Source organism: Bos mutus, chromosome 7 (genome assembly GCF_027580195.1).
Source record: "Bos mutus isolate GX-2022 chromosome 7, NWIPB_WYAK_1.1, whole genome shotgun sequence".
NCBI lineage: Eukaryota > Metazoa > Chordata > Mammalia > Artiodactyla > Bovidae > Bos > Bos mutus.
The window spans coordinates 45,378,083-45,625,617 of NC_091623.1; the positions used below are offsets into that span (position 1 = coordinate 45,378,083).

The window sequence follows — 247,535 nt, forward strand, 5'->3', positions numbered from 1 at the left end:
AACTCTTGCATATAGATAGTGGTGATGATTATACCTTCTCCAGGGGATCTTCCCAACCCAGGGATAGAACCTGGGTCTCCTGTGTTGCAGACAGATTCTTTACCATCTGAGCCACCAGGGAAGCCCTATATAACATGATGAATGCATTTAATGCCCCTTCCAAACGTCAAAAATGATCACTGTTTTGTTATGTGTAGAGTCTATCACACTGCGCTCATTCAAGGCAAAGAAAACAAAAAAACTACCTGGGTGCTTTCTGCACAGAAGCCAGAGTCCTTGAAAGGGGCCATCATGGCCCCTGTTAGCAGGGAACAGATGTGTGGCCCAGGGAAACCAAGCTGTCCATCTCTTGCCAAAACTTGGCCTCTGTTCACAGCTGCCAAACAGAAACATGGAGACAGAGTTTTGGGTGAAATAGAAAGAGTCGCTTTTAAGGCTTTGCCAGGCAAAGGGGACTACAGGGAGCTGATGCCCTTAAGACTGTGTGGCCCACGGTGATGGAGTCCAAGTTATATGGTGCTCACGGAGCAGGGCATGAGCAGCTCTGGGACAATTCTGTGACTGGCTGGCATCCAGGTGAAGTTTCAGGCATCATCGACCTTCTGGTTTCAACCAGCATAGGGTCTACCTTGAGCTTCCTAGGTAGCCAATGCAGGAGACACAAGAGATGCGGGTTGGATCATTGGCTCGGGAAGATCCCCTGGAGAAGGAAATGGCAACCCACTCCAGGATTCTTGCCTGGGAAATCCCACGGACAGAGGAGTCTGGCGGGCTACAGTCCACGGGGCTGCAAAAGAGTAGGACACAACTTAGTGACTAAACAAAAATAACAACAGGGTCTATGTTTCTGTGGCTGGCAGTGTTGATCTGGTGGGCATCTGCTTCCTGTAAAAACATAGGCGTGTTTGTCAGGCCTTTATATCTTTCAGGGAGCTGAGAGTTCCGGGATTCTGTTACCTGATAGAATTATAGTCTAAACTGTTACCAGTTCTCCAGTCCAACAGCTCTTCTTTGTTTTCACGTCTTCGTATCTCCCAATCATTCACTCTCCAGTCAGCATTTCACTTCAAAAGAAAAGGACACAGGGGTTTGTACGCAGTTTCGCATCCCGTGGTTACCAGGCGTGCCGCGGGGCGAGAGTCAAGTTCGGTCTCACCTCTACCCCCATCCAAGTTCACTGTCGTTCCTCAGGGTCAAGCAGAGTCGGTGATTTACCTGTGGAAACCGTCCCAGCCCCTGGCTGTGGCAGGTCCTAGGAAAGGAGTGTCTGAACTTGAGTTATGGCAGGTGAGATGGTCCAGGTTCAGATTATGTGGCCTTGTTCTGATAATGGCCCTCGTAGCTCTCACCAGTCACGTCAAGTCATTCTCCTGTGCCTGGGTCTATCTCTCCCCACCTCTCTCGGTTCACTCCAGCACCTACACTTGGCAGCCACTGCTCCTGCCTTGAATCGAGGTAGCCAACGGAGAAGTTTGAAAGCTGCAGCTTGTCCAGACTCACTAAACAACCTTAGGCCAGAGGACCCCCACCCCTAATCTGAGCAGTGAGGGTGAGGCAGGAGATAGCTGGGGCCCCAGGCCGAACAAAGGTCCATGTAGTCAAAGCTATGATTTTTCCAGTGGCCATATATGGACGTGAGAGTTGAACCATAAAGAAGGCTGAGCAACAAAGAAATGACACTTTCAAACTATGGTGCTGGAGAAGACTCTTGAGAGTCCCTTGGACGGCAAGGAGATCAAACCAGGCAATACTAAAGGAAATCAACCCTGAATACTCATGGAAGGACTGATGCTGAAGCTGCTGCTCCAATACTTTGGCCACCTGATACAAAGAGCCGAATCATTAGAAAAGACCCCGATGCTGAGAAAAATTGAAGGCAGGAGAAGGGGGCGACAGAGAATGAGATGGTTGGATGGCATCACCAACTTGATGGACATGAGTTTGAGCAAACTCAGGGAGTTAGTGAAGGACAGGGAAGCCTGGTATGCTGCAGTCTATGGGGTTACAAATTGTCGGACACAACTGAATAGCAACAACAACAGGCTGAACAGTTTCTCCCCTGTGGACAAAAACTCCATAATAGCAGGATGATGGAGGAGGCTGGACCCTGCCCAGATAAGAGATAAAAGACCACATATCCCTCATTCTTGAAGTTAAGGAGACCTCCCCCATACACATGCGCAGAAGACCTTGGAGGTCAAAAAGGGATGGGACATCACCTCACACTAAGTGATGTCAACTACTATAATCCTCTTCACTAGAATTCATCTTGGCTAAGAGATGCACGTACATACATGGAAGGATCCTGAGATATACCAAATACAGACTCAGGGCCAGGCAAATCAAAATGATTGGCCAAAAGAAACCCCAAAGAAATGCCCCATAACAGTAAATCAAACTATCCCAAGGGTGTGACTCAATGCCTCTCTCTCTTTGAGCCCACTCGTGTGTCTGGCCACATGCACTGTACTCATTTTTTACTCCTAAAAATACTTTGTTTCACTACTTTCTATCTTTGTGGAAATTCTTTTCTGCAAAACTGAGAAGCCAGGGCCGTTGTCACTGACCCCTGGTCCAGTGGCTGGGATTCAGTGGTCTCACTGCCACGACCTGACCTCAATCTCTGGCTGGGAACTGAAGCTTTTCTTAAAGCTGCTGCAGCCACCTGAGATCAAGGGGGCAGGTCAGGAGGCAGAAATGGTCCCTGACACCCTCTTCTCCCCATGTGTCTGACTGGACCCTGGATTAGTTTCCTAGGGCAGTTGCCACAAACAGCTACACACCTGGTGGCTTCAAACAACAGAAACTTATTCTCTTGCGGTTGTGGAGCTCAGAAGTCTGACCTCCAGCAACCTATGGTTACCGAAGGGGAAGTGGGTAGGGAGGGATAAATGAGGAGACTGCGTCTAGCAGATCAAGCCACTACATATAAAATAGATAAACAACAAGGACTTACTGTATAGCACAGGGAAATATATCCAGTACCTTGTAATAACCAATTAATGGGGAGTAATATGATTGACGAAACTAGGGAAAACCACTAGACCATTCAGGTATGACCTAAATCAAATCCCTTATGATTATACAGTGGAAGTGAGAAATAGATTTAAGGGCCTAGATCTGATAGATAGAGTGCCTGATGAACTATGGATGGAGGTTCGTGACATTGTACAGGAGACAGGGATCAAGACCATCCCCATGGAAAAGAAATGCAAAAAAGCAAAATGGCTGTCTGGGGAGGCCTTACAAATAGCTGTGAAAAGAAGAGAAGTGAAAAGCAAAGGAGAAAAGGAAAGATATAAACATCTGAATGCAGAGTTCCAAAGAATAGCAAGAAGAGATAAGAAAGCCTTCTTCAGCGATCAATGCAAAGAAATAGAGGAAAACAACAGAATGGGAAAGACTAGAGATCTCTTCAAGAAAATCAGAGATACCAAAGGAACATTTCATGCAAAGATGGGCTCGATAAAGGACAGAAATGGTATGGACCTAACAGAAGCAGAAGATATTAAGAAGAGATGGCAAGAATACACAGAAGAACTGTACAAAAAAGATCTTCATGACCCAGATAATCACGATGGTGTGATCACTGACCTAGAGCCAGACATCCTGGAATGTGAAGTCAAGTGGGACTTAGAAAGCATCACTACGAACAAAGCTAGTGGAGGTGATAGAATTCCAGTTGAGCTATTTCAAATCCTGAAAGATGATGCTGTGAAAGTGCTGCACTCAACATGCCAGCAAATTTGGAAAACTCAGCAGTGGCCACAGGACTGGAAAAGGTCAGTTTTCATTCCAATCCCAAAGAAAGGCAATGCCAAAGAATGCTCAAACTACCGCACAATTGCATTCATCTCACACGCTAGTAAAGTAATGCTCAAAATTCTCCAAGCCAGGCTTCAGCAATATGTGAACCGTGAACTTCCTGATGTTCACGCTGGTTTTAGAAAAGGCAGAGGAACCAGAGATCAAGTTGCCAACATCCGCTGGATCATGGAAAAAGCAAGAGAGTTCCAGAAAAACATCTATTTCTGCTTTATTGACTATGCCAAAGCGTTTGACTGTGTGGATCACAATAAACTGTGGAAAATTGTGAAAGAGATGGGAATACCAGACCACCTGATCTGCCTCTTGAGAAATCTGTATGCAGGTCAGGAAGCAACAGTTAGAACTGGACATGGAACAACAGACTGGTTCCAAATAGGAAAACGAGTACGTCAAGGCTGTATATTGTCACCCTGCTTATTTAACTTACATGCAGAGTACATCATGAGAAACGCTGGACTGGAAGAAACACAAGCTGGAATCAAGATTGCCGGAAGAAATATCAATAACCTCAGATATGCAGATGACACCACCCTTATGGCAGAAAGTGAAGAGGAACTAAAAAGCCTCTTGATGAAAGTGAAAGTGGATAGTGAAAAAGTTGGCTTAAAGCTCAACATTCAGAAAACGAAGACCATGGCATCCGGTCCCATCATTTCATGGGAAATAGATGGGGAAACAGTGGAAACAGTGTCAGACTTTATTTTTGGGGCTCCAAAATCACTGCAGATGGTGACTGCAGCCATGAAATGAAAAGACGCTTACTCCTTGGAAGGAAAGTTATGACCAACCTAGACAGCATATTCAAAAGCAGAGACATTACTTTGCCAACAACGGTCTGTCTAGTCAAGGCTATGGTTTTTCCTGTGGTCATGTATGGATGTGAGAGTTGGACTGTGAAGAAGGCTGAGCACCGAAGAATTGATGCTTTTGAACTGTGGTGTTGGAGAAGACTCTTGAGAGTCCTTGGACTGCAAGGAGATCCAACCAGTCCATTCTGAAGGAGATCAGCCCTGAGATTTCTTTGGAAGAAATGATGCTAAAGCTGAAACTCCAGTACTTTGACCACCTCATGCGAAGAGTTGACTCACTGGAAAAGACTCTGATGCTGGGAGGGATTGGGGGCAGGAGGAGAAGGGGATGACAGAGGATGAGATGGCTGGATGGCATCACTGACTCAATGGATGTGAGTCTGAGTGAACTCCGGGAGGTGGTGATGGACAGGGAGCCCTGGCGTGCTGCGGTTCATGGGGTCGCAAAGAGTCGGACACGACTGAGCGATTGAACCGAACGGAACCAAATATGAAAAAGAATATATTATACATATATATATAATATATATATACATTTCTATCTGAATCACTTTGCCATACATTAAAACTAACACAACATTGCAAATAAACTATACATATTTAAACTATGCATGAATTTTTGGCTACACTGGTTCTTCGTTTTTGCGCACAGGCTTTCTCTAGTTGTGGTAAGTGGGAGCTACTATTCCCTTCCATTCTCCCATTGCGATGGCGTCTCTTGTTGCAGAGCACAGGCTCTGGAGCACAGACTCAGGCTTCGCAGCACGCAGGCTTAGTTGCTGCATGACATGTGCGATCTTCCCAGACCAGGGATCAAACCCGTGTCCCCTGCTTTGACAGGCAGATTCTTAACCACCAGCGAAGTCCTATATCTTTCTTTATTTAAAAAAAGAAAAAAGAAACAAAAAAGATGTCAGCAGGGCCATGTGCCCTGCAAAGTCTAGGAGACGTGTCTTCTTGCTTCTTCAAACTTCTGGGAGCTCCCAGCACTCCTTAGCTTGTGGCCGTATCACTCCAATTGCTGCCTCCGTCTTGACAAATTTCTTTCTCTGTCTCAAATCTCCCTCTGTCTTTCTTTTGTAAGGACACTTGTCATCGGCTTTAGGGCTTACCCAGATCTCAAGATTCTTCACTTTATTACATCTGCAAAGACCGTTTTCCAAATAAATTCACAGTCACAGGTTTCAGGTGTCAGGATTCGGAGGTAACTTGGGGCAGGGGCGCAAATTTCACCCTTCGATGGCACCCAAGCACATTCTCCATGAGGACCAGGTGTCTGCCTGAGCCTCATTCGTCCTTTGGGCCAATCTCGTTCTTTTAATGTCTCTTCCAGGTAGTGCCCCAAACAGACTCAACCTTCTCAGGATGCGGAATTCTCTTTGAAGACCAACAACCCCAGAATTGAAACCTCTATCATGGGACTTTGCTGGTGGTCCAGTGGTTACGACTCCATGCTTCTACCACAGCAGGCACAGGTTTCATCCCTGGTCAGGAAACTGAAATCCCTCACGCTGCTCAGTGCAGCCAAAAAACAAACAAGCAAGCAAACAAAACTCCACCACCGTTCACCACCACTTGAACGTTCCACATGACATAGTCAGACAGACCACACAAGGCCTGGTGACCATCCAGGGTGCAGAGCTGAGAGGTTCCGGGAGAGAGCTGGGGCTCACCACCCACCCCTACAATTCCGGTGCAACAGGAAAACGTGAAACAAAGCCATGAAGAGAGATGACATTTGACACAAAAAGATGCCCATGCTATTGCAGATGGCATATCGCCAGGGTGCATTTCCACTTCATTTTTGTCTGGAATTTGAATGGAATCATATGCTCCAGAATATGAGTTGTGCTTGTCTCTGCCGCTGGTGACGGGTTTTGATGATTTGCAACTCTACTTTCGATGATCTCAATTTTCTACAATGAAACTGTCAAAAGAAGTCTGAGATGTAAGAAATACTAAAACACAAATACAATGTGAGCATCAAGACTTTTTTTTTAAACTGTGAAAAGACATGAACAATTTCATCTGAATTGATCGGTGATGGCCGCAGCAGCACACAACTGGCCGGGGACTGAAAAAGTGGACGCTTTCGAGCTGGGGACTTGCTGCCCCCTAGAGTCCATCGGGAGAACTTCAGCACCAGGATCAGAAAAGGGAAGACGGAAGGGATGGAAGTCAGGCAGAAAGGCTGTATAAGTATGTGCTCTGATTCCTGCAAGCCCCCTTCCTCATCTCCTCCTTGAATATCTGGCCTGGCAGTGGTCCTTCAGGGTGCTTTTCTCCCCACCCCAGTCACGGGCAGGGGCGCTGTCCACTTTGGGTCCCCTGCCTACTTCCCAGCTGACCTGAGTGCCATCCCCTCAACAGAACTGCTACCCAGCTGAGGACACTGTAGAGAGAGGATGCTTCCGCTCATCACCCAGGGAGGTGCCTGGTCCAGAGTGGGTACCTCAAAGATAACTGGAGACACAGGTGACCTCAGGACTGCATCTCTGGGGCCTCTTCCTTCTGGTCTCATCTCCTCTGTCCACCTCAGCCCATTCTGTGCAGACTAGAGGTTACAACACATGGTTCAGCGATTCCACTTCTGAGTATTCATCTGAAGGAAACGAAATCACTAATTCCAAAAGATATCTGCGGACTTCCCTGGTGGTCCAGTGGTTAAGAATCCGCCTGCTAATGTAGGGGACATGGGTTTGATCGCTGGTCTGGGAATATCTCACACGCTGTGGAGCCACCAAGCCCGTATGCCACAATTACTGAGCCCTCACGCCACAAGAGAAACCACCGCAATGAGAAGCCTGAGCATTGCGACTAGAGAAAGCCTGCATGTAGCAACTAAGACTCAGCACAGCCAAAAACAAATCAATTAAAAAAAATTTTTTTAAGAAAATAGTTTTTTAAAAAGATAGTTGCACCCTCATTTTCACTGCAGCATTACTTACAGTAGCCAACACAGAAGCAACCTAAGTGTCCATGGATAAAGAAAATGTAAGATATGTACATATGCAATGGGATATTATTTGGCCATAAAAAAGGAGGAAATCTTGCCATCTGTGACAATATGGGTGGATCTTGATGGCAATAATGAAATGAAATAAACCAGGGAAAGGCAAGTACCAAATGATCTCTTGTAGAGGTGAAATCTTTTTTTAAACGGACAAAGGATCTGAATAGATATTTGCCATGGACTAAATATCACGTCCCCCCTAGATTCACAGTTGGAAATTAAAATATCCAAAGCGATGGTATCAGGAGGTTGAGAAGTTGGGAAGTGATTAAGTCATAAGGATGGAATCCTCATGAATGAGACTGTAAGAAAAGACACCAGAGAGCAGGTGACCTCTTCTCTCCCTTCTCCTTTCTGCCACGTGAGGATACAGCTAAAGATGTGTGTGTGTGTGTGTGTGCACGTGTGTACACATGTGCTCAGTTGTGTCCAGCTCTTTGCGACCTCATGGACTGCAATCTGCCAGGCTCCTCAGTCTACGGGATTTTCCAGGCAAAAATACTGGAGTGGGTTGCCATTTCCTTCTCCAGGGGATCTTCCCAATCCAGGGACTGAACCTGAGTCTCCTGCTTTGGGAGGTGGGTTCTTTACCACTGTGCCACCTGGGAAAAATGGCCATCTGTAAATCAGGAAGAGGGTCTTCACCAAGAACCTAACCATGATCTCAGATTCCCTCAGCCTCCAAAACTGTGAAAAATAAGTTTGCTGTTTAAGCACTCAGTTCAGTTCAGTCTCTCAGTTGTGTCTGACTCTTTGCAACCCCATGCACTGCAGCACGCCAGCCTTGCCTGGCCATCACCAACTCCCAGAGCTTGCTCAAATTCATGTCCATCGAGTCAGTGATGCCATCTAACCATCTCATCCTCTGTCATCCCCTTCTCCTCCTGCCTTCAGACTTTCCCAGCATCAGGGTCTTTTCCCAGTGAGTCAGTTCTTCACATCAGGTGGCCAAAGTATTGGAGTTGCATCTTCAGCCTCAGTCCTTCCAATGAATATTCAGGACTGATTTCCTTTAGGATTGACTGGTTGGATCTCCTTGCAGTCCAAGGGACTCTCAAGAGTCTTCTCCAACACCACAGTTCAAAAGCATCAATGCTTTGGCACTCAGCTTTCTTTATGGTCCAACTCTCACATCCATATATTACCACTGGATAAGCTCTTGGTTTAAACAAGCCTCAGTTTACAGCAGATTCATTACAGCAGCACAAACTAAGACAACGCTTCTCCAAATAAGATATACAAATGGTCAGTAGCATTTGAAAAGATTCTCAACATCACAAATCATTACGGAAATACAAATCAAGCCCACAATGAGATAGCAGACTGTACAACCATCACCATAACTGTTGGGGGCCAGAGTGAGGTTTATATCTTTAATTAATATCTAATTGAAGCTATTGTATCCTGATCCTCGCCTATGCCGTCTCTCCTTCGAATACCCTGGATCAGCCGGGGCTGGTCTCCGGCACATAATGAATTTTAAAGTTTTTTCATCACCTCACAAAGAATCATCATACTCTAGTATTCAGCCATATCCCCCTTTAATGATACACTTTATTTATTTTGGGGAGGGGGTGCTTTCCAGGTGGCTCAGTGGTACAGAATCTGCCCGCTAATGTAGGAGACACAGTTTCCATCCCTGGATCAGGAAGATCCTCTAGAGGAGGAAATAGCAACCCATTCCAGTAGGCTTACCAAGAAAATTCCATGGACAGAGGAGCCTGGTGGGCTGCAGTCCATGGGGTTGCAAAGAGTTGGACATGACTGAGCACACACACATTTATTTTTTTAATTTTTGTAAGTTTTTTATTGGAGGAAAATTGCTTTACGATGTTGTGTCAGTTTCTGCTGTACAATGTCGTGAATCTTGTCCATGTGTACATATATCCCCACCCTCTTGAGCCTCCCTCCTTTCCCCTAATTATACAATTTAAATAGATGAATTATGCGATGTGTGGATTACATCTCAATAAACGTGTTAAAAAAAAAAACTTCTAGGCAAAGGTCAAAACAGTTAATAATAGACTCGCTCTTATGTTCTCACCCCCAGGTTAAAGTGTTGCTACTCCCTGACCTTACCTTCCTTTTTGAAAGTAACCATCAATTTGTGTGTGGCAACTGTTGTCTTGCTTTTTGTCAGTTCCACCGCCTGTATATGGAGCCCCCAGGATATTTTTTCATTTTGAAAAACCTGAGTGTCACTCAGACAAAGTCTAGTTCCATCCCTTTCCAGCTGCCCATGTTGCTACTGAGAATTCAGACACCAGGACTTTCGTTTCTGTTTCTTCTTTCTCTGAAGGTTTGAAAGTGTTTCCTTTAATCCTTTGTGTTCTGAAACACATGCTGACTTTGTCCAGTTTGACAGATAGCTTCCAACGTGGTCTTTGGTGTGATTCGGTCATGAGGTTGGAGCCCCTGTGCATGGAATTAGTGCCCTCATAGAGGAGACCCCAGAAAATTCCCTTGCCCCTTCCACCATGTGAGGATAGAGCGAGAAGACGCCGTCTATGAACCAGGAAGCAGCCCTCACCAGATACTGAATCTGCTGGTGCCTTGATCTTGGAGACCTAGAACTGCCAGAAATATAGTTTCTGTAGTTTGTAAGTTGCCCAGTCTATGGTATTCAGTTATAGCAGCCCAGACGGTCTAAGACAACCTGTTTCCAATTCTTTGGTGTATATAACTAGGAAGGCAATTGCAAAGGTATAATAGAGAAGGCGGGCATGAAGCAGCCCTGATTTTCAGGTAGTGATGAGCATGGTTTCAGGTATATGAAATTAAAAATCCCTCTCCCCTTACTGGAAGAGTCAGAAGAAGAGCTGGCAAGGAGTTTTGGTGTGATGGTGGCTTGGGGAGGTGTTAAGGGGAGAGGGAGGATCTTGGGAAGAAGGAGGTGGGAGCAGAGGGCGGTTATAACTCCCCTCACAGAGATGGTCACTTCCTTCCCTAGAGAAGGAAGTGTGCTTCTAGAGAAGAGCTGTGTCACCATGGTATGTGTGTGTGTGTGTTCGTCACTCAGTCGTGTCTGACTCTCTGCCACTCCCCTGGACCGTAAGCCGGCCAGGTTTCTCTGTCCATGGAATTTTTTGAGGCAAGAATACTGACACTGCTTATTTGCATTATTTGTTTTGTGGGTGCTCTGACTGCAGGATTTTCAGAGACAATTTGAGCACTACCTTGGGGTGTGTCTTCTTATCTCCAATTTGCCATGACAATTTACCCTAACCCCTCCTTCTATAAGTCGTCAACAAACTGATATGAAACCATAGTTTTTCTGGTTGTACACCTGACTTGTGCTCATTACAAAAAAAAAGGAAAATGTAGACCAAGAGGGCAGAAGCTTTCTCATGACCTGACTCAGACCATCGGTGTTGGCATATCTGATGTTCATTTCTAGTCAGTGTGCTCATTCTCTAAGGAATCTGGGAAGGCCCTCCCCAGCACAGCACTTGGTCCAACCTCTTGCATGCCTGCCTCTCCAGCACTAGTGGGAAGCTCTTCTTTCGCATGGGAGCAATTCACAAAAAGCAAATCTATTTCTTGGCCCATAAACTTTCACTCAAAAATGGTGACAGCTTTGAGTCTCATAGGAAAAAAAAAAACTGACTACATTCTTTTATAACTTAGATTTCCTACTTTATTGTTTAGATCAGGGTCAGCAAATTTTTACTACATCAGATGGAAAGTACTTCAGGCTTTGCAGACCTAAAGGTCTTCATTACAAAGACAACTTTGCCATCAGAGGGTGAAAGCAAACACCGACCATTTGTACAAAAAGGGTGTGACTGCGTTTCAATACAATTTTTCGTGCAGTCATGGGAGAAGGCTCAGATTTGGCGTGAAGTCTGTGTAAGTTTGCCTGATGGCTCAGATGGTAAAGAATCTGCCTGCGATGCTGGAGACCCAGGTTGAGCCAGGAAAGCCAGGTGACTCAGGCTTCCTGAATCAGGAAGATCCCCTGGAGGAGTCATGGCAATCCACTCCAGTATTCTTGCCAGGGGAATCCCATGGACAGAGGAGCCTGGTGGGCTCCAGTCCATCAGGTAGCAAAGAGTTGGGCACCACTGAGCAACTAACACTTTCACGTTCACTGTCGTTTGCCAATCCTGGTTTAGATTCTTTCCAGCATTTGTGCTCATTCTCAGCACAGTCAAGGCAGAGGAGCAGTCCACACAGATCTGCCGTCTAGCCTTTTCTTTTGCAATGAATGAATGACGTTAATGAATGAAGCAGAGAAAGACGGTGTGGCTGGTGGGGTGAGGGTGGGGGAGGGCACAAGGAATGGGCCTGCACCCCCTCCCATCATCAGGGTTATCACACAGAGTGGTTCCAACCCTTGGGGCCACTGCGCAGTGTCCAGACACATCTTTGGTTGGAGGAATGCTGCTGGATGTGGCGAAGGAAGGGCAGGGATGCTGCTCAACATCCCCCCGTGTGCAGGACGGCCTCCACTGCAAAAAATGATCTGGCTCCAAACATCAACAGTGCTGAGACGGAGACACCGTAACTTAAATGTAAGCACGAAAATTCAGAAAGCCCGTTTGGGGGCTTTCCTGGTGGTCCAGTGACTAAGACTCCATGTTCCCAGGGTAGGGAGCCCAAATTCAATCCCTGGTCAGGCAAGTAGATCTCAACATGAGGCAATGCAGGAGACCCGGATTCAATCCCTGGGTTGGGAAGATCCCCTGGAGGAGGAAATGGCAACCCACTCCAGTATTCTTGCCTGGAGAATCCCATGGACAGAGGAGCCTGGCAGGGTACAGTCCGTGGAGTCGCAAAGAATTGACATGACTGAACGACTAACACTATGTTGCACCTAGAGGTTCCCACATACTGCAACAAAGATCAAAGATACCACGTGCTGTAACTGAGACCCAGCGCAGCCAAGGAAATAAATAAAAATAAATATTTTTAAAAGAGCCTGTTTGCTTGAATTCCATTATATGACTTTCTTGTGGAAATGTGATACATGCAGATGAGAAAGTATTTGACCTAAATGTCAAAGGAACACAAAAATGCAACAAGAATCACAAGCAAGCATTCTTCCCACCTCAAGGTTCCCAGAGACTCCACCCTAGAGACAGCTTCTCTCAACACATTTTTGTTTATCTTTTCAGGCTTTTAGAAATTTTAACACGCATCATTCCACACCCTACACGTTATTTTGATTTATTTTCATTTAAAAATTCATGGGAACCAGTCCACGTGATTCCTTTTCACAATGAATAGTCGTTCTTTGAAGAGTTTTCAGTTTAGTTCTTCACACGACAGAGCGTATTTTACATACCATCTGTTCATTCTGCAGCTCTCTGGGGTGCTTTTGTGCTAAGTTGCTTCATAGCCCTTGCTAAATTGAGGCATGTGGGACACCACTGCCCACTGTAGACAGTGGGTGGCATAATTTCACAATTGTTTAATAGAGACTAAAAGATGAAGGGAACTACAGGGAAGATGAATAGTCTGAAAGCTGCTAGAGAAAGGAGGAAGAAGAGCAGAGGGAAAAGAAAGCATGTGGCAGAATATCAGACACTTACATCCTGAATACAGGGCCACGGGAGGGCCTGGCCTAAGGGCTACGGGTTTGGGCTGTCGCTGGTGGAAGCGGGGAAGGCCGCGGGGGCTTGTGTATGTGTACGTGCTGACTACCGATGTACGTGCTGACTACCGGTGTACGTGCTGACTACCGGTGTACGTGCTGACTACCGGTGTACGTGCTGACTACCGATGTACGTGCTGACTACCGGTGTACGTGCTGACTACCGGTGTACGTGCTGACTACCGGTGTACGTGCTGACTACCGATGTACGTGCTGACTACCGTCGAGTGTGCCATTCAAGAGACTCCACTGGTCGTCCAGTGGTTAAGAACCCGCCTTCCAACGCAAGGGACGCAGTTTCCATCCCTGGTCAGGAAACGAAGTCCCCCCAGGCGCCATGGAGCAGCTGAACCTGAACTGTAATTTTTGAGCCCACACAAGTGGTGGAAGAAAATGGGTCAGGATGTGGAGACGTTTCTGGGACTCTGATATAGGAGCTCCACGGGAAACTCCCATGCGGGCTTCAAATGGAGATATAATGGAAGGGTTGGGAGTGTGGATGCAAATCGGGAGGTTTCAACCAGCTTGCTGGGAGGAGACTGCGGGTTTTGTGGGAACGGCTCCCACGTCTGATGGGGACAGCTGGACCACTACCTACAAGTGTAAATCCACACCTGCTGACGGGGGCCCCGGAGGCCCAGCGAGGAGGGGCGGTGCTGGCAGGGTAAGGGGAAAGGGGCAAAAAGGCCACATTTCTTTCATCTAAAAGCATCATCGGGGACCTCCCTGGTGGTCCAGTGGTAAGACTTGGAGCTCCCAATGCAGGGGGCCCGGGTCCCACGTGCCAAGGGGCACCTCAGGCCACGTACTGCTACTACTGAACCTGTGTCCAACGAGAGCCCACACAGCCGAAAGTTAAACGGTAAATTTAAAAAATGATAAATAACAGTATTTTTTCAATGATAAAAACTTAAGAATAATATAAACAAAAAATAAGTGCCATGGGGATGGATCCTACATCTCACTGGGGGCTGCTCCCCCTCCCTGGTGTCCTACCACACAAGGCTTGTAGACAGGAAGTGCCAGATGCCAACAGAGGCAAGGCCACGGGAACCAGGAAGACTGCCTGGGCCCACGCGGTGTGGACGGCAGCCAGCACGCGGGCTGGACCCACCCCCTGCACCACAGTCCTGAGTGGAGTGTAGACGGCAGCCACAAGCCCCTGTAGCTGTGCCCCAGCACGGCCACGAGGGCTCTGGACTGCATGGAGAATTTCCATTCGAGGGCCAACTCCTAACCCACTGCCGGTTATTCAACAGAACCGCCCGGTGACTGAAGGGCATGAAGCCATCTTCAAAGTGAAACACAACTGATTCTCGAACAGCACTGGGTTAGAGGCTCCACAGTCAAATATCTTCACAGAATTTACGCCTCCGTACCCACAAGTTCTGAAACGTGGACTCTTCCAACCGAGGCCTGCACCATGCTACAGTGCGTGAGCTCCCCTGGTGGCCAGTGGTAAAGAACCCATCTGCAACGCGGGAGGCGTGAGCTCAGTCCTCGGGTTCAGAAGGTCCCCTGGAGGAGGAAATGGCAACCCACTCCAGTGTCCTTCCTGGGAAATCCCATGGACAGAGGAGCCTGGTGGGCTACAGTCCATGGGGTCACAAGAGTCAGAAAAGACTTAGCAACTAAATCACCATGTAGTATTTACTACTGAAAAAGATCCATGTATAAGTGACCTGCAGTTCAAACCCACACTTTTCAAGGGTCAACTGGTCATAATGTCTGGGAGGTTCTGATGCTCAGGACCAGCTTTTCAGAAAAAGCTGGAACAACATGCGCCTTCTTCTGCCCCTTACAGAAAAGCCAAGGCTCCGTTGCAAAACAGTTTTTATTTGTTAAATTATCAAATGAGATTATCACACAAAAATAACTATACGGCTAGGCTAAGTGCGTAAAGTGCTCAAGTTTGAAGAACCCGGGGGGTCGCTGCAGGTTCCCTGCCCCCCAGAACAAGGGGCACAGGACGTGTGTCCTTCCCCATGGGGTGCAGGCATGTCCTTGCTTGGGGTGGGGACACACTCTGCATGTGGATTCACAGTTCGTCGTGGCCCAAGGGGCTCCTGATCTCCTCCTGAGTTTCCCCGTCAGTGGCCTCCTTGGGATTAAAATACCACCGGCTGAGGGCCTCAGGGCCCTGGGCCTCTTCCCAGACATCCTGGTTGATTAAAGCTGCCTCTTTACTTGCCTCGGCGGAAAGTTCCAGAACCTGGTCGACGCTCCTGCATCAACAAGAAGATGATGGAATCTTTTCACCACCCCTACCAGCCTGCCCGAGCGCCTATGAGGCTGCCACATGGGGGAGACAGGTTCAGGGTGACCCTCCTTGGGCTTGTGGGAAAGCGCAGGTGAGTAAGATTTGTCTGAGCAGAACTCAAACAGCAAAGCCCCTAGAACAGGACTAGCCAGGTGTGAAGGAAGAGTCGTTTACTCGACAAATATTTAAGGAGTACCAATACCGTGCAAGGAACCATCCAAAGGGCGGGAGGCAGAGCCGTGAATGGGGCACCGTCCCAGGGATCACATGACGTAAACAGCGGTGGGGAAGCCGGCATAAAACGTGCTTTCCCATTCGTGTGTTTTCCATTTACTCCTGTGACCCTGGTGACCTAGAATCCTTTGGCGTGTCTGATTTCACCCCAGGCACACAGAGGGAGGCAATGCCGTAGCAGGTGGTATTTGTCATGAGGACCTTTCAAACTTTTCAGGCACCTCAGGAAGTACATTTGACATCATAAAGGAGAAGAAAACTAGATTCTCTTTTGGAAGAGGTGGAGGAAAGCCCCACGATTAGAAAAGTCCCGTGGGTGGGGGCAGGCAGGCAGCTTGGCGGGACTGGCCATCGGCTGTATGGACCTGGGCCCTAGTTACACAAGGGTGCCTGTTCGTGAAAGCCACCGTTACCACCTGTGGCTTTTCTACATGTATTTAGACATTAATAAGAGGTCCCAAGATCTCTCAAAGCCCCTATTCTGAAAACCACATAAAGACCAACCCTAGGGTCCCTGATGTGCTCCTACCCTGGGCAATGACCGCCCCTTTCTATTGTGGCTGCTCAAGAACACACAGGGGACTTCCCTGGTGGTCCAGTGTTAAGACTTCACCCTCCAATGCAAGGGTGTGGATTCAACCCCTGGTTGGGGCGCTAAGATCCCACATGCCTCTGTGCCAAAAAAACGAAAAATATCAAACAGAAGCAATGTTGTAACAAATTCAATAAGGACTTTAAAACCGTCCACATCCAACAACCAAAACAAAAAATTTCTTAGAAAAAGAACACACACCAGGGTATTCTTGGGTTCCAAGAATCTTGCTCTCTCCCTGCCTTGCTGGACCTTCATACCCTTGGCCCCTGGAAATATCAGAGCTGCCCACCGTCTGGGGTACAGCACACCCTCCACAGGGCAGCTGCCAACAGCCCCTCTCTGCTGAAGGGGAGGTGGCAGGGAGGGGTGCTATCTTTTTCTTGAGCTATTTTCTGCAATACCTTCGGAGCTCCAGGTCCTTCTTCTGGATCACCTCCCTGAGTTCCCTCAGCACGTCAAAGGCCTTCGCATTGTCTTCTGAGCTGCCAATGCCAAGTTCTCCCAGCAGATGGCGTGTGGTCTTCAATTCCTGCTGCAACTCGTCTGGAGGGAAAAAAGGGTTGCCAACCACGGCGCCTTTCAAGGAGCCCCAAGCAATGGACACACGAACTAGGTGGCCAGCTAGATTTTTCTCCTTTTGCTGGAATGCTCTCGTGTGATGCCAGAATCGTGAAAGGCTCAAAGGAAGAAAGGGCAGTGAAAGAAGACATTCCTGCACTGGCACCGCCTCTGGGCCCCTTTGCCTGAGATCAAAGGGGTCGGAGACGGGGGGTCAGGTGTGTCTGCCATGCAGGAAGTTACGGAAACTCTAAGAGGGCATACTGCTGTCCTCGCTACAGAAACGCATGCGTAAGACAGAGACGATCTGGGTGAGAAGGAACTTAAGAACAAACCCGTGGTTTCCAGTCCCCAGTCCCACCATTTCTGCACCTCCTCCCCACCCAGCCCCATGTGGGAAGCCGCCTGCAACAGCGCTGGGTCCCCCACCTGCTCTAGCAAAACCAGCATCTCTGAGTCTGGTACAAGTCCCAACACTACATGTCGCAACTGTACGTTGTGACACTTGGGGACCCTTGTAAGGGTTCTTATAAACACACATCTTCTTTGCCGAGAGACTCAACTGTGTCCTCCCCAAAAGCCATGTTCAGGTCTTAATCTCAGGTACCTGTGAACACAACCTAACTGGAAATGACGTCTCCAGAGATGTAACTGAGTTAGAAGGAGGTCATTAGAGAGGGGCCTAATGCAGCCACTGGTGTTCTTGTAAGAAGGGGAGAGTTTAGACAAGGAGTCTCAGAAACAAGGCCATGTGAAGACAGAGGTGGTGCCGCAACACTGTGATAACAAACAAAAAACAAAGCCAAAATAAACTTAATGACAACGGGGATTTCCCTGGCGGTCCAGAGGGCAGGGAACTGCCTGCCAACACAAGGGACACTGGTCCGACCTTCACTTGCCTCGGGGCAATTAAGCCGTACACCCAACTACTGAGGACCGTGCGCCTACAGCCCGTGGTCAGAAAGAAGCCTGCACGCAGAACCAAGACAGCAGCCCCCTGCTCACGACAACTAGAGAAAACCATAAAGACCCAGCGCAGCCAAAAAGAAAATAAATAATTAAGTGCAAAATAAATAAAACAAAAGGAACAGCTGGAAAAAAAAGAGAGAGGCAGTGTTTGGAGAAATGCTCCAGCAGCCAACACCTGCCAGCACACTGAAGCCAGGAGAGAGGCAGGGGATACATTCTCCACCAAAGATTCCAGAAGCATCCAACCCCAATGTGGCCCCTTCAACTCGGAGGGAACACATATCTGTTGTTTTCAGCCACCCCGTTTATGCTATTTTGTTACAGAAGCCCTAGGAAACTCTAACAGTCCCTAAGCCCAACTCCTCCCAACAATCTAAGGAATTTATCAGACATGGAGACCGAGAGTTACAAATAAAATTAGAAACCTGGACATGGATGATGGTTCAACAAGGCTCATTTTTCAAGGTCCTGTGTCATACATAGACTATTTTACATTGGAAAAGGCTTGATTTTACATCAGCTTCAAACAAAATATATTCAAGTGGCTCATGAGAGCCTAGCTTAGAAATTACCCAACTCTATGCCATGTGAACCAGCAATTTCACTCCTGGGCATTTACCTAGACAAAACTTTAATTCAAAAAGATACATGCACTCCTATCTTCATAGCAGCACTACTCACAATAGCCAAGACACAGAGGCAACCTAAATGTCCACCAACAGATGAATGAATGAAGATGATGTGGTACATACACACAATGGAATACTACTCAGTCATAAAAAAGAATGAACTGTGCCACCTCAGCAACATGGATGGACCCAGAGGCTATCATACTCGGCGCAGTAAGCCAGACAAAGACAAATATCATGTCACCCGTTATGTGTGGGAAGTAAAAAAAAAAGGGTGCAAATGAACTCATCTACAAAAGAGAAACAGATTCACGGACACAGAGAATAGATGGTGGTTACCAAGCAGCAATGGGTTAGGAGAGAGGCAGAGTGAAGTCTGGGATTCAGTTCAGTTTAGTTGCTCAGTCGTGTCCAACTCTTTGTGACCCCACGGACTACAGCACGCCAGGCCACCCTGCCCATCACCAACTCCCGGAACTTGCTCAAACTCACGTCCATCAAGTTGGTGATGCCATCCAACCATCTCGTCCTCTGTCATCCCCTTCTACTCCCACCTTCAGTCTTTTCCAGCATCAGGGTCTTTTCCAATGAGTCAATTCTTCAAATCAGGTGGCCAAAGTACTGGCGCTTCAGCATCAGTCCTTCCAATGAATATTCAGGACTGATTTCCTTTAGGATGGACTGGTTGGATCTCCTTGCAGTCCAAGGGACTTTCAAGAGTCTTCTGCAACACCACAGTTCAAAAGCATCAATTCTTCAGCACTCAGCTTTCTTTATGGTCCAACTCTCACATCCATACATGACCACTGGAAAAACCATAGCTTTAACTAGATGGACCTTTGTCAGCAAAGTAATATCTCTGGCTTTTTAATATGCTGTGTAAGTTGGTCATAGCTTTTCTTCCAAGGAGCAAGGGTCTTTTAATTTCATGGCTGAAGTTACTATCTGCAGTATTTTGGAGCCCCCCAAAAATAAAGTCTGTCACTGTTTCCATTGTTTCCCTATCTATTTGCAATGAAATGATGGGACTGGATGCCATAATAGTAGGAATGTTGAGTTTTAAGCCAACTTTTTCACTCTCCTCTTTCACTTTCATCAAGAGGCTCTTTAGTTCTTCTTCATGTTCTGCCATAAGGGTGGTGTCATCTGTGTATCTGAGGTAATTGATATTTCTCCTGGCAATCTTGATTCCAGCTTGTGCTTCATCCAGCCCGGCATTTCACATGATGTACTCTGCATATAAGTTAAATAAGCAGGGTGACAACATACAGCCTTGACGTACTCTTTTTCCAACTTGGAACCAGTCTGTTGTTCCATGTCCAGTTCTAACTGTTGCTTCTTGACCTGCATATAGATTTCTCAGGAGCCAGGTCAGGTGGTCTGGTATTCCCATCTCTTGAAGACTTTTCCAATTTGTTGTGATCCACACAGTCAAAGGCTTTGGCATAGTCAATAAAGCAGAAATAGATGTTTTTCTGGAACTCTTACTTTTTTGATGATCCAACAGATGTTTGCAATTTGATCTCTGGCTCCTCTGTCTTTTCTAAATCCAGCTTGAACATCTGGAAGTTCACAGTTTATGTACTGTTGCAGCCTGGCTTGGAGAATCTTGAGCATTACTTTGCTAGTGTGTGAGATGAGTGCAATTGTGTGGTAGTTTGAGCATTCTGTGGCATTGCCTTTCTTTGGGATTGGAATGAAAACTGACCTTTTCCAGTCCTGTGGCCACTGCTGAAGTTTCCAAATTTGCTGGCATATTGAGTGCAGCACTTTTACAACACCATCTTTTAGGGTCTGAAATAGCTCAACTGGAATTCCATTACTAGCTTTGTTCATAGTGATGCTTCCTAAGGCCCACCTGACTTCACATTCCAGGCTATCTGGCTGTAGGTAAGTGATCACACTATCATGGTTGTCTCAGTCATGAAGACCTTTTCTGTATAATTCTTCTGTGTGTTTTTTCCACCTCTTCTTAATGTCTTCTGTTAGGTCCATACCATTTCTGTCCTTTACTGAGCCCATCTTTGCACGAAATGTTCCCTTGATATCTCTAATTTTCTTGAAGAGATCTCTAGTCTTTCCCATTCTGTTGTTTTCGTCTATTTCTTTGCATTGATCACTGAATAAGAAGTTTGGGATTAGTAGATGCAAGCAAAGTATATGTAGAATGGTTAAACAACATGGTCCTACTGTACAGCATGGGGAAGTACATGCAGTATCCTGTCATTAACCATAACAGCTGCCAAATTCTGCAGTTGTGTCTGACTGTGTGACCCCACGGACGACAGCCCACCAGGCCCCTCTGTCCCTGGAATTCTCCAGTCAAGAATACTGGAGTGGGTTGCCATTTCCTTCTCCATAACCACAATGGAAGAAAACATGAAAAGTGACTGTATATATACATATATGTAGAGTGAATTGGGCTCCCCTGGTGGCTCAGCAGTAAAGAACCTCTCTGCCAAAGCAGGAGACCTGGGTTCGATCCCTGGGTCAGGAAGATCCCCGGAGGAAGAAATGGCAGCCCACTCCAGTACTCTTGCCTAGAGAATCCCATGGACAGAGGAGCCTGGTGGGCCACAGTCCACGTGGTAGCAAAGAGTCAGACAAGACTGAGCACACACGCATAGCTGAATCACTTTTCTGTACAGCAGAAATTAACACAACACTGTAATGCAATTATACTTAAATGAGGAAGGAAGGAAGGGAGACAGAAAGTGAGAGGAAGGAAGGAAGGAGGCAAACTCTAGGGCAGCTGAAAACTTGCTTGAGAAAGAGACTTGTTCTAAAGAGAACCATAGGGTCTTGGATGGTGCTCTTCACACCTGTCAGCTTCTTCAAGTGAACTATTAGATCGAACGCCCTACGGGAAATGGGAACGCCCTACGGAGATGGGAGCGCCCATCTCTGCTCTGCTCAAAAGACAGGACAAGGTAGGGGGTGGTGGCCCTGTGGTTTCCCAGCTGCCAAAGCACGTTACTAGATCTGCCCAAGGCTGAGAGACGGCAGGCTCCCAGCACGCCTTTCAGGACAGGAGATCACTGAAGGGTCATCCTACAAACCTGGGTTCAAATCCCAATGCAGCTCTGACTCAGGACCCGACCCTAAACAATGTCAGCCTCGCCGGCCCCCCGCATCCTCTGCCATTTGACGGGGGACACACCATCTACTTGCAAGGAGGCCTGTGACATGACATTGAGGGATAAAGGTACCCAGGACACAGGAGACACCAACACGCACCAGTGGCTTGTCCTGCCGCTTGCCCCACAGCCACCCCAGCTCTTACCTAAGAAGAGCTGCCTGTCTCCATCCAGGTGGACTGATTTCACGGGCAGCTCGTGCCGTGTGGTGTCTAGGGCTATCGCAAATGTCTTGTACTGTTCCCGAAAGCGGCTGGCCACAGCCTCCAAGGGGCTCAGCATCTCAATCTGCAGGCAGGGAGGGAAGAGCCTGTGAGTCCGAGCCCTGCGCTCCCCTCCCTGCAAGTTCACCGGACGGCACGTGTGAGGTAAAGACTCGGCACTGTTCTGGGACTTCCCTGGGGGTCCAGAGGCAAAGACTCCACACTTGGAGTGCTTCCACTGTGGGGGATGCAGGTTCGATCCCGGGTTGGGGAATCTCAGATCCCAAGGGCTGCACAGCGCAGGCAAAAGTAAAATAAAATAAAAATAAAGAAATTGATTGTTGTTGTTCAGTCGCTAAGTTGTGTCTGACTCTTTACAACCCCGTGGACCATAGCATGCCAGGCTCCTCTGCCCTCCACTACCTCCCAGAGTTTGCTCAGTTTCGTACCCATTGAGTCAGTGATGTGGATACCATCATTTAAGAAACTGGCAGCACCATTTAAAACACTTGATTAGACAAACCTTAATAAAAAAGACACAGCACTGGTCCTCCCAGGTCTCCCTGGGAAGCTTCCAAGGGTGTGGTGGGCTCTCCCGAGTGGTGAGCAAGGTGGCCCAGGCCTCCTCACCAGGAACACGTGCTGGCCTTCCAGCATGTTCCAAGGCTGAGCCCTTGACTGGGATCACAGTGGACCCAGGAAGGCTGGGCCCTCCTGCTTCAGAGCCCGGAGTTGACAGGCCTCCACCCACCGAGGCCGTGCCCACCAAGCCTTCTTTCCTCGTACACGCTATCTGGGGGTTGTAAGGATTCCTTTACGTGATTATCTTTTCTTTTTCTTCTACTGTGAGGTCCAGGAGGACAGGGACCCCGTTTTCAGCTTGGGGCTGGGCCACAGGGAACACTCACAAGCATGTGCTGAGTGTCACGGGCTGGACTTGTTCTCACAAATTCCTTGGTTGATACCCCAACCCTCAGCACCTCAGAACATGACCTGACTTGGAGACTTTACAGAGGTAATCCAGTTAAGGTGGGGTCATTAAGCTGGGCCCTGATCAGTATGACAGATGTCCTCATAAAAGGGGGCAATATAGAGACTGACGCTCACGGGGAGAAGGCCAGCTAACAATGAGACACAGGGAGAAGATGCCCGCCGACAAGCCAAGGACAGAGCCTGGGACATTCCTTCCCTCCCGGCCCTCGGATGGAACCCACCCTGCTGACATCTTGCTCTCGGATGCACAGCCTCCAGAAGGAAGGGAGAGTAAGTGCCAGTTGTTTAAGCTGCCACCCCACCTGTGGTCCTTTGTTATGGTGGCCCCAGCACACACACTTACTGGGTGAGGAGCCCCATTTCCTGGTCGAGCCTTCCTAGGTTCCCAGGGTTCACTGTGACCTTCCTTGACGTGGACATTCCTGTCCATTCAGCACCAAGCCTGCATCTCCCACCAGCACTCGGGCCCACCTGGGCTGGCCAGAGCATGTCTCACTTTTTTTTTTCGGCCACACCCCATGGCATGTGGGACCTTAGTTTCCAACCAGGGATGGAACGCGTGCCCCGTGCACTGAAGGTGCAGTGTTAGCCAGTGGACCGCCGGAGAAGCCTCCCAGGGCCCGTGTGTGTTAAAGAGACAGGCCCATTTGCAGGTTGGTTCTAACATTACCGTCACATCCTCTGATAAACCGCCACACAGAAATACAGAGTTGAAGCCAAATGAGGAGGGACACTCACAATAAAGGCTCTCTCCAACCCTCCCCAAAGGACTGACGCTGCTGGGACATGAGGCTTGGAGGCCGTGGTCACCCCTGACCTGTACATCCAGGAAATCCTCCAGCTCCTTCTTCTTCTGACAGAGGAGAAGCCTGCGCTTCAACTCATAAGCCTTTTTCTGGAGTTTCTCCTTCTCTTTACACAATATTTCTAGGTTCTTTTCTGCCTGTTCTTCGAATGCAGACAGGCCATTCTCCATCTGGGAAATGCAAAACAAAAGTTCAGGCCAGAGGGGACCTTGCCCCTGTGGCTGACAGCGGCCACCCTTCCATCTGCGACGCACATGAAAAGAGGCTTCATCCTTACCTTCACGGTCAGCAGGGTCAGAAGGAGAGTCTGGGACTCCATCATTTCCATTGCTTGTGACAGATCCTTCAGGAGAAGAAAAAGATACTCCTGGTTCCCCGAGAACTGGTGTAAATCCAGTTCTGTCCCCCTGGGAGAGAAGGGGCACAACCCTCGCCCACATGTGCTGTCTTCACACGAGCACTCTACCGCTTCTCGACTGTGTCCCCAGGCGGCCTCTTTTCCCACTTAGTCTTCTGGGGCCTCTGTGACAGGACAAGGGTGCTCTTTGGTCTCTTTCTGGCAGGTGGGTGGTCTTCTGCCAGCTGGAGGGCACCCACCAACCCGGCGACCCACCAGAACCAGGACTCGGGGCTCCCCCGCAGGCGAGACCACAGCCCAGCCACCCTCCCTGCCATGGTCGGGACCTGGCCTGTAGACCACCCTAGTGTGGCACCAGAAAATCAGACCCCAGGCTCATTTTTCACATGACCCTGAATTTGTATTTCCTCCCATAGGTGTATACTTGGGAAGATGGAACTCTGTAAATCCTCTAATAATGTCGTGGGCTTTTGTCCTGAAAGGCACAGCTGGCTTGTTCGCTCCTGGAGCAAGGCATCGAGGGGCACCTGGCACAAGGCAGGAGCTGAAACAGATTTAGCCAACCTGCAGCGGCGGCTTCCCTCTCATTTCAGACACTTACTGGGCTCTTTTCACTCACAGCAGAAGAGGATGACAACTCGGCTTTCTTTGACTTTTTTTTTAGTTGTGGAGTCTTTCGGACCACACTTTTATCTAAGATGAAGAAAAGTGTTATCCATAAAGTGAAAAGACACAGGCCACCTAAAGTTCACTGCAGCACTATTTACAAGAGCCAAAACATGGAAGCAACTGAATGTCCATTGACAGATGAATGGATAAAGAAGAGGTAGCATGTATCTGGGGCTTTCCTAGCAGCTCAGATGGGAAAGAGTCTGCCTGCAACGCAGGAGACCTGGGTGCGATTCCTGGGTTGGAAAGATCCCCTGGAGAAGGACATGGCAACCCACTCCAGATTTCTTGCCTGGAAAATCTCGTGGATGGAGGAGCTTGGCGGGCTACAGTCCACGGGGTCGCAAAGAGTCAGACATGACCGAGCGACTGGCACTAGTATATATGTACAATGGAATACTATTAGGCCATAAAAAGAATGGAATAATTGTATTTGCAGCAACATGGATGGACCCAGAGATTATCATACTAAATGAAGTCAAGACAGAAAGACAAATATCATATGATATCACTTAACGTGGAATCTAAAAAAAAAAATGAACTTATACACAAAATGGAAACAGACCCACTGACATATAGAAAACAAACCTATGGTTACCAAAGAGGAAAGGTTGGGGGGACAAATTAGGAGGTTGGAATTAACATATAAAATAGATCCCAATAAGGACCTACTGTACAGTAACGGAACTATACTCAGTATTTTATAATAACATATAAGGAAAAATAATCTGAAAAAGAATCTACATAATCTTTATATATATATATGAATCACTGTATTATGTATCTGAAACTTACACAACATTGTAAATCAACTACACTTTAAAAAAAAAGCGTTTCTAGGGTGAGAAGAGCAGATTTTGGAAGCCCTCAGGGATGCACTGCAACCCGCAGCGGGGGAATGGACGGGGACAGTGGACGACTTACCGTGAATGGCTGAGAGATCCAGGTCAGACAAGGCAGTGTCATGCCCCTCCAGCAAGGTAGACTGCAGGTTGCCTTTGTCAAGCCCACTGCCATCTATGGGACCCAAGGAGAATTCCCAGGAGTCAGCACAGTTAGCAAGATGTGGAAGCCTGGAAGCAGGAAACTTTTCTCTGCAATACCACCTGCTTCCAAAAACTCAGTTTCTTGCAAAGAAGCAGTAGAGAAGGCTGAAAAACCTTTGGAAATTCCCACCCACCAACTTGAATATATTTTAAAGTAGAACTAGAAAAGAGAGGCATTCTTTAGGACCAAAAGACACAAATAAGCCTTTCTGCTTAGTTTAAATAAAGGATGCTGTGTACATATGAATGTACAAAACAGAAACAGACCTAGGACCTACTCTACAGCAGAGAACTACACTCAGTAGTTTGTAAAGACCTATAAGGGAAAAGAATAGGAAAAAGACAAGACATAGATGTATACGTATAACTAAATCACTGGGCTGTACAACTGAAACTCATACAGCACTGTAAATCAATTATCCCTCATAAAAATATAAAAATAGGGAATGCCCTGGCAGTCCAGTCGTGAGGAATCCACGCTCTCACTGCTAGGGCCCTGGGCTTGACCCCTGGTTGCAGAACCAAGATCCTGAAAGCTGTGTGGTACAGTCAAAAATAAAGAAAAATAAAATAAACGTATAAATAAACAAGGTGCTTTGCTCAGAGAATTCTCCAGACAACAACACTGGAGTGGAATAGCCATTCCCTTCTCCTAGGGGATCTTTCCAACCCAGGGATCGAACCTTGGTCTCCTGCACTGCAGGCAGATTCTTCTCCGTCTGAGTCACCAGAGAAGGCCAAGAGTCTAATAGCATGCAATATACATGTTCTGCCCTCTGCTCTTTTTCTCTCTTTCTCTTGTAGCTTCATTTTTTAGCCTCTATTTAAAAATGTGAAATTACACCTTGTACTGTCTAAAATGGGCACTTGGTGAACGGCAGGTTTCAATTAAACAAGGTTTCCAGGAGGCTGCAGAATGAGCAAATAGTATGTAAAATACAGTCATGTTAGCAAGTAAACAAAACTCTTCAATGAAGAACTGTGCAGTTGAGGAAACGAGTAAAGTGACAAAAAGTATAAATGGTGGTACCTTTTGTGTTTAAATTAAAAAAAAATGCTCATTAGACAAAAATCTATCAGGAGCAGCTGGCTGCCTCCTGGGTGAGGAACGGGAACTAGAGGCAGGAGATTTCTGTTTCCACTGGTTGAATGTTCTGTCATCTGCATGTAGAGCATTTCCATTAAGAAAACTAATTTCCGATCAAGGCATACAATGGAACTCAAGCAGTCCCTCTAAACTGTCATGGCTATGTTTAAATTACAATTCTGTCTTGGCACTACTGACATGGGGGCGCAGATCATTCTTTTTTGTGGGGCCATCCTGTGCTCTGAGGGTGTCAATCCCTGGCCTCCACCCACCAGCATCCCACACCACCGGCCTCAATAACCCCAGCTGAGAACCCTGAGTTGTAAATGTGGCAGGCCCAGTTTTTGACCCCTCTGACCATGCCAGCTTTCCCAGCTTCACACATGGCCCTCAACCCAGCTGCATGACAGAAGACTAAAAGGCTGGCTCCAGTTCCGTGTGTCCGCTTCTCAGTCACGCCTGGGTCAAGGAACAGAATAACTGTTCTGACAAACAGCTAGAACAGGATCAGCAAGTTGTAGCCTGCAGGCCAAATCCGGCCCACTTCCCGTGTTTGTTAATAAAGTTCTATTAGGACACAGACAAGCCCATTTGTGTACACACGGTTTGTGGCTGTTTTCACGCTGCGAAAGGCAGAGTTAACTGTTTAGTGACAGAGGCTGTCTGGCCTGCAAAGTCTAAAATATTTACCACTGGCTCAGAAAAGTTTTGCTGACTCTTGATCTAAACAATAAAGCAGGAAATTTAAGTCATAAAAGGACATATTTAGTTTTCTCCTATGGGACTCAAAGTTATTGCCATTTTGAATGAGGGTTCGTGGGCCAAGAAAGTTTTGCTTTTTGTGAATTGCTCTTCTACAAGAGAAGAGAGCTGCCCACTCCCGCCGGTGAGGCAGGCACAGAGCTGGATGATGCGCTACTTTGGGGAGCAGCCTTCCCCAGCTTCCAGAATGAGCACACTGACCAGGACTGGGCAGCAACACTCCAGTGATGGTCCTCTGAATGGCAGGTCATGGGTGAGCTTCTGCCCTCCTGGGCTACACTCCCCTTTCCTCTGGTCACACGGCATGTGGGATCTTAGTTCCCCGACCAGTGATCGAACTCGTGCCCCACCCCCCGACCCCCGCCCCGCACTGGAAGCTCAGTCTTAACCACTGGACTGCTAAGGAAGTCCCCACTACCCATTTTTTAAATACCCAACACATGACACGTCTACAATCAGAAAATGTGAAAGTTTTCGTATCGCGCTGGTGAAAGCTTTTAGAAGACGATCCAACCAAAGATAGTGAGAGGCAGGATGCGGCCTCATACCCTCTCTGAAAGTCCTGCTCTCAGAGCTCTGGTGGGAAATGGCCACATGAGCAAGGAACTGGTGCCACAAGGGAGCACCATGATGGCAATGTGGCTCTTCTCTGGGGCCACAAAGGCAGGAAGGGACGGGCCCCCTCATTCCTCTGCCATCCCTTTCAGCTCCTCACACATCCCAGATCAGTCTTCATACTGAAACTCTCCGCCTAGTTCCTTTCCTTCATGCTCCCCATGAAGGAAAGGGAGTTTTAACCCAGCATACTTAGAAACAAAATTCTCCACCATGCTCATCACCCTCTGAGCCTTGGAGCTCTTTCAAACTCTCCCTGCATCTTTACCCACCTTTGCTCTTTTGGAGCTGGCTGGATTTTGTTCCACCTGCAGGCATCGTCCCACCGGCCTTTAATGCATCTGCTGCAGGAGCCTGTTAGGGGAATATACGACCTTCAGGGGACAAGACACCTTCCTTCCTGCCATCTGCAAAGCCTGCATTTGCTCTTACTTGGAGGCAAGGGGATAGACTCAAGGAGTTCTGACACTTAACTGCATATATACAGGATGAAGGCTTCCCAGGCGGCGCTAGTGGTAAGGAACCCGCCTGCCAATGCAGGAGACATAAGAGATGTGGTTCATTCCCTGGGTTGGGAAGATCCCCTGGAGGAAGGCATGGCAACCCACGCCAACATTCTTGCCTGGAGGATCCCATGGGCAGAGGAGCCAGGCAGGCTACAGTCCATGGGGCCACAAAGAGTCGGACACGAGTGAAGCAACTTAGCATGCACGCCCGCACATAGACGATAAATGTTACTTTTTTCAAAAGATACCTTCATATCCGTTGAACATAGGAAACTATCAAAAATTTGCTGGTGGTAATATCTGACATGGCAGATTACAGATGATTGATTTTCTATATACTTTTTAGTATTGCCCAGTTTTACACAGAGAACATATTAATTTGGTAGTCAAAATAAACAAAGCTTCTGTAAAGGTCTTACTCTTCAAAAATTATACAAAAGCAAGCAACAGTTGCAGCTGGCAAGCCGTCATAGTAATATAAAAGCAAAAAGAAAATCTTGTAAAGAGTGAAAACATTTTGATGTACAGACACCACTCCTATTCAGCCTCCCAACAGAGGTCTGAGAATAAGAAATAAAAGCCAAGCAAGTTGCAGAAAAAAAAAAGAAAACTCCCTTCTTGCAGACAGGATACTTCACATAGAAAATCCCAAAAGAGGTTTAGAAGCACTGCTAAAACTAGAAAGTAAGTTTAGCAAATTTGCAGGACACAGGGCCAATATAAAAAGATACTTCTAGCAATGAACAACTTTGTGACCCCATGGACTGTAGCCCACCAGGCTCCTCTGTCCATAGGATTATCCAGGCATGAATACTGAACGGGTTGCCATCTCCTCCTCCAGGGGATCTTCCTGAACCCAGGGATCAAGTCTGGGCTTCCTGCATTGCCAGTGGATTCTTGTACCCTAAGCCACCTAGGAAGCCCCCCAGTGTGCTGGACACCTAAAACCAATACAATGTTATACGTGAATTATTTCTTAATTTAAAAAATTAATAAAATCTCATCACAAAAGAAACAAATTAAAGAAAGAAAGAAAAGACTGTATCTTGTATAACAGCATTAAATCCACCAAATACTTAGGTATAAACCTAACCAAACATGGAGAAGATCTGTATGCTGAGAATTACAAAATACTGATGAAATAAATCTAACAAAAACAAATAAATGGAGAGGAATATCATGTTCATGGACTGAAAGACTTGGGTGTTTTTAGGATGTTATTCTCCCTAAACTGATGCACAGATTCAATATAATTAAAATTCCAGAAATTTTGGTAGGAAATGGCATTATAAGTCTGAAATTTGTACAGAAAGGCAAAGGAACTAGAAGTACCAGTTTTGGAAAAGAACAGAGTGGGAAAATTCACAGGACCCAACGCTAAGACTTCCTACAAAACTGTATAATCTGGGCAGTGTATAAATGGCCAAAGGACAGACACATAGAAAAGTAGAAAAGAACAGTCTAAAAATGATATACACATGTATAGTCTACTGCTTTGCAACAGACGTGATAAGACAATACAATAAGGAAAGGAGAGTCATTTCAACAAATGGCGCTGGAATATGAGGACGTTTGTACACTTAAAAATGAACTTGAATTTCATCATCACTGCAGATACAAAAATTAATTCAAAATGGATCCCAGACCTAAACGTAAAACCTAAAACTATAAAACTCACTGCAGAAACGGGAGAAAATGTTTGTGATCTTGGCTGAGGCAAAGGTTTCTTAGATAAGACACGAAAAGCACATTCCATAAAAGCAGAAATTGATAAACTTCATCAAAAGTGAGAACTTCTGCTGTTTACAAGACACTTAAGAGAACGGAAAGCCAAGTCATACACTGGAAAAAAAATATTTGCAAATCACCACAAAGGGTTGATATCGAGGACACAGAAAGAGCTCTCACAACTCAAGGATGAGAAAAAAAAAAACAATCTAATTTTTTTAAATGGGCAAAAGATCTGAATGGACACATCACCAAAGATATAGGAATGGTCAATAAGTACATGAAAAGATGCTCAGTATCATCAGTTGTTATGGAGACGCAATTTAAAACCACAGTGAGATAGCCATTCGCACCCACTAGGATGGTGTCATCTTACAGTAATGGCTCTCCTCTGTGGCTGCAGCCTCTCTGGATAAGTCGGGCAGTTTTACAAAGTCAAACATACAATTCCCTTATAATTCCACTCTTGGGAGAACTGCAATCACATCCATGCAAAATCCTGAACAGCAATGTTTAAGGTGGCTTTATTCATAAGTGTCAAAAACGGGAAAGAAACCCAGTGTCCTTGGCCAGGGAATGGCTGAGCACACTGCGGTCCATCCATGCAGTGGAATGTCCATCAGCCAGCACAGGAGCCCACGCTAACTGTACAGAGGCAGGCAGGCGGACCTTTACGGGAAAGCAGCCAGTCCGAAAGAGGCTGCAACCTGGGTGGTACCTTTTAAAAGATCTTCTGGAAAAGCCGAGCTACAGGGACAGAAAACAAATCGTGGTTGCCTCGGATGGGGAAGGGCCGGTTCCATCAGAGCACAAGGGGTCTCGGGGGTGACAGACTTCTCCATCTTGACGGTGGTGCGTTTGTGACTGCACGCACTTGTCAAAACTCACAGAATTATATGCTGAAAAGAGTGATGCTTCCTTTATGGAAACTACACCTTAATTTAAAAGATTAAAAAAAAAGAAAATGGAGAAGCTCTTAAAAATCTAAAATACTATATAAGCATGTAGACACATGGGGGTGCTGTAACCAAGCTGTCCAGGAATTTTAAAATTATGAAGTGTGGACTGTTAGCCTTTGTTGAAAATTACTTCAATAATGTAAACCACGGACTCTGGGTCCAGATGCATCATTTTAGGTTCCTAGGCTGTAAACACGCCATACTCCAGTGTGAGATGCTGATGACAGACAGGATAGGCACGTGAGGGGGTGGGGTGGGGGTATGGATGGGAAATCTCTGTACTCTCCACTCAGTTTTGCTTTGAAACTCAAACTGCTCTAAAAAAAATTAAGTCCATAAAAAAGAAAAAAATCACTCCAAGAAGCGTATCAGTTGGCACAAAAGTATCCTTTTCCTTCAAGCCCGGTCTTAAATCACGTTAATTAAGAAAGAACCTAAAAAAAAAAATAAAAAATAAAAAAAAAAAGAAAGAACCTGCCATTCACCCTACCAGAATAAAAGAAAGGCAGTAGAAATAAATATTTAACTAAACTTTACCAAATCTTACGATTTTTTCCAAATCATAAACAAAGATTTGGAAAACGGGATAACAAAAACTTTACACACACTGGCGGTCCGTACACGCTGAAACAAAAAGGTCACTGGGTAATCTAATGACTGTTCTCACTGAACACCACACAAAGCAGGTTCTCAAAGTATTAAATGTTTTCTGCTGTCATTTTCAGTGGTTTCATCATTCCCGTGGTGCGGCTAGAAGGTAAGTCACTAAGCCCTTCCTGTAACGCTGGGCGATTCAGGCACGTCATTTTTCCCCATGGTCTTTCTCTCACACCCTCCAGGTATTTTTTATGACACCAGCCAAGGCCAGAGAACTGTGTGCCAGGCATTAGAAGGAACGGCTTCAGGACAGAATCCAGAAAGCAATTACTGTGTTGAGAGACAGGAATAACTTTATGATTCACTAGAGCTCGTGGCCTTGCACAAGGGATACTCAAAGCGATCAGCCACCCACAAGAGAGATCCGTGCACTGGCGCGAAGGGCGTGACCGTCCCAGAGGCAAACTGGGCCACAGCCCTGAAACGCTTCCTTCAGGACCAGGCGGTGTCTGGCTGCTGCAACTTGTCTCAGAACTCCAAGTTCAGAACGGTTTCAAATGGACGTTATGTGTTACCTTTCTGGGGGCTTTCTTTTCATACTGCAAGTACCGCGACTCCACTATTCTTCCACCTGCAAGGGACACACAGTTGGTTTATAATAAAACTACGGCATGCAGTGTTAAGGATCCACCAGGTGCCCAGGATGCCCACACCCCACCCCGAAAGCTGGGCACTGTCAGCCCGTCCTGCTCAGCTTTGAGCATGTATGAGACATCTTTTGTATGCAAGAAGACGTAGGAGATACCTCCTGTATATAAGGGCTTCCCAGGTGATTCAGCCGTAAAGAATGTGCCTGCCAATGCAGGAGGCGCAGGAGACGTGGATTTGATCCCTTGGTCAGGAAGATCCCCTGGAGAAGGGAATGGCTACCCACTCCGGTATTCTTGCCTAGGAAATCCATGGACAGCGGAGCCCAGCAGGCTAGTCCAAAGGGTCACAAAGAGTTGGACACGACTGATTGATGGAACACACACACACACTGTACACAAGCGCTTGGACTAGAGGCGGAGCCACGGAGACCCAAGAAACTACGATCAAGGAAGAGCAAGGGGGCTTCCCTGGAATCCACCTGCTAATGCAGGAAACCCGGGTTCAATCCCTGATCCCACATGGCTTGGAGCAACTAAGCTGGTGCACCGAGCCTGTGCTCTACAGCCCGGGAACCACTGAAGCCCCCAGCACCCTGTAGCCTGTGTTCGGCAACAAAGAAGCCACTGCAGTGACAAGCCTGAGCACCACAATTAGAGCGTAGCCCCTGCTCACTGAGACCAGAGAAGAGCCCAGGCAGCAAGGAAGATCCAGCACAGCCAAAAATAAACAGGTAGACACAATTATTTTAAAAAAAAACAAAGGGCATGAGTATGTGCCAACAGTCAGAACAGAAAGTGGGCTCAGGGCAGAGCAGGGCAGGGAAAGGAAGAAAGAGCTTCCAAGGCGGCCACCTGAGAATTCCCTGGCTGTGCAGTAGTTAGGACTCCAGGTTCAATCCCTGCTAGGGGAACTGAGATCCCACAAACCCTGCCGCTTGGCCAGAAAAAGAAAAAAGGCAAAGATGGCCACCTGTTTACCTTCTCCTCCCGTCCCAACTTGCTGTGTGTGCTGTGACCCCAAGTGCCCTTCTCCCACCCAGGCCCGCCTATGACCCAATCATGGTACTGCCTTTTACATCCCCCAAATGCACTCTTAGTTCAGGACTGCGCCCCTGAGACTCAGTACCAATACCCCTCTGGAACACAGCCATATTCCTTGGTGAAAGTCCAGCCGCAGGTCCCCTTCCACACCTGACCCCGGAACGCTGAAAGCTGATGGAGGAAGCCCACATGTCCCCTCCATCCCCCAGGGGCTCTCACTTCACACCCAGTGCTCAACCCCAGTCCTCTGCTCTGACCTCCACCTCCTACCCCGGGGCCATCCCTCCAGTCAGCTGGTGACATCTTCCCTACGTCACTGGCAAGACAGAAGCAGTCCCAGGAGGTCCTCCCATCTGGGCATCTAGCTGCCTCTCAACCTCAGGGCCATAACCTGGGCTCCCCCATGTGACGGGACTTCCGTGCTTGGGGGTAAAACGAACCCCCAACTCTGGGTGCTGGGCCCAGCCCTCACCCAGTTAGGCAAACCTACTCCCCCAGCCCCGCCCTATATCATCCCACTTCCTCTCCCCAGGGGTCTCACTGTTCATTCTCTCTCCACTCCAACCCCCGCCCCCTCCCACTTTTCTGCTCCCCTTTACTATGCCGGCTCCTCCTCTCCTCTCTGCTTCCCTGGAATCCCCCCACTCCCCAGTCTGGCCCTCACGATCACGAGGAAATTCCTTCCGGCCAGCTCCCTGAGATGCCCTAGCTCCGAGCCTGGTGGGCCATCCTCAGTGCTCGTTCTGAGGCAGCAGCAGTGGGCAGCACACTGGCTGCACCCTCCTCTCTGACGCACTGTCCCCAGGCTCACCGCCCTGCGGCAGCTACAACAGGCTGTCTTGTGGATCCAAGAGCTGCTGAAGGCTGAGCGCCTCCAGGCCCCTTGCGGGTCCCGTGTCCCCTGTTCCTCAAGCTAGCAGGCTGGAGGTAGAGCTGGTAGTCACCCAGGCGTGCCCCAGGCAGGGAAGAGCCGTGCCTGCAGGGAGAGTGGGCTCACTCAGTCAGGCAGGAGGCACCGAGGGTCCAGGTCAGAGCAGGCAGGGTCCAGGGTAGAGAATCAAGCCACACCTGGGATCTGCCACCAGGTGTCCAGCAAGGGACTGGGGTGAAGCACACCCCCAGTTCCAGGTGGAGGAGACCAGAACGTGCTGGGTCTAATACCATCAGCAAAGGAATTGACTCATCTAGGAAGGAGATTCTGGGTTCCCTGCACAATTGAAAAGCAGTTTCAAGTTGCTGGAAAACTAGAATGCACCTGCTTGTTCTCAACAGCGGTACGTTTTCCAAAGAAGCAATGTTACAAGGAAGGATATAATTTGTGCCCAAGAACTAGACCATGTGTAAACAGGACAGATTTTACGGACCAGGTGACATAAACCTCCAGTCACTGGGGAACTAGAATTCTGCTCCAAATTCTCTGAGATCCACACTGATGCAGGGCATAAAAATACTTCAGCGTAACAGAGCCTTGAGCTGCAATGTGTGAGAACCTTGGGTCTAGCACCCAAACTGGTAGAGTCAAGACCCAAGAGTCAAGGAGGGCTGTTGACGGTGACCCCAGACACACAGGTGGACATCAGACAGGTGGGTACCCCCGAGAGACTGACACACTTATTCAGAAACAAACTTTGATGTTTTATAACAAATTCAGCTCAGACTCTCCTCACCCACTCTTACAAGTGGGTGTGTCCTGGGCACAGCCCGAGACCCCCATGGCCAGAAAGGCCCACTGCCCTGAACAACACCCCTCAGGGCTGGGTGATCAAACTCAGGGTCCTCAAAGGTGTGACTAGAAAGAAGGAAAGCCCCAGCTTTCCTGCTCTGACCTGTTTTTTTCCTTTTTCTTTTTTCCCCAGAAGTACTTACTGCGGGCGGCGGGGGAAACGGGGTCATCACTTTTTTTTTCTGGCCAAGCCAGCAACATGTAGGATCTTAGTTCCCTGACCAGTGCCCACTGCATTAGAAGTTCCACAGAAGTCCAAAAATCACTTAATTTCAGTGGATTCCATTTCAAAAGATAGGTTCTCCCATGTTACTCACCTTGTGTTCTTCCTTTGCTCCTAGCACCCCTAGCAGCACTGGGGCCCACTGCAGGAGGCTTCCTGAAGGAGAGAAACGGGGGGGGTCTTGTTAATGCAGGTGGATAAAAAGCTCTGGGAAGCCACCCAGGAGGCTGGGCTTCCTTGGGACAGCCTTGTCCCAGCACCCACCCCTCTTGCCCATCTCTGCAAGGTGGGGCCATCTCCACGGGACGAGGGATACTGAGTCCCAGCCTTGTCACCCAGGGAAAACGCCTGAGAAGAACAAGCTTTTTTTTGTTGGCTGTGCCATGTGGCATGTGGGACCTTAGTCCCCCCACCAGGGATTGAACCCAAGCCCCCTGTGACGCAAGTGCAGAGTTTTAACTGCTGGACCACCAGGGAAGGCCCGAGATCGAGCATTTTTGCCGAGTCTGAACGATCTCAACTTCATTAATTCATCGGGTGTTTGTGTGCCAACTGTATACCACTGAGGATACACGGTGAACAGCAGTCTAGGTTTCTTCTCTGAGAGGGATAACCAGCAATTTCCTACCAGACAAGTGCGAAGAGGGAACGCCCAAGGCAGGGAAAGGGTGGGGTTGGGGGTGAGTGACAAGCACCATTAACTCACATACATGAGGAAGGACATTCCCAGACAGAGACCATCAAGGTCAAGGGCACAGAGAATGATGCGGAAACTGGAATCGATAAGCCCCAATGTCTCAGGAGTAAAGAATCCACCTGACAACGGAGGAAATGTGGGATGGATCCCCGAGTCGGGACCCTCTGGAGGAGGAAATGGCAACCACTCCAGTATTCTTGCCTGGGAAAAATCTCATGGACGGGAGGCCTGGAGTGGCAAAAGAGTCGGACACAGCTTAGCAACTAAACAATACGAGCCCTATGGCTTAGCTGGAGAAGGCAATTTGAGGAGGGGGTGAGGGATGGGGAAACACTGAGTCCCAGGAGCCAGGCGGGCAGGAGGCACTTGATAAACAGTCAGACGAGTAACTCAGCAGTGCTCTTCTGATTCCTAGGGGACATTTGGCGATGTCTAAACACCCACGATGGTCACAACAGAGGGGACTGCTATCGGCCTAGTGGGGGAGACCAGTGCTCAACGCCCTGCAACACACAGGACGGCGCCCACCACAGAGAGGACCCTCCTGCAGATGTCAGCACTACCAAGGCTGGGGGGCCCCGAAGCGGTGAACAAGTGATCGGCAACGTGGGAGGCAGGGCTGCTGCAAAACTCCGGTCAAAAAAATTACGAACCCTGATGGCAGTTAGGGGGAGAATGAATACATGTTTGTGTATGGCTAGTCCGTTCGCTGTTCACCTGAAACCATCACAACACTGTTAATCGGCTATACCCCAAGACAAAATTTTAAATAAAAAATGAACCCTGAATATTACTCAACCCTAAAAAGGAATGAAGTACTGATACGTGTTGAAACAAATAAATCTCAAAAATGTTGTCCTGAGTCAAAGAAGCCAGGCACTTAATGTCATGTGTCGCATGATTCCACTGATAGGAAATATCCAGGACAGGCTAATCCATAGAGACAGAAAGCAGAGTGCTCAAGAGAGAAGGATATATATATGTAAATATGACTGATTTGAGTTGATGTATGGCAGAGACCACTACAGCGGGATGCCAAGCAGGGGTCTGGCCACTGTCAATCCTCCTGAGGTCACAGACAGGCTCCACTGGCAACAGCGGTGCTGGGCCCCTTGTTCAGCTCGCTGTAGCCCCCTTCCGTGTTATGGGTTCTGATGCAAGGTGAGACCCAAGCCAGGGCTGGGGGTGCCTCCAAGCCACAGTGGGGAGAGGCAACTTAACAAATGCTGGCTGGGCGCCAGGCGCTCTGCTCCTTCATGGAATGTTCCCAACCCCGCAGACACCTAACTGTTGGCCTGCTTTCTCTTTGTTTTCCAGACAAGGACCTGGGATTTATACAGGTCACCCCTAGGGAGTCTCAGAGCTGGAAAGGGACAGAGTAAAGATTCCCTCTGGGCTACTCAGGTGGTGCTAGTGGTAAAGAACCTGCCTGTCAATGCAGGAGATAGAAGAGATGCGGGCTCGATCCCTGGGTTGGGAAGATCCCCTGGAGGAGGGCATGGCAACCCACTCCAGTATTCTTGCCTGGAGAATCCCATGGACAGAGGAGCCTGACAGGCTACAGTCCACAGAGCCTCAAAGAGTCAGACATGACTGAAGAGACTTAGACACACACACACACACACACACAGATTCTCTCTGGGGTCTGCGCCAGGGCTCTGGAGACAAAACAAAGGAACTTAGGCCAAACCTGCAGGGACCTGAGGGTTGGGGAAAGGGTGGCACTACATCTGTGCCCAGCCTCAAGCACTTCCCCCGAACTTCAGAGAGGCTAATATCAATTTCCGTTAGGACAAGGGGCTGTGGAATAAACACAAGTGACTTTAGGCGGCCCACTAAATTTTCATGCACACAGGCACAATAAACATTGGTGGAATACACAAAGCCTTGTGAGACATGGAGTATTTCCTGTCATATCAATAAACAAGGACATCCCAGTCATCAATGATTCCAGCCCTCCAGGGCACGCAGGAAGGAGACAAATACCTAGGCAACCCAGCAGCCATTAGACCACAGCCACTCCATATGGGGAGCCCTGAAGAACTCAGTGCAGGATACTGGCCCTAGATAGTTGAGATGACTCTGAAAGGAATGATTTCAGTGAGCCCAGAATCTTGCCGGAGAAGGCAATGGCACCCCACTCCAGTACTCTTGCCTGGAAAATCCCATGGACGGAGGAGCCTGATAGGCTGCAGTCCATGGGGTTGAGAAGAGTCGGACACAACTGAGCAACTTCACTTTCACTTTTCACATTCATCCATTGGAGAAGGAAATGGCAACCCACTCCAGTGTTCTTGCCTGGTGAATCCCAGGGGCGGGGGAGCCTGGTGGGCTGCCGTCTATGGGGTTGCACAGAGTCGGACACGACTGAAGTGACTTAGCAGAATCTTGCATCTTTCCCTACATATAAAAGCGCTAGATTCCTTAATTTGAGACACCAGGTTTTCTTTAATTCACAATAATCTCTCGATGTTCAGGCTATCTGCCCTTTGTTACCAACTGTTGAGTCCTTCCCCCAGGCCACAGGTTGGAGGCCTTGCACCAAAGCCATAGACACGAAGCCCAGAACCAAGGTCACCTCTGAAATTGACTGAGCCCCTTTGTAACCACTGCTAAAAGCCCACCCGCCATGATCATCACCAGCAGGCTTCCAGACCCCGAATTAGGCAAAAATGCCCACAGCTGTACTCACCCTAAGGTGCCCTGACCAATCACCTAACGCCAGCCTTCCAGCAGGAATTTTCTTGGTCTTAAGTCTATAAAACTTGGCTATTAATCCATGAAACCTGTCAACCCACTCGCTGCATTTGCAGCGCCCTTATTATCTCTGCTCACTCCCTTCTGAAATGCTGTCTGGAAATTCTTTTCCAACTCGAACTCAGACTGCCTCAACACAAATTTTCATCTAACTTGACTCCTCCCTGTCCCTTCAGAGCAATTTTCTCACGGTTACTTGAGATGCTGCCTCCCAGGCTTAAGTCCTAAAAATTTCCGCTGAATAAAACATAACTCTCAACTTTCAGGTTGTGACTGTTTTTTAATTTGACACCCGGAATCACACCTGGCAAGGGGTAAGTATTCCACATCTGTCTCTTGCTATGTGAGCCTGGGCAAATGATCTTTCCTCCCTAAGCTCATTTGTAAATGAGGAACATAGGATTAAAAAAAAAATGTAAATGAAAGGAGATATTTCAGCGGTTCAACAGCTGTCCACTACAGAAAAGATAACTTGAAGAACTACGAATCACATTTAGTGGCGAGGCACGGCTCTAAACGCTTTTAAACCTCACCCTAGGCGGCGGCGTGATCAGCCGGGTTTCTCCAGGGAGGAAAGCGAGGCAGAGAGAGGTTAAGTCACCCGCCGGAGAACACCCCGGATGGAAACTTCTGACCAGGGACTCGAACTCGTCCTCGGGTCCTGCGCCCACGCTCCCCAGCATGCACAAGGCCGCGTCCCACCTCCCAGAACCCGCGCATCTCGGTGGTTCTTGGGGAGGGGCTCAGATTCGAACTCACCCCGAGGACATTTACCTCCCCAGCTCTGCGGCCCCTCTGTCCCCAGCCCTCGACTACAGCCCTCCACCTGACACCCACAAATCCAGGCCTGCAGCGCCACAACTTACCCAGCGCCCCGCCCCGAGGAATCCGCCATTTTCCCGCCTTCAACTCAAAGGCCGGCCTCTCAAGTCGAATCCCCCGCCCTCTCCCGGACCAGGCCATATCGCGACGCCGCAAGAGGGGTGACCCTGAGTAGAGCGGTCGCCTCCTGCGCGCGCGTCTCTATGGCCTCCCCTCACACTTGGTTTCGCCCACCAGCGGCAGGGGGCGGGGGCGCGGGCAAGAAGTCGGAAGCGATGGGCGGAGATTCGTGGCCCTCCGCCCCCTGGCGCTTTGCGTCACGCCCCCCCAGGCCCGCCCCTCCGGAACCCGGAAGCTGGAGCGCGCGGGGGAGCGGCGGGCGCGGCGGGGCGGAGCGGCCAGACTAGCAGCGGGCTGGCGGCCGGGCGGGGACCTGGCCGGGGACCGGCGGCGCGCGGCGGCCGAGGCCCAGGTGAGTGCCTGGCGGCCGCGGGTTGAATGTTCTATCTCGAAGCTCGCACCGGCGGGCTGCCTTGCAGAGAAAGATGGGACTAAGGGTTAGTGGGGAGGGGTCTCGCGAAGGCAGGGGTCGAGGGGGCGGGAATGAGCGTGAGGGTCTTGGAGAGTTTGCAGGAGACGGAGTGGGAACCGGACGATAAAAGAGAAAGTTGATGTGACGGGCTGTGAGGGAGTTTTTGGGCGGGTGTGAGGGCAGATCTTGTGGCTTTGAGCAGCTTCTCTGAAGAGGACGTGGCTTAAGTGGTAGTTGGGGGGTCGCAGGAAACGGGGCTGGGAGAGAGAACGGCAAGGAGGCGGGGTTGAGAGGCCCAGGCTGGGGGTTGAGAGGAGCGAGGCCGGTGGGGGAACAGCCGGGGTGCGTTGGGAGGAAGAGGTGTAGGTCGGCCTGGGGGCGTCTGCTTACGGTGAAGAGGTAGACGGATGGTGCCTGCGGGAGGGCAGCGCCTGCGACTCACTGGGTGCTCAGTAAATGCGAGGGGCTCTGGACCCACTGGTGCCGTGGCCGCCGGTACGAGGGGAAATGGGGGATGGGAGAGGAGGCAGAAAAGGGGTAGAAGCCATGGCGAAAACTGAGGTCTGGTCCAGGGAGAGGTAGGGGAGGAGGGAAGGACAGGACTAGAGTGGCCCCGTTCAGATGTTGGCGTACACCCCATGGAGATTTGAGGAGGGGACGCATCTTCCCCTCTTGATTCAGCCTGTTACTGATATCACCCCTCAACTGCTGGGTGAGCCAGGCTAGTCCCAGCGCCTTCTGAGCGATATTCAGAACTTGAAAACCCAGCACGCTCCCTCTAAGACTGAACTGGCTGGAGCCTGGGGATTCTAGGGAGCAAGGAAGGAGCTCTTGGGCCCCCGCTTTGGGGCCGGAACTGGGTTTCAGAGGCGACAGGGGTGGGTGTGCACACACCCACATGTGCTAGGCTGTCACCACCTCCTCCCAGTTGCATCCTTGGACTTAAATGGGTAAAATGACATACAGGAAATTTGTTCTCCAGCGGCCCAGAGCTCAACCCAGGACAGGCACAGCCTCTGGTGGGCGCTCTGTAGACCAGCAATCTTTAAGGAAAAGCCTCTCCCACACCTCTGTCTGAGGTGGGAGCTGCTGGGGGACATTGTGCCTTACAGTTGAAGCGTACCAGATCCTATCTTCCTGAGATATGTCCTAGTCTTAGAGTCCCCAGACCCTCAAGGCATCCGGGAGCATGGAAGGTGACATGGCCAGCTGCAAAAGTTGTCTGATGGGCCTGGCTCTGGCAAGGGCCTTGCGCTAACAGTTTGCTTTTTTTTTTTTTTAATTTTTTTTTTATTTAATTTGACTGCATCACACAGCATGTGGCATCTTAGTTCCCCAACCAGAGATTGAATCTAGGTCCCCTGCATCAGAAGCTCGGAGTCCCAAACACTAGACCACCAGGGGAAGTCCCTGCAGTAAATGGTTTTGATCAGCATTCATTTCTTTTCTTTCCCAACCCTGGGGATCCTTGTCTGGAATCTGCTAGAAGGGCTAGAGAGCCTGGATTTATAGCATGTTCAGGACAGGAGTCTGGACAGCTTGAATGTGAAGAAGGCCACGGAAAGATAACCACCCGAACACTTCCAAAATGTTCTGGCCTTCAGGGAACTTTTGTAAGCGAGACTCTCAGCCTTGTTTCCCCAGAACACATGATTAGAGCCCACAGTCATGCCTCCTGCAGATTTTGCGTTTGGACTTGCCCTGGCCAGGACTCCCCCGCCACCCCACCGCCCCATCCCCCCTGCCCTCGCCCTCTCCCTTCATAAACTGGACCAGAATCTTCTGGTTCCAAAGCCCTGCTATTGTCTCCTTCCTGTACCAGGAGTGTGGCCAGGCACACTCTCATGGAGGGTCCTGTGTTGGGGGTTCTAACCGCCAATCAAATCTTCTTGTCTTTCTCCACCTGCAAAATGAACAGGTTGGCCTAGTCAGTGTTTCTCAACTTTGAAACCCAAACCTTGGCTTCTCTAGCGCACAGCCTCCTCTAATTTTATGCAGCCCCACTGCAGTAATCCCATTTTTCCATCCTACAGTATATATCTCAAAATGATTATTGTACCACTCCCTTATCTTCCATGTAGAAAATTGCAGTGCCAAACGTGTTTTCACACGTCGTACCCATTCCCAGGGTTTCAGCTGCATCCTTCTGGCTGAAAATCCCTGGGTGAGACCCTCTGTTGAGTTCAGGCCTGTGACTCAGAGAAGCAGGAGGGGACTTGGGAATCACCCTTTTCTATTTCACTGTAGGATCTGTTCTCTATCCCTGGGGGAGGGGGGCTTGTTAACGTACTGCTTCCCATTCCTTGTCTTCCTGAAGTTGTGTGTCTTGAGTAGGTCCAGAGTTCAGTAAAGCAAGGGCTGACTGTGTCAGACACAGTGGACTGAGTGCCAGGGATGAGCCCTCGTGCCCTGATGGAGGGACATTCTGGTGGTCCACCCCCCCCCCCCACAGGCATGATGGAGTTCACAGTAACTGGTCAGTTCAGTAGCAGAGATGACACAAGAAGTTGTGGGGACAGAATCAGGAATGACCAGCTCAAGCTTCAGGGCATAGGGGATTCCAGCAGGTTTCCTCAGAAGAGATGGCTGGCCACAAGCCAAGGCTTGAAGGATACGGAGGTGTTGAACCAAGCCGGAAGAGGGAACCACATAAGTACGTCCCTGTGTGGCTCTTCATTGAACATCTGCTGTGATAGACACTTTCATACCCAACTCTCTTACTCTGCCAGGCATCAGCAGGGAGACTGTGGTTCCCGTTTACTAGATATAGAAACTGAGGCTCAGGAAGGTGATGACTTCAGAGAGGGCTCCCTGTGCTTTCCAGAAGCGTGAAGGATCATTAGAAAGCTCAGTTTGCTAAAGACCCAATTATTGGAACGGTGTCCTGACTGCAGCCCCATTGACATCTGGGGCCAGGTCCTTCTTTGCTGTGGGGGCCACCCTGTGCATCACAGGATGTAGAGCAGCAGCCCTCGCCTTCACATGCAAGATGCTAGTAGCATATGCCCACCTCAAGTTGTGACAGCCAAAGTGTCTCCAGACATGGTTTGTGTGTGCCCCCAGGGACGGGAACTCTCCAGTAAAAGCTGGTTCCTGCCACCAGGCCTACCATCACCTCAGTGACTCTTTGGTGTTTGTTGGGCTCCCAGCAAATTGCTGCCAAGAGCAGGCGTGGGGAAAAGAGGCCAGCAACTGAATTCTGCCGTCCACTCAGTTCTTAATCTGGCGTCCCGATAAAAAGGAGACACCACTGGGAATGGACCAAGGGGGAGTTAGGGAACGTGCCCTGAGAATGTTGCACGGAGGAGGAAGAGGAGGTAAGCTGGAGCACTCGCCATTCGCTGCCACAGCAAATGCCATTGTCTTTCTCTTCTTTGTCTTCCCACTGACCTGGATTTCTGCAGGCACCGTCCTTGTCTCAGAACAAATGGTTGCTTTTCTTCCGAGATTAGAGGTATTCGATTCTCTTCTCAAAGAGCTACTTTGGAGGCAGCCCCAGATGACTGTGGCTCTCGAAGCTGCGTTATCTTCTCTCATTTGCCCTCCTGGCTCCAGACACGGGTCCGTTCTCAAGCACAGGCTAACTTTTGCTCTCTGTGCATCCTCCTCTGCTTGTTCCCCGACCTTGACACTGCTGCTTTAACTCCGGGGGCAGAAAGGGCACACTCTGGGGCCATCCAACCCCTTCTGAAGGCCGCCTTGCCCCAGCCCCCATCCACCGGCCCTTTGTGTAGCCAGCATCCCCAATCAACTGTGCCAGGCAGCCCCTGCTCGGCCTCCCCGCCGAGCAAGACAGGCCCTTCTCTCTGCCCTCGTCCCAGAGACGGAGAAACAGAACAAAGGGCTCTGTCTGAGCGCGGCCAGGGCCCCCAGCAAGCCAGCCCGCTGCCGGCTGCAGCTCAGAGACCCCCACGTCACCTCGTCGCCTGTTTCATTTTGGCCCCAAAAGGGCCCCAGAGATTAGGCACGTCTCAAAAACGCAGCCGATGGATGAGTTTGGGTTCTACTCATTTCCTCGTCGGGACTCTGAGCCTGAGTCCCGATGATAAATAAAGCAGTGATTCAAGCGTTCAGCCTGTGGCTTAGTCGGAGCAGTGAATAAGCTGTCCTGGGCTGACTCATTGGTTTACATCCCAGTTCTGCCCTGTTCCTTGAGGTTGTGTGCGTAAGAGGGAACCAGCTCCGAGCATTTCACGACTGTCGTCGCCGCCTGTGCGGGTTTCCTGGGGCCACCGTAGCAAAGTGCTACAAGCTGGGTCGCGCAAGCAACAGAAGCATATTGTCTTGTGGATCTGGGGGCCAGAAATCCAGATCAAGGTGTGAAGGTTGGTTCCTTCCAGGGGCCACGAGCGAAGGATGCACGCAGGCCTCTCTCCTCGGCTTGTCGCTCGCCGTCTTCTCTCTGAGTCTTCACCGCATCTTCCTTCTGTGTGAGTCCATGTCCAGTTGCCCCTTTGGATCAGTGCCCATCCTAGTGACCTCATTTTAGCTGAATCACCTCTTTAAAAGTCCTGTGTCCAAGTACAGTTGCATTCTGAGGTCCTTGGAACAGTAGGACTTCAATATAATGAATTGTGGGGGGCAGGTGCATGCTCAGTGGTGTCTGACTCTGTGACCATATGGAGTGCAGCCTTCCAGGCTCCTCTGTCCATGGGATTTTCCTGGCAGGAATACTGGAGTGGGTTGCCATTTCCTCTTCCATGGATCTTCCCAACCCAGGATTCGAACCCGAGTCTCCTGCATTACAGGCAGATTCTTTATCTCTGAGCCACCAGGGAAACCCTATGGGGGCCAGCAGAGGGTTGGCGGGGGACACGGTTCAGGACACTGGGTAGAAGACAGGTTTCATTTTTTATGAAATGAATTTAGTAGGGGAAATTTCATTTAATAAGGGAATTTTTGATAGATAATCATCCAGATAGAGAAAAGTTGATTCAGTTTTGTCTCATTAACTGAAACAAACATTGTAGGGGAGATGGGCAGGTTGGCCACGTCACCTTTGGAAGTGCCCTCTTAGGGAATTTTCCAGATCTTGCACATGTCCTTATACTTGAAGTGACTATAGAGAGGCAAGAACATGACTCATGGGGAGCGGATCTTGTGGGACTTTATTAGGGATGTGTTTAGAGCCAGACCTGGGAGACAGTGTGTGCCCACCCAGGGGCTAGCCAAAGTTTATAATTGAGGTATATGGGGGTCCCTGTCCTCAGTTTTGCCAGACTCTAGAGGGGGAGTCCAAAATCAACTCCGTTCATGGAACAAAGTGACTTTGGGACCAGCTGCTTCCACAGGTGATGAGACAAAAGAAGTTTCTGGAAGACTTGAAAATCATTCCACAAGAAATGTCCACAAGCCTGGGACAGATTTGGCGATCTCAGGTGTGCTGAGCAACAGGAGTAGCCCTGGTCTCTCTGCCCAAGCACAGGTGTCTGGTCAGCAGTCATGCCCACTAAAGTCAGATTCCCAGCCTGGTGAGGGCTGTGAAGTGCCTGGCACTGGGTGGATTTGGAACCTGGGCCTGGCCTGAAGTGGCTGATGAAGAGAAAGAGTTGGAGCCCTAATGCTACTGCTGCGTTCTCGAGAATGGGGTGCAAACGGCATCACGACCAGGAGGGCTCTGCCAGGATCTTCCCACTCATCTCTCAGAGTGTCTCCATCCCATTCAAGGGTAGATGGAACCTGGGGAGCCGAGCAGAGAAGATTTGGAGATTTTTGCATCTCAGGTCCCATGGGTGCACCCAGGGGCTTTCATTTCCTGGCGAGTGTGCCAGGCTCCAAGGCCACTGCTTGGGAAGATGGCCAGAGTCCCTGGCTGTCATGTAGAAATGCTGTTTATCAGAACAGTGACACACAGGACTTCCCTGGTCGACCAGTGGTGACGACCCCCCACTTCCAATGCAAGGGGTGTGGGTTCAGTCCCTGGTTGGGGAGCCACTATCCAGCATGCCACATGATGCACACAAAAAAACAGCCTGCGCCGTAGACCTCAGGGAGTCTGCCCCCTGGATTAGCAGGAAGAGGAGAGGATGAAGATGGGGAGGCTAAGGAACACGTGTCTGAAAGTGGAAACGGTGACTTGACAGGGAGAGGTGACCCCAGCAGCTCGGGCAGTTACCCCACCAGGCCGGCTCCCTCTCACGCCTTCTCCTGCTCCCTCCTTCTGTATCTTGTGTGGTCAGGTGAACACGGAGTTGGAATCATGCGAGCATCTTACATGCCTTTGAGGCCCTGGAGAGACCCTAAAGTGTGCAAACTTTTGTTTTTTTATTTATTCAAACCATCTTTTCTCAGCCTTGGCATTGGTGCTGACTGGGGCTGGATCATAGTCTGTGGTGGGGCCTTCTTGCCCATCAGGGTGTTCAGTAGTGACCCCAGCCTCCACCCACCAGTTGTGAGTTGCACCCCCCCCACAAGTTGTGACAACCAAAAATGTCTCCATATATGTCAGGTGTCCCCTAGGAGAAGATCACGCCCTCCCACGCCCCACCCCCACCATGATGGAGCTAGCACTGCAACCCCCAAAGCCCTACCTGAGGCTCTGTGAAAGTGAAAAAGAAAGTGTTAGTTGCCCAGTCTTGTCCAACTCTTTGCGACCCCATGGACCGTAGCCCACCAGGCTCCTCTGTCTATGGGATTCTCCAGGCAAGAACACTGGAGTGGGTTGCCATGCCCTCCTCCAGGAGAACTCCCGACCTAGGGATCGAACCTGGGTTTCCTGCCCTGCAGGTGGATTCTTTACCATCTGAGCCACCAGGGGCCAAGCGGAGTTCCCTTGTCCTCTGGGGGCTGCTCGCCTGGTCTCAGGCAGGGCCTGTGTGTGTTGTCGCCACAGCTCTGCCCATATTAGGCTCTCAAGGTGGCTTTCCACGTGGGCACAGTGACAGGTGGACTGTGTGATCAGAGAGTGGGGGTCGCAAAGGGCCCCCCTCTGCCTGCCCAGACCTGCTTCCCAGAAGACTTTCTGAGTCTTCACTGGTCTGTAGGGAAGGACCCAGATCCCAGCCCCTACAGGGGCTTATAGGTCTGCTGTCCCCTTGTAATCAGACCCCACCTGACCCAGGGACCTGACCCAAGCCCCCGTCAGTCCCCCTGACCTGTCACACCTGCAGGGGCTGCCCAGTACCCCTCCTCCCTCCCCCCGCTCTGCCTGCCACACTAGGCCTGGCTGATCCTTTCCTGATGTCACTGTGTCTTGGTCCTCTCTGCCTCCAACCCCCCCAGGGCTCCCTGTCAGCCTTGCAGGAAAATCTAGACTCCTTCCCACATTCACAAGGCCCTGTGGGATCTGACCTTCCTGACCCCGGCCCCTCCCCCTCCAGCCTCGGCCCTACCAGCCACACTGGTCCCCTTGTTCCGAGGCCAGCCCTGGCTGCCCCTGCCCTTGGAGATCACCGCCCTCGCCTAGGCTGCCATCGCTACGCTCAGCCCATCCATCCCCTCGCACTGCGCAGGCCTAGGCAGCTCTCTCCACTGGGCACTCCCCTGCGCCACCCCCCAGCTGGTCCAAAGTGACCACCCTGCTCTGGTCAGTTTCCACCCCTGTGGCAGCACCACTGCCATCCAAGACCAGACCACTCTCTGCTGTGGGGGACGTCCCGCACGCTGCAGGGTGTTGAGCAGAGTCCCAGGTCTCCACCCACCAGATGCCAGAAGTCTCTCCCCTCCCCCCAGGGGTGACAACCAAAAATGTCTCCAGCCTTTGCCAAGTGTCCCGTGGGGTGGGGCAGGATCACTCCCTCACCCACCCCACAGTTGAGAGCTGCTGCTTGAATACACTGTGCTTTTTCTTTCCAAAAGCACCGTTACTGTTGGAAATGCCTCTTTGCTAGTGGGTTGATCTGTCAGGTTGCCTGAAGGTCAGACCTCATCGCCACATTCTCATTCCCTATTTTACCAGCTGCCTGGCCCAGCCCGGCGGGGTGGGCAGCAGAGAAACATTTGTTGACTGCACGGATTTTGAAAGAAGACATCCTCTTTGGGGATGTAGCAGCAGGCTCCAAGAAGGATCAGCCTCGGGAAGAGATGAATGGACCAGGTTGCCCCAGCATGGGCCTGGGAGAAAGAGCTTTTTCTAAGACTCAGACTGGTTGGGCCAGAGTAGAAGGCCAAGGGATGAGTTAAGAGAGAAAGGGACAGTCACGAGAGGGTGTTTGGGAGGCGCTTCTCCGGGGGGTTTTAAAAGAAGCGGAAGAGAGGTGGTGGCACTTCCTGATCACGGCCTCTCTCGGGGAACTCAGCACCTTGTGCACACAACACCTTGGACCCATGTCCTGGGGCTTCTGTAAATTGGCACCACAAGCTTGCATGGCTTAAATGATAGAAATTGATTCCCTTGAAGTTCTGGAGGCCAGAAGTCCAAAACTGGAGCATCAGCAGGTCCATGACTGTCTTCAGAGACTCCGGGGGTGGGTGGAGGACCCTTCCTTGCCCCTTCCAGCTTCTGGGGGCTCCATGGCCTGTGGCCACATTCCCCCACCTCTTACTTAAGCCCTAAGCTGTCTTACAACTCTGAGCCGCCAAGACTGAGAAACATGCTTCTTTTGTAGCTGTTTCTCGGCAGGTCCATCTTACCAATAACTTCATGTCATCATTTCCTTAAAAAAAAAAAAATCCCAGCAGGCTCAAGGAAACACGCCTGGAAAAGTGGAAACTCACTGCCTCCAAAACAGCATCCCAACTGATGGTGCCGTAACCCTGGCCTCCTCCTTTTAGCTTGAGGATGATTTCATCCAGTAAACATGTGGCTTCAAATTATGGCCTTATATAAACGAAGCAGCTATGCTACACTTTCTAGAGGGCCCCATCCGCCTCATTTTCCAGTCAGTTCCGAATCTTTCGCCAAGCCGATCGGCAGAATCTGGGCTTTTTCATGCATGAGGCCTTGGCCGGACTAGAGAGAGCGGCTCTTTCACATTTGTCCCTTGCCCCCAGCGCTGGACTGTGGGGCGCCTCCGCCTCCTCCCTGCACCTCCTTTCTCTGAGAAAGGCCCTGAACTGAGGCTCACCTCTCCTTAGAGCCCAGAAGGGACACTGGTGTGGTGTTTGCCAAAGCCTTTTCATTTTTCACCATTCAGGTGTTTTGGCGGGAATTCTTGTTATTGTGCAGAAGACTGGCTGTAAGTTAAGAGGGAGTGACTCCCCAGTGTTCTGCAGCCACCACCTCTGTCGAGTTCCAGAACCTTTCTGTCACCCCTAAAGTAAACCTGGCGCCCATCAGCGGTCAGTCCTGATCCCTTCTTCCCCAGCCTCCAGCAGCCACTCGTCTGCCCTCTGTCTCTGTGGATCTGCCTGTTCTGACATTTCATTGTCAATGGGATTATCCTTGGTGTCTGGCTTCTTTCACTCGGCATGATGCTCTGGAGGTTCATCCGCCTTGTAGTTTGCCTTTTTATGGCAGCATAATATTCCACTGGGTGGATGGACTACAATTTGTTTATCCACTCGTCCTTTTTTTTTATATTTTCGGCTTTACCGGATCTTCATTGCTGCCCACGGCTTTCTCTAGTTGCAGCAAGCAAGAGCTACTCTTTGTTGCAGCACAAGGGCTTCTCCTTACGGTGGCTTCTCTGGTTGCAGGGCTTGGGCTGTAGGCACGTGAGCTTCAGTAATTGTGGCACACGGGCTCAGTAATTGTGGCTTGCAGGCGCTAGAGTGCAGGCTCAGTAATTGCGGCGCACGGCCTTAGTTGCTGCACTGCGTGTGGGATCTTCCCGAACCAGGGGTCAACCCCTTGTCCCCTGCATAGTAGGAGGTTTCTTAACCACTGGACCACCAGGGGAGTCCCTCCACTCGTCCTTCAGTGGGCATTTCAAGTCCACCTTTGGCTCTTTCATCCAGGAATGTTAGAGTCTGCAGGTTGACTTCGATTTAGTGATGAGCACATAATTGTCCTCCAAGTTCCAGGTAGATAGATCCTCTCAGTTCAGGGATGGGTTTTCCTTCCTGTTCACACTGCATGTGCTTCCATGAGCACTGGTCAGAAGGCAGAATAGGCTTTTAACTTGGGGACACTGGGAGCGGTGGTTTGAATCAAAGACAGACATAGGTTTTCGGGACCTGCCGTGCCCGACACACAGCCATAGTGTACAGTTGCTGCTTTGCTGAGCCATCCCTCCTGGGGACCCAGGGCCCCCAGTTCCTCAGCCCCAGACCTGCTTCCTTTCATTCCAGACACAGTCTGGGGCTTCCTGGGGTGCAGGTTTCACAGGCACTTGGGACAAGACCTTAAGCTACAGTGTGACTGGCTTCCAGGTCTCAGGCTGTTTGGACTCTGTGCGGAAGGCATGCGTAAAAGCCAGAGAAGTCAGCTGAGCGCCTCAGTGAGCTGATGTCCACTGCTCAAGGACATCCCCCGAAGCTGTGGTCATCACAGCACCACGCCACGCAGGTACCAGCAGCCCAGGGGCAGACCCACGCGTGTGTAACGTAACTTCACTTATCTTCTTTAACAAGAAGCTCCCTGATCAGGGGAGAGACAGATTCTTTAAGAAAAAGCAGGAAAACACTTATTTCATTCTTTGAAGCTCGTCTGGATCCTCCCTTCACCTCCCACACCGTGCTGGGTCGATTGGTTTCCCCCTAAATTCATGTCCCACCCAGAACCTTAGAATGTGACTTTGATTAGAAATCAGGTCTTAGGACTCCCCTGGTGGCCCATTGGTTAAGAATCCGCCTTCCATTGCAGGGAACACAGGTTCGATCCCTAGTTGGGGAACTGAAATCCCACATGCTGCGGGGCAGCTGAGCCCAAGTGCCTCAACTACTGAGCCACTCCGTGCTTTGGAAACTCAAGCCACACCTAGGGAGAAGCCCACACACCAGAGAAAAATCTCGTGTGCCGCGGTAAAGATCCTGCATGCCACAGCTGAGGCCCAGTGCAGCCAAAAGTGAATAGACAAATGTTAAAAAATAATAATAATAAGGTCTTGGCGGATGTAATTAAAGATCTCACGGAGTCTGTATCCTGAATCCAGTATCTGATGTTTTCATAAGAAGAGGGGAGGACACAGAGACAGAGAAGGCCTCCAAAGACATCAGAGTGGTGCAGCTAGCAGCCAAGGAGAGGCAAGCATCGCCAGAAGCCAAGATGAGACACAGGAAGGTTTCTCGCTCAGGATCTCCTGGAGGAACCAGCGCTGCCCACGCCTTGGTTTTTGGGCTCATCCAGAAAGGCAAGACAGTACGTATTGTTTTAAGCCACCTGGTTTACAGTCCTTTGTTAGAGTAGCCCTAGGAAACTGTTACACCCTCCAGTATAACTTCCAAATAAATAAAGGCTTAAATGGGGCGAGTAAGTCCAGGCAGGGAGAGGAAGACAGAGTGTGGTTCCATGTTCATCCAATCTGGGAGAAGAGTAGGTGCCGACATCATGGGAGAAACGACCCACAGATGCGTCTGCTCATAAAATGTAGTATCTGGATCAAGAAACAGCACACACAGAAGTAAATTGGTATGGGCTTTCCTGGTGGGTCAGTGGTAAAGAATCCGCCTGCCAGTGCAGGAGACACGGGTTCGATCCCTGGTCCAGGAAGATGCCACATGCCGTGGGGTAGCTAAGCCGTGCACCACAACTGTTGAGCCTGCAGTCTAGAGCCCAGAAGCCACAACTGCTGAGCCCACTTGCCCTGGAGCCCTGCTCCACAACCAGAGAGACCACCACAGTGAGAAGCCCGCGCACCACAACTGGAGAGCAAAGAGCCCGCACAGCAATGAAGACCCAGCACAGCTAAAAAATAAATTTTTTTTTTAAAAGTAAGTTGGTATGAATTAAGTTCATCAGACATTGTGAAGACATCATACTCTTCCTATACAAAGAGCTGCTCCAAAACAAAGCTGGGTAGGCAGGGTTCAGTGGGGGAAAAATGGGCGACTGACATTAAACAGCTTCCATAAACAAATCATTACTGAATACACTTAATTCTCCAAAAACCCAGTCTGACAGAGGATTAAATGTGACAAAACACTCTTCTGTGCCCACGGATAGCCACAGGTTGAGAAAAATATTAATCCTCAATGCCAGTGAGGCTACTCCGGGCCGACCTCTCTCTTTGGCACCGTAGCGGGGAGGGTTGGGGAGGCCTCTCCAGAAGTCACTTGGGAAGAGGGAGTCAGGGGCCTTCAAAGTGAGGCTCTAGAAGGGATCAGATCAGCCAAGTGTCCAGGTTAAAATGGTACCACCTAGAGAATGGGGGGGTTCTGGATCTACGAGGGTATGCTGCATTGGGAGCAGAGCTTCTGAGAGTCTGCTGGAGGGGTCCCAGGGACATCCCAACCTGAGAATGAGGAAGGGGACACGGATGGCACTGGAAGGAGGCAGCGAGGTGGTGCCTGCCTCTGTTTGAGAGGGAGGGGAGGGCAGGGTGCCAGCCCCTGGCAGTGGCCTGGTCAGTGATTATTGAGCTTGTAGCCCGGGCTACGGGAACCAGACTTCCCACTGTGGGCTGGGGGCTTTGGGCAGCTTTTCCATGACTGATGGGGCCCTGCAAGGTCTGCCCTGTGAGCCTGGGCCTGGCTGAGTGAGAAGTAGCCAAAGCATGTCCAGGAATTGCTTCCTGGTGGCCGCCGACCTACCGAAGAGGGGCTCTGCTGCATGGGGGTTGACGGCCAGGAGCGGAGGGCTGGCCGGAGGGAGGCCCCAGGGGGCTCTGCACTGGGACACTCACACCTAGACCGATATTGCCAGGGGCTGCGTTGCAGCGGCCCCGAGGGATGGAGGCAGGGGTCCCTCAGGGGTCCTCCCGTCGTCCTGGTGAAAAGAGAAGCTGTTCTGGGGACAGCAGACAGGATGTGGTCAGTGGGAGGAGCAGGGAGCAAACACCCTTGGGTGTTTGGGGCAGGAGGTGGGGTGGGCTTCCCTGGGCAGCAGCTTAGCCACTGAAGGGGGAGTACAGCAGAGTGGGTGGGCCCCAGGGGTAGGTTCAGGTGCCACCTGGCCCCCAGGGCTGCCAAGCAAGTGTGCAGGACCAGGAAAGGCGTGACTGGCAGGAGCTTGGTAGCATCTTTGGGAAGGGGAGCTGTGGTTTCAACTGTGTAGGGGGATGGCAGATGGAGGTGTCGGGGAGCGGGGGTGGGCAGAAACAACAGGGGGTGATGGCAGACCAAGGCTGGGGCGGTGAGGGGTGATGGCTAACCGAGGCGGGGGAAGGAGCAGGAAGGGCTGGCTTCAGGCTGCCTGGAAGTGAGGATGGAACTCGGAACTGGACCCTGGGCTAGAGAATTTACTAGTGTCTCTTGTTTTTCAGACAAATGAGTTATTTCAGTGGGAGGGCCCTCCCCCTGGGGAGGGGAAAAAGGAGCCACTCTGAGAGGAGAGTGTGGGCTCAGGTGAGGCTGGTTGGGTGCTGGGAGGGCCCACAGGCAGGTGCAGGGGGAATTTTCCCAGGATGCAGATGTGGTGGGGCCTGGAGGGGCAGCTGCTTCGGGCTGGGTCAGGCGGGCCCTGCGGGGGCTCCTGCAAGGGGCCCCGGCTGGCCTCTGCCCTGCCCCACCCCTTCTCTTTGGCCCGCCTCTTCCCCTGCAGCTCCAGCGGTCAGCAGGCGCCTTGAGCAAGCCTTATCTACTTCCTCCTGGCCTGGGGGTGGGGTGCGTATCAGCCGGGCCTGTGACTGTCCTCACAAACTCCATTCTCTGAGCGTGGAGTCTCCTGCGCCTTTCAGCAAGGGGCCCAGAGCAATAAAAGTCCCCCGTGGGGCTCCAAGGGTGTCTGATGACCAGGCAGCCCTGGCAGATGTGGGCCACGCAGCCCTCAGCCTATCCAAGCATCATCCAGACCCTGGTCAGCCCTGGTGGCTTCTGGCTCAGCACGGTGTCTGCTGGGAGGAGAGAACAGATGTACCCACGTGACCTTTGTGTCACTTGCAGCCAAGCTGCTTGGGCTTGAGGCCGTCCGGAGCCCTCCCCACCCTCGCCCATCCTCGAGCTGGATCGATGCCCTGGAAGTTGTGGTGCACGTGGGTCACATTTCCACAAGTGTGCGTCACAGCGGGGCGGTCTCTGCCTGAAGCCCTGGGTCATGCGTCTACACTCACATGAGTGTGGGTATATTCAGATGAAACTCTGTTTGTACTCATTGTCTGTGTTTGTGCGTGCGCAGGTGTGAGCGTGGTTGGATGTGAGTGCGTGTTGTTGCCTGTGTGCCTGCGTCCGCACATGTGTGCTCACGTTCATGCTCGGTGTATGTTCACGAGCACACACATGCATTCACATGACCGGGATTAAGGTGCAGATCTACAGTGTACACTCTTACCTGTCTCACCTGCTCAGAGGTGCACAGATGCCCGGGCCTTGTGGTGCTCCCCAGGAACGTCCTGAGATCAGCTCTCATTGTTTCTGGGGGACGGTCAAGTGGGCGATACCTCTGAGCATAGGCAAGCTCATAGATTCCAAGCCTTTTTCCTTGCAGTGGCATCCAAGGAGCTTGGTGACATGGCTCAAGAATTGGGCATTTTGGAAAGAAAGCAAGAAGTTCCAAAAAGTTTTATTCCTAGGGAACTGCTTCCTTTCATAGTTTCACATACTTTTAAAGACAGCGCTTTTTTTTTTTTAACTTTTTATTTTATATTGGCCTATGGCCGATTAACAAACAATGTTACCATAGTTTCACATGAACAGTGAAGGGCTCAGCCATACATAAACAGCTTTTTGTAATATTTATTTTGTATTTAATTATTTGGCTGGGCCAGGTCTTAGGTGCCATGTGGGATCTAGTTCCTCAACCAGGGATCAAACCCAGGCCCCCTGCATTGGGGTTGGAGGCAGGGACGGGGTAGAGAGCTCAGAGTCCTAGCTGCCAGACCACCACGATGTCCCTAAACAGCCTTATTAGCTATACAGTTATACCCTCAGTTCAGTTCAGTTCAGTTCAGTCGCTCACTCGTGTCCGACTCTTTGCGACCCCATGAATCACAGCACGCCAGGCCTCCCTGTCCATCACCAACTCCCGGAGTTCACTCAGACTCAACGTCCATCGAATCAGTGATGCCATCCAGCCATCTCATCTTCTGTCATCCCCTTCTCCTCCTGCCCCCAATCCCTCCCAGCATCAGAGTCTTTTCCAATGAGTCAACTCTTCGCATGAGGTGGCCAAAGTACTGGAGTTTCAGCTTCAGCATCATTCCTTCCAAAGAAATCCCAGGGATGATCTCCTTCAGAATGCACTGGTTGGATCTCCTTGCAGTCCAAGGGACTCTCAGAAGTCTTCTCCAACACCACAGTTCAAAAGCATCAATTCTTCAGCGCTCAGCTTTCTTCACAGTCCAACTCTCACATCCATACATGACCACAGGAAAAACCATAGCCTTGACTAGACGAACCTTTGTTGGCAAAGTAATGTCTCTGCTTTTCAATATGCCATCTAGGTTGGTCATAACTTTTCTTCCAAGGAGTAAGCGTCTTTTAATTTCATGGCTGCAGTCACCATCTGCAGTGATTTGAAGCCCAAAAAAATAAAGTCTGACACTGTTTCCACTGTTTCCCCATCTATTTGCCATGAAGTGATGGGACCAGATGCCATGATCTTCGTTTTCTGAATGTTGAGCTTTAAGCCAGCTTTTTCACTCTCCTCTTTCACTTTCAAGAGGCTCCTTAGTTCCTCTTCACTTTCTGCCATAAATGTGATGTCATCTGCATATCTAAGGTTATTGATATTTCTCCCGGCAGTCTTGATTCCAGCTTGTGTTTCTTCCAGTCCAGCGTTTCTCATTATGTACTCTGTATCAGCTCAGATCAGTCGCTCAGTCGTGTCCGACTCTTTGCGACCCCATGAATCGCAGCACGGCAGGCCTCCCTGTCCATCACCAACTCCCGGAGTTCACTGAGACTCACGTCCATCGAGTCTCTGATGCCATCCAGCCATCTCATCCTCTGTCGTCCCCTTCTCCTCCTGCCCCCAATCCTTCCCAGCATCAGAGTCTTTTCCAATGAGTCAACTCTTCACATGAGGTGGCCAAAGTACTGGAGTTTCAGCCTTAGCATCATTCCTTCCAAAGAAATCCCAGGGCTAATCTCCTTCAGAATGGACTGGTTGGATCTCCTTGCAGTCCAAGGGACTCTCAAGAGTCTTCTCCAACACCACAGTTCAAAAGCATCAATTCTTCAGTGCTCAGCCTTCTTCACAGTCCAACTCTCACATCCATACATGACCACAGAAAAAACCATAGCCTTGACTAGACGAGCCTTTGTTGGCCAAGTAATGTCTCTGCTTTTGAATATGCTATCTAGGTTGGTCATAACCTTCCTTCCAAGGAGTAAACGTCTTTTAATTTCATGGCTGCAGTCACCATCTGTAGTGATTTTGGAGCCCAGAAAAATAAAGTCTGACGCTGTTTCCCCATCTATTTCCCATGAAGTGGTGGGACCGGATGCCATGATCTTCGTTTTCTGAGTGTTGAGCTTTAAGCCAACTTTTTCACTCTCCTCTTTCACTTTCATCAAGAGGCTTTTGAGTTCCTCTTCACTTTCTGCCATAAGGGTGGTGTCATCTGCATATCTGAGGTGATTGATATTTCTCGCGGCAATCTTGATTCCAGCTTGTGTTTCTTCCAGTCCAGCGTTTCTCATAATGTACTCTGCATATAAGTTAAATAAACAGGGTGACAATATACAGCCTTGACGAATTCCTTTTCCTATTTGGAACCAGTCTGTTGTTCCATGTCCAGTTCTAACTGTTGCTTCCTGACCTGCATACAAATTTCTCAAGAGGCAGATCAGGTGGTCTGGTATTCCCATCTCTTTCACAATTTTCCACAGTTTATTGTGATCCACACAGTCAAAGGCTTTGGCATAGTCAATAAAGCAGAAATAGATGTTTTTCTGGAACTCTCTTGCTTTTTCCATGATCCAGCGGATGTTGGCAATTTGATCTCTGGTTCCTCTGCCTTTTCTAAAACCAGCTTGCACATCAGGAAGTTCACGGTTCACATATTGCTGAAGCCTGGCTTGGAGAATTTTGAGCATTACTTTACTAGCGTGTGAGATGAGTGCAATTGTGCGGTAGTTTGAGCATTCTTTGGCATTGCCTTTCTTTGGGATTGGAATGAAAACGGACCTTTTTCCAGTCCTGTGGCCACTGCTGAGTTTTCCAAATTTGCTGGCATATTGAGTGCAGCACTTTCATAGCATCATCTTTCAGGATTTGGAATAGCTCAACTGGAATTCCATCACCTCCACTAGCTTTGTTCGTAGTGATGCTTTCTAAGGCCCACTTGACTTCACATTCCAGAATGTCTGGCTCTAGGTTAGTGATCACACCATTGTGATTATCTGGGTCGTGAAGATCTTTTTTGTACAGCTCTTTATCCTATATAGAAGGTAAATAAGCAGGGTGACAATATACAGCCTTGACGTACTCCTTTTCCTATTTGGAACCAGCCTGTTGTTCCATGTCCAGTTCTAACTGTTGCTTCCCGACCTGCATACAGGTTTCTATACACTATAAATGGCACTAATTTGAAGTGTGTAATTGGATGAGTTGTGACACATGCAAGCTCCCAGGAGCCCACAACTACCAGCAGGATAAAGAGCACATCCATCGCCCGAAAAGTCTCCCCAGCTCCTTTGTCCTCCCACCCTGTCACCCTCCCTCAAGCAGCCAACAGTCAGCTTTCTGTCTCTGTAGATTAGTTTGCATTTTCTAGAAATTTCTGTACAGTTGACCCTTGAACAATGTGGGGTTTAAGGATGCAGACCTCCATACACACACACAGTCAAAATCCATGTATCACTTTACAGTTACACACAGCACTCCACCCTGGGATTCAGCCAGCCACAGGTCATGTGGTACTAAAGTCTATAATGTGTGTGTGCTTCACTAGTAAAGAATGGCCCAGTAGTAAAGAATCCACCTGCCAATGCGGGAGACGCAGGTTCTATCCCTGAGTCAGGAAGATCCCCTGGAGGAGGGCATGGTAGCCCACTCCAGTGTTCTTGCCTGGGAAATCCCATGGACAGAGGAGCCTGGCGGGCAACAGTCCGTGGGTTCACAAAGAGTCAGACACGACTGAGCAACTAAACATGCCAAGTACACATATAGTGAAAAAAATGTGCATGTAAGTGGAGCCACGGAGTTCAAACCCGTGTTGTTCAAGGGTCGGGAGTATGTGGAATCATGTGATATATATATACTGCTTTGAAATTTTTATTGAGGTGAAATTCACATCACAGTAAATTAACATACAGCATTCATATAACATTAAAGTGAGCAATTCATTGATATTTAGCATGTTCATAATGTTGTGCAGCCATCACCTCTGTGTAGCTCCAGAACTCTTCCATCACCCCAAAGGAGACCCTGCATCCGTCAGCAGTTTCTCCCCATCCCCCACCTCACTCCCCTGTGAGTTGGTTGCCGCTGGCAACCACTAGTCTGTGGTTTTGCCCATGCCTATGGGTTTACCCATTCTGGGCATTTCCTAATAGACAGAGTCCTGTAACAGCGTGATGTTTTCAGGGTTCGTCCACATTGTAGCAAGGACCGTTCCACTCTTTCATCAGCTGATGGAAATTTGGGTGTTTTCCACCTTTTGGCTAATAGGGTTGTTGTGAACGCATGTGTACAAGTATCTGTGTGGATACCTGTCTTTAAGTCCTTGGGGTTCATACCTAGGAGTGGAATTTGGGGTCTGTGTATATTCCTTTCCATCTTCGCTCTTTCACTCAGCACTCAGATTCCAGGATTGTTCTGTGGTGTTCTCTGCTGTTGTGAGGGTCAGAGGTCGGTCCATTCTCGCAGGTGAGTCATGTTCATTGTGTGGCTGGTTTATTCGTCCAGTCACCGGTTTGTGTGCACTGATGGTGTTTCTAGTCTGGGGCTTTTAGAAATGGTGTCAGTGAGATCATTTGTGTACAGTCTGTGTATGAACATCTGCTTCGTGTTTCTGGAGTAACTCCCAGGAGTAGTTCCATCGCTAGGAGTGGGTCAGCCACTAGGCATATACTAACTTTTAAGGAAACTGCCAAAGTGTTTCTATCGTTCATCATTTTTCTGCGGATACTGTGGCATTTTGAGGAAAGACGCTTAGCAATGTTCACATCCATTTATCTGCTGATTCTGCGTGAGTTAACTGATTCCAAGGAAATTCTCAAGAGTTCTACACAACGTTGTGTGTCCAGGAACTCAGAAATCATGTTTCAGAGCATATTTCATGACAGGGAGACATGTTCATATGTACCAACATATCCCATTAAGAGCAATTCAGGCTTTGTTAAAACGTGTAACATCTGTTGAATATTAAGCTGGAAGGAAAGATACCAAAGTTCCTTAATAATTTGAGAGAAAGTGTAGGAAATGAAATGTCCCCGTCTACTCCAGCCTTCCTGCCGGCTGCCTCTACCTGCCTCCCTGTTTGTGGCTGCTTCATTATGTCTGCTTTGTTCAGCCTGGCCTGTCGCCTGCCCTCCTAGCACTGTGGTGGGACTCAGTTTCCCAGAGTCCAGATCATCACAGCCTCTGTGGCCCCTCGTGTCCACAGGGCTGGGTCATGCAGACCTCAGCCTACTGTTTCTACAAAGGACTGGGAAGAAAACATGTTCAAGTTTCCAGGCCTTCAGGTTACCAGTCTCTGTCGTAATTGTGTTGTTATAACAAAGGCAGATGTAGATAGTATGGGCATGAATGGGCAGAGCTTCATTCCAGTGAAACTTTTTTTTTTTTTTTTTTTTACAAAAATAGACATTGGGCCTACCATACTCTCGTCCCTCCTTTGCCTTCCTGTTGAACGAATGCCTCTTCATCCTGTAGAACCCTCTCAGATGGCACCACTTCCCTAAAGCCTTCTCTGGCTCTCGGGGACAGTAGTTTCTCACGCTCATGGTTGATAACCTCTCGCATCTGTTTGCATATTGGCATCTCCCACTGGGCTCTGAGCCAAGGTCTGGTTCATCTTTGTATCTGCAGCCACACTCGGGTGGCGCACAGTCAGCCCTGCGTGACCCACACTGCGTTCCTGCCTCTCGCCTCAAGACACAAAAGGGAGCTGTTGCCAGCATTGACTGCCTTTTTTCTTTTCTCAAAATGTCTTCAGGAGCAATTGTTTTTTTCTAAACAGGCTGTTTCTGCTGGGGTCATCCTCTAAAATACGCATCTGACCGCGTCAGTTAGCTGAAGCACACCTTTGTTGTGTCGTGTGGGCTCCAGAGCCTGTGGGCTTAGCTGCATGTGGGATCTTAGTTCCTGGACCGGGGATCGAACCCACATCCCCTTCCTTGCAAGGTGGATGCTTAACCACTGGACGACCAAGAAAGTCATTTTAGGTTTCCAGAAAAGTTGCAAAGACCAAACAGGGAGTCCCCTGAACCCCTCACCCATGTTGCCTGAATGTGAACACCTCACACTCTCAGGGTACGTTTGTACAACTAAGAAACTGACACCAACACACTGCTATTCACCAACCACCTGACCTTATTCAGACATCACCAGTTCTTCCTTCACGTCTTCTCTCCCATCATGACCCTGTGCAGACAACCCTGGGACTTTCAGTCATCACAGCTCCCCAGTTTCCTCTGGCTGGGGCGGCTCCTCAGTCTTTCACAGCCTTGGGGAGAATTGACCAGAACTCCTGTAGGAGGCCTCCGATCTGGGTCTGCCAGATGTTCTCGTCATGATGAGAATGGAGTTGTGGGTTCTAGAAGTTAATCTCCACTGAAGAGTTCTCTGGAGCAAGTTTTTTTTTGGGGGGGGCGGCGCGGAGGCGCTCCCTGACTTCATCCTCCTCAGTGGGGTTTCGCGGTCCCTGAGTTTCCAGGCAAGGTCAGTCTTGCTCATCCCACCCTTCCCCTCTCTGCCCCTCTTGTGTTTGGAGGATGTAACCAAGGCATGTGGGGCTGAGTTTTCATCTGCTTGGGAACTTGCCAGAGGAGTATTTGTCATAGAGGAGAGGCCAGGAAGGACTGAGCTGAGAGATGGCTGTGGTCCCTGGACTTGAGGGTTGAGAGGCTGGTAGGCAGGGATGCAGCCTGGGATGTGGACAGACTCCAGTGATGTCGCTCTGTGGGAGCCATGAACCTGAAGTCAGGGTCATGTTAAAGATGGACGAGACTCCTTGGCCTTTCTGGCTTCAGGACAGCCCATGGATCCAGGCCGTGGGCGTCAGTGTTGCCCCACCCCTCCGCCCTCCACCCCCTCTGACGGTGCCACCCCTCCCTTCCAGCTCCAGGAGGCGCGCCCCGAGCCCGGGAGGCATGCTGAGGCCAGGCTGCCGGCAGGATGAGTGTGAACGAGGCGGGCAGCGCCGGCCGCCGGGGGCAGGCGGCATACCACCTGCACATCTACCCGCAGCTGGCCACCAGCGAGAGCCAGGCCCCACCCCTGGCCTCATGCCGCGTGCCGGCCACCAAGGACAGCACCACGTCCGACGTCATCCAGGACGCCGTCGCCCGCCTGCAGCTGGACGGCAGCAAGCGCTACGTGCTGGTGGAGGTCAAGGAGACGGGTGGGGAGGAGTGGGTGCTGGACGCCAGCGACTCGCCCGTGCACCGCGTGCTGCTGTGGCCGCGGCGGGCACACGACGAGCACCCTCGGGAGGACGGCTACTACTTCCTGCTGCAGGAGCGCGACCCCGACGGGACCATCAAGTACTTGCACATGCAGCTTGCCTCCCAGGCCACGGCCACTCGGCGCCTGGTGGAGCGCGGCCTCCTGCCCCGGCCACAGGCAGACTTTGACGACCTGTGCAACCTCCCCGAGCTGACGGAGGAGAACCTCCTGAAGAACCTCAGGCACCGCTTCCTGCAGCAGAAGATCTACACGTACGCCGGCAGCATCCTTGTAGCCGTCAACCCCTTCAAGTTCCTCCCCATCTACAACCCGAAGTACGTGAAGATGTACGAGAACCAGCAGCTGGGCAAGCTGGAGCCTCATGTGTTCGCGCTGGCCGACGTGGCCTACTATGCCATGCTCCGGAAGCACATCAACCAGTGCATCGTCATCTCGGGCGAGAGCGGCTCGGGCAAGACGCAGAGCACCAACTTCCTCATCCACTGCCTCACCGCCCTGAGCCAGAAGGGCTACGCCAGCGGCGTCGAGAGGACCATCCTCGGCGCTGGCCCCGTGCTGGAGGTAAGTGGGGGCCGGTCAGCGGGAGGGGGCCTTCACATGCAGACTCCATGATCATTCAGATACAGCACCGCAGCGGCCTTGGAGAAGGCAGTTACAGTCACGATTCCTCAGAAACAGGAGGTTCAGCGTGCCCTGGGCAGGGCCACACAGGGAGGCACCAGGGTCCGTCGGAAGCAGCGAGAGCCAGGGGAGTGTGTAGGCAGGAGTCTGTCATGGTTTCCGTGGAGAAGGTCCAGTGAGTCAGGGCAAGCAGGCACAGGATTGGCTGGTGTGAATAATTTCGGAGTTTGGGGGCATAAGGACTGGCCTAGTTGAATGGTCTCCCCTGGGTGGTTCAGGGCCTGGGGAGAGCAGCCTTGAGGGTGAAAACAGAATGACAGAGGTAGCGGGGGACGGTGTGGGCTCTAAAACGGTTGGTCTGTGTTTGGAAGGCATGCTCGTAGGAGGGTCCTTTCTTCTCTCTAGGAATCCCCGCGGGGTCAGCCAGGCCCCAGGTGTCAAAGCCTCAGATATAGAAAATAACAAGTCCTGATCGATGCCTCAGTGTCCTCTTAATGTACTCCTGATGTCTGGAGGGGTGGCACTCTGCACGCTGGGTCCCAGAAAGGAAAGGGTGGCGTGTCCAAACTGAATAGTTTGTGCAGGGTGTTTCTGGTGAGGGTGGGGCTGTGGGGTAGAAAGAAGCCAGCGAGGTGAGTGCAGGCCTGGTGGCTGGGGACCAACCAGAGGAGGGGGCCACCTAGCACCCCAGCCTCCTGCGCCTTCTCCAGTGTCTGCATCGGCCGGACGCCACACGGGTCACAGCCGCGTCACTGTGGATGAGCCTCTGGACACAGGGCAGTGGGAGTGGTCCCAGTGGCCCTCACCCCTGGAGTCTTCGGACGGAATGCTGCCACATCTCAGAACATAGCTTAACCGTTGTCTCCTGGTGAGAGCCAGGGCCACGTGGGGGCCCAGGGGTGTGCACCTCTGGGTTTGGGGTCTGAGACCCTGCTTTCTTTCTTTCTGCTTCTAATAAGATTTTACAACGATTAAATAATTTTGAGTATGAAACTTAACCTTAAATAGTTAGATTTTATTAAATATAGCAACATTTTGGTTGACCCAAAAGTTCATTCGGGTTTTTCCGACATTACAGAAAAAAACCAACAAATTATGCTATGTCTTTGAGCGGTTTTAGGTTTATAGAAACATTGAACAGGTGGTCCAGAGAGTTGCTATATTCTCCCGCCACCTCCCAACACACACACACTTCCCTCTGTCATTAATGTGTTGTGTTGGCCTGGTGTATTTGTTTACTATTGGTGAGCCAACATTGACGCAGTATTATTAACGACAGTGCACGGTGTGCATTAGGATCCACTCAGCATTGCACATGCTTCGAGTTTGGACAGATGCACAAGGTCATGTGTCCACCGTGAGGATCATAGAGTAGCTACACTGCCTTAGAAGTCCCTCGTGTTCTGCCTGTTTGTCCCCCAACCTCCCTTCAGCTCCTGGAAACCACTGAGCCTGTTACCGTCTCCGTGTGTGTGTGTGTGTGTGTGTTTGTGCACACACCTAGTCATATCTGACTCTTTGTGACCCCAGGGACTGTAACCCACAGGCTCCTGTGTCCATGGCATTCTCCAGGCAAGAATACTGAATTGGGTTGCCATTTCCCACTGCAGGGGGTCTTCCCGAGCGAGGGATTGAGCCCACGTCTTCTGTGCCTCCTGCGTTGGCAGGTGGCGTCCTTACCACTGCACCGCCTGGGAAGCCCCGCTGTCCGCAGTTTTCCCTTTTCCAGGGTGCCGGATGGCTGGAGTCACCGTTTGTCATCCTCTCAGCCCAGCATTGCTGGCCTAGGACTACACACTGGTCCTAAGGCTGCTCTGCATCTTTGCTCGGTCCGAGACCTCACGTCTCCATGTTCCGAGTGACAACCCCTGGGTGTGCCACAGTCCATCCATAGAGCCCTAGACCCCCACCGACCCTGAAGCATTGACCTCTGGCTTCTAAGAGGACGGAATTCAGTGAAATCCCATCTAGACTGCGCCTGCTGAGTGCGTTTCAGTTCCTCTTCCTCTCTGACGATCTCTGAGATCATCAACCAGAAACTAGCCGGGGCTGTCCAGCTGGGCCCCACGCCAGCACACATGGCCTATTTCTGTCTTCTTCTATGCACGTAACGTAAAGATTGCTTGCCTTTTTTTTTTTTTTTGGGCAAGCGTGTTTTAAAAACTCCTGAGGAATGGACACTTTTCTTATCGATACCGTGTTCCCTGCGTGCGTTCCCTCCTCTCATCCATTCCTCCCTCAAATGCTTCACGTGCAGGCGCTGTTCTGGCGCTGGGCTATGCAGTGGCCACAACCGCCACAGAGGCCTGCCCACAGGGAGCTGCGGGCCAGTGGCAAGGAGCAGGCAGAGAGAAAGACAGTGGGTCTCGAGTGTGAGCTACGAGCCAGTAAGAACAAGTCGGCAATCCAGTGGTTAAGTCTCTGTGCTTCCAGTGTAGGGGGCAGGGGTTCAGTCCTTGGGAAGCTAAGATCCCACATGCTGCATGGCATGGCCAAAAGCAAACAAAGGAAAAAGAACAGAGAGTGAAGTGAGTCAGAAAAAGAAAAACAAATGTGGTACATTAGCACACGTCTGTAGGATCTAGGAAGATGGTACCCATGAACCTATCTGCGGGGCAGCAGTGGAGCCGCAGACGGAGAACAGACTGGTGAACACAGTGGGGATGGAGAGGCTGGGACGAATTGGGAGAGTAGCATTGAAACATATACGTTACTGTATGCAAAATAGGTAGTGGGAATTTGCTGCGTGATGCAGGGAGCTCAGTGCGGTGCTCTGTGACCCCCTAGAGGGGTGGGATGGGGTGGGAGGTGGGAGGGAGGTTCAAGAGGGAGAGGACATATGTATACCTGTGGCTGATTCATGTTGATGGATGGCAGAAACCAGCACAATATCGCAAAGCAATTATTCTCCAATTAAAAATAGACAAGTTTTTTTTTTTTTTTTTTTTTTTAAAAAGAACAGTGGTGGGCTCAAGGAAGAATGGGTAGGGAAACGAGGAGAGAAGGTGATGTGAGCCAGGCCTGGAAGGAGAACACAGCCAGAGCAAAGTCCAGGAGGCTTGGACCGTGCCTGGCGTGTGGAAGGAAAGTCAGGGGTCCTAGAGGGCCTGAGAAGGGGTCAGAGTGGAGTGAGAAGGGGCAGAGCAGAAGGCGGTGGGGACAGGGAGGTGACAGGTCATTCAAGGCCTTGCAGGATTGCAGGGTGGGTACTGTGTGTTATGGGAGCTATGGAGGGTATCCTAGCTTCAAAAAAAAATTATTTATTTACTTGGTTGTGCCACTCATGACGTGGGCTCCTGGTTCCCCCACCAGGGATCGAACCCAAGGCCCCCGCATTGGAGGTGCAGAGTCTCAACCACTGGGCCCCGCTGTCCTCCCAGCAGTGGCTGGATAAAATGGTGCAGACACTCAATAACTTTAGAACTGGGGACAGGAACAAGAGAGCAGACCCAGCATTTCCTGAGCGTGGCGATCTGCCAAGTGGACCATTCACCCCTCACAGATCCAGGCAGGCGGGGGCGGGCCACACCAAGGTGTGATGAGGATGCCAAGCCCCAAGTTCGTGCAGCACAGCCGGGGAGCAGCGCGGACCCCACAGCTAGCCTCCTTTCTAGACGAGGAGCATCTCGGGCACCAGAATGAGGTTCCTAGTGCCGCAAAAGCATCACAGGCTCGTTGGCGTCAAAGAGAGGAATTCCCTCCCTCCAACAGTTCCGGAGGCCTGGAATCTGAAGCTAGGTGTGGGCGGAGCCTCGCTCCCTCCAAAGGCTCTAGGAAAGGATGCTTCCGTGCCTCTTGCAGCTTCCGGGGCTCCGGGCAGGCGCTCCTGGGCTCGTGGCCACATCACTATAATCCCTGTCTCTGTCATCACACCGCCTTCTCTTCCCCTAAAGACGCCAGTCATTGGGTTTAGGACCGGCCCCAATCCAGGATGACTTCATCCTGACTAATTACGTCAGCAGAGACCCATTTCCATATAAGGCCACGTTCACAGGTTCCGGTGTCAAGATGATATATACAAGCCTTCTGTGGGGGGACATAAGTCAGTCCATAGCAACACCCTGCCAAGTGACAGCTGACTGTGTCTCATGCCTTCCTCCCCAGGGGCCATCCTGGGGACCCCTCCTTCCTCTGCTGGCCTCCGTGCTCCTCCCCTGCTATTGCCCCAGAGGGTTCTGGCCCTTTCTTTGAGGGCTGTTAGTCACCTCCATGGCGGGTGTCTGCACCTGGTGAGTCAGACGCCTCTGACCTCGCCCAGCTGCATCCCTCGAGCCTCGAGAGTGTGAGCCGGGGAGGCTCAATTTCTCCAGGGGTTTTAGGAGGGAGGAGCCCATGCCAGCTTCCAAAACAGACTCGAGCCAAAGGCATGTCTTGGCCATAAATGTGCTTCCTGAGGCAACCGTTTGGAAAGAGAGAAGGTGGTTTTAGTTTCAAGCTGGGCTGTGCAGCCAAAGGACCGCTGACATCTCGGGCTGGGTCACTCCAGGCTGGGGGCCATCCTGTGCGTTGCAGGGTGCTGAGCTGCACCCCTGGCCTCCAGCCACCTGATGCCAATAGCACCCCATGCCCCCACTGGCGACAACCACAGAGTGTCCCCAGACATCACCAAGTGCCAGCCGAGTCTCCCTGGGTGAGAATAGCTGCCTTAGTCACAGCTGGTGGTCCCACGAGACCCAGGCACTGTTTCTTTCAAGTGTTGATGGCTTAGAATTGTCCATAAGTCAGTCCCAACCATTCTGGGCTAACTTGAGAGTTACTTTTTTTTCTAATACAGTATGTGATATGTAGTTTTCCTTCTTTGTTTTGGCCATGCTTGGGCTTTGTTGCTGCTCAGGCTTTTCTTGGTTGTGGCGAGCAGAGGTGCTCTCTAGTTGTGTGCAGGCTTCTCACTGCCCTGGCTTCTCTGCTTGTGGAGCTTGGGCTTCGGGGTGCAGGGGATTCAGCAGTCGTGGCACATGGGCTCAGCAGTTGCGGCTCCCAGGCTCTAGAGCACAGTTGCAGTAGCTGTGGCACACAGGTTTAGTTGCTCCAAGGCATGTGAAATCCTCCCGGATCAGGGGTTGAACCCATGTTTCCTGCTTCGGCAGGCAGATTCTCTACCCCTGAGCCAGCAGGGAAGCCTGAGAGTTCCTTGCTAATAACAGGAATAATTAGCTGTCAAGCCTTCAGGCCCCTGGGGTGTCAGGCTTCAGGTGCCACAGTCGTCATCACCTCTCTGAGGAGTCACAGCAGCTCTGCTCGTTTTAAAGACCAGAAAACAGAGCCCCAGAGAGGCATGCTGGTGTGTAAATGTCCTGGGGCTGACATCCCAGGGCAGCATACACGGGACAGAGTTGGAGGTGGGGCTCTTAAAACAACAGAGATGTCTTCTCTCGCATTTCTCGGGGCTAGATGTCTGAAATCAAGGTCTGGACAGGATGGGCTGCTCCTGAAGGCCCCCATGGAGAGTCCTTCCCACGTCTCTCTCCTGGTTTCTGGTGGCCGCCTCTCTGGTGTTCCTTGGCTTGTGGCCACATCACTCCAGGCTCAGCTGCTGTTTCCATATGGTCTTCTCCCCATCTGTCTCTCTATCTTGAATCTCCTTTCTCTCTCTCTCTCTCTTTTTTTTGTTAACAAATAAGTATTAATTTTATTTATTTAATTTTTAAAATTTAACTGTGTAAGGTTTTTAGTTAGAGGGTAATTGCTTTACAATATTGTGTTGGTTTCTGCCATCCGTCAACATGAATCAACCGCAGGTATGCATATGGCCCCTCCTTCCCCATCCCGCCCCTCTAGGCTGTCACAGAGCCCTGGCTTCGGGTTCCCTGAGCCATACAGCAAGCCCCCACTGGCTGTCTGGTTTACACATGGTACTGTGTATGTTTCCACGCCACTCTCTCTAGTCGTCCCACCCTCTCCTTCCCCCGCTGTGTCCACAAGTCTGTTCTTTATGTCTGTGTCTCCTTTGCTGCCCTGCAGATAGAATCATCAGTACTCTGTCTCTAGATTCCATATATATGCATTAATATACGACATTTGTTTTTCTCTGTCTGACTTATTTCATTCTGTATAAGAGGCACTAGGTTCATCCACCTCATTGGAACTGACTCAAATACATTCGTTTTGATAGCTAAGTGATATTCCATTGTATATATGTCCCACAGCTTCCCAAACTATGGAATGCTTCACGAATTTACATGTCATCCTTGCACAGGAGCCATGCTGACCTCTGCATCGTCACAATTGCAGGATATGTGATGCCGAAGCAAGCACTCTCCTTTCTCTTAGAAGGGCACTGTCTCATTGGATTTAGGGCCTACCCTAAATCCAAGACGATCTCACCTCCAGATCCTTCCCTTAATTCCACCTGCTGTTTATTCGCTCAGTCTTTTGTCCGTCTCTTGTGCCACACGGACTGTAGCCCTCGAGGCTCCTCTGTCCGTGGGATTCTCCAGGCAAGAACACTGGAGTGGGTTGCCATGCCATGCCTTCTCCAGGGGATCTTCCTGACCCAGGGATTGAACCTGTGTCTCCTGCATTGGCAAGTGGATTCTTTTCCACTGGGCCACCAGGGAAGCCCATTAATTCCATCTGCAGAGACCCTATTTCCAAAGAAGGTCCCACTCCCAGACTCCAGGGATAAGGAGTTGGGCATATCTTTCTGAGGGATGTGCGTCCACCCAGAACAGTCTGGGTGCCCCAGGCCACACCGCAGGCAGCCACAGCCGGACCACGCTTAACACCCAGCCTGAGCCTGGGTACCCCTCTGCATCTTCGTGAAAAAGATTTCCTCTCTCAGCTTGGCTGAGGCCACAGAAAGCCGACTGGGACTTTTTGTCAGCTCCCTGAAAGGAGAAGTTGAGTTGTTTTGAGGTTTGGGTGTCGCCGGGCGCCCCCCCCGGGCGCAGGCTGCAAACTTGCTCTGCAATTCTGACCAGAAAACAGGAAGGGGGCAGCGTGGAAAGCCGGTTGCAATCAGCTGGTCTGTCCGCCCGCCACAGCTAACTGTCACTGTCACCACTTCACACGGTGTCGCTCAGCTGCCCTGCGGCCGCCCTGCGAACCACCCCCGGAAACACGGCATCCACGCAGGGCTGCTGTTCCAGCTCAGAAATGCTGAAGGTGCAGAAGACAGGCTAGCCGGGCCGTGCAGTCGGGGCCGTGACCCATGCCACATGCCCTGTAAGAACCTGGCGACTCGGTGCTGCAGCCCTGGCACTGGCCACGGGTCTGGCCGCACAGCCTACCTGGGATGTGCCCCTCTGCCTTGGCATCAGGGCTGCAGATGGGGGCGGTGCTTAGGCTCGGGTTCTCTCTGTCCTTAACTGTAACAGTCACCACTAACATTCGCCAACGCGCACAGGGTTTTAATTTCGAAAGCAGAAATGAAACGAGGATCCTTGCTGGCTGGACTCTTTTCCCAAACGGCCAGAAGCTGAGGTTTCAGCGCTTCCATGTAGCCACCGTGGCCTGGCCCACACAGAGAGGGAAGGCTGGGAGATGGCCCCCTAGCTGTTGGGTACATCTGCGGGAGGACAGTGACAGGACAGTGGGCTCTCGGAGCTTTCTGCTGCCCCTGACCCCTCCGCAGGGACCCTAAAAGAGCATGTCCTGGGACTGTGCCAGCCTGGGTCCTGAGCACCAGCCCCCACTGAGGGTCCCACAGACCCAAAATCACCTGACCCCAGACTCCTCCAGCCTCCCTCCCACCCACCCATCAGCCACTGTTGGTCTGTCCCCTGGCAGCACCTGCAAGCTACCTGGGCATGTCATCCCGAATCAACATGCCGCCCACCATTCACCTTGACCTTTCCTCATACGGATACCTGCACAAACCATGTCCCTCCCTCCCACAAGGCAAGGATGGGCCAGTCCTTGCCCATCATTGAGGGCACATGGGCAGAGCCACTCAGCTGGAATAATAGAAGGTTCCAGAGCCAGGGGTGTGCCTCTTTGCTTAGGTTTTTCTGTTGAAGAGCTTTGTTAAGATAAAACTCACCCATTTCCAGTGAACAATATAGTGCTTTTAGTACATTCCCAGTGTGGTGCCACCTCCACCTCTAGTACCAGAACGTTTCTGTCACCCCGGAGGAAACCATCAGCAGTCACTCCCCATTCCCCCTCCTCCAGCCCCTGATCTGCTTTCTGGCTCTGCGAGTTTGCCTGTTCTGGGCATTTCTGGACGTTTCATGGGGTCATACAAGTTGTGGTCTTTGTGTCTGATTCCTTGCACTCAGCTTGGTTTTTTTCCAGGTTTATCTGTGCGTCACTGGTGTCTCCGATGGTAAAGAATCCACCTGTAATGCAGGAGATGCGGGTTCAATCCCTGGGTCAGAAAGATCCCCTGGAGGAGGGCACTCCAGTATTCTTGCCTGGAGAATCCCATGGACAGAGGAGCCTGGTGGCCGGCAGTCCATGAGGCCACAGGGAGTCAGACACCACTGAGCAGTAAATACACACACGTCCTCGCTGCAGCGTGTGTCAGTGCTTCGTTCCTTTCTCTGGCTGAGTAATAGTCTGCTCTACAGATAAGACCACATTTTATTTATCTTTCACAAGCTTTCTCAGCATTTCACTCCTTTGTCTGGCTGACTCTGCAGTTGAGTTTCCTCCTGGGCTCTGGGTCCCTTCCCTGCCCCAGCAAGGCCAGCATCCTTCTCTGCCCATAACAGGAGGGTAGGGGGTACCAGGCAGACATGGAGGTGATCCCGCTGGAGACTTTCGGGGTTGACTGAGCCAAGCCCGGGAGGAGAGTGGGGCCCTGGCCAGCAGCCTGCTCCAGGTATGCAGGCCTCGGGGCATGCCAAGGGCTGGATGGGTGCCAGCAGACACACCTACGACTGTCCATCGGTGTCACGCATCTGCGTGGGCCTGCCGCATCTGCTAAGAGCCTGGTGGCCAGAAGGCATCTGGCCTTTGGGAGCAGTGGGGAGCGAATGTGTGGGGCAGGCCACCAGGGGCCTCGGAAAGCAGGCCAGGGTTCTTGAGCTGAGGCATCCGATCAAAGTAGACAGTCCAAGGGGAGGAAGAGGCGGGGTCGGAGATGGCTGCGTGTGCTGCCTGTGGCTTCTCCCAGGATGCTGGTGAGGACTGTGGTCTAGGGGAGAGGCTTTATCCAAGGGATGTGCCAGGAACACAGAGCCCCCTGGACCCCAGCACTTGTCGGGCCGTAGAGGTTGTCCAGTCATGTGGGGACCTGCAGCAAGCTGGGGCACCTCCTGGTTTTGCTTGTTAGCTACGGGAGGAGGTGAGTTTGTCAGGAAGATTGAATGTTGAGAAAGGGGCATGTGGCCACAGACAGGTCTCGGGACCATTCTGGGGGCATGGGCCATAGCATAGAGGACACTCAGGATCGGGATAGAGGAGGGAAATCACTGGTGTCGTGTGCTGCGCAAACCACCCCCCCAAACCCATACAGGGGCCAGGGCATTCAAAGCAAAAGGGGTGTCAGGGCTGGGAGCCTTTATCTGGTGCGTGTCTGTCTGTCTCCAGGATCATAGGAACCCAGAGGCCAGATTATCTCCTGTACGTGAATACAAAGGCGTTTGGGGGTGTTTCCGTGATCTGCTAATGGGGAGTGTCAGGTGTCAGCAGGCAGCTAACTGGGTGGGGAGGTGGTGGAATTAGGCTCGGGAGAGTCTAGGGTAGCAACCTGGGGTACTCCAGGGCAAGATGTGCCAGCCAGACGTCCCCTGACCCCAGCCAGTGGTCAAGGCTCGGCTGGCCTAAGGCTGGCCTTGAGGCTTGGTGGCTAGAATGTCAGCAACGTGAACGTCAGGGTGGGAAGAAGGGGAGTGAGAGCCAGTCCAGGGTGGACACCCAGGAAGGTGGACGTGACAGGGAGACAGGGAAGGGGGGCGGGGGTCCGTGAGGCCAGGAGGCTGAGCCACTTGAGAGCCTGCGAGGGAGGCCCTGGCAGGGCAGCCCCTGGGCGCAGGCAACAGAATGTCTGGCAGCTTCTGTCCCCCCGCATGGCCTCCCCAGGATGTTGAAAGAAGTCACCGGGAAGGCCCTACGTTGGCAGAGCAGGCTGAGAGAGGGCAGGAGCGGAAGCCACAACCCAGGGTCGGGGGGGTCGGCAGCAGGGCCTATCCCACGGAGGATGAGAGAGGGTGAAGGAGGCCTCGTGCGGGACCAGCCTCACGCCTCACAGATGGAAACACCTGGGGACCTAGGCTGCACTTCTGCACCGCTGATGTTGGGGATGGGGACCGTCCCCGTGCACTGTCAGCTGTTGAGCAGCATCCCTGGCCTCCACCCACCAGATGCCAGTGGCACCCCCTCCCTCGGTCAGGACGGTCATAAACATCTCCAGATATCACCAAGCATCCCCTGAGGGGCAGAATCTCCTCAGTTGAGAAGTTCTAGGCCGACTGCGGGCAAAGATTGATTTCACTGTTAACGGTTGTCCGGTGCCCAGATGGGTTGAGATTTGATGGGGCTCTGTGACATTGTGCCATTATGGTTACACGTCACCTCAGCTCTGTTCAGTTCTATCTCGTCAGCTCAGCACAGGCCAGGTGGTGGGCGGAGATGCTGTTTCTGGCTGGCGATCTGCTTCGTTCCTGGGAACGGGCGGCTGGTGCTGCTTCCCGCCCTATGGCCAGCCACAACCAGGAGAACTGCCCACCCATCACCGGAAACCTCGATCCTTTTTTGTGTGTGTGGCCACATTGGGTCTTTATTGCTGCACGCGCACGGGCTTTCTCTGGCTGAGGCAGACAGGGGCTCCTCTCTAGTTGCAGTGCACAGGCTTCTCATTGCAGTGGCTGCTCTTGTTTCAGAGCACGTGCTCAGTAGCTGTGGCGCAGGGCTTCGTTGCTTCGAGGCATGTGGGATCTTCCCGGACCAGGGATCGAACCCATGTCCCCTGCATTTGCAGGCTGATTCTTAGCCACTGGACCACCAGGGTAGTCCCTCCTCCCATCTTCCTCACCAGTAGCAAAGCTCATTCAGATACGAGGGTTGGGTTTTCCATCCAAGTTTGTGCTTAGGGCAAAGTCTTCAAATGTTATTTGAAAAGCTGCTCATCAATGCAAAAGAAAAAGAAAAAATGCAGTCACCCATGTGGTGACCCCCCAGAGCTGAGAAGTCACATGCTCCCTGCAGGCTTTCTTTCAGGCAAATGTCATGAAAGAACTTCAGCAGATTTCTGTTGCATTTCATGCTGGTTTCTCTGCACTGAAATTTTGTCACCCCCTCCCATCCCTGTCCTCCTGGGGGTGACTTTCTGAACCTCACACCAGGCGCTGACTGTGGTTCACCTCTTCTTTAAGCAACTCCCCAACAGGAAACAAACCAAGACTGCCCTGGTGGTTTTCACTGCCGGAGAGCAAGCAAGGTTATCTGCACTGCCACACCCACCCACCCCCCCATCCCCCCGCCCCCCCGCCCACCCCTTGCCAGAATTGTGACGTATTTTATTGTAGCTTTTGATTTCACGTCATGTACTTGGCTTTTTTCATATATTGCTTCACTTTTTTAGTATCATTTTCCTTATCTGAGATATAATTTTTGTGTGTACCAGGGCTTGGCAGACTAGATCCCACAGGTTAAATCTGCCTGCTTCTACACGTAAAGTGTTATTGGCACACAGCTGTGCCTGCTCATGTATGTATCATCCGTGGCACCTCTCAAAAGAGTTGTGACAGAGACATCATATGGTCCCCTGATGGTGGCCATTGAACATCTGACCCTTTACAAGAATGGTTTGCTGACCCCCTCACACTTTGCACACATGGAACATTCTAGAACATTCCAGTTACTTTCTCTGTGCACACATCTGACTTCTGCTCTGTTCTCCCTTCCCAGACCTAAGGAAGCCAAGTTCCCACACTGGTTCCAGATGATCCCTATCACCCAACTGAAATCTTTTTGCATTAGTCTGTGCCTTATATATATTATAACCTGGGTCTCCCACATTGTAGGCAGATGCTTTACCGTCTGAGCCACAAGGGAAGCCCACATATATCCACTAATGTACATCTACCCACAGAGGAGTCTGTAAGCCATCTTTGAGGGGTCAGAAAGGAAGGGCTTGCATGTAGATGTCCCAGAAGTTCATCTCATAAGTTCACCTTTCAGCTTTCACTCTCCTTCTCCAGTGCTGTCTGTCCCACAGGCAGCTGGGCTCACTTGTGCGGCCAGGGTGTTTGAGGTCTGGCTGACCACGGTGGGGGCCACGTGGGGCCCCCTCCCGATCTTTCATTTCACGGAGGGGCCCTCGGAGGCTTTCCAGCCACACCCTGGGCCCTGAGGCCACCTGCATCCTGCCTGCAGGGCAACACAATCTGCCAGGCACAGTGGGATGAAGACAGCAAGCAAGACCCCAGTGCCTCCCAACCCTGCCCTTCCCCCCCACCAGCCCCTGGACCCTCCACAAGCTGCTGGGAGAGCCAGCATGAGCTCACTGAGGCTGGTGGGCCAGGCCAGCAGCGTACACTGAGGGCCACAGCACCCCTGGAGGAAGCTAGCATCGGGGTGCCAGATATGTGCCCAGAAGGAGGCCCTGGAGTTCACGGCACGCAGATAGTTCAGCCAGAGAGATGAGCGTGGGGACAAGCTTCTCATAGCCCGGGCTAGGGGGTGGCTGTGTTCCCAGCCCTGGTGCTTAGTACATATCAGCAGGCGTGGGTGTTCCCAGCTCACCACAGGGATGTCACAAGATGCGGAAAATGGCGGGAGCCGCGTTAAGGAACCACTTGATTGGAAGGAGGGATCCGAGGCAGAGTGACAGCCTGCAGACTGCCCAGCTGAGAAGTAAGGCCACACCAGAGCAGGAGGGGGTACAGAAAGATGAGATGTTGTCTTTGGGGGTGTGGAGAGGATCAGGGTGCCCTACAGCTGTTATTGCCTGTGCCTTTTTGTCAGGGGGTCCCTGGAAGTGTTAGGGAGGGGACAGCCACCTGGAAGACAGTCCACAGGCACTCTCTGCCCTCCCATGCCTCGCAGACCTGCAAGGCTGCCTCTCTGGCTTGCTGCCTAAGAGTGCAGAGCCCTGACGCCTTGCAGTCATCTGAGGCTATTTTAGACCAAAGTGAAAGTTATATTTTGGGGAACATTGCGTCTAAGAGAAGAGTGAAATTATGGTTGTATTTTAAGCACCCAGAAAGGCCTCCTTGGAATTTGCAAAAAGAGTTGATTAAAAGGCAAAGCATAGCTCCGGGCCCGGGACACCCCTGCCACAGCCACCGCCCTGTCCGAATGTTCTGGGCACTTTGCTATGCCAGGGCTGGTGGAGTGGGGCGGGGGGGCACGATGAGAGTGTCTGTCCACCATCCATCAGCCCATCAGCTACATCTGCCTCACTCTTTGGCGTGGGGATGCGGCCAGACATCAGGCAACCACAGGGCCTGGCAGCCGATTTGTTTCCTGGTGATTATCCAGGATGGAGCAGCTTCAGGGCCCTGTCCCCAGCATCACTGGGTAGTTTCCCTCTGGAAGTTTGCTTCTGTGTCATTCAGCCACTGCTGGCCGCAGCCAGCTCCCAAGGCCAGGCCCAGCAACACCTCAGTTACCTGAGGCCCATGGAAGTGACCTGTCTTTTGGAAAGGCCAGGAGGTCAATCAAACTCAAGGCTCTCAGTCCACCACCCAGCCACTGATCAGTCCTCTGACCCCAGCTCGTAACTGTTGACCAGCTCCTCCTGGGTGGAGGGGGAAATGGCCACCCCCTGGCAATGGTCAGGTGCCTGGGCTCAAAGTCTTCCGTGGTGTGAGCTGTCAAGAAATGTTCAATGTAATCCTCACCCGTTTACGGGAGAGTAAGTCACAGCCACCTATGAGAATTTACAAAGTTCTACTTAGCCCTTCCTGAGGGTCCAGGGATCTCTGGGACAGCCGATGTTTTTAAATTGAAGTTTGCCTGGTGGCTCAGATGGTGTAAAGATTCTGCCTGCAATGCAGGAGACCTGGGTTTAAACCCTGGGTCAAGAAGATCCCCTGGAGAGGGGAATGGCAACCCACTTTAGTATTCTCGCCTGGAGAATCCCGTGGACGGAGGAGCCTGGCAGCCCACAGTCCATGGGGGTCACAAAGAGTCAGACACGACTGAGTGACTGACACTTTCACTTTCTTTCATAGTTAACTTAGAGTGTCGTGCCCATCTCTGCTGGTACAGCAGAGTGACTCAGTTGTACACATACAGACATTTTTTTTTTAATTGAAGGATAATTACCTTACAGAATTTTGTTGTCTTCTGCCAAACATCAACAAGAATCAGCCATAGGTAAACGTATGTCCCCTCCCTCTTGAACCTCCTCGCCATCTCCCTCCCCATCCCACCTCTCTAGGCTGATACAGAGCCCCTGTTTGAGTTCCCAGGTCATACAGCAAATCCCCATTGGCGCTCTATTTCACATATGGTAGCGTAGGTTTCCACGTTGCTCTCTCCAGACGTCTTGCCCTCCTTTTCTTTTTTAAGAAGTTTACTTTGGGTTGCACTGGGTCTTCACTGCTGCGCTCGTGCTTTCTCTGGTTGCGGTGAGTGGAAGCTACTCTTCGTTCAGAGTGCAGGCTCTGGGGGTATGGGCTCAGTGGTGGCTGCGCGCGGGCTTGGTTTTTAATGGTTCTGTTGAATATGGTTCCCTGTGCTTTACAGTGGGACCTTGTTGTTCACCCATCGTATGTATAATGGTTTATATCTGCTAATTCCAAACCCCCAGTCCTGCCCTCCCCCACCCCACACCCCCCGGGCAAGCCCAAGTCTGATCCCTGTGTCTGCAAATCTGTTTCCATTTTGTAGATAGATTTATTGGTGCCATATTTTGGATTCCACATATAAGTGATATCACATGGTATTTGTCTTTCTCTTCTTGGCTCACTTCATCTAGTATGATCATCTCTAGTTGCGTGCATAGTGCTGCAAATGGCATTAAGTCGTTGGTTTCCGTGGCTGAGTAGTATTCCATGGTATACATGCACCACGTCTTCTTTAGCCGTTCTTCGGTTGGTGGACATGTAGGCTGTCTCCATGTCTTGGCTATTGTGAAGAGTGCTGCTATGAACATAGAGGTGCGTGTATCTTTTTGAATTAGAATTTTGTCCAGGGGTATGCAGAGCAGCCAGTTTTTTAATTTCTTCGCAGAGTCTAAGGCTCATTTCTCAGCCAAGGCTGATTCTACCACCAGGGGACATTTGGAAACACCTGGAGATTTATTTTTCTTTAATATTTATTTGGCTGCATCAGTTCTTAGTTTTGGCACATGGGATCAGTTGCTCCTCTCATGTGGGATCTTAGTTCCCTGACCAGGGATCGAACCTGAGTCTCCCACATTGCAAAGCAGAGTCTTAACCACTGGACCGCCAGGGAAGTCCCTGGAGATGTTCTTTTGTTGACCAAGGGTGCTGCTGAACATCCTACAATTCACAGAACAGCCCTTCTGCGAAGAATGATATGTCCCCAGAAGCCTGTATCAGCCGAGGCCAAGACACCTGCTCTAGTTTAGGGGTCTTTAGGATGTGCAGTTGAAAATCAGGCCTGGGGTTCTGGACGGGGTCTTTCAGGGGGCCATGTAGATCCAGGAGCCACTGCCTGCACAGAACAGCTTGATGGACGTTATCAATGTTGGTGAGGTTGGGGGGGCGGAGGGGGAGGTGGGAGAGAAGGTAACAAGGACACGCAGCCCTGGAGGAGTGTCTCCAGTTCTGCCAAAGTGCCTGGACCAGCTCTTCCCCGTCAGCACGTGACTGCACCCCTCCCTGCAAAACTGACCACCTCCAGGGCCTCTGGGCAAAGAGCTGACTCTGCCCGGAAGCCTAGCTCGGCTGCGTAGATGCCATGTGACCTACAGCAAGCTGACCTCTCCATGCTGCCTGCTGCTCTCCCCTGCCCCAGGGCCTTTGCACATGCCGCACCCTCCTGCACCATCATCTAGCTAGGTCCGCCCCCGAGGCTTCCTGGGAGAGGCAGAGGAGAGCTCCAGAAGGTCCCAAGGCCAGCAGGCTCCTAGCACAGCACCAGCACAGTGCGACTCCCAGCCCCACACCCTGAAGCTCCGAGAGGCCCTCTGGTGCTCAGGGCCCATTAGTTTCCTGCAGCAGCTCGTGTCACCCAGCAGCCCCAGATTTCATCTGTGGCAGAGCAGGGAGGAAGCAGGCACGGTGGTGCGGTCATGGCAATACTGAGGCTGGGGGGGACACCTCGTGGGGATCTAAGCCCCCCTGTGCATGGGTGGCCTTCGATGCCTGCTCCAGAGCTGCCCCTTAAAGAAGATGGGAGGGACTTCACTGGTGGTCCAGCGGTTAAGAACTTGCATTCTTAACCTGCGTTAAGTTTCCATCCCTGGTCGGGGAACTAAAATCCCATGTGCCGCAGAGCAGCTGAGCCTGCACACCATAACTACAAGCCAATGAAGCCAAATAAATATTTGAAAAAAATTTAAAAAGATGGGAGACACTTTTTAAAAGATGCTGAGTGAAAGAAGCCAGACACACAGGGCCACATCCTTCTGATCCCATCGACATGAAGTGTCTGCAACAGGCAGATCCAAGGAGACAGAGACCAGATTAGTGGTCGCCAGGGGCTGGGGGAGTGGGAGTGGGGAGTGGCTGCTTACGGGCACAAGGTTTCCTTTGGGGTAATGAAGCGTTCTGGAACGCGATAGAGGTGACGGCTGCCCGACATAGCAGACCTGCCAGACGCCACCAAATCGTACATTAAAACAGTAAATTTTACCACAATTAAAGCCTGAATATTCATTGGAAGGACTGAAGCTTAAATACTTTGGCCACCTTATGTGAAGAGCTGACTCACTGGAAAAGATCCTGCTGCTGGGAAAGATTGAGGGCGGGAGGAGAAGAGGGTGACAGGATGAGATGGTTGGGTGGCATCACCGACTCAATGGACATGAGTTTGAGCACACTCTAGGAGATGGTGAAGGACAGGGAAGCCTGGTGGGCTACAGTCCACGGGGTGGCAAAGAGTTGGACACGACTGAGTGACAGCAACATACACGTCCGGAATGCTCCCCATCAGGTCCCACCATGGGCTTCCGGTGGCTCAGTGGTAAAGAATCCGTCTGCCAGTGCAGGAGATGTGGGAGACACAGGTTCACTCCCTAGGTTGGGAAGTCTCCCTGGAAAAGGAAATGGCAACCCACTCCAGTATTCTCTCCTGGGAAATCCCATGGACAGAGGAGCCTGGCGGGCTACAATCCATGGGGTCACAAGAGTCGGACATGACTGAGCAACTAATCAACAGTAGGTCCTGCCACATCAGCCTCTTGGGTTCCTTCCCATCGATCTCGCAGTTGGCGGGCACAAGTGCAGCCATCCCAGAGCCGGTCCTGTTGGCTCTGACCTCTGGGGTGGCCCCCAGCGCGCCCGAGCTCCATCTCCCGGGGCCCCACGGAAGCCGCCGACCCTGCAACAGGACACAGGACCGGCATGAGGTTGGACCTGAGCCCCTTTAGGTAAAATTTCTCCAGCAGGTGTGGAAGTGCTCCAAAATGTTTCAGCCAGCCACTTACCTTTAACATCACCATTTCCACCCAGAGAATGTTTCATTTCGTTGTGAATTGGCGAAACCCTCCCCCAGGACTGAAAGATAATAAAATCGGCCAGAGCAGGTTCGCAGTGGCTGTTCCTGTGGAATGTCTCCTGGATTCAGCCGTTCACACTTAAGCTCTGGTATAGTAGTTTACCCCAGGGGTCTGTAAACTGGTTCTGTAAAGGGCCACGTTAATTAGCATTTCCAGATTTCACAGCCGCTCAGTCTGTATCACAGCTACTTAGCTTGCAGCTACTCACCCCGCATCGTAGAGCAAAAGCAGCCGCAGACAGGACGTAGATGAACAGTGCGGCCATTTGTCAATAAAACGTCATTTACAAAAACAGGCAGTGGGAGAGCAGCAGCAGAGATACCCAGACTGGGGGCTTCCCCAGTGGTCCAGTGGCTAAGACTCCAGGCTCCCAACGCAGGGGGCCTTTGTTCAGCCCCTGGTTGGGGAACTAAAGATTCCACATACCACAAGAAGATCTGGTGCAACCAAATAAAATAAATGCTTTTTTAAAAAGAGAACCGATAACCAGATTGAAGGACATCCTAAAATATACTCATCCCCATCCTCCTTAAGACTGTTAAGGTCTCAAAAATAAGCCTGAGATACTTGATGTGGGAGGACTGAATGTAACGTGATGAAAATGAAAATCGCTCAGTCATGTCCAACTCTTTGTGACCCCATGGACTGTATAGTGAATTCTCCAGGCCAGAATAGTGGAGTGGGTAGCCATTTCCTTCTCCAAGGGAACTTCCCAAGCCAGGGATTGGACCCAGGTCTCCCGCTTTGCGGGCAGATTCTTTATCAACTGAGCCACCAGGGAAGCCCATGTAACATGTGATAACTGGGATAGAAAACAACATTAGGGGGGAAATGAGGACATCTGAATGAATGCAAGCTTAGTTTCGTAATAATGCATCAGTCAGTATCGGCTTCCCTGGTGGCTGAGCTTTAGAGAACCTGCCTGCAATTCAGGAGATGCAGGAGACCCGAGTTCAGTCCCTGGGTTGGGGAGATCCCACTTCCCAACCCACTCCAGTATTCTTGCCTGGAGAACCCCTGGACAGAGGAGCCTGGTGGGCTACAGTCCCTGGGGTCACGAAGAGTCAGACACAACAGCTCACACCCAGGGTCAGTCCATATTGGTTTTGTTCACTTTTTATGGCAAATGTGCCATCATTATATTGACAGTGGGAGACACCGAGCGTGGGGCCCTTGGGAACCCTCTGTGATATTCTTAGAACTTACTGGTAAGTCTAAAACTATTTTAAAATTAAAAGGTTTTTAGAGAAGAAGAAGGATGTCGAGCCAGACTTGACTTGTGTGTGTGGAGGGAAGGGGGTCCATAGACAATCCCGCACAGGCCAGGTCTGTCGCACAGACAGGCTCCCACCATGTCCATGAGATACGCAGAGCAGATCTCAGGTGGGATCCTCACACAGTGAACTTCGACCTGACGCATCCCCGCCCTCCCGAGCTTCCCGGCGTCCATCAGCTGAGCATCATCAGCGTTCTTTGGTGCTTTCCTCTGTTGCCTGCGTGCTCGCTGTCGCCATATCCTGTCGTCGCTTCCTCTGCAATGTTCCTGCTAGTGCCCGGGCTCCGGCCGGCGGCCCCGCTGGCGCACGCAGGTGACAGTGTCCAGCAGTCAGAGTGGTGTCCAGGGTACCGGCTTCCCGAGGGGCCCACGCACGACTGGGGCCCAGCCACTGAACTCGGTTTCCTAAACAGCCCCTTACCTTCCAGGGCTATGAGGAGTCAAAGCTGGAAGGTGGCTCTGGATAGTGATTTTCTCTCCTCCTGCACCTGTTTCTGCATCATCCGGGGGCCTGGTTTCTGCTCACTTTCCCTCCACGTTACTGTGCCTAGCTGAACAAGGCTACCAAGTGGAGGCACGCTGAGAACTGGACCCGTCTGTTGTTGGGGTGCAGGTGGGGAGAGGCTGCTGTCAGTGAAACCCTGGACTATGACAGTTTCCCATCTCTTGGGGCTAAGCATTAGGAAAGCCATCTGATTAAGTATGCGTGCTAAGTTGCTTCAGTCGTGTCCGACTCTTCATGACCCTGTAGACTGTAGCCTGTTAGGCTCCTCTGTCCATGGGATTCTCCAGGCAAGAACATTGGAGTGGGTCGCCATTTCCTTCTTCAGGGGATCTTCCTGACACTCGGATCAAACCTGAGTCTACTGTGTCTCCTGCACTGCAGGCAGATTCTTTACTGCTGAGCCCCTGGCGGAGCGCCCTGATTAAGTATACTGAGCACGGAGCTCTTTGCTCTGTCCTGCTTCTGATTATCAAGACCCTTACTCTAGATGTTCAGGAAAGAGGGAAGGGTATAAGCAAGTGTCCTCTTGCTTTATTTCTCTCTAGAGAGCCTTCACTCTCATAGGAAACCCTAGAGCAGTAGTTCTCACCCTTCCAGGGATCAGAACACCCTCAGGCTCTGGTTTAAAAATTTAGATTTCCTAGCCTTTCCAGAAATCCTGCAGGTCTGGAATGGGCCCAAGTCTGCATCTTTAACAAGTCCCTACAGCCCATACTTGGATTCTCAACTTTTCCTCTCCCTTATCACAACCTACCAGAGCAGCATGGTAGAGGTGACTCATGGGGCAAGGCAGAGGAATCTTGACAGTTCTCTTTTTCCTCACTGTTGTAAGCGGGGGAGCCCCAGGAAGACAGCTTTGCTCAACCCAGGTATGGAGGGTGGACCCAAGGGTAGCCAGCGGGGGCGGGGGAGGCGGGGAGGGGGGGAGGGGGGGGAAGGGACCTTCCCCTTCCCCCTCCCGTCCCTTCCCCTTCCCCTTCCCTGTCCCGGAGGGCTTGGAGAGAAGCTATAGGGCCTGTAGGGAGAGTGGAGGGATGCTCTCAGACTCTAGTCTCTCCCTCCAGCCCACCCTTGGGAGCTCACCTTTCCTCACAAGGGCAAATGCTTAGTTTTACTGCATGGAACGTATTAAGAGTCCTTACTGCTCTCAGCAGCAGCACCGTGCAGCTTGAGATTTGTGAAAATGTTAGTTGCTTGGTCATGTCCAACTCTTTGTGACCCCATGGACTGTAGCCCGCCAGGCTCCTCTGTCCATAGAATTCTCCAGTGGGTTGCCATTTCCTTCTCCAGGGTATCTTCCAGACCCAGGGATCGAACCCAGGTCTTCCGCATTGCAGGCAGATTCTTTACCGTCTGAGCCACCAGGGAAGTCCTAATTTGTACAGAAATTCATACAGGGAAGCAAAGGAAATTTGCCATTTCCTTTTCCCCTGGAATAGGAAATGGCAACCCACTCCAGTATTCTCACCTGGGAAATCCCGTGGACAGAGGAGCCTGGCAGGCTATAGTCCGTGGGGTTGCAGAAGACTTGGACATGGCTGAGTGACTAACATACATGCACACGGAAGCAAACCTCATCCTAAAAGGAACTTCCATAGTGAGCCACCACCCACTTACAGAACTAGCCCTCCACTCACACCTCCCCCGCTCAGCTCAGCCTGTGCGTGACTCCTTCCAGCCCACCAGGCCTGCGGGGTCCTCCTTCCCAGATCATCCCACCACACAAATACAAAATAAATCAGTGCAAAGAGAGGTTGAAAAATCTTGCGAAAGGTGCATGATCGCAGGAAGTTATCAAAAGTGACCCAGAGAATTGCTCTGACCTCCAGTTACTCAGCCACACCCAGGAGCAGCAGATGCGAAAGAGAGCCAAGGATGGAAGCCTGAGCTTCCGGAGGGAATGAGTCCATTGTGTTGCTAACTTTACATAGGTGCACTCTGCCTAAAGGGAGTTTTCAGCTGGGTTCACCAGGCGAAGTTCAACTCCATGCTTTACGAACGAAACACACCCAGACCAAAGTAGTTCAGGAAGCTAAAAATAAAGGGACAGGCACAGAGATGTAGCAGACAGATGGAAACGGGCTAGAACACAGCTGCAGGTTTGATGTGTAAAAGGGAGAGCTGGGGCCTCTGAACATTGTATGATGAGGGAGATTCCCCATCAGGCCAAAACCCTCAGTTTACACTCTCAAGGTATAATCGTTGTCTGTATCTATGCATCACAGCACAGCAGCTGCTTTTACAAAGCAGAAATTATAAAAGATACTGGGAGAAATAGATGAAAACATAACATAAGGCTCCTTGAGCAGTCAGCAAATAGACAGGGCTGTAACATGCCCGGACCTCACATTTAGGCAGATCTTTGGGCCCTGTCACAAACCCTTCACTCCATTATGAGAATAAATCTTAAGTATTTGTGGAAGTAGTCATCCCTATGTCAAGTCACAGAGAAAGCATCTTAGAGCTTCCAAAAGTAGAAATACTATCATCAGTTAGTTCTCTTCATAATACTGTAAAACTAGAATTAATTTTTAAGGCCCTTTCATATGGAAATTTGTTTTAAAGAAACAGTAACCTCTGTTAACTCTTAGATAAAGGGGGAATCTATAAACCAAAATTGGTGGTAGTTTAGTCACTCAGTCGTGTCTGACTCATTGCGACCCTATGGACTATAGCCTGCCAGGCTCCTCTGTCTATGGGATTCCCCAGTTAAGGATACTGGAGTGGGTTGCCATTTCCTTCTCTAGGGGATCTTGCTGACCCAGGGATCGAACCTGCGTCTCCTGTGTCTCCTGCATTGGCAGGCAGATTCTCTATTGCTGAGCCATCGGGAGCCCATAAACCAAGATTACAGATATTCTAAAAACCATCAATTGAAACTATATAGTATCAGAATCCGTGGGATGTATTTAAAGCAGTAACAGCAGGACAGTTCGTAACCATAAATACTGTATGTCCATAAATAGGAATAAATGAAAGTAAATGAATTAACATCCCAACTCAAAAACCTGAGAAAAAGAACCAAGTACACCGCAAAGAGAATGAAGTGTTAGTTGCTCAGTCGTGTCTGACTCTGTGGCCCCATGGACTATAGCCTGCAGGCTCCTCTGTCCATGGAATTCTCCAGGCATGCATACTGGAGTGGGTTGCCTTTCCCTTCTCCAGGGGATCTTCCCGACCCAGGGATCAAACCCAGGTGTCCTGCGTTGCATGCAGATTCTTTACCATCTGAGCCACCAGGGAAGCCCAAAGAGTGTCAAATGGATAAGACAAGCCCTCAGGAATTCATCAGTTCCTCCCATATTTTTGGTGCAGTAAGAACCAAGCAAGACCCTCCCCCATCAAAGTTTAATTTGTTCTTTATTCTTCTGTAATCTAGCACGTGGTTTCATTTATAACCTAAGCCAAAATTTAGTGAAATACAAGGTACAATAACTTGTTTCATACTTGGTTTCTTTTTTTTTCCCCTAAGATTCCATAACCCTGCCTCCCCCCCACCCACCCCCTGGCACCGTCCACCGTGAAACTTCAGCCCCTGGTAAGAATCTGTCCATCTCAAAGGGCCTCGTCCTGGGCCCAGGAACCCTTGGTGTGTTTTTCAGGGTTTCTGCTCACATCTGTGGCTGACAGCCAGTGCCCTTCCGGGTTAGAGTGACAGAGTCTGTTAGGAGCTGGGGGCACGGAGCGGGAGTCAGTGTCATGTCTCATCAGCACGCGACTCTCTTTACATGCCTGCCATCTACCCATCTGTCTGTCCAGCGGGCAGCTGGCTAGAGGGAGCCTGCCGGGTATCCCAAGCCCTGTGGGCAACAGGGAAAGAACAGAACCCAAGCTAAAGCTGGATGTCAGCTGGGCCCTAAAAACCCTCCACTTCCTCATCTGTGAGTCGAAGAGCATGAGGTTGGGGGTGATCACTCTACTTCCTGCTCTGCACCCACAGGCCCAGTGAGCCTGCAGCTGTCACCTGCGTGGGCTGACCTGGTAATTGGGGGGTCCAATCTTCTGCCCCACAGCCACCACCTCTCACCATCATTGCCACCCACTTCCCATTGTCATCCTTTTTCTCAGCCATGCCACACAGCACGTGGGATCTTAGTTCCCAGACCAGGGACCAAAGTCTCGACTTTCTACACTGGGAGTACAGACTGCCAGGGAGTCTCCCACTGTCGTCTTGTCCTCACCCTCCCTGGCTCCGTCTCCCTCCACCCATTCCCTGCACAGCATCAGCGCTGTGGGAGTCACGTTGGCCTAGCTTCTCCTTCCCCACCTCCCACCCCATCCACGCCCATCCTCAAGGAGCTCGCTTTTCTGTCCCTCCCACGCAGCCCCTCTGAGCCTGTGACTCCGCTGGCCCCTTCTGCCCTCCGTGCTTCCTGGTCCCACTTCTCTGTGTCCTTGCCACATCTTTGCGAGGAAACCAGTCAGCTTAGGCGACTCAGGTCCTCTCGTGCGCATCTTGCATGTCAGAGTGTTGACGTCCTCTCCCTGCCTCAGCACTGCCCTGGCCCCTTTTGGAAGAAGGAGGCGTTTCACCAAGAGCCCCTAGTACAGTGGCCGACACACCTTTCCTGTAAAGGGTCCAAGTGTCAGTATCTTCTCTGCCGGAGCAATCTCCCCCAGCACAACTCAGAAGCAGACACAGACTACCTGTAAACGGACATGAACGTGCGCCAGCAGAACCTTATTCATGGTTGCTGAAAGTTGAATTTCCTGTCACTTTCATGTGTGGGAACGTACTGTTTTGATTTTTTCAAGTGTTTAAAAATGTAACAAGTGGGACTTCCCTGGCTATCCAGTGGTTAAGACTTCACACCTCCAGTGCTGCGGGCACGTTCAGTCCCTGGTTGGGGAACTAAGATCCCATATGCCAAGCAGTATGGCAAAAAAAAAAAAATGTGACTGCCATTTTTAGCTCGCACACCACACAGAAACAGGTGGCTGGCCATAATTTGCTGACCCTGGTGGAGGTCCACGTCTAAGCCTGACCCCCGCCCATTCCTAAGCATTACACAGGCATCCTCCCCATGGCCACGCGCATTTGTGGACAGGTCATCTGTGACTGCTTCACACTCCACCGCGACCCAAATACTTACTAGCTGGCCCAGGTCATCTGTGACTGCTTCACACTCCACCGGCGACGCATATACTTACTAGCTGGCCCTTCACAGGACAAGTTGGCCCGCCCCTGGTTCACACAGAGCGCCTTTCGTCCTCAAACAACCTGAGAAGGCAGGGTTTACCCCCTCGTTTTACAGAAGAGGAACTTGAAACTCATGAGCAGCAAACTAATTTGTCCCTCTTGGCACAGCCCCCCAGCCCAGGACCACAGGGACCCACTGGAATTCCCTGTCGACGTGGAGCTGTTCTCCTGGGCTCCTCACCGGAGGTAGCCCTCCACCCCGCACACACCCAGGGGCGTTATTTTCCCGGCATTTCCACACAGGAAAGCCCCAGGCTGACTGGATGCCCCCCCGGGGCTGTTTGCTCAGTAGACTCAGCCGAGCACATTTCCTGGGCGCCCAGGTCCAGGGGCCGTGGGACGCCTCCCAGGCCTCCTTCTGCAGATGTGACAGTCGCTTGTGTCCCCAGACAGACACAATCACATAGAAATCCTGGAACTTGGAGAGCACTTGGGTAAACAACTGGAGTTCCAGGCCTAGTTCCCGATCACTCTCGGGTGTTGCTCTCTGTACCCCCAAGCACGGCTATAACAAGAGGGCGAGTGGAAGCCAGTCTGTCTTTCAGCCCTGCCTTTAGGCTTCACGGTAGCCTAATATTTGCTTGAGTTGTCTTACCATTCGCAGCCTCTCCTGGCACCACCAGTCACTCCTCTGTCTTGGTGTGTGACCTGGACTGGACACGAGATTTGGAAATCCTGTGTGGAGTGGTTCGTGGTCTCAGGGTGGGGGACAGAGGCTCTGCCCCCACCTGGCACTGCAGGGGGCAGGGCAACGTCAAGGTCATGGGAGGCAGTGGGCAGCCTCCAGGAAGTCCAGAGGCGGTGACGTCCCAGCCACGGCCAAGGTGAACGCTCGGAATGTCCCTGTCGGAGCCCCACCAGGGAGGGGAATCCCTGAGACTAGAATGGTGCCAGGCACATGGCCACCAGTACATTGTTGTCAAGTGAATAAATGAAACCACGTGTATAAAAGCACCACGTACAGTGGGGAAGGGGCCGGGGGAGGGGTCCCCATAGCTAGATCAGGAAACAAAGCCAGCCCCACAACCAAGATGAATTCACTACAGCGATTGAAGACAGCCACAGGTATATCTGGGGGGCGATGGAGTTACCATTTTCAGGCCACCTCTACTTAGCTGGAAGGACCACCACCCTGCAAGGGTGAGGCTGGAGAACTTCTCTCCAGGGGAAATCCTCCCCCCAGCCCACCCCCCGACTTGAGACTCACCTATCAACACAGGAGATAGCAAGCATGCTTGCCTTGGTGATCTCATTCCATGGGGCTTTTCACTTTTGAAATCTGAAAGCTAAACATTGTTTGCCTAATGGAGTCCATCGAAGCTTGTCTGGTTTTCTTGTGGGATGTACAGAGGCCAGATGTGAGCTTGGGGCTGGGGCATCTGCCTGCCTGGTTGCCAGACCTTGGGGGAGGCGTCTCTAGCCAGGGCAGGCAGACACCCCAAAAGCCCCAGGTCTACTTGCCTGGCTCCCAGCACCAAGAACCCGTCTGGACCAGGGTCTGAGGGGCAACAGCCAGGGTGCCTCACAGTAGAGGCCCTGGTTTCCAGCCCACAGCCACGCCACCCACCTGTTCTTGGACTTCAGAGAGGTCAGCTGACCTCTCTGCTCCTGCTTCCTCATCAGAAACGGGGAAGGCCAGGTCTGTCCCTTGGAGGAATTCAAGCAAAAGAAAGAGTCGCAAGCCTGGCGTGTGGCTGGCACATACCACAGGCGATATGGCACATATCTGGCGTGTGGCTGGCACATACCACAGGCACATACCACATACCTTAATGTTACATCGCCATTCTTACTAAAATATTGACCATGCATTCCAACAGAGAGAAGACCCACCCTCTTGAGATAGCAAATGCACTTTCTAGAAATTTCTGGCTACGTAGGCTGCTCAACCTTGGATATCTTTGGTTTAAAAATCCTCATTCAGGCATTTCCCTGACAGTCCAGTGGTTAAGACTCCAGACTTCCAACTGCAGGGGTCATATGTTCAATCCCTGGTCGGAGAGCTGTTAATAAGATCCCACATGCTAGGCAGCATGGCCAAAAATTTAGAAGAAGAAAAAAATTAATAAAACCTTTTGAATCTCGCAGAAGAAGAACCTCAAAGACAAGAGCAGTTAAAAGACAGCCAGACTTCCCCCGGCTGACAGCATCCCGGGCAGGGGTGGAGGTGGTACCTGGGGAGCAGAAGGTCCAAGAAGGCCAGGGTGCTCCTGCTTCATTCATTTAAACCTAGAAACCGTGACTGGAGGTGGGGTTGGATTAATGGATCCTCTCTTTATGGTTTTTTTCCTTTTATTGGGTAAACTTTTAGCACGGTTCTATATGTTTTTTCCAAAGCATATACTTTATATTAGAAACATATCTTTTATAGGACTTCCCTGGTAGTCCAGTGGTTAAGACTCCACGCCCCCAACACAGGGGGGCACGGGTTCGATCCCTGGTCAGGGAACTAAGATCCCGCATGCAGCGTGGCATGGCCAAAAGAAAAGACATAAAGGAGGAAAAAAAGGAAAAAGAAACACGTCTTTTATATTATAAAGGGAGGGGAAACAGCATTTCTGAGAAAGTAGAGTCCTCTCCCAAATAGTGCTTTGCCAGGGCTGTGGATCGTCTGGCGTGCCGGGAAGACAGCACGAGCTTGTGGCTGCCCTTGCCCCAGAGCCAGCTCACATCGCATCACTGCTGGCACCCGGGTCCCACTTCCTCCCTCCCCTTTATCTCCAGCCCCACACGATCCACCGGGCACACCAACCACCCTGAGCTTGAAGGCCTTGCACACCCCTGGCCGGCCCCGGGAACAGCTACACAATAGCTCCCCTCGCTTCGGGTGCCAGGCCAGCATTTCCTCCTCCTCCTCCGACGGACGTATAATAGCACCAACCGGATATTTTTAGATCAGCTTTGAAAAGTCGCAGTGTGTTGAGACCACATACCAGACGCATGAGGTCACCGTGCTGGTAATCGCAGAACCAGAGAGCTGGTCCCAAAGACATCCCCTCTGGTCCCCAGGACGCTGGGCCTGGATGTTTCCTTAAAACTCACCAGAGACGTGTCCCACATTCATAAGGGACCCCGTGGCTCCTCTGGGTGGAAATGTGCGTTGCTGGGGTGTCTCTGTGGCAGGCCTTGAACCCAGCCACCACGGCGACTCAGGACTTGCCCCTGGAGGGGTGTCACTCGGGGTCAGGCACCCCCCTCACCATCTGTTTGTAGTTAGGACAGGCAGCACTTTGCATGCTCACTCGTGGGAGCTCATTTTATCACAAAGCAGGCCTGTCCTCAGCTCAGACACCACCCTGCAGGGTCTGGAAGGAAAGGAGGAGACGGATCTGCCGTCTGCTTTTCCCAGAGCCGTGGCTCAAGAGCCTGTGGGGTTTACCCCAAAGGCTGAACATAAGGGAAACAGGAGATTAAAATCTGGATAGACAGTTTTCTTCACCAGGGGGCCCATGAGGGCCTACAGCACATATGGGGGCCTTGATTACAGGAGGGAGCCCCAGACAACCTGCTCCTACAAACACCTTTTACCTTCATCTGTGCTTCTCAACCCCCAGCAATTCAGCTCTCGCTGGGGACTTTTTTTTTCTTATTTATTTGACTGCATCACAGCAGAGGATGAGATGATTAGATAGCATCACCGACTTGATGGACTTGAATCTGAGCAAACTCCAGGAGATAGTGAAGGACAGGGAAGCCTGGTGTGCTGCAGTCCATGGGGTCGCAAAGAGTCAGACACGACTTAGCAACTGAACAACAAATCAGGTCTTAGTTGCATCATGTGGAATCTTTCACTGCGGCACACGGGCTCTATAGTTGTGTCACTTGGGCTTCAGTGGTGGTGGCACACAGGCTCCAGAGCCCTCAGGCTCCGTAGTTACAGGGTACAGGCTTAGTTGCTCTGAGGCATGTGGAATCTCAGATCCCCAACCAGGGATTAAACCCGCGCCCCTTGCAGTGCAAGGCAGATGCTTAACTCCTAGACCAGCAGGCAAGTCCCTGTGGGGACTTCTGGGCTTGTCCCACATGCTGCCGGCCTCTGGCGGGTAGAGACCAGGAATGACCTCGATACCCTGCAGTGTGCAGGACAGCCCTGCCCCAGAGAGTGACCACTCCCCGAGTGTCAGCAGCGCCGAGGCTGAGAACCCTGCACTGGGTTCCACAGACACCCGGGAGGGCAGAGCAGATGGGGTCCGGGCCCCAGCAGCTGGCCTAGAGCTCAGTCACACACATCCAGACCCTGTGAAGAAGAGAAGGGGGCTCTGTGGCCGCTATCTGACTCTGGAAAGCACCTCGTCGGGCTAGATTCCACCACCACACAGCCAGGTGAAGACCCCTCCCCTCAAAGTGCCCCCCTACCCTGCAAGCTAGTCTCTCAGTTGTGTCCGACTCTTGGGGACCCTATGGTCTGTAGGCCGCCAGGCTCCTCTGTCCATGGAATTTTCCAGGCAAGAAGACTGGAGTGGGTTGCCATTCCCTCCGTGAGGGGATCTTCCCGACCCAGGGATTGAACCCTGGTCTCCTGAATTGCAGGCAGATTCTTTACTGTCTGAGCCCTGAAGGTACCCCCTGTACAATTGGGCCTGGTTTCCTCCCTGAGACCTCTTCTCCCTCAATCACTCGTCCCCTGCTTGGCAGTCTGGTGGTTGGTTCAGATTCTACAGGGATGCCCAGTTCTGGGGTCTGGAGCCCCAGGGGCATCGGCAGGAAGTCACACATCCCGTGACCTCGTCAGCCGGGAGCATGACCAGTGCATGAGCCCAGCGGGGGCTGCTGCCCTGATCGCAGGCTCCACTGAATGGAGCCGTTTTCTGAGGAAGTGTCTCTGGCCTTCCAGCAGATGCTTTTCTGTGGGACTTCTGCCTCCAGGCATCAAGTTGGAAGCTCATCAGTGATTGACCTGCATCCATCCTGCCTGCTAAATGAGCGCTTGGAGAAAATCCAAACTCCTCTCGGTGTCTCCCTGAGAGCCTGGTCACCTCTCTCCACCCTGCCCTTGTCCCCCACCTCACCAGACCTGCAGATACACACCCCACCCCACCCCACAGCAGACCTTGGCAGTGGCCTTCCCACCTCCTCCGAGCTGTGGCCTCCCTGCCGGGCTCAGCCTCCTCAAACGGGAACAGCGTGAGCCTGACACCTTTTTCGCTATTGCCAAGCTTCCCTTTCCTCGTGCGACACCCCCACCCCATCCCCTCTCTGCCTCTCGTCCCTCCTCTGCCCAGCCTCACCACCCTCGCTGCTTTTAGCCTGTCACTCCCTGAAACAGGGACCACCACTCCCCAGGTACTTCTCCTGCCCCAGGCTCCCCCAAGACTCCACTGAGCCTCCCCTTATCTGGGTACCACGTGGGAAAGAGGTAACCCCAGGAACCTGAGTGGGGCACAGAGGGTGTTCTCTTGTTTTCATCTGGATGGTGGTCATGTGGTAGACCCCGGGGGGCACTGCCAAGCCGTGGGCTCTGAGCACTGCGCACACTTCCTCTGTGTCTTGGGAATGAAGCCCTGATTCACACCACGACGAGGATGGACCCCAAAAGCATCATGCTGAGTGAAAGAAGCCAGACACGAAAGGCTATCTAGTGTGTGCCCCCACTTAACGTGAAGTGTCCAGACCAGGCAAATAAATCCCGAGAGACAGGAAGCAGATTGGTGGTTACCAGGGCCTGGGGAGTAACTGCTGAGGAGGATGGGTCTCCTGTTGGGGTGATAGAAATGTTCTGGAACTAAACAGAGGTGATGGTTGGACAGCATTGTGAATGTAGTGCACGCCACCGAAGTGTTTACTTTTGAAACTTAGTTTTATGTTATGTCACTTTGACCCTAATTTTTTTTTTTAAATTGCTGTCAACCAGCTTGTCATGCCACGGTATTGCAAGACCCTCCAGGAGGGGACGTGTCCCCACATCTGCTTCCTCACAAGCAGGCTGGCGGCTGGCCTGGAGCTGGTATCAACCCAGCACCCAGCAAACTCCTTCTGGAAAATAAATATTCTGGATAGTAAATATTTTCTGGCTTTGCGGGCCAGATGGTCTCTGTCATAGCTCCCTGCCGTCACAGCACAAAGACAGTGGTAGGTGGTCGGTGAATGAACAGGCCTGGCTGTGTGCCAGGACACTTCATTTGTGGATGCTGAAACTTGAATAGGATTTTTACATGGCAGGAAATATTACTTTTCTTGGGTTTTTTGGGTTGTTTTTTTTTAAACCATTTACAAATGTAAAAACCACTCTTGGCTCACAGGCAGTACAAAAACATACAGTGGACTGGATTTGACCACAAGCCAGAGTTTGCTACGTGAACAGTTACTACTGAAAAAAAAAATCCTATGATTGGTGTTTCCAATGTCCAGGACTTAGAACTTGAGCCCCTCCTTCACGTCAACACAGAGGTAAAGAGCAAGCCCATGAGAGGTGTGGGAAGCCCCTATGGCTCAGTGGTAAAGAATCTGCCTGCCAGTGTGGGAGCCGCAGGAGACACGGGTTTGATCCCTGTGTCGGGCAGATCTCTCAGAGGAGGAAATGACAACCCACTCCAGTGTTCTTGCCCGAAGAATCCCATGGACAGAGGAGCCTGGTGGGTACAGTCCATGGGGACTCAGAGTCGGGCTCAACTGAGCGTGCACACACATACTTGGGACACGCTGGGGCTGCCTATCTGTGTGTTTTCCGGGTGTCACCTGGAGTCTGTGAGTGACTTCCAGTGAACCATGGTCTACAACACCCTGAGGGAGCCTCCAGGCTGAGGCCTGTAGGAATTTTATCCTCACAATCTGAAAACCTGCTTTTGTTTTCCTCGCAGGCTTTTGGAAATGCTAAAACAGCCCACAACAACAATTCCAGCCGATTTGGGAAATTCATCCAGGTCAACTACCTGGAGAGCGGCATTGTGCGAGGGTGAGTCTGCTGGTGCCCACGCTGTGCACCCCACCGTCAGTCTGGAGTCTTGGGCTTCCCTGCAGCGGGGACCCAGGACTGAGCCAGCAGGGAACTGAATGCTGAAGTCACGATCTTGCAGGCATTTGTGAATCATGCAGGGAAACAAGTATGATTTTCAGTCATTGATATGAAAGTCTGAGAGGTGGCAGGAAGTGTGGGTGGGGGAGGAGGGCGGCACCTTCATAACCAAACCTACCTGCCTCAGGGCATTGCCTAGGACATTGAGGCATCCACTAAGTTAAGTACAATGAGCTAGAGTTCCTAGCATGATGGGATTTGCCAAGAGCAGGCGAGGGCACACCAATTTCCCGATCTTGATGTTTCTAATTCCCTGGGTCTAGGAAGAGTTGATGTGGACTCTGGCATTTGCCAAATGTGCCCCTTTAGCTTTAGCTGGAAGGAGACATGATGCTAGGTAGCAAAGTAAGGCCGTTGTCCAGGGAAGTGCTGAAAGTAGGCAGGTGAGGGGGATGGAGGGAGGGAGGGATGGGACGTGGACTGATGGATGGATTCCAGGGTGGGTGGGTGGATAGAAGGATGGGTAGATTCATAGATGGATGGATGATGGGTGGGTAGGTTCATGGATGAACAGATAGAAGGATGGAGGGTGGTTTGATTCATGGATAGATAGATGGGATCATTGGTAGATGGGTGGATTCATAAGTGAGTATATAGACTGATGGGTGGTTTGGATGGCTGGGTGGATGAGGAGATAAATGAGTTCATAGTTGGTAGCTGGATTGTGAAGTTGACTGCCAGGCGGAAGTTAAAACAGATTTACATTTTGTGCCAGAATGTGAGTTCCTTAGGTGAAGGTACAGTTACTTCAACTAAATGTGCAACTTTGAAATTGTGTTCCCCAAAAAAACCAAAAAAGAAATTGTGTTTATTTGTATCCTGTGCAATGTTATGCTAATAGAAATACCTGGAAGCCTTATGCATTGAGTTGATGTTACAAGGAATTATCTATTTGGTCATACTGTGATTTCCGCAGTTAATACTGTAGGATTTTTTTCCTATTAAGATGTACGTTCTGGGTAGTTTCAAGTAGTTAAAAAAATATAATTGTGACTTAATACTGCATAGTGTTTTGGATTTTTGTTTAACACGCAAAGGGCTTATGAGCCATAAAACTATTTCACAGTGGGGGATAAAGAAAGACATTTGGGCACAATGTCCATTGCCTGGTGACTTAAAGGAACCCTTCCTGCTCCACATTGTGGTGTGAGAGTCCACAGTGGCGGTGGGATTTGCAAAGGCTCCAGGTGATGTTCTGAGCAGTAGAATAAGAATCCTTAAATGTTAAGATGCGGGGAGATCCAAGCAACAGGCCCACGGAGGCCACAAGAAGGCTCATGTGTTTTGGGGAGGCAGAGGTCCTCCAGGAGAACTGATTTCAAAATACCTGGGTTCTTCTGTCCATCTAAATCTGACTGGGACTTCCCCATTGGTCCAGTGGTTTTAAGACTCCATGCTTCCACTGCAGGGGGACGGGTCCAATCCCCAGTCAGGGAACTAAGATCCTACATGCCTCACAGTATGGCCAAAAAAATAAGCCTAAACCTGACTGATGATCATCTCAGTTGATGGTCCATGTTCAAGACAAGGACAGAAATGTTTTCTTCCCAGATCCTTCAACCTCTGGCTTCTTTCCTTTTTCCCCTCTGCCCAGGCTCTTAAGTGATGTTGGGAGAGAGACCCTCGATAAAGGCAACATCTCCTCTGGCCCTTCATTCAGCCCTTCAGGGACACTCAAGACTGGGCAGTTCTCCCCATGGCCCCCGCCTTCCATGGGCCATCCAGTAGTCCTTTCCCAACTGCTACTGGGCCCAGCTTGGTCTCTGCGTGGGCAGAACCACTCTCCTTCCCCCACTTGCCCCGCAGGTCTCAGCCCTTTCTCCAGAAAGACCTTCACTCTTTATTTTATTCTATTCTATCCTACTCTTCTGTGCTTCGAGGCTTCTGGGATGTTAATTCCCCAACCAGGGGTTGAACCTGGGCCACAGCAGTGAAATCACAGAGTCCTAACCAGTGGACTGCCAGGGAATTCCCCCTCCCTCCTTATTTTAAATCTGGTTTTCTCCCATGGGCCCATATTGTATCTGTCACATTGCAGAGCCTCTGACTATCAGGGGAAGCCCATGGTATCTTACTAAGTACAAGATGCAGAAACAAACTGTTTTTCGTTCCAGCAGCTCCCTTGGGAGCAGAGACACCAAGAGGCTGCCTCACATCTTCCTGGGTCCCGGACTGGCTCTGCAGGCCAGAAGCCAGGGCCTTTGCTGCCAGTGGGAGCCTCGATGCCCCTGTTCTCCGCCCAGATCAGTCCTTCCTGCGCTCTCCATTTCATGTCCCATGGCTGCTGAAACAGAGTATCACAGACCAGTCAGCACACAACAATAAGAGCACAAAACAATTATTCTCTCGTGGTTCTAGAGGCCAGAAGTCCAAGATCAAGGTGTGGGAAGGGCCATGCTCCCTCCAGAGGCTCTAGGCGAGGATCCCTCCTGGCCTCTTCCAGCTTCTGGGGGCCCCAGTGCCCTTGGCTTGTAGCCCCATCACCCCAGTCTTTGCTTCAGTCTCCACGTGGTCTTCTCCCCTGAATTTCTCTATGATCTCCTCTTCTGTCTTCTGGGATACTTGTCCTTGGGTTTAGGGCTCATCTGGACCATGGAGGAGGATCTCATCTCTAGAAAAAAAGATGAGAGTGTTAGTCGCTCAGTTGTGTCCAACTCTTGCGACCCTGTGGACTGTAGCGTGCCTGGCTCTTCTGTCCCTGGGATTTCCCAGGCAAGAATACTGCAGTGGGTTGCCATTTCCTTCTCCAGAAGATCTTTCCCACCCAAGGATCAAACCTGGGTCTCCCGCACTGCAGGCAGATTCTTTACCAGCTGAGCCCCCAAGGAAACCCCATCTCCAGGTCCTTCACTTAATTCCATCTGCAAAAGTGTTTTTTCAGAATCATAGTCACACGCTCCAGGTGGACGTGTCTTCTGGGGGCCACCGTTTGGCCCAGCACATGAGCAGGACTGGCCCTCAGCTAAGCAGCCAGCCTGCCCTGCCCACCTTGGCTCTTGTCAGGCTCAGGGCAGCTGTGGTCCTGGGCCGCTGGATCTCATAGATCAGCTGCAGAGTCCTGTCTATGGCCTCGGATTCAGGAAAGGAGGTCCTGCCTCAGCCCTTGACGGTGGCCTGCCCACGCTGGGTGGAAGGAGGTGCACTTCCTGTCCAGGGAGTGGCTGCCACCAGCTTGCAGGGAGCAGGCCCAGACCTGGTTCTGCTTTTGGGCAGGTGACACTTTTCGATGCCGCTTTCCAACAAGGCCAAGGGTCAAGGGCAGTCCACACCTCCCCCCAGTTCCCCAATTTGCAAGGCCTCGTGTTCCTGTGGGATCAAGGGCTCAGTATGGAGGGGATCCCTGGCTGTGTACAAGATCACCCCTGTAGGGGCCCAGCTTCATGAGTAATCACCAAAGGCTGTGGCCCATTAGATGACACTCGGTGCCCCTGAGGGGACACTGTCCTTGCCCATGTGGCGAGACAGCACAGAGAATTGGCCACAGATAGAGATGGAAACGTGAGTCTAGGACCAGAGGCAGCCTCCCTGCCCAGGAAAACAAAACTGCTGAGAACTACAAGTTACTGCTCAGAGGAGGGAATGGAAGAAAATAGGAGTTTGAAAGCAGAGAGGACGCGCGCATGCTGAGCCTTTGGAAACCCATGTGTGCGGGGTGTGTGCGCATGCATCCATCCATTCAGTGTGTGTGTGCGCTTGCGCAAGGCTGCAGCCAGAAGACTGCCGTCCTGGAGACAGTCTGGAAGCATTCAGCAGGCCTGGGACCAGGGCCCTAATCCCCAGCTCCCTCTTCTGTATTACAGGATGAACTCAGATGAGGGTGACCTGCAGAGCTGTACAGCTCACATACTTGATGATAGCAGATCCCATGAGAGTCAGGTCCCCACCAGGCCACCCCCCTCCTCTGGGGTCCTGGACAATACGTTAAGACCTCCTCCATCAGTGGGAGCCACAGTGCCCCTCCCGGAGGGCATTTAAATCCAGTGTATTTAATCTCAGCAAAACAGTGCCTAGAACCTCGCAGTAGAGCTCCAAGAAATGTCTTATGTCTCTACTAACATTGCGGGTGTGGCTGTGTGAGTACCCCTTTCCTGCCCCAGGACCAACACAGCCTCAGGGACCCGGGCCCAGCACATGTCCGTCAAGTGATAAACAGATAAACAAAATGTGTGTCTAGACATGTAGACACGGAGAAGGCAGTGGCACCCCACTCCAGTACTCCTGCCTGGAAAATCCCATGGACGGAGGAGCCTGGTGGGCTGCAGTCCATGGGGTCGCTAAGAGTCAGACACGACTGAGCGACTTCACTTTCACTTTTCACTTTCATGCATTGGAGAAGGAAATGGTAACCCACTCCGGTGTTCTTGCCTGGAGAATCCCAGGGCCGGCGGAGCCTGGTGGGCTGCCGTCTATGGGGTCACACAGAGTCGGACACGACTGACGCGACTTAGCAGCAGCAGACATGTAGGCTGTTGTGCCAATTTGCTCAGTCGTGTCTGAGTCTTTGCCACCCCATGGATAATCTACCAGCCTCCTCTGTCCATGGGATTCTTCAGGCAAGAATACTGGAGTGGGGTGCCATTTCCTCCTCCAGGGGATCTTCCTCACCCAGGGATTGAACCCACGCCTCCTGCATTGGCAGGCAGATTCTTTAGTACTGAGCTACCTGGGAAGCCCTTACTTAGCCATAAAGAAGAATGAAGTTCTGATAACATGCTCCCAAGTGGCAGAATCTCAGAACCACTGAGTTGAGTGAAAGAAGGCAGATTCAGTATCCAGCTGACCCTTGAACAATGCAGGGGTTAGTCAGAAATCTGCAGATGGCTTCGAGTCGGCCCTGTATATCCGAGGTTCCCCCAGTTCCCCAGCTCCTTAATATCTGTGGTTCCACATTGTGGATTCAACCAACCGCAGATGATATAGGACTATGGCATTTGCTATTGAAAAAAATATCCACCTATAAGTGGACCCACAGTTCAAACTTGTGTTATTCAAGAGTTAACTATACATACTAAATGAGTGTTTTGGTTTTTTGGGTTTTTTTTTTTTTAATTATAGAAAATCCAAAGTAATCTTTAGAGGGGCTGGTCCATGGCTGCTCGGGGGTGGATGGCAGGGAGGAATGACAGAGGCCCCAAGGAGTCTTCTCGGGATTATGGATGTGTTCGTTGTCTTGGTCATGGTGGTGGGCTCTCAGGGATTCACATGTGTCACAGCTCATGCACTCACACACGTTATATCTGTTGTGCATCAGCTATACCTTCTAAAGCTGGTTTTGAAAATTATGTACAGATTATGGAAGGACCCAGTGAAAAACTCATCTGGGTGCATGCTTTTGAGTATGTATAGTTGATCATATACAATCATCAGTAAAGCTGTTTTAAGAAGAATAGAAAAGTGAATCCATTATCTTGTATATCAATTTTCAATTGGAGAAACACTTCATGGCTGGGGAGATGGTGGAAGCAGGGTTCAACCTTCCAGTGTTATTCGTGAGTACATGGGTCTAATCATTTCAATTCCTGCCACCCCCGGGGCCATCCCGAGTGATGCCAGGTTGGGCTTCCACACAACTGTCAGCCCACATCCGGTGTGTAGGGCAGAAGTGGCCAGCCCAGGTCCCTTATTTTTATAGATTCTAGCAGTAGGGTGAGCAGTAGGGTGAGGTGCATTTACGACAACAGTGTTTACCTTAAGAATGAAATAGTATTTACGACATTTAGGTTGCTTGTTTACGACACTCAGAGCTATCACCCTTTCGTCCCTGTGCTTACCTTGGGTCCAAGGTTGTTAATCTGCAGCTGGCTTTACCACAGTCATGAATCATTCTTGTTCTTCAGGGAAACGGCATTAGCGTGTAACACTTGGTTCTTTTTCTGCTTGATGACAGAGCGGTTGTCGAAAAGTACCTGCTTGAAAAGTCTCGCCTGGTCTCTCAGGAGAAGGATGAGAGGTAGGGGGGTATTTCCTTGATGATCCCGGATGTCTGCCTTCTTCCCTATGAAGGAGAAAAGCAGATGTCCTGAGACGGGGAGTATCTACAGGAGGCCCTCATGGATCTCCTATGAGCATGAGCTTTGCCACCTTCTCCTGCTTATTTTTGTGCCTCCCTGGGGCTTCTCCCTGGAGTGGGTGCTTGGGTGTCTGCTGAAATGTGGTCAGATTAGCATCATCTCTGGTCCACCAATGAGTGAGAGGTGCCCACCCTCTGAGGAATCTATTCACTGGAGAAGCTCGTGGTTTGATTTTTGGAGTTTGTTTTTTTTTTTAAAAAAAGATCATAAGAATCGACTTATTGTCTCCAATTTGTACATAATCGAGGTGCTTTTTCCTCCCTGGCCTGGTCTCCAAAGCAATATTAGTAGTGGTTTGACGAGTAGCTATCGCTCAGCCTCCAAAAACAACTTTTTTCTCCTAATTTTGACCTACAGGAACTACCACGTGTTTTATTATTTGTTACTTGGCGTCAGCGAGGAAGAGCGTCGGGAATTTCAGCTCAAGCAGCCTGAAGATTATTTCTACCTCAACCAGGTAAATAGCCTCAAGCCCCAACCACAAACGCGGCCTCTGTTCCCCACGGGCTGTTTACGCTCTGCCAGGGGGTCAGAGGCCGTCCGCCTTGGCCCTCTCCAGCCCCCAAACCAGCTCCAAGGAGGCCCAGAGCGGGGTGGCATAAAGGAACCCATTCATTCCCTGCCTCCCCAGCCCTGCCCCATCGGTTCCAGCCAAAATCATCCTCACACACCACCCTCCCCAGCCCAGAAGTACCCAGAGCACTGCCGACTTTGTTTTTCAGCATAACTTGAAGATCGAAGATGGAGAGGACCTGAAGCATGACTTCGAAAGACTCAAGCAGGCCATGGAGATGGTGGGCTTCCTTCCTGCCACCAAGAAGCAGTAAGTGGGTGGGCCCAGCCAGGCACCTCCCCCTAACTGAAGTTACCGGTCACTCAGAGATCTGACCTACCCCCGGTGGGAACCTCGCTAAGGAGAGTAGCCCGAGTGACAGAGGACTGTCACCATTAGGCACTGGGAGATGCCAGTTAAAACCGCAGGGCGGGGCTCCCCTGGTGGTCAGGGGCTAAGACTCTGCACGCTCCCATGGCAGGGGGCCCCAGTTCGGTCCCTGGTTGGGGAACTAGATCCCACATGCTGCTCCTAAGACCAAGTGCAGCCAAGTAAATAAATAAATATTTAAAAAAACAAAAACAGGGCTTTTCAAAGGTCATTCATCATTTAAAAATCCTTTTCTTTTTTTTCGACCGCACCCTCGCAGCTTGTGAGATCTTAGTTCCCGGACCAGAAATCGAACCTGGGCCCTCAGCAGTCAAAGCGTGGAGTTTTAACCACTGGACCACCAGGGAATTCCTCCATCATTTAAAAATCTTAATTTCTTCATTAATAGACTAATTAACAGATTTTGTTAATTAGCAGAAGAGCTACACTATCTCAATAGAGGCAGAAAAAAAAAATCTAATAAAAGAAAATTTACTCAGGTATATTTACCCAAAACAAAAAAAACCACAAGGCTTTTGCCCAACAATGTGGGTATACTTCAGATTATGGAGCCATATGCTTAAAAACAGCCAAGAAAGTGAATTTTATATGATGTGTTTTTGACCACAATTAAAAATTATTTTAATTCTTCAAAACCACTCACAGCATTCTCCACGCCTTCCCGGGTGACCGGGACACCCAGAGGAGATGCCTCTGCCCAGCATGCTGCCAGGAGGACACCACGGGGCCAAGCCCTGTGGACAACCATTGGGCAGCTTCTACTGCCTATGCGTGTACACAACCAAACATATACACGTGCTTGGCCAGAGGCACGCACAGGAATGCACACAGCAGCCTCGTCTATAACAGCCCCCAACCCCAGGAAACCCTCCCAAATGCCCACCAACCAGAGATAAATAAATCAACGCGTTACAGTATATCCTGCAGGAGTTGGCACACTTTCTGGAGACAGCAAATGTTTTTCAGCTTCATGGGCCACTCAATCTCTGTGGCATGTTCTTTACATTCTGTTTTCTTAATGACCCTTTAAAAGCTTAAGAACCAAAAAAAAAAAAAAGCTTAAGAACCATCCTCAGCTCAGGGGCTATGCAGAAGAAGGTCCCAGTTGGCCAGGCACCAACCCTGCACAGCAGTGGTTCTCACTGGGGTTCTGATTGTGCTCCCAGGGGACACTTGGCCTTGCCTGATGACTCTTTTGAGTGTCATACTGCAGGTGTGGTCGGAGGGGCCAGGTGGGTAGAAGCCAGGTACCAGCAGTGCCAGGGCTGAGAAGTGGCAGCATTAAGAATAAAGAATGTGGGAGCTTCCCTCGGTGGTCCAGTGGTTAGGACTCCACTGCAAGGGATCCAGTTTCTGTCCCTGATCAGGGAACTGACATCCCACATGCCATGCAGCTTGGCCAGAGCAAAAGAAAAATATATTAGTAAATCTTTTCAAAAAAAAAAAAATGAACAATGCTCCATGCAGTAACACACATGACTCCCCCACCTTACACCTTTTCTATGACAGGCCCGATGTAAGTACAAGTGATTTCACCAAAGTCACGTTCACGGATGGTGTTAGATGTCAGGACAGCGGTTTCTCTTTGGAAGCTGCGGAGGGTCCAGGGCCTGAAATGTTGTTCTGTTTTTTTGGTCTGAGTGCCAGTCACAAGCATCTCTGCATTTGGTGATACTTCATCAAACTCAACACTTGGGGACGGAATTCCCTGGCGGTCCAGTAGTTACGACTCCACACTTCAAATGCAGGGAGTGCAGGTTCGATCCCTGGGCGGGTGACTAAAATCCCATATGCCTCACAGCGTGGCTGAAAAAGAAAACAGCAACTACACTTGGGGAACTGTGTGCATTTTTTTTTTTTTGGTGATGCCTCCATAAGAAAATTTTTAAGCTCTCCCAACACCACTACCACCAAAAAAAAATAGAGCTACATGCCTCCAAAGTCCTGTTTGACAGAGAGTGGCCAGCAGAGGAGTGGACATCTTTCGGAGTTCGCGTGTTCTGACTGGAATGGCTGGTTTTACGAATACAGCCCAGGTCGCTGGAAACTTGAGCGCAGTTCACTGGAAGCTTCTGCTGTCTTGGGACTGGGGACGTGCCCCAACCTTGGCTCCTTCTCTCCCCAGGATTTTTTCCATCCTCTCAGCCATCTTGTACCTAGGCAACATCACTTACCGGAAGAGAGCCACGGGCCGAGACGAAGGCCTGGAGGTCGGGCCCCCCGAGGCGCTGGACACGCTGTCGCAGCTCCTGAAGGTACTGTCCCGGGCCTCAGCCACAGGGGCCGCCCACCGAGGCCCAGGCTTCCTGCGCTGGCTGAGCCTCTGTCAGCTGCTTCCTCCCCCGCCGTCTCTGCCGTGTCCCTTCCTCATTTCTTTTCTTTTTTTAATCGAGCGATGATTGGTTTTAGCTTCAGATGGACAGCATGAGTGATTCAGTATCTGTAGCATCTGTTGCCAAATGGCCACCACAAGAAGGCTAGTTAACGCTTGTCACCTCGGTGGCTGTGGGATTTGTTTTCTCTTGGGATGAGAACTTCCAAGATCGATTCTCTCGGCCGCTTGCATTTATGCAGTACGGTCACATTAGCCGCTGTCACCCTGCTGCACACTACCTTCTCATGACATCTTACAACCGAAAGTCTGTGCCTTTGCACCCCCTTCACACGCTTCACCTGTCTGCTCTCTGTATTTGTGAGTTTGGGAGGTTTGAGGGGTGTTTTCTTCTTGTTTTTTTTTTTTTTTTTTAATTCTACATATACGGGAGATCACACAATATGTCTTTGTCTGACATATCTGTTAACATAATACCCTCAAGGTCCATCCCCTCTTCATTTCCTTTTTTTTTTTTTAATTGAAATATAGTTGATTTACAATGTTGTATTACTTTCAAGTGTACAGCAAAATGATTCAGTTCTACATATAATCTTTTTTAGATCCTTTTTCGTTATAAGATATTGATATAGTTCCCTGTGCTGTATGCTATGCAGTTGATTATTTTATTTATAATAACGTATATATTTTAATCCTAAGCTCCTAATTATGCCTCCCCCTACCCTTGCCCCTTTGGTAACCGTAAGTTTATTTTCTGTGTCTGTGGATCTGTTGTGTTTCTGTTTTGTACATAAGTACATTTGTATCATTTTTTAAAGATTCTGCATATAAGCGGTATCATATGGTATTTGTCTTTTTCTGACTTACTTCACTTAACATAATACCCTCAAGGACCATCTCTTCTTCATCTCCTTTTATTTTTTTTTAATTGAAATATAGTCGTTTTACAATGTTGTGTTGCTTTCAGGTATAGAACAAAATGATTCAGTTCTATATATATTCTTTTATAAGTTACTACAAGATACTGAGTGTAGTTCCCTGTGCTATACGCTGTATAGTTGATTATCTGTTTTATGTATGTGTGTATACTTTAATCCCAAGCTCCTAATTGATCCTTCTCTCTGCCCCTTCCCCTTTGATAACCATAAGCTTGTTTTCTGTGCCTGTGATTCTATTTCTGATTTGTAAATATGTTCATTTGTATCGTTTTTTTAAAGAATCCGCACGTAAGCAATGTCACGTGGTGTTTGTCTTTCTCTGTCTGACTTACTTCCCTTAGTATGAAAATCTGTGTCTCTCCTTATTGCTGCAAATGGCATTATCTCATTCTTTTTCTGGCAGAGTACTGTTCCGTGCATATTCATGCCACATTTCCGTTACCCGTTTTCACCTGTTGATGGACATTTAGGTTGCTCCGTGTCTTGGCAGTTGTAAATAGTGCTGCCGTAACATTGGGGTGCAGGTATCTTTTCGACGCATCTTCCTTCTGGGAAGGGCCATTTCCCATCTCAGCCCCTCCCTGGAATGGCCCATCAAAGTTTTTTATATATTTATATAACTGAATCAGTTTGCTGTATACCTGAAACTAACATAATGTTGTAAATCAACTATGATTTAAAAAACAAAATCACCATTTGATCAGCAAGGTCATTTTGTGGTTGGACCATCCCCTTGTCCATTGTCCTCAACCCCGGGAGCACTGGACAATGTCTGGAGTCATTTGGGGGGTACTAGTGTCATCTGGTGGGTAGGGGATGCTATTTAACAGAATGCACAGGACAGCCCCCACAGCAAAGAAGCAGCATCAGTCACTCAGTCATGTCCAACTCTTTGCGACCCCATGGACCATAGCCAACCAGCCTCCTCTGTCCATGGAATTCTCCAGGCATGCATACTGGAGTGGGTTGCCATTCCCTTCTCCAGGGGATCTTCCCAACCCAGGGATTGAACCTGGGTCTCCCGTGTTGCAGGCAGATTCTTTACCATCTGAGCCACTGGGGAAGCTCAAAGAAGGACCCAGCCCCAAATGCCTGTGATGCCGAGGCTGTTTTCTGAACGTGTGTTCCATTTGTGACTCTTTAAAGTACGCCTGCCTGCCGGAGCCCCAGCTCCTGTCGTGCTCATGGGAATGAACGAGTACGTCTGCCAGGAGATGGAGACAGCTCCCCCGGCCCAACTCTTGACTCCCCGTGGACAGGGCTTGGCAGTCAGGGAGGAGCAGTCTCCTCGCTTCGCCCTTGCACCCAGACCAGGAACCCACTCCAGCAGCGACAGCTATAAACACAGGCAGCACCTGGGGCTGCAGTGACACCCAGGCCTGTGTGACCACAGTCTAGGCCATCGAGCAAGCCTGTGGGTGCGAACATTCTGAGGCACACTGGTGTTCCACACACTGTGGGTTGGCAGCCCTGGGGGTGGGCTCTGGGCCCACTTCCTGGCCCAGCTGCCGGGGGGTCCTTCTTCCGCCCTCCTCAGGCCTTGCCTCAGTGACACACAGATCTAGTCAACAAGCTCTCCAGCTTTTCTCTCCTCCTTTTTTTTTTTTTTAAGCTTTTATTTATTTATTTTTAATTGAAGCATACAGTTGGCTTACAATGTTGGGTTTCCGGTATAAAGTGGGTCATGTATGTGTATGTATGAATATTTATCTGCATATGGGCTTCCCTGGTGGCTCAGTAGGTAAAGAATCTGCCTGCAATGTGAGAGACCTGGGTTCCATCCCTGGGTTGGGAAGATCCCTTGGAGGAGGGCATGGCAACCCACCCCAGTATTCTTGCCTGGAGAATCCCCATGGACAGAGGAGCCTGGTGGGCTACAGTCCATGGTGTCACAGAAGAGTCAGACACAACTTAGTGACTAAACAACAGCAGCAACAACATGTGTGCATATGTTCTTTTTAAAATTCTTTTCCATTATCGGTTATTACAGGATATTAAATATAGTTCTCTGTGCTATACAGTAGGACCTTGCTGTTTATATATGTTATATAGATTAAATGTATCTGTTAATCCTAAACTCCTAATTTGTCCTTCCCCACCCCTCTTCCTCCTTGACCTTGAAACAGGTGAAGCGAGAAATCTTGGTGGAAGTTCTGACCAAAAGAAAAACAGTGACCTCCAACGACAAACTCATCCTTCCCTATAGTCTCAGCGAGGTGAGTGCTGCCCTGGGTTCTCATGGGGTGCCCAGGCCCAAAAACATGGGTGCTCAGGGTGGCGATAGGGAGAGCCTTCAGAAATAGCTGGCATGGGTGGTCATTTTCCTGCCCCTAATTTGACCTCCCTCGTGGCTCAGATGGTAAAGAATCCACCTGCAATGCAGGAGACACAGGAGGCACTGGCTCTATCCCTGGGTCAGAAAGATCCCCTGGAGAAGGATAGGGTAACCCACTCCAGTATTCTTGCCTGGAAAATTCCATGGACAGAGGAGCCTGTCGGACTACAGTCCTTGAAGTCACAAAAGAGTCGGATACAACTGAGCATTTAACAGCACAGTTTGACAGAGGAGAACCTTGGAAGCTCAAACCAGCTTATACAGCTCAAGGGACAGAGCTAGAGCCACGTGTGATGATCTCTGTGTTGAGCTGTTTAGTGGGCACACTGGTTCTCACCAGCAGAGGACAGCCACCTGCAGCTTGCAAGCCAAACCCAGCCCACTTCCTGCTTCTGTCAATAAAACTTTATTGGCACTTGACCACGACCATTCATGCACATGATGATCTGCTGCAGTGGCAGAGCTGTCCTACAAAGCTGATCATGTTGACTCACGGGCCCTTGCCCAAGAAAGCTTGCTGACCCCTGGGTTAGAGTGTGACCTTTATAACCGTTGCGTGGGTCCCTACATGTTGATAAGACGCCTCTCTCTAGCCTTTGCCCCAGTCTCAGTGTTTTCTCTGTGGCATATTTTTCTTGCGTTTTTACACCTCTAGACTTGCAGGTTGGGGAGCATCAGGAAAGTACCTAGCCACGGGGGCAGGGGGGTATTTTTAGCTCATGGGAGAAGCTGCTCAAGAATCTAAAATGGATACCTAGACAGTTGGAGCCCCTGTGGGCAAAGGTGCTCAGCCGTGGTATGTGACAGGTGCCACAGGTCACTGGAGTCCACAGCCAGGTGCTCCCCAGGGGTACTGAGCTGAGCAAGGGAGATGAAGGCCAGGCACAGGGCAGCACCCTACGCAGCTCCATTTCCACAAAACCAGAGGACCTCATTATCTAGGTCTTGATAGCAGGCTGAGTAAGTCCTGTCGCAACTTAGATCTGAGAGCATACAAAGAAGGAATTTCTTGTAGGTGAATTAGACCCCAATGAGCCTTTTTAAAAAATTGTAAATATCAATCACCGCTTTTAGGCACACAGTGGCCTGGCCCATGGTGCTCCCAGAACCGCAGGGGTTGAACCCAGCCCAAGCTCCTGGTTATTCTCCCACAGCACCCTCCCTGAGCCCATGTGCCCACCCCAGCAGTCCCCAGGGTCCTCTGAGGAGCAGGCCGTCCCACGAGAAAGACTTGGCCAGACCCCAGGCTGCCAGGTCAGGGCTTCATGCTCTGGTGTGCAAGGGCGTCCGAGCGGACAGGACGGCAGGCAGAGTGAGAAGGGGAGGTATCAGAGGAGCTGAGTGTTTCAAGTCACCATCTTGACCTCCCTGTGCACAGACCTCGGGGGCGCACCTTGCCGAGGTGTGACCCCCACCCCAAACTCTGTGCCCACAGGCCATCACCGCCCGTGACTCCATGGCCAAGTCACTGTACAGCGCGCTGTTCGATTGGATTGTGCTGCGGATCAACCACGCTCTCCTCAACAAGAAGGACATGGAAGAGTCTGTCTCGGTGAGGGCCACACCTCCTCAGCTGGCAGCCTGTGACCCTGGCTGCAGTCGGTCAGGCGTGAGGCTGGTTTCTCCCCTCAGCAGCCCCAGGGAACCAACAGGATGCGGTTCTCAGGGCCCAGTGCAGAGAAAACAGGGGACTCTGGGGCTTTCCTGTTGGTCCAGTGGTGAAGACTCTCCGCTTCCACTGCAGGGGGCATGGGTTCAATCTCTGGTTGGGGAACTAAGATCCTGCAGGCCACGTGCAGCCCCAAACAGAAGTCAAAAACACAGGGCTCTTTGTTTAATATTGCAGGTTGTATCTACTCAGTGTTACATGCCAGCCTGGATGGGAAAGGGTTGAGGAGAGAAGGATACAGGTGTATGTGAGGCTGAGTCCCTTCGCAGTTCACTTGAAACTATCACAGCATTGTTAACTGGCTATACCCATATACAAAATACAAGCTTTAAAGTTTGAAAAAAAAAATATTACAGGTTCTAAGACCCTTAGCATCAGACAGGTTGCTGCCAAGGGAGTACTCACCAGTAATAACCATTCTCGCCATCTCCCCCAGTGCCTGTCTATCGGCGTCCTCGACATCTTTGGCTTTGAAGACTTCGAGAGGAACAGTTTTGAGCAGTTCTGCATCAACTACGCCAACGAGCAGCTCCAGTATTACTTCAACCAGCACATTTTCAAGCTAGAGCAGGTAAGGAAATACTGGCTTATTCACCCATCCAGTCCTAGGAGGAAGGCAATGAGCCAGAACTGGGATCCCCCTGGGGACCTTGAGGACCTGGTTTGTCATCAAACCCGCCCCAGAATTTTTCTCTGCAAAAAAGGGACAGTCCGGGAACATTCCCACCCGGCCCCAGATGAGGCAAAAGGCAGGGATATTTGACGCCACAGGCGAGTGTTGTACTTTCTCTCTGCTCAGATGTGAAAGTTGATTCAGTGGGAGACAAGCTGAGTTGCCTTGTAAGGATTTGCTTCGGTCAACAGTGAAGATATCCCACGTAATAGGTGTTTTCACTTCAAAATAACCCACCTTCTTTACCCAAGTATTGTCCTTCCTATGATGGATTCTGACGAAAGAAAACTGATGGGTTTATACACATGTATATGTGAAAGTGCAAGTGTTAGTCCCTCAGTCGTGTCTGACTCTTTGGGACCCCATGGACTATAGCCCACCAGGCTCTTCTGTCCATAGAATTCTCCAGGCAAGAATACTAGAGTGGCTTGCCATTCCCTTATCCAGGGGTTCTTCCCAACCCAGGGATCAAACCCAGGTCTCCTGCATTGCAGGCGGATTCTTTACCGTCTGAGCCACCAAAGAAGCCCCTATATTTAGCTAATACTTAGCTAATCTTATTATTATGTCTTTTAGCTGAAACTCACATTTCTCACTTGAAATGTGGCTGGTCCAAATGGAGTTGCGTAGGAAGAGCAAAAGACATAGCGGATTGCAAAGATACAGCGCAGGGGAGAGAGGCCTTTGGGGGACTTCCCTGGCGTCCAGTGGTTAAGACTGCACGCTTCCTGGGCAGCCTGGGTGGGAGGAGTTGGGGAAGAACGGATACACGTATCTGTATGGCTGAGTCTCTGCTGTGCGTCTGTAACTACCACAGCATTGTGAATCTGCTGTATTCCAATAAGATAAAAAGTTGTGGTTTTTTTTAATACATAAAGATAATTTCCATAATCATTAAAAAAAGACTCCACATTCCCCTGCACGGAGTTCAGTTGCTCAGTCCAATTCTTTGTGACCCCCACGGACTGCAGCATGCCAGGCTTCCCTGTCCATCACCAACTCCTGAAGCTTGCTCAGACTCATGACTGTTGAGTCAGTGATGCCATCCAACCATCTTATCCTCTGTTGTCCCCTTCTCCTCCTGCCTTCAATCTTTCCCAGCATCAGGGTCTTTTACAGTGAGTCAGTTCTTCACATCAGGTAGCCAAAGTATTGGAGTTTCAGCTTCAGCATCAGTCCTTCCAATGAATATTCAGGACTGATTTTCCTTTAGATTAGGGTTTTTTCCTAAACCCTAACCCTAACCGTATCCCTAACCCTAACCTCCTTGCAGTCCAAGGGACTCTCAAGAGTCTTCTCCAACACCACAGTTCAGAAGCATTAATTCTTTGGCGCTCAGCTTTCTTTATGATCCAACTCTCATGTCCATACATGACTACTGGAAAAACCATAGCTTTGACTAGATGGACCTTTGTTGGCAAGGTAGTGTCTCTGCTTTTTAATATGTGGTGTAGGTTGGTCATAGCTTTTCTTCCAAGAAGCAAGCGTCTTTTAATTTCATGGCTGCAGTCACCATTTGCAGTGAATTGGGAGCCCCAAAAAATAAAGTCTGTCACTGTTTTCATTGTTTCCCCATCTATTTGCCTGAAAGTGATGGGACTGGATCCCGTGATCTTAGTCTTCTGAATGTTGAGTTTTAAGCCAACTTTTTCACTCTCCTCTTTCACTTTCATCAAGAGGCTAATCTTTAGTTCTTCTTCAGTTTCTGCCATAAGGATGGTATCATCTGTGTATCTGAGATTATTGGTATTTCTCCCGGCAATCTTGATTCCAGCTTGTGCTTCATCCATCCTGGCTTTTCGCATGATATACTCTGCATATAAGTTAAATAAGCAGGGTGACAATATACAACCTTGACATACTCCTTTCCTTGTTTGGAATTAGTCTGTTGTTCCATGTCCAGTTCTAACTGTTGCTTCTTGACCTGCATACAGATTTTTCAGGAGGCAGGTATAGTGGTCTGATAGTCCCATCTCTTTAAGAATTTTCCACAGTTTATTGTGATCCACCCAGTCAAAGGCTTTGTCGTAGTCAAAAAAGCAAAGTTAGATGTTTTTTCTGGAACTCTTGCTTTTTGATGCTCCAACAGATGTTGGCAATTTGATTTCTGGCTCCTCTGCCTTTTCTAAATCTAGCCTGAATATCTGGAACTTCACAATTCACATACTGTTGAAGGCTGGCTTAGAGAATTTTGAGCATTACTTTGCTAGTGTGTGTGATGTGTGCAATTGTGTGGTAGTTTGAACATTCTTTGACATTGCCTTTCTTTGGAATTGAAATGAAAACACTTTCCAGCCCTGTGGCCACTGCTGAGTTTTCCAAATTTGCTGGCATATTGAGTGCATCACTTTAACAACATCATCTTTTAGGATTTGAAATAGCTCAGCTAGAATTCCATCACCTCCACTAGCTTTGTTTGTAGTGATGCTTCCCAAGGCCCACTTGATTTCTCATTCCCGGATGCCTGGTTGTAGGTGAGTGATCACACCATTGTGGTTGTCTGGGTCGTGAAGATCTTTTTGTACAGTTCTTCTGTGTATTCTTGCCACGTCTTCTTATAATCTTCTGCTTCTTTTAGGTCCATACCATTTCTGTCCTTTATTGTGCCCATCTTTGCATGAAATGTTTCCTTGGTATCACTAATTTTCTTGAAGAGATCTCTAGTCTTTCCCATTCTATTGTTTTCCTCTTATTTATTTGCATTGATTACTGAGGAAGGCTTTATCTCTCTGTGCTGTTCTTTGGAACTCTGCATTCAGATGGGTGTATCTTTCCCTTTCCCTTTTGCCTTTCACTTCTCTTCTTTTCTCAGCTATTTGTAAGGCCTCCTCAGACAACCATTTTGCAAATCTTTTTGAATTTCTTTTTCTCGGGGATGGTGTTGATCCCTGCCTCAAGTACAATGTCACGAACCTCTGTCCATAGTTCTTCAGGCACTCTCTCAGATCTAATCCCTTGAAACTATTTGTCACTTCCACTGTAAGGGCTTTGATTTAGGTCATACCTGAATGGTCTCATGGTTCTCCCTACTTTCTTCAATTTAAGTGTTCATCTTGCAATAAGGAGTTCATGGTCTGAGCCACAGTCAGCTCCCCTGTAATGAGCATGAGTTCTAGCCCTGGTCCAGGACCTGAGAGCCTGCATGCCATGCTGCATGGCCTGCATGGCCAGAAAATAAAAGAAAAGGCATTTTTGTCTCGCTGGTAAAAGGCCATGTTTGTAATTTTTTATGTCAGTTAAATCACATGTCATGATGTTGACATACATCATACACCTTGGGTGTATTGGGTTAACTGTATTGTTTAAGTTAACTGCACCTGCTTTCTTTTCACATTTTTAAACATGGCTGTTAGAAAGTTCAAAGTGATATGGGTCTCTCATATTATATGATTGTCGGGACATTCATATAAGAGCAGGGGCTGCCCCAGATTATTGGCACATAGCCACACCCCTTTGTCAACACAGCATCTGTGTCTCCTTTCATGCTACAAGAGCAAAGCTGAGTATCATGCAGACACCATCTAACTTGTAAAGCCTAATATATTTGCCATCTGGCTCTTTACAAAGAAAGTTTGCTGACCCCTGGGTGATTTTAAGCGTGATTTTTAAGCACTCTGGTTTTATGCAGTAAGTCCCCTACATCATGAACGAGTTCTGTTCTGATAGTACAAACAAAGTAAGTCAGAGTTAGCCTAGGCACCTAACTGGGTTTTCCAGGTGGTGCTGTGGTAAAGAATCTTCCTGCCAGTGCCGGAGAGACGCAAGTTCTATCCCTGGGTTGGGGTGATCCCTAGAGGAGGAAATGGCAACCCACTCCAGTTTTCTTGCCTAGAAAATCCCATAGCCAAAGGAGCCTGGTGGGGACTGTAGTCCATCGGGTCACCAAGAGTCAGATGCGACTGAGCGCACACACACACACACACCCAGTTAAAACAAACCTGTACTGTTTCAGGTTTAGAATAATTTTCACACAGATAATACATAAAAAAACAAACACAAAAAAGGGAGAAGATATCTTTAATCTTCTAGTACTTTGAAAAGTACAGTAGTACAGTACAACAGCTGGCATACGGGGGCTGGCATGGAGTGAGTTGGCAAGAAGAGTTACTGACTGGAGGAGAGAGGGGAGGTGGGAGATGACAGAACTGAAGATTGTCAGCTGCAGAAGGCAGAGGGCGAGCTGCACAGCCACTTACAGAGGGTGTGCGCAGGTGGCAGTGTGCACCAGACACGTGAGCTCACTCACATGACTGGACATGTGAACGCACAGTCACAGCTTTGAAGGTTCACCACCTGAAGGTTCGTATGTAGAGGACTTACTGAAGATCTTTGAGAATGTGCATTCCTGTTCCCTGTTGCTAATTGTTTACTTATCAAATAATTTTATGTATTTATTGATGTATTTCTATTGGTATATTAATACGCATTCTATGTTATTTGCACGTTTATATATAAATATGTATGTGCATATATAAATAAAGTTTTTTTACATAGGACATGTGCTACGTAGACGTTACTGTGTCCCTGAAATGCTGAACGTAACAGATGCCCCTTGAACCCCGCAGGAGGAGTACCAGAGTGAAGGGATCTCTTGGCACAACATCGACTACACAGACAACGTGGGCTGCATCCACCTGATCAGCAAGAAGCCCACCGGTCTCTTCTATCTGCTGGACGAAGAAGAGAGCAAGTGAGTGTCCATGCATCCGGATCTGCAGCCCCAGGGCCTTACTTGAATCCATTCCACCCCAGGAACTTCTGGGTTGCTCAGATTCGTGTGGCTGCAAATCTTGACCCCACATTTGCCATTCACCAGAGAACTAGCAACACTCACAAGAGCTGTGAACTCAGGAACACACCCTCGCCCTCCCAGGAGTCTTTGGGAAAGACTTGTGGGACCTGAATCTAGAAGCCAGTCACAGGCTTGGTGCAGCCTTACAAAGGGCAGGGAGTGGAATCAGGGCCCTGGATACAAGATGCTCCACCAAGCCTGCCGGCCCTCATCCACAAGACATGATGAGGGCTGGAGAGGGTGTTTTTAAGGTGCTTTGTGCTTGGTCACTCAGCCAGAGTTCCAGAAATCGCAGGACAGCCTAAAACAACAGAAATTTGTTCTCTCACCGTTCTGGAGACCAGAAGCACAAAATCAGCCTTGATGGGCCAAAACCAAGGTGTGGGAGGGCCACCCTCCCTCCAAGAAGGAGACTTCTTTGCATCTTCCACCTTCCGGGGGCTCCAGGTGTTCTTGGCTTGTGGCCGCGTGACTCCAGTCTCTGCCTCTGTAGTCACATCATCTTCTGTCCTTCTGCTTCATCTCCTCTTCTTATAAAGATTCCAGTCTATTAGATTAGTACCCACTCTAATGACCTCATCTTTCTAGGGGAGAGTGGGGACCGCGTCATACAGCTTGTGAGGTCTTAGTTCCCCAACCATGGGTTGAACATGAGCCCTCGGTTGTGAAAGTCCCGAGTCCTAGCCACTGGAGTGCCAGTAGAGCCCCCTCAAGAGCTCGTCTTGACTTGGCTGCATCTAGGGCCACATTCGCAGGTTCAGTGTGTCAGGGCGCAGACCCGTCTTGAGGGTTTGGGTTTCTTTTGACTGTGTCTGGTCCTGGTCGCAGCATGTGAGACCTTTGTCGCATCCTGTGGGGTCTCTTGTTGAGGTGCACAGACTCTCGAGCTGTGGCTCCAGGGCTCAGTAGTTGCGGCACGTAGACTTAGTTGCTCCTCGACACATGGGATCTTAGTTCCCTGTCCAGGGATGGAACCTGCATCTCCTGCATTGCAAGGTGGGTCCTTATCCACTGGAAAGTCTCTTTATCAGCAGCTTTTATCAGGCCCCTCATTTGCTGCCGGCGTCCCCTCAGGCCTGGGGTGAATGAGGTTCACCACCTGCCTCAAGCTGAGTCCCATCCAGGACAGACACATCCATTCTAGGCCAGAATCCAGGGAGAAAACTTTCAGATAAGGGAAGGAGCAGGGCACTTGGAAGGGTTCATTGTCCCTCCCAGCAAACTCCCCAGAGCCAGATCTGGGATAGGCATGCAAGGCAGGACCGGGCTGAGCCTGGTCGGATTTGTCTTTGTTTAAAATCTTGCTATTTTAGGGGGCCTCTCTGGCAGTCCAGTGGTTAAGACTCTGTGTTTCCAATGCAGGGGGCACAGGTTCAATCCCTGGTTGGGGAGCTAAGATCCTGCGTGCTTTGGGACATGGCCAAAAAATAAATAAAAATGGATGCCAAAAAAAAAAAGTCCATGGTGAGCCCCCCCCAAAAAAATCAAGATTTAAAAAAATAAAATCTAATTGTTTTAGTTCATCATGATTTTAGAGGGGCTTGGGGGGCATTGAATTGGATTTTCTAAAATAGCGTGTGAAGATGTTATTTGTTTCCACAACCAAGTGAACGGGTCTCTTGCTCTCCACACCCTGACCCTGGCAATGATGTACCTCATAGCTACAGGGTCTCCCCCTCTACGCCCTGTAAAGCCATGAAACCCAGGCATCAGGGGTTCGGAGGCATACCTTGCTGCCCGAGTTTGCAGTGAGGCAGGGCTCAGGCTGGATGCCAAAGCCGGCTGCGGCATTTCCTTCCTGGGAGGCCGAAATAGCCAGATACAGCGGCTCCCTTAGTGAGGCCCCGCTCACCTCCCTGTTTCGTCCATCTCCCAGCCCCTGCCTCTAACGGGAGCATGGGCAAGACCCAGGTACAGATGCACCCGAGACCGGAAGCCACCCCCATCCCGGGATTATTCCAGGAGCTGCCCATGATGGGCCCCGGGCACAATCTTCCCTAGACCAGACGTTCACATGGGCCGGGGCACTGGGCTGCCCTGCCTGTTTCAAGTTTGCTCCCCAGCCCTGAGGGCATCACTTTGCCCTCAGCCTCGTGCCCAGGCCACTGCAGCCCGAGCACCTGCCTGCCTCCTCCACGGAAGGCCTGCAACCTGCCAATACAGAGCAGGTGACCGGCTGCAGTTCCTGCAGTTAAAGGTCTCCCGTGCTCTTCCCAGCTTTCCACATGCCACAAGCCAGACTCTGCTGGCCAAGTTCAAACAGCAGCACGAGGACAACAGATACTTCCTCGGCACCCCCGTCATGGAGCCGGCCTTCATCATCCAGCACTTTGCAGGGAAGGTGAAATATCAGATCAAGGTACGTAGCCATCTGTCTCCACTGTCAATCAAGTTGTGCTCCGCTCAGGGGATGGGAATGGGACCCCTGGGTACCCTGGAGATCCTTTCCTTCAGATGCTTGCTCTATGCCCCCTCTTTATTGCTTTTGCTTGGCGAGGTTCCAGGGCACTCAGACCCAGTGTCAAACCCCTGGCTCTGCTTTCGAGGGCCCCATGGGCAGGAACCCCCTCTCTGTTGTGGAAATGGGTCCCGCTCCCCACCCAGCCTTTCCCGAGCTGACCCTAGGGCCTCAGCCAACACTATCAAGGGACCACCCACCACCCTTCTTACCATCCTCCCCATACCAGGACTTCCGAGAGAAGAACATGGACTACATGCGGCCAGACATCGTGGCCCTCCTGCGGGGCAGTGACAGCTCCTACGTGCGGGAGCTCATCGGCATGGACCCCGTGGCCGTGTTCCGCTGGGCGGTGCTCCGGGCCGCCATCCAGGCCATGGCCGTGCTCCGGGAGGCTGGGCGCCTGCGGGCCGAGAGAGCTGAGAAGGCTGCAGGTAGGAGGCTCCCTGTGTCACTGTCAAGAAGGGGGTGCTCAGAGTCCATTGCGCAGTATAAGATTTCATCACATTTAGCACATTCCTGAGGTTGTGCAACCAGCACGTCTGTCTTGTTCCCCAAACTTTCTTTTTTCTTTCGCACTAGTGATAAAGAACCTGCCTGCCAGTACAGAAGATGTAAGAGATATGGGTTCAGCCCCTGGGTCGGGTAGGTCCCCCGGAGGAGGGCGTGGCAACCCACTCCAGTATTCTTGCCTGGAGAATCCCATGGACAGGGGAGCCTGGCAGCCTACAGTCCATGTGGTCACAGAGAGTCAGCCACACTGAAGCAACTTGGCACACAATAGTTTATTACAAGATATTGACTGTATTTCCCATTGCTATATAGGAGGGCTTTGTGGTTTATTTCATATGTAAGAGTTTGTATCTGCTAATCCCAAACTCCTAATTTATCCCTCTCCCCATCCTTTCCCTTCAGTAACCATAGGTTTGTTTTCTATGTCTGTGAGTCTATTTAGTATATAAATTCATCTGTGGTATTTTTTCTGATGCCACATGTAAGTGATACCCATATAAAATTTGTCTTTATTTGACGGCACTGCGTTTGGATGATCATCTTTAGGTCCACCCATGTAGCTGCAAACAGCATTGTTGGATTCTTTTTTATGGCTGAGTCATATTTCATTGTATAGTTATACCATGTCTCCCCTATCCATCCATCTGTTGATAGATATTTAGGTTGCTTTCATGTCTTGGCTATCGTAAATTAGCTCCCAAGCTTTTGATCTTGCAAAACAGAAGATTTGTAGCGGGATATATAATTTAACCTGCCCATCCTCACACAGCAAGAAGGTGTGTTCCTGTTTTTCTGTGAGAACAGCCTGACACCCAGAAGGGCTGAGCGACTCCCAGGATCACTCAGCTCCAGATGCCAGCCCCAGGGTTCCATTTTAGGAAGGCTGGGGTATTGGTTAAAGGAGGATTGAAAGGTTAAAGCCACTACATTGAGACAGTACCATTTGGGCCACACAGGGTGGGCAGGGTGGCTGGCCGTGGGGGCGGGCAGCATGTGCAAAAGTCCTGCGGCATCTGTTTTAGGAAATAGATGGTGCTGTTTGGGGAGGAAATGGAACATTTCATGGTTCCCCGCTGTGCCCAAATTTGAGTGTCAGCCCCCCACCCCCTCCTTTTTTTTTAAATCGGGTTGAAGTTAAGAAGCCCTTCAGCTCCAAGCAGCCCTCACCTCAAAACTTCATGTGCTCTGTCTCCCCAGCAGGTCTGGACAGCTCTGGTGCCCAAGGTCACCTGGGAGAACTACAGAGAGGAGCCAGCACCCCGTCAGAAAAACTGTACCGGTGAGCGAGATCTTGATTTGTCCCAGCTGGAGCCTGTAGGCAGCGGCGTTGTTTAAAACGGCGCCAGAAACCCGACACCCTGAACCCAGGTCAGGGTTGACCTGAATAAGGAACCCGGCAACCGCTTGAATCAGAAACACCCAGACGCAGCGGCATCTGGTGGCCGCATTTCTGCACACAGAGAGGCCAACCTTGTGCATCATCTGTTTGGGGGGATGTGGGCGGCTTAGTTTACAAAGGATCCTTTTCAGGGCCGGTTGTGACCATTGGCGGGCGGGGCCAAAAGGCTGCTGGTCTCGCAGAGCAGCAAGCTTGATTTAAGAGCACTTCCTCCCTTAGCCTGACCAGGATGTCCCAAACACCAGTCTGCTAAGTTACTTTACTCTCAGTCAGAAACACAGATGCGTTGTTGCCTCTAAGATGACACAGAGGTGTTCTATGGCCACCTACTGATGGTCAGGGTTCCTCCAGATACCCCAGTTGGTACTGAGTGTAAAAGTGAGCAGGCTTGTGCTTCTAGGAAGGCAGGGTATAAAAGGTCATGCTCTATAGCCATCTGAGGCCATGACAAAGCCAGGGGAGGGACCCTTCAGGCAGCTTGTGAGAGCCAAGCCAGGCAGACTACACTGAGAAGGGACTAGTTGGACCAGACAAGACAAGCAGTGTGTGCTGACCTGCGGGACAGCTGCTGCGAAGGCCCTGAGGCAGCAAAGTCCCCAGGCTCTTTCTTAAGACTCAGCAAAATTCCCAAGGAGCAAGCCCCTAAATTTTGAAACATGAAAAAGTCATTTTGTTTTTTGAGCACTTTGTAAGAAAACCCCCCTCAAGAGGTTCATGAAAGCTTATGAGTAGAGTTAGAGATAGCTCCTAGGTAAGTGATCCTGTGCCATTTGTCTGAAGGCAGTGTGCCATTTTTCTCCTTTTAAAAAGATACATTTTGATTTTTTTTCTTCTAATTGAAGGATAATTGCTTTACAGTATTGTGTTGGTTTCTGCCAAACATCAACACAAATCAGCCATAGGTATACCTGTGTCCCCTCCCTCTTGATAAAAAGATGTTTTTTTTTTTTTTTTTTTTAAAGATGCGCTTTTAAAACAGCTTTTTCACCCCAAAGAAGGCAAGAGAGAAAAAGAAAAACACTGCCCCGTATTTCAGAGTGGCCCCTGACCCACTCGGTCTCCCCAAGGCCTAGCCCTGGGGCTATAGGTCCCACCCGCAAAAGCACATTTAGTTTATACAGATTCTCCCTTTCAGCTGCTCAATGCTAGATTTCTCATTTGACGGCTCTGAGGAGTTCGATATTAACGCTTTTGAAGACATCATTGCTTTCTATGAAAGCAAGAAGTAAGTAGAAGCAAGGGCCTTGGAACCCGAGACCAGGGAGGCACGCCCTGAGAAGCCATCATCCCAAGGCGCTCAGCAAGCACAGTGTTCAGAGCCAGAAGAGAGGGGATCAGCAAGCCAGGGGCGCTCTCGCCATATTTGGCCTGATCGGGGGGTGTGGGCTGAAGCCAGGGGCTTCATCGTCATCGTAGGGAGCGGGCGCTGCACTGGCCGCTCAGGGTGCAGAGGTGACATGCAGCCCCTCTGTTGTCTTTGCTTGGTGCCTCCCTGGAGGGTGAAGGAGCAGAGGTGAGTGTGGCCATCCGGCCCTGGGCATGGTGCATGGCACTCAGGCAAGGGGCTGCCGATCGGGGTCTTCCCAGGTCAACTGCTCAGAGCTTAAACATGTATTCAAGTAACTGCAATGAAGAAGTGTTATTTTAATCTTTTTATTTACTTAACTGTACCAGTTCTTAGTTGAAACATGTGGGATCTAGTTCCTTGACCAGGGATCAAATCTGGACCCCTTGCATTGGGAGCATGGAGTCTTAGTCCCTGAACCACCAAGGAAGTCCCTTGGAATAAGGAAATTTTTTTAAAAAGAGAGACAGACTCCCAGATCATCCTGCAGTCATCGCTCCCTCATTTCTAGACATTCTGCCCTAGACATTTGTGTCAAGACATTGTTCGCGAATGTTCCATTTTCAGAGCATTCGATTTTTGTCCCTAAGGCATTGACATTCTCACACCTAAAACATCCACTCAGCCCTAAACCCACAGTGACTGAACAGAACACAGTTAATAAGATTGAATTCTGGGGGTAAATATCTTCAGCTAGAGCTTCTCCCTTGGGCCTCTGCCAGGCCACGCTGTGGTGGGGCCGTCCTGGGTGCTGCAAGGAGTGGGGCAGCCTCCCTGGCCTCCACCTCCAGATGCCAGTCAAGCCCCGACCCCAGTCGGAATAGCCAAGCATCACCCCAGTTATAACACCTGTGTGAGTTCCACTTCATTCCTCCCAAGACATTTCTTGAAGCCGACAAGGAGGCAGACATGTAGCCACAGAACCGTCATGAGAAACCCACCTGCTGCTTCCCAGAGAACCCTCCTGGGTCTCCTGTTTTTAGTGGCCCCTGGGTGCTTTTTATAGACCCAACAGGCTCTTAAACACGAGGCCTTTTCCAGTGATCCGAGATGCCATGTTGCAAATTCTGTTCAGCCCCACGTGTCCCCAGCCCCTCCCCCACCACCGGAGGAGGGCGGAGCCTCCTTGGGGTGGCCGAACCCTGACTTCTCCATGCAGGAGGGAGTGGCAGCAGCCTTCAGACCTTCCCCAGGTTGCATGTTTTGGCTCCAGTGGCCTGGAGACGGTCCCGACCGTGCCAGGGACCCTGAGGTGGCGGGCCCACTGCTCTAACTCTGTCTTCTCTCTGTCACTGCACCCCCTCCCCCCCAGCGATTTGCATGACCAAATCATCCGGAGTATCAAAGGATTGCCCTGGCAGGGTGACGACCCCCGTAAGCTTCTTCAGTCCCTCAATCGGCTCCAGAAACCCCGCACCTTCATCCTGTGAGTCCCCCCCAAGGTTGTGGGCACCCCCTCTCCCCCACAAGTGCAACGAGCGCCTCCCGCCCCAGACCCCACCCCACCCCACCCCCGCCCACAGGGGCTTCCCATGACATCGAATGAGCCGCTGCCCGTGCCGCTGTCTTGTGGTCCTGTCCTCACGCCGCCGTTGCTAAGTGGCCCTCGGCATACTCCCGCCCTAGTGTCTGCACCCTGACCCAAACCCTCGCCAGCCCCCCAGTGTCCAGCACAGCTTCCCAGCAACGCTCCTGCCACGGAGCAGCTGATTTTCTGCCCCCAAACCTGCCGAGCAAGGCTTGCTTCCTCCCGCCCCGGCCTTTGTCACTATGAGCTTATAAAGAAGCCTCAGAGTCAGGGTGTGCAATCCTGAGGACCTCTGCGCATCCCATGACCCTGCTTTGTGGGTGTGATGTGGTAGAAAGGGCCGGAAGCCACACAGATGAGATTTGGACCCCCCCAATCACTGTTTGACCTGAGTGCTGTGAGCATTCACCCTCTGTCTGCAAAGCAGGGGTGACAGTTTTCATACCCTCCTACCCAGCAGGCAGCCGCCTCAACCAGTGGGCACCAGCTGCTCAGGGCTCAGGCCCCCGAGAACAAAGCTTGTGCCTGCAGTGATGCCTGTTTGCAAAGTCATTTTTATGATGCCTCGTTCCACCCACGGGGACAAACGTGAAACGACACAAAGAGCCTCGGAGCCAAGCCTCTGGCAGATCCGCAGGGAGCCATTTCCTCAGCGGGTCTTAGCAACTGCCCAGGCTGCAATTTTTAAAAAAATCTTTTCTTGTCTGCAAGATTCCATAAAGTGTCTAAGGATGTGTGGGCTCCCCCCGTCCCTCGGCCGAAAAGATCAGCTTTCATTTTTTAGCCTTCTGCCAGTTCAAGTCCATAAGGCACCCATACACACAGGCCCTGTCTCAGTTCTTCGAGAGACAGACCCCTGACCCGGCCACCAGGGCAGGGGCTCCAGAAGGGTCTTCAGACCGCTTTGATGGTTCCCAACGTCTAGCAAATAGAGCTGGGACACCTGGTAGGCTCAGAGCTGCATGGGGTCCCTCGAAGCCTCTTTGGGACCTCTCACCGTCATTCTGTGAGATCCACCAGCTCCCCCCGACACCCAGGGGCCCCTGCCACCGCGGGGGCAGCCGCTGGCCCAGCGAGGCAGGTATGCACAGTCCCTGGCGAGGCGGTGGCCTCGTTGCACTTGTGCCTCCGGACTCTGTCGCTCTCTCTGTTCTCGCTCCATCTAACCCGCAAGGCGTGGCTTGCTGAACTAACCCAGAGCCAGACACTGTGTTCCTTCTGTTCACAAAACCATTTTTAATATTTTGACAGGAAAAGTAAAGGTATCAAACAAAAGCAGATCATTCCAAAGGTAAACACACACAGCACCACCCAGCACCGCCTCGCGAGCAGCTGGCTCGCGTCTTGATTCTAGAAAGTGGGTTGGGGCGGGGGCTTTTACCTTCTCGAGCTTCTCTAATTCCTTCTCTTTCCTTCCCTCTCCCCTTTCCCTTCTGAAAAACTATCTCCTGTTGAAATGACACAGAGGGGTCTTTGTTTGGGTTTTCTAGAAGCAGGCCTGTGATGTGGTCTCTGCACAAGTGGTGTACAGCAGGGAACTCCCAGGAGAAACCTGAGGTGGGGGAGGGCAGGAAGGGGGCTCAGCCAGATCCCGGGGAACCCAGGAGTGGCAGTCGTATCGCAGAGCTTATCTCACCAAGAGGCGATGGGACCCTCCTGTCATATCCCCACATTGGGTGTCGTTAGCTGCAAGCCAACTCCAAGAGGGTGGGACGGGCTTTGTCACCTCCTGGGCATCCAGGGAGACAAGGCCTGTCAGCCGGGGTGGTCATGTTGGGAAGGGGGCAGCTGTGCATCGCTGGCAGCCTAGACCCCAGCAGCCAGCCTTGGGTCAGGTACACCCAAGCGCCCTGTCTAGTCTGCATGTACAGCGTGCTGAGGGATTCTGAAATTAGAGCGAGCGACCGCTCGGTCCACTCGGTCTGGCCAACAGGTGGGACAGCACTGGTGCCCCCAGCTTGTATCGACAGTGAGGGCTGGCCCACAGGAGGACTGGCCGGATGAGCACTCACAGCAACATGGGGTGCTTGGAGGGAAGCCAGCACTTGTAGCTCTTGGTTTCTGGGCACTCAGGCCACAGGTGAACGTAATCAGCCCTCTAGGAGGTGGCACCATCCACAGGTCGCAGCTCAGGCTCAGCCCCCGGTCGGGTCACCGCCGCTGCCCGCCAGGCCCTCCTGCCCCAACCCCGTCTCTGACAGCACAGCCCCCAGACTGAGCCTAAGAGCTGCCACCCCAGGGGGGCATTATCCTGGCTCTGGGGCAGCACAAGATGCCTCCCAGTGCCCTCTGGGGCTTTGGGAGGGCAGGCCAGACCCTGCGATTCTGTCCTAGAACCTGCTGGACTCCAAATCCCTGAAGCTGATTATCAGTATGACCCTGCATGACCGTACCACCAAGTCCCTACTACACCTTCACAAGAAGAAGAAGCCGCCCAGCATCAGTGCCCAGTTCCAGGTGGGTGGCCCGGGGGGGTGGAAGGGGGTGCTGAGCTTTGCCTGGCACTCACATGGGTGGGCCAAAACTAACCCAGCACAGGGAGCTTCTCATTATCCCCAGCGTTCTGACCGCAGCACCGTTTGCCATTTGGGGTTGGGTCATTCTCCATGGTGAGGGCCATCCAGTGTGCTGTGGGCCGTAGAGCAGCGTTGCTGGCCTCCACCCACCAGATGCCGGTAGCATTGTCCAGACATGACTACCAGAACGTCTCCAGATAGTGGCAAGGCTCCCTGGGGGGCACAGTCACCCTTGGTGGAGAAGCACCATCCTAAAAGAGTCATGAGTCAGCGTGTGAGTTAATGTGAACACTGAACTGTGTCCTTAGATCACATTTCCCTGTTTTCCCTGGTTGCCAGGAAGCTCAGGGACACTTTTTTCTTTCTTTCAATGGGGTCCAATGGCCAGTGAGGGCTTCCCTAGTGGCTCAGTGGTAAAGAATCCACCTGCCAATGCAGGAGATGCAGGTTCAATCCCTGAGTCAGGAAGATCCCCTGGAGGAGGAAATGGCAACCCACTCCAGTATTCTTGCCTGGAAAATTCCATGGACAGAGGAGCCCAGTGGGCTACAGTCAACGGGGTTGCATGAGTCGGACATGAGTTAGCAGCTAAACAACAGATGGCCACAGACTCTCACCATTAACTTTTCTGTTCCTTCGCATTCTCCACAATCTAAGTTTTTTGTTTCCACTTCAGCTTTTATTTATGTATATATATATAATTACGTCATTTAGAAACTCCCACAATGCCCTGTTGGAAATAGCAGGCCAGAGACCAAAATCACTGCAACCATGATCCCTTCTGAGGCTGACTTTTTTTTTTTTTAAATCAGAGAATTTAACATATGGAACTGGTTAAACAGGTACTAGAGGACTGAAAAGGCAGAAGGGGAACAGAGAGAGACCATTGAGATAGTAACCGTGGGCAGGAGCTTGTACCTCTAAGGCTGAAGGAACAAAAGGAACAGTTTGGGATTCTTAGAATTTAGGCACTTGGAAGTGAGGCCCTGCAGAGCTCAACCTCTGATAAGAGGGTGGCCGCCAGCTGGTGCTGACATGTCCGTGGGGGCAGGAGGAGACGGGTTCTGTTACTAACCAGGGTTCTTGGCCTCCTTTGACATGTGATTTAAATCCCTAAAAGAGTTAATCTGATCCCACCACCTTCCCCGCCCCTTTCACCTGAGACAGAAACATGGCGGCCCTCGGCCCTGGGGACCCACAACTCCCTTGGGGGCCCTCTGCGTTAGCACAGCCTCCTGCTGAAACCTCCCCTGTTCCCTGTCAGCACAGATGCACCCCCGTTGATTCAGGAAGGTGACCTGGATCGCCTTCCCTTGAGGGATGTGCCCCCGAGGGGGTCCCAGCCCAACACCTTCCCCTCTCTCTCTCCTCAGACTTCCCTGAATAAGCTCCTGGAGACACTAGGGAAGGCAGAGCCCTTCTTCATCCGCTGCATCCGCTCCAACGCCGAGAAGGTAAGGGGTCCCCCCCATCTCCAGGGAGGCGAAAGCCAAGCCCAGGTCTGGAGACTGGCAGGGAGTGTTACTGTGTGTCTAGGGGTGCGGGAGTGCTGGGAGTCAGGAGGTTGGTCAGGAGAGTGTCTACCTGGAGGAAGCAAGTGTCCACACAGGTTCCGAGGACTGGAGGAAGCTGGTTCTGCTACCAGCCAGGGTTCCTGGCCTTGTTGGACACGTATTTTAAAAGTGGGCCCTAGCTAGCAGGGGGTGACAGGGATCAGAAGGAGACAGCCAGGGCCATGTAGTGACCAGCCAGGAATAGAGACAGTCTCTGGAACGTGGGGGATTCCCCAGTGGCTCAGTGGTAAGAGAATCCACCTGCAATGCAAGAGACGCAGGTTCGATCCCTGGATCGGGAAGATTCCCCTGGAGGAAGGCACAGCAACCCACTCCAGTATTCTAGCCTGGAGAATTCCATGGACAGAGGAGCCTGGCGGGCTACAGTCTGTGGGGTTGCAAAGAGTCAGACACGACTGAAGCAACTGAGTACACATACATGCACTGGAACATGGAGGGGCTCCAGAGAAAGTTGGCTCGAGGACAGACAGGTCAGGGTGCTCTTCAACTATATCCCCAAAGCAGTCAGCGCAGAAAATGTGCCAGATGGGAGAGGTTGAGGTCAGAAAACAGGAGCCCAGAGCCTGTTGCTCATCCTGAACTTCCTGGGAGGACTGAGCACCAGAGGGGGGCACCAGCAGCCAGTTCAGCCCCTGCTGCCAGGCTTTCTTCACCCCGGAGGTCCACTGGTGATTCTGTGCCCTCGAGAACTTTGCTGGAGCCATTCAGGACCTGGGCTCTCTTCCAGGCATGAGTGGATCTCTGAGCAAGGACATCCTGGTGACTGTTCACCCACACTCTCTGTCTCTGCTCTTCTGTTTCTGTTCCTCTTCCTTGCTCCTGGGATGTTCCGCTAACCTCCAAAGCCCAGCTTGGCCCTGCCAGGTGCCAAGGCTTCACCATCACCAGGCGAGGACCTGGACTCAGGCTGTCTCCTCCTCCCCCACCCCATTCCTGGTCCCCCAGCGACGGCATCTCAGAAGTTTCTGTCCCCACCCCCACCTTCCACCAGCTGCAGAATCAGGCCCACTTGCCCCACCTGTTTGGATTTTGCCTCAATGTTGGACTACTCAGAAGACACTCCACCGACTCCTGCTCTGGACCCATGCTCACGGCCTATTCCTTGCTGTTGAGCATCTGTTCTGTGCTCTGTAGGGTACTGAGTAGCATGCTCGCCAGTCTTGGAGAGCCCACCAAATACAGAAGCACCTCCTACCCTGTCATGACATCCCTCGCCTCATGCCCTTCTCTTCCCTCCCTCCACTTAAATAATATGCACCAGCATGGAGTCCAGGCCCCTGAGCTCTGGGCTGGAAGCTCACTGAACCCACCTCGTTTCAGCCTCTCCTCTCCTCTCACCTCCAGCCCTCCAGCAGCAAGCACCTCCCTGCTGTCCATGGCTTGGGCTCCCCTTTCTCCTCTGGGTTTTCACTTAGCTGCCTCCTGCCCTCCTCCCCTACCTGTCCTCTTCTCAGCTCTCAAGGCGTGGTCTAGGGTCCCCTCTCCTGTAACACCTCCCACGGCCCAGCCATGTGTTCTTTCTGCTAGATCCCCAGTACTCGTTCTAATCCCTGGCACAGGGTATGAGTTCAACATAGGTTTGGGAAGGGGCCTTTAGGAAATAAATCTTTGCACCAAGTTATCTTAAGTTAGGCAGTGAGAAGTATTATCTGTCTCCTGGACAGCAAGGAATAGAGCAGATCAGATGCCATGTTTCCTAGAAGAGATGAATGCCTCAGGTATCACTGCTGAGCAGCCCCACCTCTTTATTTCAAAAAGCATGACTGGGGCAAAGAAAAAAACCAGGTGCCCGCAGCTGCCAGGCTGGGGACAGTTCCCAGACCAGCCCCAGCCCATGGGTGTGCGCTGACTGCATCCGTACCTGTAGTCCAGAGGGACGGCAGTCACTTGGGAATCAGCACTTCCTCCCAGGGCTGCCTGTCCCCAGCCACCTGCATACGTCTTCCCTGATCGCTCGATCCCGTTTCAGAAAGAGCTGTGTTTCGATGATGAGCTGGTGCTGCAGCAGCTGCGCTACACAGGCATGCTGGAGACTGTGCGGATTCGGAGGTCAGGCTACAGTGCCAAGTACTCATTCCAGGTAGGACACACTCATGCATGCGTATGGCTATTGGGGACACTGGCCACCTCCAGAGAGAGCACTTCTCCGTAGCCTGAGCCTGGCAGGTTACTTTCCATCAGGGTTTCTCCACCCTGATACTGATCCCCGAGTAAGGAAGATCCCCAGGAGAAGGAAATGGCAATCGACTCCAGTATTCTTGCCTGGGAAATCTCATGGACAGATGAGCCTGGCGGGCTGAAGTCCATGGGGGTCTGCAAAAAAGTCGGACACGACTAAGCGACTGACAACAATAGCTGTTGGTATTTGTACCAGATCGTTCTTTCTCATAGTAGGGGGAGTGGGCCTAGTTCCTCACAGGAGGCTTGTTAGACCAGACAGGGAAGAGGGAATCACACAAGCAGATCCCTGTGTAACTTGGCCCTTTATTGAGCATTTTCTGTAATAGGCACTTTTTTTTTCTTTCTCCAATCTTTATTTTTTTAATATATATATTTTATTGAAGTATAGTTGACTTACAGTGTTTCAGGTATCCAGCAAGGTGATTCAGTTATACATACACATATATATTATTTTTCAGATTATTTTCCATTACAGGTTATTACAAGACATTGACTTGTCTCTATGCTTGTAATAGACACTTTTATACCCAGCTTTTTTATTCTGCCAACCAGCTGCAAGGGGGCCCTGGTTCCGGTTTTCCCAATATGGAAACTGAGACCCAAAGAAATGACTTCAGGGTCCCTGGGCTTTTTAGAAACCAGAGAATCACTAGTAACACCAAACTGGTGAAGACGAAATTTCAACAGATTTTCATCTATGTCACCATTGACGGTTGGGGCTGGGTCATGCTCTGTGGTGAGGGCCACCCTGTGCACCATTGTGTATTGAATAGCATCCCTGGCCTCCACCCACAAGATGCCAGGAACACTATTCCCCTGAGTTCTAACAACCCAAGATGTCTCCATTTAACACCAAACATCCCCAGGGGTTAGCATGGCCCAGGTGGAGAACCCTTGGCGTATACGGGGAGCTGGCAGCAGCTGTGCAGTGCTTGAGTGAGCATTGGGCCTGAACCTAGATGTGGAAGCCCCTGGTCCCCATTCCAGGTTAACCTGCATGGCCTCAGGTACATGGCTTCATTGTGGCATGCCTGCCTCTTCTCATCCACAGAAATGGGAATATCATCTTTCTGATCTGCATAAACAGGAAAAGCAAATTGCCCAAAAGGGAGAAAATGCTGATGTGTTTCACTCATGATTGGCTATTAAAAATTCAGCATAACTGTTTACTTAGAAAGGGCATACCAGGACTTCTCTGATGGTCCAGTGGTTAAGACTCCATGCTCCCAATGCAGGGGGCACAGGTTTGATCCCTGACTGGGGACATAGCATCTCACATGCTGCACAGCATGGCCAAAAAAAGGTCAGGGGGCATACCTTGGGGATTTTCCTTGTGGTCCAGTAGTCAGGATGCTGCTCTTCTACTGCAGGGAATGCAGATTCAGTCCCTGGTCGGGAAACTTAGATCCCACATGCCATGCAGTGAAAAAAAGGCACACCTCCAGCTATGGTTCAGCTCTCTAATGAATCACAGACTGTGAGCCCCCCAGAGTCAACTTCATCTTCTGGCTCTCCCCCGACAACGCCAGCAACCAGCAGGTCCTCGTGATGATGACCACTCTCCCACTGACTGAAAGATCCAGTGCTCTGTGTCTGCGACAGCCTTTCTTAAGCTTCAGACTATTTCACAAAGTCCCAGATCTCAGTTTTGTCAACACTATTCACATCAATCCAAGTTCTGGCTTTGGAAACGACTTGACCGGGGAGTGGCTAGAGCCCTGTTCTTTCTGGTGGCAGAAACCCTCACATAGATTCTCCTTTCTTACCCAAAATCACCCAGGATTTCACAGAGCAGTTCCAGGTGCTTCTCCCAAAGAATGCCCAGCCCTGCAGGGAGGTCATCTCTGCCCTGCTGGAGAAGATGGACATAGACAAGAGGAGCTACCAGATCGGCAAGACCAAGGTCAGCAATCGCAGCCCTCAGAGGGCCCTTGTACCCATGTCTTCCACTCCACACGGGGTCCTCGCACAGCCCACGCCACTCCCTGGAAAATAAGGGCTCTGCTGAGGAAGTACATTTCTTTGGGAGCAGCACGTTATTTCTTCCTGGAAGGCAGAGGGACAGGCCTAAGGTGTGGGGCTCAGGCATCAGTGTCTCATTTGTAGGCTAGGAACCATCGCACCGTAGCACAGGGTGTTCAAGGGACTGGTCAGTAACTCTGTGATGTCTCACAGCACCCCAGCAAGTCAATCATGTAGAGTTACCGGATGACCCAGCAGTTCCTCTCCTAGGTATGAACCCAAAAGAACTGAAAACACGTGCAAACAAATCCTAGTGCGTGTACATTCATAGCGGCACAGTTCTAGTCAGAATTGCCAAAGGGCAAGCCCTGTGTCCATGAGCAGATGATGGATGAATAAAACGTGGGCCTTTCACGTAGCAGAATCTTATTCAGCTCCGATACACACTTGCGTGGTGAGCCTTGAAACTGTTAACTCTGAGTGGAAGAAGCCAGGCACGAAAGGCCCTGTAGTGTATGATCCAGTTTATATGAAACGTCCAGAACAGGTAAATCAATAAAAACGGAAAGCGGGGGCTTCCCTGGTGCTCCAGTGGTTAAGACTCTGCACTTCCAATGCAAGGGATGCAGGTTCAATCCTGGTTCGGGAGCTAAGATTCAACATGCTGTGTGATGTGACCCCCAAAAAATTCTAAAAATAAGACAAAGCAGATTAGGGGTTGCCAGGGGCTGAGGGATGGAGATTAGGAAGTGACTACTAATGGATGCGGAGTTTCCCTTGGGAGTGATGACATGTTTCGTAGCTGGATAGAGGTGACAGCTGCACAATATCATGAAAGCACCAAATGCCACCAAATTATTCACTTTAAACAGTTCATTTTACGTTATGGGAATTCTATCTCAACATGTATTTTTTTTAAAAAAAAACCCGTCTTGCTCAGGTCAGTAGTCAGTACAGCAGCTCGGTCTCGCTCACTACCAAGTGGGCTGAGCAGACCTGAGTCCAGGGGTGCTGGACGCCTCGCCGACGCTTCCTGTGCCCGCCCCAGGTCTTCCTGAAGGAGACCGAGCGGCAGGCCCTGCAGGAGACACTGCACCAGGAGGTCGTGCGGAAGATCCTGATGCTACAGAGCTGGTTCCGGATGGTGCTGGAGCGCAGGCACTTCCTGCAGATGCGGCAGGCGGCCATCACGATCCAGGTGCTAAGGGGGCCCACGGGGCGGGTGGCAAGGCTAGCCGGGGCCACGCACACCCAGCCCCTGAACGCCCCCTCCACCCTCAGGCCTGCTGGAGGTCCTACTGCGTCCGCCGGGCACTGGAGAGGACGCAGGCGGCCGTGTTCCTCCAGGCCGCGTGGAGGGGCTACCGGCAGCGGGCAGCCTACCAGCGCCAGAGACAGAGCATCATCCGCCTCCAGAGCCTCTGTCGGGGGCACCTGCAGCGCAAGAGGTGAGCAGAATGGGACCAAGCACCCCCCCACCCAACCCCCCAGAACATTCCACCCACTCAACACTCAAGTGCTACCTGAGATATCACCTGGCTGGTAGAGCTGTCAGGATGTCCCTGTCTGGATGCAGGGAGGCTGAGGAGGGGCTGGCAGGCGTCTAGCCGGTCTGGGCACACTGGGCCCTAGAGAGACACTCCAGGGCTGGTAGGTGGCACCTATGGCAACCCCAGGTCACCATTGGTAGCGCTCAGTCTCTGCCAGAGGACCCCCCCACCCGCCCACTGCACCTGCCCACCCCCAGCCACTGAGCAGAACACCTGGACTCAGAGGGTTCAGGCCACCGGGACCAACCCTCAGGGGGGCCCCCTTGTCCCCACTCACAGGGAGTCCACCAGGCCAGGGACCCCAGAGGAATTCAGGGAGTTCTGAACAGATCCCTCCTGCAACAAACCTCATAAAGGTCCCCCTGACCCTGATGGCTCAGATGGTAAAGAATTCGCCTGCAATGCAGGAGACCCAGGTTCAATCCCTGGGTCAGGAAGATCCCCTGGAGAAAGAAATGACTACCCACTCCAGTATTCTTGCCTGGAGAATCCCATGGACAGAGGAGCCTGGCGGGCTACAGTCCATGGGGTACAGTTCATAGAGTCGGACCCAACTGAGCAACCAGCACTTTTCACTTTTTTCACTGAAGAAAGTGTCGGTAGTCAGTACACCAGCTCGGTCTCGCTCACTACCAAGTGGGCTGAGCAGACCTGAGCACAGGGGTGCTGGACGCCTCGCCCACCCTTCCTGTGCCCGCCCCAGGTCTTCCATTAGGCAGCAGTGCCCATGACAACATGAGGCTATTCCCTGGCTCCCCCCTTTCCTGGCTGAGGATGGGTCCACCTTTCCAGAAGCATCTCTAGGGGCCAGGGTCACACCCCTTGGCAGAGGGGGAGCCTGGCCCCCCCCCAACCCTGTACCTGCAGGTGGAACAGGGTTCCCCAATGCCCTGGGTGGACTTGCTCCTAAACCCACCTCCTTTCCTCCCCCACCCCACCAGCTTCAGCCGGATGGTGGAGGAGAAGCAGAAAGCTGAAGAGAAGGAGAGGGAAGCCGAGCAAGCCGCGAAGAAGGAAACCGTCGAGGCCGGACTGGCCCAGGCAGCTGGGCCAGAACCCGAGCAGGGCCTAGAACCCTCCACGGAGGGCGAGCCTTTGGACCTGGAGCCCGAGGTGTGGCTCAGCGATGGGGCTCTCCCAGCCGAGAGCTGCCAACCTGAGAAGGAGGTCCCAAGCGTGGAGAAGGTGCCCCCAACCCAGAAACACGCAGCTGAAGGTCGAGAGAAAGTGCCCCGCAGCCGAGAGAAGCGTGAGTCACGGCGACAGCGGGGGCTGGAGCACGTGAAGCTCCAGAACAAGCACATCCAGTCCTGCAAGGATGAGCACACCCTCAGAGAACTTTCTGGAAAGGCTGTCCCAGGGTCAGAGGAGAGCCTCCCGGAAGACAGAAAGGAGGTCAGGGAAGATGAAAGCCCTTCGGATGCCAGGACTGAGATGGAGATGGCGGCCCCCAAGAAGCAGCCTCAGGTGCCCCCACAGGCCGCGCCGAGCAGCCTGGACTCGGGAGCAGCCCAGGCTGGGAGCCCCAGGCCCAGCCACGAGGAACGACCCACCAGCCTGGCCCTGGACAGCAGGGTCACCGTGCTGGGTCCTAGTGCCACCCCGGAGACCCCCAAGGACAAGAGCAAGCCGGGGATCGGCCCCAGGGCCCAGGAGAGGCCTGACAGTCCTGGAGGCTCCACACAGATTCAGCGGTACCGGGATCCTGACACTGAGCGGCTGGCCAACGCCGTAGAGCTGTGGCGGGGCAAAAAGCTGATGACCACGGGCAGCAACACCATGCTGAGTCAGTCCCTGGACCTCAGCGAGCGGCACCGGGCCGTGGGGGCCACCCTCACGCCCACAGAGTAAGCCTGCACCCTCCTTTGTCCGAGCGAGGGCTGGGGATGCCGGGGAAGTGGGGGTGGCTGCACAGCCGTGCACAGCATCATGCATCTCAGAAACACGTGTGGTTCAGGCCCCGAGAGCCGACAGCAGTCAGGCAGCAGCCCCAGAGAAGCAGGGGACTGGAGGAAAGGTTGGGAAAGACAAAGGCCCTGCCCAAATGATCCCTATTCACACAGAAAGCCTGCAGCCTGGTGGGGGCGTGGCCCCTCGGCTTGAGGTTCCCCCCTCTGCAGCCTTGTGGGGGGTGGCCCCTCAGCTTGAGGCCCCCCTCTGCAGCCTTGTGGGGGGTGGCCCCTCGGCTTGAGGTCCCCCCTCTGCAGCCCTGTGGGGGGTGGCCCCTCGGCTTGAGGTCCCCACTCTGCAGCCCTGTGTGGGGTGGCCCCTCGGCTTGAGGTCCCCCCTCTGCAGCCTTGTGGGGGGTGGCCCCTCGGCTTGAGGTCCCCCTCTGCAGCCTGCCTGGACCTGCTTCCTCATCAGCAGGGCGGGGTGCTTGCGCACATACACCTACAGGTTGCAGGAGCAGCTGCCGACACACGTGGGCCCCTTCTTCTCCTCGTTCATTGGCTAAGTTGTGGCCAGTTCTTCACAACCCCATGGACTGCACCTCGTCAGGCTTCCCTGTCCTTCACCATCTCCCACAGTTTGCTCAAACTCATGTCCATTGAGTCAATGATGCTATCCAACCATCTCATCCTCTGTCACCCCCTTCTCCTCCTGCCCTTAGTCTTTCCCAGCTTCAGGGTCTTTTCCAATGCTTTGGCTCTTCACATCACGTGGCCAAAGTATTGGAGCTTCAGTATCAGTCCTTCCAGTGAATATCCAAGGTTGATTTCCTTTAAGATTGATTGGTTCGATCTCCTTGCAGTCCAAGGGACTCTCAGGAGTCTTCTTGAACACCATAGTTCAAAAGCATCCATTCTTCAGTGCTCAGCCTTCTTTATGGTCCAACTTTCACATCCACATGTGACTACTGGAAAAACTGTAGACCCTGGACCCCTAGTAAGCTAAATATCAGTGACTCCAAGACCCAGCCCCTTGTCGCAGAGGCTGGCTTCTCCAAAGGAAAGAAGAGGTGGAGGAAGACACAGACCTTCCTCTAGGACAGGCTTTCTTGGCCCCGGGGTGACAGGCCTCTGGGGCCGGCTCCATCTCTGTGGTGGGGGCCGTCCTGAACCCCTTGAGGTACAGAGCAGCATCCCCGGTTTCCACCCACCAGATGGCGGTAGCACCACCCCGCCCCCAGTCCTGACAACCCCACATGTCTCCTGCTCACCCTTGTCAGTAAAAGCCACATTTCTGTGATCTCACAGGGAGAGGCGCGTTTCCTTTTCCACGAGTGACATCTCCAAGCTCCTCCTGTCTCCATCCCAGACCAAGACTCAGGTAAAGCTTCAGGCGGCGGTTCCCACCCCTGAGGGTCCGAGCCCACTTCTATCTCAGCTGCCCTGGCACCACCAGAAGCGAACGGTGGATAGAAGGCACGACGGCACCGGGGGAGTCCCTGCTTTCCCTCTAGCGAGGCCGCCTGCCTCTGCTCACCCAGCCCCACTCCCCTACAGCCTTCTGCAGAAACAGATGGGGAGCCCAGCACGAAGAAGCTGGCCATCCAGAAAAAGAAGTCGGCCGACGCAGCCTCAGGGACAGACGCCAGCCTGTCCCCAGGCTCCGCCGAGTCTAAGTAGGTGTAGGGTTTGGGGGTGGGCTTGGGTACACCCAGCGTGTCCAGGGCCTTCAGTCTCAGAGCAATCTAGTCTCCTAAGCCAATCCTGCTCTTGCTGCTGCTGCTTTTTTTGGGCACTCAGTTTGCAGGCTCTTAGTGCACTGACCAGGGATTGACTCTGACCCCTCAGCAGTGAAGGTGCCGAGTCTTCACCACTGGACTGCCAGGGAATTCCCATAAGCCAGTTACACTCAGGAAGCTCAGTTGGGGGGCATTTACTTGGCAGTTCCATGAAGAGAAACCCACGTGGAGCACAGATTGTTGCTGCATCGGGGTGAAATGATTCCCACTGAAGCCTGGAGACAGTGTGGGTCACCCCTGAGGCCACAGGCAGTGTCCCTTTGGCCATTTATGGAGTCATTACCGGGCTTCCCAGGTTGCACCAGTGATAAAGAACCCACCTGCTAACGCAGGAGACATAAGAGACTCAGGCTCAATCCCTGGGTCGGGAAGATCCCGTGGAGGGGGGCGTGGCAACCCATTCCAATATTCTTGCCTCGAGAATCCCATGCACAGAGGAACCTGGTGGGCTCCAGTCCATAGGGTCGCAGAGTCCGACACGACCAAAGCGAGTCAGCACGCATGAACAGAATCATCACTAGCTCCCAACACCCCCATCCCCATGTCAGGGAACCCTCCAGGTCTTTGAATCACAAAATCGGTCACAGCTTTATCCCCAAAAGTCCCTGCCACAGAGATGTAGGCGGTTCACAGAGCAGAGACGTTGGGCCCTGGGACTGGGGAGCTTTGATCAAACAGTGAATGCGAGCCTGAGGATAATGAGCGGACTGCAGTGGGAAGAGAGCCCCCCACTCTGGGGAGACCCCCACCGCCAAAACAAAGTACCAGAAACAGGGACGCTTCAAACAACAGGAACATACTCTCTCATTTTTCTGGAGGCCAGAAGTGTGAAATCAGGACGTGAGCAGGGCCGTGTGTCCCTCCAAAGAATCTCAAGGAGGGACCCCTCCTTGCCTCTTCCAGCTTCTGGGGGCTGCAGGCACTCCTTGGCTTGTGGCTGCACCCCCTCCCCCAGTCTCAGCCTCCGTCTTCACGTGACACTCTTCTCCTCTCCCGTTTCTTCTCTTTTTTTCTGGCTGCGCTGGGTCTCGGTTGCTATGCGCAGGCTCAGTAGTTGCAGTGCTGGGCTTAGTTGCCGTGAGGCATGTGAGATCTTAGTTCCCCAACCAGGGATCAAACCTGCGTCCCCTGCATTGGAAGGCAGATTCTTTACCACTGAGCCACCCGGGAAGTCACTTTCTGTCTCTTATGAAGATAACTTGTCACTGGCTTTAGAGCCCATATGGGTAATCCAGGATGACTGGGAATCTTAAGATCCTTTGTTCAGTGCCTTAGTCCATGCAGGCCCCTGTAACAAAACACCACAGACTGAGCTGGAGGCTGGAAGTCCAAGGTCAAGGTGCCAGCAGATTTGGTATCTGGTTCATAGAGGCCTTCTCACAGCGTCCTCAAACGGAGGAAGTGGCAAGGGAGCTCTTCGAGTCTCTTAAAAGGGCACTAATCCCATTCATGAGGGCGCCACCCTCGTGACCTAATTACCTCCCAAACTATCACAGCATCCCTAACACCATCACACTGGGAGTTAGGCTTCAGTATACAGATTTAGGAGGACACATTCAGTCCATAGCATGTGGTCATATCTGTAAAGACCCTTTTCCCAGATAAGGTCATGCTCACAGGCCCTGAGGGTTAGCACATGAACAAATCTTTGGCGGGTGGTCATCATTCACCCCATCACACACCCAGCATCCACAGTATATGATTTTGGGTTTATTCTTTGAGTCCCCCCACAGAAACCTTGTGCCTATAAAAATATCTTGGGGGAGGGAGGAGAGCGGGATTTTTCTCTCTCTCTCCTCTGCTGTGGCACATGACCTTCCCTAGTTGTGGCTCAAGGGCTGCAGAGTATGAGGGCTCAGTAGCTGCAGCGAGTGGGCTCAGCTGCCCTGAGGCATGCAGGATCTTGGTTCCCCAACCAGGGACAGAACCCAGATGCCCTGAACTTAAAGGCAGACTCTTAACCACTGGCCTACCAAGGAAGTCCTCAGTTTTCTTTACATGTGAAAATGGGGTCACACTGTGACATCTGCTCGGTATCTCACTCTTCCACCCGACTCCCCTGTCAGTTCACACAAGCCAACTTTATTTTTAATGGGATCCCCTGCCAGTGGTGACCAGTGAAAGGGCTATTTCTCATTAACAGCAGGTTGACCCTTTGGCCTCAAATCTGCCTTCATTTCCTGAGACTTAAGCAGAGCCCCCTATTTTCTCCTATAGATCCACGTTTAAAAGACTTTTCCTTCACAAGAACAAGGATAAGAAATTCAGCCCAGAGGGTGGAGAAGAGACGGAGAGCGCCATACCTGGGCAAGCCATCCTGGAAGCTGCCACCACAAAGAAGAATCTAGAAGGTTGGTGATTCCCAGATTCAGAGATGGAGAGCAGAGCCCCTGGGTCCACTGAGGATCGTCCCAGGCAGGGACCTGAGTCAGCTGTGGGCTGAGCCCTGGTCACACAGTTTCAGGCTGGTCCCCATCCCCAGAGGCACTTTCTGGCCACAGAACTCAGTGTGCGGGGCATGGGGCCCTGGTTCCCCATGCTGGTGACCGTGTCCTCCCCAGAAACCCACCACGCTTACCAGCCTCTCCTGCCCCCTTCCCCACCCCTCCAGTCCCCTCCAGCCACCAGCACCGTCATGCCACAGGTGAGAAGCACCCCAAGGAGCCGGGAGGCAAAGGGAAGAAGAACCGAAACCTCAAGATTGGTAAAATCACGGTGTCGGAGAAGTGGCGAGAGTCCGTGTTCCGCAAGATCACCAACGCCAATGAGCTCAAGTACCTGGATGAATTCCTGCTCAACAAGGTGGGCGGTGGGGCCCTGGGCCAGGAACACTGGGGGCAGGGGTCCCACGCAGAGCGGCCCCAGACCCCCCAGGGCCGCTGCCCCTTGGTAGTTTTCACACCAAAGCCCTTATCGTGTGGGGACAGAAAGGCCAGGTCCGTGGTTCCAACACACAGAAGGTTCTAGAGATCACATGCTTCTGTCTCTGTTTGGCATCTGCTGGTTTTCTACAAAACCCAGCTAGGATTCCCGTGAGATGACTTGTAGCCTGCAGTCGTCCTGTTCTGTACACATACTGACACGCCGGCAAATGTGTGCCTTCCTACAAGGACTGCACAGAGTGTGAGGAGCCGTGTCAACCCGAAGCATCTGATTCTGGGACCCAGCCCCACGCTTCACCCACTGAAATCGTCGTCGCGTACACGGGCGTGTGCACACGTGGGCTGGGCGCCCGGCAGATGCGTTTTATCCTGCGGCTCCTGCCAGGACGTTTGCGATCTGCCGACTGAAGACACTTGGTTTGCTGTCTCACAGTGCCCCTTGGGGCAGTTTCCTGCTTCCTCCACGTGAGGAAGCACTGGCCTCAAAACGACCCTCTAAACAGAACAGCAGACACACAAGTGCCGCCAGGCTGTTCCTCGCCCTACCACGCAACTGCAGTTGATCGTGCACAAATTACTTTATCTAGAACACTTTTGGGGACCTCCCTGGTGGTCCAGCAATTAAGACACTGAGCTCCCGATGCAGGGGACCCAGGTGTGATGCCTGGTCAGGGAGCTAGATCCCACACGCCACAACTAAAACCCAGCTTGCGTGCATGCTCGGTTGTGTCTGACACTCTGCAACCCCGTGGACTAATTTTCCAGGCAAGACTGGGTAGCGATTTCCTTTTCCCGGGGATCTTCCTGACTCAGGGATCCAAGCCAATTCTCTTACATCTCCTCAATTTTAGGCGGATTCTTTACCACTGAGCCACCTAGGAAGCTCCCAAGACCCAGCACAGGCAAATTAATTAATTAAAAAAAATTTTTTTTTACAAAATGCATTCAGTGCAAGGCAATGATTGAGCACTTACTGTGTACTAGAGGGGCTTCCCAGGTGGCACTAATGGTAAAGAACCCACCTGCCAGTGCTGGAGGTGTGAGAGATGAGGGCTGCATCCTTGAGTCAGGAAGATCCCTTGGAAGAGGGCATGGCAACCCACTCCAGTATTCTTGCTTGGAGAATCCCATGGACAGAGGAGCCTGGCGGGCTACAGTCCATGGGGTCGCAACTGACTTGACTTAGTCACATGTGTGCAGTAAAGGTAAAGAAATCAGGTGTATTCACACCTCAGTTTCAGGCAGCCCCACAGCCAACAGAGCAGCATTTGAGAGCTTCAGAGGGCGCCATCAGGCTGATAGGAACAATAAAGGGTTAAGATGATCAGGCTATGTGAGGCAGCCCCAGTCCTGGGCTGTGGCCAGGAGTAAGCGCCTGTGCCGGGCAGCAGGAAGGGCCCTTTTAAACCAGGGTTTCTCGGCCAGGGCTGAGTCTGCCCCTAGGGGACACTTGGCAACATCTGCAGATGGTTTTGGTTCTCACAACTGGGAAGTGTTCCCAGCATCTATCGGGGGAGGCCAGGATTGCTGCTCGACACCCACAGTAAGTGATCCCAGAGAGACCAAGGTTGACAGGAGGGCCCGGATGGTTCCCAGGGGAGCCAAGGAAGGACCTGGGACAGGGCAGAGCGGTGACCACCCAGATGCCTGGCTCCAGGCAACGCGGGGTCAGCGGGTCTCTCCCTCCCTCTCCAGGTGAACGACCTGCGTTCCCAGAAGACTCCCATTGAAAGCTTATTCATCGAAGCCACCGAGAAGTTCCGGAGCAACCTCAAGACCATGTACTCCGTGCCCGTACGTGCAGCCCAGACCCGGGGAGGGGTCCCGAGGCAGCTCCCACCCCTCCCCAGCCTGGGCGCCGCCATCCATCCGTCCTACGGGAGGGTCACAGCCTGCGTTCCCACAGAACGGGAAGATCCACGTGGGCTACAAGGACCTCATGGAGAACTACCAGATCGTCGTGAGCAACCTGGCAGCCGAGCGCGGCGAGAAGGACACCAACCTGGTCCTCAACCTCTTCCAGTCGCTGCTGGATGAGTTCACTCGCGGGCACACCAAGAACGACTTCGAGCCTCCCAAGGTAGGTGCGGCCGCTCCGTGTGCGGGAGGGTCCCTGTGCTGGCATGTCGCTGCGGGGGTATCTCCAGGGGGCCCCACGCAGACCTGGCCTTTGTGCTCTCTCACAGCAGAGCAAAGCTCAGAAGAAAAAGCGGAAGCAGGAGCGTGCTGTGAGTATGCGTGTCCTCGTGTGCATGGGTGTGTGTGTGCGTGCGCACGCACCCAGGGACGCATGCGTTTTCCCACCCAGCCCTAAGGGATCCCCATCCTGAGATGCCATGGGAGGCGTCCCCACCAAGTGGTGCCCCTGTGCCTCCGGGGGTGCAGCTGCCCACTCAGCACCCCCGCCCCCACCACCCCAGGTCCTGCAGCACAATGGGCACGTGTTTGTCAGCTACCAAGTGAGCATCCCCCAGTCCTGTGAGCAGTGCCTCTCCTACATCTGGCTTATGGACAAGGCCCTGCTCTGCAGCGGTGAGTGCCCCTCCCCTGGCCCCCTGCCCCATCGCACCCCCTGACCTACCCCCAGGCCCCCCTGGATGCCCGCCCCACACCCTCTGACCCCCGCCCCGACTGCATCCCCAGCCCCTCACTGTGGGGCTTCAGCCCAGCTACAGGACCAGTCTTTTCAGAACACCGCCCCCAGACTTCCCTGGTGGTCCAATGGTTAAGATTCCGCCTTTCCAGTGCAGGGGGCACAGGTTTGATTCCTGGTCAGGGAAGTTCCACATACCAAAGGATGCGGCCGAAAATAAATACACGGAAAAAAAGAACAGTGCCCCTCACCACGGGGCAGGGAGGCCGCGCCTCACCCACTCACACCCCACCGCTACTGTCGTGCTGGTCAGAGGCCGGTCCTCAGCCGACCCCAAGGCCTCCCCCAACTCCGCAGCCACCCCTATGCACATCTACCTGGCCAAGTCCCCCTGGGCCGTATTTGTTCTTGTTGCTCTCACTGCCTGAACTGCCAGCCCCTCCTCGTGCCAGGCAAGGCCAGTCAGTCCCCACAGGGACCCTGAGAGACAAGTGCAGCCCAGAATGACCCAGCTGGCCCCCAGTCGGGCAGCCAGGAGGTGACCAAGCCTGGGTGGGAACCCAGTCGTCCCCTGGAAGCCCAGGCCAGGTCAGACAGGCCTCTAGCACGTCTCTGTTCCTGCCAGAACCAGTCAGGGCTGGCTTTCCTTCCAGGCCAGGGTAATTTCCTCTCCCCTCGGCCTGTGTGAGGAGCCTGCCACCTCGTGTCCATAATAAATGCCTAGGTGGTTGTCACTGTCCCAAGACCCCGGGACAGGCAGCCGCAGGACCCCGAGTCCCTGTGGCACTGTTGGTGACCACCCTCTCCCACCACCCCCGCCATGACCTCCTAGTGTGCAAGACCACCTGCCACAAGAAGTGTATGCACAAGATTCAGGCCTGCTCCATCGTGTGCGGGAAGAAGGTGAGCCTGCCGAGGCTGGGAACTTTCCAGAATACCCGAGGGAGGCCGTCCTGAGAGATGTGGGGGAAAGGCTGGTCATCAGGCCAGAGCACAGAGCTGGTGGCGGGGCGCTGGTCCTGTCAGCCCCTGGGCCCCCCCCAAAGCTGGGAGCGGGCTTGTGCGCATCTCAGACCCCGGCCCCACGCCCCCTCCCCCTGCACACAGGGGAGGTGGGGTCCTCAGTGCTGCACTGTGGCACTTTACTTAGAGACCCCTTGCCAGCGGCCGTCAAGGGACCTCCACAGCCCAGCACCTCTGGCGGGTCTGCAAGGGAGAATGAGGGGCAGGGAGGGACGGAGGCCACAGAGGAGGCCCAGGGGATGACGGGGAAGGCAGCCAGCCCAGGCCTGACCCGTCCCACTCCCCATCACAGACTGATCCAGGCGCTGAGTCGGGCCACTTTGGCGTGTGCGTGGACAGCCTGACCAGTGACAAGGTCTCAGTGCCCATCGTGCTGGAGAAGCTTCTGGAACACGTGGAGATGCACGGCTTGTACACCGAGGGCCTCTACCGCAAGTCGGGTGCCGCCAACCGCACAAGGGAGCTCCGGCAGGCGCTGCAGACAGGTAGGTGCTGGGGGAAGTGGGTGGGCTTCCCTGGTGGCTCAGGCAGTAAAGAATCTGCCCCAGTGCAGGAGACCTGGGTTTCGTCCCTGGGTTAGGAAGATGCCCTGGAGAAGGAAATGACAACCCACTCCAGTATGCTTGCCTGGGAAATCCATGGACAGAGGAGCCTGGTGGGCTACAGTCCATGGTGTCACAAAGAGTCAGACTCGAGGGAACAACTGAGCATGCATGTGGGAGGTGGGTGCTGGGGGAGGCAGGGGACGGAGCCAGGTAAGTGTCAAGGGCGGGAGGGCGCCACCTGGAGCCCCAGGCTCAGCCCGCCCGCCTTCCTCACGCTCACCGGCCCGTGCGCCCACCCTGCAGACCCCACGGCAGTCAAACTGGAGAACTTCCCCATCCACGCCATCACCGGGGTGCTCAAACAGTGGCTGCGGGAGCTGCCTGAGCCCCTCATGACCTTCGCCCAGTATGGTGATTTCCTCCATGCCGTCGGTGAGTCCCCACCACTGTGGTGAGGGCGGGCAGTTGGTCGAGGGCAGGGGTCAGAGGCTTGAGCCTCGGCTATGGCCAGTCAGGGAGGAGGGACCCCCGTCTCCCCAGCTGAGAAAACGAGGCCTTGGCTGGGCCCAGGACCGCTCTGTGGCCGTGCCTCCTTGCCACACACACTGCCCCAGGCCCTACACGGTGGGAGGCTGCAGGCGCCCTGGGGCCCATCGAGTGGGGGCCACGAGGCGCTGACACCCGGGACCCTCCTAGAGCTCCCAGAGAAGCAGGAGCAGCTGGCTGCCATCTACGCCGTCCTGGAGCACCTGCCAGAAGCCAACCACAACTCCCTGGAGCGGCTCATCTTCCACTTGGTCAAGCAAGTGCCCATGCCCTAATTGCTGGCTGTCTGGGGAGTGGGGTCCCAGCGAGAGCCCCGCCGTAGTGTTCTCTGGGGGTGGCTCCCTGCCAAGGCATGAGCCTGTGTTGGGGGGTCCAGCTTTTTGTGGACCTTTCTCTCCGCCCCGCAGAAACCAGCATTTCTCACCTCCCACCTGCGGCAGCACTTTCCCCACAGTGACCCCCCAGCCTCTGGACTCTGGTTTGGGGTCTCCCCACAGCCACCCCCTAACTGCCGCTTGCCACACAGGGTGGCCCTGCTCGAGGATGTGAACCGCATGTCACCCAGCGCGCTGGCCATCATCTTCGCACCCTGCCTCCTGCGATGCCCCGACAACTCAGACCCCCTGATCAGCATGAAGGATGTCCTCAAAATCACCACGTGAGTGCCAGGACTGGGCAGCCCCCACCCCCAACACACACCTAGAGCAACCCAGCCAGGGACCCCACAACTGAACAGGACAGCCTGCTCCAGAATCCTAGGATGGCCTAGCCTCGGTAACATGTAAATGTGCCCGCAGAGAAAAACTCAGAAGAACATACCCCAGGGGACTTTGCACTCCCAATTCAGGGGGCCCGGGTTCGATCCCTCGTCAGAGAACTAGATCCCATGTACTGCAACTAAGACATAGTGCAACCAAACACACACACAGACACACACACACACCACACCGCCCCCAGGAGGACTTCGCTGATTCCTCACTGAATACAGAATCCCCCTGTAATGCAGGAGACACAGGTTCAGTCCCTAGGTGGAGAAGGTCCCCTGGAGAAGGAAATGGCAACCCCCTCCAGTATTCTTGCCTGGGAAATCCCATGGACAGAGGAACCAGGCGGGCTACAGTCCGTGGAGTTGCAAAGAGTCAGACACGACTTAGCAGCTAAACCACCACCACTACCCCAGGAGGTGTCCTGAGCACTGGGGTCCTACATGGACTTCATTTGCTCTCTCTACCCTTCCTTCTTTTCTTCTGAAGTCATGTAGGAAGTCATACTAAACCCAAACTCCTGACAAAGTCCACATGTGCGCTGGCTGCTGTGATGGGCGAACAGTGCTCTTGTGACAGACAAGGGCAGGAAGCAGCCGGGCCCTGTGGGGGCATCCTGAGGCTGACACACGTCCAGACCCAGGAGGAGGCCTGGCAGCATCTCCCCTCCAGCAGCAAGAGCATCACTCCTGAGTTCTTTTGAGGGTGAAAACCCAAAAACCGGGGAGAAATGCCTCATCCCCAGTCCAGGGTGAGGATCAGATGGTGAACCCCACATTCCCAGCCTCTGGGAGCAGTGGGAACCGGCAGCAAAAAGGAGCAATAGTCTCAAGGTTCCTTCTTCCCACCAAATGATCTTCAAAATTCTCAGAAAGTTCTTCAGGAGGGTGGACTTCCCTGACAGTCCAGTGGTTAAGACTCCAAGCTTCCAACACAAGGGGCTCAGGTTCGATCCCTGGTCAGGGAACTAGGATCTCACATGCTGCACAGTATGGCCATAAAAAATTAAAATGAATGAAAGAAAAAGGACTCAGAAGGGCGCCAGCAGACGTCCATCACTAAGAGGACACTGTTTAGGCGGTGAGTTGTAAAAGGAAGAGCTTGTCACCCAGAGTGGTGTCACGAGGCGAACACAGGCAGGCCTGAGGGCTGTGCCTGACCGTGCACTCCCCCAGGCATAAACAGCAGCTGGCAGGCAGAGGGGAGAGCCCGCTGAGGGCCCTGACACTATGCGGGCAGCCCTGTGGTGTTGACAGATTTTCTTCCAGCACATAACTTGGTACTTTTTTTTTTTAATCTGTGATTGACAGTAGGGGACCTGTCCTGACTGCCTCTCCATCCAAACTGACCCCATCCCATCCCACCATGCCCTCCCTGCCCTGGTATTGACCATTCCACCGGCCAGCAACCATTCCAGGCTGGCCTGACCACTGAGCAGATGTGTCTTGGGTCACAGCTGACTTCTAGAGCCCTTGGGGCCAGCTGCCTACAGCCCATGGGGTAAACGGCCCACATGGTACTCTACTTCCTCCTTCAAAGGAGGAGGCTTATTTAGACGGATTCAGGCTCAGAGAGGTGGGGTGAGCTGCACGAGATCACACAGTGAGTGAACCAGGGCCACGATGGGAGCCACAGCCTTGCCTGTGGCCCTGCCTGGTCTCTGGGTCTCTGTCTCAGCCACCATGCCCCAGTCTTTGGCCAGCATCTCTCTAGATGTGGGGCCCTCACGTTGGCCATCCCCCGCCCCCATCCCGGGCCGGTAGCCGAGCAGCCTTCTCCACAGGTGCGTGGAGATGCTGATCAAAGAACAGATGAGGAAGTACAAAGTGAAGATGGAGGAGATCAGCCAGCTGGAGGCTGCTGAGAGCATGGCCTGCCGAAGGCTTTCTCTGCTGCGCCAGAATGCTGTGAGCTATGCTGGGCGGGGCTCTGGTGGGTGGAGCTGGGCGGGGCGGGGTTTGGGCGGTGGGCGGAGTCTCACTTGTCTGCCCAGCGCACACTTCCAGCACACATCCTTGGCCACAGTCAGCCTGACCTGGGGCCTCGTGGCAGCATGGTTAGGGGCCAATTCCTCACCTCGGCCAAAAGACCACCATCCTAGACCAGCCTCAAGGTCGGCTGTTCCTCTCAGCAGTGGGGGAGAAACCTGTCACCTACTTGGTAGGGCTCTTGGTCATTCTCCAGCCACAACCCTAGGCCCCGCCCACAGGGAAACACCCGCAGCAGAAGAGGCTTAGGGTGGGGGGGGCGGAAAGGAGGATAAGGGGCCAGTCTCAGGCTCCTGTGGGAGAACCCTGTCCTTGTCCCCACAGTCAGACATGCCTTATGCCCATGACTAACACTTATGGCCTGGTCGTGGCCCTGTGTGGTCACCCTCTCTTCATCTCTCCCCCAGCCATGGCCTCTCAAACTGGGGTTTTCGTCTCCCTATGAGGGGGTCCTGGTATGTACACCTACGGTCCATCCTCCTCACATGTCTCCCGGTGCGGTGCATGCTGGGGTTCCTCTTGGCCCCTAGGGTCCTCGTAGAATAGGCCGAGCGTGTCCTAACCTCCAGAAGTGCATGCTGGGGAAACCTCATTGCCTGCTGATCGCCTGTGCTGAAGACAACTAATCAGCCAAGTACTGGCCATTGGGTCCCCGCATGATCCCCAGAGAAGCCTAAGCCTAGATTTCCACGTCAGAACTAACCTCCCCCAGAGCTGCTCGTACCACCCTGTCCCCATCTGCAAGCACCCAGAGGGGCTGGCCAGACATGCTGCATCTCTTTGCAGATGAAGAACCCCAAGGCCCGGGGGAGCAGCAGCAGTGGCCCGGAGGAGCTGGGGGTGCTGCAGGAGGAGGAAGCAGCTGGTGGCGATGAGGATCGGGAGAAGGAGATCCTAATCGAGCGGATCCAGTCCATCAAAGAGGAGAAGCAAGTGTCGCTCTGATCCCTCACCACCCTCAGCTGCCCTATCTGGTCTCCGTCCACTGGCCCCTCCACTAGAGGGGGTCTGGCTGTTAGGAGGTTGATGGGCTAGGCTCAGCCCTGTGGTCCAGGGTCCAATCTTGGGGCACTGCTGTCCTATAACACAGCCTAGGACTGTTTAAACCCCCCACTTGGCCATCATGGTGGTCCACAGGGAAAGGAGAGGACACAGGGATGATGCCTGAACCTAAAGTTGGCCTCAGCTAGGGTGATCCACCAATTTATTGTCCAGTCAGGGTGGAAGTATGAACAGAGATGCCGTTGACAAATTATGCCAGGAAGTCGGGTGCAATCCGGGCCACCTGGGCACCCTGTCCTTAGGAGTAGGCTGGGGCACTCCAGACAGAAGGGACAGCATGTGCTAAGGTCCTGAGACAGAAACTCCTCGCTAGCTAAGTCACAAATGCCTGGTTTCCCTCCAGTCTGACCCTTTGCTCACATGAACTTCACTGAGCCAGGGGCATCTGGGGTGGGGTGTGGTTTGGGATGCTAGGGAGCAGAGTCCCATCAAGGAGCAGAATAACCTACTCTGTCCCCTACTGGCCTGGCACTTTTCCACGGGGCAGTCCTTCACCATGGAGCAGCCTTGGACACTGTGCCCCCTTCATCCCCAGGGAGGACATCACGTATCGGCTGCCAGAGCTGGACCCTCGGGGCTCCGATGAGGAGAACCTGGACTCAGAGACATCGGCCAGCACCGAGAGCCTGTTGGAAGAGCGGGCTGGGCGGGGGGCCTCCGAAGGTCAGTATTAAGGTAGAGTCTGCTTTTTTCCTTCCCGTGTCCACACCCAGCAGGCCCCCGGGCGAGGGTCCATCTGCCGGTCCTGAAGCTGCAGTAACCCTGCCATCTGTCTCTCAAAAGGGCCCCCCGCGCCTGCTCTCCCCTGCCCCGGCGCGCCCACCCCGAGCCCCCTCCCCGAGGCGGCCGCCCCTCCTCGACGAAGGCCGTCGTCCTTCATGACGGTCAGAGTGAAGACCCCACGGCGGACCCCGATCATGCCCACGGCCAACATCAAGCTTCCGCCTGGCCTGCCCTCCTATCTCCCTGGCCGGGCGCCTGGTACCCAGGAAGCTGCCACCATGGTGAGGCGCCGAGAGCCACCGGCCCGCCGCCCAGACCAGGTACACTCCGTGTATATCACGCCAGGCACTCACCTGCCCATTCAGGGCCCTCAGGAGCCCCTGGACAAGGATGATCGGCCGCCTGGGGCCAAGCGGAGGTATTCGGATCCCCCAACCTACTGCCTGCCCTCTTCCTCGGGCCAGGCCAATGGCTGAGGGCCCTCAGCTGCCAGCATCCGCACATGCAAGGATGGCCCAGTCCCCGAGCTGGGCACCGGAGCTCCAGAGCCAGCATTCAGCAATCTGAGAAGGATCCAGAATGGAAAGCTCCGAGAGTGATGTGAGGTGGGCACTGGCTCCAAGTGAATTCAGGCGGGGAGAGGCTGGCTGAGGCCTGGCCACCCTTGCTGAACCCCCACATCACACGGAGGCGCCCGATCAGAGCACCGAATCATGGCAGGCAGCCCAGCATCTCCCAGCTCCCCTTTTGTACGTTTTCAAGGTCACTGTTTCTTTGTGTGTGGTTTACATAAGTTTAAACTGTAACAGCCTTAACAGAAGACCAAATTGTTTTTATATGTGTATGTACAAACTTTTATATTAACTCCCTGCATCTTCCTTATAACCTGGATGTGAGTCTTCAGAGCAAGCCCACATAGCCGCCAAGCTTCAGAGGCTCAGACCCACGCTGAGGGACAGCTGAGGGGGCCGAGGGCAAGGACTCTGCATGAGGGGTTTGGACACTTGTGGCCCCTGACTGCCCTGTACTGCGGCCCGGCCAGTGGCTATCTGGCCCATTCAAGGGAACAGTGGAGCCTTCCGTGGTGATCAAGACTGTTGGCTAGAGCCAGGACACACGGTGGTAGGCAGCCTCCACTCCAGGCACCACAGACCTCACATTATTCCAGGGATACGCGAATGTGGCCATCACTCCTCGGTCTGTTGTGCCCCGGACAGAGAAGACCACCTTGGCACTGCCCGCCCCATGTGGCAGAACAGGAGCCCGTAACTCAGGACCGTTCACGGGTGGGGAGGGCAAGGCCTGGGCTTGTATGTCTCTGCAAATCTACAGTGACAGTCTGGGCATCTGCAGAGAGGGGGATTCCCCTCTCAGGCTCAGCCCACTCTCCCAGCACCTGGACACACGGTGCCAGGTCTGGGACAAGAGACACCCACAGGCCATGTGAAATAAAGAAAAAGTGCCTAAGAGGTGTCTGTATTCAGTTCCTACTCAGACAGGCTCAAGGGTGGGGGCGGGGGTCAGACATGCAGCCTCAGCCAAAAATGGCGATGGTGCAGAGCAAGGATTGAGCCCCTTTGTCTGGGAGGACTTCCATCATTCCTCCAGCCAACTCCTGTTGGAATTTAACACAAGCGAGGTGGGCTTATTTTTTGGCTGCGCCATGCAGCTTATAGGATCCTAGTTCCCTCACAGGGATCAAACCCACACCCCCTGCAGTGGAAGCTTGACCGGACCACCAGGGGAATCCCTGGAAGTGCTTCTTATTGATCCAGAAAGCTGCGGAAGCAGGCAGCTTATGGTAGAGTCACATGAAGTGAGGACAGCCTGCTGTCCTGGGAGCTGCCTCCTGTCACGCCTAGCCCCTCCCCAGCAGGGGCTTAAATGTCAGCTGAAGGGGCCATCTGCCTTGTGGGGTGGGGAGTCAGTCCTGGTGGATCCACTAGAGCCTGAAGCAACAGCACCACCACCATCACCACCAGTAGAGAAGCTCCCAGGTTGCAACCAGATCGGCAGTTGTAATTGGTTGGCAGATGGGGTTTGTAGGTGTGGGGGAGTTAAGAGACTGTGACAGACCTGAATTTAAGTGGCACATGCTGAAGTTGGTGGTCTAGTCCAAGGCCACACAGCTGGGATGGGGTGGCCTGGGATTCAGACCCTGCCCTGTCTGGTTCATGCATGTCTGGATGTGTGCTCAGTCATGTCCGACTCTTTGCCACCCCATGGACTGTAGCCCACCAGGCTCCTCTGTCCATGGAATTTCCCAGGCAAGCATACTGGAGTGGGTTGCCATTTCCTTCCCCAGGGGATCTTCCTGACACGGGGGTCGAACCCGCGTCTCCTGTGTCTCCTGCACTGACAGGTGGATTCTTTATCACTGAGCCACTTGGGAAGCCCTGTCTGGCTCTAGAGCCGCTCCCCGGCACCACCACCCCCAGCCCGCCACCCCATCAATAACCTGAGTTTGAGTTTAGACTCATCCACGGTACTTACAGGGCACCAAGGCCACTGATGTGACCTGAACACAGGTAACCTGAAGGATGGGGAGATAGTTGAGGGATGTACACCAGACTTCAGCCCCTATGATGTCCCCATCCTCACTCGGAGGGCCCACAGAAGGAGACTCGAACAAGAGGCCTTGACTTCTTGAGGACGCGGGTGGGGTTCTGTCCACGGGGGTCTGGGCGTTGAGGGTGACCCAGCCACACCTCACGCTCCCAGGTTTAGCTCATGTCACTGCCAGACCGTAGGGGGAACAGGTCCAGAAAAAGTTAAGAAACTCGCAAAAGGCTACGACGGGAGGTGGAGTCAGGGTCAGGGCTGGGACCGGAAATAATAGCCCCTAAGTCTTGGGTTCCTAAATCCCAGGTCAGGGCCTCTCCTCGTGAATTCAGAGAAGACTGCCTGGATGCAGAAGGCTCAGAGTGGGAAAAACTCAGGAAGGAGTGGAGAGAAGGGTACGAATTTTGAGGAGGGGGAGTAATGAGCACTTCACGCTTTGCATGTGGGTCTTCTGGCACCGAAGGACTTGATCCTTTCAACCTTTCCGGAAGGATCAAGACGCTCGCAAGAATAAGCAAGCGGTTCATCCCGGAGTAAATGCAGACGGGATGGTGTCTCGCATTGAAAGAAGACATTACTTCCGCCACCCTAAACAGGAATGGGACAGCAAACGAACAGGGCACTTCCGACCGGAAAGAGGCCACGGAGGGCACTTCCGCCATCTCTTAAGATGGCGCCGGCGGAAGGGGCGGAGTACCACTGGGTGGTGATGGCAGCGTCGAGGCTGGAGCTGAACCTGGTGCGGCTGCTGTGCCGCTGCGAGGCGATGGCAGCGGAGAAACGGGACCCGGACGAGTGGCGTCTAGAAAAGGTAGGGAATCTCGTGTTTCCTCGTAAACCCCGAATCCAAGAGAGTGGTCCCCGCATCTAGAGGCCACCGGGCCCGAGTCCCCCGCCTCGCCAGCCAGCGTGGCCACGCCCCTTCCGGTTGGTTCCGGCCACGTCCACCTGCTGCTCTCCCGCCTTCTCCCTGGGGCTCAGCTGGTCCCTCCCCCTGATAATTGGCTCCTCCTGTTTCAACCCCGCCCCCATCCTGGCCTCGCCCCTTGTTGGCTCTGATCTCTCTAAGCAGGATGTCGGGGTAGGGGGGAGGACTGGGCTGACACCCCCTTTTTGTCCCCAGTACGTGGGAGCTCTCGAGGACATGCTGCAGGCCCTGAAAGCACAGGCGAGGTGAGTGCAAGCGGCCACAAGTGGTTCAAAATTGAGTCTCCTACTGGAGACCAAGTTCCCGCTAAGAACCTCCCCTCAACTGGGCACAGTAGGCTTTCCTTTTCCTCTTCTCCCCTTCCAGCAAACCGGCTTCCGAGGTGCTCAATGAATATTCTCGGAAGGTAGATTTTCTGAAGGGAATGCTGCAGGCAGAGAAACTGGTAAGCAGGGGCACTTCTGCCTGGTCAACCGTCATGCTCACCTGGGGCCTGCCCCTCTGGTGACTGCTCCCTTCCCTTCTGCAGACCTCCTCCTCAGAGAAGGCACTAGCCAACCAGTTCCTGGCCCCTGGCCGAGTACCAACTACAGCAAGGGAACGGGTACCCGCTACGAAGACAGTGCACCTACAGTCACGGGCTCGGTACACCAGTGAAATGCGGAGTGAGCTGCTAGGCACGGTAGGGCTCCCTCCCTAGTCCCGGGAAAACTTCAGCTGGGGACAGGACTTTGTGCATGGAGGTGGCCAGAACAACAAACACTTCCGGTGCAGGGACTAGGCTACCCAACAGACAGGACCTGGACCATCAGACAAGGCTTCCCAACAGACAGGCATCGTGGCCAGGGCTTTACTAGATTAGTAAGAGTTTTGGTACATGGCAAAAATGGCACATCTACACTTAAAAGCCCCAGAGTTGGCCCGGAGCAAGGTTTGGCCCCGCCTCACCACACGTAAGTGAGTTTTTTCAGCTGTGAAATAGGATGACAGATACTTCTATGAGCACTTTCTGTGGATCTGAAAAATACCCTTCAAAATATGAACCCTTGTTTTCAGTTTATAGATGAGGAAACTGAGCCTCAAAGGTCATAGGACTTGTCCAGGGTCCTGATTGAGGGTGGGGAGTTTCTGAAAGCAGAAAGGACAGGTCTGGGGGCATGGCATGGTTGGTGATTCTGTGCCTCTCCTTTTTTCCCACAGGACTCTAGTGAAGGTGAGACAGCATGAGCAGAACAGGACTCAAGGCCTGGGACATACATGTATTCTTAGTGCCCCACATCCCTCGTGCCTAACCTGGCTCCCACAGGGTGTGCACAGCCCGGGGAAACTGTGCCCAGGGGCCTTACCATACTTGAAGGGGGTGTCAGGACAGAGGAAGGGGCCCTAGAGGAGACAGAATTGGACACTCCCAGCCCAAGTGACTAAGGCTGGCTAGAGGGGGGACCTGGGGCCTGGGGGAGCCCTGATGAGGAAGACTTCCTGCACCTGCTGTGCGACAGACAGAATGGGAAATGGCCTTGTGAGTAGCAGACACATCCCGGGCAATGGTCAGTAAACTGGAAAACAGCAAACCAATTCTTCCTTTTTGCCTGCTTGGCTTGTTTTGCTTTCAGAGCCTGAACTGGATGTGAGGAAGAGAACGTGAGTATCTTCAGCCCTTGGGCAGCACTGTGGGGAGAGGGGAGTTGGGCAAAGCTTGGACCACTAAAGCACAACCACGAGCATCTAAACACCAATCAGGGGAACCCCAGTGGTCCAGTACTGAGGACTGTGTGCTTTCACTGCCAAGGGCCCGGGTTCAATCCCTGGTTGGAGAAAAAGATCCTGCAGGCTGAGCGGTACAGCCAGTAATAATAATAAGAAAATTAAAAAAAAAAAAAAAAAACACTTAACGAACAGCCACTTCTGAGGATGCTTTTCCCAGAAGCCAAAGCAAAAAAGGAGAAAGAACCCCAAGCAGCGCGGTAGCTGGAACTATAATCTCTAGGTCCCTTGAAAACATGTTGGTCTCTTCCCTCCTTCCCCCATCCCCTGATCTCATACCCACTGGTCTACCCATCTGTGGGGTCAGTGGGGCATCAGGGCCCACACCAAGGGATGAGAAGCAGTCAGCAGCCGAGCTAGACCTTGTCCTGCAGCGACACCAGAACCTCCAGGAGAAGCTGGCAGAGGAGATGCTCGGCCTGGCCCGGAGCCTCAAGACCAACACACTGGCTGCCCAGAGTGTCATCAAGAAGGACAACCAGGTATGAGGACTCTGGGAACCCTAGAGCCTCTGGTTTGGGGCATCAAAGAAGGCTTCCCAGAAGAAGGTCCCTATGGCTGGGACTTAGCTGGATGAATAGGAGTTTGGCAGAAGTCAAAAATGGCATTCCCAGAAGAGGAAATAGCACTAGCAAGGGCCAAGAAGTATAGATTTACCCCACTGCAGTAGAAAGAGGCAACACTTGGACCCAGTCCTGTTGACACCTCCCCTGCCTCACCCACAGACCCTGTCACACTCACTCAAGATGGCTGACCAGAACCTGGAAAAGCTGAAGACGGAATCCGAGCGGCTGGAGCAGCACACACAGAAGTCGGTCAACTGGCTGCTCTGGGCCATGCTCATAGTCGTCTGCTTCATCTTCATCAGCATGATCCTCTTCATCCGCATCATGCCCAAACTCAAATAAAGACTTGGCCCGGCCTGTGTCACCTGTGCTCTCTCTGCCCTCCACCCTGTCCAGGGGTGATACCTTTTGGGGTTGGCAACATGATGGGAAGGCCCTTGGAGCCCCATGAGAGCTGCAGAGAGTACAGGACCAGGGGAGGAAGGAGGTCAGGCAGCTGGGGGAGGTGAGTCACAAGCCTGCCTCCCATTTCTGCCCCCCGCCCCCCAGGTACCTACTTCACACTGGACAAGGCAGGGCCCATAGGGGCCCCAAGAACTCCCAATCTGATGGAGTCAGAGCCAAACACATTCCTGTGGAGTCAAGGTAAGGTCTGGAGGGTTGGGGAGGAGTGGGCCCATGCCTGGAGGTCAGCCTGTAGGAAGGGTTGAAAAGTTGTCTCTTTTGAGCTATGAACGACACCGGGATTCTTGGCCTCTGGAGATGAATTTGATCCAGAGCCAGTGACAAGGCTTGACCGCTCAGAAATTTTGTGTAATAAAGTTTTATTAACTTGCTAGTTTTCAGCAAGAAGTTATATACCTATTAGCAAGCTGCTAATTAGAGAAAAGGAAATGTCTGAAAACTCAGAGTGGCACCAGGCCCCTCACCCACAACATGCATTTTGCGATAACACTGGCACAAGGTGAGTCATCCCGGGCCATACAACAGTTGACATGGGGACTTCCCCGGTGGCCCAGTGGTTAAGAGTCTATGCTTCCAATGCAGGGGGCCCAGGTTCAGTCCCTGGTCAGGGAACTAGATTCCACACGCCTCAACGAAGACCTCTTGCGACCAAATAAATTCCTTAAAAAAAATTGACGTGAATCTTGAAGAAAGGCAGATTTCCAAGCAAATACACAGTTGCATTAACATAGCTTAAGAGAACATTTCCGTGAGTAAAACATGCTGGTTTTCTGAGTCTTCGGCAGAACCTACTTGATGAAAGACAGAGTCTAAGGTAAGTACATAGTTCATTAACATAGCTTAAGAAAAACATTTCCATAAGAAAAACGCATTGGTTAGCTCAAGGTTTGAGAAAAGTTAATTTCAGGTGGAACCAGGTGTCATCATGGCAACACAAAATTTTTAAAGAAACCTTTTAATTTTGCATAGAGAAGGGGAAAATGTCTGACACTTGTAGTTTGTTTCCTCCTGCCACTTAAGAGATAAAAAAAAAATGTCTGACACTTGCAACCTATTTCCTCCATCTGGGGACCCCTAGCCTTCCTGCCTATTACCCTCTCAGGGTGTCAGTGCTGGGCTTTCCTTGGGATTGAAAGTGGTAATTTAGAGACAAGGCTTAGCCCAGCCACAGCCGAAAGTCTCAGGACACTGCAGATGCTTCACACAGTCACTCAGCAAACACAAGAAAATCAGTGGCGACCCTGCCTGCCCAGGTCATAGTTTGGGTGGGCGTTGGAGTTGGGACCCTGGAAGGGATCATGGAGTATGAGTCCAGAGGAATTATGGGTCCTGAGTTCTGCTTATCCCCACTCCAGATGTCAAGAGCAAAGTCTGTGAGAGGAGTGACTGAAGAAGCTTGGAAAGGAAGGGTGGACAGAAGGTGCCTGTGGAACATGCATGGAGTTGTCCGTGTGGGCCCCACCCCCACTGCATCAGCATAGGTGTAAAACCACCACTAATACCTTTTAAAATTCTGGTGGCAGTTTTTAAAGCTTTATGAAAGCTCTAGTGGCAACTCTTTAAAAGTAGACCATAAGAAGGAGGCTCATGCTTGTGACTCAGAGATGGTTCAGTATTAGGAAGCATGTTAATAGCCGTATTAATGCATCAGGAAGCAAAATCATAGAGTGAAATGGTACTATTCACAGCATCCATTACACAAAGTCTCAATTAAAAATAACGAGCATTTCCTCATTGAACGGAAAAATCTCAAGCCAAAGGCAGTGTTGAGTTTAATGGGCAAATACTAGAAGTTTTACCGTCAAAGTGAAGAAACTAAACTGAGCTGGAGTGGAGGGATGCTCACAGTCCACCCATCTCCTCCAATGATTTAATATTGTCTGGAGGTGCTAGTCAATGCAACTAGACAACAAAAAAAATGAAAGAAGTAAAATTACTCATAGAAGATAAATTTGTCTATATAAAAAGATCCAAGCAAACTAAAACAGCTAGCTATTTCAGTAAGAAAATTTAGTAAACCAACAAGGGGGTTAATGAATATTTAAATTAACTTCCTATATGCAAAAAACAAAGTTGCAAAATATATTGGAAGAACCCATTTATAATAGTAACAGCAAAGATACACTATCTGGTTAAATCAACACCCTTAATATATAAAAAGCTCCTAAAAGCCAACAAGAAAAAAAAATTTTTGCAGGAAATAAACAGGAAAACAAATACAATGGTTTCTGAATTTTTTCACTCACCAGATTAGGCAAGATTTAAAACTTTGAAAGTACATGTACAGGAAACTGTGATGCCATTGAGGTTGCAAAGGTTGTGGGAAAACCAGCTGATTAGAGCATTATTGGCAGAAGCTCACTGAAAAACAACTTAACAATTGATGCTGTTCAGTCGCTAAGTTGTGTTCGGCTCTTTGCGACCCTACGGACTTCAGCACGCCAGGCTCCTCTGTCCTCCACGATCTACCAGAGTTTGTTCAAAGTTATGTCGGTGATGCTATGTAACCATCTCATCCTCTGCCACCCTCTTCTTTTGCCTTCAAACTTTCCCAGCTTCACAGTCTTTTCCAAGTCAGTTCAATCTGTTTGACAATCTCTCTCGAATTAAAATACACAGGTCTCTTTCCCCCGTGGATTCTGGTAAGTTTCACTTCTAGGAATTCATCCTACATAAGCCTGCACAACTGGCCAAAGAAATGTGCCCTTGAATCTTTTTTCTATAGTATTGTCCGTAGTAAGGAAGATTTGTCATTGACTTCGAATCTCTCCGAAAGGAGATACAATTAACCGTGGCCTCTGGGAATAAGGGTGGGTAAGAAATTCACTCTGCGCTACGCTTCTTTTCTATGTGAATTCTCTAAACATGCCTCCAGTGCTTATTTAAAGAACTATTTAAAAAATATAACCGCTAAGTAAATAGATGCGATTCCCTGGTGGCTCAGACGGTAAAGCGTCTGCCCGCAATGCGGGAGACACGGGTTCGATCCCCGGGTCGGGAAGATCCGCTGGAGAAGGAAATGGTAACCCACTCCAGTACTCTTGCCTAGAAAATTCCATGGATGGAGGAACCTGGTGGGCTACAGTCCATGGGGTCGCAAAGAGTCGGACACGACTGAGCGACTTCACTCACTCAAGTAAATAGATAAGTCGGTGCTGCTGTTCAGTCGCTAAGTCGTGTGGGTCTCTTTGCGACCCCATGGATTGCACCACGCCAGGCTCCACTGTCTCCCGGAGTTTCCTCAGACTTCTGTCCATTGAGTCGGTGATGCTGTCTAACCATCTCATTCTCTGCCGAAAGTTCTCCAAATAAACTGAGGGTCAGAAAGGGTGAGTTACCGGCCCTAAATACACAGCAGCTAGCTTTCTCCGTCAGTCTCACCGCCAGGGTGTGGGTCCGCTTCCGGGTTCCCCCGGCCCGCCCCCTCACCGCCAGCCCCGCCCTATATACCGAGGCCCCTCCCCTGGCAAGCGGAGCGACCCAGACAGTGGACTCCAGCCTGTAGTTAATGCACCACACGGACTTCGGGAGCGGACCTAGAGTCGGAGCCCCAAACACTGGGACAGGTGACCCCAGGCAGGAGTGGTTCGTGCGGGCCGCCACCGGACCGGAGATCCCAACGGTCTTCTCGGGGGTGCTGTCCCTGGACTCCGCCTAGCCCTGCGGGAGAGATTGCGGGCCGCGCCGGGGTTAACGCGAGCCAATCCTGGGCTGCGCGGTACGTAACGGATTATTTGCATAGCGCTCTTCCGGGTTACGCAGCCGGCGGCGGGCCTGGGGCTCCCTGAGGCCAATGGCGTGCGTCTATGCAAATGAGCGCGGAAATTGAGAAAGCGTAACGGGTAAAGTAGTTGGCCGCTCCGGGAGCCGCCTCCCGGTGAGTCCTCCCACCGTCCCACCTCCAATTATGTCCCTCTGCTGTGTCCACAGTCCGCCCGCCGACCATCCCCGCCACACGCTGTTCACGGCTCTCCCCGCAGGACCCGTACACCTGCCCGGGGACGCCGGAGCGGCGCCGTCCCCAAGCCGATGCCCACCCGAGAGCCCTCCCGGACCCATGGCTCCCGGGGGAACCTGCAGACCCTTCCGCCTGGCCCTGGCCCTCCGGTGAGTCTGAAAGGGAGGAGGGTTCCGAGGCCGAGCCCAGGCATAGGATTCATTTCCCCCTCTTTAAGGGATGCCGGCTAACCCTCGTTAACTCCAAACCATGATTCCTGCGCCTTCTGCAGCGGCTGGTGTCTAGAGGCCTCAAACCCAGCGCTCCCCCAACTGTGTACCAGCCCCAGCCCGGAGCCCACAGGACAAAGCCCAAGAAGATTGTATTTGAGGATGAACTCCCCTCCCGGGCCCTCCTGGGCACCAAGAAGTCTACTAGAGCCATCTGCGAGAGACATGTGCCTAGGCCCCACCCCGTGCCTGACTATGAGCTGTGAGTGGTTCCTAATTTCATGGAACAGGGAAGGGGCACTGAGGCTGGGACTTTGACAAGCGAGTAAGAGTTTGGTGGTTTAGTCGCCAAGTTGTGTCTGACTCTTAGGACCCCATGGACTGTAGCCTGCCAGGCTCCTCTGTCCATGGGATTCTCCAGGCAAGAATACTGGAGTGGGCTGCCATTTCCTTCTCCAGGGGATCTTCCTGACCCGGGAATCAAACCTGGGTCTCCTGCAGATTATTTACCAACTGAGCTACAAGGGAAGAGTAAGAGTTTACCAAATAGTAAAAAGAGAAGAAGGGCATTTGGGGCAGGGAGCCCAACAGAGACAAAGAAAAGCAAATTACAGTGATTGTGGAAAAGAGTTCTTTCCACTCATACTTTGACCCCCTTTCAACCTGGTAGTAAGTACCCACCAGTGAGCACTGCAAAGGATCGGAGCCGCTATGCTGCGGTGTTTCAGGACCAGTACCCAGAGTTCTTGGAGCTCCAGCAGGAGGTGGGCTCTGCACAGGCAAAGCTCCAGCAGCTGGAGGCCCTGCTGAACTCACTGCCCAGACCCCGAAGCCAGGTCAGCACCAGGTGGAAACCCTTACCCTACATCCCTTGCAAGTGGCCTAAGCCTGGCCTCTGGAAGCCCAATGGGTTCAGATCTCTGGGCCTCTTCCTCGTCCAGGCTGGGCGGGCACCACATCACATGGGCCAAGGTCAGCCCTTGACAAGGTCCACCTTGTCTGAACCTGTTTCCCCATCCCTCCTTGGGTCCTGTGCTCCCTGAGCACCCGCTTCCTTCTCCTCTGGCAGAAGGAGGCCCATGTTGCTGCCCGTGTCTGGAGGGAATTTGAGAAGAAGCAGATGGTGAGTTGTGCCTCTTGAGTCCTACAGCCTGGCCTTTGCACCGCCCCCCGCCCCCCCTCCACATACTCACACTCCCATGAGGCTGGGCACTTGTGCCCAGTTTCATGGAAAGAAAACTAAGGTTCAGAGAGGAAAAGATGAAAGCTCAAGCAGCTTGAGAGGCATAGGCCAGACTGCCATAAAGACTTCCCTGGATCTCACCCTGCTCAGGACCCCAGCTTCTTGGACAAGCAGGCTCGCTGCCATTACCTGAAGGGCAAACTAAGGCACCTCAAGACACAGATCCAGAAATTTGACGACCAAGGAGACAGCGAGGGCTCTGTGTACTTCTGAGTGTCCTGGCGAATAGAGGGAACCAACGAAGTGGGGGGCCCTACGCTGCCCTTCCTTCTCTTCTTCCCTCCTGATCTTTGCTGTTACTGTTGCCCAGCCTGGGGTAGCCATGCCTGATTTTAAATGCCTTCGCCTTTGAGGCCTAGATCTGATGGCCCCTCTTCCAGCAAGGCTTCCCAGAACCTCCTGCAGGACTTCCATGGAGACCCTACATCCCAGTCCATCCCCTGGAAGTGGGTCCTGCTCTCCATTCCAGTGGAATAAACATTTATTAAGTACCTACTGCCGCTTAAAACTCCTGGTTTCACTCGTCACCAAAAAATTGTTCTTCCTGAGCAAGGGAATTGGCCAAGGTCTCTGAGTAGACTGTGAACCCTAGTCTATCCAGGGGGCTCCAAGAGTCTCAAATGGCTTCCAAGAGTCTCCAAGAGTAGGAAGCTGAGGGGTCAACCATTAGTGTCACCCCCTCAGCCGGGAGGGTCCCCTAATGTCCATGCCGTGCCAGGCTCTGGGTAGCATGGATGGAGCACAGGTAGGACCAGGCTCCACGTGAAGCCCAGTGATGGTAGCCCAGGAGCTTTCTTTGAGCCTTGGCCTCCCAGAGCACAGGGGCAGTTAGGCAGGCTGCAGGCAAGGAAGGCAGTGCCAGCCACTGGGTCACAGAGAGGTCTCAGCCCCAGGATCGGTCCTCAAGAACAAATGTCCTCAGAGAGCCCACTGTGATAGAGCAAGGAGAGGGGGCTGGACCCCAACAGGTGTCCTGACAACCAGAGAGGCTCAAGATGTCTTCTTCCAGCAACAGAGGTTTGGGTTTTGTAGAAGCTCAGCAATCAGGCCTGGACAAGCATCCAAGTCTCTGACCAACTGGAAGCAGGACAGACACCATGGTCTTGGTCAGTCCACAGACGTCCTGTGAATCTGAGAAACAGTGCATTGCTGTCCAGCCGGCTGGAGTGGACATTCACTTATGCACAGGACCTCTCAGAAAACACCCACCCAGGGCAGAAACCAGCCCAGCTGCCAGTGGGAGAGCTTCATCCCATTCCAACCTCAGTCCCCTTCTGGGGACAGGGCACACCCAAGAGACCTTCACTCATTTGTTTCCGTCTTCCCAGATGTCCCGAGATGGACATGGGGGAGATGAGGGTTCCAATGGGGAACATTCTGGAGGGCTGAGGCTGCTTTATGGCTAAGCCCTAGCCCAACCTACAGGGTGAGACCCCGGTTCTTCCCTGTTTTCAAAGGACCATGATTGATAAATTTGTCTTCACTTGACAAGCCTTCAGTCAGGGCCTAAAGGTGCCACCCACAGCACCATCTGGGCCCTTTCTACCCATCCCCTAGAGCCACAGTCCTGGCATAAATTCCACAGATGCCTTTCCTACTACAGAACTGGGCCACAACCTTCTGAGGCCAGGCTGGCACGCCCCCTGGTGCCCTGCATCACCCCATATCACCTCAATTAAGTCCACATTTCAAGGTCTGACCTTAGAGGTCTCCATCTTCTAAATACCAATTTCTAAAAGTTTTTTTAATTACGTGTAACAAAAAAAATTTAAACTGGCTCAGGCACAGAAGGGGAAGTCTGGGCTCATGGAACTGAAATGCCCAAGGGTTTCAGATGTGGCTTGATCCAGGGGCTCCAAAAGTATCCTGTGAAATTGGTCTCCTTTTTGGCTCTGCTTTATCCTAATTTCCATCCTGCCATTGAATCTCACTGGCCAGCTCTGGGCCACATGCCCTCCCTAAACCAGTCGCTGTGGCCAGCGAAATGGAGGGCTCTATCTTGGCTGAGGTCAAGGGACAGAACTCGCCCCAAACATTTCTCCCAAGGACACTGGGGCCCAGACACCATGATTAAGGGTTGACCAAAGAAAACAAAGGGACTTCCCTGCCAGTCCGGTGGGTTAGGCCTTGGCATGGTCGGGGAACTAACATCTCATAAGCCGTGTGGTGCAGCTAAAAGAGGAAGAACAATAAAGTACTTAGTCCAGGGTTTGTATGAATGTATGAGGCTCACTTTCATAGGCCAGAATCTAAATTCATCTGCTCAGCCCAACTCCTACAAACTCATTGGCTGACCTCTGGCCTCCCCTTCCAGCCTGTTTCCACACAAAACTATCCCACACAAACACATTTTAAAAAACCAGCAAGTAGGGCTGTTAGGTTGTAGGTGTTCCAGCTGGGCTGGCAGTGGGTCCCCATGGTGGGTGCCTTCTGTGTCACCCCTCCCCCGACTAAGATGATGGAGCAAGTAGGGCTGTTGTTAGGTTGTAGGTGTTCCAGCTGGGCTGGGAGTGGGTCCCCATGGTGGGTGCCTTCTGTGTCACCCCTCCCCCGACTAAGATGATGGAGACTGTGCAGGTAGGAAACTTCTTTATTATTGGCCGTGATTCATCCATCATGTAGTGTCCAACATGGATTACGTGTCCAGAGGATCAGTCTGGCACTCATCACCCCTGCCTGGCTGCAGCTGCCCCTCCAGTCCAGACGCCAGGACTTTGCCCATCACACCAGAGAAGCCACACCCCCACGAGTTTATTCTTGGGGTACCAAGGGACAAGGCTGTCCTGGGATTGGACCCTCTGTCTCACCCCTCATTTTCATCAGGGTTTCTGGGGAAGACTTGACTGGAGTCTAGACAAATCAGTCTCTTTTTGGTTTCATGATCATTTAGAAAACAGAAAAGACAAACATTTCACAGTCTTTAAAAAATAGGAGTCTGAGGAGGGAAGCCAGGGTCCTCTGTCCGGGGGAGCACCCTCCCCCGCCCCGGAGGCCTGAGCATCCGTGTCCCTTGAGGTCTGCAGACCTGGCCCTGTCTGGTCACTGGCCTGAGCCGTAGGGCCAGTTGAAGGTACTTCCTGACAGCAGCATGTCTCGGATCAGCGTCTCGATGGGCGTCTTGCCCACCAGGCGCATGAAGAACAGCTGGGAGATGAGGGAGGCCGGGACGGCACGCAAGGCAGGGAGCCGCAGCAGCAGGCGCCCAAAGCGCTGGGGCTGCGATGGGTACTGGGCCCGCACATACTCGGTGAGGGCCACCTGCGCCTTCTCCTGCAGGCTCTCCACATGCGCTGGGTCTGAGAGGCCGCAGGCATCTAAGGGACAAGGGCAAGGTCAGAAGAAGAAGTGGCAGGAGGACACAGGACCCCAGGGCTGACCGGGGCTAGGGGACACCACTCAGGGCTGTTGGTACAGAGGAGGGCACTCAAGGGAGGGGAGACAGGACCTAGCGCACAAATGGGGTGTCTAATATCTAAGGCACTGGTGGTCCCCAAGAGATATTAAGGTGGCCTCATCTGAGGATGATGACACAGAGTGCAGGTCGTGATGTCTCAAGGGTGGAAGGGCCCTGACTAAGGCATTTAACAGGGAGACAGGTTCTAATCAAGCTTGAGGAGGAAGGAATTCCCTGGTGGTCTAGTGGTTAAGACTGCACTTCCACTGCAGGGGCTGCCTTCAGTCTCTGGTTAGGGAAATTCTGCATGCCAGGAGGTGAGGCTGAAAACACCCCAAACAAAAAGCTCAAGGGGAAGAGGGGGCTGGCAAGGGGACTTGGGAAGAAAAGCAAAGCCTAGAGAGGGTATTCAAACATACTAAACAGACCTCCCTTGTGAGTGAAGGTGACAGGTGAGAGCCCTATGAATGTCAGGGCAGAGAAAATGTCCTGGGTAAGTAAAGAGGGGCAAAGCCATATTATTGGATAAAAGCCACCTCCCTGAGTAGCCTGGGTCTGGCTCCGCATCCTTAGTTCCAGGAGACACCTAGTGGGACCTCCTTGCAAAGTGCAGAGTCTGCTATGCCACCACTCCCACCACAATAAAGCAGGGCTTTGGCGGTTACTGAAGACTAGGAAGGAACTAAGATGCCTCCGCCCCTAGGTGGGAGGGGCTTCAAGCCACACACCCTACCCGATCCAGCTCTGCTGTGGGTGGCCCCTGAAGGCCTTCCGGGGGTGGGGGGGCAGGTTGGGAGCCCTGGGTCAGTGGTCTAGGGTCCTAGGAATCAGGGAGCGAAGGGCCCAGGAGACCCCAGAACCAGGTGTCAGAGAACCCCTGCCTTTCGTAAGTGGAAGGCAGTCCTCCATTAAGTGGTCAGTAACAAGAGGAGCATCCTGATTTGGCAGATGAGGGTCACAGAGTTTAGGGAGAACGGAAATCAGTAAGTGACGGACAGAGCCAAGTGGGCAGACCTCCCCTCCCGCGGCCCCCCACCTGTCATTCTGCCGTCAGTGCCCACTGAGCACGTCAGTGCCCACTGAGCACGATGAACACCTTGATGAGGGGGTGAAGGGTGGGGGGTCTCAGGGAGCCTGAGAATCAAGGGGGGAGGCTGTGGGGCCTTAAGACATGGAGCCGTGGGGGATCAAAGTTCTTATGAAGGCCTGGGATCAGGGAGTGGGGCCATCACAGACGGTGTCAGACCGCCTGCATCGCTTCCTCCACTGTCCCCCAACAGCGCTAAAGGCGCATGCAGGGACGCAAGTCTGGCTAGCTGTAGATCACGAAGTGGAGGACTAAGGTGGTCAAGGTCAGGAGCTAGGTCTCTCCCCTCCGCCACCCAGCCCCTCCCCAGGCCAGAGCCCCCCCATTCCAGGGCGTCTCACCAGGTGTGAAGAGCGCGATGGCCTTGAGGCAGCCATACTCCGCGGAGTCAACCTGCAAACGGCCCAGTTTGTCCACCTGTTCCTGGAAGGCGCGCACCTGGTCCATGAAGGCCACGGCACGCTCGGCGGCCATGGGCGCGGCATGCAGGCCGGCGGCGGCCAGCAGTGGCGCCGTGTGCAGGGGCAGCGCTGCCTGCGCCGCGTTCAGCACGAAGAGCTCGCTCCAGCTGAGGCGCAGCAGCGCCACCTGGTCGGCCACCGGCAGCTCAGGGAAGAAGGGCGCGTGGCGCGCCCACTCCACGGTGCTGAAGAGCAGCCGCGCCGCCAGCTCACACACATTGTCGATGCCCAGCACCGCGCCCGCCGCGCCGCTCCCGGCTCCGAAAGCGCCCGCGGCTCCTGCACCGAAGCGCCCGGCCGCCGCGGGATAGGGCTCGGCACGCAGCAGCTGCGCGATCAGCTCCGACACCGGCTGCCCCGGGAAGAGGTCTCCGCCGGCCACGGCCAGCGCAGAGCCAGGAGGGCTGCCCGAGGAGGCTGCCACAGTGCCCGGTAGCGAGTGCGGAATTCGGCCGCGCTGCACCGCTGTGAAGGGGAGATAGAGATGAGGGGGTGGGGAGGGGGAGAAGGGGGAGGGAGATTGCCAGCCCGCAAGAAATGCGGAAGGTACAGGAGAGGGACGAGGGGAGTGGGGACAGGGAGCGGGGCAAGAATCAGAAGACGGGGAGTGAGGACACGAGAAACCAGAGAGGGGAGAAACCAGAGAGGGGAGCGTGGGGTGTGAGGAAGGCGGGGAGGAAGTAGGGGGAAAGTGGGTACCCCGAGTCATGGGGTGGGGCAAGTAGGGAGGAAGAAAGGTTGGAGATAAAATTATCAGAGGGTTACTCACTCCCTCCCCTCCAAGCCCCCAACTCAGCCTTTCCCTGAACCCCCAATCCCTACCTCATGGGCACAATGCTTGTTGGGAGGACAGAGGCCAAGGTCTTGCAGGCCCCACCTTGCTCCACCCTTGTGCCCTGAGGTCATGTCCAGCCACCATCAGGCTACTTCTTTCAGAGAAGGAAGTGGGGGGGCATCTCAGGTGGAAATAGGACCACTGGGTGAGGGCTAATTCACATACCCGCCTCCCCCTCTTCTGGACTGTGTGAGCTCCCCTCTGCAGCCAGGGAAGCCAGACCTATCAATCATGTCTTCATCTGTCAATCATAGGAGTCTAAGAGCTGATAATGGGTCTAGGGGGGGCAAGCACCTTCCTAGGACATGGGCACATAGCCAGCCTACCCCTCAAACAAGTGATCAGTAGGAGCTGGCACTGATCTCTCCTATGGAAGTAGGATATTTCTCCACCTCCCAGCCCCACCCTCCAGGTCATGGCCCCCTAGAGCAGGTCTCATCTGCCTGGGCCTCTGCAGTGACCTCAATGTTAAGAATGAAATCCTGGTCAGTAGCAAAAAGTCGCTGTTAGCAAAAAGTAGTGTTTGTTGCTCAGTCGTGTCCGACTCCTTGCGATCCCACGGACTATAGGCCGTAAGGCTCCTCTGTCCATGGGATTCTCCATCCAAGAACCCTGGAGCGGGTAGCCATTCCCTTCTTCAGGGGATCCTGACCCAGGGATTGAACCCGGTCAGTAGCAGGTGCTCAGTAAACATGAGATTCCATCAGTAGCTTTGCCTGTGATGGGGAAGGACCAATTGCTGGCCTTGGCCAGTGCCCCCAGGGATCACGTAGGTGACAAGAGGAAAGCTGAGGTGCAAGGAGGAAGGGTGGCTGCATGCCAGCCTGGCCCATGCCACAGTGGGCAGGGTGGAGGGGCTGACTGGGCTGGATGCCCAGCAGAGACTAATAAGCTTTAATGAGGTGACATGCCCAGTCTCATCACCTCCATGAACTTCTGGTCAACCCACCATGGAGCAGAGCGGGAGAGGGACACAAGTGGGAGCTGAGGGCTAGCAGAGCTGATCAGGGAAGCAGCGTTCAAGCCTTATCCCATGTGATTTGAAGTCCCAGGAGCCTCTGTCTGTCAAATGGGTGTAGCTGGGTTGAGGGCCAACTGCTAAGTCGCTTCAGTCATGTCCGACTCTGTGTGACTCCATAGACGTCATCCCACCAGGCTCCCCCATCCCTGGGATTCTCCAGGCAAGAACACTGGAGTGGGTTGCCATTTCCTTCTCCAATGCATGAAAGTGAAAAGTGAAAGTGAAGTCGCTCAGTCGTGTCAGACTCTTAGTGACCCCATGGACTGCAGCCTACCAGGCTCCTCCGTCCATGGGATTTTCCGGGCAACAGTACTGGAGTGGGGTGCCATTGCCTTCTCCAACAATGAATCCCAATTAACCTCTGGCTCACTTGGTTCTAAAGCCCATTGCCATCATTCATCCATCACCTGGCCACCTCAGGGTCTTTGCATTTGCTGTTCCTACTTCCTGAGAACCCCTTCCCAGCTCTTCCTCCCCATTAAGCCCAGACTGTGTGGGTTCAAATCCCAACCACAATTAGATTGCTCTCTGTACTCTTTCCCCACCCATAAAAGTATGCAGTTGATAATCATGACGATGATAACACCAATCACTGAATTAAATGAGAATGTATCTAACCGGCTTGGAGTAGCTTTTGGAACATGAAAATGAAAGTCACTCAATCGTGTCCGACTCTTTGGGACCCCATGGACTACACAGTCCATGACTTCTCCAGGCCAGAACACTGGAGTGGGTAGCCTTTCCCTTCTCCAGGGGATCTTCCCAACTCAGGGATTGAACCCAGGTCTCCCACATTGCAGGTGGATTCTCTACCAGCTAAGCCACAAGGGAAGCCTAAGAATACTAGAGTGGGTAGCCTATCCCTTCTCCAGTAGATATTCCCAACCCAGGGATCGAACCAGGGTCTCATAGTAAGAGCTAAATGGATAGTAACTCAAGCCAAGAAACATTAAGCACCTTCTATGTTTTAGAACCTGGTGTAGGCTCTGGGGATGTGTCAGAAAACAAGACAGACAAAAGTTTCTGACCTTGAGGAGCAGACATTCTGATGGAGGAGCAAGCAAATTATAAAGCAAGATAGATGGCCCGAATAAAGGGGTTGCAAAGGGTAATCAGGAGGGCTTCTCGGAGGAGGTGTGTTTCAGCAAATCTTAAAAGAAGGTGAGAGAGGAAGCCATGTAGGTGTCTGGGAGAGGTGTTCCAGACAGAGGGAGCCACTTGTGCAAAGGCCAAGAGAGGGCTGTGTTCGGGTCATGATCTGAGATTTATTATTTCCACCTCGAGACTCTGAAGATCTGAAGCCTGGATTTGATGTGGATTTTAGGTCAAATTCACAAGTGGAGACAAAATCCAGGTTGCGGGGGTGGGGGTATGGACAGTCACCCCCAACTTCACATGACCAAAGAGAGTGATCAGATGATCTTAAGAGAAAGACTCTGGGCAGCTGTTCCCAGCTTCTTTCACAGAGACTCAGCAGAGAAGAAACCAACAATAAAGCAGGAGAGACTCAGCTTTTAGACACAGAGAAGAACTGCCAGCCTGGCTGATAAGAGTCCAGGCAGAGACACGAAGTCCAGCCTTGGAGCCGACATTGAAGTGGGCCGGATTCTGCTCCCTAGCCCAGTGCTTCGTGTAGAAGTCTATAGGTTCCACCTGAATTCTAAGAGTAATCGGTGGAGTTCTAGACCTAGCTGCCCTGCGCAGATCCACCCAAGTCCCCAGGGCAAGGACAAGAGGCTGGGCCTCCCTCTGGCTCCCAGCATCCCCGGTCAGGCGGAAGGGTGAGCTGCCCTTTGCCTTAGTCGGGTGAGTTCCTGCCTTGGGCAAACACCAGGCAGAGGGTGGAGGGAAAGCAAATCAAAAAAAAAAGTACATCATTGTTCAGAAAGTGGTGGCCAGGATAGAGGGCAGAGGGTTACCGGGGTTAACTTCAGGTTCCCTGTCCCTGAGGCCGGGTTGGGAGAGGTGGTGGGGAGAAAGGTTCTAACATGGGCCAAAGTCGGGGAGCCCCTTGCAGCCCAGTTCTGCCTCAGCCACCAGGCAGCCACAGATAATTGGATTCCTCCAGCCCAGGGCCAGATCCAGGCCCACGGGATCTCAGGATCGGTGGTAACGAGGTTAGCAGGCGCCAGACCCCACCCTCCATGGCTCCCAGACCCCAAGAGAGGGAGCAAAGGGCAGGCTGCTTGTTCACCCTCTGCCCACCCCACCCCAGCGAGTACTCACCTTCCTTCCTCATGCCCACCCGGAAGCACTTCTTGAGGCGGCAGTATTGGCACTGGTTCCGGTGATGCTGGTCGATCTGGCAGTCACGGTTGGACCTGTGGGCATGCAGAGGTCACCAAGGGAGTCACCATGACACCTACATTCTGGCCTGGGAGCCACTTTGTGAGACGTCTTAGAAGGTTGCACCTGGGAACCATCAGGACCAACCCCCATCCCTACCAACAACCTGGGCTGGGCAGATGACCCCAAAGTGGCACAAAGGTTAAGCCTGCAGGTGTGCAAAGAGGAAAGGACAATCTGGGGGAGTGGAGACAGATGAAGAACAGTCTGTGGCAAAGTGGATTAGCATGCCAGGGAGGGTTATGTTGGAACTGGGTTTTGAAGGATGAATACAAGTTCCCCAGGTGACCAGAGGCAGTTCCTGGCAGAATGACAATGACACCCAAAAGTTTTCCAGTTACATTTTACTTGGTCCTTGTCAGGCCAGGGGACAGGGTCTTTGTCCCAGGGCACTGTGAGAGCAGAGAAGGAACATGGTCACCAAGCAAGACTTTGTGAGTTGACTAAGAGATGAGAACCCAGGCCAGTCCTCTTTGGGATCACAGCACCATGGGGCCCCAACATTACTGCCTGGCACGAGGCCACCATCAATGTAAGAACAAACGAAGGAATGAATGAATGAACTCCTGTACCCCTCCAAGATGTCAAACCCTTCTCTAGAAAGACCATCCAACACCTAACTGAGCCCAACAAACTTCCTCCAGGGGGTCCTCGGGGATTGCTGGTGCCTTTTCCAGGGACGGGACACATGGCCCCGCCCTCTGAAGCAACAAGTTCCGTCCAAGGTCAGTCACAAGTTGGAAGGTTCAGGCCTTTGTTCTTCCAATGTCCCCAGCGCCCTTTTTCCCTTGGCCCCTGTTCTATGTTCCCTCCATCTCTCTCTCCTCTGAGCCTTTTGAGGCCTAAACCAAGGGCTGGAGTCCCAGCTGGGCACCAATCAGGTACTCAGAGCTAGTCACAAAGTAAGACAAATACTTAATGAAGTTAAAAAGTCAAACACATCTTAGCTGCGGACACCTAAGGCCTGACCCTTGGGCAACCACTCCTCCACTGAGCCTTGGTTTCCTCATCTGGAATTGGGAGGCCAGAGGCCAATTCTATATGGGATGCACTCATTCTGGAGAAAATTGGGAGTGCAGCTTGGAGGGGTGTCAAGACTCGGGCCCCACCTGGGAGTCCCAGTGGCCAATTTTGGAGAGGTGAGGCTCCAGAGGGCCTCTGTGTCCTGCAGCACCAGCCTCCGAGCCCCCAGGAAGAGGCCCTACTAGGGCAAAGGGAGCTCAGGCAGAACCAGAACAAAGCCCAGCAGGCAGGCAGTGGGAGGGTCCTGGGCAGCCGGGTGGAAACAGCCAGGCTTGGGGCAGGCAGGCAGGGGCCTGGCTCGGGTCCCGGAGACTTCAGGGGAGGACCTGAATCTTCTGCCTCAACTTCCCCAGTTGTAGAGTCAGGAGAGATCTTCTGCCCCTCCAGATGGGAAAACAGTAAGTTCTACCTGTTATCCCACCTAAACAGCACATGCTTTGCCAGACCCCACAGTCCAACTCTGCCTTCTCCCTGGGCTTCTGGCTTTCAGTCCCATTTGATCATTGCCCTCTTGCTTACACACCTTCCTCCATGGTTCCCCATTACTTTCACTCCAGAATTTTTGACCCACTTGGCTCTAACTTCTCCCATGCCTGGGTGGTCTCACATTACATCACTGATCCCCAATCCTGCCACTGAGTGTTTGCTGGAGCCACACTCTCTGCAGGAGTGCCCTTCGCTTCTACCTGCTAAACCCCTCATGTTTCAAGGTCCACCTCCTGTGGCCTTCCTCTATGACCCTCAGGCAGAGCTCCTTGTTCCTCCTGGAACCCCAGACCATCCCTCCCTTTAGCCCAACCCAGACACCACAGACTGGGACACCTGTGTCTCACTGTATCTCCCTCAAACTGGGAGAAGGCTGGGCTTGGAATTGGGGTCTTTTCTAGGGTACTGGCATCAAACCACCCACGTCAGGCCCCGAGGGGTCTTTGTTGATTCAACCTGAGGCTCAGAGAGAAGCAGTAACTTCTCCCGGTTACACAACACAGACCTTCTCAAGAACGTGCCAGTGCCGAACCAGGTCCCTCTCCCTGGCCTTGGTGCTCCCACTCTAAGGAAGCCTCTGGGACCCCCAAATCACCTGAGCCCCTCCCCTGCCCTCCCTAAAGACCCGGCCAGAGAGCACACAGTTATTCCAGCAACAAGAATGAGGCCAAAGTCTGGTGGCCCAGTTAGCATTGGAGGAGGGAGTAAGCCAGCTCCGCGCCATACAGAGCCGCCCCCAACAGGCCAGATCTGGGGCCAAATTCCTGCTTCAGGTACCCAAGGCCCCACCCAGTAGCCCTGCCAACAAGCCCTCCAACAGCAGCTCCCCCTGGGGAGGTCCTGACCGAGACTTGCCTGGCTCCCCACCTTCCCAACCCCACAGTTCTCTTGCTAAGCCCCAAGTGGGCAGGTCTCTCCCTGGGTGACCCAGGGCAGGTGCCAAGAGCTTTCTGGGCCTTAGTTTTGCCCATGTGGAAAATGGGACCCTCCAAACGGGCTCTCCAGAGACCAAGCATGTTCCTGGAGGATGCAGAGTAGGGGTTTGTCAATGGAGGAAAAGGGGACTCAGCAAAAAGTGATGTGAAAGGCGGGGTCCTGGACCGGACACCCAGTACCAGCAGCTTCTCCCCTAGACGTAATGCCCCGTCGGGAACCAGAAAAGCTAGCCAGGTCACACCCGGCCAGTGGGGACTCCAACCTAGGACAGCCTAGGGCTGCTTCTTGGAAACATTCATCCCCACCCAGTCTCAGAACCGACAAAAGTTTCAGGGATTTTCCAGGATCCCAATTCTGCACCTACTCCTAGCTGGGGGCGTGTAGAGGGGGTTGCGGGGCTGAAGCAGCCAAGATACGGTCAAATCCAGCCGCCACCTCGGACCTCTCTCGCAGCAGTTTCCGGTGACCCAGGGCCCAGAGAACGCCCATGGGGGTTCCCCCTGACGGGCAGGCCCAACCCCCACAGCAGAAGTGCCCCCCTCCCCCCGCCCCATGCGAAGGAAGCCGCCCTGTGCCACCTAGTTTCGCTCCAGCCGCCGCCTCAGTAGTCAGGGCGACTTTGGAAGTGATATTTGACCCCAAGGGCGCGCCGTATCGATCCGCGCGGCCGCAGACAATGGCCCCCGGACGCTGTGAGCTCCACAGTCCAAGTTCCACGTTCGATCCCCACCCGGTCCCCGGCGCGCCGAGATTCCCAAGGGAAGGGATGCCCTGGGATTAGGGACCCACCCCTGACAGCACCCCAACCCCTCACAGCGCAGAGCTGACCCCTCTCCGGAGAAAAGGAAGGGAGGAAGGAGGAGCGAGTAACTGGGGCGGAAGCCGCCAGGGACCACCTGATAGGGGGACCTGCACCGATACAGCGCCGACTGTATACACAATCTCAGGAATGTGATGGAGAGGGGGCGAGGGACCTGTGCCCCGATCTCTGACGGGAAGTAGAGAACCAGGGAAGGTCAGCGCCAGGCCCAAGGTGACCGAGCAGGTCAGAGGCCCGGCCCGGGTGCCGGCGGCGGTGCGCTGAGAGGGGGCTCACCGGCAGGTGTAGCTGAGGTTGCGGCGGATGCTCCGCTTGAAGAAGCTCTTGCAGCCCTCGCAGGTGAAGACGCCGTAGTGCTTGCCGCTCGACTTGTCCCCGCACACCACGCAGTCCACCTGCAGCCCCGGCCGCTCCTCGTCGCCTGGCTCAGCGTCGCTGGCGGCACCGGGGGGTGAGGCCGAATCTTCCTCCGCCGCGCGCGGGTAGCCGCCCGCCTTGTCCACGCCATTCGTGTCGCCGCCGCCCCCGGGGCCGCCCCAGCCGCCGGTCACCATGGCCATAGCCCCCAGGCAGCGGGGCCGGGGCGCCCCCTCCGCGTTTCTCCCTCGGGGCACCCCTCTCGGCCCGGGGGACCCTAACCGGCGCGCATCCGGTCCCTGTGCGCGGGGGTCACACGGTTGCACCCCCCAAAAAAGTTTTGCAGCAACTTCCTGCGGCCGGTCCGCGCGCCCGGGCGGAACTGGTCGGGCCGGTTCCAGGTCAACTTTCCCACGCGTGCGCGGGGCCGGGCCCCGGACCGGGGGGGCGCGCTAGAGGTGCTGGCCGGGGGCCCCGGGGACTCGCGCCCCGCCGCCCTGGGGCCCCGGCGAGGGAGCTCGGGCCATGGCCCGGCCCAGGCAGCGCAAGGGGTGCCCTCCGGCCTGGCCGCCGCTCGGCCAAGGGCTGCGGCCAACTTAGCGGGCTGCCATCCGAGCGCGGGAGGCCGGGGGGAAAGTTTGGCCGCAAGTTGCGCGGCCGCCCGCGGCGGGGGGGAGGGGCGGCGAGCGTGCGCCGGGGCCGGTCACCTCACCCCCTGAGTCCCCCAGGGCCCCCGGCGGCCGCTCGGGGCCTGCAGGACCGCGGGCCGGCGCTTCCCGAGCTGCCGCCCCCGCTGCGGCCGCGCCCGCCCGGCCTGGGCCTGTGCCTGAGCCCGAGCCTCGCTCTCGCCGCCGACCCCGCGCGCCGGCCTCGCGCTGCGGCCGGTTTGACACACAACGTTCCATTCGCGGGGCGGGCGGGGGGCGGGGGCGGGGGCAGGGGCGCGCGCCGCGGGCTGGGGGCGGGCGCTCGTTGCCCCGGCGACGGCCGCCCTTATAAGGACATGGGTGGCCGTGCGCGGCGCCCGGCGCCCCGGCCGGCGGGAGGGGCTAGGGCGGAGCGCGGGGCCGCAAGGCCTGACCCTCCTCCCTCCCCTCCCTCGCTCACCCCACTCCCACCCCCGTCCTCGCCCGGCTCCAGCCTTAACCCCTGCCGGGCCGCGGCGGGAGCCTGGGCCATTGCTGCCCTCTGCCCTTCCGCAGCCTCGCCAAGATGTCTCTCTAAGGCCCTCCCCTCCACCTCCGGCCTTGGAAGTTGTGTAGCTCAACCGCCCTCGAGGCGCCCCTCGGCACCACCCCCTTGCATTCCCGGCAGAAGCAATAATGGGGGGCCGGTTGCACCGGGGGGCACGCCCCTACGCAGTACACACACACCACACACACCACACACACCCCTCCTGGGGCATTTCTTTGCACAGTTGCATGATGGATTGTGTTTGCTTCCTCTTCCAGAAAGTCGCGGCGTCCGACCCCCACCCCACCCTTTCTCTGCTTGGGCTAACACCTGGTGTTCGGAATCTCCGGGGGGGAAGGGATGTTGTGGTCTGCGGCCGGCAGGGGCGCGAGGTCAGGGGGCCCCTCTCCAGAATTTCAGGCTTCTGGGGGCAGGGCGCCCACCCGCCCAGCGAGGCTGGAGGCAACAGGAATGCCCACCACCCCTGACGGCGGCCTGCCCCCTTTCCCCTTTAATTTCCTTTTCTTTCTATGCTTCACAGAAAGAGCTTGACCAGGGGCCGACTGGACTACAGATGTCTCTTCCAGGCTCCCCAGAGTTTCCCAGCTGCTGCTCTGCCTCCATGTCACTGCCTCCAAGACCCCGGGTAGCGGCAGCCAGCATATATTAAACACCCTTTGTATGCTCTCCTGGCCGCCCTGGGCAAAGAAACCTGAGCCTTGCTTCTGAGCCTGTTAACCTTTAACCGGCTGGAAAAGCCCTTCCTGCAGTGACCTTTCACCTTGGAGTCCTGAAGGTCCAGGCCTTATCTCCCGCCCTGCCCTGGGCTAAGCTGGACACTCGGACACGTGGCTGGGCCTCTAAGGGCTGCAGGCAGGAGAGAAAGGTCCTCTGCCCCCACCGGCCCCTACACCCTCCTCTCTCAGGAAGGGTCCTTGAGAAAAGCCATCCCCCTCTCCAGTTGATGTCTGAGGGGCATCCTCCCTGACAAGGGCTGGAGATGTTTGGAGATCTTGCTGCAGTTAACAGGATACCAAGGTTCTGGAGAAGCCAGGCAATGGATGCCCAGCCCTGGGCCTCTGGGCCTCCTGGGGAGGGTGTGGCTGGGTATGAGGTGGGGGGCGGCGGGGGCGGGGGGGGGAGAACGTTTTAGCAAGTACAGAAAGCAAGAAGCACTAGGGTTAGACATGAAGAAGGACTTTCCAAGGGTCTGACTAGAGTGGAGTTCTCTGCCCCATAACCTGCGTTGGACTTGAATGGTTAAAGAGGACACTTTAGGTCCTGACAGTCCAGTGGTTAGGGCTCCGTGCTTCCACTGCAGGGGACATGGGGTTGATCCCTGGTCAGGGAATTAAGATCTCAGATGTCCCAAGTAAAGATCACGCATGCAGCAACCATGACCCGGGGCAACCAAATTTTTTTTTTTTTTTAAAGAGAGAGGACACTTTGGTTCAGCGGCCCAGGAATGGGAGGCGCTAGCTGGGTATTTGGGGTGACGATGGGTGTCTTAGGTCCCTGGTCTGAACTGTTTAGTATCCTCGATGGGGGCGGACGTGGAGGTGGGTGTCTCAGAGATGAGAGCCAGAGACTTGTAAGGAAAAGAAGGCTCAAGGACTCAGAGGGGGCTCGGAGAAGGGAGGGGACAGGGAAACTAGAGTTTGAGGGACACAAGCCTAGGGGAGGGGTCCGGGGGCAGATTGGAAGAAGGTATGCCACAGATTGCGGAACCTCGAGGTGATCCAACCTTTCAGGGGGGCTGCCCCGCCTCCGCCCAGGAGCTCTATAGCCCCCGCAGCCCCTGGAGGCCCGGGTCGAGGGGTAGTGCTGAGGTCCGGCCCCGCCCACCTGACCCCTGCCCGCGGCCCCGCGGTGACATTTGACCTTGCAGAGGCCGCGACCAGGGACAAAGAGGCCTGGGCCCATCTGCTGCGGGGCACCCGTGGGAACAGCAAGACCCGGCTCCCGGTGGCCTGGGAACCTGCCCCCGCCCCCCAACGGCGACCTCAGCTCCCGCCCCCACCGCCGGGGCGAACTCCTTCCCCACCTTCCAACAGGTGACCTTGCTTCCTCTCGGCCCCACCCCACCCCACCCCCGACCCTCCGCCACGGGCAACCTAGTGAGACTCGGGGAAACGGACAAGAGGGTCGTACAGTCGGGTCCTCTGCCGGGCTACGGGCGACCTTGCCCGCCTGAGTTTCCCTGCTTTCTGCAAAGCCTGCCTCGGTCCGGAGATTGTGCTTATGGTTCGAAGGTCACCAGCCCCCAGCGCTGGCCCGAGGCTCCTGTGGATCCAGGTTGAGGAGGACCAGGTTGAGTCTCGGCGGCTGACTAGCGCCGACCTCAGGTCAGCCTTGCCCTGCCGGGAGAGGCAGCCGCGCTGCGCACACACCTGCACAGGTGCTGCCTGGAACCCACCCCCGCCCCGAACCTCACCCCCACCAGGCTGGGAATGAAAATCTATCTAATCCGCGTCTTGAATTTCAGCTACCACCCAGGAGGGGACAGCTGGCCACTAATCCGGGGCGTCTGTGTCGAGCCTAACCCCCTTTCCCAACTCTGCCAGACTCCTCTGGAAGGGCAGGGGGCGTTGCCTATGTAAATAAGATGCTAATCACTTGCCTGCTATTAATCTGACACTGGCACCTCCCAGAGCTCCCATCTCATGCAGGTGAAACTGGCAACTTTTCAGACTGGCCAAGAGCCATCCAGACGCTCTAGGGCAGTGTACTTCTTTGCCCATAGTTAGCAAACCTGAGTTCCTCAACAACAACTGTATAACGCCCCTGAGATCTCTCACTTGCAGAGTTTCTTCCCTTTGCTCACCACCCTAAAGCCCTTTACCTTAGCGCCACATTCTTTGAATGCAAGTTCTAAGGCCACCTCTGATTCCCCCTTCCCCCTCCCTCCACTCAGGGATCAGTGCTCTTCCAGCTAATATTTCACATGCTGAACTGTTCAGGCCTCAGTCTTCCTTCTGGGTTATGGGTATCTTCCTCTCGGGAATATCCTTCAGAACAAACCTAGCATTTCCTTGGGAAGCAGGCGGGCAGGGGAAAGTGTGCCCTGCCCCAGTAGACACGTTGCTTGGCTTCTGGAGACAGATGAGGGTTGGAATTTCAGCTCTGGCTATGTAACCTCACTGAACCCTGAATGCCCCCAGCCAGTCATGGGAATCCTGTCTCCACAGCCCAAGTTGCTTCTGCCATGATCCTTCTGACGTCTTTTCGCATGCCACGTGGGGTCAGACCAAAGATACAGAGTCTTTCTCAAATGCCAGCCCTCTCCCCATCAAACCCCAGACACTCAGGTATATCAGCCCTCATCACACAGAACATGCCTCAACATGCAAAGTCATGCCACAGGACACAATGTCACTCCAGAACAGTTTATGATGTGACCTAGCACAACTATCTGGCATGTCCAGACACAGCCAGAGTAGGGCCTAGAGAAAGGTCTCCCCAGGCCGCGAAGGCGGGCAGGGAAGCCTGGACCTCTCTAGGGCCCTTGCGGTGGCTTCTAGCACTGCCAGCTCCTCTGCCTGTCGGGCTTCCAATAGTGTCATCTGCTGCTCCAGCCTCCGCCCTTGCTCTTCTTGCTTCCGGTGGGCACCTCGGAAGGCCATGACCAAGGTGCTGAAGGGAGAAGGAGGCTGAGCCAGGAAACAGCCCCCCATTCCACCCAAGACAAGGGCTATGTACTCCCAGCCCCAGACAGGAAGTCTTTGAGATTGGATCTTCCGGGGGTCCCAGCATCACTCAGCAGGGGCTGACACACATCAGGCACCAGAGGAGGTGTGCAATGGATTGAACCTGCCACCCACCTTACAGGGGGGAAGCTGTGGCCCAGAGAGAGCCAGGGATGCCTCTGAGGTTACACAGAGAGACCCACCTGTGAGCTTTGCATAAATCACTGTTCAGCTCAGCACTCTGAGCACGTCTGGCTCGTCCCTTCCGAGCCACCTCTTCTAGCTCTTCCCGCAGAGACTGCAGCTGCTCCCGCAGCCCCAGAGCCCTGGTACAAGGGTGGAGAGAGAGGAGCTCACAGACATAGCCACTCCTGTCTGCCTTCCCCACTCCCACCCACCTGCCCAAGATGTTTCCATGTGAATACAACTGTACACCCAGTCCTCCACTGTACACAACACCCCAGTGGGCTCTCACATATTACCCCCACCCAGGCCAAACACACCCCAGCACAGTACCCAGGCCACACACATCCCAGCACAGTACCCAGGCACACACCGAGTCAGTGATGCTGACAGTTCCTGGGTCAGTTCTTCGGGGTCCTGCATTTTGCTCACTTGGCCTCCATCAATACCCCTGCTGCCACCAGGGACAGCAGGAGGACCCTGAGGGAGGCAGAAGGGAGGGTAGTGACATTGACCTAGGCTGAGAGTGTGTTCAGCCCAAGCTGGACACTGAAGTCATCACAGACTGTGGTGGCTACAGTCCCTGCTCTTACAGAGCCCCCAGTCTTATGAGATACCCCAATAAGGATACAGTTGTTCCCTAACAAGGGAAATAAATAACAAGAGATCTCATTTTCAGGCAGTTCACAGGGACTTCCTAGAGGAGGTGATGTCTGACCTCAGACCTGTAGGAAGTCAAGGACTTAGATAAAGAGGAAAGTGACTGGTGTTCCTGGCAGGGGCATAGCACTTAGAAAGGCATGGAGGTAGAAGAGATGATTCAAAGGAGGGTTCCAGAAGCCTCTAAGGCTTTAAAACAGAGGATAGATATGATTAGACAGTAGGGGCAAGAAGGAAAGCCTCAGGGAGTAAGCTGGAGCCAAAATTTAGGAAAATATGAAGCATGACCTGGAGCTGTTGGAGTGGGAAACGGGGAGTATGAATAGCCTGGGGGTGGGAAGTAGAAGGGACAGGTGTGACTGGAAGACACTAAATCCCTTGGGGCTTATTGGGCTCAATGCTCTCAAAGAAAGAAACTCCGAAGTACAAGTGTGAACTTTCACATGAATTTTTACCATTCAACTCCTTTTTTTGGTGCAGAAATGGAAACTGAGGCTCAAAGGAGGCTAGGATTAACCAGGACCACATATCCAGTAGTATACTGCTATCCCTACCAGGCCAAGGCAGGGTCACTCACCTGGGGCCACTCCTCTTCATCTCCACTGCTCCCACCTCCACTGCTGTCTCCACCACTGCTGTTGGCCTCGCCAGTCCGAAGCTGTGCCCGCTCCCAGCGCAGCTGCTCCAGCAGGAGCACGTGGGCTGGGCCCTGGGCTCGGAGGGCAGCCTCCCGCAGTTCCAGAGCCCGCTTTTCCCGCCGCACCAGCTGTAGCCGCAGCATCAGGTCCTCTAGAGTCTCCTGAGAGACCAAGGAGAGGGTAGAAAATTTGTGCCTTGAAGGTCAACTGTTGAGAAAACTGAGCCTCTAAGAGGTGCCCACTGAGGGCTGCTCAGGCAAGAATCCTAACCCTTACCTTGATCTTGCATGATAGGAAAAATCCTTCCATAAAAAACTACAGCTGTAGAAATAGCCATTCAGAGACAGCAAGTGTCTTAGACAAAGTCAAGTAGAAACTCAATGGTAGCGTCTGGAGTTTCTCCAAATTCAGAACCTCAGCTCTTTGATGTGTGTGATAGCTGCTCAGTCATGTCTGACTCTTTTGCAACCCCATGAACTGTAGCCCGCCAGGCTCCTCTGTCCATGGAATTCTCCAGGCAAGACTACTGGAGTGGGGTGCCATTCCCTTCTCCAGGGGATCATCCCGACCCAGGGATCAAACTCATGTCTCTTGCATTGGCAGGCGGATTCTTTACCACCTGAGTCACCAGAAAAGCCCCCAGCTCTTTCATGCCAGGTTACAAATTTCAAACAATATCCAGCAAAACTCTTCCTTACTATTTGGTCCCCTAATTGCATCTCACTCAGACTCAGCAAAGGATTTGGTCCCACCAGGAAAGATTGACACAGTGACCACAGCCCATGTGTACCCGTGTGGCCGCCAGGTCCTGCTGGATCTGCATCTTCTCCAACCGCGGTAGGGCTGGGCCAGGCTGGGTCCCCAGAATGGCCTGCACCATGGCTTCTGCATGGGGCACGGTAGATATGGGCACCCAGGTGGAGCCAGGCTCGGAGGGAATCTTCACCAGAGCACGGCGTTCCTGGAGACGCTGAACATAGCCCTGGAGCTGGGAAGCTACCTCCTGTGAGGTGGGCTTATCCACACTGCTGCCTTCGGGACTACGGAAGACAGAAGAGGCCTGTGTGAACTCTGCTCAGCATGGCTACGCTAACTTCATGGCAATCCTGGTGGGCTTTGTCATCTTCCATCTTACTGACCATGACGGTTCCTTCCAAGGCCATCTGTGGTAGGCATGGTCAAACTAACATGGTGGGCACCATAATGTAAACCCAAACAGGCAACATCAGCCCACTGATGATCATTCATCAGTGATGAATGATGAATGAAAGCCACCATGCCAATGGGCACAGTCACTCACACCATCACAGGGAAGCCATCACACCAACTCAATGAGCAACACTGCTCAACCTGCCAACCCTGTTATGCAGCATTATGACAACCCCTATGGGTACCATCATCATGCCAACCCCATTAAGTACCATCATACCACCTAATCAGTGGGCACCACTATCCATATTCATGCCACCCTGGTTGGGTCCTATACCAACCCCAATGGCTGTCACCACCATGTCAACTTTGTTGAGTAGAAAACAGCCAACTCCAGCAGGCCTAATGCCAACCATAGGAGCCACGCCAACCCCCAATATAGGGCCAGTTCTGGGAGCCCCATTCTGCAACCAGAGCCCCACTCACTGGCCCACCCAGTCCCCAGGGTTCCCAAGGGCACCTTGGATATGGATCCTGCAGTGTCACTCCATCCATGGCAGCCTTCTCTTGGACTAGGAGCCTCTGAGCTTCCTTCTCAGCTGCCTCCAAGTCATCCACGAAGGCTTCTTTTCCAGCTCCTGAGTCTGCCTCCCGGAGAGTGAGTAAGGCGCTATATGCCTCCTCACAGTGTTCACTGTGGGACAGCAGTTCTGAGCACTCCAGCATACCTGTCCTGCTACGTAGGTGATATCCCCACTTGGAACTGTCACTCCTCCTCCTAACCCCAACCCTGGGAGTTTGTAAATTCCTTCAGCACTCTGGGACGGAAATTGGCTTAAGTTAATTTCCACGGCAAGGGCAAATACTTTTCAGAGAGGGCTCCGTTTCTCTCTGGGAAGTAGGACTATCCTTTGAGGATATCCATTTCCTTCCCAGGCAGTGAGTCGTGGGTGGGGTGCACTGACCTATACTGCAAGGCTAGACGCAGCGCGGTGGCCTCAGCCTCCTGCTGGCCCAGCTGCATGCTGAGGCCCTCACACCGGCCCTTGTATTCCTGGAGCACAGCTGACAGCAGACGGTTGAAGCATTTGAGCTTCTCAATGTTCCTGCCTCCGGAGGTGGGGGAAAAGGGAAAAGTGAGTGACTTTGAAGGGCAGTTAGGACACCATGGATTTCCACCCTTCCCCACCCCACCCCCACTCCAGCTCCAGACTCTTGGCTTTATATCCCAGCTGGGCGGCACCAGTGCCCTTATGAGCTCAGCATTTGTGACTCTTACCCTCGGAGTTTCTCCATCTGGGCTTCCATGATGTGCATCTCAGGCGCAAGGGGCTGGGTTGGGAGGGACCCAAGCATCTGGGTGCTGGAATCACTCTGCAGGCGCCGGAGCAGGGGGTGAGCCCGGGAGAAGGGATCCTGTCAAAAAGGGGTGACTTGATTCACCCAGAATTTTCATTGAGAGCCCAGCATCATGGGTTTAGGCCTTTTGCAATCCCCGAGGCTATTGGATCACATGACCAGGATTTGAGTCTCATGGCCCCAAATCCTAAGGATCTGAAACAGACCATGGTTTTTAGCTTCACACGCTCACCTGTGAGCCCCAGGTCTCTCCATCAGCCCCAGAGCTGCTGGAACCACTACCTGAGCCACCTGCTTGGTCACAGGAAGGAGGTGGAAAGGGCTCCAGCCTCAGCAGGGAATCCTGCAGCTCCTGGACCTGTGGGGAAATGGGGAGTGTAAGACTGGGGTGGCTCCAACCACCTGCTATTCTTCCCTAAGACCTGTTCTTGGAGCAGTGGCAAGAGCACTAGCTGGAAGGTAGGACCCCCCAGATTCTCATCCTGCCAAATAGCTTCTTGTACAACCTTGGGCAAGTCATTCAGCCATGACTTGGTCAGCCATTCAGTCATGCAGTCCCTGAATCAAGACTTCTCTTTCCAGATGTCCAACGGGTACATGAAAAGATGCTCATCATCACTAATCTTTGCATGCGTGCATGCTCAGTCACTTCAGTCGTGTCTGACTCTTTGCGACCCTATGGACTGTAGCCTGCCAGGATCCTCTGGCATGAGAGTCCGTGGGATTCTCCAGGCAAAAAAAAATGAAAATATATTGGAGTGGGTTGCCATGCTCTCCTCCAGGGGATCTTCCAGACCCAGAGATTGAACCCATGTCTCCTGTGGCTCTTGGATTGCAGGCTGATTCTTTACTGCTGAGCCACTGGGGAAACCTCACTAATCCTTAGGAAAATGCAAATCAAAACCACAATGAGATACCACCTTACATCAGTTAGAATGGAAAGCATCAAAAAGCCAAGAAAGGGACTTCTCTGGAAGTCCAGTGGTTAGGACTCCGTGCTTCCACTGCAGGAAGCAAGGGTTTGATCACTGGTCGGGGGAACTAAGATCTTGCATGCCTTCCTGAGTGGCATGACCAAAAGAAAAAAAGAACGCAAAAGATAAGTGTAGGCGAAGATGTGGAGAAAAGGGAACCTTCATGCACTGTTGTTGAGAATGTAAATGGGTACAATCACTATGGAAAAAAGTATGGCAGTTCCTCAAAAAAGTAAAAATAGAACAACTATATGATACAGCAATTCCATTTCTGGGTATTTCTCTGAAGGAAACCGAAATGCTAACTCGAAAAGACATCTGTACCCGCACATTCATTGCAGCATTATTTACAAGAGCCAAGACACAGAAGCAACCTAAGTGTCCACTGATGGAGAAATGGATAAGATGTAGTAAGTATACTTTTAGAATTAAATATTATTCATCTGTAAAATAGGAATCTTGCCATTTGGGACAATATAGAAGGACCTTAGTGTAGGAGCCGCAGGAGACGTGGGTTCGATCCCTGGGTCGGGAAGATCCCCTGGAGGAGGAAATGGCAACTCACTCCAGTATTCTTGCTTGGAGAATTCCATGGACAGAGGAACCTGGTGGGCTACAGTCCATGGGGTCACAAAGAGTTGGACACGACTGAAGTGACTTAGCACGCACACAGAAGGACCTTAAAGGCACCATGCTAAGTGAACTAAGTCAGCCAGACAAAGACAAGTAGTACATGATCTCACTTATAAGTGGAGTCTAAAATAAAACAAGGGAGTTCCCTGGTGACCCAGTGGTTAGGACTTGGTGCTTTTACTGCTGTGGCCTGGGGTTCAACCCCTGGTCAGGAACCGAGATCCCACAAGCCATGCAGCAGGGCACAGATAGATGATAGGTTCAAATTTTAAAAAACTGAACTCACAGATACAGGGAACATGTTGGTGGTTGCCAGAGTTTGGGGGGAGGGGTCAGGGAAGTAAAATTTTTTTTAAAAAAGACTTCTCTTTCCCAGCTGAAAAATGGGCTCCACTCCTTGCGCTGGGCTTCCGCAGCCCAGGTCTCACCATCTGTGTCCCTCCTGCCCTGACATCACCTGGGCTCTGGACTCAGACGTAAAACTGTCCCTTTAATGACCCCATGTGGGTGGCTCATGGCATCTTGAGCTGATTAAGGCCTAAGAGCTCTGGTCTCCCTTCCTCCAAACCTGCCCCTCCCACAGGCTCCCTACGTCTCACTTCCAGTCTCTAAGGCGCCCAGTCCAGATCTCGTCCTCAGCCCCTCTCTAGCTTTAACATCCCACCTGCCAGCTCCATCTTCAGCATTCCCCTCAATCTGCCCAGTTCTCACAGTCTCCACAACGTTGCCGCCTCCTGGATGGCCAAGATTCCACCTTTTCCCCCCACAAGCTGTTCCTCCCAAAGTCGCCAGAGGGCGCCTGTGAGCACCTGTATTAGGTCTCCACCTTTGTTTGCTCAGAGTTCTCCGTGCCTCCCACCTCACTCAGAGCAAAGGTTCAAATCCTCCTTGAGGCCCACAAGGCCCTCCGGGATCCGCTCCCAACACCTCGGTACACTTGTCTCCGCCTGCTCAGCCCTATACTGGCCTCCTCACTGTTTCTTGAACACACTAATCACACTCCAACCTCCAGCCTTTGCATATACTGTTCCTTTTGCCTAAAATGCTCTTCCCCAGTTCCTTACATGGTTCCTTCCTTGCCTCCTTGTGGTCTTTATTCAAGTGTCATTTCTTCGGTGGGCCTCTCTGATCCTCTTAACTAAAGTTGCAAGGGATCTTTGTCTCTTTGGGGTTGTGGACAAAGGTCCATATAGTCAAGCTATGGTTTTTCCAGTAGTCAATTATGGATATGAGAGTTGGACCATAAGGAAAGCTGAGCGCCAAAGAATTGATGCTTTTGAACTGTGGTGTTGGAAAAGACTCTTGAGAATTCCTTGGACAGCAAGGAGATCAAACCAGTGAATCCTAAAAGAAATCAGCCCTGAATACTCATTGGAAGGACTAATGCTGAAGTTGAATACTTTGGCCATCTGATACAAAGAGCCGACTCATTGGAAACGACCCTGATGCTGGGAAAGATTGAAGGCAGGAGGAGAAGAGGGTGACAGAGGATGAGATGGTTAGATAGCATCACCGACTCAATGGACATAAGTTTGAGCAAACTCTGGGAGATGGTGAAAGACAGAGAAGCCTGGAATGCTGCAGTCCATGGGATTGCAAAGAGTTGGACACGACTAAGCGACTGAACAACAGCAAGGCAAGTCAAAGCTCAAAAAAAATCTTCACAAATGAACAAATGATTCAATGTGTCTTCTGCTAGGCCTGCCTCCCTCCCACCAGGGATCCCTGGGAGGCAGCCCTGCCCTACTCACCTCTCTCTGCAGCATCTCCTTCTCAGCCTGGAAGGCCTGCAGGAACTTCTGTGTGCGGATCAGCTCATCCTCCCGGCTGCCCAAGGCCAAACGCAGCCAGGCGTTCCTTTCAGCCAATCGGGCTGCCTCCCGCTGGCAACTCCCAGCCCCCTCTTGCTCCAAGCAGGGCTTTGGTGCCCCCTCGCTTCCATCCTTTGCCTCCACTGGCCCAGGACAGTTTGGGGGCCGGTGGCGCCAGGCAGCAGCGGCTGCTTCCAGAGAGCTCAGCGCTTGCTGGAGAGTCTGAAATATATCAGGTCCAGAGGGGACGCCCTCCCCATCCTGTGGGGCTGCCTCTGGGGCCTGGTGGGTTTCCTCACGGGGCCGCCCCTCAGGGGCTGGGGCTGGTCCCCTGCTAGAGTCCCCATCAACTTCTTTGTCAGTCCTGTGAAGAGGTGAGAGATGGAAATTTCTGGAAATGGGGTCATCTGGGGTAGCTAACACACAGAGGGTTCGTAACAAGGCTAGGGCTGCAGGGCCTTGAAAGTCAGGCCAAGGGCAATGGGAGACATGGCATGTGTGTGTCAGGGAGGGACATAAAAAACATCTGTGGGTCGGAAAGATGTGCCAGGCCTGCAGTGGGGGACACAGACCAAGTGGGCCTTACCTGCTCTCCAAGCCCTGCCCTTTGACCTCCACCTCAGGGCCCAACAGTTCCAGCTTGGTGCTATCTTGAGATGCCACAGGGCCCGGCTCAGAGCTCCCACTGGCTGCCTCAGCCTCCTCTGAACTCTCTGCCACAGGGTCCAGCTCACCCTACAAATGATCCCCAGGGCTGAGCTCTGAGCCAAGCAGATCTGGGTGCTGGAGTCCTGCAGGGTTGGGTGTGGCAGGAAGGGGGAACACTTACGGGCAAAGCGTGTCTCCCTCGCCGGCTTCGGGGCCGTGTGGCCCTGGCACTCATTGTTATCCAGAAATCAGTGTCTTCTGAATCCTCCTTTATCCTCACCCGCTAAAACCACAACCTGACTTCAGATCAAAGCAAATGACAACCTCAATTTCCTCTTCTGGGAAATGGGCACTGATTTCACTTCTCCAAAGGGATCTTGAGTTATCAATGTGGATTTGGCACATTTGAATGCCTCCCCTGATGGTCAGCTCACTACCTCTCAAGGTTGCCCTAATCTCTTCTTTTCTGTCTCCTTTATTTTCCTCTCTCTCTTTGCTGCCCTCCCTCCCCTATCCGGGTTTGGGAGGAATTCAACAGTCCTCTCTCCTCCCCAGGGCTCTCCTGAACCATAGATTCTAATCCTGGGATTTGGTGCCCTCAGCCCGCTCTACTCCCCTATCCTCCTGGGGGGTACCTTGGTCAGAAAACCAAGTCCTGCGACATTCTTGGGGTCACTCTGGCCACTGCCCGCTCAAGCTCGGGCTGGCCAAGGCCAGCCTGGGAGGGGCCGGGAAACAGGAAGCCCCATCCCCAGCCATGTGACTTGCTATTGTGTAGTTTCCTCGTCAAGGGCAGAGGCTTCCTCCAGCCCCAGCAACAGGACACAAGGCCAGCTCCCGAGATGTCAGTCCCTCCTCGCCTCTGCTCCCAAGGCCATGGCTCCTCCAACTCTGACCCTTAGATTTTATTTCTTGGAAGCTAGAGTACCGCTCTGGGCTGATGCTCTTCACCTGGCTTCCCTGGGAACTTCTTTGCTCTGACTGTCCCTTCAGTGTCAGCGTTCTCGTTCCACTCCAAGTCACAGACAGACCTGGGGTTGGGACCCCTGAGCAATCGACGGTCCCTTCTGAGCCTCAGTTTCTTTGTCTGCCTTCAGTGTCATGGGAGGTTTTTGTTTTGTTTCAAAGCAAAAAAAAAAATTTCTGAAATATAGCTGAGTTACAATGTTGTATTAGTTTCAGGTATGCAGCAAAGTTTTTTATTTTTATTCTTTTCTTTTAGAACATTACAAATTCTTTTTTATTCTTTCTCAGGTTCTTTCCATTATAGGATTACAAGATACTGAATATAATTCCCTGTGCATTATGTAGGTCCTCGTTGTTTATTGTATATGGTGTGTACCTGATAATCTCCAACTCCTAATTTTTCTCTCCCCCGCTTCCCCTTTGGTAACTATAAATTTGCTTTCTTATGTCTGTGAGTCTATTTCTGTTTTGTAAATAAGATCATTTGTATCATTTTTCCCCCAAATTTAACTGCACACCTTGTATTTTATTTTTAAATTAAAAAAATTTTATTTATTTATTTATGGCTATGCTGGGTCTTCACTGCTGCGTCAACTTTTTCCTCTATTTGAGGTGAGTGGGCTTCTCATTGCCATGGCTTCTCTTGTTGCGGAGCAGTTTTGAGGCACACAGGCTTCTGTAGTTGCAGCTCATGAGCTCAGTAGTTGTGGCTCCTGGGCTCCAGAGCACAGGCTCAGTGGAGCATGGGCTCAGCTGTGGAGCATGGGCTCAGTTGCTCCATGGCATGTCGATCTTCCTGGACCAGAGATCGCACCAATCTCTCCTGCATTGACAGGCAGATTCTTTACCACTGAGCCACCAGGGAAGCCTTGTATCATTTTTTAAGATTCCACATATAAGTGATATCCCTGGAGGAGGACATGGCAACCCACTCCAGTATTCTTGTCTGGAAAATCCCAGGGACAGAGGAGCCTGGTGGGCTACAATCCATGGGGTAACAAAGAGTCAGACACAACTGAGCGACTAAACAGCATTATAAGTGATATCATATATTTGTCTTTGTCTGACTCGCTTCATGTAGTATGATAATCTCTAGGTCCATCTATGTTGCTGCAAATGTCATTCTGTTTCGTGGCTCAGTAATATTCCAGTATATATATATACATATACACATTGTATACATGTACATGTGTGTGTATATATATATATATACATATATGTGCTTAGTCACTCAGTCGTGTCTGACTCTGTGAGCCCTTGGACTGTAGCCTAGCAGGCTCCTCTGTCCATGGGGATTCTCCAGGCAAGAATACTGGAGTGGGTTGCCATGCCCTCCTCATACACATACATATACACACATATATACACACATGTACATATATATACACACCAGAGTTATGGACATTTTAACAACCAATTTGCATATGGGCAGGCACCATCAGAGAACTGAATCATAAGGCACCCTCCTTGTTCCCTACTGCCTCTCTGACCACCCCATCTCTGCTTCCTCTGTTTCTCCTCCATAAATGCTGAATTCCTCGGATCCCAGATGATTCCTACATCCTGCTCATTTTTCCTGCATCCACCTCTAAAGGGCCTCTTCCTCATCTCCATCCATAGTCAGAGTTCAAGCCTCTCCTCCCCAGCGTGGATGCGAGCCCAGCTCCCTCCCAGGGCTCCCACACCTCCACTCCCTTCCCCACCCATGACTCAGAGACAGACATCTCACTGTTCACCTCCCTGGCTCATACACCCTCCATGGCTCCCCCATTGCCCTTGGGAAACATTTCATGCTTTTCAGCTTGGCATTCAAGGTCTTTAACAAAATTATGCCTGCGGGTGGCACAAATGTGTACTCCCGTCTCTAGCCACGATAACCTCTTCCATGAACAGCTGAAGCTTTTTAATTCCCTCACACCCTGGTGCCTTTGGCCATGCCTTAACCATTGCCTGAAACACCCCTTCCTTTCTCGTGCTTTTTATGTATACTGTGCATAGCCTGGGGTAGTCTGAACCTTTCTGGTTCTACTGACAGACTCTACGAGGCTGAATCTTCCTGCCTCCGTGCCCTCAAAGGTCGTAGCGAGAGAAGTTGGCAATTTTCTGACGTGAGGGTGAACATTAAGATTCTCACTCTTGGTTCCGGCCATATCAGCCTGAAGGCGCCAGATCTCGTCTGATCGCCGAAGCTAAGCAGGGTCGGGCCTGCTTAAAAAAAAAAAAAAAAAGTTCTCACTCTTAGCCTCTGCTCCAGCTACATTAACTGATGAGAGACTTTCACAGCTCCAAGGCTCCTCAAAACCTACAGACCGTTGCCCAGGCAGTTCCTTCTGCCTGGAATGACCTTACCTCTCTTGTTTTTTCAGCAAATTCTCCATCCTTCAAGGTTCATTTTACACAGCCCCTCCGGGCTCTCTTTGAACCGGAGCTTAGCTGATGTGGGCAGGCTTAACAGATTTTACCAAGAAACTGAGGCTCAGTTTTTAGGTGGTTATGGAGCTGAGGGGAGAAGTGTGCATGAAGAAAAGAAGGATGGCTTGAAATAGTTCTGGCTTGGTAATTTTTGCAAATATCTGTAAAATAAGGAGCTGATTTAAATAATCGGGAGGGGCCTTGGGTTCTGGACCACGCCCACCTCTGCCGCAAAATTCCCCTCACTGAGTTTCGGTCAAGTTCATCAATCACTAATCAGCCCCTCCTCTTCTAAATCCCGCCCAATTCAGCTCCACTTTGTTTAATCACACGGTAAACTAGGTCTTCTCCATTTTTCTGAGCCTTTCCCATTGTAAATCCTACTCCACTCTGCCTCGATTCAGCCTATCACGTTAGAAGGGCTGACCACCGAATCTGAATCGGCCAGAAACATAAAAGCTCCTCCTTGTCTCACGTTAGCCAATCGCATCCCAGATCCCGCCCCCCTCGACTCCCACTCCAGCCTATCACAATCCAAACCCCGCCTCCTAGCACAGTCTCAGCCTATCAGCTTCCAAGGCTCTCGTCCCATTCATCTCTTCGCTCGGCTTTCGGCCGCTGAACTACAGTTCCCAGTAGGTGTGACCGCGCCGCGCCGCACTACTTCCGGCTGCTAAAGATGGCGGCTTCCTAGCGGGTCGGCGGATGAGTAGGAAGGAGGCTCAGGCAACGGTGAGCAGAAGCTGGGTGGTGAAAGCGTGCGGGATCCGTCCTTAAAGGCCCAACTTCCTTAGCCCCAGAAATTCAGCCCCTCACTTGCTCTGAGGCTTCCGCCTTCAGCTCTAGTTTCTCCTGCAGTCTAACCTCCATCTCTCTTGCTGCAGCTATGCTTTCCTTAGAGATTATGGGGCTGCAAGGCGCTCAGATATCATCCCCGGCGCCCCTCACCCATTGCCCAGACAGGCAAACTGTTCCACTGGCGCCCCGTTTTTCCGCAAAGGAATTGTAACACCCAGATCTCCTCTGCAGTGTGCAGACACCGCCTAAGCAGTCACTACGGAGGGGAGAACCCTGGAAGTTTGTATCCTTATTTCACCAAGACATTTTCAGTTTCAGGTGACAGAACCCCCAACTCAGTCTGGCTTAAGCAAGAAAGGGAATTTAGGCATAGCTGGATCCGGGCGCTGAGAAGTCTTTCATTTTCTGGGTGAGCATCACTTCAGGCAAGCTCTCTTTCCCCTCTTGGAAGCAAGAGAGGCTCCTAGCAGCTTTGGACTTGTAACCTTCCAGTCCTGCAATTCGGAACTGCCCCTCTCTGGCGTGTTCTGGGTCATGTCCTCATCTCTGAGCCATTCATGGTGGCCAGATGAGCACCCTAGCCAAAACGGGGAGAGAAGGGGTTAGCTCTACGAAAAAAAGGGGGAGGCTCTTATCTCAAATCAGAGTGGATGCTGGGTTGATAAGTGTAAAAGGCACCCATCCTACAGATGAGGAAACTGAGTCCCTGAGCGGAATGACTTATTGTCAGTAAGCGGCTTATGACCTGTTCTGCCCAGTAACCAAATGCTTTTAAAAGCCCTAGGGAAAGGATCCTGGCTTCCCTCATCCCTGCTGCATCCAGCCACTCCGGAGCCATGGAGGTGGCGGAGCCCAGCTGTCCCACGGAAGAGGAGGAAGAAGAGGAGGAGGAAGAGGAGCAGTCAGCTGAGCCCAGGCCCCGCACTCGCTCCAACCCTGAGGGGGCTGAGGACCGGGCGTTGGGGGCTCAGACCAGTGTGGGCAGCCGCAGTGAGGGTGAGGGCGAGGCGGCCAGTGCTGATGATGGGACCGCCAACCCTCCAGGAGCCGGTCCCAAGCCGTGGCAGGTGCCTCCACCAGCCCCAGAGGTCCAGGTGCGGACCCCAAGGGTCAACTGTCCAGAGAAAGTGGTAAGTGAGAGGCTTGGCCTGTGGCTTTGAGATGTTAGGGAACCTTGGGTTAAATGTCAGTCTTTAGGATTCACTCTGGAAAACAGTCCCTTTTTATTAGTGTCCTAGGGCAGCTGGGCTTCCCAAGTGGTTCAGTGGTAAAGAATCCACCTACCAGTGCAGGAGACGCTGGTTCAATCCATGGGTCAGGAAGATCCCCGGGAGAAGGGCATGGTAACTCACTCCAGTGTTCTTACATGGAGAATACGATGGACAGAGGAGCCTGGAGGGCTACAGTCCGTGGGGTCGTAAAGAGCTGGACACAACTGAAGTGGATTCAGTAGCCCTGTGGCATGTGGGATCTGAGTTCCTTGACCAGGGGTCAAACCTTTGTCCGCTGCATTGGAAGGCGGATTCTTAACCACTGGACCCCCAGGGAAGTCCCTCAGCTGCCTCCTTCTAGAGTGGATGGATTGGCTGGGAACTGGGAGTCATCATATAGCCTTCTCCCATAGGGCTGCTTGGAGAGGGCCAGCAGAGTGGCATGGGGGCCTGCAATGACATCCAGTTGCCAGGTACTGCTGGTCACAGCTCTCACTAGCCTCCAAATTTGTTGCAGATCATCTGCCTGGACCTGTCAGAGGAAATGGCGCTGCCAAAGCTTGAGTCATTCAATGGGTAAGAGGGGTTATTTGGGGGCTGGAGTTTGCCACCATGGCTGGGAGGAGCCCAGCCCCCAAAATGCAGGGTTGTCTCTCTGAGACTAACTCCTGGGTCCTGGAGGGATTGGAGAGTTACCGTGATAACTGGTAATGTTACCGCTGCAGCCCACTGGGGTTCTGTTCTCAGCACTTGACAGCTGTCACACTCCACCCATGTCACAGCCATGACTTGGAAACTCCGAGAAGCAAGGTTAATTGCCCAGGGCCTCCTGGCAAATGGGCAGAGCCAGATTCAGAGTGAGACCTGGCTGACTCCAAAGTCCTGGCCTGTGAGCAGCCAAGTCTCATTGGGATCAGGCAGCAGGGCCTGAGCACAAGCCTACCTCCCCTTCCCTGGCATTCCTGATGACCCATGATTGAGCCAAGGTGGGGTGCCTCCTCTGGATCAGATGTGAGGCCCCGGCTGGCCAGAGGGACCCATTCAGTGAGGGCAAGAGCTGGAGAGAGTCAGCTGGGCTGGGTTTGCGGCTGGGCTCTACCACCTGCCCGGCTGCATGACCTGGGCCTTAACCACCACCTCGCTCTCACCCCAGCTCCAAAACCAACGCCCTCAACGTCTCCCAGAAAATGATCGAGATGTTCGTGCGGACAAAACACAAAATTGACAAGAGCCATGAATTTGCACTGGTGGTGGTGAACGACGACACTGCTTGGGTGAGGCTGGGGGGCAAGACTGGTTCCGCTGGGGTCCCCCAGGGGTGAGAGAGCACCGCACTGAGTTTCAGTCTTCCCTGCAGCTGTCTGGCCTGACCTCGGACCCCCGTGAACTCTGCAGCTGCCTCTATGACCTGGAAACAGCTTCCTGTTCCACTTTCAGTATCCTTTCCATGCAGGGAGGAGAATGGCCCCAGTCCCGAGGGAAAGGGGGGCTTTGAGTCACTAAGGGCTTTCAGGTCATCTGATTCCAGCCCCCTAGTTTATGATCTGTGCTGAGGGAAAACAAGCTCAGAGAGGGCAAGCGACTGGAACAGAGTCACATAGCGTGTCTCCTGGCAACAGGCTCAGAGGCACGTGTACTCTTCCAGGCTCTGGAGGAGGGAAACCACCCACTTCTGTCTACCCACACTGCAGTGCTCTCCTTAGCATTCCCACCAGATCTGGAAGGTCTCTTCAGCCTCATGTAAGTCCCCCAAGGGGAAATTATTACTCACCTTTGAAGAGAAGAACCCCTTCTGGGTAAAATCTCCAAACAGCCCAGAAATAGTCCTTTCGGGGGGCCGAAAGGCTTCCTTTCTCATCCTTTCCCCCTGGAACAGTTGCTCACTTACCTGTCTGAAAGCATGTTTGCAAAAGAGGTTCTTTTTCAATCCTGCCCTCTGTGTTACTTTCTTTTTTTCCCCTTCAAATTTGTTTATTTATGTATTTCTTTTTGACTGTGCTGGGTCTCGGCTTTCTCTAGTTGCAGTGAGCGGGCTTCTCACTGCAGCGGCGTCTCTTGTTCCAGAGCTCGGGTTCTAGGTGACAGGCTTTAGTAGATGCAGCACGTGGGCACAGTAGTTACAACTTTTGGGCTCTGGAACACGGGCTCTGTAGTTGTGGCACGTGGGTATAGTTGCTCTGTGGCATGTGGGATCTTCCCAGACCAGGGATCCAGCCAGTGTCCCTTGTAATGCAAGGCAGATTCTTAACATCTGGACCACCAAGGAAGTTCCTCTGGCTTATGTTCTGACAGCCCAGTGGTCTGCCACTACTTTGTTTTAACTGCAGGGCAGCAAACTTTTTCTTTAAAGGGCCAGATAGGAAACATTTTTGGCTTTGTGGGCCATATGGTCACTGTCGTGGTGACCAGACTCTGCAGTTGTAATCCGAGCAAGCTCTGGCTCTGGGGGTCAGCAAAATCTCTGATGGAGCAGGCAAGGTCAGGCAGAAAGGTGAGGCTGGGGGGGTGCCAGGGCAGAGGGAACAGCATGGGGAAAGGCTCAGAGGCAACAGTGAGCTTGGGAGGGGTCAGGTGCGACCTCACACAGCCGGTGAGGAGCTGGGCTCTCCTGGGGGGACGAGAAGGGTGGGCCACCAGGGTGCACTCTGACCCTCCCCCCTTCCTGCTGCACAGCCAGCAGAAGACTGAGCTGCCAGTCACGGAGAACGTGCAGACGATCCCGCCGCCCTATGTGGTCCGAACCATCCTGGTCTATAGCCGTCCACCCTGCCAGCCCCAGTTCTCCCTGACAGAGCCCATGAAGGTGAGTGAGACCCGGGAGAAGGAAGGATGCCTGCAGCCAGCACGAAGGTGGTTAGATACTAGGAGGGACTTCCTGACCACAGGTGCTGGGGTACCTAGAATCAGGTTCCCGGAATCTAGAGATTTGTGGTCATGGGGCCATGGGGTGACCCTAGTCCCGAAGGCTACCTTTCTTCCCCTGCAGAAAATGTTCCAGTGCCCGTATTTCTTCTTTGATGTTGTTTACATCCACAACGGCGCTGACGAGAAGGAGGAGGAAATGAGCTGGAAGGTGAGAGGCCATCGCAAGTGTGGGGGGCAGGTGGATGTACCTGGGAGGGCTCCAAACCCACCTGCCTCAGCCCTAAGGGAAAGGAGGCCCTTTTCAGTAAGGGCCTTCAGGGCATCTGATGCCAACCCCCTAGATTATGATCTGTGCTGAGGAAGAGCAGGCTCAGAGAGGGCAAGAAACCAGGCCAGGGTCACACAGCATGTCTCAGGCACAGTGGTGCCTGGCAACAGGCTCAGAGGTACCTGTACTCTTATGGGGTCAGGAGGAGGGAAGCCACCTGCCCCTGCCCACTCATGCACTACTCTGCCATTAGCCTTCTCCTGACCATCCCTGGCCCCTCTAGATCATGGTCAGTCAGATTCCAACATTTCCCACTTGTCTGCAGTGAACTAATGGGGCTGTTGAGACAGTGGCCCAGGAGCATGTAGGGTCCTATCCACCTCATCCCCAACATCCCCTGCTTCTCTCTCTTCCTGCTTTTTCTGTCTCTGTGCCCTCTGCCTGGAGCACACTTCCCTCCCTGCCTCGCCAGGCTCTGCTGGTCCTTTACATTCCAGCCCTGAACTAGTTATGGCTTCCCCAGTCGGCCGCTTATCTCTCTGAGCCTCACTTGACCCAGCTGTGAGCAGAGAGGGTTGAGCCCAGCTCCTACTTATATGTCAGTACCCAAACTGGAAGTCCCTACTCTGAGAAGCCTTCCCTGCTCCTCTGGGTAGATCAGTGTCAGGGGGCTGGGGGTCATCTGCTTCTCCAGACTAGGGGCTCCAGCTCTGAGACCTCTTGGGGTGGGTGGGTGGCAGGAAATGTTTGCTGAATGTGGGAATAGTTTCTGCCTGGCAGACTCCTCTTTACCCTTCAGAACTCATCCCTGCTGCCCCTCCTGGGAGGCCCTCCAAGACAGGGAGGGCTTGTCAGCAGAACATCTGCATGAACAGCCCTTCCTTGGCCCCACAGGACATGTTTGCCTTCATGGGAAGCCTGGATACCAAGGGTACCAGTTATAAGTACGAAGTGGCGCTGGCTGGGCCAGCCCTTGAGCTTCACAACTGTATGGCCAAGCTGCTGGCTCATCCACTGCAGCGGCCTTGCCAAAGCCATGCCTCCTACAGCCTGCTGGAGGAGGACGATGAAGCCACTGAGGTTGAGGCCACTGTCTGAACCATCTCTGTACATCCAACCTTCTTGTACAATGAAACCCTTGGCATTGAACGCTGGTTCTCAGACTGGGCTCCTTGGGACCCCCAGAGGGGGTTCTAGGAAGTATCTGAGGCACCTGGGCAGCCCTGAAGGAACCCTAAGATTCCAGGAAGCATCCCAGGGACTCTAGACACCCAGTCCCCGTTTCCCAGCCCACCTCCCACTCCCAAGTTTTTCAGCTGTAATTTTTGTTGTGCTTTGTGTGTTTTTGTCATCAGAATAAAAATCTGAGACTCCCTAACCCAAGTCCACTGTTCATTGAAATCTTCTGGGTTGCAAGTGACAGAAAACCCACCCGCTGAACTGAAAGGAGAATGGCTAGGTTCTTGTAGATAAGAAGCTGAGATGCAGCTTTAGGCTTGGCTGTATCCAGGTGCTCTGACATTGCTTTAGGGAGAGCTGAAATACCCTGCATGGTTGGTTTTCAGTGTGCCTTGCTTTCCTCCCAACCTGTGGAAAGGGGTAATATGGCTGAGCACTCTGCAAATCCCAGCCCAGGTGACGTGAGGGCTCTCACAGCAGCCCCTATGACAGGCCTTGGCTTAGGTCAGTCATGGACCAGAACTGTGGAATGCTCTCATTGGCCAGGCCTCGCTCAAGCCTTTCTGGGAAGAGATGTTTATAGTTCCATCAGGAAATAGTGTGGGTGCTCCCCAGAGGAAGGGAAACAGAGATAACACGTCCATCACTCAACTTGATCTTACTGGATAATGAGCAGTTGTGGAAAAAAAAAACAAAAAATCTTACCAGCTAGATTTTCTCAGTTTCATATAAAACGAAAATAGCTTTATCAAGAAACAGCTTTACTTTCCGAGGAGCATTTACTGGGCACCTGTGTGCCAGGCCCCTCTTTCAACTTAACACCAGCCTGGAAGGGATTATTCTCCCATTCTGCATATAGGGAAACTAACACCCTAAGAGGCCCAGGGCTCCAAAGTAATGGACTTCAGACTCCGCAGGGCTGAAAACGGGCGACGCAGAGCCTCCGCAGGCAGTAGCTATTAATTGAAACCTTACATACTGTCAGGGCTGTGTGCCCCTCGGCAGACAGTTCCGGAAGACTCGGTACCCTGTGGGCACCGCCGGGTCCCGGGGATCGTAGCTCCACCCCCTCCAACAGGGTGTGTTCTTGTTTACACCGTTTTGAGAGATAGGGCACACATGGCGACCTCCACCCTCCCGGGCCCTTATCGGAGGCCCCAAACATTATTTGGCCCTGAGCAAACATCACTTGGCCCTGGGCACTACTCGGTGTCGCGGGCTCGGACCAGCACTAAAGCTCCCGACCCTCGATGTGGGCGACAATGCGGCGCCGGTCAGCCTGGCTGGGGTCGCTGCACTGCACCAAGGCGCGGAGAAAGGAGCCGAGGGGCGGAGCGGCGCGTGCGCACAAGGGCGCCGCGGGAAGTTGGAAACCGGCAGGCGGCGTGACCAGGTGGCTGCCCCAAGGGGACAGCCGGGGCATGGGCCCAGCTGTAGGTTTGGCGCGGCGGCTGCGGACGGCGCTGCAGGAGGAGGAGTTGCGGTGAGGGCAGGGCCTGGGTGGGCGGGCCAGGGGTGGGGGTAGGGGGCGAGTGTCAAGGTCCACTCTGACCTTCTATCCCTAGATCTGTGGAGGAGTTGCTGCGCCGCGGTGCCGACCCCAATCTGGTACTCGAGGATGGCGCGGCGGCCATGCACCTGGCGGCCAGAGCCCAGCACCTACGGAGTCTGTGTTGCCTCGAGGCCCTGCTGCGCCGAGGCGGGGACCCCAACGCTCGGTGAGGCCGGGTGTGGGCTCAGGGTAGGTCTTCCGTGAACGAGAGCTGTCTCCCGAGTACGAGGACCAGACCTGGGAGTCCTGAAGACGGCGTCCAAGGATGCGGACTCAATCCCCGGGGGGGCGAAGCTTAGAGGATCTGGGGAGGGATCTTGAGGGTCCAAGGGCAGAGGCAGGGTACCAGATCCAGGGTAGGGTATGAGATTGCGCCGGGGTCAAAATGGGAATCAAAGTTTCAGATCCGGCGGTAGAAGCTCTAGAGTCAGAGAGCAGAGGTTTGGGTCCCAGCTCGAGGGCGCAGGTTCGAAGGGTGGCATCTCAGGCTGGAGGGCAGAGATGGAGGGCTGAGAGCCACGGCTCCCGGACCCGGAGATGGAGATACTTCACTGACCCCTTCCTCCGCTCATGCCCTAGATCGGCCGAGGCACTGACACCGCTGCATGTGGCCGCTGCCTGGGGCTGTCGCCGGGGCCTGGAACTGCTGCTGAGCCAGGGAGCGGACCCCGCGCTCCGCGACCAGGTAGGGGGCCCCATCGCAGTCTGTAACAAGGCAAACCCGGAGGGAAAGAGGAAGGAAAGGAGAAAGAGAGGGAGGGAAGGGGGCGCCCCCTACTGACCACACCCCTGCAGGACGGATTCCTGCCTCTGGACCTGGCGGAGCAGCAGGGGCACCAGAACTGTGCCCGTCTGCTTCGGGAGCTGCAGACTCGGACCAGGACCCCAACCCGGACCTGGAAAGGCTCCCGGAAGCCAGAACCCGAGCCAGAGCCTGGAGGTGAGTGGTATCTGGGCGGCTGGGAGTGTTTAGCCTCTGATATAACTTTGCAGATCTCTGCGTCTAATGCCCAGGGTTTCACCACCAGGGGCTCTGGTCAGTCTCTGCCTCTGCCTCGCTCCTTCCTCTTTGTGATTGCACCCTCCTGTTTCTGTCCGATCTGACGTTGATCTTTGTCTCTCACTTCCTTTTCCCCTCCTTTCTGACTTCCCTCTTACCCCCTGCTCCAGGCCCAGGCCCTTGTGAAAAAAGGCTGGATACCAGCCCCTCCGGTCCTCCTAATGTGATGCTGAACTCTACAACACTGGGCACAGGTGACGGCAAGGACGTGAGCCTGGAGGCTGGCCCTGGACCCCCCGGCCTGCTTGCCCACCCTGAGACTGCTGACACAGATGGTGGATTGGAGTCCCCCCTGGGGCGCTGGGACTGCAGCTCGGTGACCTCCTTTGTCACCGCTGTTGAGGCCTCAGGAGCTGAGGACCTAACTGGCCACACCTCCCCCTGGGCTGGTGTCCGACTCTCCCAGAGGGTGCCAAGGTCTTTGGGTACCCTACAGCTGGCGCATCAACCCCTCATGGAGGACAGGGAGGCAGAACTAAATGCCCATCTGCAGGCCCTGACTCTGACCTTGCCAGATGATTCCCCCTCCCCCAAGTTCTTCCCAGACAGGAGCCCAACCCATAGTCCCCCTTGGGAACTGCTGCCTGGACCTTCTGACACCCACATCACAAGAGAGGACCAGCTATCCCCCGACAGTGATTTGGCTGCCCTCTGGCTGACAGAGGATGAGGCGAGCGCCACAGTGGGCAGGGACCCCAGCCCCTCTGATCAGTGTCCACCGGACCCTACCATGTCTGACCTGGAGCTGCTGCAAGGGCTCCGGGCGCTTGGCAAGAGCCCGGGTCCCATCACATCCTTCACCCGGCCACGCTACCTCCGACAGCTGAAAGAAGCCCAGGCTGCTCCTAGTGAGTATCCAGAGTTCAAGGAGTCTCCGGGAATCTTCCAAGATCCCTTGGCTCTGAGTGCAACCTACTTCTCCCTTCATCTCTGGGAACCACTCTTTCCTTTGTCTTTCTTGACCCAGTTTCCCTTCCCAGGCCCAGACTTTTCAGGGCACAGCCCAGAGCTGGCCGAAGCCCTGCGGACAGGCCGTATCCCAGATGCCCAAGCCGATGAAGATGCACTTGCCCAGCAGTTCAAGCGGCCAGACCCCACCAGACGGTGGCGGGAGGGGGTCGTGAAGTCCAGCTTCACATATCTGCTGCTGGACCCCAGGTACTTGGAGCAGAAATGACTCAGAAGTGGGAGCTGGAACATTCTGAGATTGGTTCTTACCTGCTCTGTGTCTTTTCTTTTTTTTTAATTTATTTTTGGCTACACTGGGTCTTCTTTGCTGCAGGCGGGCTCTCTCTAGTTGTGGCAAGCCAGGGCTACTCTCCATTGCAGCGCGCAGGCTTCTCGTGGCAGTGGGTGCTCTTCTTGTAGAGCACAGGCTCTAGGCACAAGGGCTTCAGTAGTTGGAGCATGCGGGCTCAACAGTTGGGGCCGTGTGGGCTCTAGGGCATGCGACTTCAGTAGTTGGGGCACACAAGCTCAGTAATTGTGGCCCACAGGCCCTAGAGCTTGTAGGCTTCAGTAGCTGTGGTCCCCAGGATTAGTTGCTCCGCAGCATGTGGAATCTTCCCAGACCAGGAATCAAACCTGTGTCCATGTCCCCTGCACCGGCAGGTAGATGCTTATCCACTGTATTACCAGGGAAGTCCTGCTGTGTGTCTTTAGGAAGGGAACTGGCCCTCTCTGGTCATCAGTTTCTTATCAGTAAAAGGCAATTGGATCCACGTCAAGCTGCTGAGTGTCCTTGGGGATCAGCTACCCACCCTGCCTTTTATAAAAGGGGTCACTGGACATGGGTTCAGTTTGCTCTGTGTCATTAAGGACTATCTCTGGGGCAACTCTCGTCACTTTTCCCTCTCTGAGCCATCTATTTCATCTAGGAAGACTCAGGACCTGCCAGCCCGAGCCTTCTCAATGACTCTGGCTGAATGCCTTCGGATTTTTGTCCAGGCCATCTTCTATGTGGGCAAGGGAACACGGGCCCGGCCAGACGTTCACCTCTGGGAGGCCCTTAGCCACCGAAGACGGCCAGGAAAACAGGTATGAGGATGAGTAGCAGGTTTGTGGCAGGGGTGGCCCAGCTAAGGGCAGGTAGAGGGAATTGTGGGGCAAACCTCTGACCCTGCCCTGGCTGCCTCCAGGCCTGTCCCAAGGTACGCCGGATCTTGGACATCTGGGCCACTGGTCGTGGCATTGTTTCCCTGCATTGCTTCCAGCATGTGGTCCCTGCAGAGGCTTACACTCGAGAAGCATGTCTTGTGGATGCTCTAGGTAGGTGCCTGGCTTGTGGGGTAGGGGTGGGGTCACAGGAAGGGCACTTGATCTACTGATTCCCTGACCCCTTCCCCATCACAGCTGTCCAGTCAGCTAATGAGCAATTATTGAGCACCAACTATGTACCAGCATGTGCACATATTTTACTCCATTGGTTTATCCCTGCTTGAGGGCAGTACCCAGTGGGTTCCCTGGCACAAACTTCTGCCAGCAGTTCCAGGAGGCTGCCTTCATGACCTTATTCCTAATCTCCCCAGGAATCCAGATGCTGACTAACCAGAAGCAAGGACACTGCTATGGAGTGGTGGCTGACTGGCCCCTGACCCGGCGCTGCCGCCTGGGGGTACATCTGCTGCATCGTGCCCTCCTTGTCTTTCTGGCTGAGGGTGAGCGAGAGCTACGGCCCCAGGACATCTAGGCTTGTGCCTGAGCACTAGGGAATTGGCCATGTAACCTAAGTAGAGATCAAGGTGTTTGAATGTTTCAGCTGCCCCTGCATTGAGAGCAGCCCCCCATCCCCACCCCCCATCTCCAGCTCCAGAAGGCTGGTAAGGGAGCAGCAAGACAGATCTCCTCCTTGGGGTAAGGGAGGACTTTATTACAGATGGAACTGCTGGATAGATAGTGAGCTCCCTGTCATGGGAGGAGAATAAGGGGATGTGGGAAAAGAACAAGTAGACCAGAAGGTTCTTTGGAACATGGTGCTTTGAAACATGTCAGTGCTTTGGCAGTTTGGTCCTATCTGGGCAAACAAGTGACCATTTTTATCTCCCTGATACAGAGGACCCACGGTGTAGGTTGTGCTAGGTGTTCCTGAGCTATATGCAGGAAATCTGCCCAGCTCAAGAGTCAAGTGTTGCTGCTTCCCAGTTGTGGGACCTCGGACCAGTAATTTCTCTGTCTGAGCCTCAATTTCCTAAGTTGTACACAATGAGGAAAGTGCAAAATTCTACCTCAGGGGGTCACTGAGGGAATCAGATTAAACCGTCATGGGGTAAAGTGTTTGGCTCTGAGTCCTACTGACCCAGAGATGACCTTGCAGCCCAGGTGGAAAGTTTCTGGTGGAACGGGGTTGCAGGGGCATGCAGGATGTTCCTGAGGGGTGTGTTGTGTGTTGAGGGGTGGGTAGAGCTGGAGATTCATTGGAAGGACTGATGCTGAAGCTGAAACTCCAATACTTTGGCCACCTGATGCGAAGAACTGACTCATTGGAAAAGACCCTAATAATGGGAAAGATTGAAGGCAGGAGAAGGGAACGACAAAGGATGAGATGGTTGGATGGCATCACCGACTCTATGGACGTGAGTTTGAGCAAGATCCGGGAGTTGGTGATGGACAGGGAAGCCTGGCATGCTGCAGTCCATGGGGTCACAAAGAGTTGGACACGACTGAGTGACTGAACTGAACTGAACTGAGAGCTGGAGAAGTCGTCACAGTGTGGGTGTGAGACACCAGCCCTCCTTGGGATCGTTGTGTGACTGGAACCTCCTGGTGTTGCTTCTCTGAATCTGTGTCTTCAGCTATAAAATGAGATTAACCTCGACTTTACACAAAGAGCTTCAGTAAATGCCAAGCTACTATCCTAGGGAGGTGTTGGCCGGGTCATTTAAATTTTTCAGAAGTGATCCGCTGACTCATTGGGTTCATCACCTGCCTGTCATTGTGGCTCTGCCAACCAGGCCCTGCAGGGGGGCGGGGTAAGCGTCCATCTGCCTCCTGGCCTCCACTGCTGAACCCATGGCTACTCTGGCTGTTGTAATAATTAAGACTACCTGCCTCTGGCTTGAGCCTGGGCTCTACTCTTTCAACCGAGCTGATGACATCTCTCTCTCTGAGTGCCCCTTTAAAACAGCATGTCATGTCCCAAGAATACACAGAAAGAATCCAAAGACATCCCTCCCCACCATCCCCCCAAAAAAGTTCCAAAACATGGAATTTGTCTAACACAGTGTATCCCGACCTTGGCCCTACTGATTTTGAGGCCAAGTTGCTCCTTGCACTGGGGGATGTCCTGTGTTCTGTAGGGTGTCAGGCAGCATTTCTGGGATTAACACACAAGATGCCAGGAACATCTCCCCCCAAGTTGTGGTCATCAAAAATGTCTCCAGAATTTACCAACTGACAACAGTGTCCCTGTGAAGACCCCCAGTTTAAGCTAAAGGTGGGCTTGCAAACCAGGGGGGAAAGGATCAAAGGTGCAACAACTGAGGTGACAAATCTCTCCTCCCACCACCCACACAAATGACATGGTAAGCCTAGATATACATACATTATTAGAATAAAATATAGGGACTTCCCTGGTGGTCCAGTGGCTAAGACTGCACCCTCCCAATGCAGGGGGCCTGGCTTCCATCCCTGGTCAAGGAACTAGATTCCCACATGCCTCAACTAAGACCCAGTGCAGCCAAATAAATAAATAAATAAATAAATATATATATATATATATATATATTTTTTAAGAATAAAATATAGATGGCCATGGAGCAGAGAAATCCAGAGAAATCTGGATTCAAAAAATAGATTCAAAATAAAAATCGTCTTTGTGACAAAAGGAACCCAAAACCAAGTTATAAGATGAAATGGGACAGTAAAGAGGTACTAACTTGCTGTATGGTGTGAGGTAGAGGATTCAATGAATCCATGGGTATCAGGCACTCAGTATAGGGCTTTGCATACAGCTGACACTCCATTATGGCTACACTATTCAGATGCAATGGCCACTGAGCCTTATCTCAACTTTAGCATCAACCTCAGTTGGTTCTCCTCCTCTCCAGGGACTGTCTTCTGCTCCGGGAATGCTGCCCAAGCAGGCCCTGTGTTTTGAGAAGGGAGGTGAACTCGGAAAGCAAGCCTGGACCACCTACACCCTCAAGTCTTTGTGGGTCAGCCCTGAAGGGGAGGTACTTGAGTCAATTCAGTCTACACCTGGGGAAACTGAGGCTCAGGGTGGCCCTATGCTGTGGTCACCCAACACAAGTCTGGAGGCTCAGATTGTCACTTCTTTTTATTGAGTTACAATAAGAGATGTGCAGGTTCGGTGGCTCCAGCCCCCTCCCAAGCCCTCCCTACTTGGGCAACAATAGCTCCCAGCGCCAAGGAATGGGGGATCAGGGGTCTCGGGCATTGTGGCGGGGGTCCCGAGAGTCCCCGTGGGGCTCGTGGGTCCTAGGATCAAGCACGGTGGACACGGAAGACAGCGGGGTGGCGGCCTGCCTCGGCCCTGGCATTGTGGGGGAGGGGGCTTCTGTACAAGGTCACCCTCCGCGGGGGTCACTGCTGCGGCCCCGAAACACCGATGGGCCCCACAGGACTAGCAGAATCCAAGTGTGTCCACTTGGCTCCCACGAATGCCGCATCGTCCGGCCCAGCCGGCCAGGGGGCGTCTCCCTGACCTGACCCCGCCCACTGGAGCGAATGGCCCGCCCACCTGGTCCGTGCTGCAGGACCCAAGCCGGTTCAGGACTCTTCCTCCCGTTCTTCGGCTCACTAAGAGATACCCGGCCAGCTCAGTGGCTACTTCTTTTCCTCTGGGGGCGCAGGCAGGGGCTCGGGCAGGGCCTTGGGCGAGGGCTCGGGCTCCCAGAGCAGGAATTCGTGGAGCAGCGTGTTGACGGTCTCCGGACACTCCAGCATCACCATGTGACTGCCTTCATCGATGAGCTTCAGGAAGGCCAGGAGCAGGATCTGCAGAGGAGGCGAGCTCAGAGTGGCTAGAGCCAGGACCCGGGAGCTCAGGGCCGCTCAACCCCTATCTATGTATGGCCTGCAGCATCAGGAAGTCCTTCTTGCAATCTACCCTATATTCCTTCTTTTCCATATAAGGGGGAGCTAAAGGATGGCCTGTCACCCTCCATGCGTTTTAAGTCGCTTCAGTCCTATCTGACTCTCTGCTACTCTATGGGCTATAGCCCGCCAGGCTCCTCTGTTCATGGGATTCTCCAGGCAAGAATACTGGAACAGGTTGCCATACCCTCCTCCAGGGGATCTTCCTGACCCAGGGATCGAACTGGTGTCTCTTAAGTCTCCTGGCAGGCAAGTTCTTTACCACAAGTGCCGCCTATGAAGCTTGGCCTGTCACCCTGCTGGGGCCTAATTCAGTATTCATTCATTTTGCCTTTCTTAAGTGCCTACAATATGTCCAGAGCAGGATTTTTCAACTTGGGCACTCATGGCATTTGGGGCGGGATCATTCTCTGAGATGAGGACTATAGGATGTTGAACAGCATCCCTAGCTTCAATCCACTAGATGCCAGCTGCAGCATCCCACTCCCCCACCACAGTGTGACAAAAATCTCTCCAGGGAATTCCCTGGTGGTCCAGTGGGTAGGACTCTGCATTCTCACTACTGAGGGCTCAGGTTCAATCCCTGGTTGGGGAACTAATATCCCACAAGTTGCATGGCATGGTCAAAAATAAAATAATAATAAAATTAAAATAAAACCAGACATTGCCAAATATCTCTAGGGAGCAAAGTCATCTCAGTGGGAACTCACTGAGAGTGACAGACGGACAGTCTCTCATGCTAAGGTCGGGTTTCTCAATCTCCACAGGATAGACACTTGGCATTGGGTCATTTTCTGCAGTGGGGCTGTCTTGCTCCCTATAGATAACTGAAGAGCATCCCTGGCCTCCACCCACCAGGTTCCAGAAGCACCTCCCTTGCCCACGGTCATGACATGTCTGCAGACATTTTCAAGTGTCCCCTGTGGGGCAGAATCATCCCTGGTTAAGAACCGATGGTACAGAGCTATTCTAAGCACTAAGGATCCTAAGACCCTTTCTGGGGACTCTGATCTAAAGACTCCCACTCACTCTCTTGCAGGATTATGTTGCCCATCACAAATCCCAGCTGTGAAGAGTGCCTTTTTTTTCTTTTGGGCCACACCACATGGCATGTGGGATTCTAGTTCCCCAACGAAGGATCGAACCCATGCCCCCTGCAGTGGAAGTGTGAAGTGCTAACCACTGGACCGCCAGGGAGGTCTGGTGAAGGGTGCCTTTTAGCAGGCAGAGGGGACAGCACATAATCCAAACTCCTGTCCCAGGCAGCCCCACTTTCTGGACTCCACCTTTGACCCTCAATCTAAGCTCTGATGCCCCTCGGGCTGGAGCACAGAGCAGAGTCCCCCTGCGCTGTGCAGGGGGGATTTAAGGGGTGTGGTGACTGGGGTGCCATACCTCAGCCATGCGCTGGTCTTCCTCCACTGGCACAAACTTGTCGTGCATGCCATGGACAAGCAAAACCGGCACGGTGAGCTCAGCGTGGTAGACCTCGTCGCCCTCGGGCCAGTACTGGCCGCTCATCATGGCCCGAAGCACAAAGGAAGACACGTTGAACGCGTTGCCCTCCTTCAGCAGCTGCTTTTCTTTGGCCCCTTGGCGGGCAAAGCCGGCCCTGGGGGTGGGGGGTGGGTGGGGAGCACTGCTGGAGCCCTCAGGCCATCTCAGCCACCAGCGGTGCTCCGCATGCCAGCCCCAGCCATGTAGCCTCCCCTCCCATCCAGCTTGGGGAGATGTTGGGGCAGGGCCGGGTCACTCACTTGAGGAAGCTCCAGGCCAGACAGGGCGACAAACAGTGCAGGACGCACGTGGGCATGTTGAAGACAGAGCAGAGGCTGGGCTCCAGGGCCGTGGGCCCGCCGCCGTTGATCATGATCACCTTGTGCACCAGGTCTGGGTACTCGTGCGCCAGGAACGTGCAGAAGGAGACGCTGCCCCACAGGCAGATGGGGGGGAGGGTCGAAAGGCAGCGGTCAGCAGGATACAAGCAGCGAGAGGGTGAATGCCCTCCCCTCACCCAGAGGCAGGTCCTTGATGGCCAAGATTCTTCCCGTGGGGTCCATGAGCACCAAATGGGGGTGAGGGAAGGGAGGGGCAACCCAAATGCCCTGAAATTGTGCGACTGTGTGTGTGTGTGTGTGTGTGTTGAAGGTGGATTTTTTTTTCTTTTGGAGAAAGGATCCAAATACAGAACTTTTATCAGATCCTCAAAGTCATCATAACCCCCAAAGAGGTAAGAATTACTTATTGTCAAGTGTTGGGAAAGCTATTTGATTAAACAAAACCTTTGGCTTCTCAGAGAATGTCACTGTTTCCAGTGTATCCCTTCCCTTTAAATCTGCCTGCAATGCAGGAGACCCCGGTTTAATTCCTGGGTTGGAAAGATCTGCTGGAGAAGGATAGGCTACCCACTCCAGTACTCTTGGGCTTCCCTTGTGGCTCAGCTGGTAAAGAATCCTCCTGCAATGCGGGAGACCTGGGTTCGATCCCTGAGTTGGGAAGATCCCCTGGAGAAGGGAAAGGCTACCCACTCCAGTATTCTGGCCTGGAGAATTCCATGGACTATATAGTCCATGGGGTCACTAAGTGTCGGACACCGTTGAACAACTTTCATTTTCACTTCACCTTCCCTTTAAGGATCTTCTCTTATTGGCCTCTGGGTTTGTCTCATCTGCCTGCTTTATGCAAGGTGGAAGGGTGCAGGTACCTCTCATTACCCTGAAAGCAGGGTTTAGGCAAATGACGGCCTGAGGGCTAGCTGCTTGTTTCTGTTGTTAAACTTCACTTTAAAATTCTGTAAATGTGTACAATAGCTTATAAATAAAGATTTACTGGAACAAAGCCACACCCAAACAATTGTAAATTTGTTTACAATTATGTCTGCTTTCCTCCTTCTAGAGTGGTAGGCTTGTGAAGTTTCAACAAAGACCAACCATAAGGCCTGCAAACCTAAAGTATTTACTCTTTGGCCCTTTGAGAAAAAGTTCGCCGACTCCTGCTAAAAAGAGGAACAGGATACAAGCAGAAGTCAAAATGGACTTGACTGTGCCAGTGACTCACTGTGTGTCCTCGGGCAAACTCCTTAACCCCTCTGACATATCATCTCCACATCTGTGACACAGAAACTGTGCTGACCTCATAGGATTGTTATGGGGTCACAGGGGTTTCCACACATGGGTGTGCATTTAATGGAGGAGTCATTATTGTAAGCATCTGCTTTGGGGTATGTTTTCATATGAACAAATAGGAGCTATGCTACTGGCCTTCCTTTCTTTTATGTAACATTTCTTTTTCTTGTCTAATTGCATGCACTACAACCGCGAAAACAATGGCTCTCAACCTGGCTGGCTGATCAGACCCTGCCTTTCATCCTAGGTGAAGGACAGAATGGTACCACTTGGCAGTGATCAGACACCAAGACCCAGAGCCTTCCATGGTGTGGGCTCTCATCTAAATGCCCAGGTGGTATTATCTATCACCCCTTTAAGGGAGAGTACATGCATATTAAGTCACTTCAGTCATGTCCGATTCTTTGCACCTCTATGGACTGTAGCCCTCCAGGCTACTCTGTCTGGGAGGATTCTCCAGGCAAGAATACTGGAGTGGGTTGCCATGCCCTCATCCAGGGGATCTTCCCAAGCCAGGGATTGAACCTGAGTCTCTCCTGCATTGGCAGCCAGGGTTCTTTACCACTAATGCCACCTGGGAAGCCCTTAAGGAAGAGTGAATTAAAGTAAACTGTACCCTTGTAAACAAAAGTTATGAGATTCCAATTAGTCTTTGCTTAGAGCCCTTTGGGTCTCCAGAGCAATTCTTGAATTTAATAGAAGACAGTGGTTTTCAGCTAGGGGTGATTCTGCCCAGCAGAGGACCTTGGCACTATCTACAGGCATTTTTGATTGTCACAGTCATCACTAGACCATCATGCTAGTTCAGGGATGGAGACACTGCTTTAAAACAATGTGAAACAACAGTATTTGTGGCAGGAGTCCATGTGTTGTAGATGTTAGTGGGATTTTTCAAAAAGGGAAATCAATATTTTGCGAGTGGGTGTGGTTCCTGCCAGTCCCCACCCCTCACCCTCATCCCCACCGCAGCATTGGCTCACCCATAGGAATGCCCAATGAGCACGTTGCGCTTCTTGGCATAGCGCTTGAAGATTGCACGCATGTCCTCCGCCAGTGCATAGAAGGTGTAGGCGGCGGCCACTTGGGGCGCTGAGCTGGCCCCGTGGCCGGCCAGGTCAGGCGCCACCACCTCGTAGCCCAGACGCACAAAGAAGTCCAGCTGTTCCTTCCAGATGGCCAGGGAACCGCCGACACCGTGGATGAAAAAGAGCACCACGTCAGCCTGGGCGCCCTTACAGCTGGTGATGCGCTTCTCACAGTCAATGTGGATGGTCCGCTTGGGGCGTCGGGCTCGCCGCCGCCGGCCACCACTGCCGCTCCCAGCACTGCCTGGGACCGAGCGGCCATCGCTGCCCGCTGGGTCCGCCAGCTCTACCTCAAGGGCGGCTGGTGGCTCCCCGGAGCCATTCTGCCCGTGCAGGAGGTCAGCTCGTGGTGCCCGGCCCAGGTTCTCCACCAGTAACCGCCCATTGCGGTACACGGTGATTCTGCGCTGGCAGCGGACCAAGCCGGACTGGTCCCCCTGGGCGGCGTCCGACAGTGGCGGAGGTGGGGTCGGGGCCGGAGCGGGTCCCGCATGCTTTACCCGCAGCACACGGCCAGGTTTGACCTCCACAAATGTGTAGCCATCGCTGGACTCCACGCTCTCCAGTGGCCCTACTGCATTGGGTGGCGCGCCCAGCAGGCAGCAAAAGATCCCATCGGTCACGCCGGTCAGCATGGTGTGTCCTGTGAGTGGGGGTGACAGCCAGGTCAGAGGCTGTCTGAATAGGAAGCCCTTCATGCCCACACTACCCACTCTCTATATCTGGGGTGGGTGAGCTGCACTGGGAGGCCCTGTCTAGGCCCCAGTTTAGGGGTGGTCAGAACCAGGCACGGACTGAGATGTTTTGTCTGTTCAGTGCCTGTGTGGTGGTCAGCCAGCCCCGTGGGTCAGCCTAGTCTACCTCAAAGAGAAGGCTGTGGCTATGGCTGACAACAAGAGGCATCCATGGGGAAGGTGGTAGAATTGGGGGTTGGGGGGCTTCCTGGAGAAAGGGACATTGTGGCAAATGTGACCCATCCCTGAGGACCCTCCAGCTCAGGTTTATAACTTATGCCTTCCTAAATCCGTTCATTCATTTGTCCATTCATTCACTCATGCACTCTTTTGTTAACTCACTTTCACTAAACCAGCATAACTTGAAGGCTCCAAAGATACCTTAAAAATATGCAGATCCCAACAATGAGCCCCCATCCCAGGCCTCTAAACGTGGTTTCTTAAAGTTAAGTCCCTGGGAGAGGAGTTTCAGGACTGAGCTCCAGAAGGCCTTACCCAGCTCCCTAAGATCATGGGTGCAATGGGTCTGTTTCACAGACCAACAAGCTGAGGCCCAGACACTCTGGAAAGAAGCTGCTATGTCCCCACTGGTCAGTACCCTGGATTCTAGGGAATGTGATACACAGCCTCCAGTGGTGGAGGTGAGGATGGAGCCCTGGCTGGGGGCCTCCAGGCCTCCATTCCCGCTCCCTGGGCCACCCCCCGCCCCGCCGTGGCCATGGCAACTGCAGGCAGTTACATAACTCGAGGGGGATACTCGTGCAGCGCACCCACATTGTTTAGGCCCTGATGATGGGACCAACCCTTCCCCGTCCCCATCCTGGGCTCCGCGGGGATAATGAACGCCGAAATTCCAGCCTGCGGTAGCCCATACTTGCTGGTGGAGGGGGAACAGGCCGCACCCCCCGCCTCCGGCGGGGTTCCAACCCGGAATTGCGAAGGGGGGGCGCAAATGCGCCATGCCAGCCCCCTTCCACAGAGCCAGGCCCTCAGCTCCTGGGTGCCCGTCAGCCCTGTGGCGGGATCGAGGCCACTGGGGCACCGCGGCTTTCTAAGAGCCCGAGGGCGGGCTTTGTGGACACCCCCTCCAAAGTGAAAGATCTAGGGGCCTCAATGTCCCTTTCCCACGGTCCTCTCCCTGCTCACCTCATCGAGGGCCCTGGGACCCGGGGCAGGGCAGAGGGGTCCCGGGCAGAGAAGCCAGCGTCCGCCTGCAGGCGCCGTTTACATGGTGGCGCGGGGTCTGCCCGGGCACGTCTAAGCGGGCTGGCACGGGCCCGGGGCGGTCAGCACGGGGACATCCCGCTACCTCCAAGCAAGCCGGCCCTTTAAGTGTCTCCCCGGGCGGGACCGTGAGCCGACTGACTGGCGTCTCGGCCAATCGCAGCTGCGTAGTGACCTGGCCTAGTTAGACTGCCAATCAGACTCGGAAGCTCCGGGATTAGGGCGGGCTCTTGGGGCAACGGCCCCGCCCAGCTCAGGGGTTTACCGAGGTGGAAGGAGAGATTGGGCCTGGTCCAACGCCGAGAAGGGGTCGGAAACTGAGGACTTCCGGGCCCCTGGGAGGTAGCAACCGGAGCCCTCCTCGCTGCAAAGAGGATTTCCTCGGCCAGCCTCAGCCTCCGTACTGGCCTGTCTCCTCTACACGTCGCCCCAATGCCCCTTTCTCTAAGCTCACCTTTTCTTTCTACAATATCGCAGATCTTTGCCATTTGCAAAGGAAATTGCAAAAGGCGAGGAAACAGGCTCATAAAGGGCACAAGGTCACAAAGTAAGCTGGAGGAGCAGAGATGGGACTTGGGACTACGGCTGTGTGACTCCAAGTCCTGCAAATAGTTGTTCTTTAAACCATTAAACAGGTATCTTGGAGCTATTAGGAATTAGTTTCACAGATAGGCCATTTTAACTGTTAGTCAATTTAACTGGTGACTCTGGTCCCAGCTGGAGCCAGAGAGCCCACAATTCAAATTCAGCTTCTGCCGTTTGCTGATATATGACCTTGGGCAAGTCCCTTCCCTGAGACTCCATTTATTTCTTTATGAAATTAATTCCCTCTCCCGCATGTGTTAAAACTCTTAGCGAGGAAAGTGCTCCATATGTTATTGACATTATTATTGTACTGCTGTCGTATTGTAGTGGTTTGCTAAATGATGGTGGAGGTAGGATGGGCTTCAGATGACAAGGGGTTAACCATCCCTTGCCCACTCCTATCCCCTGGAATTTGCTGCCGGAGCTGGATTAGGTCCAGCCACCCACTCTTGCCCACTCAGGGTGCTCCTGGGAGACTACAGTTTTATTCATGCAGAAAAAAAATTCCCCGCCCCCTCCCCAAGGTGGGTGATGCTGCGGGGCGGGGGCGGGTTGGACCAGAGGGAGGGACTGGAGTCGGGGAAAGGAGAGTATCTGAAGAGGATTTTTAAAAGATGAACAGGAGAGCACCAAGCAAAGGAGGGAGGGTGTGTGTGTATGTCGAAGGCAGGCTTCAAATGCCTGTCAAATATTTTCCCTGGGGCAATAAGGCGCCATAGAGGGTACGTAAGAAGGGAAAGAGCTCAGGTACGAGTATTAGAAAAATAGAGACTGAAAGGGGACACCACCAAGGGCAAGCCTGCAATCCTTGAGTTCTGCAGATTGAGAAACTGAATGACCACCCCAAGGACATCCAGCCAACTCCATCTCAGACCTCCTGGGCTCCCCGCCAAGGGGCGGAGACTTGGCTGAGGCGAAAGGAAAGCTGCCAGCCAGCTGTGCGCCATCTGCCTTGCTCCCTCTGGGGGTGGGAGATTGAACCAGCCGTTTCCTGAGGCTGCCACCAGCTGCGCCACCGTCGCCCCCGGGCACCCTCTGCAGGTCTACCAGAGAAGAAACTACAACTCCCAGCAGACCCAGGGAAATAATGTTTTGTAGGCAAGCGCATGCGGAGAAGGCGCCGTTCGCCTGCCGCCTGCTGGTCCAGAAGAAGAACTACACTCTCCTGAGGGCAAGGACGCTCACGCCAGAGGTGCGTTGCGTCTACGTAGAACTACAACAATGCCCAGGAAATGTGGGCTCCGCTGTAGAAGAAACTACATTTCCCAGAAGCCCTCGTTCCGCAGCTGCGGAGCCTATAGGCTGCGGAATAGCTGGAAACTGACGGCGTGCTGCGGCTGAACATGGCTTTCTCGGTCGGATCGGTCGGTTGCCTGTTGGGCCCCGTCAGTAGGTCAGCGGGGCTGCTGGGTGGCAGGTGAGTCTTCATGGGGACAGCTTCTCAAATCTGGGAGTAAGAGCGGCGTCGAGGGCTGCCTCCAGGTATTTACCAGTCGCATGACCTTCCAGTGCCCTGCGAACTCCTCGAGTACCTTTTCCTTTCAGGCTCCCTCCCGGCTTTGAGCTCCACGCGGAAGTCACACAGCGCCCCCTCTGACCTTTCTCTCCGTCTCTCTGCTCCCGCAGGTGGCTCCAGGGTTCCCGGGCCTGGCTGGGGCTCCCCGACACCCGGAGACTCCCCGTCATTCAGCAGACCAGGGGCAGGACGCGCGGGAACGAGTATCAGCCAAGCAACATCAAACGCAAGAATAAGCATGGTTGGATCCGGCGCTTGAGCACGCCAAACGGCGTCCAGGTCATTCTTCGCCGCATGCACAAGGGTCGAAAATCATTGAGCCATTGAGGAGTGCGACGTGGCGGCTGGATCTCCCCATTAAAGCATTTCCCTCGCTTAGTCTGCGGCTGTTTTTGTGGAGAGCTGGGGAGCAAAGAGTCGGACACGACTAAGCGACTGAACTGAACTGGGGAGCAGGGACTACTGGGACGGACATGAATCCTTCTCTAGGTTTCTCGAAGAGGGAATGGGAAGTCAGACCTTGCCAGAGTGCCTTTTTACGCTCTTGAATTAGGAAGACTTTGGAGCAATAGTCCACAGATGGTACAGCGAACACTTTTGTAACCCCGTACATAGCTGAATTCACAATTCGTCCTGCCCTCTCCTGTGAGGCAGATCTAAATATTTCAGAATGCACCTCTCCAAAATAAGGTTCCATTAATACATATTAACAAAACTTTTCTCAGCTTAAAAAAGTCAACAATTCCTTTATGTTGTTAAAAATCTAATAAATGTTCAAATTTTCACTTGTCTTATAAAATGTCATAATTCCCACAAGTTCTAGGAAGGCTTGTGAGCGGTGGAAGGGGTTTGAACTCTCCACATGCCCCTTGGGTATGGGCACTGTGATCTGGAGCAAGACCTTAGCCCTCTGAGGTTCTTTTGGTTCCTGTAAAAAGGGACTTCTCTGGTAGTCCAAGTGGTTAAGATTCTTAACTTTCCCAACTGCACGGGGGCAGGTTCAATCCTGTATGCTGGGTGGCGTGGCCAAAAATAAAGTAGATTCATCCTTAAAATGAGATGCTCATTTCTTCTTTGCTATGTTGGTGGTGGTGGTTTAGTTGTTAAGTCGAGTCAGACTCTTTGCAACCCCATGGACTATAGCCTGCCAGGCTTCTCTGTCCATGGGATTTTCCAGGCAAGTATACTGGAGTGGGTTGTCATTTCCTTCTCCGTGTTGTTGGAGTAATAATATTCTGTAACTTACTGAGTACTTCCTCAAAAAGTCCTTGTATCCAGGCTGTAGGCTGGGGGTGGGGTTTTGTGGGGCTTCTTCATACCCAGGCAATTTGGACTCAGTTCACCATGGAGTCAGGGCTGGGAGGATGATCGTGAGGATTGTAGAAGCCCAGAGGAGGCACTGGACCTTGCCTTGGGAAGAAGGCAGTAAGACAAGGCTTCTTCGAGAAGGTGGTCCAAAAGGAGAGACTGGACGAGTCAGGATAAAAGGTGGACGAAGGAGGCCGAAGAGTCCCAGAATTTTGGGGCAAGGAGGCGGGACTGGATCTTTGGGCTACTGAGGAGCCATGGGAAGTGTTTCAGAGATAGTCTATTCCGTCAGTTCAAAGATAGTCAAACGACTAGTGGGGAAGTTTCAGTTCAGTTCAGTTCAGTCGCTCAGTCGTGTCCGACTCCTTGCGACCCCATGAATCGCAGCACGCCAGACCTCCCTGTCCATCACCAACTCCCGGAGTTCACCCAGACTCACATCCATCGAGTCAGTGATGCCATCCAGCCATCTCATCCTCTGTCGTCCCCTTCTCCTCCTGCCCCCAATCCCTCCCAGCATCAGAGTCTTTTCCAATGAGTCAACTCTTCACATGAGGTGGCCAAAGTACTGGAGTTTCAGCTTTAGCATCATTCCCTCCAAAGAAATCCCAGGGCTGATCTCTTTCAGAATGGACTGGTTGGATCTCCTTGCAGTCCAAGGGACTCTCAAGAGTCTTCTCCAACACCACAGTTCAAAGGCATCAATTCTTGAGTGCTCAGCCTTCTTCACAGTCCAACTCTCACATCCATACATGACCACAAGAAAAACCATAGCCTTGACTAGACGAACCTTTGTTGGCAAAGTAATGTCTCTGCTTTTGAATATGCTATCTAGGTTGGTCATAACTTTCCTTCCAAGGAGTAAGTGTCTTTTAATTTCATGGCTGCAGTCACCATCTGCAGTGATTTTTGAGCCCCAAAAAATAAAGTCTGACACTGTTTACCCATCTATTTCCCATGAAGTGATGGGACCAGATGCCATGATCTTCGTTTTCTGAATGTTGAGCTTTAAGCCAACTTTTTCACTCTCCACTTTCATCAAGAGGCTTTTGAGTTCCTCTTCACTTTCTGCCATAAGGGTGGTGTCATCTGCATATCTGAGGTTATTGAGATTTCTCCCAGCAATCTTGATTCCAGCTTGTGTTTCTTTCAGTCCAGCGTTTCTCATGATGTACTCTGCATATAGGTTAAATAAGCAGGTGACAATATACAGCCTTGACGAACTCCTTTTCCTATTTGGAACCAGTCTGTTGTTCCATGTCCAGTTCTGACTGTTGCTTCCTGACCTGCATACAAATTTCTCAAGAGGCAGATCAGGTGGTCTGGTATTCCCATCTCTTTCAGAATTCTCCACAGTTTATTGTGATCCACACAGTCAAAGGCTTTGGCATAGTCAATAAAGCAGAAATAGATGTTTTTCTGGAACTCTCTTGCTTTTTCCATGATCCAGAGGATGTTGGCAACTTGATCTCTGGTTCCTCTGCCTTTTCTAAAACCAGCTTGCACAACAGGAAGTTCACGGTTCACATATTGCTGAAGCCTGGCTTGGAGAATTTTGAGCATTACTTTACTAGCGTGTGAGATGAGTGCAATTGTGTGGTAGTTTGAGCATTCTTTGGCATTGCCTTTCTTTGGGATTGGAATGAAAACTGACCTTTTCCAGTCCTGTGGCCACTGCTGAGTTTTCCAAATTTGCTGGCATATTGAGTGCAGCACTTTCACAGCATCATCTTTCAGGATTTGGAATAGCTCAACTGGAATTCTATCACCTCCATTAGCTTTGTTCATAGTGATGCTTTCTAAGGCCCACTTGACTTCACATTCCAGTTTAGATATGCTGAAACCTAAAAGGTTGGAACCCTGGGGAAGAGGCTGGGAGTGTTACGGCGGGTGCCCATCCTTCCAGGGCTGCTGTGAGAACCCCATGAACCACCATATGAAAAAGCGTAGCAAATGTTAGAGAGCGGCGGGACCTCCAGGTATTGCGGACTACAAATCCCAAGGGGCTTTGGGGACCCGGCCTCCACCCATTTCCGATTTCACCGCTCTCAGCTTGCAAGTCTCGGGCGGGGTTTTGCTCTCTCAACGTAACTTGACCACGAAGGAGGAGGCGTGACGACCAATGGGCGAGTGGTATGGCCGGATCTGGCCAATGGGGGGCGCAAAGGCCGCGTAACTTGGAGGCGGAGCCAGAGGGCAGACCAATGATGGAAGGGCGGTCGCACCATCATCTTAGGCTGCGCAGTGGCTGGAAGTTACTGTGCGGCGGCGGCTAAGAAGGCGGCTGTGGTGGCGGTGGCGGCGGCTGAGGCGGTGGCTGAGGCGGTGACGGAGGAAACAGAAGATGGTGAGAGTGGCCGGCAGGGCCGTATTCCCCCTCCGCTCGACAAAATGGCGCCGCGGGCCCACCCATTTCCAGTAATCCCTGAGGCCCCTCACCGCCCTACCCGGCCCCCTCGGGCCCGGCCCCGGCCCCGCCCCTCCATCTGACCTGTGACCTTCGATCCCCCCGGACCCTGCTGTGAGCTTCCTGCTTACCCCACCCTGGCTCCATCTTCGACCCCTGACCTTTTTTAGGCTTCCAGGCCCTGACAACTCATTCATTTCCGGGTCGCGGGTCCCCCCGGAAATCGCCTGGTGGATGGGGATGGGGTCCCCCAGACCCTGGAACTCAGGCCTAGTACTCCGCGCCCCGGGCCTGGGCCTTTTCAGTTCGGGAGGGTTTGGGAGGCCGGCCTGAGCCTCGAGGCGGGGAGGGGGCTTGACATAGTGACAAGCGGGGCTTTGTCGCGGAAGGAAGTGCGACATCGCGAACTGCCCTGGTCCCTCAGAGCCCTAACCCCACCCCCGACATTCCGGCCCCGACCAGCTGGAAGAGGGAGCAACTTTATCTCTCCAATCACCAGGCCCTTTCCCTGCTAAATGGGGGTAGCAATAGTCCAGACCTCATCGGGTTGTGATAATTTAGGGAACTGACGTCTTAAAGGGCTTGGGACAGTAAACGCTCAGCAGATAAGCTGGGTGACTCGGGGATGGTGACTTTCTCTCCCAGCTGTCTCCTCATCTTGAAGTGGGGATGATGCCAGCGTGTAGTTGGGAGGTTAAAATCCCCCTTGGGCCACTCAGTCATCCTGGGGTTTGTGTCTGGTGGTTCTCTGGGGTTCAGTCTTTTCACCTGTGAAGTGGGACCCAGCCTTAGAGTTGGGCTGAAGTCCCCTCCATTCCCCCCACTATTTGGCATCCCCAGGGCTGACAGAGGTGGTCGAAGCTTTTGTCAGGGCAAATCAAATAGCACTATCCCTGGACTCAAAGGTGTAGTCCTTAGGATGTCATGACTTCTTGTCAGGAAGAGTATGGGAAAGTGGTAAGTTGGTTCCTAGCAGGTAGGTCCCCAGGCCTGGGAGTTATCTTCGATTGCTCGCTGCAAACCTTATTGCCTGCGTTCAGTCCTTAAAGAGGGTTCTGTTGGCTCAGCCACCAGAACAAATTCTGAATCTATCCATGGCTCCCCACCCTGGTCCAGGCACTGCCACCTCCCGCCTGAACGCCTGCCAGCCTCCTACCTGGTCTCCTTGCCTCCATCCTGCCCCACTGGCAGTCTGTAATGCACCAAGAACCAGAGGGCGCTTTTAAATATGTCAATCAGATAATACCACCATCTCGCTTACAAAACATTCCGGGAGCTTCCTGCTGTCACCCCAATGAAACCCACCTCCCCGCTCAGCCTCCAGAGTCCCCCTGCTTACCTCTGTGGCCTCATCTGTACCCACTTCACCCCTCTCCCCATGAGCTCCAGCCACTGTGGGCTTGTTTTCACATCTTCACATTCCAAGTCCCTGCCACCCCAGGGGCTTTGCGCCTGTTACTCCTTCTGCCTGGAATTCTCATCCTCCCAGGAATATCATCCGCCAGAGGGCCCCTTTCTGACTGCAGGAGACCCCCGTGTCTCTATTTTCTGCACACCATTTCTTTTCCTCATCTTGCTTTGGTTGGGTCACTGGCAGGCTGCCTGCACAGGGACTGGCGCACCGATACTCAGTGAGTGTTTGCTGAAGCAGTGGACAGCTTCTGGGCCCAGCTGTAGCTGGGATTTGTCTTGCTGAGGTGAGGATTTCTCCCTGTGTCTGAGGCTTCATTTTCCTGCTCAGCTAACAGGAAGTACAGGTCATCCTGTCTGCATTAATTTATTCAGCACAGACGCACTGCTGCTAATAATGCTCAGTTGATGCTACCACCTCAGGGCTGCTCTGGATAAAGCTATTTCTCCATATTGTCTTACTGGAGCTCAGAACAACCCTGGTTCACAGCAGGAACAGCCAGGCTGGGAGTTCACCCGCCCCAGGTCACACAGCCAGGGAGAGGCCCGTCCAGCATTCAGTGCAAGCCTGGGGCTCCGGAGCCTCTCACCACTCTGCCACCCGGCCGCATGTGATCCCTGTCAGGGGCCCAGGGTTGAGCCAACCCTGCCCTCTGCCTCAGGGAGGGGACAGTCCATGAAGGAGCTGGGCGTGTAAACAGATGGCCTCGTTGGGGTGGGTGTGAGCATGGCTCCCAAGGTGTGGGGAGAGGTAAGGGGGAGGCGGGGTTTGAGCTGGCTGGAGAGGTTGGTGGGTGTTCCCCCATGGAAAACGGAGGGGCATTGGTGGAGGGTGGCTGAGGCTGGGGAGGAGTGTGGCAGCAGGCTGGCATGGGCTAAGCCCCGCCAGGGCTGTGGAGGGGGACCCCGTCCTCTCCTTTCAGGTCTGAGGCCTGCATCACTGGGCCTGGGCCTCCTCCCCACCCCCTCCGCTGCTGTCATGGGCCTCACGTGGCACCTCGTGGTGCCCTGTCCTTGTGGCCACTCGGCTTTCACCACACGCTCTTTGATCCACACCCGTGTCCCCATGCACTGGCTGTTCCCAGGGGCCGGGGGTAGGACTGCTGTGGCTCCCCGCAGTGCCCTCGTGCCTGGCGTGGGGCCCGCCACATGGCTGGGTCCCGAGAAAAGCCTGCCAGATGGATGAAGCAGATCCCATGGTCTGGAACTGAGCTGAGGCAGGGGTCCTGGGACAGGGAAGGCACGTGTGAGGGGCTCTGGGCTGACTTCGGGGCAGTAGGTCACTCAGATATGAGGGCCGCCTCCTCGGTGGGAGCAGGAGGCTCATCCCGCTGCCATCTTGCTTAGGCCCAGCAGAGGGAGAGGTTGGTCCCACGAGGTGAAAAACCCTGTTCCTGCCTGCCCCATAGGGGGATGGGGGATCCCCTAATGGCGGCTTCCCCGAGGGCGCAACCCGCAGGAGACAGTCACGGCAGCGGAACACCCGAGGGAAGGTTCACATGGCCTGCAGGCTCTGAGCCTCGGCTTTTAGGCGGGGAAGTGGGGGCACTGGCGTCACGGGAACAGGAGCTTACCTCCAAGACTGGGCAGACCTGGATTCAGCCAGCTTCTTGTTTCCCTTTGGGGCTGGGGGACCTCTGACGAGTGTCATGTGAGCTTTCTGCCTCAGTTTCCTCGACTGTATGAGGGGGTGCCTCCAGCTTGGGGGGGCCCTGGTCCTCCCCCTCTGTACACCTCCAGGCCTGAAGGCAGTGTTGCTGTCCTGCTCTGCTGGACGTCAGTCATTGCCCCAGGCTCTCAGCTGTCGTTCCTCCCCAAGGCTCTTGTGCCTCGGTTTTCTGAGGCGGACACAGCTTCTGTTGGCCTTTGTTCCTCACATCTTGTGGCCAGAGACCTGACCCCCACCCAGAGTCAGGGTCTTCCCCTTCCGGAGCACACAGCTGGTGCCAGCATGCCAGGGAAAAAGGACTTTCCACGAGTCAGGGCCATGGGTGAATGCCGTTGCTGGCTCCCTGGCACCTTGCAGACCTAAAGCTTCTGGCGCCTGAGCCCTTGCCCCAGGCAGTGGGGTGTGAGGGGGCAGGGATGGCCAACCTGCTCCCTTTAGGCTTCTGCCCACCCTCTCCCCAGGCATTCTTCCCTCACAAAGCAGCCTTTGGATGTGGGGACCCCAGGAGCAGCTCCCGAACTGACTGTCGTCCCCACAGTGTTTGACGAAGAGCTCAGATCAGATCAGATCAGTCACTCAGTCGTGTCCGACTCTTTGCGGCCCCATGAATTGCAGCACACCAGGCCTCCCTGTCCATCACCAACTCCCGGAGTTCACCCAGACTCACGTCCATCGAATCGGTGATGCCATCCACCCATCTCATCCTGTGTCGTCCCCTTCTCCTCTTGCCCCCAATCCCTCCCAGCATCAGAGTCTTTTTCAATGAGTCAACTCTTCGCATGAGGTGGCCAAAGTACTGGAGTTTCAGCTTTAGCATCATTCCTTCCAAAGAAATCCCAGGGCTGATCTTCAGAATGGACTGGTTGGATCTCCTTGCAGTCCAAGGGACTCTCAAGAGTCTTCTCCAACACCACAGTTCAAAAGCATCAATTCTTCGGCGCTCAGCCTTCTTCACAGTCCAACTCTCACATCCATACATGACCATAGGAAAAACCATAGCCTTGACTAGACGAACCTTTGTTGGCAAAGTAATGTCTCTGCTTTTGAATATGCTATCTAGGTTGGTCATAACTTTCCTTCCAAGGAGTAAGCATCTTTTAATCTCATGGCTGCAGTCACCATCTGCAGTGATTTTTGAGCCCCCCACAATAAAGTCTGACACTGTTTCCACTGTTTCCCCATCTATTTCCCATGAAGTGATGAGACCGGATGCCATGATCTTCGTTTTCTGAGTGTTGAGCTTTAAGCCAACTTTTTCGCTCTCCTCTTTCACTTTCATCAAGAGGCTTTGAGTTCCTCTTCACTTTCTGCCATAAGGGTAGTGTCATCTGCATATCTGAGATTATTGATATTTCTCCCGGCAATCTTGATTCCAGCTTGTGTTTCTTTCAGTCCAGCGTTTCTCATGATGTACTCTGCATATAGGTTAAATAAGCAGGGTGACAATATACAGCCTTGACATCCTCCTTTTCCTATTTGGAACCAGTCTATTGTTCCATGTCCAGTTCTCACTGTTGCTTCCTGACCTGCATACAAATTTCTCAAGAGGCAGATCAGGTGGTCTGGTATTCCCATCTCTTTCAGAATTCTCCACAGTTTATTGTGATCCACACAGTCAAAGGCTTTGGCATAGTCAATAAAGCAGAAATAGATGTTTTTCTGGAACTCTCTTGCTTTTTCCATGATCCAGCGGATGTTGGCAACTTGATCTCTGGTTCCTCTGCCTTTTCTAAAACCAGCTTGCACATCAGGAAGTTCACAGTTCACATATTGCTGAAGCCTGGCTTGGAGAATTTTGAGCATTACTTTACTAGCGTGTGAGATGAGTGCAATTGTGCGGTAGTTTGAGCATTCTTTGGCATTGCCTTTCTTTGGGATTGGAATGAAAACTGACTTTTTCCAGTCCTGTGGCCACTGCTGAGTTTTCCAAATTTGCTGGCATATTGAGTGCAGCACTTTCACAGCATCATCTTTCAGGATTTGGAATAGCTCAACTGGAATTCTATCACCTCCACTAGCTTTGTTCATAGTGATGCTTTCTAATGCCCACTTGACTTCACATTCCAGGATGTCTGGCTCTAGGTCAGTGATCACACCATCGTGATTATCTGGGTCGTGAAGATCTTTTTTCTACAGTTCTTCTGTGTATTCTTGCCCCCTCTTCTTAATATCTTCTGCTTCTGTTAGGTCCATACCATTTCTGTCCTTTATCGAGCCCACCTTTGCATGAAATGTTCCCTTGGTATCTCTAATTTTCTTGAAGAGATCTCTAGTCTTTCCCATTCTGTTGTTTTCCTCTATTTCTTTGCATTGATCACTGAAGAAGGCTTTCTTATCTCTTCTTGCTATTCTTTGAAACTCTGCATTCAGATGCTTGTATCTTTCCTCTGCTCCTTTGCTTTTCGCTTCTCTTCCTTTCACAGCTATTTGTAAGGCCTGCCCAGACAGCCATTTTGCTTTTTTGCATTTCTTTTCCATGGGGATGGTCTTGATCCCTGTCTCCTGTACAATGTCACGAACCTCCATCCATAGTTCATCAGGCACTCTATCTATCAGATCTAGGCCCTTAAATCTATTTCTCACTTCCACTGTATAATCATAAGGGATTTGATTTAGGTCATACCTGAATGGTCTAGTGGTTTTCCCTACTTTCTTCAATTTAAGTCGAATTTGGCAATAAGAAGTTCATGGTCTGAGCCACAGTCAGCTCCTGGTCTTGTTTTTGCTGACTGTATAGAGCTTCTCCATCTTTGGCTGCAAAGAACATAATCAATCTGATTTCGGTGTTGACCATCTGGTGATGTCCACGTATAGCGTCTTCTCTTGTGTTGTTGGAAGAGGGTGTTTGTTATGACCAGTGCATTTTCTTGAGAAATGCACTGGTCGTAACAAAGAAAAGAGTTCAACCAGGTTTAAAAAGCTAGCACTGACAGACTGAAACTTAGGTTTCTGAGTTTTCACAAGACTTGGAAGCTGGGTTGACCCTGGGCTCTGTCTGGGTCCTGTGTGCATGCAGCCTCTGAGTCCCAGCTGCCCTTTCCCCTTCGCCCAGGCTCCTGCTCCCCCAGCTCCATGCATTGTCACGGGGTGTCTTAGGGCAGACAAGTCTCTCTCCATCCCAGGACTCTATCAGAGATGCCTAAATGGAGATGAGACCAGGAGTTTTATCTCCAACAAGCACAGAAGGCAGGTCTGCAGTTGGATGGCCTGGGACCAGTTCCCCACCCTGCTGCTCACTCCTGACTTGACATAAGTGTCTGTTCCTTTTTGAGCCTCAATTTCCCCACACCTCTTGGACTTCCCTGATAGCTCAGTTGGTAAAGAATCCGCCTGCAATGCAGGAGACCCTGGTTCGATTCCTGGGTCGGGAAGATCTGCTGGAGAAGGGATAGGCTACCCACTCCAGTATTCTTGGGCTTCCCTTGTAGATCAGATGGTAAAGAATCCACCTGCAATGCAAGAAACCTGGGTTTGATCCCTGAGTTGGGAAGATTCCCTGGAGAAGGGAAGGGCTACCCACTCCAGTATTCTGGCCTGGAGAATTCTGTGGACTGTATAGTCCATGGGGTCGCACAGTGATGGGGCTGGTGTGAGGACTGGGCATTCCTAGTTAACTCAGATGGTAAAGAATCTGCCTGCAGTGCAAGAGACCTGGGTTCAACCCCTGGGCTGGTGGTCCCCCAGAGAAGGAAATGGCTACCCACTCCAATATTCTTGTCTGGAGAATTCCATGGACAGAGGAGCCTGGCAGGCTACAGTCCATGCGGTCGCAAAAGAGTCAGCCACGACTGAGCAGCTAACACTTTCACTTTCATGGGAGAACGAGCCCTAACCCCGGGGTTGTTTGCTCCTAAGAGTAGACACATCAGGTAGCCAGCCCAAGGGCGAGTTCTAGAAAACGTGACCAATGGGACAGAAAGAAGGAAGCGGAAGCTGTCTGGTAGCCCGCCCTGCCCCGGGTGCTCTGGGGGCAGCCCAGCCTGCCACCCGGTTTCTCACTCACCATCTTCCTGTCTTCCAGGCAGATTTTCTGAAAGGACTGCCTGTCTACAACAAAAGCAATTTTAGTAGATTTCATGCCGACTCTGTGTGCAAAGCCTCGGTGAGTACGTAGGCCATAAGCTGCCTCGAGGGAAAGGGTCGGGATGACGTGCAGCCCGAGGGTCAGAGTCTTGTCTGGAACAGAGACCAAGCTTCAAGCCCAGCCCCACTCGAAATCGTTGCATGTCTTTTAATCTGCCTGGGAGTGAGGGTGCCAAGTTGAGGTGTGTGGAGACCGAAGACCCGCCCACTCTCCTAACCCATGCCTTCCCACCCCTCTTGCAGAACCGACGTCCCTCAGTCTACCTGCCCACTAGGGAGTACCCGTCTGAACAGAGTAAGTGGCTGCTGTCCTGTGCCATCCCGGCTGGTGAGGGGAAAGGCCATGGGGTGGTACAAGAGGGGACTGTAGGAAGCTGGGCCACTCCCAGCCCTTGGGAGCAGCCGGAAGCCTGCCTTGCCCTGGGACCCTCCTGATCTCCCCACCGGCATCTACAGTCTGACCCCATCGAGTCAGATGGGCCCCACCTGGCTCCCTCCAGGTGGGCAGCCTGGGGAGTGAGTGTCTGGAAGAGGAACCTGCAGGGAGAGGCTTGGAGCCCGCAGAACAGGGGGATCTCATGGTTATTTGTTGTGGTCCTGGTGTGTTCTTTTAACTGTGAAAAAGAACCCCGGACCTTTCTCTGCTCACTCTGCAGTCACTGGGGCTCGGTCACGTGGATCTGTGCTCCTGGTCTGTCTGGGCAAATAGGAGATGGCAGGCCGGGGCTTGTTCCCTGCCCGAGGGTGGAATCTGAGCTCGCTTCAGACTCCACCTGGGAGGCCGGGACCCCGTCGCGGCAGCTGGCTCAGGCTGCTGCTAGTGGCAGTGCTCAGGTTGGGGGCTTTTTGGCTTCTGGGAATCTGCTCCTGGGTTGGGCGTGTGACTTGAGTCCCAGAGAGTCCACCCAGACAGTCCAGAGGCCATGTAAGGGAAGGCGGTGCCAGCTGGGGTGGCCAGCTTCTCCCTACAGCTTTGTCTTTCCTCCTCAGTCATCGTGACAGAGAAAACAAACATTCTTTTGCGCTACCTACATCAGCAATGGGACAAAAAGGTAAAGCGCGTGGGGGTGGGTGCTGGGCCTCGGGGAGGGACGCAGTGCCCAACGGGGGCTGAGTTGGGGAAGAGCGCTGGTGGCTAGGGGACTGAGTGTTCAGGTTGGGCCGCGCGGGCTGGGTAGGAGTTTGCCAGATGATCCAGGAGAGGGAAGAATGCTCTAGAGGAGAGAAGGGCTGTTCCGAGGCCATGGGGCTCTGGTGCCTGGGGACAGGCAGGGGCTTGGTAAGCTGTGCTGAGAGGCCTGGCTCCCCAGAGGGTGTGGGGAGCACGGCCCCGGTGGCAGGTGGACGTGGGTGCTGTTACTTAATCTTCATTCAATGATGAAAGGCTCACGTGATTAAGAAATTCAGGCCCCACTGGGGTGTGTAGCTGAGGTGAAAAGTCATCTTCCCCACAAAGGGCCATCTTTCGGACAGGATTTTTTTTGCTGTCTTGAAAATCTGCCTGTGTAGTTTTGCCACATGGTCAGGTGGTCTTATTTCCTCTAATGCTGACCACTGGACAGTGACCTGCTCTGGGCTAGGTTGACGGGGACCCCATGATGCAGTGACTGCTCGGAACACCCCAGCCCCAGGCTCCACAAGCCTTGCTCCGCACAAGCGAGGGAAGGAACTTTTCCCAAGTCAGCACACTTTCCCTTTCTATGGCAATTCGGGGGCCTCCCCAGGCGGCTCTTGAGTGCCCTTCACCCTCCGGCACAGCAGGTGGCATCTCTGTCTGAGAAATGGGCCACGTGGGGGTTCACTGAGACGTCGTGGTGACTCCATGATGCGCCTGTCATAGGCTGGGGTCCCCAGTGGCTCGGCAGGGCAGGTTCAGGGGACAGAAGGGTCTGCCCGGCCAGGGGCCCTGGATCAGCCCAGGCCCAGCTCAGGGAGGCACTGGAGCCCTGGAGCTGCAGAAGCAGCCTCAGACTTTAGGCACTCCCCCATGGGGAAGCTCACGGCCGCTCTGCTCCCCTGCCCCCCAGAATGCCGCCAAGAAGAGAGACCAGGAGCAAGTGGAGCTAGAGGGCGAGAGCTCGGCGCCGCCCCGCAAGGTCGCGCGGACCGACAGCCCGGACATGCACGAGGACACTTAAGACTCACGCCCCCCTCAGGCGCCTCCCATCTTGTCTGCTCCTTGCCCACCTGCCTTGTGTAAGCGACCCCGCCCCACCCCTTCGCCGGCCCGCCCATACCCCTTCCACACCACTTCCAACCTCATAGGAGCCAATGTATTTATTTTCCTTGAGTTTTTATTTATGCTGTAAAACGCACCAAGCGATGGTTACAGGGGACGCCAGACCCAGTAGTGTGATGTTGGTAGACGCTTTAAAACAAAAACAAAAACGTTGTTACTCACCTCCCCCTGTCCCCTCCCCTTCCTCCTCTTGCCCCCCAGTTCTCCTCTGGAAAACTGGAGCGTGTCTACAAGGGTCCAGAGCCGGGACCCCACTGCGGCCGGCCGGCAAGGGTGGGGGCCCTTCTCCCAGCGCCCACCTCCCGGTCCGGGCCTTAAAGACTTTGCCTTGTCTCGAGTTCCACCGGGACCTATTCTGTGCCCAGACCTTGCTCTGAGCTCGAGTAAGGGGGAGAAGTCAGCCCTTCTGGATCTTTCTCTTAAGTCATTTTATCATGGACTAGTGCGTGCTCCGTGTCCACCCCAATAAAAGGATCTTTCCTACCCGACCTTGCGTCTTTGCTCGGCGTGCCTCGGCACCAGAGGACAGAGTCCCTGAGAGTCGTCCCATCGTCACCAAGAGGAGCCAAGAGGGGCCTCCAGACACTGGGGCCCCAGAACCAGCTGGATCCTCTGTTGGGCCTGCGTGGCCATCTTGCTCAGAGTCAAGACCTGCCTGGACCCTCCCCTCGGCCTCACCCGCATCACAGTGTCCCCAAGGACCAGGACACCCTCCCCCATCCCCGCCGGAAGAACGGTCCATGCTGCCAAGGATGGAGCTGTGGTGGGCTCCATGCCCAGGACATCAGCGAGCAGGGCAACATGCCCACCCACCATCGTGGAAACAGGTGGCCTGGCCTCCCGCCTTGGCTCAGAAGGCGGCGTGTGGAGCGCCAAGGAAAGCCCAACCCCAGTGCCCTCGGGCAGCAGATTCCTTGGCCAGTCCTGGCCACCAGCTGGGCTGGGTTTGGGGCTGACCCCAGGGAGGTAGGGGGCATTCGGGCTCCAGGCAGAAGGTTCAAGGCCCTGAGCACCAGGGCACAGGGCCAGGGGAATGCCACTTCTAGCCCCCTCCCTTGAACGGGAGCCAGAGTGTTGGAGCTGATTGCTGGAGTGGTGGTGAGGGGTCGGGCTGTGGAGTGAGGGAGACAGCAGGCTGCAGGGGTTGCCTGTCCCAGGGTATCACCATGGAGATGGCAGCCTGAGTCAGACTGCTTGGTCCTGGGCCACCAGGGGTCTGCTGGGTGGAAGGTTCTAGGCTCAGCTGCCCAGCGGTGGGGCCCAGCTCTGGGTGTCTCTGCAGCAGTGTTCAGTTCTTCAGCAGTGGTCATAAAGCAGGTGCTTAGGAAAGGCAGGTTTGACCGTGGTCATGCCAGGGAGGGCCAAGTCCCTGGAGGCTCTCAGACCAGCTTGGAATCGCTAGTCTCAGGGGTTGGCCTGGCCCTGGGGAGGCGCGTGGTGTCACCAGCTGTTGGTGACTGAGTAGATGGCAGGAGTTCAGCTTCAAAGGCCACGGGGCCTGGGCAGGTCTTGTCCTTCAGCCTGTCCTTCCCCAAGGCTCACCCACACCTCCCTGGCCCCAGGGGGCTGGGTGCCATCTCCTGCCTGCGCTGTCCATGGTGTGGGTGGGGTCCCATGGCCTCTCCATGGTCTCCTCAGCTTAGGCCCCTCAGCTAGCCTCCACCCACTCCTCCTGCCTTTGGGGCCCTCCTTACTCTGCTCCCCGCAAACACCACACTCTGCCTTCCCACACCTCGTGCCTTTGCACAGGCTGCTCTCCTGCCTCTAGTGAACCCTGATGTCTTTTCTATGGCCTCCCAAAGTGCCCCTGCCTCACGCTGGCTCCACCAGCCCTGGGGCAGGGACTTTCTGACTCTGAGCCTCTGGATGTGGACCCCCTGAGGCTGGGAGAGGCCACGCCCATTCCTGATCACTCAGTGAAGGGTCCTGGCCACTGTGACAGCGGTGTGACAGCGGTCACACAGCAGGGCCGTGCCAGCCCTTCCGCGATGCTGCCCCCGAACACACCGTCCCCATAACATGGAGACTCAGGCACCAGGTGCCTTCAGATGCCCACACCCCGAGTGCCCCCTGTGGCCCTTGACTTCTCAGATGTCAGCCTGGGAGGCAGATCTGCCAGAAAGGGTGGCCTTGTACGACTGAGGCTGGCTCAGGACCCACACCTACGGCCTGACCTGCTGATTCCTGTCAGCACTTTTTGAGATTTCTTCCTTTGTCTAGGAGGCTGAAGATGGGGCCTGAGGCTCTGCAGCTTCTCCCAGGGGGACCCCTAGGCCTGGATTTCTGGAGTTTTCCATACGTTTGGCCTGGAGACCCAGTTCTTAGGCATTCCCCAAGGGTCTCAGGACAGAAGGGGAACCCACTCTGGGCCTACCAGTCCCCCAAAGAGCTGGCCCCAACCTTGTCATAAGGCCCCGGAAGTCCCCTTTCAGCAGCTCCGCCTTTGGGCACTGTTGAAATATACTTTTTATTGCATTTCTGCCGTTTTACAAAAATATGACAAAATAAATTAAAAACAAATAAATAATCGCCTATTCTGGGTGTGTTTTCTGTTGTTTTTGGGGGGTTTCTTTTTGTTTCCCCCTATCCTGGTCGAAAAGAAAACGGCAGATAGAGGGGCCCCAGGCCCCCGGCCCTGCCCCAGGAGGGGGCAGCCAATACTGGGGTACATCGGGCCCGGCCCAAGTGTTTTCTGGGTGGCGGCCGCCGCCCCGTCTGTGATTGATATTGCATATGAAAACAGGAAGGCAGGCGGGCGGAGCTAATGCCAGCCGCTGGGCCAGCACACGGCCTGAGGACTGGGACTGGAGCTGGGGCTGGGCGAGGGCGCGGGGGGCTGGGGGGGCACGGAGGTGGGAGGCGGCAGCGGCGGCGGGAGGCTGTAGAAGCTGGCATCCCCCGGCAGGGGCTGGGGGACAGGCGGGGGCCCGGCGAGAGCGCAGGGCGGGCAGTCAGTGGCAGCAGGGGCCTGGCGGGGAGCGGCGCCCTCGCCCCCGCAGCCCCACGGCCCATCCCACTGCCAGCAGCCCGCGGGGGGCGTCGGGGGCCGAGGCATTGGTGTTGGCGGCGGTGGCGGCAGCGCAGGGCTCCGGCTGCGGCGGGTGCGGAGGGCCGGGGCGCCAACGGGGGCCAGCGCTGTCCCTGCGGAGGCGAGAGGGGCCGTTCCGGGGAGATGCCGTCCCCGGCGCTGGGGACCCTGCCCGCGCTCCCTCTGGGCTTTCAGGCACATGGAGGGCCTTATTGCTTCTGATCAGTGACAAGGGGTGGGCTTCTTCGGATGCATCCCCGGCCTCTGGGCACTGGGCCCCTCCCCTTCACGGAGAGAGGGAAGTCTGAGGAAGTCCCGCTGACTTCCGACCTAAGTCCCTGGTGCTACAGCTGCCACCTCTTGGGCTCCCTGGGATGGGTCGCTGGACCCCGGGCATGAATGAGGTGGGAGGGGGGGCAGTGAGGCCTGTGACTCTGCTCCGCGGACACAGGGCTGCAGCCCTGAACTCCCCTAGTGGGCAGCCTGAGCCCCACCTCCAAGGAAGGCCTCCAGGAACAGCTTGGGCTGCAGGACGGGGGCTTGCATAGAGGCCTGGGGGTTCCGGTCCCCCAGAGTGAGCTGGGTGTGGGGTCTCATGGGGGCAGGAAAGGCTAGGCCAGGTGGTGAAGGGGGCTCCCTCATCTCTCCTGGCACCAGAGCATGGCAGGCGGGCACCCTGGGAAGGGATCTGGGGGACAAGGGACTTTGGCATCCCTCCCCCGGGGATGAGGAGGGTCAGGCACAGGGCTCCAGGCTCTCAAGGACCCGGAAAGACTGAGTAGGCTTTGATCAACAGGCTCCATGTACCACACACCCAGGTCCCCAACTGGTACTAGGAGACCGAGCCTCCCCTGTCCGCTTCAGCCCCTCTGCCCACGCCTGGACACCCCACCCCTACCCCCAAAGCCCAGCCCAGAGTCCCCACCCCCGAGTTAAAGCTTGTGACCTGAGCTTTCCTCTTCGGGCCGGGGTGTGTCCGGCTCCTCAGCTGCAGCCTCGTCCGCCAGCCCACTCCGCTGGGCTCGGCAACCGCCACCGCCGAGGGTCCCATCCTGCCGGGCCTGCCCGCCCGCCCCGTTGGACCCGGCCTCCGCCCGGGCCCCACCGAAGGGGAAAAGTTTGCCGGCGTGGAAGGCCTTGGGTGGAGAGTGGCTACGCTCTGGGTCCCGCCGGGTCTCAGGTGACTTGAGGAATTTGAAGCTAAGGAAGGCTGGCAGGCGGGTGTCGCTGCCAGTGGGCGACTGGGCAGGGGTTGGCCGGGTGGTGAGGTTGGCCCCTGTGCCGGCCGGCGAGGAGGACGAGGCCCCAGACGACAGGAACTTGCCCTGCAGCGGGATGATCTGCTTCAGCTTCATGACGTTGTTAGGTGCCAGCAGGGACCCCGGGCGCTTGGGTCGCTCCGGCCCGTGGCCACCTGCCCCACTGCCCTTGGCCTTGGCCGAGGTTTTCTCCGGGGCAGCAGGGTCCAACCCAGAGCCCTCAGCTCGCGCCTCCTCTCTGCCACTGGCGTCGCGCTCCCTCCGGGCATGGTGCTCGGCGTGGCGCTGCCGTTCCTCCTCCTCCCGCCTACGCCGCTGCTGCTGCTGGTAGCGGTGCTGGGCCTGGCGCTCGTGTCTCTGAGGGCAGAATGGAGCCATTACGGGCACTGGGAGGAGTGAGTGTGTGAGCAGCTGCCCACCCAGGCCCAGGCCCACGCTAGGGCTCTCCTGCAGAAGTGGGGAGAGATCCACACACTTCTTGGGTTCCAGCTGCATCCCTGGACCCACCCCAGGGCTCTCAGAGAACTGAGAAGAGAGCAAGCATTTACTGGCCACCAATTCTGTCCCCGGTCTCATGCCAGACGCTGTCTTAGAAATTGGGAGAGTTAAAACAAATATTGGGCCTCAGCAGTTCCCTGCTTTCTGGAGAACTGGGGAGAGACAGAGCTGTGACTGTCCAGTGGCCAGTAGCCACACACGGCATTGTTAATTAAAAAAAAAAAATTATTATTTTTGGGCCCCGCCACATGACTTGCAGGTATCTCAGTTCTCAGACCAGAGACTGAACCTGGGCCATGGCAGTGAATCCTAATCGCTAGACCAGCAGGGGACTCCCATGGTTTTGTCACTTTAAATAACTGAAATAAGGTAATTCCCTGGCAGTCCAGTGGTTAGGATTCTGTGCTCTCACCGCAGAGGGCCCAGCTTTGATGCCTGGTTGGGGAACTAAGATCCCATAAGCCACGAAGCATAGCCAATAAACAAACAACCAGGTAACTGAAGTAAAAGCTCGGTTTCTCAGTAGCACCAGGTCCCATTGCAAGCGCTCATTGGTCATCTGTAGTAACCGGCTACATGGGCAACCCAGAAGAGAACATTTCCATCACTATTTTTGGGGCTTTCCAGGTGGCGCAGCAGTAAACAATCTGCCTGTCAATGCAGGAGACTTCTCATAAGAGACTTGGGTTCGATCCCTGGGTTGGGAAGATCCCCTGGAGAAGGGAATGGCTACCCACTCTAGTATTCTTGCCTGGAGAATTCAATGAACAGAGGAGCTTTGTGGGCCCCAGCCCATGGTGTCACAAAGAGTTGGACACTGAGCAGCTGAGCACACACACATGGGGGGCTCCACTGGCTGGTGGCGATGAGCTCCCTGGCCCGCTCTGCAGCTTTCTGGGGAACGTGGCACAGGCTGGGCTTCTAGAAAGCATCGGCTGTGTCCCTGACCCCACACAGAACAATGCCCGGCACGCTGGCAGATGACAGTTCCTAAGTGCTGGCCTGGTGCGGGATGCCACCAGGACCCCAGAAGGGACCAGGTCCTTTTGAAATGCTAATTATTACCCTAGGCTTCCCTGGTGACTCAGATGGTGAAGAATCCGCCTGCAATGTAGGAGACCTGGGTTTGATCCCTGGGTCGGGAAGATCCCCTGGAGGAGGGCATGGCAACCCACTCCAGTATTCTTGCCTGGAGAATCTCATGGACAGAGGAGCCTGGTGGGCTACAGTCCATGGGGTCACCAAGAATCGGATACGACTAAGCAACAAACACTAACTGCACATCTACCCTCCTAAGGATGTGACTGCCCAGCCAGGTGACGCGTAGAGGCGACGCGGGGAGAAGCCCCTCGGAGCAGAGATGTAAAGCATGCCGGGCCCTGGCCCACGTACCTTGAAGGCCTCCCGGCGCTGGTACTCCAGCTTGGCCATCTCCTCGGCCACCCAGCCCGGGATGTCGGGGATGGCCACATGGATGAGGTACTTGAGGAGCAGAGCGAAGTGCTGAGGCGACAGAGGAGGAGGCTGCAGGCACGGGGACACCCCCCAACCACCGCCTGGGTCCCCCACCCGGCCACCGGTCCCACCTCGAGCACCACCACGGACACGATGGCTGCCTCGGGACTGAGCCAAGGGAAGAGGCGCTGCAGCTGCCCACACTGGCCAATTAGATAGCAATTGACCACGATTGCCAGGACGCCCATGACCTCCATCACCTTCTGCGGGGGTAGGGGGGACAAGGGGCTCAGGTGGGGTCTAGCCAGCCCCCCCAGCACCCGCTCCACCTCTGGGCATCCTGGCTCAGAGCCCTTGGCCCTTCCCCACCTGCCACTGGCCAATGCTTTCCACCCGCTGCCCAAAGGGCCGCTGCAGCCCCGTGCACAGCTTGAGGGCGTCACTGCGGATCTCGATGAGGTTGTTGATGAGGGCACAGAGGGCAGCCAGGGGGAAGGCAGACGAGAAAAGCACGACATAGCCAAACTGCACGAACATCTCCTGGTAGTCCTGGAATGTGTCCTGTGGGCAGGCACGCAGTGGGTGGGCCTAGGCTCTCCCCCAACTCAGGACACCTCTTCCCTCAGCCCACCTTCCTCTCATCAAGCCCGCCTCCCTCAGATTATCCTTCATGGACCCAAGCTCAGCAAGGTTAGCAAGTTTCTGACCACATAAGGGTGAGCCGCTCAGTTGTGTCCAACTCTTTGCAGTCCCATGGACTGTAGCCATGGGATTCCCTAGGCAAGAAGACTGGAGTGGGTTGCCATGCCCTCCTCCAGGGGATCTTCCTGATCCAGGGATTGAACCCGTCTCCTGCATCGCAGGCAGATTTTTTACCGTCTGAGCCACCAGGAAGGCCCTGATCACATAAAGGGGCCCATCATTCCTTCCTGTCGCTCCCACCCCACCTCCACCGTCAGACCGTGTGCACAGCCCGGCCGACGGCCCTGCCCCCACCCTCAGGTGCCCTCCTCACCTCGTATTTCTTCATGCAGCTCTCGAGCTCCGCCTGGGTGAGCTGAGATGAGTGTTCCTCCTCGGGTGGGTCGATCCAAGACGACCGGTTCTGCCGCCGCTGCTTCCGGGCTGAGTCGCCTGAGCCCGGCTCTGGATCCGGGCCCCCATCCGGCCCCTGGTCTCGGCCCTCGCCTCCAGCCCGGCGGAGCAGGACAGCCGGGGGAGTCTCCCGTTCGGGGCTGCTGGGAGCCCCCTCAGCCTCATCGTCCTCCTCGGCCAGTGTGAACACGCCCGGTTCCAGCCCCTTCTCCACCATGGTGGGGCTCCCCTCCTCCAGGAGGGCCTCCTGGCTTGGGCCCGGCCGACGCCGCCCAGCCCCCCGCTCGGCAAAGCTGACCTTCTTCAGTCGGAGCCCGCAGTCCAGGAGGCCGCCCTCCTCGCCTTCCTCGTCCTCATCCTCCTCCTCTTCGTCCTCCTCCTCCTCCTCTTCATCCTCCTCCTCTCTGCCCCCCCGGGGCCCGTCCCCCACCTCTCCTCCTTCCCCCGCCGGCCGCCGCTCCACCGCGGCCTCCTCTTCCTCCTCAGGTGCCCCGCAGCCCCCGCTGAGACACCTGCGGCCCCCACCACTGCTGCTGCCACCACCACCCTCTTCAGCCGGGGGTTCGAGGTGGCGGCGTGCGGGGCGCCGGAGGCTCAGAAGGCCAAGCAGGGCACGGGCCAGCTCCCAGGCCGCCCGCAGGCCAAGCTCTCCTCGGCCCAGCCGCCGATACAGGTGGGGCTGCAGAACCTCTCGAACATTCTGGAGGAACTGGCGGGTGATCAGCAGTGTGGCCAGCATCTGAGGGTAGGAAGGGGGTGGAGAGCGGCCTCGTGGGGGGCGGGCGGGGCCCTGGGCACTGGGACAGGCTGTGGGCACCCACCATCCCAAAGCACACATCCAGCCACAGCCTGAGCCCAGTCTGGATGTCCCCGGGCACAGAGGCAACCCCAAGCCACAGCTGGGCGGGCCACAGCGCTTCTAGCTGATCACCTGGGAAGGCCATGGCTTCCCATCATGCCACACCTCCCGGATCTCGGCTGGTGCCCAGGGCCTCCAGGGGCTCTTGACACCTGCACGCAGTCAGTGGAGCCCCATCCCTTCAGAGCATGCACCCTCGGCTAGGCGTGAGGCCCCCGGCACAGCCACACTGACCACCCTGGCAAGGCCCCGAGGGCTCGCCACCACCTGCCCGTACTTTGGCCCAGGCCTCAAGAAGGAGGCCCTGGAGGGAGAGGAGGAGCAGGCGGAACCGCAGGGCCACGAGCGGGACCAGCACCGCCCAAAGCTGCCGCTCGAGGCTCTGGGACAGGGACAGGACGATCAGGAGCTGTGGAGGGACCGACGGACAGGTGGACAGACAGATGGGGGGGGCATGACAGGCAGAGAGAGAACACACAGACAAATGGACAGAGAGGAGAGAAGGATGGAGGAGGAAGGGAGGGGCTGGAGAGCCCTTGGACCCCTTGGGCCGGTCTGGCCCCACAGCCAGCTGCCGTGGGGGCACTGCTTTAGGCCAGGCTCTCACCTCTTTCAGGCGTTCCATGTCCTTGAGGTAGAAGCCGATGTAGAAGAGGCTCAGGTATGAGTTGACGAACTGGAACTGTGCGAAGCAGGCAGGGGGGTGGTCACCCTGCCATGTCTGTCCCAAGGAACCCCCATGTGTCCCCTGTAGAACCCCTGCCTGGGGACTTCCCTGGTGGTCCAGTAGCTAGGACTTTGTGCTCCCAACGCAGGGGGCCTCAGTTCGATCCCTGGTCAGGGAACTAGATCACATGTGCCACAACTAAGACCCGGTGCAGCCAAATAAATAAATACTTAAAAAAATAAAAGAAGCCCTGCCGGCTTGCTGGCCACCACTCACCAGGACGACCTTGATGATGAGGTGCTTCTCATAGGCACTCTCCAGCCGATAGTTCTCTGGGGGCCAAGGAGACGAGTGAGAGTGTAGCCCAGGCCGTCATGGGCAGCAGGGACCCCAGAAGGCAGTGGGGCCCTTCCTGCTGGGGGCTGAGCAATGGGACCTCTGCTCACAGGGCATACCCATGTCGTTGAGCCAGACAGCCAGCTTCTTATAGCCCTCGGCACTTGCGCTGACCAGCAGGGCCAGCATGACTTTCGGCAGGAAGCGGGCAAGACGGGGCAGCCCCTTCACGCTCAGCACCAGCTCCTGCAGGAACAAAGGGGTTCAGAGGTTACCCCGGTCGCTGGGCTCGGCTCGGGGCCCACCTGAACAGGTTGGGGCCGAGGCCAGGGCTAGGAACTGGAGGTCACCTGGAGCTGGAAGCAGCCGAGCATGAGCAGGAACACGCAGGCTAGGCAGGTGAGGCACAAGGGAAGACTCACGAGCATCTGGAAGAGCAGCCGCTTCCAGGGCGGGTAGTAGAACTCCTCGGCCTGAGTCACGGGGCTGATGCGCCGCACGCCCTGGCAGAGGGTGGGGGCATGGCCCAACACAAGATCAGAGGGGCTGCCTCTGTCCCACACCCTTCCCAACCCTTCAAACTCCATGTCTATGATGCTTTGCTATCATGGTTTGTTGTAGTTCAGTTGCTAAGCCGTGTCTGACTTTGTGACCCCATGGACTGCGGCACGCCAGGCTTCTCAGTCCTTCACCTTCTCCTGGAGTTTGCTCAAACTCATGTCCATAAGGTGATGCCATCCAGCCATCTCATCCTTGCTATCAGGGTGTGTCCACTTAATGCACCCTCCCTAGTCTCTCAAATCCAACTTTCCACACCTCTCCCTTCGGGCATGCAGATCCCTTCACTTGGCAAACCTTCTCAGAAGCTGCAGCCCTACTTCACCTCCCACTTTGTTCTTGTAATGCACTTGCTCAGTATGTTTTCTCTTTTTTACCCCATTCTCGAAGTCCCTAAACTCAGACTGCCCCAACTGACCCTGAACTGGGGTCGTGGCTCCTCCACAGCTTCCCCGGGTGAGTCCAGTGTTCCCCACTTGTAGGCCAGCTCAGCCCCCCTCCGTTTCCACTCCTCCAAGAACAGCGTTGACCAGACCACGTTGAAGAGGGCAAAGACCACGCAGGATACATCCCGGCTTGTCTGAGGGTGACAGAGGAGGGCTGCAGTGTTGGCTGGCCCAGTCCAGGGAGGAAGTTGTCTGAGGTGTTCCACCCCCTGTCCAGTCCACACCCGGCACCTGATCAGCCTCTGTGAATGTGTACAGGACTGAGCCGAAGACCGCTGGGTACACCATTGCCGATGTGTAGAAACCCAGCCAGGCAAAGTACATGGCAATCTTCACACCAAAGTAGTCACAGATCTCATCTGCCGGGGACGAGGAGGGGGCGGTGCCAGTCAGCCCTGCCTGCCTCCTCGGACCCCCACCAACCCCCCACTCCAGCCAGGACCACACCTAGAGGCTGGTTTTCACACACAGCCTGCACCCATGACTTCATGAGACGGTTCAGGATGCGCTGCTCGTGGACTGGGAACACCTGCTGGATGATCCCGCGGGCCGCCAGTTCAGGGACTGTTGGGGAACAAGAATGGGTGACCCCACCCGTCTGCCTGTTCAGTCCTCCTCGGCTGAAACCCAACTTATAACTTTTTGCCTGCTCTTAAACTAGCAAACGCTTTTCCCAGGAGAAGAGTTCTGGGTGAAAGGAACATCATTCCTCAAAATCTGGGAGGTGCAGGGGCAGGTGGGGAAGGGTGCTCGAAACCTGGGAGGTGCGATCCCAGTGGGGAAACCCGTTTTTAAACAGAGCTGCTTGGTTTCAGCTCATTCCTCCAAACGTCTGAAGAATGGTGCAAAGCTGGCATTAGAAGGTTAACTTGCAGCGGCTGGTTTCCTGGGGGATACTGAGGCCCAGAGCTCACCACACAATGTGTGGAGTGCTGTCCATGGTCCTGCCCCAACCTTATCGCAGACCCAGAAAAGGGTTTCTCCTGGACCTGCCTCCAAGGAGACAAGCCCCACCCCTTGCTAAGGCCACACCCTTCAGCTTATTGATTGATCTCCAGGCCCCGCCCCACTCTTCGGGAGACTCTGATTGGTTTCATCTAGGCCCCGCCTTCCTAACCCTCCTACGTTGACAGCAGTCCTCTAAGAGCCCCAGCCAACTCCCCACATATGATTGGAAGCTTGGGACCACCTCACTCACTGATTGGCTGGTCCTCCAGAAAGCGCACATTGTGTAGTGCCTCGCCCTGCTTGGCACGAAGGTTCTGCAGCCAGAAGCGGATGATGCTCTGGCGCTCCTGCAGGGGACAGGGCGTGAGCACAGGGAGCAGCCGCCCACGGGCTAGGAATGTGCGCTGGGGGCCAGAGCCGGCCGCACCTGGGAGGTGAAGAAGCGCAGCTCACTCTCCACATTCTCGTAGATGAAGTCCTCCTCGCAGGAGAAGCCGCGGGTGCCCCCGCCAAACTCGGCCTTCACTGCTTTGCGCAGACCCAGCTCGTCGGCCCCTCTGAGTAGGCTGCGGGAAGGGCAGGGGAGGTGGGATCACGGGGAGACCCTGGCTCACCATCCTGGAACTAGGGATGGTGTACCTGGTGGACGTCTGGGACAAATGCAGGGTGGCTGGACCTCGCAGTTGGCGCTTGGAAGGGCGGGGAGCTGAGTAGCAGGGTCAGCGAGAGGCCAGGGACAGGGACTCGCCTCTCATATGTGGCAGTGACGAAGAAGGCGTACGCGCGTGTGTGGCGGTGGTGGCGGACTTGCACGATGAGCTCGGGGATGCCCACGCGGATGTGGTTCAGCAGCCATAGCAGCGTGTGGTCATCGGTCGTATCTGCCAAGGGGCACAGGGACCAATGGCTCTTGCCAGGAGTGACAGGGGAGCCCGGCTCGGGGGAATTCAGTGTAGGCCCTGGGCGGGTGAGCACAGACAAGTACCTGGGAAGGTCATCAACACGTCACAGTTTTCCGTGGGCACCGTCTTCATCCACGCTTTGTGGGACACCAGATACCGACCTACCTGCAGGAGCCGCTTCCCAAAAAGCTTATCTGGGGAGCAGGCAGCGCAGGCTGGGGTCAGGTCATTCTCAGATGGCCTAGCCTCCAGTCTTAGTCCCTCCAACCCTTGCCTCTGATCACACATTCGCCAGGGCTCCTTGGCACTCAGCTTGGCATTCAAGGCCCTGTGAGCTCTGGTCTTGGCTTGTTTCCTTCCCTCCACGTCCTTGTACCAGCCAGGCCCTTCTCCAGGAATGCCCTTCCCCCAGGTCCTCCCTTACAAATCTTACTCATTCTTGAGGCCCAGCTCCGCCTCCGAAACCACAATCGATGGGGTGCTCACTAACAGCTCTGAGCACCTCAGTACATTATGTCAGCGTCTCCTCATAGCTGGGTGCGGCTCTTACCCCCATTTCACAGGCGAGGAAACTGAGACCCAGAGCATTTAAGTTACCCAAGGTCACAGAGCCCAGCAGGGATTTGAACCCAAGACCGTATGATTCTGTATCCTCTGTGGAGAGGCGCTCTTAAGCGTATCACTGCTCAGCAGCGATCGAGTAGCCCAAGGGGTGACTGGGCTCAGTCCCGCACCGGGGCTCTAGGAGGGGCGTGTCCATATCTTTGCGCTGGGACCCCACACCCGCTGCACCGTTCCAGCCGCGCTCGCCCGGCCGCAGCCGCAGTGCCAGGAAGAGCCGGTGCCTCGACTGGACTCCAGGCCCGGGACGGCTGACTCCAATATCCCTCCCCGTAGACCTGCCGCGAACACCCCAAGCACCTGCAACCCTGTCAGATCCAGGCGCTGCACACGTACCCAGAACTCCGGACGCCGGGGCTGCAGGCTCGCCCTCCGGCGGGGGCCTCTTGCCACGCTCGCCCTCCAGGGACGTGCCCCCAGCGCCGGAGGTGGCTTCCGCCATTGCGAGGGCAGGTCAGGTCAGGGGCTGCGGGCGGCCCAGGCGCCTTGGGGCCGCGGTCTCATGGGGCCGGTGCTGCCACCGAGCGCGCCTGAGGAGGAGACAAAGGCCGCGCCCGCCCGCGCCGGCCGCCGTCCCCGCGTGCCCGAGCGCTGCTTCTCGTCCCCGCCCGCGCGGAACCTCGATTCTCCTTCCCGGCCCCGCGCGCGTCGTTCTCTGGTTCTCGACTCCGCCCGTGATGTTTTCCGAGTTTCGTTCTCGCCCGCCCACCTCGTTCTCTGGTGTTCGTCCCCGCCCGCGCCGAATTTTCATTCTTCTCCCTTTCCCCGCCCGAGTTGGTGCCCGGTCTCGACACCGCCCGCCCTGGGCCTGGATTCTCTGCCTTAAAGCCTTAGTTTCCCCGTCGGTTTGGAATCTGAGATGGTCTTGCGGGTAGGTTGTGTGGGTGGGGTTGGGGGGAGCGGGTGGTGAGCCTGATCGCGGGAGATTCTCGGTAGCAATAACTCCAACCACCACAGGGAGAGTGAGAATAAGTGTATCATGTCTTAGTACATGCTGGATGTGTAACACCATCTTTGTTACCTAGGACACTCTTCAAGCCCTCTTTGTCCAGTGAACTGCTGCACCCTTCAGGATGTAACGTCCTCAGAGAGGACCCGATAGAGTTCCCAAATTTCAGTTCAGTTCAGTCGTGCCGGCTCTGCGACCCCACGGACGCCAGGCCTCTCTGTCAATCACCAACTCCCGGAGTTTATTCAAACTCGTGTCCATTGAGTCGGTGATGCCATCCAACCATTTCATCCTCTGTCATCCCCTTCTCCTCCCACCTTCAATCTTTCCCAGCCTCAGGGTCTTTTCAAATGAGTCAGCTCTTCGAATCAAGTGGCCAAAGTATCAGAGTTTCAGCTTCAACGAATATTCAGGACTGATTTCCTTTAGGATGGACTGGTTGGATCTCCTTGCAGTCCAAGGGACTCTCAAGAGTCTTCAACACCACAGTTCAGAAGCATCAATTCTTTGGCGTTCAGCTTTCTTTATAGTCCAATTCTCACATCCATACATGACTACTGCAAAAAACCATAGCCTTGACTAGATGGACCTTTGTTGACAAAGTAATGTCTCTGTTTTTTAATATGCTGTCTAGGTTGGTCATAACTTTCCTTCCAAGGAGTAAGTGTCTTTTAATTTCATGGCTGCAGTCAACCATCTGCAGTGATTTTGGAGCCCCCCAAAATAAAGTCTGACACTGTTTCCACTGTTTCTCCATCTATTTGCCATGAATTGATGGGACTGGATGCCATGATCTTTGTTTTCTGAATGTTGAGCTTTAAGCCAACTTTTTCACTCTTCTCTTTCACTTTCATCAAGAGGCTCTTTAGTTCTTCACTTTCTGCCATAAGGCTGGTGTCATCTGCATATCTGAGGTTATTCATATTTCTCCTGGCAGTCTTGATTCCAGCTTGTGCTTTATCCAGCCTAGCGTCTCTCATGATGTACTTTGCATATAAGTTAAATAAGCAGGGTGACAATATACAGCCTAGATGTACTCCTTTTCCTATTTGGAACAAGTCTGTGGTTCCATGTCCAGTTCTAACTGTTACTTCCCGACCTGCATATAGATTTCTCAAGAGGCAGGTCAGGTAGTCTGGTATTCCCATCTCTTTCAGAATTTTCCACAGTTTATTGTGATCCACACAGTCAAAGGCTTTGGCATAGTCAACAAAGCAGAAATAGATGTTTTTCTGGAACTCTCTTGCTTTTTCGATGATCCAGCGGATGTTGGCAATTTGATCTCTGGTTCCTCTGCCTTTTCCAAGTTTAGCAAATAAAAATACAGTTCTCCTAGTTAAATGTGAATTTCAGATAAATGAATAAATTTTTAGTATATCCCCAATATTACATGCTTCCCGGGTCGCTCAGTCAGTAAAGAATCTGCCTGCAGTGCAGGAGACCCGGGTTCAATCCCTGGGTCTTGAAGATCCCCTGGAAAAGGGCATAGCAACGCACTCCAGTATTCTTGCCTGGAGAATCCCCATGGACAGAGGAGTCTAGAGGGCTACAGTCCATGGAGTTGCAAAGAATCGGATATGACTGAGCAGCTAACACACATACACACACACACACACACAAATATTGCATGGGTCCTAATTATACTGACAGAATAATCCTTGTTCATCTGAAATTTACATTTAATTGGGGGCCCTGTATTTTCTCTGTTGTCTGACCCCCTGACCATCCTCTGTAGCCTCTTCCATTGGACTGATAGATCAGCGAGGGCAGGGGCCCAGACTGATTCTTCGTGGTTACACGGTAGTCATTTGATGTATACTTTTGACAGATGGAACAGCTTGGAGACAGCGAACGTCATCATTCACTCCTCTTCTACAAATGAAAAGAAAGTGTTTTTTTAACTTTTTATTTTGTAGTGGGGTATAATCAGTTAACAATGTTGTGATAGTTTCAGGTAAACAGCCAAGGGACTCCGCCAAACATATACATGTATCCTTTCGCCCCCAAACTCCCCTCCCATCCGGGGTGCCACACAACATTAAGCAGAGTTCCATGTACTATAGAGTAGGTCCTAGGTGGTTATCCATATTAAATACAGCAATGTGAACATGTCCATCCCAAACTCCCTGACAAATGAAAAAACTGAACAGAGCGAGGCGTGGAGCTAACCATTAGAACTGTACTCTGTTCCAGTCTTCCCTAAGGATAGTCGCGCCACCCGCCCGCTCGTCCAAGAACCAGAGAATTCGCCGCTTGACAGTACCCCCGGAGACCCCGCCCATCCAGTGCCTGGAATTCCACCATCAGCGCTTTATTTCGCCGGCCGGAGCTGTCCCGGGTTAACCTGAAAATAATCTCCCCTTTCTGGCTTTCAGGGAGCCAGAGACAGACGGGACACACAACTCCGCACGAGGAGACCGGGGCCAGAGTAGCCCAGAGAGGAGAGAGGACTGTGCTGGGGATCCTAGGGAGGCTTCCTAGCGGAGGGGACCTTGGAGCTAGGCACTGAGGCTCTTTGTCAAGGGAAGGGTGTCTGAGGCAGAAGGACGGCGGGAGGGAAAGCTGGGGAGGGGCGAGAAACTGTAGACTTCTGAGAAAAGGAGAAGTCTTCCCAGAAATTTGGAATAGATTTCCCCAGGGCCAGGGCGTAGGTTCCCCGGAACTCATCCCTCCAGGCCACCGAGATGCTCTTGAAAATGAAAGGCACTCAGTCCTGTCCGACTCTTTGCGACCCCATGAACTGCAGCCCACCAGGCTCCTCTGTCCTTGGGATTCTCCAGGCAAGAATACTAGAGTGGATGGCCACTTCCTTCTCCATGGGATCTTCCCGACCCAGGGATCGAACATGGGTCTCCTGCATTTCAGGTAGATTCTTTACTGTCTGAGCTATCAGGGAAGCCCCCGAGATGCTCTTGCTTCGACTCAAACCCTCGCCTTCCTATAATTTCCATTGCCCTGTGCCACTCCTCATTTCCGGTGTCTAGGAACCTGGTCCCTCTAGGATCCTAAAAATTCTGTCTAATGTTGCTGGAGGAACACCATTTCACTGCACCGCAGCGTGCGAGCCCTCGGCTTCTTTCCCTGTCATTAGCCAGTAGAAGCGAAGATCTTCAGTGGATGGGCGGTACGTTTTCTACGGGGCCCAATGATAATCGAGAATTGTTGAGCACTTTACCAGTCACGCCGCGGAGTGGGCGGAACCTCCTTCGAGGACTTGCAGACCCCCGCGGCAGGGTGGGCAGGCGGGGAGCTGATTGTGAATCCATGTGGCGGGGGCTGTGGACCCTGGTATCCCGGGCTGCACGTGGGCCTCACAGGTGGGGTGATCTGGGCAAGGGCTGTGACAGCGTAGGGTGTTGCTCGGGCCCCAAACCCTCTCCCTGGGATCTGGGGGCCCGGTTCCCTGCGGCAGGACCACCTTTCGCTTTCGTCCAAGCCCCACCCCCTGCCGCAGAGCCCACCGCAATCCAGTCTTCTTCTGGCCTCAGAACTTCCGATCAGTCCATCCCCTAGCCACAAAACTTCCACTTGGGGGATCACGCGACCATCGAGCCATCTATCCACCTGCCACTCTGGCGTCAGAGCTTCTCAGATGCACTGACTCTCCTCCTCTCCAGTCCCAGACTGTGCACGCGCCAGGGCAGTGGTTACCGGGCCCCCGGTTCCGGAGCCACTATCTTCGCTCTGAGCTCTGGCCAAGGCCGCTGCGGCATCGCGGTGATCCGAACCAGCGGCCCTGCCAGCGGCCACGCCCTCCAGAGCCTCACGGCGCCGCGGGACTTACCCCCGGCCCGCAAAGCCTGCCTGCGCCTGCTCAGTGACCCCCGTTCTGGGGAGCCTTTGGACCGCGCGCTGGTGCTTTGGTTTCCAGGTACGGGACTTTCAGATCCGAAACCTCAAGTAGCTCCTGTGACCCAACTTCCTCCTTCCAGGCGGTGGCCCAGGCTGTATCCTGCTGACACCCATCTCTTCAACATACTAGGTCCCCAAAGTTTTACCGGTGAGGATTGCGCGGAGTTCCACGTGCATGGAGGGCCGGCCGTGGTGAGTGGTGTCCTGCAGGCCCTGGGTAAGTCTGCAGCCTTGGGTTTGAGGTATTGCTACGCCGGTGACCTGGGTACGGGCCAGGGGCCTCAGGATCTTGAACCTTCCCGCAGGCAGTGTGCCAGGGCTGAGGCCAGCGGAAGCAGGCGAGTTCACCAGGAGGGCGTTCGCCCACGGGAAGCTGAGCCTGACGGAGGTGGAGGGGCTGGCAGACCTGATCCATGCAGAAACCGAGGCGCAGCGGCGACAGGCCCTGAGGCAGCTCGATGGGGAGCTAGGTGACCTCTGTCGCGGCTGGGCCGAGACCCTCACTAAAGCAAGTACACTCATACCTTGCCGCAGAGACACTACCTAACCTTTTCCTGTGTTAGAGTTTCCTGTCTATGAGCCTCCAATCTGGTCCCTTAAGGTCAGGCTGGACCCGGGCACCCACTCGGGGCGAGTTTCTGTATGACCACACTACCCACCTCTCCCTCCCTCAGGCTCTGGCCCATGTAGAGGCCTATATCGATTTTAGTGAGGATGACAACCTGGAGGAAGGCGTCCTGGATCAAGGTGGGTCCCCCTGGGGGTGGGAGGTGGAGACATCTGGCATCCAGCCCCCCCAGGTCCTCTTACTCTCTCTCTCCTTTCCTCCATCCACAGCTGATAGTGAGGTGCGGAAGCTGGAGGTGGCGCTGGGCGTACATCTTCGAGATGCCAGGCGCGGGCAGAGGCTCCGCTCAGGGGCGCACGTGGTGGTTGCGGGACCTCCCAACGCCGGCAAAAGCAGCCTGGTGAACCTGCTCAGTGCGTGGGCAGGGGGCGGGGCTGGGAGCTAAGCTGCTGAGCTTTCTGGGGTAGGGAAGGGGCCTGGGAGGTTGAAAACTGTCCGTCCCGGGGGTGGAACCTAAGGGAGGGACCCTCTCATCACCACACCCGCTTCCTCTGAGCCCACCCCCACCCCCAGGCCGGAAGCCTGTGTCCATCGTGTCCCCGGAGCCGGGGACCACCCGAGATGTTCTGGAGACCCCCGTGGACCTGGCCGGGTTCCCAGCGCTGCTGAGCGACACTGCGGGGTTGCGGGAAGGCGTGGGGCCTGTGGAGCAGGAGGGCGTGCGGCGTGCCCAAAAAAGGTGGGCAGGAGGGAGGTAGGAGGGGGAAACGCGGGCCCTTTGCTGTTTCTACCAGTTGCATTTCTCTTTCATTAGTCCTTAATGAGGAGAGATTACTAAACCCCGTTAGGTGGGGCCTCAGTTCTTTGGGGAGGGCAGCTTTTGGGTTTGGCCTTTACTCCGTCCCTGCCGAATGCTCTTCAATGCGCAGCTCTGGGATCCATGCTCCATTTTCCCGCCTCCCAGGCTGGAGCAGGCTGACCTCATTCTGGCCGTGTTGGATGCTTCTGACCTGGCCTCTCCGGCCAGCTGCAACTTCCTGGACACCGTTGTCATCCCGGCAGGAGCCAGGAACCCCAATGGGAGCCGCCAGCGCCTTCTGCTTGTGCTGAATAAATCAGACCTGCTGCCCGCTGGGCGCTCAGACCTCCATCCTGACCTCCCCTCCCACCTGTTGCTGTCTTGCCTGACGGGTGAGGGGCTGGACGGCCTCCTAGAAGCACTGAAGAAGGAGCTGGCTGCACTGTGAGCCCCCTTGCCCACTGGGCAACCTCGCTCTGTCCAAGTTTGGGGGCTAAGCCACTGGCTTTGGGCACAGCTGGCCCTGCCAGCTCAGTTTCTGTATCTAAAAACGGGGTACGATTGTTCCCCTTCCCCCCACTTTGAATGCCGAGAGAGACCTTATCCTTTGTCCCTTCCAGGTGTGGGGACCCGTCCACAGGCCCACTTCTGACACGGTCGAGGCACCAACACCACCTCCGGGGCTGCCTGGATGCCCTTGGTCAGTACAAGCAGGCAAAAGACTTAGCCCTGGCAGCCGAGGCACTTCGGGTAGCCCGAGGGCATCTGAGTCATCTCACTGGTGGAGGGGGCACTGAGGAAATTCTGGATATCATCTTCCGGGACTTCTGCGTGGGCAAGTGAGGGGACAGCGGAAGCTCAGACCCAGGCTGGAGGAGCACCCGGAAGCCTTGGGGTATCTGGGAACAGCTTAGGCCAAGGGGGGGACCTTGACCGCAAACTACAAAGCCTCTGTTGCTGGTAGTGACTGAGCGGCAGCCGGCCAGATTTCGGGGGTTTGGCGTTGAGTGGGGCTGAAGGGAGGTCCTTTTGGGCCCATGATGCTGGGGGAGGAGGAGTAGAGGATCAAGACGGAGGTTGAAAGGTCTCAGAGGTTTTTGTTTTATAGTTTTTAATTTATTTTGCAAATACCAAAGGAAGGTAAAAAACAGGTGATCCAGAAATATTTGAACACCCTCTCCTTGGTGATTGTATCCTACCAGAACTTTCTGTATATGTTTGCATATTTGTGCCTATAAAATATATTTTGTCTTGTATTTTGTACACAAATTGGTGTTTATTGCTCTGCAAACTGTCCTTCCCCAACACTCACCACCACCACCACCACCCTGCACCACAGAGCGTGCAGGATCTTAATTCCCCAACCAGGGATTGAACCAGTGCCCCCCTGCAGTGGAAGCTGGGAATCTTAACCACTGGACTGCCAGGAAAGTCCCAAGCTGTCATTCCTTTTGTGGTATTAATCTTGAAACTTTGCTGCTTTTCTGCTCAAATTGACTTGCAAAATCCCTTCTTCCTTTCCAAGCTTAGTCATCCACTCAGTGGATATTTATCAAGTCCCTACGATGTGTTAGAATCGCACCCATCATTTGAGTGCATCTTCGTAACAGCACAATGCAGCGGTTATGTCGTCATAGTTTTACAGATGAGGAAACTGAGGTTCAGAGAAGTATTTAGTTGCTGAAGCCCCCAGGGGATTTGCACATAAGGTTAGATTTCAGTTTGAGTTCACTGGGGGCCTTCTGGGTGACAGACTGAGTGCAGGGGGCTGGAAACAGAGGGGAGTAAGTAGGCATTGCTCCTGCTCCTGTTTGTTTTTTTTTAATTTTCAGTTGTTCTTAGTCTTCATTGCGATGCATGGGCTTTCTCTAGTTGCGGAGCATGGGCTCCAGAGTGTGCTGGCTTCAGTAGCTGTGGTGGGCGGGCTTAGTTGTCCCCGGGATGTGGGATCTTAGTGCCTGGACCAGGGATCGAACCTTCATCCCCTGCGTTGGAAGGGGGATTCTTAACCACTGGAATGCCAGGGAAGTCCACACTCCTGCCCTTATTAAAGAAGAGACACAGCTCCTTTTGGTGAGGTCGGATGCTTGCTTGCTCAGTCCCTTAGTCGTGTCCAACACTTTGCAACCAATGGACTGTAGCCCTCCAGGCTCCTCTGTCCATGGGATGATCCCAGCAAGAAAACTGGAGTGGGTTGCCATTGCCTCCATCAGGGGATCTTCCCAACCTAGGGATCAAACCCACGTCTCCTCCAACTCTTGCGTCAGCAGGCAGATTCTTTATCACCGAGTCACCTGGGAAACCTGAGTTCTGAAGGCTGCTGTGCAAACGTATGATAAGGAGACCTGACCTGGTCAGGGATGGATGTGAGGGTAGATATGGAATTTACTCTGACATCTGAAAGGTGAGAAGAAGACGGAAGAGGCCAGCAAGAACATCCCAGGCAGAGGGCAGGGCATGTGCAAAGGCCCTGAGGTGGGAACATCACAGTGTGTTTGAGGGGCAGCGAGGTGGCCAGTGAGGCTGGAAGTAGAATGAGTGAGTGCTAGAAGGGAGAAAGAAATCCCGGAGAGGAGAGCCTGATAGTGAAGCCTTTGATTATGGGGACTTATGGGGGATCTGAGCTTCCCTGATAGATCAGTTGATAAAGAATCCGCCTACAGTGCAGGAGACCTGGGTTCAATCCCTGGGTTGGGAAGATCCCCTGGAGAAGGGAACAGCTACCCACTCCAGTATTCTGGCCTGTAGAATTCCATAGACTATATAGTCCATGGTTGGGGGACTATAGTCCAAGGACGAGGCGGTTTGTGGTCACAAAGAGTTGGATACGACTGAGTGACTTTCACTTATGGGGGATCTGCTGTTGAGGCAGTGGCAGCCCACTCCAGTACTCTTGCCTGGAAAATCCCATGGATGGAGGAGCCTAGTAGGCTGCAGTCCATGGGGTTGCTAAGAGTCAGACACGACTGAACGACTTCACTTTCATTTTTCACTTTCATGCATTGGAGAAGGAAATGGCAACCCACTCCAGTGTTCTTGCCTGGAGAATCCCAGGGACGGGGGAGCCTGGTGGGCTGCCGTCTATGGGGTCACACAGAGTCGGACGCGACTGAAGCGACTTAGCAGCTTAGCAGCAGCTGTTGAGGTGATGAAGCAGCAGAGGGCGCTTTGCCCTAACAAAAAAAGTGCCTGACACTCCAGTGACGTTCCGGCCCCCTAAGGTCTCAGGGATCCAGGCTTCCACGACCCACCTGATGGAATATGAATAGTTAACTCCCCTTTTGCCAGAGGTGGAAATGGAGTCTCAAATAGGGTCAAGCTCTTTTCCAGAATCAGAAAAAAATCTCCACCTCCAGTAGTTGAAGATACAAACTCTCAGATTTCAAGGGACACAGGAGCAGAGGCTGGGAAGTTTCCAGGGCCCATCACGCAACTATAGGGACTCTCTGACTCCATTTCATCATGGCTTCATTGCAATATGTCACTTTCTGTTGATTTGTTTGTTTGACAGCTGGGGTCCCCCCTGAATGGGGGGCTCCTGGAAGGGAAGGGTCACCCCAGTTCAGTCCGTGGATATTACTATTAGGTCCATTTTGCAGAAAGACAAGAAGCAGCAATGTAGGTGTAGAGAGGGTGGGTGCCCAGATGTCCTTTGCTTGGGGAGGGTCTGGAGGGCTCCCACCAGGGAGGAGTGGGGTCCGGGTGGGGAGAAAGATGCTCTTGGGAAAGGATGCCTCGGCCCCGCCCACTTACCCTGTCCCTGGCACATCACGGACTGAGGTCCTTGGCTACAGTCCCTTTTTTCCAAGAAGGGGGAGGTGGTTTGTGGGAAGCAGGCATGGGGGTTATTTATAGAGGTCACAGGAAATCCCCAAAGAGTCAGAACCTCACCCAGTGGCTGGACCACAGGATCAAGGAGGGGGGTCTGCCAATTGCTCCCTGACTAGGACTCAACCCCCACCTGGTTCTCAGGGCAGGGCGGGGCCCGCATAGGGCCTCAGCCTGGAGAAGTCAGAGCTCCAGGATCAGGACTGGAAAGAGGGAGGGATGGTGTAGGGGAAGTACCCCGAAGGAACAAGAACTCTGGGGCATCCAGAGGGGCTGCCAGGGGGAGCGATCTCTAGGGCGGGGCCTTGGGGAATTGGCAGGCGAGAACAAAGCCTTCTAGTCTGAGGGCACAATACAGATTAAAAGTCACTGAGTCTTCGGTCAAAGAGTCAAATGTCTGGAACAGCTGCACTGGCTGTGGGGAGGAAGGCACAAGAGAGCTGAGGATTAGGCCTTATTCCCAGGGCACTAAGGAGCCAGTGAGGGTGTGAGTGGGAGAGACACATGGTCAGATCCTGGGATGAATGGATCCCTCTGGACCAGCACGTAGGCTACAAAGGAGGCAGAGGCTGAGGCCCAGGTGTTGGAGGACTGACCTGGTACTGTGCTGTGCTGTGCTTAGTCCCTCAGTCGTGTCCGACACTTTGCGACCCCATGAACTATAGCCCACCGAGCTGGTTGGAAGATTGATATCCTGGGATGCTCTGAATGGGAGAGACCAACCAAGAGTCAAAGACCTGCATCCATGGGTCCAGAGAGTTTAGGATGATGATTTTTTTTTTAATTTATTTATTTAATTGGAGGATAATTACTTTACAATATTGTGATGTTTTTTGCCATGCATCAACATGAATCGGCCACAGGTATACGTGTGTCCCCCTCATCCTGAATCCCCCTCCCTCATGTTATTATTATTATATTCATTTCTAGGTGAGTAAATGGAGGCTGAGATCAACTGAGCCAAAATTTGAATGCAGGAATGTCGGGGTTTGGAACCCAAACTCAGAACTGGCTGCTGTCAGCATCCTCCCCAGGACTCCTTACTCCTGGCTGCTCAGGCAGTAGGCTCAGGGTCAGGGACGTCCCAGCTTCCTTGGGGCCTCCAGACTAGCCCGTCTGGGC

General features: G+C 53.2%; 13 protein-coding genes, 2 long non-coding RNA genes and 1 other non-coding gene across 26 annotated transcripts; 8 read left to right on the forward strand and 8 right to left on the reverse strand.

Moving 5' to 3' along the window:
• Positions 1 to 15,062: 15,062 nt before the first annotated feature.
• Positions 15,063 to 40,012, reverse strand: HAUS8 (HAUS augmin like complex subunit 8). The gene is made up of 11 exons (XM_070373263.1): positions 39,915 to 40,012; positions 35,689 to 35,750; positions 32,533 to 32,588; positions 28,440 to 28,521; positions 25,582 to 25,674; positions 24,590 to 24,681; positions 23,908 to 23,973; positions 23,642 to 23,800; positions 21,775 to 21,916; positions 16,737 to 16,878; positions 15,063 to 15,471 (listed from the first exon to the last, which is right to left on the reverse strand). Exons 1-11 carry the CDS (start codon positions 39,941 to 39,943, stop codon positions 15,285 to 15,287), a joined length of 1,110 nt encoding a protein of 369 aa, XP_070229364.1. The 5' UTR covers positions 39,944 to 40,012; the 3' UTR covers positions 15,063 to 15,284.
• Positions 40,013 to 40,206: 194 nt separating this feature from the next.
• On the forward strand, positions 40,207 to 148,087 carry MYO9B (myosin IXB). The gene is made up of 41 exons (XM_070373264.1): positions 40,207 to 40,342; positions 61,546 to 62,453; positions 93,813 to 93,907; positions 99,915 to 99,977; positions 100,456 to 100,555; positions 100,821 to 100,921; positions 103,167 to 103,296; positions 106,438 to 106,527; positions 108,082 to 108,198; positions 108,752 to 108,886; positions 113,554 to 113,678; positions 115,998 to 116,139; positions 116,468 to 116,672; positions 117,952 to 118,030; positions 120,808 to 120,921; positions 122,275 to 122,314; positions 123,358 to 123,480; positions 124,913 to 124,993; positions 127,083 to 127,193; positions 129,075 to 129,197; positions 130,305 to 130,454; positions 130,538 to 130,704; positions 131,748 to 132,653; positions 134,004 to 134,076; positions 134,253 to 134,371; positions 136,712 to 136,845; positions 137,106 to 137,296; positions 139,072 to 139,170; positions 139,283 to 139,456; positions 139,563 to 139,604; positions 139,797 to 139,908; positions 140,802 to 140,872; positions 141,285 to 141,477; positions 141,841 to 141,969; positions 142,234 to 142,339; positions 142,610 to 142,741; positions 144,631 to 144,754; positions 145,243 to 145,290; positions 145,622 to 145,768; positions 146,437 to 146,560; positions 146,681 to 148,087. The coding sequence occupies exons 2-41, from the start codon at positions 61,602 to 61,604 to the stop codon at positions 147,094 to 147,096; spliced, it is 6,483 nt and encodes a 2,160-aa protein (XP_070229365.1). The 5' UTR covers positions 40,207 to 40,342; positions 61,546 to 61,601; the 3' UTR covers positions 147,097 to 148,087.
• Positions 68,665 to 68,768, reverse strand: LOC138988675 (U6 spliceosomal RNA). The gene has a single exon (XR_011464944.1). It is a non-coding gene; the product is annotated as a U6 spliceosomal RNA (small nuclear RNA).
• Positions 148,088 to 149,835: 1,748 nt separating the features above from the next.
• USE1 (unconventional SNARE in the ER 1) lies at positions 149,836 to 152,801 on the forward strand. Its single transcript, XM_005909781.2, has 8 exons — positions 149,836 to 149,993; positions 150,306 to 150,355; positions 150,477 to 150,555; positions 150,640 to 150,792; positions 151,311 to 151,323; positions 151,724 to 151,751; positions 152,182 to 152,356; positions 152,600 to 152,801. Exons 1-8 carry the CDS (start codon positions 149,853 to 149,855, stop codon positions 152,780 to 152,782), a joined length of 822 nt encoding a protein of 273 aa, XP_005909843.2. The 5' UTR covers positions 149,836 to 149,852; the 3' UTR covers positions 152,783 to 152,801.
• LOC138988486 (uncharacterized) lies at positions 152,790 to 156,088 on the reverse strand. The gene is made up of 3 exons (XR_011464725.1): positions 155,152 to 156,088; positions 154,705 to 154,807; positions 152,790 to 153,693 (listed from the first exon to the last, which is right to left on the reverse strand). It is a non-coding gene; the product is annotated as an uncharacterized lncRNA (long non-coding RNA).
• Positions 156,089 to 156,481: 393 nt separating this feature from the next.
• On the forward strand, positions 156,482 to 158,811 carry OCEL1 (occludin/ELL domain containing 1). 3 transcript variants are annotated; one of them, XM_070373267.1, is made up of 6 exons: positions 156,482 to 156,623; positions 156,836 to 157,012; positions 157,135 to 157,334; positions 157,743 to 157,908; positions 158,142 to 158,195; positions 158,406 to 158,811. In XM_070373267.1, the coding sequence occupies exons 2-6, from the start codon at positions 156,935 to 156,937 to the stop codon at positions 158,526 to 158,528; spliced, it is 621 nt and encodes a 206-aa protein (XP_070229368.1). In that variant the 5' UTR covers positions 156,482 to 156,623; positions 156,836 to 156,934; the 3' UTR covers positions 158,529 to 158,811. The 3 variants fall into 3 exon arrangements, with proteins under 3 accessions (XP_070229368.1, XP_070229369.1, XP_005909841.2); XM_070373268.1 differs by having other exon boundaries at positions 156,494 to 156,623; positions 156,886 to 157,012; XM_005909779.3 differs by lacking the exon at positions 156,482 to 156,623 and adding an exon at positions 156,642 to 156,782 and having other exon boundaries at positions 156,886 to 157,012.
• Positions 158,812 to 160,889: 2,078 nt separating this feature from the next.
• On the reverse strand, positions 160,890 to 171,992 carry NR2F6 (nuclear receptor subfamily 2 group F member 6). Its single transcript, XM_070373265.1, has 4 exons — positions 171,001 to 171,992; positions 167,340 to 167,434; positions 163,138 to 163,722; positions 160,890 to 161,629 (listed from the first exon to the last, which is right to left on the reverse strand). The coding sequence occupies exons 1-4, from the start codon at positions 171,282 to 171,284 to the stop codon at positions 161,355 to 161,357; spliced, it is 1,239 nt and encodes a 412-aa protein (XP_070229366.1). The 5' UTR covers positions 171,285 to 171,992; the 3' UTR covers positions 160,890 to 161,354.
• A 3,634-nt stretch (positions 171,993 to 175,626) lies between these two features.
• On the reverse strand, positions 175,627 to 184,757 carry USHBP1 (USH1 protein network component harmonin binding protein 1). 2 transcript variants are annotated; one of them, XM_070373269.1, is made up of 13 exons: positions 184,631 to 184,757; positions 184,177 to 184,295; positions 183,934 to 184,082; positions 183,288 to 183,711; positions 180,162 to 180,287; positions 179,850 to 179,986; positions 179,536 to 179,676; positions 179,091 to 179,264; positions 178,212 to 178,461; positions 177,361 to 177,582; positions 176,497 to 176,603; positions 176,144 to 176,266; positions 175,627 to 175,887 (listed from the first exon to the last, which is right to left on the reverse strand). In XM_070373269.1, the coding sequence occupies exons 2-13, from the start codon at positions 184,228 to 184,230 to the stop codon at positions 175,698 to 175,700; spliced, it is 2,097 nt and encodes a 698-aa protein (XP_070229370.1). In that variant the 5' UTR covers positions 184,231 to 184,295; positions 184,631 to 184,757; the 3' UTR covers positions 175,627 to 175,697. The 2 variants fall into 2 exon arrangements, with proteins under 2 accessions (XP_070229370.1, XP_014338429.2); XM_014482943.2 differs by having other exon boundaries at positions 184,177 to 184,278; positions 184,631 to 184,738.
• A 781-nt stretch (positions 184,758 to 185,538) lies between these two features.
• On the reverse strand, positions 185,539 to 187,751 carry LOC138988622 (uncharacterized). Of its 2 annotated transcripts, none has more exons than XR_011464894.1 (3): positions 187,311 to 187,751; positions 187,096 to 187,166; positions 185,539 to 185,784 (listed from the first exon to the last, which is right to left on the reverse strand). It is a non-coding gene; the product is annotated as an uncharacterized lncRNA (long non-coding RNA). The 2 variants fall into 2 exon arrangements; XR_011464895.1 differs by having other exon boundaries at positions 187,096 to 187,169.
• A 230-nt stretch (positions 187,752 to 187,981) lies between these two features.
• Positions 187,982 to 193,893, forward strand: BABAM1 (BRISC and BRCA1 A complex member 1). Of its 3 annotated transcripts, none has more exons than XM_005909775.3 (10): positions 187,982 to 188,105; positions 188,484 to 188,580; positions 188,950 to 189,301; positions 189,900 to 189,958; positions 190,536 to 190,656; positions 190,740 to 190,818; positions 191,098 to 191,122; positions 192,056 to 192,185; positions 192,369 to 192,455; positions 193,410 to 193,893. In XM_005909775.3, exons 3-10 carry the CDS (start codon positions 189,008 to 189,010, stop codon positions 193,611 to 193,613), a joined length of 999 nt encoding a protein of 332 aa, XP_005909837.1. In that variant the 5' UTR covers positions 187,982 to 188,105; positions 188,484 to 188,580; positions 188,950 to 189,007; the 3' UTR covers positions 193,614 to 193,893. The 3 variants fall into 3 exon arrangements, with proteins under 3 accessions (XP_005909837.1, XP_070229373.1, XP_070229372.1); XM_070373271.1 differs by having other exon boundaries at positions 187,999 to 188,105; positions 188,490 to 188,580; XM_070373272.1 differs by lacking the exon at positions 188,484 to 188,580 and having other exon boundaries at positions 187,992 to 188,105.
• A 1,064-nt stretch (positions 193,894 to 194,957) lies between these two features.
• ANKLE1 (ankyrin repeat and LEM domain containing 1) lies at positions 194,958 to 200,955 on the forward strand. Its single transcript, XM_070373270.1, has 9 exons — positions 194,958 to 195,177; positions 195,260 to 195,412; positions 195,826 to 195,931; positions 196,042 to 196,186; positions 196,417 to 197,154; positions 197,287 to 197,464; positions 198,184 to 198,343; positions 198,445 to 198,574; positions 198,835 to 200,955. Exons 1-9 carry the CDS (start codon positions 195,116 to 195,118, stop codon positions 198,993 to 198,995), a joined length of 1,833 nt encoding a protein of 610 aa, XP_070229371.1. The 5' UTR covers positions 194,958 to 195,115; the 3' UTR covers positions 198,996 to 200,955.
• A 608-nt stretch (positions 200,956 to 201,563) lies between these two features.
• ABHD8 (abhydrolase domain containing 8) lies at positions 201,564 to 208,653 on the reverse strand. Its single transcript, XM_005909774.3, has 5 exons — positions 208,451 to 208,653; positions 206,466 to 207,213; positions 204,118 to 204,288; positions 203,756 to 203,972; positions 201,564 to 202,261 (listed from the first exon to the last, which is right to left on the reverse strand). The coding sequence occupies exons 2-5, from the start codon at positions 207,203 to 207,205 to the stop codon at positions 202,091 to 202,093; spliced, it is 1,299 nt and encodes a 432-aa protein (XP_005909836.1). The 5' UTR covers positions 207,206 to 207,213; positions 208,451 to 208,653; the 3' UTR covers positions 201,564 to 202,090.
• A 1,646-nt stretch (positions 208,654 to 210,299) lies between these two features.
• MRPL34 (mitochondrial ribosomal protein L34) lies at positions 210,300 to 211,414 on the forward strand. Its single transcript, XM_005909773.3, has 2 exons — positions 210,300 to 210,530; positions 210,740 to 211,414. Exons 1-2 carry the CDS (start codon positions 210,457 to 210,459, stop codon positions 210,954 to 210,956), a joined length of 291 nt encoding a protein of 96 aa, XP_005909835.1. The 5' UTR covers positions 210,300 to 210,456; the 3' UTR covers positions 210,957 to 211,414.
• Positions 211,415 to 214,145: 2,731 nt separating this feature from the next.
• On the forward strand, positions 214,146 to 224,233 carry DDA1 (DET1 and DDB1 associated 1). Its single transcript, XM_070373279.1, has 5 exons — positions 214,146 to 214,284; positions 221,445 to 221,525; positions 221,750 to 221,801; positions 222,497 to 222,558; positions 223,534 to 224,233. The coding sequence occupies exons 1-5, from the start codon at positions 214,282 to 214,284 to the stop codon at positions 223,642 to 223,644; spliced, it is 309 nt and encodes a 102-aa protein (XP_070229380.1). The 5' UTR covers positions 214,146 to 214,281; the 3' UTR covers positions 223,645 to 224,233.
• A 1,960-nt stretch (positions 224,234 to 226,193) lies between these two features.
• Positions 226,194 to 237,081, reverse strand: ANO8 (anoctamin 8). 4 transcript variants are annotated; one of them, XM_070373273.1, is made up of 19 exons: positions 236,754 to 237,080; positions 235,880 to 235,990; positions 235,643 to 235,775; positions 235,322 to 235,460; positions 235,145 to 235,241; positions 234,394 to 234,510; positions 234,178 to 234,305; positions 233,919 to 234,080; positions 233,293 to 233,445; positions 233,062 to 233,188; positions 232,883 to 232,938; positions 232,547 to 232,621; positions 232,217 to 232,348; positions 231,001 to 231,819; positions 230,355 to 230,546; positions 230,117 to 230,248; positions 229,923 to 230,033; positions 227,720 to 228,389; positions 226,194 to 226,886 (listed from the first exon to the last, which is right to left on the reverse strand). In XM_070373273.1, the coding sequence occupies exons 1-19, from the start codon at positions 236,857 to 236,859 to the stop codon at positions 226,507 to 226,509; spliced, it is 3,840 nt and encodes a 1,279-aa protein (XP_070229374.1). In that variant the 5' UTR covers positions 236,860 to 237,080; the 3' UTR covers positions 226,194 to 226,506. The 4 variants fall into 4 exon arrangements, with proteins under 4 accessions (XP_070229374.1, XP_070229375.1, XP_070229376.1 ...); XM_070373274.1 differs by lacking the exon at positions 235,880 to 235,990 and having other exon boundaries at positions 235,643 to 235,853; positions 236,754 to 237,081; XM_070373275.1 differs by lacking the exon at positions 232,217 to 232,348 and having other exon boundaries at positions 236,754 to 237,079.
• A 3,429-nt stretch (positions 237,082 to 240,510) lies between these two features.
• On the forward strand, positions 240,511 to 243,854 carry GTPBP3 (GTP binding protein 3, mitochondrial). Of its 2 annotated transcripts, XM_014482944.2 has the most exons (9): positions 240,515 to 240,683; positions 240,984 to 241,237; positions 241,349 to 241,435; positions 241,524 to 241,726; positions 241,893 to 241,965; positions 242,056 to 242,199; positions 242,360 to 242,525; positions 242,751 to 243,029; positions 243,206 to 243,854. In XM_014482944.2, exons 1-9 carry the CDS (start codon positions 240,631 to 240,633, stop codon positions 243,426 to 243,428), a joined length of 1,482 nt encoding a protein of 493 aa, XP_014338430.2. In that variant the 5' UTR covers positions 240,515 to 240,630; the 3' UTR covers positions 243,429 to 243,854. The 2 variants fall into 2 exon arrangements, with proteins under 2 accessions (XP_070229378.1, XP_014338430.2); XM_070373277.1 differs by having other exon boundaries at positions 240,511 to 240,683; positions 241,893 to 242,199.
• Positions 243,855 to 247,535: the final 3,681 nt, after the last annotated feature.

Excerpts from the sequence above, each read along its gene's own strand:
- HAUS8 (XM_070373263.1), bottom strand. The coding sequence starts at position 39,943 with ATGGCGGATTCCTCGGGGCGGGGCGCTGG. Across the intron at positions 23,801-23,907 it reads TGACCCTGCTGACCGTGAAG|ATGGAGAATGGCCTGTCTGC; the intron begins GTAAGGATGAAG and ends TGCATTTCCCAG. Across the intron at positions 15,472-16,736 it reads AAGGACCTGGAGCTCCGAAG|GAGCGTCGACCAGGTTCTGG; the intron begins GTATTGCAGAAA and ends TTGTTGATGCAG.
- MYO9B (XM_070373264.1), top strand. The coding sequence starts at position 61,602 with ATGAGTGTGAACGAGGCGGGCAGCGCCGGCCGCCGGGGGCAGGCGGCA. Across the intron at positions 139,909-140,801 it reads CAAGGCCCTGCTCTGCAGCG|TGTGCAAGACCACCTGCCAC; the intron begins GTGAGTGCCCCT and ends ATGACCTCCTAG. Across the intron at positions 141,970-142,233 it reads TGATTTCCTCCATGCCGTCG|AGCTCCCAGAGAAGCAGGAG; the intron begins GTGAGTCCCCAC and ends GGACCCTCCTAG.
- USE1 (XM_005909781.2), top strand. The coding sequence starts at position 149,853 with ATGGCGCCGGCGGAAGGGGCGGAGTACCACTGGGTGGTGATGGCAGCG. Across the intron at positions 149,994-150,305 it reads ACGAGTGGCGTCTAGAAAAG|TACGTGGGAGCTCTCGAGGA; the intron begins GTAGGGAATCTC and ends TTTTGTCCCCAG. Across the intron at positions 150,356-150,476 it reads GCCCTGAAAGCACAGGCGAG|CAAACCGGCTTCCGAGGTGC; the intron begins GTGAGTGCAAGC and ends CTCCCCTTCCAG.
- OCEL1 (XM_070373267.1), top strand. The coding sequence starts at position 156,935 with ATGCCCACCCGAGAGCCCTCCCGGACCCATGGCTCCCGGGGGAACCTG. Across the intron at positions 157,909-158,141 it reads TGCCCAGACCCCGAAGCCAG|AAGGAGGCCCATGTTGCTGC; the intron begins GTCAGCACCAGG and ends CTCCTCTGGCAG. Across the intron at positions 158,196-158,405 it reads AATTTGAGAAGAAGCAGATG|GACCCCAGCTTCTTGGACAA; the intron begins GTGAGTTGTGCC and ends CACCCTGCTCAG.
- NR2F6 (XM_070373265.1), bottom strand. The coding sequence starts at position 171,284 with ATGGCCATGGTGACCGGCGGCTGGGGCGGCCCCGGGGGCGGCGGCGAC. Across the intron at positions 167,435-171,000 it reads AACCTCAGCTACACCTGCCG|GTCCAACCGTGACTGCCAGA; the intron begins GTGAGCCCCCTC and ends GCATGCCCACAG. Across the intron at positions 161,630-163,137 it reads CATCGCGCTCTTCACACCTG|ATGCCTGCGGCCTCTCAGAC; the intron begins GTGAGACGCCCT and ends CTTGTCCCTTAG.
- USHBP1 (XM_070373269.1), bottom strand. The coding sequence starts at position 184,230 with ATGAGTGCCAGGGCCACACGGCCCCGAAGCCGGCGAGGGAGACACGCT. Across the intron at positions 183,712-183,933 it reads GGGCAGGGCTTGGAGAGCAG|GACTGACAAAGAAGTTGATG; the intron begins GTAAGGCCCACT and ends ACCTCTTCACAG. Across the intron at positions 178,462-179,090 it reads CTGCAGGATCCATATCCAAG|TCCCGAAGGCAGCAGTGTGG; the intron begins GTGCCCTTGGGA and ends TGTCTTCCGTAG.
- BABAM1 (XM_005909775.3), top strand. The coding sequence starts at position 189,008 with ATGGAGGTGGCGGAGCCCAGCTGTCCCACGGAAGAGGAGGAAGAAGAG. Across the intron at positions 189,959-190,535 it reads AAGCTTGAGTCATTCAATGG|CTCCAAAACCAACGCCCTCA; the intron begins GTAAGAGGGGTT and ends CTCTCACCCCAG. Across the intron at positions 192,456-193,409 it reads AGGAGGAAATGAGCTGGAAG|GACATGTTTGCCTTCATGGG; the intron begins GTGAGAGGCCAT and ends TTGGCCCCACAG.
- ANKLE1 (XM_070373270.1), top strand. The coding sequence starts at position 195,116 with ATGGGCCCAGCTGTAGGTTTGGCGCGGCGGCTGCGGACGGCGCTGCAG. Across the intron at positions 195,413-195,825 it reads GGCGGGGACCCCAACGCTCG|ATCGGCCGAGGCACTGACAC; the intron begins GTGAGGCCGGGT and ends CTCATGCCCTAG. Across the intron at positions 198,344-198,444 it reads GAAGACGGCCAGGAAAACAG|GCCTGTCCCAAGGTACGCCG; the intron begins GTATGAGGATGA and ends GGCTGCCTCCAG.
- ABHD8 (XM_005909774.3), bottom strand. The coding sequence starts at position 207,205 with ATGCTGACCGGCGTGACCGATGGGATCTTTTGCTGCCTGCTGGGCGCG. Across the intron at positions 204,289-206,465 it reads CTCATTGGGCATTCCTATGG|CGTCTCCTTCTGCACGTTCC; the intron begins GTGAGCCAATGC and ends CCTGTGGGGCAG. Across the intron at positions 202,262-203,755 it reads AAGACCAGCGCATGGCTGAG|ATCCTGCTCCTGGCCTTCCT; the intron begins GTATGGCACCCC and ends CCTCCTCTGCAG.
- MRPL34 (XM_005909773.3), top strand. The coding sequence starts at position 210,457 with ATGGCTTTCTCGGTCGGATCGGTCGGTTGCCTGTTGGGCCCCGTCAGT. Across the intron at positions 210,531-210,739 it reads GCGGGGCTGCTGGGTGGCAG|GTGGCTCCAGGGTTCCCGGG; the intron begins GTGAGTCTTCAT and ends CTGCTCCCGCAG.
- DDA1 (XM_070373279.1), top strand. Across the intron at positions 221,802-222,496 it reads GGAGTACCCGTCTGAACAGA|TCATCGTGACAGAGAAAACA; the intron begins GTAAGTGGCTGC and ends TTTCCTCCTCAG. Across the intron at positions 222,559-223,533 it reads ATCAGCAATGGGACAAAAAG|AATGCCGCCAAGAAGAGAGA; the intron begins GTAAAGCGCGTG and ends CCTGCCCCCCAG.
- ANO8 (XM_070373273.1), bottom strand. The coding sequence starts at position 236,859 with ATGGCGGAAGCCACCTCCGGCGCTGGGGGCACGTCCCTGGAGGGCGAG. Across the intron at positions 232,349-232,546 it reads ACATGGAACGCCTGAAAGAG|CTCCTGATCGTCCTGTCCCT; the intron begins GTGAGAGCCTGG and ends GTCCCTCCACAG. Across the intron at positions 230,547-231,000 it reads GCTGCATGAAGAAATACGAG|GACACATTCCAGGACTACCA; the intron begins GTGAGGAGGGCA and ends GCCTGCCCACAG.
- GTPBP3 (XM_070373277.1), top strand. The coding sequence starts at position 240,631 with ATGTGGCGGGGGCTGTGGACCCTGGTATCCCGGGCTGCACGTGGGCCT. Across the intron at positions 241,436-241,523 it reads TGGTGTCCTGCAGGCCCTGG|GCAGTGTGCCAGGGCTGAGG; the intron begins GTAAGTCTGCAG and ends ACCTTCCCGCAG. Across the intron at positions 241,727-241,892 it reads GGGCCGAGACCCTCACTAAA|GCTCTGGCCCATGTAGAGGC; the intron begins GCAAGTACACTC and ends TCCCTCCCTCAG.